The sequence below is a fragment of the Haemorhous mexicanus genome, chromosome 19, assembly GCF_027477595.1.
Source record: "Haemorhous mexicanus isolate bHaeMex1 chromosome 19, bHaeMex1.pri, whole genome shotgun sequence".
Classification (NCBI taxonomy): domain Eukaryota; kingdom Metazoa; phylum Chordata; class Aves; order Passeriformes; family Fringillidae; genus Haemorhous; species Haemorhous mexicanus.
Window position 1 is genome coordinate 4,140,768 of NC_082359.1, and position 275,026 is coordinate 4,415,793.

Genomic DNA, 275,026 nt, shown 5'->3' on the forward strand with positions numbered 1-275,026 from the left:
ATGGACAGATTTAGGAAAACTGCATCCTAAAAGCTCTGTGGCCTCGTCTGGAGGCTGTGGGGTTTTCACCCTCAGCCTTTGCCAGATCAATGCAGCAGCAGTTCAGCCCACCATGGAGCTGCCCTCGATCCTGACAAGCACGGAGAAAGGAAAAATATATTGTAAAAATGCAGGTTTGCAAGGGCACAACTCACTGTGTGCCCCATGGGCAGGAATGAGAGGCTGGAACAGAGTAGGAGCATCTTCCACAAGCTACATCTCCGAGGGGGACACAATTTTCCCCCAGTTTTCAGATGGAGTTTTCAGGGAGCAGCATCGGCAAAATATCCCTGGCTGGGGAAGCAGCAGCCGGTAGGACCTCAGTGCCTCAGCTCCGTCATCAGCACTGATTAACGAGGCGTCTGAGCTGTCCTTCAGCACCAAGAGATAGCGGGGAAAATGCCTGTGGGAGAAGAAATGGGCTGGGCTGGTAACTCCAGACCTCTCCAGGAGGCTCCTGTTGGTGACTGACTATTTGGGCAGGGAGTGTCCCACCCCAGACAGTGTCACCCTGGCTGCCGTCCCTCCCCAGGCACCTTTGTGCTCCTGATTCCCAAGGGGATTTGTCTTGCAGGGCCCCTGCAGGTGCTGGCAGGAGGGAGTCAGGAGCTGTTCCCACCTGTCGGGGCAGAGCAACTTAATGTCATTCAGAGCTGGGATCTAACCTCCAAATCCCTCCTTCCTTGACAAGAGCAAAAACCATCCACTCAAATCTTCAAACAGCAGTTCAAAGCCTTTACATTGCTCTCAAGATTAATTAGCAGCTAAATAATAATCCAGGATAAGTCTTACCAAGGCATAAGAACCACAAAATGGTCAGCAGTGATGTGCAGGATCCAAGGCAGAAGAAAGTTTCATGTTCCTGGTTAAATCCAACATCTCCCAGGAAAATTCAGCCTCTTCCCATAACAAACAGCTGTGTCAAGAGTCAATCCTCACCAGAGGAACACTTCAAAGCAAACTCACCTGCGGCAGAGGGGCTGTTTGCTTCACCTGTGTTAACCCTGGGCAGGGCAGCAGCAAAGCTCTGATCACTCAGGACCACCCCAAATTCCCACCAGTGGGTTGGAGAACAGCTCCTGGTGGGTCAGAGCTGCAGGGGTAGGAGGCTCAGCAGAGGCATGGCCGTGGCCTGAGGATGGACATGAAATACAGGGGCACTCTGTCAGACCTGGGACATGCTCACATGCAAGCAGTGGCAAGAGGAGAAAGGGCTGCCATTGCCTCATCCTGATGTGGGCACTGTGCCCAGGCACCTCTGCCACGGCTCAGAACGATGCCTTTCCTGCTCTGGACTCCCACCTGAGGCTCACATCCCACTCCAGAGGCCACCACTGCAGGCTACAGCCCAAACCACAACTGGAAACCCAATCCCCACCAGCCTGGGAGTGCCATTCCTCTGGGAGTGCCATTTCTTTCCTACCAAGCCCCCTCTTCCCAGGCACCTCTGAACTCCAGGAAGAAAAACTAACTAACTAACTAACTAACTAACTAACTAACTAACTAACTAACTAACTAACTAACTAACTAACTAACTAACCAAACAAACAAACAAACAAACAAACAAACAACTGCCCCTCTGCAGCAAGCTGGCTGCACCAGAACATTTCTTTCACAGAATGCATCATTTATTTTCAATTATCGTGGTGCTTTCCCCCTCCCTGTGCCTCTCGCTGGTGGAAAGTTTGCAGAGTTACAAAAGAGCCTTGGCAGGAGCAGCGGCTCCAGAGAAGGGACAGATGGGGACAGCAGTGGCACCTGTCCCACGGGAGGAGGTTGGCAGCCCGGCAGGGGCAGGGTAGGAGGGAAGGACACCCCGGGGCTGGGGTCAGGCGAGGAGAGGTGTCCTGGCTGTCAGCTCACCTCCGGATTAACGGGGAGGAGGTGACAGCAGCGAGCAGAGCAGAGGTGGTGGCAGGGACACGGGGGGGGAGGGCACAAAGAGTGATGAGAGTGGTGCTACGGGTGTCTCCTCCCTCCAGTGTCACCCTCGCAGCCCCTTCTCTCCTTTGCCCTCTCCTCCAGGGATCTGCTCTCAGTGCCTGGGTGAGCCAGAGCTTGGGGTTGCAGCCAAGTCAAGCTTTGGGTGACAGGTGACACCCAGCCCTGGCCTCTGGGACACAGCTGGACATGGAGCTGGTGGCTGGAAACCCCCAGACCTCCAGGGGCTGCCCCTGAGCTGTTTGTGTGACACCCTGTGCCACGTCCCCAGGCCACAGGAGATGCTGAGCTGTGAGCCAGGCACAGGATTCAGTGTCTTCACCCCACACTTGCACACCAAGCAGCTTTTTTATTCCCAGGTGTGCCTCAGCCAAAGCCGTTTGAAAATCTCCCACACGTCATGAAGGATTTTCTAATGGGGCTCAGCAGACGCCAAGATTTATATCAAAAAAAGGCCCAATTTATTGAATTAATGCTGCAGAGCAAAGCCATGGCTGCTTAACAACTGGAGTATCAGTATTTTACAGCAACATAACTAATAAGGCCATTAATACAAAGTGGGCTCACTCCTGACATTTATATCACTGTAAATCTCGCTCTCAGCACCAGAATTATTTATGCCATCCCAGGCACTTGAGAAGCACTGTCATCCTTTATCAGGCTGAAAGATTTGAGCCAAGAAACAATGAATATAAACACAGTAATAATAAAAAAAAGGAGCTGGAGCAGATCTGGGACGGGTCCCTGATGCAGAGGTGGGGCTGTCCCTTGCTCCCCTGCAGGGATGGGACCCGGGGGCAGCTGTGAGCCAGCCGGGTCTCTGGGAGCTGAACCCTTCCAGAATACCTGGCTGCAGCTCCCCACATGCATCAGGTGTGCCCTGAGCAAGGAAAACTCAGATGGTTTCCACAGAATCATGGGATGGGCTAGAAAGGACCTTCAGGATCACCTGATCCCAACCCACCACGGGACTTCTTTTGCTTCAGGGTGCACTGGGTGGAGAGCACAGACAACAATCCCACTGTCACAGATTTTAAATGGGGATTGTGGATGCAGACAGGAAGACTGAAAACTGCACAGGGTGAGGAAGATCTAAACAAAAAAGAACCCCAAACCAAAACATCCCCAGCACTAACCAAGCACCTGGGAAACTGCAAATAGGAAGGAGGTGAGGGCAGGGGGTGGCAGAGCTGAGGAGCCCGACAGAGCTCACTGAGTACTAATTATTCCCGGCATTATCTGCGCAGACAGATAAGGTTTTCATTAATAAACTTGAGGGAGGTGGGGGAGGCAGAGAGAGCAGCAGCAGCCGCCACTGAGAGCCAGGCAAGAGCTGTGCATGAGCCAGCGGCAGCGGCGGAACGCAGCCAGGACAGGCAGCAGTCAGGGGCAGCAGCGGTGACACTGCGGGGACGTGGGGACAGTAATTAGCTGACGAGCCTGTTCCTGCTCGGCATTGTTGTGCAGGCTGTCTCCTAATTCACAGCTCGCTGGAAATGAAAGGTTAGCGATCTTCCCAAGGCAGGGCCTTGTTAAACCCGTGGTCTGGAGAGGTAAACCCCGGCCGGTGCGGGAGAAGCATCCCCACCTGACAGCCTGCTGCACCAGCGCCTCTCTGCCCTTCCCACACCCGAAGCTCCCTCCCTGTGGATCACTTCCAGGGAAATGCCTCGGAAATAGATCGCTCTGAGCCTGGAAAGGTGAGATAAACCTGCCAGGGACTGGGTGTCCAAGAGGATCAGAGCTGTGACAGCAAGCGAGAGGCCAGCAGGGGAGGTCAGCCCAGCCCCAGCCCAGCAATTCTTGTTTTAAATTCAGGTTACATCATGCAGCACTGAAAAAGAGAAGAAAAATATTCCATCCCTAACTTTCTGGGATCTACTTTCTCATACCTTATCTCCCAGCTTTTCTGTAGGCCAAAACCAACCTTTCCCCAGCTCTTCCAGGCAGCAGCAGCAATTTGCTCTGCTTGGCTGTAATTAGCTGCAAAACCACCTCAAAAAATGCCTGGTTGAAGAACATTTAAGGACTAAAAAAAAAAAAAAAAAAAGGAATAGAACTGCAAGAAAGCAAGCAAAATCCATCATAGCTAATTATTTACTCTTGATTGTCAAAAAAAAAAAAAAAAAAGAGATGGATTGATGAAAGGAGTTGGTAAGCAGGACGATGGCGGGAGTGTTGTTGAAGGCAAGCACTGCAGTGGGATCCAAAAGCAGGAATTTTCATAATCTATGGGCTCTTAATTATCTAAACTGAGGTCTCTTGGAGCTGCCTGAGTGAAAATTAATTAGTTTTTGAAATAATAGCTAAATTGATACTGGGAAGGAGTTTGGGTTCCAAAATAATGGCTGAAAATTAGCCAGCCTGTTTCTCCATTTCTCTATGCCATGCTCAGGAGGACATTTGTCTCTGCTGCTTTTTCAGAAGAGGGCCATTAATCAAATCAGCAGATGGTTCTTCCCAAGCCTCGGGTGTTGCAGAAACACAAAAGGGAGGAGGAGGAAGCAATCACCAACAAGTGTTAGGGGGAAAAATCCTCCAGCCCAGTGATTAGCAACCTCAGAGTCCATTGCCCTTGAAAGAGCAGGAGCTGTTCAGCTGGAGTAACTCCTCTGGAGACAAGGAACGTCTCTGTGACAAGCAGGCACCTCCAGGAAAGGGATTTGTCTGTCTTTAAAACAAATTACCTGCACTAATCCCAAATACCAGGATTTATGTCTCCTGGCTGACCCAGGTTTCATGTCCAGCTTGTCAGTGCCTGCTCAGCCTCTCACCCACAAGTGGGCCACACACATCAGACTCATCCCTGCACGCCCTGAGGGTTTGTGTGCTGGTCTGTCCCCCTGCAGAGGTGTCACCCCAGCCTCTCCCAGCTGGCTGCATGTCCCACAGGAACAGCTCCATGCAGGAACATCTCCTGTCAGCACCGGTGACAGCTCTGCTGTCACACACAGCCAGGACCATCCGAGGGGCTCAGGGGCTGTCAGATGAGCACACACAGAGTGCCATGGCACACATCTTGTTTCCTGGGAAATCAGCTGCAGCTCCCCAAAGAAAAGCCCCACAGTGGTCCCTGCCTCCCTGGGACGGCATCAGCCACAAAGCACCCTCACAGAAGGTGCACCCACAGGTGGGACACTGCTCCTGGAGGGTCCCTGCTGTCCCAGCTCATGGGGAAGCAGGTCCATGTCACTGCACAGGCAGCTGAAGGCTGCCCCATCCATCAGCAGCTCCAGCTCACAGAGCCCCTGGGCTCACAGGAGCATCTGCTCCATCACACTCACACGTGTGACACGTGTGAAACCCTTCACAGCACTCACTGCTGCTCCCTGCCTTGGATTTATGGCACAATAAATAATGGGGCAGAGGCAGGCACCCATCCCCTCTGTGCTGTTCGTGCTGCTCCAACCCAGCCCTGCAGATCTCCTGCCTGGGTGGCATCACCCCACACGAGGCTGAGGGACAGGAGGTCCTGCTCCCAAGGCCTCCTTCCCTTTCCTGTTCAGCAGCACCAACAAAACCCATCCTTTCCAGCTGCTCATTATCTTCTCACAGCCAAGGGAGGGACACCTGGCTGGGTGAGGGGTGGTGCTGCTCCCGCAGCATCTGCCAGAGCCCAGGTTCAAAGATCAGACCCTCTCTGTGAAGCTGACAGCCACACCAGTGTCACTGTTTAGTAAGAAATGACAAAAAGACAATCTGAAGGCTGAGTGGCACAAGCACAAGTCTTTACTTTGAACCACTTCTTTTATTACACTGGTCCAATACAGGTGGATTTGATTGGTCATTTAATCAATGCATTTCACCTGATGGGCTAATTAACAAGATGCCCATTTATAAACAATCTCATGAGAATTACAAAAAAACAGACATTAGGAAAAAAACATCTGCAGGTAGTTTTTAATAATTGGACATCATTGTTTATCTCCAACTCCCTAAATTCTCCCAGGCCAGTTCTGGGAAAACTTCTCATTTTCTCACTCTCTGACCAGGCTGCCATGTCCACAGCACAGAGGTGGCCAGAAGGCTCCTGGAGCCCATGGCCCTGCTTGAGGTTGGAGCAGGGACCACCCACACTCTGTTACCCTCACCTCACACTGCCAGGCAGCAGGACCAGCCCTCAGCAGGACCGGGGCCCTCAGCAGGACCGGGGCCCTCAGTTCTCAGCCCCTCAGCAGGACCGGGGCCCTCAGCAGGACCAGGGCCCTCAGTTCTCAGCCCCTCAGTCAGACTGGCCCTCGGCCCTCAGCAGGACTGGGGCCCTCAGCCCTCAGCATGACCGGGGCCCTCAGCCAGACCGGCCCTCAGCAGGACCAGCCCTCAGCCCTCAGCAGGACCAGGGCCCTCAGTTCTCAGCCCCTCAGCCGGACCGGCCCTCAGCAGGACCGGGGCCCTCAGCCAGACTGGCCCTCGGCCCTCAGCCCTTAGCAGGACCGGCCCTCAGCCCTTAGCAGGACCAGCCCTCAGCCCTCAGCCGGACTAGCCCTCAGCTAGACCGGCCCTCGGCCCTCAGCCGGACCGGCCCTCGGCCCTCGGCCCTCAGCCCCTCAGCAGGACCAGCCCTCAGCAGGCTGTTTGCCATGGAGGAGGAGGAGCAGCGCTCCGAGGAGAGCTCCTTTGGATAAGAGGGAACAGGGCCATGCCTACAGCAGGAGCAGGCACTCGGTTTATCAGCACGGCTCTCAGAGCCCCACCGGGCCCAGGCAGCAGCACAAACAGCCCATTAGTCACGGGCAGGCTCCTGCTGCTCTGCCAGCCCGGCTGCAGCCGTCGCCACCGCTGCACATCAAAGACAGGCAGGGACAGGAGGAGAGCGCACCTTGAGGCTGCTGGGCAGCATCAGCCTCAGCTCCGGGCTGGGTAACCTTGTGCTCGCCCACTGCAATGCCTTAACTGGATTTATTGCTCTGCCGTGGGCAAGAGAAGGCAAGTGGATGCTGGATTCCTGGCCATTACTTTGATTTTTCATCCTTCACCTGCTGTGAATAAAAAAAAAATGACAGTGAGAGCGGCAGCCCCCCAGGCCAACACCCACTGGCATCCCCAGAGCAGGGCAGGAGCACCCATTGCTCACTGTGCCCTACACGCTCCAGCAAGCCACTGATTTATCCCCAGGGCCAAAAAGAAGGAAGCTGGCCAGCAATCCTTAATCAAAATAGAGGTACCTTTGCCTGGAGGAAGGGCCAGGTTCTGTGCAGGAACCAGAAGTAGTTTCCTGGCTCAGGTGTTGTCAGCCTTGCTTGGATTGCCCTCGCTGCCAGAAACACAAACACTCAGCTGAGAAGATACTTGAGTTGCCAAGTTTTGGGGTGTCTCTACCCAGAACAGAGGTGGAGGAGTGCCAAGGCCCCAGGGAAGAGCTGTGTGTCAGGAGCTGTAATGGGGCTGGCTTGCAGAGGCTTGGGATGCACAGCACCCACACCTCCTCCTCCTGGCAGGACAGGCATGGTGAGCTGGGGAGCAGATCAGCTCTTGGGCAGGATGCTGGGGCTTGGCTCCTTGCAGGTATCTCCATGTCTGGTGTTTGCAGCTCTCCTGGCCAGCCCCAGGCTCCCAGCCAGCACATACCCACTGCCCGGGGCTCTGCAGCCCGGCTCACACGGTGGGGTGAGCTCACGGTCCCTCCTCCAGATTCCTCTCCAGCCACTTCCCAGGCACAGGGATGGTTTTTCATCCCCTTTTGGCAAGGTGATTAAACACTGCACTTGTAAAACACTTCATTTTGGGAAACAAATTATGCAAAACACACTCAGTGGGATCTCACACAAATGGATACAGCCAACAGTGGGGACTCTGCTCCCAGGATTTACTTCTGGGGACTGCAAGAAGCTGCTGCCCAAGCTGCTCCAGCCTGGGAGAGGGTGTTCAGCACACAGTTCTGCTCCATCACAGCCCCCAGGGACATCCCCTGGGGAGGGCTGGCTGGTGGCATGCATGGCACAGGGGCAGACTTGTTGGCAAGGATGAAAGTTTGACAAGAAAGTCTCACAGATATGTATGCTTGGCAGAAAGATTTCTGAGTGTAGAACCTGAGAACAAAATAGAGATGGAAGCAAGTTTTGATATAGAAGAATAACAGATATGTAAATTGAGGATTGCTCAGCCAGCCTTACTGGACAGCTAAGAAAGCCAAGGTTATGTCGAGTTGGAAAGAGATTTTATGACTTAGATCAAAGGATAAGCTGACCACAAACAAAAAGATGTTTTTACCAAGCAGAAAGATACCACAGGCAAACAAGATGTGTCGATGGGGCAAGTAGAAAAAAGGTCTAAGAATTTTCCACTGCAAGAAAAGTTAAAAACAACTTTAAGTTTAAACTGTACCATACTAACTCATGTGATTAGTAATGACCATAATGTGGTAATGATAGTAGTTATGATAGTAAAGGTATTGATTGGTTGTTATGTATTAAGATGCTCAGCAAAGAAAAGTATTTCATGCATTGTAACCAAAATTAAAGTGTCTTCAGGCTTGCCTGTAGCTGTGGCGGGCAGCAGTAGCTCTGTCACCCATGACCCTGGACTGCTGTAACATCTTGGATACAATAAACTGCATTTTGAAGATCCCCCTGAAGTCCTGCATCTCTCGTCTTAGGCTCTGACTCAGACTGGTCTGGAGGAGGCTTGAGCATGGCACAGAGCAGCTCTGGAGGCCCAGCACATTTGCATCCCCTGGTGTTCCTTGTTTTAACCCTCATGTGTGTTTTTCAGAGCATTCTGCTGCTGCTGGCAGTGCTGCAGCACTGGTGCACCACGCTGGGATAAGAGCATCTGGATGGATCTTCCCTCATTGTGTTTCCAAGCAGCTCCAGGGATGCTGTACTTGCCCACAGCCTGGGCCAGAGCTTTGCCAGCACATGAACTCACTGGCTAGGCAGAGCTTTCCACATCTTGGGCCACTGATGAGGCAGGGAGGCTGCTGAGCTGCAGACAGGCCCTGGCCACAGCAGGCATCACAGGATGGAGCTCACTCTTCTGGGGTGGCTCAGGGATGCTCCAGGGGAGTGGACTGCAGGCAGGCAATGTGCTGGCTTAGGAACAAAATCCATCCAATCTGGAGCCTACCTTGGGTAGGCATCATTGTTGAAAAGAAAAGGGAAAAAAGGAAGAAAAGAGAAATTAAGATTCCCTGCCCCCGAATTGCTGACTCACGAGTGACTCAGGGCTGAGTTTAGCTGTGGAGCTCTCGCAGTGGGGTGAGCCCTGCTGGCCTCTCCTGAACCTTCTGATCAGACTTTCCAAGTAAACCCTTCCCCAGCTCAGGAGAGATCCCAGTCACGCTCCAAGGGGATTGTGGAGCACCTCTGCAGGCTGGGACGAGCACGTGAACACCCTGAGGTGCACACACAGCTCTCTGCTGGGCATGGGGGAGACAGCACCCAGAGCATCACACTTGGGGAGTCACCATAGCAACAGGGAATTCCAACAGCAGGGAGGTGTAGGTCTGCACCGAGGGACCTGGGGACAAGGGGCTCCTCTGGTGGCACTGCCTGACACCAGTGGACAGACCCCAAGTGGCTCTGCAAGCCCTGCAGGTGCTGTTCCAACAGCTCAGCCTGGCCTGGGGAGTGTGGATGGCCCCTGGGGAAGCACAGAGCTTCTCCCAGACCAATTTCCACAGCAGGGTGCCACGTTCAAGACTTTCTGATCAAAGAAAACTCCATTTCTAAGCCCTGATGGTATCAGCACTGCAGCCTGACCCAGCTGGGAGCTGAGCTGGCTCCATCACACCCACTCCTGTCAGGTCAATCATTGCATAACCTCACACTAAACCTTCATCGAGCTCTTCCCAGGAGCCCAGCCCCCAGAGCAGGGCTCAGGGCTCATCCAGAGAGCTGCTCCTCACTCCTTGTTCCTCTCCAGCCCCAGGAAGGAGCTGGGGGCCCTGCCTGCCCTGAGCCCCCCACGCTCCCAAACCCTGCTGCCCTGGGCCATGGCAGGAGTGGGGACAGATTCCCACAGGGTCACTGTCAAATGAGCTGAAGCCATCATCCCTTCTCCACACAGAACACCACACACTCAGCTTTTCCAAATCCAACAGCATTGCTGAGAGCTTTTTTCTCTCCCCCTTTCATTTTTCATATGCTAAAAATCAATTCCTCCTCCTCACTGCTAGTAATTCCACTGAAGTTTCCCATCCCATTGTTCCATTCCCTTCCCAATTTCTGCATTTTCCAGGCTCTGTAATAGATGAAGGGATGTCCATTCCCTTTTTCTACCTATTTTTCCACATTTTTGGCTCATGGTGACCACTCTGGCCAGGAGACATGCTCTGGCTCTCACTTCCCTGGTCAGGACATTCCCTTTTCAGCAGATAGCTTCCAGGAAGCCCTGGGAGCCACAGAAACTGGGGCAGTGCTGTGTTCATGCCTTCCTTTGCCATCCATCCAACCTCCCCTTTTATTTAGGGGTAGAGAAGGGGCTGTGGCAGTGATTCAGCTGCTTCCTCCCAGTCTGGAGGGAGGGGGGGCCCTGTGCATCTGCAGAGGGGAGATAAGGGAATGGGGCACCTCCAGTGCCTGGGATCTCATTAAAGGAGAGCTGGCTGGAGATCCTATCTCTGCCCAGAAATATCTGTGACTTCACCCTCCACCAACACACCGAGTGAGCAGGGTGAGCAGGCTGGGCAGTGTGTGGGGCAGGGAGCAAGGACAGGCTGCCCCCTCTCCAAGGGACCATGAGCCACCCTGTCCCCAGGGCTGGCCACAGTCACTGGTGACAGATCAGCCCCTGGCAGCTCGGAGCTGGCAGCTGCTCAAGCAGTCAGCAGTGCCAGAGCTGCTGCCAGGGCAGAGGGCTGAACCTGCCAGCCCCCCACTCATCCAGGGATGTGGGGGACAGGGACAGCCCCAGGACAGCCATGGCACCTCCCAGCTCTGCAGCCCAGCTCAGCCAGCCCCAGCTCCCACTGCCAGCCCCGTGGGTGCAGCTGGTGAGCCGTGCCCAGCGTTTTCCCAGCCCGTGCTGCTTCCCCAGAAGAGCAGAGCTGGTTTGCCAAGGTTTGTTCCCACCTCTCTGCTCCAGGGCAGAGGGAATTGGGCACCACAGCAGCTGACAAGCACCTCGCTCCAGCAATGCCCAGAATGAGTTGCAGGCAGGGAAAGCTCAGATTTCCAGATCCTTCACTTCTACCCTGACACCTGGGATCCAGATTTGTCTCTGAACCATCATGTGCTGCTGGTTCCTCTCAGGAACAAGCACGAGGCAGGCAGCAGTGCAGGGAGGGAGCCCTGCCAACAAACACCACTCATACTGGGCACCGCCAAGAGGAGCTGTGGGGAAAGGACTCAGTGCCAGGGGCTCCTTTCTGCCAGGGCAAAGCTTACTTTGTCCCTGCAGCAGTTTGGCACAGGGGTTATGGAGGGCAGCAAGATCTTGTGGAGCACAGACAGGAGCAAACAACAGCCAAACAGCAGCAGTCTTCTTGTCAGACTAAACACCACAAAAGCCATGTGAATAACCTCAGTAAATTCTCCCCACCCTTCAGAAGGGAGGGCAGATGGGCAGGAGCCTGCTCTGAACCCTCCTGGGAAGGCAGAGAGGATGCAGCTCCTCCCCAGGACCACTGAAAAAGCCTGTGCACAGCTCATGGCAATCCCTGAGTCTCAGGGGTCCCAGTGCCACCTCCCACCTCCTCCTCCCCTACACAGCATGTGCCCTTCCCACTGCTCTGGGGAAGGGGGACAACACGGAGCCCCCACAGCCACAGGGCACATGGGCAGAGTGTGACAGGGTGGGGTTCTGCTCCAGGGAAAACTTCTCAGCTTGGGAACAAGCTGTGCTGGCCAGCAGAGCTGTGGAGAGGATGGCTGAGCTGGGGACACCTGAGGGAGCAGAACAGGCCAAGCACAGCAGCAGGGAAGGCACACAAATTTCAGTAGAAGGAGTTCAGAGGAACGAGCACTTCAGGGAGACAGAAACAGCTGCCAGGAGCTCAGAGAAACACAGGATGGATTGGCTGGGAAGGGACCTTAAGGATCATCTGCTTCCACCCCCCCGTCATGAGCAGGGACACCACAAGGTAACCAAGAGCAGCAAGATTTGGGGAAGTGAGCAGGCCCAGGTATGCCAAAGCAGAGGATGGGAAAAAGCTTCTGTCAGCTCCTCTCACCCTCTGTAAACACCACCCTGGGAGCTCCTTGTCTGGGATCACAGCCTGCCCAGCCACATGGGGGAAAGCACAACACATCCAGCCAGCCAGCAAAGTGTGTCAGCAGCTCGTGGCTCTGTGGGTGACAGCCCAAACACACCAGGGCATCTCCCAGACAAGAAGGCCAACCTACCCTGAGGGTCAGCCCTACAGCTGGAAAAAATTCCTTGTGCTTCTCTGTGGTATTCACATTCTCTGAAAAATCCCTTTGCCCAGGGTTTTCTCCTGGGAAGCTGAGAAGCCTCAGAGAAAAGGAAAACAATTCTTATCTCCTTTGCTTCTCCTGTGTGGTGCTCACCTGTGGAATGTGTTTGGGGATTGTTCACCCACAGGTGATTGTTCCATTGCATTCTGCTGTGGGTTGTTTTGACTCATTGGCCAGTCAGGGCCAAGCTGTGTCAGGACTCTGGAAGGAGTCAGGAGTTTCCATTATTATCTTTTTAGCATTCAGTAAGTATCCTGTCTGTATTCTTTAGTATAGCACAGTATTCTTTAATATAATATAGTATCATGAAGTACTAAATGAGCCTGCTGAGAACATGGAGTCAGATGCATCATTCCTGCCTTCATTGGGACTTCCCTGTGAATACAATACTTCTCAGCATTACAGAGCAGTGCTATCTCTCTTGCTCCTTCTGCACTCCCCAGTTCCTCACTCAGACATCTCTGCATCCCAAAGGAAGCCCCTTTGGGTGAAACAGAGACCTGGCCTATTGCCATGGGCTCCCCTCTGCAGGCCCACAGCTGCCCCTGTCACCATCATATTTTCTGAAAAATCCCTTTGCCCAGGATTTTTCTCCTGGGAAGCTGAGAAGCCTCAGAGAAAAAGGAAAACAATAATTATTTCATTTGCTTCTCCCGTGTTTTGCTGCTTTGGAATGTGTTTGGAGATTGTTTACCCACAGGTGATTGTTTCATTGGATTCTGCTGTAGGTTGTTTTGACTCATTGGCCAACCAGTGCCAAGCTGTGTCAGGACTCCGGAGAGAGTCACGAGTTTTCATTATTATCTTTTAGCATTCTGTAAGTATTCTTTCTGTATTCTTTAGAATAGTATAGTTTAGTATTCTTTAATATAATATAGTATCATAAAATAATAAATTAGCCTTCTGAGAACATGGAGTTAGATTCATCATTCCTTCCTGCCACGAGGGCACCCTACAAATACAATATGCCCCCACAGGCCAGCACATGCCACCACAGGGGACCAGGGACATTCAGGGATGGTGGCAGGAGAACGCAGTTCTGGCTTGGTGCTGAGTTTTGCACTGTGCAGCTCTCAGCCAGACTGAATGATCATTTACACTGCTCTTTTCCAGCTAACAGAATAAATAACACAGCTGGTGAGCAGCAGCAGAGAACCTCTTGGTGTGACATCTCCAAGGGAAGCCAGACCCTTTTCCTCCAGCCCTGTGCTGTGACCCAGGGCAGTTCCCAGCCAGCCCAGCTGGGTGTTTGTCACCAGCAGCGGGGTGGAAGGGAACAGCTAGTGCCCTGACACAGCTCCGAGCTGCTCGTGGAAGGAACGTCTATTTCAAGGAGTCAGAGCCTTTCTAACCTGCCTTCCTTTGAAAGGAAAAAAGCCCACCTAAATATATCCTCCCAGAATTAGAGCTTTTAGCCTGCCTGCCTCCTGCAGCCCATTGTCCGGAGCACCAAGAGCTGTTTCCCTGGAAATGGCAGTGCAGGCTAATTGCTGTTTGAAGCCTTTCCTCCCACAGAGCAGAGCTCAGCCTGGAATGCCATTCCCTTTTCTGACATCTCTCTGGCAGAACAGGCTTCTCAACCTATTTCTCTCTGGTTTTCTCCCTGGACAAGGAAGATTTCATCAGAAGTGTTTCCCTGAAGAAGCCACCTGAAGGTGTGTGCAAAGGGGGAGCTGCTGGGGACACGCCTGGGGACTGGCAGCTTCAGGGGAGCTCAGGGGACCCTCAGCAGTGGGATGGCCCTGGAGCCTTCCCTACAGGTGAGTCAAGGCAAAGAAGAAATGAGGACAGGAGGAAAAACACACATGTGGTTTTTTCACCAAAGCTCCTGAAGAAGAGCAGGCTGTCAGAAGGCAGGATAGGCATTGCAGTGACAGCTTCTTATTTCATATAATTGCTACACCTCAGAAGAAAAAGAAAAACAAAAGAAAAAGGCCTTATCATGAGCCAAGATGGTTTTCCCTTAAGAAATCCTCGAGGCTGGGTGTTTCCATTGAGCTCTGCAGAGGAGAGCCCTGCTCCCAGTGAGCCCCTGGGGCTGGGAAGGGAGGATGCTGGGGAGGAATGTGGCCCAGCAGTGCCCTCTTTGGGCATAGCCACCTGCAGGGTGTGCAGCCACATCTCTCCTTGATCGCCTGGACACAGCAGGACTTTGTTCCTCGTGCAGCAGAGCCAGGCTGGAGATGCTCACACACAGCAGGAGTTTGCTCTGGCAGCCACAGCCAGGCAAGAGGAGCCAGCCAGAGCCCCCCACCTGCCTCCTTCTGCCTGGAGCTACTCTCACAAACCCTCAGAGGGCAGAGATCGGGGCTCTGGAGAAGCTGAGGTGCTTGGATCCATGGAAGAAGCACTTTGAGGGAGTTTTCAGGATGCTTTGCCAACTCAGGGAAGGGATCTGGAGCTGTACAACATCCCTGCAGTTTGTGTCAAACATCTGGATGGGCAGTGCCCCCACAGCCTTGCTCTGCTCTAGCCCTCCTTGTCTGCAGGTCTGGCCAGGATTTCCAAGGGGAGACACCTGATGGAGGCAATTCCTGGGCACTTTGCTGGCACACAACAGCACTGTGAGCAGTCACCCCCGAGGTTAATTAGATAAGGTTCTCCAACAAGGTCTCTGGCAGAGCAGGAGTTCCTTTCCTCTGTGTTAAACCCTTTTTTAACCCTCTGACAGCTCTCAATATCCATCACACTGCTGAGCATAACAGGATCTGCTGCAGGACATCAGGGCTGAGCTGCAGAGAACCATGAGCAGCAGAGAGAGAAATAAGAGCTGAACAAGTTTAGAAATTGTCAGCTCTAGCAGCAGACCCAGAGTCCAAGCATGCTGTGCCCAGAGTGCATGAACAGTACATGGCATTGGAGCCACAGCAGCACCTCTGGCTGCAAGCCTGACACGTCCCACAGGGTCTGGAGATGCCTCAGAGCTCTAAGAAGCACCACACAAGAGAAAAAAAAAAGGACAGTGTTCTCTGTGTAGCACAGCAGGACTATTTGCTTGCAAAAATCCCATGGTTTCTCCATTTCTGGTCTTGGAAACACCCAACCTGAAGGATTTCTTGAGGGAAACCGTCTTGGCTCATGATAAGGCTTTTGGTTTTGTTTTTCTTTTTTTTCTGAGGTGTAGCAAATACATTAAATTATAAGCTGTCACTGCAATGCCTGTCCTGCCTTCTGACAACCTGCTCTTCTTCAGGTGCTTGGTTACCAGCCTGAATGGGCTGAGGACAGCTGGGGGGACACAGCCTCCTTTACCTCCAGAGCAAGTTGAGCCACTGCTCCCGAGGGCCAGGGCTAATCTAGCAGCCCCAAATGAAGCAGGCACTCTGTGCCAGCTGCAGCCTTGTCAGGGAAAAGTGCAGGATAAGGTCTGAATGGGATGATGCAGAGGAAAAAGAAATATCCAGGGCCAGCTGTGCCAGGATGCTGCCAGGGATGTGCCTGGGGAAGGGTCTGCCTTGCCTGTCCAGGCCTTGTGATTTCCCAGCAAAGGGACATGGGCACCAGGGGTGGCCAGGCAGCAGCCATGGGATCTGCTGCCACATCTGTTTGTGTGCCCCACAGCAGGAATGATGGGCCTGGCCTCATGGCACAGCCAGTGCTAAAGGTTTCTGGGCAGCTGTAATCATTCTGGATCAGACTGACATTGCCAGTGACCAGCCCCAGGATAAGGTCACAGGGAAGCAGCTGTAAAACACTGGTCACCCCCAGACCAGCCCTCACTCTTCAGCCAAGCCAAGAGCTCCCACCAGCCCATCTGCCTGGGGACAGAATCACACTGTTAGCACAGGGAGGAACCAGCCCCCTGGCTGCTCCCATTTCAGTCTATTCCAACCCCACACTTCCCTGTTATCCTGAGAGCCCAACTCCATCTCAGGGGTTTCTCATATGTGTGGTTTGAGCTGCTGAAGAGCACAATGGTCAGAGGCTGTAAAAAGCACCCCCACAGCACAGGCATGTTCCTGTAAAGTACAGTGAGCTGCAAAAGAGCTTTTTCATTAGTGACCCACATTTAAAGCTGAGCTCCAAACCACCAGAGCACAGAGGAGCAAAGCCATGATCCATGATCCGCCCCTTGCCAGGGAAACGTCCCCTCACTGCAACTCAGCCCCAGCCAGCAACCAGCTCCTGGCTGAAGTTCCTCCTGCACAGTTGCAGAGGATTCAGAGCCCAGAAGCAGCTCAGAGCTGAGAGATGTAGCAGGGACTGAGGTCAGGACAAAGCTGGGGTGAAGGCTGTGGGATCAGGAGAGGCTGGGACAGTGCAGCTCTGCAGAGCAGGGCTGATGGACAGGGAGGGCTGGGTACATCCCTGCCCAAGGGACAGTACAGACCTTACCCAGCCACCTCCAAGGCTCTCTGAAAAAATCCTTGGAGCATGGGAACACAGGCATTTCCCCCTGTAACCCCCTGGGAGCATCCACCTTCATCACCCCCCACTGCCAGCCACCCTTCTCAGGAGACCCTGCCCTGCACTGGTCAGGGACACAGAAAACAACTCAAACCAGGCAGGAGAGGGAGGAGGAGGAGGAGAACACCCTGCTCTCCAGCCTTGTGCAGGCCCTGTCCAACCTGATCTCCCCACCAAACCCATCTGTATCCACAGCCTCTGTTCCTCAGCTTCCTGCACACTCCAGGAGCCAGCAGAGAGCCAAGATCCCAGCTCCAGGACATTAACCTGGCTCCAGGACATGAACCTGATTCCTTGTGAGTGGGTAACCCTTCCTCAGCCCACTCCCGCCTCCCCCAGGGCTGCAGGGCTGTGCTGCTGCACAACTCCACAGTGCCACAGCTCCAGGAAGCTTGGGGTGCTCCCTCCTCTTCTCTGCCTTAAAAGAAATACATAAGATCTCAGCAGGAGCTGAGGAAATTGCCTTCCTTTATCCTGCCAGGGCCTTGCCCAGGCTAGCTGGGGAAGGGGAGCACAAGCAACACTTCTCCTGCAGGGGCAGAGCCCAGCAGTGAAGGAGTCAGCAGCCCCTTTGCCCCTCAGATTTCCACTTCATTTGCATTTTAAGTTTGGGAACTGCTGAACTCGAGCCCTACAAAGGGCAGGGGGTGCTCCAGGGCCAGATTCCTGCTCTGCAGGTCAGCCATGGAGAGAGAAGAGAGACTCCCTGCAGCCCCTGCTCACACATCATGGGGCATCACCAAGTGCTCAAGGAAGAGGAGGGGATCAGGAAACAAAACCAGGAACCCTCTGGCAGCATCCTGGCATGCTCAGCCTAGGAAGAAGCAGGTCATGCTTCTCCATGGATACTTGGACAGGGATATTAAAGAGGATCATCCCAGCAGCAGGCAGTGGTCCAAACTCACTGGTTTCAGGCATTTCAGAAGCCAGGACTTGCCTGTACAAGCTCCCAGAAATTATCCCAACAGCACAGAGCTCACTGCAGCACCAGAGGCTCTTCCTCCATGATCCTCCATAGCAAATGGCCCAGCAGCATTCCAGATGGCAAATCCATCCAGTCTTCCATCCCTACCCCCTCCTGGGAGCCTGGAACATTTCCTGTGCCCACAAACAGGAACTATGGATCAACTGGAGATGGTGGCTCGGTACAACTGCTTCCTTGGCAGGCTCAGCAGGGCTGAGGAGGAGCCTCTCAGGAGGCTGCCACAAGATAAAACCAGAATATTTTGCAGTCATTTGTCAAAGTCTGCAGGAAACACTGGAGTTTTGGCAGTGCCTCTGGAGCCAAACCAAAACCAGGACCTCACAGTCCTATACAAACACTCATCCCCAGCAGATCCCATCTCATGGGAGGGGAAGGGGAGCAGCTCTGTTCCCCCATTTTCCAGGGGCCCTTGGGAAGCACAACAAGGTGAAGGCAGTGGTTTGGCACTTTGATGAACCTCCAGCTAATTTCCCTAAAGAGCCATCAGGGACACTCCAGAAGGCATTGTTGGTGTAGATGGCAAGACGCAGCCCAGTGGTCCATGAGCTGGAGAAGGGAGAGCTTCTCCACCCCCAAACCACAGGGGGCTGCTCCCTTCTCTCAACCCAGCCCCAGCTGGAGACAAAATAGAGACAAAATTGGATGAAAAATCCTCCAGCTCATCCTGGAGGAGCCAGTGTTCCAGGAAAACAGCTCAGCCAGCCCTAGAGGAATTGGTCACACGTCAGCAGAGCTTGGGTTCAGCACCTCAGCAGCTCTGAGCAGCAGGCTGTGCCAGGGAGAGAAGGGGAAGGCACTGCCTGGAGCCATGACAATGCACAGATCCATCCCTGCTGCTGGTGGCCTCAAGGATGAGCCTGTGGGGCCTCATCTGCCTTGGCCTCACTGATTTCCCTCTGCTCTGCCCTCACATCCACAGTCAGGTGTCTTGTCCAGCCTTGCAGGAGCTCTGGAGCAGGATGAGGACACCCTCATCCTTCCAGGACAAACAAAAGGGAAGCCCTGAGACAGCAAAGGCACTGCCAAGAGGAGAGGATGGCACTGCTGCCCCTGGCCTGTCTCCATGCCCCGGGACAAGACTGCCTTCAGCAGAAGCTGGGCTGTCTGGGTGACAATCAGCTCCTTCCTCAGCTCCTTGAATCCCATCAAAAAAGTTTTTTCCATCCAAGAGAGAGGGGGAAATGTGGGAAATGGACTTGAAGACAATTCTCAAAGCCTGTCAGAAGGCTCACACAGTGTGCATCTGTATGCAAACTTTGAGATAAGAAATGCTGACTTAGAAATGCCATGGAATAGGACAGACATTGTTGAGAGAGAAATGGAACTAGAAACAAGTTTCAAAGGACAGCCCAGCAAATAAGACTGGATACTTTAGAGAAATAGCACTGTGAAAATTGCATTGTAGTGGGACCCACAAGGGGCAGTTTTAGATGATTAGCTTTAAGGCATTTACAGCATGGTGTGGCTAAAGCTGATAGACCAAGAAACACTTACAGTGTATTGTAACTAGCAAATAGCTGGCTTCTGATTGTGATGGTGTGAGTTATAACATCTGTATTGTCCCACCCTTCTCTTGAGACTGAAAATGGAATAAAAGTTTTTAAAACACCTCTCAGTTGCCCCATCTCTGGGTCAGAAAAGGCCAAAATCCGACATCTCTGGGAGGCAGGATCCACCCAGAGCCAGCCCTGGCTGCCCCACTCAGGCTTCTCAAGGCTCTCAGCTCCCAGCCTCAAAGCAAACTACAGCAATTCCCTGCTCTCGCTGCTGCGAACGGCAGCACTCTGTAAATAAATTACAGCTCGGAAATTAATAAGTGCTGCCTAATTGGGCTTTAGCATCTTAAATTCCTGAAAATCCTTGTAAGATGACAGAAAAGGAAGAAGGGAAGATATGTACTTGGCTGGAGAGCCCTAATCCAGCCCCAGCAGTAGGCAGGACACCCAAGGAGCCTCAGCCCTGCCTGTCACGGGGTTGTTGTGCTCCAGCACCGGGATGTGTCCGAACATCCCAGGTCAGACCAGTTTTACTCCTGGCAGCAGAGCAGCAGTGCTGCAAATGGCTTTAAAATACCAAGGTAGAGCTTCCAAAGCAGAGCATCAGGGATGAAGAGAGACCAAACCAGAGAGCAGCTGCCAAGCTGGGCCTTTGTACACGAGGCAGAGAACCCTCTGGCACTCAGCACTTGAGGAAGCTCAGTGTTCCTCTCCTCCTCCTGACAGCTCTTTGGTGCATCCCACCATCACCATGGTGAGAGCTGGATGAGCTTTGGTTACCTGGGAGCACTCAGAGCCTCTGGTGCTATGTGGGGAAATCATTTTGCAGCCAAAATCCTGCACAGATTCCCAGCAGATGATTCTCCTGGCACCAGGCTGGCAGCTTCCTCCGGGCTGCCACCTCTGCCACGCCAAGTCTGCTCCACCCAGCCTCTGAGCAGTCTGTCCCTGTGCAGGGAGCAATGTGCTGTCCAGACCTGTTCCTTGCCTGCAGCACACATGCACTTGTGCCTGATGAGAGGCAAGTCAGAGCCATGTTCTGTGTGATGCTGATGGGTTTGCTTTGCTTCAAATTTCTCCCAGCTGCCTCCCAGACACCCCAGGGCTCCCTAGGGGCTCTGTGTCCCCACCTATTGCTGGGAGATCAGGAGAAGAGATCTGGGACAAGAGCATTTTCCAGAGCTCCAGCTCCCTGGGGCTGAGCCCTGAGGATCCCTCAGTGCCTGCTGATGGGCACACAGAACAGGCACTGCCATGCAGCCACTGTCCCCCTCCCCACACACACACAGCTGTCCTGAAGGTCAAAGCACTGATCCCCTTTCCTGCTGCCCACATCAGTAACACATCCAGGTGAGCAGCAAACACAGCCCCTGCACTCAGCACTGGTTCTCCTCTCCACCAACCTCTGGGGCCCTGGCACAGGAAAACCTTAATGGATCCGACACAACTCCCAGCACAGAGCAGCTCCTCTGTTTGATGCAAAGTTTAATTTGATTTCTCACTTGAATAGCTGAGACATCCTTGATGCACATCCTTCAGCTCCTTGCAGATAAATCTGCTGCATACAATTAGCACCAGGAGTCACCTGCATTTCACCAGCCTTCCCCTTCACTCCAGCCTCCACCAGCACCTCCCAGGCTGCAGAGCAACCCCACTCCCACCTTTGGAAAGGATTTTCCATGGCATTTGCCCTCCTCTAGCAAGGGGGAAGATGGGGTTAAATGCCTTTACTACATTACTGTAATCCAGGAGAGCTGCTGGAGGGGCAGAGGCCAAGGCAGGCGCTGCTGCAGCTGTCCCAGCTCAGTCTCCAGCTGCAATTCCTGCAGCAGCACAGCCCAGGCCAGCAGCATTCCCTGCTGCCCCAAGCCACTCTGCTCCTTCCCAAAAGCAGCTGTATTTCAGCAGGGCTTGGGGCAGCTGTGCAGCCCCTGGAGAGCTCTGGGAACAGCTCTGGGAACAGTGAGCAAATGCTGTGACTGCCAAGGAAATATGGGAAGCGCAGGTGGGAACATGGTGTTCCTTTTTAATATCATATAAAAGTCTGGCATCTGTTTTCAGGACACCCTGAAACTTCAGTCTACAATCCCCAAAGCCTGGGGAGCACAGAGCTCCTGAGCCAGGGTCACTGTTGGGGCAGGAGGGAGACCCACAGCTTTCCAAAGAGAGAAAGCTGAACAAGGAGAACAATGTCAACCTGTACCAACCACAGTGATGCACAGGCAAAGGTCTCACCTGAGACTGGAGAGCCCCCACAGCCTCTGGCTGTTTTCTGTCTGGTTCAAAACTCACCGGTGAGCCAAATCAACTGAATCCATTCTCTTCCCAGAGCTCTGAAGCACAACAGTTGATTTTAAAACCTTACAGCAAACTGTTGGGGAGTGAAAAATGGATTTTCAGGCATTAAAGCACAGACCGAGGAGCAAACAGACACCTTTGATTGAGAAATCAATGCTGGGGTTTTACAGCACTTCACACTAAGCAGCAGCAGAGCCCAGCGTGTGCCTCATCCCTGCAGGGCAGAGGGGGAGAAACGGGCAGAAAGCAGAGAAATTAAACACTCTGAGGCTTCCCTTGGCCTTACCAAAGCCAAATGTACCATGTTTTCAAAAAAACCCCCTTCAGACTGACAGGGAAAGGGTCCATGCCTGTCCTTTCAGGGGGCTTCACCTGGCTGCTCCCAAGGCTGAGGGCTGCTCCCTCCTCACCCCCTGCTCACCAAGACCCTGATCCTGTGGCTGACATTCCTGCCCATGGCAGGGGCTTGGAGCTAAATGGCCTTTAAGGACCCTTCCAGCCCAAACCATTCTGTGATTCTCTGATCTCTTCCAGCCCAGGGATCACCCAGGGCAGTGCACAGGAGCTGCTGCTGCTCTGTCAACCAGCCTTGGGTGCAAAATAGGGGAAAAAAAAAAAAAAAGAAAAAACCTGAAAAATATTAAAACAGAGCCTGGGATTGATGAAGATGCCAGAGGGAAGGAGCAAGTCACAAAGGGAAGAGGAGGAACAATCCCTGCACCCAACAGGGATGTTACAAGCGAGAGAGACAAGCTGACAAATTAAAACAGACCACGAGAACCCCTGATATGTTTTAAAGCCTTCTCTCAGCTTTCTTCTTCTCTTTTGTATGTTGAAAATTCATCTTCAATTGCAATCTCAATGCCCCCAGAGGGAAAAGCAGCCTGGCATAAGGCAGACTTCCCTCTAGGCAATGTGAGTCTGTATTACCAGAGCAAAAAGCCTTTCATCTCAAAATCGTTCCCTTCCAGAGCACTTGACCCAAAAGGAAGTCTCCTTTATTTCTCTAAAAGTCACTTTCTCTCCCACATCCCGTGGCCTCAGAAGGGAGCAGGGAGGCAGCTCTCTGCCTTCCCCAGTGCCTGCTCAGAGCCTGGAAGTGCCTGCCCTGTGCCCCTCCAGCACCCACTGCTGCCAGGGCCCTGCTGGGCAGGGACAGCCTCTCCCTGCAGCACCAGGATGGAGGCAGATCCCAGGGCCAGGAGCTCAGGGACACCCCTGCTCCCCAGAGAGCCCTGCCAGGCTCCCCAAGCCCCTCCTGCCCAGAGAGAGGGACAAAGAGGGACCTTCTCCAAGTGTTTCCAAGCAAGGGCCAACACAGCAGGTGCAGCCATTGGCACCTGACTTGTTTCTCCTCAGATGCTTCGAGCCAGGAGCGCTCCCTTTCCCAGCCAAGGCTGCATCCACAGCACCAGGGTGGGTCTGAACAGCTCAGAGGTGCCACCAGACACACCAGATAGAGACCTGGGAGCTGCTGGTGCCCTGGGAGCTGTTGGGACTCCATGAGGAGCCAGCTGTGATGCCACCTCCAGCAGCTCCCAGAGCTGGGAGAAAGTCCCAGTTCCTGAGAAAGCTGAATGGAGGGGACAAGTGGCACCAGCAGCTCAGCAGGAGGGAGGGGAATGGTTGTTTGCCACTGGCAGCAGGCAGCCAGAAGCTGGCATGGGTGAGACAAGAGCTCCTGGCTCCCACAGCCATCTGAGATGTGGGGACATTGCCACCACAGACAAGGATCTGTGCACCAAGGCTGCCAGCCCAGCTTCACCCCACGCCAGGAGTGTGCAGCTCTGCTCTGCCCTGCAGGACACCAAACCCCAGACACCTCCCACGTGGGACACAGCTCAGAAAGCAACCCTGGGCTCAGAAAGCCCAAGCCCAGCACAAGTCACTGGCTCCATGCTGAGTTTTGCAATGAATTTGCAGTGCAATGTCAGGAAGGACAGCAGGGCCCATGGAATTACAGCACATTTCTGCCCCTCCAAGCTGAGAACCACCTGAATCCCAATGTGCTGGAAAAACCCAGAGACTGCCTGTGCAGAGCTCTGCAAGTTCCATGTTTTTAAAGCAGCCCTTGGGGTTGTTTGAAACTCCTGCTGTTGGGATCCCAGCAAGCAGCTCCTGAGCACGAGCTTTGCTTTCTCCTGAACACACACACAGGTCTGGGCTACTCACTGGGCTCAGCCATCCTGGAGGGAGCAGACTTATCAGGCAGGACTGGCAATAAAGATAACAGTGGTGGTGATGGTTCCTCGAGCTGAATTGCTCTCAGTGCACCGAGGGAGTGACATGCAGTGCAAGATACCCACAGAGTTCTATAGAATAAACACAGCCTGCTTCAGTTCACACAAACCAGCCCCACAGAAACATTAAAATTCAACAGCAGGGCCGTCAGCTGGTTTAACTTGGGCTGATTTCTGCATGCCTTTGGTAGCACTTTTAGGGAGGTTTTTTTCTGAGGCTCTTTTCTCCAGCTGACAACTCCCTCAGCCCCTCTTTTTCTAAGCACCCCAAGGAAAGTGAAATCCTTGAAGGAAAATAATTTCCAAACCTCTCAGAGATAAAAAAAGTCCTATTGGACTAATTTTTAGGATGCAGGGGGGAGAAAGCTTGAGCTAAACAAACTAGTGGAAAAAATGATTTATTAAAGTAGTTGGATGTTATCAGAGAAGCAAGCAATTTCCTGCAAGCACCATTCTACTGGAACAGATCTGCCTCACCTTCCTGGCAGTGTTCCCTCTACCTGCCCTGCTCCCAGAGCAGCTCCAATGGTCTGATCCCCTTCAGTGACCCATTAGCAGCCACGGCACATTTGCCATTGTGTAAGTGGCAGCAGCAGCAAACATAACACTCTAAATAAATTTTCCTTGGCTGCAGAGTGGTGTAATGAATCACAGGGTGTTTTACAGGCAGCAGGAGGCAGGGGAATGCACAAGGCTGTGGGAAAAGGGACATCAGGCCCCCCTTCTGCTGCCTGTCCCCACCCTGCCCTGCCAGAGGCGACACAGAAGCAGAGGACTGAGGCCAGGCAGCAGCTGGAGCTGGTACTGGAGTGGAGGTCAAGCTGTGTTTCACAGCTCCTCACAGTTTGTGAGCTCCAGCAAGTGACTGTGTCCCCAGCCTGCTTCCTCTGGGCACATCCTTGATCAGCAGTTAAGCAGCCCTGGCTGTCAGTGCCTGCAGAGGTGTAAAGTTAACCCTGCTCCAAGCCCACTCCCTGCATCTTCCCCTTCCCACATCCCTGAGCATCAAGACCTGCTGACACAGAGCAGGAGATATGAAGAAGGAACAGCTTTAAACACCCTGAGTTGGATCCCTCCAGCTCCTCCCTCAGCCCTCACAGAATTCAGAGAATCACCAGGCTGGAAGAGACCTTCAAGATCATGGAGTCCAACCCAGCCCTAACATCTCAACTGAACCCTGGCACCCAGTGCCACATCCAGGCTTTGTTAAACACACCCAGGGATGGGGACTCCACCACCTCCCTGGGCAGCCATGCCAGAACTTTATCACCCTTTCTTTAGAAACTTTTTCCTAACATCCAACCTATATTTCCCTTGGTGCAGCTTGAGGCTGTGTCCTGTGGTTCTGTCAGTGCTGCCTGGAGAAAGAGCCCAACCCCAGCTGGACAGAATTCACAGAATGACTGGGTTGGAAGAACATCGAGTCCAACCACCCCTCTCCCTCCCTGCAGCCTCCTCCTGCAGTCCCATGAAGGCTCCTGTAGGATGCTGCTGGCTCCTGCTGCCCACCCAGCAGCTGGGGATTGCTGGAAAGCCTCCCAGTCTCCTGAGAGCAGGACACAGCACGTGCTGCCAACATGCCTGGCTGCCCGGGTCCCAAGGGCAGCAGCAGAAGCAAATGGAATAGCTTGGCCCTGGAGAAACCTCACATAAAACTCACACCACTTCAGAAGGCTGTCAGGGACCCTTGAACTCACCAGGCTGGTACCAATGGCAAGCTGGGAGCCTGCAGAACTTCTCCAGGGGGAGCTGCCAAATGCCTTGGCCCTCTCCTCCTCCCATCCTCCCTCCTCCAAGGACAGTGGCCCACATGGATATGTCCTCCTGCTTCAGAGGGCACTGCCCTCACCTGTAGAGACAGAGACAAAAAAACAGGTTTTGTTTCCTGATACTGAACAGAAAACTGAAGTCCTGAAGGCTGTGGTGGAGTTGAAGTGTCAGCATTCACCCTGAACTCTGAAATCAACCCACCTGAGATAATCCTTCTCCTCTTTCTCCCTTGCTTCAGCCCCACTCCTTGCTCTCTCCTGAAGTCTGGCATCTCTCCTGCTCTGATTGGCTGCTGTCTCTGAGCACACCACCAAAGCAGTGCTGAGCAGAAGAGGAAAAAAGATTTTATATAATATATACAGTAGCCTTTGAGCCATGCTTTTAATATTTCATCTTTCTTTTTCTGCCAGAAGAAAGGAAATTCCTTATGCTGGCTGGGCTGCAGCCTTACCACCACAGCCCTGAGCCTCAGACAGCCAGGCTGCCAGCTCCTCCAGGCAGACAGGGAATGCCAGGCTCATCTCCCACCCACCCAGACCTTTCTGCTCCAACATTCCCTGGTGCCACCGAGGGGGCAGGAGGGGCTGGGCAGCTGCCTCAGAGCTACAGAATTCAAGATATGGCAGAGAATCCCTGCATGAAGCTCCACAGGCCACTCAGAGGCCTCCTTGGACCAATTCTGGTGGAAATTATCCAGAAAAGGTGACAGGTCAGCAGGCACAGGGTCACCCTGAGGGACACCTGCCAATCCCTGCCACCACGCTCTGTGTCAGAGCCAGCTGCCATCCCACCCTCACACCAGCTATCCATCAAGCATCGTGTGTGTCAAGCCAGCTTTTATTTTTAAATTTAATGTCTGTAAAGTATTTTGGCTTTAAATTATTCCGCAGCCTCCCTCGGTTTGGCGGCTCTTCCCCGTCTAGACAGAACAATCTTGTTGTCAGTGAAACAGATTCGCCCTGACATCCCTGCCGAGATGTTGCTGCTGTTTTGTGGAAAGGAAAAAGGCTAAAAAGCTCATTCTTTACAATTTGGAGATGTGATTCCTGTCCATTCAACTTCAAACAAACACCTCAATAAAGAACCCCGCTGTCTCAGGTTTGATCTCTCTGTGTTAGGCAGTGCAGCATGGCTCAGCAGCAGTGGGATCCCCCCTCTCCCACTGCCTGCCCTCCTGGGAGCCAGGGATTCCCACCTCTCCTGTCCTTCCCAACCCACCTGCATTGCTGCAGAGCAAGGACTGCAGTGTGGAGATCCCCATGGCAGCACAGTCCCTGCTCCTCAACACTGACCTGGATCCTCTTGGCTGCAGGACAAGTCATGGATGGCTGCATGGAAGATGCAGGAGAGACATTAAACCAAGTCAAAATATACCTTGCACACCAGATTTACTGCCAAGGCTCTGCCAGCATGAAAGGCTACAAATACTTTCTTGATAATTAAAAAAAGTGCTTTTCCCTCTTGTTCACCAAGGCAAAGATAAACCAGACTGAGCATTCAGCAGCACCTCGTGTCAGCCTGTGGTACTTGGAGAGAGAAAACAGCCTGATCCAGCCAAAAATAACATTGTTCACCTTTTGCTCTGCGGTGACACATCCGTGCTGCCTGCAGTCAGAAGTGACAAGTACCAGCTGGGCACCTTTCCATCTCCTCTCCTGGTAAGACAGCAGGGAGGTGATCTCCACCTTGTGTGGGGCATTCCCTGCCTGGGCATCACCCAGGGGAAAGGAACAGCCCCAGAACTCAGCCCCTGAGGAGCTGGACACACACAGAGTCACACAGGAACTGAGGGGCCTCCATGAGAAGGGCAAGAGCTCAGCCCCAGGGATGCTTCTCAAGGGTGCCCGTGGCCAGAGGAGCTGGAGAAGAGCTGAACTGTGGTGTTTTCTGAGACCCTTGTTGGAAGGAAGGCATGATGAATTTGACTCCATGTTTTTAGAAGGCTAATTTATTATTTCATGATATTATATTACACTAAAGAATGCTATACTAAAACTATACTAAAGAATAGAGACGCTTACAGAAGGCTAAAAGATACTAAAGGAAAACTCATGACTCCTTCCAGAGTCCTGACACAGCCTGACTGTGATTGGTCATTAAGTCAAAACAATTCACATGTTGGATAAACAATCTCCAACCACATTCCAAGGCAGCAAAACACAGGAGAAGCAAATGAGATAATATTGTTTTCCTTTTTCTCTGAGGCGTCTCAGCTTCCTAGGAGAAAATCCTGGGCAAAGAGATTTTTCAGAAAATATGATGGTGACACTGAACACAAACCAGGCACACCTGTAGGGTGGCAAAGAGTTCCATTAGCTGATTTCATTCCTGAAATTCCTCTGGAGCTCCAGGAGGTGCCCAGCTCAGAGCAGAGTGGATCAGCCCCCCAGGTTAACATTTAATCCCAGAGCATCACACAGTAAATCAGGTGCAAAAGCACCATGCACAGGAGGAGACACTCGCCTCTAAATAGCCAAACAGAAAAAATAACTCTGAATATTCAAATGGGAGAAATGCAGTCATGAAGCAAGAAGGGCTCTCTGTGCTCTTTGCTCAGGCACTCACATCCAGCAGTGCCACGGGAAGAGCTACAGCAGGAAAAGCTTCAGGGCAGCTCCACACCTGCTTCCCATCCTTCATGTGAGGTACAACCTCATGAATTCATCCCTGTCCTGACCTCCATGGAGACACAGAAGTCTCCTTTCCCCAGGGAAGTTTCCTTCCCCCAGGGAACAGCAATCCTGGCAGCCCCACATTTGGAGCAGCCCCCAGCACACCCACCCCAGGCAGGAGCAGATGGCCCCAGGATGCAGAGAGGCAGAGCAGAGCGGGGGAAGATCCCACCAACCATCCCAGAGATGCCATGCAGAGCCAGCCCCAAGGACTGACTGTACCAGGGAAACAGCAGCAGGAAGGCATGGCAAACAGCAGATGGATGTGGCCTTTCCTGGGAGCATGGAGACCATCCCACACAACACAGAGCCCAGGCATGGCTGAGAGCACTTGTGATGTTTGTGAGGTCCCCAGGATGAGGTGAGAGATGAGAATCTGACTCCATGTGCTCAGAAGGCTGATTCATTATTTTATATTATATTATATTAAAGAATGCTATACTAAAACTCTGCTAAAGAAAGAGAAGGATACAGACAGAAGGCTAAACAAGAATGATAATGAAAAACTCCTGACTGATTCCTCAGAGTCCAATACATTTGGGCTGTGATTGGTCATTAATTAAACACAATTCACATGTTTGAATAAACAATCTCCAGACCACATTCCAGAGCAACAAAACATGGAGAAGCTGAGGCTTCTCATTTTCCCAGGAGAAGAAATCCTGGCAAAGTGATTTTTCAGAAAATATGCCAGTGACAAGCACCCTGCATGGCAGAGCCCAGGCACGGCTGAGAGCACCCTGCAGCAGCCCTTTCTGCCTCTCCCTTCACCCACAGCAGCATTGCACCAGCTCATTAATTCTGTGAGGTTTTGCCCCAGATCTGGGGGAGCAGCAATTGCTCCTCTGAGGTGCCTTGAGCACTGGCTCTCTGTGTTGACGGAGGGCTGAGAAAAGTCTCCTCTCCTCAGCCCCTGCAGCAGCCCTGCTGATGCCCAGATCCATGATAAATGGAGTTACAGCTCCAGCGAGTGTTTGCTGTGCTCCCGGGATGGAGGTGTTAATGCATGGGCAGAGCTGGCGAGCGGAGTGCTGGAAAACGAAGCAGGAAGCTCATTAGCACATCCTTAATAGCCCTGAAATTGCTGTGAGGGCCTCTGGCAGCTCTCCTCCCCCTGGGTCGGTGGGAGCCAGTGTCGGGGCACCTCCACCCCGGGCATTCCCAAGAGGAACGGACTGGCTCAGCTCAGCACATCTGCTCCAAATCCGATGACTCTGGCATCAGACACCCAGATTTTACTGCTGCACGCTGCTACTGCCCTCTGTGAGAAGAGGCACACTGTGCCTCAGTTTCCCTGAGTGGAAGAGCTGTGACATCTTCCACCCACTCTGGTGAATGAATTATGTCCGGCTCTCAATTCCTGTGCTGCCCTCACGGAGCTTCTGTGATACACTTGGGGGGATTTTCAGGCAGTTCAGAGGTGCTGCCTCAATTCCCAAGGTCACCCAAGCACATCAACACAGAATCCCAGAACGTTTTAGGTAGGGAGGGACCTTAAAGCTCCTCTCCTTGCAGGGACACCTTCCACCAGAGCAGGTTGCTCCATGCCCACCCAGCCTGGTGGATGGTGACACCCCCTGGGTGTCCCGGTGCTCCCTGCAGGGGGAGATGGATGCAGACACTGCTCCAGGCAGGGCTGGTCCAGCACACACAGAACCAGCTCCACTGCTCAAGGCTGGCTCAAAGGAGCAATTCTGGTTTCCAGAGCTGGGGAAAGCCTTCTCTCTGAATTAACCAGCTGGTCAAATGCCACTCCTGGGCAAGAAAGGGGGAATGGGGCAGGAGCAGGTCCCGTGTCCCACCTTTAGGTGCTGCACCACAGTTCCACTTTCCATGGCACCTGCACTGAAGGGATTTGATGACTCCTGAGAAACACCAAGCCAAGAAGCTTTTGAGAACTCCTAAAATGCCTTTTTAAGAGGCAGGGCACATGTGCAACTAATCCAGTCTTAAAACTAATGATTTAATTTACCTTTGGAGAAGCAAACCAGCATAAATTAATATCTCCCAGTAGTATAACATAAGCATGTTTTATCTAGAGATTATGTTGATTAAATCATCAAGTGCCATAATCTTCCCTTCATACCTCAATAAATTGGAGGGGAAAAAAATCCCTAAAAATGTAGATACAGCCTTCTAAGCCAGGAGGGAAGTGCATGTTCAACTCCAAGCAGTTTCTGGCTCAGCACAGCCTGCACAGGAGACTCCCGACCCTGGAAGGAGCTGCTCCAGCTAGTGTGGTACCAAGAGGCAAAATGTTAAAAATAAAAATAATAAAAATTAGAAAATAAAAGCTCCGTGTTCCTCATGGAAGAGGTGCCAGGAGATGGAGGAGCTCTGAGGCAGCACAGGAGTTGCACTTCTGGGGTTTCACTCTGCAAATGGACCCGAGCAGGTCGGGTCTGGCTCCTCCAGGCCGTGTATCTGCTTTCAGGATACAAGACACCAGGGCCATTAAGTCATGCCAGCTGGAAATTCCAGTGCCTCAGCAGAGGGAGAAAGCACAGAATCCTCTTTAAACCATCTCCCTGCCGCCGCCCTGATCTCATTTCTGCTTGTTCCCACTCACCTTGGCTGAAGGACTAAACCACCCACCCTGATGAATCAACAAGACCTACCTGGACTTTCCCCACCTGCCGCGGGTGGTTTTTCAGACAAAGCCGGTTCCTGCGGGACTCAGCTGCAAACAGCCTCCAGGTAATCATGGCCAGGCACTTGAGCTGTAATGGCTTTGTGTGCTGCCTGTTTGGATTGCTGGAGAGCCCTTGGGCCGGCCACTTCAGACACACAACACCTTTTATTCAGAGCCAATGCAGAACCTCAGGCGGGTTTCAAAGCTTCCCTGGAAAAGGAGCTTGTTAAGAGGAGGTGTCCAAGGCCAAAACAACATCTCCCACAGCACAAAGTCCTTCCCATGAAACAGCAAACACTGCTGGTACTCCTGAAACCAGCAGCAGGTCTCCAGCAAGAAACCTGGGTTTACAAGGTCAAACCTCAACATGAGAAACACAGACTCACCTTCCTAGTCCCCCCCAGTGCTTGTGAAATAAGTGGATTTTGCCAAGAAAGGACAATTAACAGGTGTTGTTTGATTTGGTTATTGGCAAGCTGGGGCAAACAGCGAGAACCAGCAGCAGTGCAGGCACCACAGCTCCGTGGCTGTTTCCTCACAAACAGGGTAATTTCTCCACTTTTGTAAGAGCTCAAGAGCCTTCAGCAGAGAAAGGTCATTATTTCAAAAAGCATTTTGAAGCCAACATGAGGTTGTCAAGAGGAACACTCTGCTCAGTGTCTGAGGCAGAAAACACAGCTCCATCCAAACACTCTGTCCCTGCTAGGAAAAATACCCATTGTAAAGGATCCATTTTCAGGCTCTGAAAGGAGGCACTTTCTGAACACAGGTTTTTCTCTCAGAGAGGAGACACTGTGTGCTGACTTGCAGCATTACAGATGTGGAAGCTTCAAGAAGTTTCCTGACTTTTTTTTCTTTTTTTTTTTATAATTACTAATTTCTGTGGTCCTGCAAACCTGCCTGGTGATTCAGAGAGCAGAGGGGGGTTGTGTTTCTTTCCATGAGCACCATTAAACTAAAACTCACCCCAAGCCCTTTTCTCCCCTAGAAGCAAACCTCCAAGTCTTACTGACTTCCCTAAAGTGATCCAGGCAGAGGAGTGTAATTTAGGAGCAATTCTTCACATCCTTCTAATGCTGTTTTACAGTAGAAATAACCTATCTGACCCTCTCCCTCTGAGAGTGTCTCTGCCTGTCCAGCATTTCCCTTCTAGGCATTATAACCTCTTCAGTTCAATTATAGGGGCCCCCAAAAGCCTGGGGACTCCATTACTCCTAAATGAAACATCTTCCAAGACATTAATGCCACTTGTCTTTGGCAGGACCCTCATTCCAGGCAAGCCTGACGTTTTGACAGATCCTCACACTCTTTTTCACCGAGGATATGCACTGTTACACAAGGTTAATTTTTCCAGGATTGATAGAAAATCTCTTCCTCTAGGTAAACATAAGACAAACATCTACACACTGTGTGGAATTACATGTCAAGCCCCTTGGTAAAACCAGCTTATCTGCCAGAACAAGCCTGACAAATCCTTGGGACAGATGTCTTTCTTTCCCCACTTTAAATTGCAGACAGAGGCCTCAGAGTTCAGAGGGAGGGAGGGTGTTCCCCTCATTGATCATCCCCATCCTGCCTGTGCTCCCACCTCCCTGCTGAGCCAGCTGCCTTTGGACAGGAGGATTTGGAGAAGATATCCAGAGGAAAGCCTTACAAAAAACAAAACAAAGCAAAACAAACACGACAGGGAGGTTGCCTGACCTCTCTCCTTCTTCCTCCCTGCTGGGAGAGCGATGCTGTCTGCAAATGGCACCTGTGCCACATGTCCCCCTGGCAGAGCCCGTGGCAGAGGGTGCTCAGCTGCCCAGGGACAGCGGCCACCAGAGCTTGGTCACTCTGCTGCTGCTCATTCCCCAGGAGGAAATTCAACTGAGGGTGTTGCTCCTTACAGACTCGACCTACAAGCATTTGCTCTCTGGTTTTGAATACATTCCCCTCTCCCCCCAAGCTGAGGGGAGAAATCCTCCACAGCAGATCCAAGCCCACAGAAGTCAGGAAGTTTCTCTTCCTCTCCTTTTGCAATCCTTTAGCTGCCTGATGCCCTGGGGGAGCCAAAGGCTGCAGGGAGAAAGCCCATGATCCCTTCAGGATAGATTTTATTGTCTTTAGCTAATGAGTTCCACCTTGGAGAGGGAGATCCTCCTTTCCAAAGGCCAGAGGTCCTCTCTGAGCTTCACCTAGAATCTCTATGGACATTGCCATTCCACACTCCACGTCCTGGACAAACAAATGATTAATTATCCCCAGGGAGCTGCCATCTGCCAGCCGCTGGCTCCAGGAGGGACGTGATTAACAGAACATCCCCCTCATCTTCACCAACTGCCAAGGAAAACGTGCTCTCTTCCAATGGTTTGTGCAACCAGCTTCTCACACTCAGCTACCAAATGTAGCTGGTGATCCAGAGACCAGGCAGTGACCTGCTCCAGAGGGAGCCTTGGCCGGGCCAGCTGCATGGAGAAGGGCCAAGAGTGTGACACTCAAGAGATGATGCGCTCAGAGGTGTGGGTGAAGCTCTGACACAGCCAAAACCCCACTCAAAGCCTTAAGGAAGGTTAAGGTGCCCTCCAGCCCAGAGTAAAAGCTAAGTTGAGGAAGGAGAATGTAATTTCCAGCTGAGTTCCAGAGCCAGCTCTCAGCCTTTGGCTGATCACTGCTCTCCTGTGCCTCAGCCTCCCCGAATGAGTCATCGTGTTTGTTCTCATTTACTTCTCTCTGTAGAAACCTTTGAGATTCGTATTTCAAAACCACTATGGGGGTAAAATCAGCGGCGAGACAGGCAGCAGAGCCCCAGCAGGAAAGGAGGATGCTCGGCTGGCTCCTCCCGCCCGCCCTGCTCAGCAGCGGCGATTGCCACAGCAACAGGAAAGAGGAGAACAGTGTTCCTCCAGATGGGATTCGGTTGCTTTTTAAGTGGATGAACAGGGGAGAGTTTGTTTATAAACGTCAAGAGCGGTTCGGTGTGAAATTGGAAACGCGGGAGGAGTTTGGCTGGGGGATGGAGGATGGGACACCCGAGGGGATGGGACACCCACAGGGATGGGACACCCACAGGGATGGGACACCCGAGGGGATGGGACACCCGAGGGGATGGGACACCCACAGGGATGGGACACCCGAGCCAGGTGTGGATCGGAGCCCGGCGGGGTCTCAGCGCTCAGGGAACCTTGTCACTGATGGACAGCGAGCTGTGCCCGCTCACCCCCTCTGTCCCCAAACGCCACCACGGGGCTGAGCTACGGCGATGTGCCTTCCCAAACTGAGACGCCGGTGCTGGAGTGCCACCCCACCGCCAGCCGAGCCGTGTCAGCAGAGGGAGCAGGGGCAGGAAGGCCGAGCAGGAGCCCCTGCTCCGCCCCAAAGCCTTTGGAGAGCTCATTAAGCCACTTAATGGCTGCCGAATTTCGCTTCTAACAGCGCCCCCAGGGACTCGAGCTCTGGCTGGAGCACTGAGGGACACCTCAGCCAGGCCGTGCCAGGGTGGAGATCCCTAAAACACAGACGGTAAAAATCCCAATTTTCGATGGACAGCAAGGCTCTCCATGTGCTCTGATGATGATGAGGATGATGATGGCTGGGTTAAACTCCCGGGCAGCAGAGCTCGCCCTCACGGCCTGCCTTCCAGCAGGACCTCAGGGCACGTCTGCTCCCAAAGGAGACCGTGGGGGGAGCAGGGTGAGAGCCAGAGCAGCCCTTTGAACAGCCCCGGGTTTGAGATTGTCCCTGTAGCCCCCTGGCAGCCCGCTCAGCTCGCTGAGGGAACAAGTGACCGGCGGGGTGCAGGGCTGGGACACCTCCGGGGCAGGGAGCGGCCTCGCACCCACAGCCCGCCTGGCCCTGCGCACATTGCCCTTCATCCGAGACTCCACATCCAGCCGGCCAGGCACTTGGCAATGAAAGGCTGCAGAAGCAGTGAAAGGTTCACCGCGACACATTAATTAAACATGGCAATGCCTCAGAATGTACAGGAATCTGCGGCACCACCGTGGAGCAGGGTGTTGTTTATTTCAGGTGTGTAACACGGCACGGCTGGGTGGCTGAAGGAGAGGCCTCGTGCCTCTGCTCGGCTGGCTGCAGCCATTAATTACATCCCCATTAGGCAGGCAGGAAATGCTCCCACCAGCAGCACCTTCCTGCTCTGTCATTCAGGCCAGGAACATGACAGATCGAGCAGAGCTGAGGCATAATCGAGATGAAACACCTGCCAGGCAGGATGGATGGGGAGGAACCCCTCAGCTCGGAGGTTGTGTGGGTTATTGATACCTTTGCTTGGGTGACAAGATAGAGAGGCACTGCAGGCCTCAGGAAGGCCACAGCCCGTGTTTGAGGCTGTTCACATCCTTTTCAAGGCACATGGATGAGATTCCCCCCACAGGGAATCAGCACTGGGGGAGCAGAAGCTGGCACGAGCCAGCTCAGCACATCCAACTGCATCCCTCACGCTCGCTTTGGCCCTCGTGGGATTTCAGAGCAAACAAAACCTTCAGACTTCTCTGAGAAAGCAAGAACAGCACTGAGAGGTGTCCAGCCCTGCTCACTGCTCCAGAGACTCCTCGCTGCACGGCTGAGGCCCTGGCACAGATTCCCAGAGAAGCCCTGGCAGTGTCCAAGACCAGGTGGGACACTGGGGCTTGAAGCACCCTGGCATAGTGGAAGGTGTCCCTGCTCATGGCAGGGGTTGGAAGATGATCTTTAAGGTCCCTTCCAACCCAAACCATTCTGTGATTCCATCATTCCCACCAAGGACAGTCCAGGATCTGCTTTCCACCCCCCACCTCCCTTGTCCAGACATCACACAGGCACCCAGGTATGAGAGCACCAACACTGCAGCTTTGCAGCCCAAAATATCTGTTAAATACTTCCCTTTCACAGCACCTGGACATGGCAGGCAAGCACCTGTGTCTACTCAGATGGATGAAATCCTCTAGGAGCAAAGCCCTGCTGTGGCAGAGCCACTCATTGGATTGCCACCAAGTGTCCCTTCCTTGGAACAGAGAAAGGTTTATCATCTTTAGGGGACAGAAACTGCATTTCTGTATTTCACCCAGACTTTCAAAGCTCTTCCCAAAACTGTTATTTCAATGGAAGAGGAAACAAATCCATAGTTTTGAATTCTCTCAGGGAAGAACGAGACCAAGAGGCTGAGTCAGGGCTGGTGACAACCCTGCCATGTTTTATTTGCCTTTCCTGGACTGCAAAGCTCCGGGCTGGGTCCAAAATGAGATCTAATCAATATTCCAATGCTGAGATCCCATTACAGACTGAGCATCCCAGGTTCCAGGTCAAACTCTGCTTCGTGTCTCAGTTTTCCACACAGCCTTGAATCAATTGTTTTAGCAATTCCCAATCTCAATGTTTGAGATTTTTACCACCCCAGAAATCCTTCCCAACAGAATCTGCCTCCTGCTTTTCTACTCATTTCGTGCACCTGCTTTACATGATTTAGCATCATCAGTATTCAGAGCCTTCCCCATTCCGTGATGCCTCATGATGTGTGAGGTTTGGAATGTTTCTTCTCTAATCACATCAGAAAAAAGATATTCCTGTGGCCATTAGGCAGTGTTGCTAAATTTCAAATCAGGGGCAAAAGGCTATTTCTTTTCCAGAATGAGTAAATTTCAGTGTTAACAGGAACTTGACATGATCAGCAGCTGCCTTCAACTGTGTGACAGAAATCAATCGTTTATTAAACATCCTGACAAAAAAAAAAGGAAAAGCCCAAAACAAACAAAAAACTTGACTTACCTCCTCATTTAATGATGGAAGCAGACACCCATGTGTCCTGAGCCTGTCCTCCAAACCTATGTGAGCCAGTGCCACCAGTCTGTTCACTTAAAAACTCTTCAGTCACCAATTCCAAACAGGACTGAAACCACCAAGCAGAAACCTTGACTGAAGGTACCAATTTTCCCCCTGGATTTGCATTTGTATTTATTTTTTGTTAAAGCTTGTTAGCTCTCATGACCTGGGCTGGCCATTAAACCTGCAGAGATCTGCAGGCAGTGACCACCCTCCAAAGAATCCTAAATTCAATAAAAATGAGGAACCCTAATAAAATGAAATGAAAAATGTACATTTCACCATTATTCTGCCTTCCCCCCCCCTCCCCCCCCCCCTCAGGATTCAGGGCAGAACATGGGGATGCAAATTAGAACTAAATGAAAAATGACAAAGCTACCTGAGGCATCCAGAGAACTGATAGCTTTCAAATGTGAGATTGATGGAATAAATCAGCAGCTGCTTCCCGTGGGTTACAGCTCTCGGCTCCAAAGCCCTACAAATGCCTGGCTTTGCTCTGAGCATTGCTATTTTAGAACCAAAGGCTTAAGTAACTCTTCCTGTGCTGCTGTTCAGCATTTTAATTATGTGGGGGGAGTTGAGACACCCATCCTGTTTAGATATACACCATGGAGAATATTTAGCATTTCTGTTGTCACCTAAATGTTATTTTAATGTTGGTCCCGAGGCTTCTTTGAACTCTCCCCCTTCTGCTTATTTATTAGCATCACATTGGAGGGGAAAAAAAACCCAAATATTTTGGGGAGGTTTTGGTTTTCATAAACCCAAGCTGTTCTTCATGCCTATTTAAAAATTGAAATCAATATTTTACAGAAAAGCAGTCTTGCTTAAAAAGGAGGAATTTAAATAAACAGAATTACTCCACTGTAAAGTGATAGGCACTTAAATATTACAAGATGTTTTGGCATCCCCAAAGTTTGAGCTGATGTTAAATATTAAAGGGGTTTCCCACATTCAGCAAAACATTACAATAGTGGAATTCTTTAACTGGATGAAATTTGAAGTTTCAGTGATGACAGGTTTTCAATAAATCAGAAAAACAGAAACGTGCATTCTTTGTTATCTAAATACTTCACTGTGTATTAAATTCTTACCTTTGGAATTGGACAAACTAAAAATAGTAACAGTACACCTTAGGCACCCATTCAGAATTCCTGAACATTTCAGTGTTTGCTTCTGTGGAACAAGAACACTAATGCTGCTTTTCTTTTTTTCTGAAGGAAGAAGAACCTCAATTATCCACGAAGCTATTCCTTGCTCTTTTAGCCTTTATTTTCTTTAAGTTCCCCAAAATTTACAAAAAACAAGGCAAACAATTAAAGTTTCTGTCATTAAATCTCTTTATCTCTTTACAAAATTCCAGGCAGAGCACATAAACTAAAAAAGCCAATTTTGTATATTAGCATTTGTCCTTGGAAAAAGCCTCTTTGGAAACCTTTCTGTTGAGAATGATGTCAAAAAACTCCTGGAAGTTGGCTCCCTGATCTGGCCTCCTTCCATTGGAACATCTAATGGCTGGGGGGGAATGTCTTTTTTATTTTGCACATATCAACATCACAGTCCATTTCTCAAGGCAATAAAAACCAGAAAAGCTTAATATGACTCAGCCAACTGCAATTTAACCCTCAATAAAAGTCTATTTTTGGCAGAAGGTTCACCTTTCTTTAAAATTACTGTAACGACGAGTTAAAGCCATTTCCTGAATTTGCTTTGAATGCTGTCCATAATGAGGATTAAATTGTTTCATACCTGCAGCAAAGCTGTTTCTGTTCAGAGGGTTGGGATCCTTCAAGACTGATGATAAGCAGGCAAAGAGCAGACAGAAAAGCCAATTTTCTCCTAGAATTCAAGCAAGACCTTGTCCATCTCCTTGAGTGACTTGTCTCTATTTTTCCAACCCGTGGCAGGAAATCTTCAGTTCTACAGCTGATGTCTCCCTCCACTCTTGATCTCCACATGCCTCATCCTCACCACAGAACTACTTTTGCATCCTTTTAGGATTAAAAAAAAAAAAAAAAAAAAGCACTTGCTTCCCTGAGTGCACAGCAAGGCACTGCACTTTATCACTTCCAGCCTCACAAATGGCTCAGGCCATTACAGAACAGCCTGCCAGGATAAAAAAATCCAGGATACAATATTCATGTACTCTGTGAAACACAGCTACTCTTTATGGTGATCGACAGAGGCAAGGCAGACTTTCATTTCATTAAGAAACCGAGGATGAAGCAACCTATAAACAAAATTCCTTTAGTGTAGCAGTTAAGTTTGAGCCATTTCCAGCAGCACAACCCCTACTCAGGGCTGCCAGAAGCAGAAATCACCAGTTCAAAGGCTGACCCAGGGGCACTGGGGAAACTGGCAAGGAATTCTGACAGAAGGAAGTTGTACAAACCTCTCCCATCCCTCCTGAAGGCATAAGATTGGTGTGGAAGAGTTTGAGATTGGGGCTTGCCAACTGCCATGAGGAATCAGTGCCCTGATTCACCATGGGTTCATGGAGCCCCTCTCCTGTCCCACACACAGTGACATCCCAGCCACACTGCTGTTAACTCCCAAAATTCCCCCAGAACAGGGAACACCACAGCTGCAGATGGCTGCTGGCAAAGCATCTCCCCAACACTGAGCACAAGTCACCAGCAATTCCCACAAATATATGTATTGATAAAGTGATAGAGACAGGAAATAAATCCTGCTACTTCCTTAGCACTTTTTATTATTAGAACGATGTTCATTTAAAGACTCAGTGACAAATCCTGCCTGGTACATCATCACCTTATCAAAAACCTGTGACATGTGCAGAGAATGTTAAGTTATATTAAGTAAGCTGTTAACTTGACAAAATCCAGCCTGCTGCATTTGGCTGCCTAAGCTGCAGCAGAGATGGCACATTGTCATGGGTGGGAAACACCCTCTCCTTCCTTGCCAGAGCTCCAGATCCTCAAAACTCAGCAAAAAACCAAGTCAGGTGTCTCAGTCACATCAGGAACTCAGCCATCACACTCCACTCCAGATTCACGTAGAGGCAGCAGTTTTTGGGATGTGACTGCCACCCAACTGCAGGCAAGGAACTGGCACAGCCCTTGCAAGTCCCTTCCCTGGACTCCACTTATCCACACACCAAAGAAGGGCTGGATGGGTGTTAAGAGGAGGGCAGCTCAAAAGCAAAACCAGAAGATGCCTCAAAGTGAGAGAGATTGAGAAAGACAGGATTTACAACTTTTTGATTAGTAATCAAAAGGAGCACCAAGTTGTTCTGCACAGAAGGTGGAGATGTGACAGTGCTGCCAGGGCACCATGTGGTTCCTGCCAAGGCAGTCACACTGGTGGCACTGGTGCCTCCAGCCATCAGCAAATGACTGGGAATAATAAAGGAATGCCAGAGGCACATCTTTAAACACCTAGGGAGCACTTTAATGTCATTATTTGGGCATTTTCACTTGTGCTGCAGGAGGGCAAGTGTAGAAACCCAGTGTTACCTCCAGCAATTAAAACAGCCTTCAAAAGGAGCTTTTTGCAGAACTTCTCAGGGAATGAAGGTTCCAGCTGACAGCATGTCAAGGCCACTTCCTACTGTGTACCAGGATCCTTGGGAGGATACTACAGATCTCCTGTCAGCAGGATCCCATCATAACCTGTGATTCTGAGCATCAGTGGGAAAAGTGAAATTGATCATTTGCCTCTTTACATCTCTGAGTGGTTATAGACACACACAGAGTTCATACAGCCTTGCTATCTGCAAAATCCAGGTAATTAGTCCTTTAATTTAGTCATCCACCTATCCCAGCTAATTATATCAGCAAACAGACATACTCTGCTTGTTCATTAAGGGGTCTTTAATGTGAAGAGAAACGGAAGCTTCTGACTAACCACGCGTGACTCTGAGCTACATTAAAATCACTGTATTTCAGCCGTTTCTGAGCTGTTCACACCATCCTAAAAAAGTCTCCAATCTTTCAAGAGTCCATCCAATAAAGCTGATGTGGTGCACCAGGTATTCTGGAGGCATCTCTCAGCTGCAGATGAAACCTGGCAGGATTCATCTTTTGCCCAAAATCCTGAGCCTTGCAGGAAAACAAGGCCAAAAAGCACAAATAACCTCAGGTCTTGACAAGCAAAGCTTCTTCCACTGGTCTGACTCCCAACAGAAACATGATGATGACGTTTGTGACACACGAGTCCCATCTGTGGACCACGAAACAACAACGAAAAGGAGGATGATGCCAAGTCTTCTCAAACAGTCACCCAAAATACAAAGAGAGCGTACAGAAGCTTGATGCAAAATCCAGAAATAGTCCAGGGCAGTGCTTGGGCATCACTAAAGGTTTAAGGACTACTGGGGATTATGTGGCCAGCCACAAAGTGTCTCGTCAGAGGTCAGGACTGTTCCCTGCTGCTGGGAGGAGTGAGCAGCCTGTGAGCCCCTGGCAGAGGTTTGGTGATGTGACAGAAACCAGGACAGGGCAGAGCAGAGTCAGGTGGCCGAGCGCCGGCGGATCACGAACACGCCCCGCTGCAGCTGCCCCAGGTAGATCCTCATCTTGGTGCTGTCGCTGGTTTTCCTCACCCAGATCTGCAGGAGAGGAAGGGCAGAAAGAATGGGGCAGGAAGATGAATTAGGGGAGAAAAAGGGAAAACTCACAGCAAGCAGCACACGGACAAATTAACTCCGTGTCTCAGTGTCGGAGCTGAGCCCCTCAGGGGGCACAGATCAATGAGGTTAATCCCCTCTCCCTCCCCACGTGAGGCATTTGCAACCTGAGTAGGAAATGAAACAAGGTGTCTAACTTCACCTCCTTAACTTCCTGCTCTAAACAGCCCTCGAGAAAAATGACTCTTTCAAGCACCATCAGGAAAGCAGGTTCCTCCTGCAACAGCTCACAGCAGAGCCGTGGCACTGAGCTTTGCCTAATCAAGACTAAGTCTCTCTAGATCCACAGATGATAAAATTATCTATCCTGGGATTTGCCCAGACAAGTAACTATTAGTCAAATGAAAAGCTTATTCTGATTCTGTTCCACGAAGCATTTCCCACCACGTACCACAGAAATTGTGTCTGGAGATAAAAGGGCCTCTCTTTTAAGCACCTGCATGGAAGGATTCACACCACGTGCCACAAGACAAATTGCTGCCACCAAGGCAGCCACTCCAGAGTTTTTGAAATCACCTTCAAGGTGTTTAGATCTAAAAACCTGTACTTTAAAAATCAAGTCTGAGCAATTTCCTCTGCGTTATAGCCTTCTAATGCATTTCAACATATTTAAATAAATACACTGAGTAAGAATTATCCACTCCTTAGTACTGCAGTATTTTAGGAGAAAAGCCCAATATTTCCTAATTCAAAGGATTATAAAGTTATGTTGGCCTGTGATTTAACCTAAACTTTCTTTTTCTTCATATATTAGTTACAGGCCAGGCTAGTAAACTGATTTAAGTCTACTATTTTAGTTCTAAATTGACTCTACTAACAGGACCCCTTAATAGAAAATGAATTTAGTATTTGCCAGGATTTCTACTTCAATTATTTCTCTAGGGAAATTAAAATCAACATTCATTGATAATAATCTCCCAAATGCAACATTTCCAAGGATTTGGCAAGTTTTGCTTGCCAAAATAATTCAAAAATCCATAAACTTTGAGCAACTGTAGGAAACAAACATGTACAATTTTATATTCTACACAGTATGATGGAATGATACATTAGTTTTGCTAAATTACAATAATAACTTTTAACAAATTTTAATGCACCCATAAGCACACTACCACTGCTTTTATCTGAACAACTGAGTGCCACAACTGCCACTGCAAGAGAACAGCTGTGACACAAACAGATCCCACATGCAACTCATTCTGGGGAAAATAAAGTGTTTTCCCTTAGCTGCCACAACAAATTAAGTTCCTTTATTGGCTGATTGAGGAGAAGTGCACTCAAATCTATTATTTCTTTCCCTGAAGTGTCTGGAATCTGCAAGCAAAAACCAAAGTGCTCCCTTTGCCCAACTGCTGAAGGAGCTAGCAAAACACAGGATTATCCTTCAGAAAAAATGCAAGTCCCTTCCCATCTCAAAAAGAGATTTCTCAAGTCAGTTTTATCTTGGCTTCAGCTTTCTTTACACCCCAGACAGGTATCTGTCTTCAGCCCTTACTAAACCCATGTCTCTCCCCCCTCTGCTGACAAATAAAAGCAGCCACAACCTCGTTGGCACCCACAGAACTGATCACACAGCTGATCTTCGTGTTCTCTTTAGACTCCAGGTAAATAGCTTGGCTCTTGTGGTACCTGCAAAATGGAAAAAAAAGAAAAAAAAAAAAGGAAATGCATGAATCCATTATTGATAAAGCTGGACAGAGTGAATTTGAAGTCTGCCTTTCTTTCCACAAAACTCTGCAAGATAGTGGTGATCTGATCATACACATACACCCTGCATTAATGGAATTCTGAAATGCAGGAGTCTTAACTCACATTCAACTCTGCACTGAAGGGTGCTGAAAACAGATTTCACAGCTGCAAGGGGGAGAGGCAGAGCCCCAGCCACAGGCCAGGGGAACAGTGACTGAAAACACACCCAGGCTTCAAGGGTTAATCCAAGCAGCCTTTCCCATTTCAGACTCAGGATGGATTTCAGAAGACAACTCCTTATTTTGCCTGACAAAATATGACAGAGCAAATCACAGACAATCAAGATGTTCCCAATACAGAATTAGCAGAGCACCACCACCACCAAAAGTGGATTACCCTCAATCAGTGCAGTCTGTGCATTGTTTAATGAGACCTCAAATTTCTAATGCTGTCCTATTGTGTGAAAATACCCAAAATGGTAACTGACTCTGTAATGAGCTGTAAATATCTGCCATAAGGAGTCCAGGACTAAACACATCCATTTCACCTCATTTTAGATCATATTTTAAGCTCTATGTTTTATACACAATGTGTTAAGAACAATAAAGACTTTGAAATTCCTAACTCTGAATTTGATTGCATGGACTCCCCTCTTTCACAGCCCACATTTCTCCAAGTGCTGCAGTGTGCCAGCCCCAAACCCCCACTTTCTGTTCATTCTGCCTCATTCTCTTCCACAGGCAGAACTAATTACACTGGAACAGGTGATTTGTAAGTAAATCATCTTAATCAAGCAAGCACCAAAATACTTTACAGTTATAAAAGCATGACTGTATTTCCACCTTTCCCCTAATCATGATTTTATCTGGGCAATCCAAGCTGCAGAATCCCTGCACAGATATTCCCTAGCCACCCAGTGCAACCTCCTGGCTGCCATTTGCAAAACACATGGATTTATTGAAACTTTACAGTTATTTCTACAATAACCATACTGTACATGTGGAAGTCTTCCAATGGTTTATTCCACAATCTCTTCCTACTGGAAAATTCTGCACTCAGAATTTTCACAGTGCTTGCCAGTAGCTGGAATGAGTGTCAGCTTTGAGCCTCCCAAACATTCTCATTACCCATGGTGGGGTGGGGGAATAAAAAATCCCTAAATCCTGGAGCCTTTCAAACAATGGCTGGACACAAGTGTCTTTCTCCCTCATTTTGACAGAAACAATGTCAGTGGGTTCCAAGGCAATGCAAAGCAACAATGATCTGAGACAAAAAAAAAATAAATAAATCTCAGTTTAGCAAGTCCAGATGTCATTAAATGATACAGAGGAACTGCTGCAAACCCCAGGCCTCACTAAGATGAGACAAGAATCTCAGTCCAGCAGTGCCCTACCATGCCATGCTGTGAGTACTTAAGCAAGAGTTTTGATCTTGATACAATCAGCAGGAGTGCAGGAGAAGCCAGTGCAAACAACAGCTCTTAAGTGTTGGCTGTGCCCACACAGACAAGGAATTATTTCCCCACTTGCAACTTTTGATTACCAGTGAATTCCAAAGCTGATGACACACGTGTCAGAGGCTGCATTCAGCCCTTGGATTTCACACCATGAATGACTCTCCATCAGTAAATTAATGCTAATTGTGCCCAGAAAAGGCAAAGAGCCAAGTCAGCAGTGTTTCACTGAAGAGCTGTCTCACCTGTCCCACACTCACAGAGACAGGGCAGCTGGAGGCACAGCACCCTGTGTTCAGTTCCCTGGTCATGTCTCACCCTTTTGCCAGATTTATATATCCACAGCAGGACAGGACTGAGGAAATGACCTCAGATGAAAAATGCAATGGGGTTTAAGTTGGCATTCAAGAAGCAGAGCCAAACAACTCAGTGTTGCAGTAGGTAAAACACACCAAGTGAGGCAAGCAGAAATAATTCCATTTCCTGCTTTTACTGAAAGGCCAAGATTTCCAACTGCAACTCCATCAGAAGACTGAAAGAAATCCCTCTGCATTACTGAATGCAGCAAAGCTCAGAGCAAAAAGATGGTTGCTTTACAGTGAACTGTGGTTTAGGATTTGATGGGGGAGCACAGAGCTCTGAGGATTAAAAAACTGAGTCTAATTCCACATTCACCTGAAACACACCACTCTGGAGATGTCTGAAATGTCTCTGCAAGACTTCAGGGGGTTCATTACTGGCATTAAACATTCCCTGTTTTCAGGTAATTGTCATGCAGAGCTGCATCAGGAAATAGAGAAAGTCATTCCTGGGCTGTCAGGTTTAGGATTTCTGTGCATGCCAGCATTCTTCATGCACCTTAGGAAGAATGACCCTCCCACTACACCAACAGTTACTTCATTATTTCAAAACACCAGCTACTTTGCACAAGTACTATTACTTATTATCAATTAAAAAAAAAAAATCTAAGCAGGATTATTACAACCAAAAAAATGTAAGATACTGATCTTAAAACAGCATAAGAACAAGGCAGCCAGGAAAAACAACAGCTGGAATTCCTGACAGCAAGACCCCCATGACTAGTGAATTCAGCAAGGTGAAAATATCTGTAAAGTGCTTTATGCCACAGCCAGATACCCTCAGAGAGAGCTGGTGCTTTGCTGAGGTTCTGGGCTCACTGAAGCTCTTCCAGGTTTAAATTTAATGAGAAGTTTTGAGCTTTACTGACAGATTACTTCAGATGCCTTTTTTTTTTCCTTTCTTTTTTTACTCATGAACACTTTTCAAGTACTCCATATGCTTCAAAATTCTGAAGAGTTTATTCATCCAAATATATCCTGGGGATAGTCACTTTACACACACAAAAAAATTATAAAAGCAAAAAAAAAAACCCTAAAAACCTTGATGAATCTGTGAAGTAAGTAGCCTGTTCAGTTCCTATCTGCTTTACACTTCATGAATGTTTAAACTGAGGGAGCAGCTTTTATGAGAGCTGTGTACACTGAACTCTCAATTAAACTTCAGACAGAAAGCAAAACTCACCAACTGGCCAAGGGGATAGCTGTGTAAAAAAAAAAAAACAGCTTCACACCTACTTCTGTGATAAAATTACAGCCTCATCACTTGTTCTGAGCCACCAGAACACTGAGGTAGGCTACAAATAAGCAGATTACTTTTTGAAAGCAAATTGTTTTCTGCTCAAGTTTAAGATTGCCCCTTTGATTATCCAGGTTTGCAAGTTTCATGGATTAAGTTTAACATCTAAGTTTCCTCTGCAGAATTTAATATTTTCCTTCTGTTTTGTGAGGCTTGTACAGCTGTATGGCCATAAAACTCAACAGAGATAAATCCAATCAGCAATTCTGAAGCTGCCTCTCCCAGGTGGGTTTGATCTTTAAAGGTTATTTGGATTTATTAGAAGCATCTTTCATCCTGAGCAGCTGGTGGATGACATTTCTTCTGCCACCTTGTGGAATGCTGGGCACAAATCTGAAGCTCAGAAATGGGAGTGTGGCTGACAAATCATGGAGTGCCTGTGTCCAAACTGGGCAGCTTCAGTCACAACCCCCTGTGGCTGTTGGTGCCTCTCCTACCTCTTATTAGGTTTGACTTCCTAAGTGCCACAGTGGGCCATGGAAAAGATTCAAGTCTCCTTTTATTGGAGCCACCAGTTATCTCTGAAAGCCTGCAGGGTGTGAACATTCCATCATCCCCTCTGCTTTACTGGGCCCATGATGAGCTTGTGGAGGGAGCAGCAAACCTCTGCCCTAAAGCATTTTGTCCACCAATTCTTTGCTCAAAGCCATTTCTCTCTGCAGCCTCTGCCTCCTCACAAAACAACACAAGACAGACTGATGGAAATAAAAACTCCCCAGGCCTCACCATCTCTTGTCATAGTAGAGTTTGCCATCTTCTATCCGAGCTTCAAATCTCTGTGCTGGAGACTCTGCTGGTGTAGCTGGGAGGTGCTCAGGAGAGGAGGGGGAGGCTGGGGACAGCAGAGACACTCTGGTTAAAGATCAGCATGTGCCCATCTCACAGCAGCACATCTGACTGCAAAACTGCAGTTGGTAAGGTTGTGTGTGCAGAAATAGCAAGCAGAGAAAGCTGCAAACTCAAATATCCATCAGGAAAATATTATATATTGAGATGAGTAACTTGACCTCAGCCTTGAATTAAAATATTCACTGAAATACAGCACTTATGTGAAAAAATATTTATGGGTAAGTGATGGACAATATGTCCTTGATTTTGTTTTAGTTATAATTCACAGTTAATTAGTTAAATATGATCAAAATTACTGAGGCAAGTTAGTCCCACTCTGTCTTGAAATAAAACGTATAGGCACATCTAGAGAGCTGGAGGCATAAAACCACAAGTGGTCAATCCCTCAATGGAGCTGACAAGCAGACAAGGTACCCAGATGAAAATAATGGAAAAGTCTCTTTTCCCAGCTGGATTGTCCCATGCCCAAATGTTTCAGCCACCAAAGATGCTCATGCCCCCCTCCCATCCCTGACCAACACCAAGAGCACACAAAGAACAGCAGTTGCACAGCCAAACATCTGCAGTACCATTCTCTGCTCAGAGCAGCACCCCATGAACAAGTTCCACTGCATCTGTAACTCACCTGGTCTCTTGGGTGATTTAAGCTACATGGGAAGAGAGCAAAGCAGGGTTAGAGATCTGACAGGAGCCACAGAAGCTGCACTGATAACTTCAGATATCTTACTTTCCACACTCTGAATATTTCTATTTTAAATGCTCTGTTAAATGGCACAACACAAAAGCAGTGTGCTCTGAACAGCCAAAGGTGCAGATAATCAGTATAATGATCCAAAAGGCCAAAAAACTGACCTTGAGAGCATTCAGACAACTCACTCCAGTGAGTCCAACCCATCTAACACACTATTTTTGAATGTGATACAACATTTCCCAGGGTACACAAAATACAGGAGCCAAATCATTAGAGAAACCTCAACAGCTGGCACAAAACCAATGTTCCACTACCTTCCTCAAAATGCCTTAATGAGCAGCTTATATTCTGAGAAATTAGATAAGCCTTCAAGTGTTCAGCAAGAAAACAATATGTTAATCAAACCCAGAAAAAATTATAAACATGCACACTGCCCCCTATCCAGCTTGCTGAAAACTTGTGACAGCAGGGAGAAAAAAAATTAATGGAAAAATCCTACCCCACACTAAGGCTTAAACTAAAGTCAGCCTGTGATCTCCCAGAAAAACACACTGACATCTGCTCAGCCATGAGGAAGAAACTCCTTAACATAGCTCATCCCTTGGTTCACACAAAAGGTAACAGTCATTTAAATTAGGTTAATTAAACCTCAATGAGAAAGAGGAGATACCATCTTGCTAAAGCTTTTCTTGTGCTACTTCAGAAAGCCTACAGGGATGAAATAGTGCCACATCTCAAAAATGAACATTAAAGAGAGCTCTGTTCTCTTCAGGAGAAAGCATTTGCCTTCTCTTGGAAAGGAAGAAATACAGTCAAGCAACAATCCCTACCTTATTCAGTGTTCTTAGGTCCTCCATTATTTGCTCATCAGTCAACAAATAATTTAGCTGAGGTATCCAGAATTAAGGTTTCCATAAGCTCTTGACAAGCAAGGCTAAAAATTAAAGGTCAATGACATTTCACTTGAGTAAATGCAAGCCAAAAGGTTTCCAGGATTTTAATAAATGTCTTACTTGAGCTTTTTTTTTATGTCAGTGGAATGAATACAAGTCCATCCCCACCATCTTAGCAGCAGAGTGCAAAATCATTTTAACTTATTCAGACACAACCATCAATGAGAAACCTTTAGTGCACTGACATTTACTTCATGGAAGCATCAAGCACCAGCATTTTCAGTGTTTTTCATCTTTTATTTCTGTGGAGAAGAATCTGCGAGCTGAAACAACAGACTCACTTCAGGTTTTCTACAATGAAGCTAAATCCCACTTAAACCTAGTTAAATAAAACTTTGTGTGGTTGGGGATAAATGAGAGCCTACAATGCACCTGAAAAAAAACCCAAAACCTCTGAAATTAGTGTATTACAGTCTTATTAGAGCTCTGCTGTACTTTTGTTTCTCCATCAAAGTGTTTAGCTAAAAGTATCCAAAATATTACACTAAAGTTAACAATTGCTGGGCTGCATTTCAAGGATTTTGGTTTTGATGAACTTTAATCCTCTCCCAGTGAGCAAAGGCAGAGATTTTCACTGTGTGGTTGCTGTATCATGCTCAATTAGCAGGTCATGTTCACTATGAAACTCATTTATTTTGGATGAGATAGGGGCACTAATAAATGACTTTTTTTTTTCCTAAAAGAGTGAGCAGAATCTCCAACCAGAAAGAGGTTAATTGAAACTGGAGATGCTCATGACCATCCTGCATGAACTCCAAAAGTTCAAGATTTGATATTGCCTTCAGAAAATGAGAGTCACTCAGATAAGTTTTTTTAATCTAAGACATACAGGTTTAGAATCTAATAAGAAGCCCCTGCAAAGCAAATATCCTTGCCTTCCTCTCCAGGTGAATTTAATACACAAATAGAAAAAGTGCCTATCACCACAGAGGAGCTAAAAACATATTTCCAGAAGCCAAGGAACATTTTAATTTTGAGACATGCAGCAAGGCAGATCCTAAGGATTACACAGACATGTTTTTCTGTCTCTTGTGATACATGAAAACAAGATGAATCTTCATCTTTTCTTATTCAAAGAACAAATCTAGCATCCTTGCTTTTGCTATGCATCTCTGGATTAGAGATCTGAAGCTTTTATCAGAAATGGAAAAACTATTTGGATATGACAAGTATGATCTTTCTGGTAAATGCTTTGTCATGTCTTGAAATGAGAAAAGCTCTGGCTCATGTAAAAAGCCATTTACTATCTATGGAATCAATTATCTCAGCATAGCATATACATATATATATATATATATATATATATATATATATATATATATATATATAAAAAAAATGTTCTTTTAAAGTTTTTCTTTGGTGAAATAAATTACCTGTAGAATTCAAACTATTCTCACTGACAAAAAAATTATCTCATGATACTGTAAAGATTAAAATAGGATACCAAGGGATCTCCAAACATATACATGTACTGAATTGTGTAACTGCTGGTAGTTGCTTTAGCACATATTAGACATGACAAATGTGCTTCAGTGTTTCTCAGGTTAAAATCTGATCCTGGCATTTCATTTCCTTTTCCTTGCTGTACAAAACAACCAAGGTGTGGGTAGCACAGGGGCAGCAAACCCAGCAGTGACTCCAGGGAAGGATATCAGGGGCAGGTTTCCTCCTCTTGTCTGGGATGGGAACTGGATCATTTGGTCGCCGTCTCAGTTTCCTCGTCATAATGGGCTTCACTTCCATTGAATCTGGAGAGAAATGAAGTTGGAGAGCTGATAAGACCAGAGAGAAAGGAGTAAGCAGCAGCAGCAGCTTTCTATACAAGGCACAGGGAAAATAATCTGCCCTCTTTCATTCAGCAAATTGGATTTTTTTTGTGTGTGTGTGTGCGTGCTAGCTTCCAGCATGGAAGTGCTGACAGTGAATCCAAGTTCTCTGCCATCAGGTCACTGTTCAGTGCCAGTGCTGCAATGCCATGGTTACAGCTGCTCCAGGTACTGATAAGCAGCACAATGATGCTACAAGGATTCAAGGCAAGTTCCTTTCATGCTCACCCTATCTGCTTGGGAACAGACTGAAAAGGCCAAGCTCATGGAGTTCTTTCCCAGCCACACTCAGATCATTAATAGCATGTAAAACATCAGCTACAAATCAATTGCTCTCTCATCTTCAAGGCAGAAAAACAGCTTTGTCAAAAGATTAGAGAAAATTTCTGCATTGAAGACTGATACAAGTCTGCTGGAGTGATTTCAAACAAACAGTATTTAAATTCAGATTACCTAAGAATGATTAATGAAATGAGCCTAATTAATAACACACAGAGCAGCAGCTGACAGGAAGTAAACTGCAGCATATGCACTGGGGAGAAAGAAGAAAGTCTGTTAAAAACTTAAAACACCAGTCTCATCACCAAGTAATTATCTGACCTTAGGTTTGTCCAAGTGCCTACAGATAACCCTTACTGAACAACTCCACTAAACTCTCACAACTCATTCCTTAATTCATCAAAGTATGTTGAACTGGCAGCCAAGAGACCACACCATAAATGCCAAATACATCATCCCACCTCCCTTTCTCTGTGCTGAGATTAACTGGCTCATCTCTAAGCACCCCTGGATCACCCCTGGGAAGCACTTCCATCTGGGAAGCCCCTTTGGCTCCCACCAGACACAAAAACCTTGAGCAGCTCTGCATGTGCCAAATACACCAAATTCCTTCTCTCCTCATCTCAGGGGTGAACAAGGATGACCACGAGACCAGATTTCATAAATAAATAAAAGTTACCAAGGAAACAGCATAACTCAAGATGCTTTCCAGTCCACATCAGCCCTAAGAGTTTATATTAAGCCAAGATCACCATTTGATACACCAAAACAGGGTTTAACTCTCACTTCTGGATATTAACTACATTATTAGTTAATATAGAACCTGTAGATACTATGCAAGAAATATATGAAGGGTGTAACTCATGGACAGGCCTCAGCAACAAAACCACACTATCAGTCCATGAAGTGAGGGAGCTGCTCTCAAAGAACATCAAACCAAACTTTTGGTTCAGCACCACAGGAACAGAATTCTGCAGGAATAATTAACCCTTGACTTAGCTCCCCTGTGTGCATCACCACAGAGCACTGCAAGGCACCAGGGGTACCAGCTGTCTCAAAGAAATCTGTCCATTTAATATAAGTTTTGAGCCTGGACACAAATGTAACCCACAAATCTTTGGTTTCTGGCTTTAAGCAGCAGATTTCAACCTTTATTGTTTGGCTTTCTTCAACTGCTTGACCACCCACTCCTGCAGCAAGGAAAGGGCACAGCTTTACAAGCTGGCATCACTGGCTAGGACAATACTGTGACACATCTCAACAGTTTTACTGCTACACCAGGGAACCAAAGCAGCCTCTCTCCCTGCATATAAGCAAGGCCATCATCCCCTCTGCTGCTCCACTGGCACTGCTTGATTCACCTGTTAACAATTCATTGAATTTTGAGCTGCTTCCTCCATTAAAAGGCCATCAATTCGTGCTCTGCCCCTCCTGGCATTTCCCACCAGCTGTGTAAACCAGCACTGACACCTTTACAGCTCTTCTCCTAAGCAGGAGCAGAGTGGATAACACAAATGACAGGTGCTTATCTTCTTTACCTCCTGTTAATTCCATGGTTAGCTTTTCATTCTCAATCATCTTCTTCTTCTCTTCCAACTCTGCTATCAGATTTTCCTTAAGCTCAATTTTCTTATCTTCAAACTCCTTTGCTGCTGCTTTCTTTTCCTTCACATAATTTTTCTCCACCTGATCTGTCTAATGCAAACCCAAGGAGCAAGAAGGTTAATTAAGGACTCAAGTTAATGATATCACAACAGCTTTTCAAATGCTTTATTGATCAGCTTTTCAGTTCACAACTGGCCCAACTTCTAAAGATTATCAATATTCACAATCTACAGAAAAACATGCAAATACCACTTAGTGCTATTGTATTGGCAAAAGAATGATTTTTAAAAAGACATTTGAATGTTGCACAACACATCAAGTCCCTAGCAGAGAGCCCTGTTGATTTATAAACAGCACTCATCATCTTAAACAGCCCTTTTTGACCAGCCCAATGCACAGCCAGATACAAGAGCCCAACTGCAAATATTTACCTCTTTTTAACAACAAAGTGCAGAAGTTACTTGAGGTAAAACCAGCAGTAAGCTCTACTACATCTCAAGTGCAACAAGGCAGCCAGAGGAAGGAAATTTCTTTAAGCCTTCTGGGAAAACAAGCTCAAATACTGGCTGATGAAAGAAGGTTTATGCCTCTTCCATCTAATTAATGCATATTTTTGATAAATTAAGAGTACTTACTTCCAGCTGCAGGAACAGTTCTGAAACACAAGAAAGACTTAATTTATTACCTTCAAAGCTGCACAAAATTACTTCCTTAACATTTTAAGCCATTGAACATTGCAGCCAAGACAGGCAGTGAAGCAAATAATTCATGTACCTATCCAATCTTTACTCTGACTTCACAGCTTTATGCTGAAAATAAAGTGACTATGAAAAAGTTCCACAAAAATACACTGTCACTAGAGGTGTTTTACAGATTGTCACCTCAAAAAGCTTCCACTATTCCACACTACTGAGTTCAGTTCAGACTTTAATAGCAACACTGTACTACTCCATTATTAAAAAAAATAAAATTAAAACCAGTAATAGATATACACCAACTATAAGAATGCTGCAATAAAAATCAAACCTTTTCTTTACAAAGCATGAAAGCAGCACTAAGTAGATAATCAAATGCAGGTAAATTGAAGCTTTTGGTTTAATAAACCTCAGCATGGCAAGAACAAACATAAAAGAGCTTTATTCCTGTAGTACAAGGCAGCTGGATTTTTTTCTCATAAAATTCCAAGTGATCACCACCTGCCCTCCTGTGGAAGAACTCTGCTGCTGCAGCACTGCTCCTGGCCAGCCAGAAATACCAGTTTGCACTGGGGCTTAATTTTATCAGAACAGCCCAGGCCTGTCAGGACGCAGCTCTAGTGCATATGAAAGGTCTTTCTGGAGGTATTTTCCAACCTAAATCATCAGTGAAATTCATCTCAGGAGACAGGTTCCTGTTAATAAGATATTGTTCAAACCACTTCAGTTCCTCAAGCAAATCCCTTCCCTTTGCCAGGCATTTTCAGAAATACAGAATTGCTTGCTTTTGCTAAAGGAGGAGCAGCTGTATTTCCTATATCCACATGATGCCTTCTATCAAAGGCCCTGCTTCAATATCCAAGGTAAAAACTACTGGAAAGGGAAGAAGAAAGAGAGAGCTAGCAGCTGGATCTGATTCCCAAGCCACTCCTCTGCAGCAACATAACAAAATCACCCAGAAGGACAAGCACTGGGCACTTTAAAAATTAACTTTGCTCCTTGAAACAGAGCAGTGCCCAAAGGCCAGGCAGCCCATTCCATGCCACAGCCCTGCAGAACAGCAGTTCCAGCAGCAAATGCTCTGTGCTCATTGTTCACAGACAGATCTTGGGGAAAGCCTGTGCTCCTAATTCCCACTCCTGCAAACTGAAGGAGACAGGGCACCCAAAGGCTTCAGCTGGGGCCACGAAACAACAAAGCAAAGTGGGACACTGTAGGTTAGAAAACAATGGAATCATCTTTTTACTTGTGCTGCTTCACACAAATGAAGGGTACAACTGTTTATCAGGCAGCAAACAATGCTGATCAAGGGAAGAAAATCATCAAGGCAGATCCTGTCATGTTTGGTGGACCCTGAGAAACTCAATGTACAATGTACCCAAAGATCCCTTGGCTCCAGCAAGTTCCTTTTCTTTAAAGGACAGAATTACCTCTTTTTTACTTCAGTGTTATCTAAAACACACATTTAAGTTATTTGCTGTGTCTCAGAGAGAAATTCCACTTACCTGCATTTCTTATCCTTTCTTTGTACTGCTGGTCCAACTTCTTCATCCTTTTCTGATACTCCTGAAGAGTACCTAGTGGAAATAAATTGTAGATTCCCATTTTATTTTTTTTCCCCAAGTATTAAATATCCTCAAGAGGTCAGACACCACTCAAAGCACATTCCTTGCCTTTGTAAAAAGTGGATTACTCCTTTTAAGGGTTTTAGCAGAGAGGCTTAACTACAAGTGGAGTTAAGATGGAGAAAAGATGGGAAATTTTTAACTCTGCAGCACAGCTGAGAGCCAACATGCAGTGAAAGATGCTGCTCCCATCCTTCAGAACCCCCATCCTTCCATGACATTTGAAAAGTGCTGAAAATAAAAACCAAAGCTACTCTTCCAAGCTTACCTTCCTGCAGCTGCTGTAACTGCCTCTTCAGAGATGCCAGTTTGTCCTGATACATCCTGCAAGCACAGCAGGAAACTTTAAACACCAAGCACACATTGCTCATTCCACCATCTCTTGAGGTTACATGTTTACACACAATCAAAAACTTTTCAGAACTTCAGGAAACAATACAACTACAAACTTGAAGAATTTTATTCCAATGAAAGGTTCCCATTCTGTCTTAAAAATGGGTTTAAAATTTGGGATAAATTAGGATTTTTTTTGTTGTTGTTGAAACCTAAAATGACATTTAGATCTACAAACATCAGAAACTTTATAGCAGAATCATTCTTGCACTATGTCAAGTTTTATTAGCTGTGTACTAGCTCCCCACATTACTTTAAAAAACACTGAAATCTATTCCTGGTGCTGCTGCAAACCTGCATTTCTTTTACCACACATCTGTGGTTTAACACTGGCCAAGTCCTCCTAACCTGTATAAAAACAGGTCTCTGCCAGTAAGCAAGAACTCAAAATACTGCAAATGCTCCTACACACCAAGGGCAGACCATTTCAAGTCTCCCAAAAGTCCATTTCTGGTTCAGGACTAGAATTCAATTGTTTAAGGCATTTGGATAGGCATTTTACTTTTCCTTAGCTTATGTAAAGCACAGCCTTTATTTTCTTTGAAGGATTTATCTGCAGCAGGATCCATTTGCACCTGACCTCAGAACTCATAATTATTTCTTTGCCTAAAACAGCAGCAGCCCTTAATTTCTTGAATTTATTTAGAACAGAAAAAGTAACTGGGGAGAGCAGAAATTTAAGTGTATGGACTCAAGAGCTGTTCCACTGGGGTAAGCACTTAAAACTCCCAATCTTGGCCAATCTTTGCAAAGTTTTAGGCAATAAATAGCCCTAAACCCACAAATAAATAGAACATCACCATATTTGTATTTGGAATGGGTTACTTACTGTTCTTTCATTTCTACAAAGTCCTCCTCCTCGTGCTTTGCCAGGTCTGTTTCACTGGCATCCTCAGTGTCTAAACAAGGCAAAAAACAACTTGTTAAGATTAAAAAAGTATTTAAAAAAGAAAAACCAAACTCAGTAGTAAATTATTTAAAAACAAGGAAGCAGGCAAACAAAAAAGAAATCCCCAAACCTCAGGCAATTTAGCATCAAAGACAACCTGAGAGATGAATTCAGGAGGGAAATGAAACATCTCATGTTCCTGCAACTGTGAGTTTTGCATGAACAGCTTCAACCTCAGCCTGGGAATTTCTTCTCATTTAAGACAAGGGGCTCTACATTAATACTCACACACAGGTGAGACACAAACAGCCTAAAGACTCTGAAAGACATTTCACAAACCTGTTACTGGAGTGCCACCCACTCAGTGCTGCTCGGGTTGACCACAAAGGTCTCACAAAGAGAGCAGTTACTGGCTGGGACCTGAACTTCTCACCTATACTTCACTTAGTACTGCAGCATTCAAATACCAGCACTGCCATAAAGATAGCTGCATTTTATAAACACTATAAACTGTAAATAAAGTAAATCACTGTGGGATTGCCAGTTTGCTGCTAAGACTTTTCAGGCTTCTATTTGTAACATGGGGGTAGCCAAGAATCCATTACCTTGCCAAAGAGGGGCAACTGCCTCAAGACTTTACAGGGTGCAGCTGAGAAACCTAAACCACAGCTAATTCCCTACACATGGCAGGGGAGCCCAGCCCCTAAAATCAAAACTTTCTCAGATTTTTCTTAAACTACAAACAGTTTAAACTTAAGATAAAATTTAAAGCACAAAAGATAAACCAACAAGCTTTTTAACTGCAAGAAATGTACTTCAATGTCTGGGCCACTACAAAGGATTTCCATACTCTGTTGGGAGAGCCCCAACTGACCCTGTCCCCTCTGCATGTTTATTGTTATCCCATCTATAACCAGGCCCGAGGGGACGGAGGGCTCTGCTGCCAGTAACAGGCACTGCCCAAGAGTCCTCCTACATCTCCCTTATCTGTCGTTTTATGCCCTCTGCACTCTTGGCTACTCTAGGTTTTACTTAATTTCCTCCTTCCCCTCGCTCCCTGGTTCTTGTACTTGGCTCACATCCTCCTGCACTACTACGCTTCTGTCCTTCTCCTCCCTTAGTGCGTCCTTCCCCCTTCACACCACGGAGTTAGAACCCATACACTGGACTTCTCTGCTGTTTTCACTCTGCTGTCGCACTCAGTCCCCGGCCCAGCGCTCCCCCGTGTCCCACTGTCCCCTGCTCACCTGGGAAGCCACAACTCCACCTCTCCAGCGGCTTCTCTCGTTTACTTTTCCGCGGGGAGCCGCTGCCGCCTGACAGCTCCTCGTTTCCCTCGGGTGCTCTCGCCGCCCGAGCCCCTGAAGCCCCCAGCCCTTCCCCAAACACCGTGCGGAGCGGAGCGCTCCCCTCCACCCCCGTCCCACCCCGTCCCCGGGCACCGACCCGCCCCCTCCCCACACACCCTCGTCGGAGTCGCGGGCCCGGGCGCTCCGCTCGCCGTCCTCCTCCTCGGCGCTCTCCAGCTCCTCCTCCTCGTAGTAGTCGGGCGCGGGGGCCATGGCGGGGGCGGGCGGCCCCGGCGGCGCTGCGGGCGGCGCGGACACGAGCCCGGCCGCGCTCATGGCCGCGGGCGGGACGGAACGGAGCGGCCGCCGCTCGGCAACCGCGGCGGGAACCGCGGCCGCGCTTCCGCTTCCGGGCGGCGCCGGGGCCGCCGCGCCCCCGCCCGGCCAACGCGGGCCCTGCGGGTCCTAGGGTTACCGGTTCGAGTCTGGTGGCACGGGGTTGGACTGTGCCGGCGTGGGGTTTAACTCCTCAGCGGCTTGTGGCCACCTGGGCTCGTGTTCGTGGACCAGGCTCTGCTCAAAGGTGCCAAAAGATGGGATGGGAACAACGGGCAATGCCCAGGAAGCTCCACCTAGAGATGAGGAAGAGCTTCTTCGCTGTGCGGTGACCGAGCAGCAGAACACAGAGCAAAGAGGGTGTGGAGTCTCCCTCTCTGGGGATGTTCCAGAACCGCCTGGACACAATCCTGTGCCTCGTGCTCTGGGATGACCCTGCTGGAGCAGATGATCCCACTGTGATCCCTTCCAACGTGGCCCATTCTGTGATACAGACACAGAGCAGGACCTTGCCTCGGTGGGGATGGACTCATTAGGACACTCGTAGTCTTTTGAATTTATTTATTATATTTTAATAGAGAAATTACTTCCCGTTCCTCCCGGCAGAGCCCCGCCACAGAGAGCACTGTGATCTCACCCAGGTGAATCAGGTGCCGCGTGCCAGTGAACAGCAGCTTTGTAGGACACGTGCCTCACATCTGCCAGGTACTGGTTATTCTCCTGACTGGGCACTGCTACAAAATAAGGATCAAGACACATGTCCTGTGGTGAGAATCGTATGCAGGATCCCAGTCCCCTCTGAAAATGCCTCACAGTGGTATTTCAGACTAAATATCTCATGTATCTTATTTTTGCAGCTCTAATTCGCCTGGGTACGACTAATTAATCTCATCACCTCCAGCACAGCCACACTAATCGCTCACCTTCAGCTGCGAGGTGCATTCCTCACATGCACAGCTTATTGACTCACTGAGGCACTACAAACACCTCACCGAGGGGAAGGAAATGGGTTTGATCTGAAGCTCTGAGCTCCAAAACCTGTAGCGCCTCTCCCAACCCGCCGAGCCGGGTGCTCAGCGCCCAGAGCAGGACCAGGTCGGTCACACCGTGTTCTCAAAGGGGCAGCGATAATGCAGCGCAGCCACTCAGCTTTCCTGCCGATCACCCCAAAGGTCTGTTTGCCCAGACTGACAATTTTTAACTCGGAACACCCATGCCAAGCATGCTCCGTGCCTCTTTCCTTAAGTCAATATTGCCTCTAACAGGGGACGAGGCTGAGGCACGGCTAAAAGTGGGCACCGCCCCCCAAGCAGCTCCCAGAACTTCTGGGAGCGTTTTTGTCTCGGGGGAGAGGCACCACCCCTCCTTTCCCAAGGAATGCTGTGGGTTATCAGCACGTTGGAAACCCCTCCTTTTCCCTTCTCCCCGCTCAGGCAGCGTGGCTGGCACGGCTGCCCGCGGCCCCGGGGTGAACAGGAAAGGGCGTGGTGGCGGCTGCCACATCGCATGAGCTGCCTGGTGCCCACGGGTCTGTGCTCTCCCCACGCTCACACCTGGCTTGCAGTCCTCAAATCACTTCCCAAAGCCATCCAGTCGCTGAGCTAAAAATAGAAACGGGACTGCAGGACTCGAGAACTAACCAGAGCCCCCCTCGGAGCTTCACAAACACTAGTATTTCCCCTTTCTCCCCCATTTCCTGTGTGTATCTGTTCCATCTGTCCACACACTCGGCTCAGCAGCTCCCCTGCCAGCCGGGTTTGTGCTGCTGGGGACACCAAACCAGTTCTAAGTGTGCCTGAACCACAGCTGCCCTCCCCAGGATCATCTGCTCTGCCTCACTGCTGCCTCAGCACGTCCTGATCGGAGCTGACTGCCCTCCCAGCACAGCCCTCCGCACATCGGGCAGGTGCAGGCACCAACACGAGGGCGCAGGAAGCCCCTGAACAGGAGCCAGTGGGTAAAAAAAGCTGCAAACTGCTCCTGATGTAAAGCTTTTTTAGCTCGTTCTGTGGTCAAAACTGGGATCTCAAGCTGTTGCTCCCTCCGTGATAATTCCTCCTGTTTAATAGGAGCCTGCTGGAGACACCCTCTGCTGTCATCTCTCAGGCATTCAGTGGGAACCCGAGGGAGGAGGCTCAGCTTTAAGGAATGCCATGTTTCCCTTACAAACGCAGAAACTTAACTGTCTCCGCCCCAAGGAGCTGTCAGGGAAAGTGTAAAGTTCCCTGTCGAGCTGTTGTTCTTGGCTCGTGCTTCCATCAGAGCTGTTGTTCTCGTCACAACTCACTCAGTGCTTTGTACTCGCTCAGTTTGGGGAGAGATCTCTGCCTCCTGCTTGCTCAGCACCAGCTTTTCACAGAGCTGCTGACAGATGGGTCGTGCTCACTCTGCTCTTCTTTCCACTCGTAAGAAAGAGGGGGGAAAAAGGGTTCTGGAGCTCAGCTTATAAACAGGAAACTCATTGTGTGAAATTACTCAACTACATTGAGAAGAGCTGTATTGTACCTTGGCCTCTGAGCACAGGACACACCAATACCCCTCACCTGGGACTCAGGGCTCTCAGGTTTCTGTACCTGTGGTTTCACACAGCTCTCTGAGGATGGTTCTAGAAGCCCAAGAAGGGGAATAGCTATCAGGAGCAAGTTGGCAGAATGAGGCTGCATGAGTTACTGGCAGATAAAGCTCTGCTCCTTCAGTTTTATTTGGAAAAATGAAGTAATTAACCCCATCCCCCCCAACAAAAAAGTCTCTACAACTAAGAAGTGTTTAGGTTCAGAGGCTGTGGGGGGCCACCAATTGTGGCAGAAACATCATGAACTCACCTTACCCTGCCTCTGCTCTGAGCAGTTCCTAACGCAGAGCTCTCAATCCCTGCTACAGCTCCTTTTCTTTTGGAGCTTTGCTGCCAAATCCCAGTTGCTCCTTCTGGGTACAGGGGCCTCTTCCTGCCACAGGACACACAGTCCCTGTCAGAGCTCCCCCAACACCTGCAGCACGGGACTGAAGACTCTGAGCTGCCTTTTTACTGGGCCCAAGCACTGTCCCCTCACACAGGAGCTGGTTGTGGGCCCCAACACCCCCTACACCTGAGAGTGCTTCAGACCCTGACAATGCACAGAAACACACACAAACACCCCTCTGAACTGGTTATGGGCCCTGACACCGCTCCACACACACACACATGAGCCTGATATGGCCCCCAACATCCGTTCCCCATACTTGAGACCACTGCAGATCCCAACATCCCGGCACACACCTGAGGTTGCCCTAGCGCTCGGCCCCGCACCCCTGAAACTACGATGGGTCCATCAGCCCCTCACACACACCTAACCCTGCTGTGAGCCAACCATCCCCGCACACACCTGAGAACACTGTGGGCGCTAACACCCCTCACGCACACCTGAACCCCGGCACGAACAGGCACAGCAGCCCGCTGCAGCCGCTGCCAGCCCCTGCTCTGGCCGTTCCCCCTCACGGCGCTCCCGCCATTGCCCTCCCTCCGAGCCCGCTCCCTCCGCGGCACCGCGCAGGCGGCTCAGTCGAGCGCCGATGGCGCGGGCGGTGCGCTCGGTGAGGCGGCGCCGCTCAGCGGCCCGGCCTGAGCTGCCAGGCGGCGTAGCCGAGCGCCGAGCGGGGCCGGGCAGGAAGCGGCGGTGACGGGCACGGCCCGGCGGACACGCTCCGTCCCCCTCTCCTTCTCCTCCTCCTCCTCCTCCTCCTCCTCCTCGTTCCTCCCCGCCCGGGCCCCGCGGACGTGGCCCGCTGCCGCCGGCCGGCACCAGGTGAGGCACCGGCAGAGGGAGCGGCGCCGCTGACAGGCGGGTCCCGGCGGGGCGCGGAGGGCAGGGGGCAGCGCTGGGGCTGGCAGAGCCTTTGGGGCTGACAGCGGCACTTTTCGCAGTTCGGGCTGATAAAGGCACTTTGCGGGGCTCGGCTGTCCCGGGTGCCTCATGGCAGGGGCTGCTCGGGGTCGGGGCAGCTCCCGCGGGGCTGCGAGTGCGGGCTGTGGGGGTTTGAGAGAGCCCGGCCGGACAGGACGGGGCAGCTGCCCCGCACCCCGTGCCGGGACACCGGGACCAGCCGCTCCTCCCTTCCCTTCTGCCTCGCTCCCCCGTGCCTTGCCCCGCTCCCGTGTGCCGGGAGCTGTCCCCGGGCGCTCTCTGGAAGTGGGAGCTCCAGCAGAGCAGCCCCGAGCGGACGGGAACGCCCCGGTAGGAGCGTGAGGAGCGGAGGGAGAGCGGGCGGCTGCCTTCACCTGGGGCCGGGCAGGGCTCGGGGGAGCGGCGCTGCTCCCGGGATCAGCCCGGGATCCGTCTGAGCCGGTGAATCCCGGGGAAGAGGGAGCTGCGCTCCTGTCAGCTTGGAGCGGAGTTGGAAGCAATGACGTCGGTCGGGTGCGAGCAGATGTCTCTGTCCTTTTAATGACACAGAGAAATGATTTGCTGTAGGTGCTGGATGCCATCGAGCAGCACTCGTACTTGCGTGGGAAGGAGAAGGAAGGAGGACACGAGGCAAGTACTAAGCCTTCAGAATTTTGTTTTATAAATACATCTCCTCGTGTCTCCTCGCCCCCCTTCCCCAGGAACGTGAGTGGAATGAATTCCCTAATCCTACTACTGTGGCAGTTCTAAACTTCAGTAGCCCTGGTAGATTCCTGGTTTTCCCTGCTCCCTTCCTGAGCCTGGGCAAGAGTGAGCAGTTCGGTGCTGGGTTTGCTGTCCCCAGCTGGGCTGTTCTCCCCTGGGTGGGGGAGAAGCCCGTGGGACACTGCTCTGGGAGCTCTGTGGAATGCTGGGCTCACACAGTCCAGCAGCAGCTCCGTGTTTGTTTAGAAACGGCAAAGCAGGCGGTGCTGATTCCAGCCCTGCTTGTGCCGGGAGGATTTGGAATCTCCCTGCCCATCTGTGGATAGTAATCCACATAAGAAGGTGGAAGCAGTCAGGTTCTGCATCCACGTGGACACACTTGCACAGAACACAGGGTGATTTCAAGTTGCTGGGTACAGCAGTGCTGGCTGAGGTTTGTGGTGCTTATGTTGTTTGAGAATAAGTGGGCTCCAGTCTGTTCCCCAAGGTTTGCTGACATTTTTTAGCAAATGTTTAGAATGCTGCAGTGCTGGCAGTGCTGCAGCTTGTTTTGCCAGTGGTCATTACTTTGATGTATCCCATACCAGATTTGTGAGAGGACACGTGTTGGTGTTTCTGTGTTGATGGATTGTTTGTGGAAAGAGATAATACACCATGCTTGTCCTCTCTGTGAGCTTAAAATGGAGCTATTTCTGGTAGGTAGCTATTTCTGTGTTCTCAGGGGCTAATATAACAATATAGGGCGTGTTTTAAATGTGAGTACTGTCTGTAATCTCTCTTTTAACTGAGCTTTATACAGATATCTGACAATTCTTCTGTGCACCCACAGTGAGGTTGCAAACTGTTCCTATCTACATAAATGTCTCATTTATCAAATCCAGATTTCTTATTTGCTGTCCAACTCATCATATAACTTCCTCTGGCATCTGATTTGAGGAAACCTTGAGCTGAGTTGTTTCCATCCACCCTTCTCTGTACCAGAGCTTTCAGATTGCAAACTAATTCTTGTTTGTGTGTGTGTGTTTTACTTACAGTGATTCTCTCTAAGTACTTCCCTTTTACATTGGGGATCTTAGCAAGTCAAAGCTTTTAAAGATGAGGTATTTCTACTTGTGTGCATTCTAAATGTGGCTCTTACATCCAACAGGGTTTTACTGTTAGATTTGTTTTCCATAATGTGTTGCTGGATGGGGGAAACTTTCAGCAGGAATGAGCTCTGTTCCTTCTGAGTAACCTGCTGTGTTCTTTTAAAGGGAAAACCCTGTTTGAATGGAGCAGGGCTGGAGTTTGCTGGACTGCTGGGGAGCAGAGGAGGAGCAGGGGCAGGGCAGTGGTCAGAGAGTTTGGACCAGGAACACAGGCTCGTTGTTTTCTCCTCTTACAGGCTTTTGTTCCAGGTTGTTCTGCAGCCTCGTGGGATGCTGCAACATCCAGGTTATGACAAATGCCAGGGAAGGAGGTGTTTGTGAAACACTTTACATTTTATTTATTTTCTGCTTTTGCACAAAAAGTGTCTAAAGTTAATGGTTTTAAATAGGAAATACATCTTTTAAGACAGAGCTCAGAGTCTTTTAACAGGACCCCTCTACAGTTCAGTCACAGCATTTACACCAAACTGAGCTTGAATAAAAGTGCAGTTTTGGCAGCCAAGGTATTCAAGAAGTAGATTTTTATAAAGTTCTCTTTCAGCATGTGCTCAGCTTTATTAATGGACATGCTTTCACACATCAGGGAAAACTTCAAAAAGTGAACCCAAAATAGTATTTTGTTTTATGCTTACTATTTTCAAACTACTTCCTTATTTGGAGGCCATTGATTAAACCAGAAGGATCTGCTTGCCCTTGGCTGTGTAATAAACATGATGCAATTGCCTGGTGCCTGCTTGGTCATCAGTTCTTCCAGGGGCAGCTCAGTGAGTTTCCCTGACAGTCTTTTTTCACTCCCTGAAATCACTCTGGCAGCTTTGTTCTAATTTTCTGAGTGAAGTGTGTTTTAGAAAGTATTGATCTGGTAAATTTAGGGTTCCCTCTGGGTAAAAAGAAGAAAATCTGATTTTTACATGGGCAGCACAGGTTGTGACTTTTCATTGTGATTGTGTAGTGGGCATCACTTGAAAGCCATCAGTGGCACTGTGTGCCAGGAACTCTCATCTGTGAGAGCCTCAGCTCCTCATTAACAAGGAGGAAAGCTGAAATAGAAATTAAAGTAAATTAATTAATTTGGCATGGTCATCCATCTCTTAAGCTACTGAAGGATGTTGGATATCTGAGTATTAATGGTACTGTGGCAGCTTCTCAATTGTTATAAATCCCCACTTCCAGCATTAAATAGCAATGTTCCTAACATGACATGTTGCCCTTATTGTGTACAACTAAACCATGGGAATTCACTTCTAAAATCCAATTGGAAATATGAAAAATATCTATTTTTAAAGACCAGCAGGTTTTGCTCTAAGATTCAAGAAATCTGGAGTACTGCTAGTATTAATTTCAAAATTATTTTAAATTTATTTAAATGAATTAAATACTAAAATTAGGTTGGCTAATAAGTTTGTTCTTGTTCAGGATGGCAAAGTACACATTGGATTTGAGCAGGCTGGAAGATTGCTCGTCCATATACTCATGTTTGTGTCACAAATTGTTAGTTTAATTTGTAAGGGCGGTAAAATTTCAAATTTAATATAGGGAGCTTACAAAACAAGTTTGTCTGAGTTGCTAATGAACTAGGCACTTATGGCCTTGCACAGGTAATAGCTTGATGTTGATGTAATTACTTTTTTCCCCCACCCTGAATATTAGGTCAAACTGGACTCTGGTTGATTTAGAATTTAATGACACCAGTCATTCTGTGGGAGCCTGTGGTCACTCATGGTCCCTCCTTGGCTACTAAAGGCTTTCAGATAGGGAGATTCTCCCAGTTTGGCCTCCATCTGTGCCTCCTCCTGCTGTCACTGTTAATTATGATGCTGGGTTACCTGAGAGCCAGGAAATTCCTCAAAAGAAGGGCAAGTGGTGACCTTGGTGTTCCATGAGTTTGATTTGGGATGAGCAGGTTTTGTGCTGCAGGTGATGGTGTCTTTTGGGAAGAGAGAGAAAAAGCTGTTCTTAGGAAATTGTCACTGTGAGAGTGGAGATGTTAACCCAAAATCCTGGATAAACTTGCAGCTGCATTCCCCTGGAGTTGAAAACACACACATGGGTTTGGTTTTGTTAACTTTCTACAGAAAATACTTCCTGGGGAGTACCCCAGGTTCCCTGTGGTGCAGAACCTGACACTGGGAGAAATGAATCTTGTATGCAGTGTATGTATTTCCCCACATATCAAATAGTTTAGGATGAAAGATGTTGGGATTACCAGATACCATCAACATTTTGTGAGCAGGATGTCATTATTAGATTGGAACTGATGAATGTCAAACATTGTGGTAAGTCTGTTTTTAGAGAGATGCAGGCTGTGCTCACTTCCTACATTAAGCCTCATTTTCCTCTAATTTTTATGTGTGAGCTGTGATTCTGTTGCACAGAACCTGGCATAATATTGAGCAGATTTATTTAGTGTTGCCCTTGAACGTTGTGAGTGTTTAAGCCAGATTTACAGGAACACAGTCAGTGATGATTCATGTTGAGATGATGTTTTTCTCCCTTGTAATGGAACATATGGGACTACGTAGCATATGGTACCACTGAAAATTGTTAAATGTGGAGCACTGATTTATTACACAGCAAAAAGGGTTGGGGTTTTCAGTCTAACACTGAGCAGAAAGCTTGTAAACAGCTCTGGCTGTTGGTTTGTGTTGGGTGCACTACTGTGTTGTGTGGCAATTTCAAAGGATTCCTTTAAATGGCAACAGAATGCTTCTAAAAGTTGTGTGTCTGCCCTCTTACTATGGTACAGTCTTGCTCTGTGGGATGACAGCTTAAAAAACCTGGAAAAAAAAATCCTTCCTCTCTCTCTGATGGGAAGCAGAGGTATTAAAATGTGTAAATATTTTCCTTCCAGTCTTACTATCCAAAACATCTTCCTTCTGTGTTTTGTTTGGGTTTTTGTCTTTATGAACGACTGGAGTGTTTGTTTGGGTTTGTTTTACTGAGGCAGGGAGAGGAAACAAACACACACCTTGGTCCTTGCAGTGCACAAGGGAAAGTGGACTAAAGTGCAGCTGCAGAGAACATAAATTCCAGTCACCTATTTCCTCGTGCTCTCCTGTTTTTCTTAACTATTCATCTTTGGATGATTGTAATCTCTTCAGAGTAGGCATTGCTTCTGCTCTGGCTCTGTAGGGTCTAGCTGCAGGATAACTGAAGCTCCCAGGTGCTCTGGTCATACAGGTAATTAATGGCTGGTCACAAATCTTCATTGATTAAGGTTTTTCAGAAATGATTTAAGCAAGAAACTTCATTTAAACCTTGGAATGGTGCTTGTGTTTGTCTTTTTTTTCCCAACAACTCGATTTATTTGTACATCTTAAAGTCCTGATTAAAACAGACTTTATGCTAAATTTACTTTTGTTAGGCCAAAAATACGTAATTAAGAAAGAATATATATTGTAAATTTTTGGGATAAAAGTCAGATGAGCTTTTTTTCCTCCTTACTTGGTTAGTGACAATCTGCCTCTCAGTTCAGGGTTTCTTGTGTGTCTCTGCTTATTCTGCCTGGTTCAGGTAAAGTTTGAGTATGCTGTGTCCTTTAGAATGGCAACAGATATTTGACATCATTAAAACCTGCTGTTATTTAATAAAAGGAAGTTGTATCTACCCTGGAGGGAATTAACTAATGACCTCTTGTTAACCATCGCCTTCAGGATCTTAGATCCTCCCTTTGCTTGCCTCATCCTTAGTCATACATTGGAAGAGGAAAACAGGCTTTTTTTCCCTCCCTCCCTCCCAACTCTTGAGCAGTTTCTCAACTGGAGGTGAACTGATGGTTGACCTAAACCCTGTGAGGAAACTGAAGTGGGGACCACACTCCCATTCCCCTCGTGGAACATCTGCTGTTAAAACTCACAGCATCTCAATTAACTCTAATTCCCAGCCTTAGCCTGCACATTAAATATTTTTAAAAAAGCATTAGCCCAAATGAATTTTAATTTCTGGCATTTCTAATCTCGACACTGGCAGTGGTGTCAGTTTTAGCTCTTGAAAAGAGGGGAAAAACATTTCTTATCTGGAAAGTATGCGAGTGGCAGAGCAGATAAGATAATTGAGCCCTAAATGTGAGCTGGGATGGAAACAGGCTCTGTTGAGAGTCAGGTCTCATCTGCTGAGCCACAGTCCAGTGCTGCTTTAATGCATAATAAAAATCCTGGGAGTTTGGTCTTCCTGGGCAGGACGCAGGGAATTTTCTCTCTGCTGCTTTTTCATTAAGAGACACGAGCCTTTAGTTCCAGAGTGAGACATTCATGTTCTCAGAGTCAGGAGTTTTCTGTCATTGAGGAGGCAGACAGCCAAAAATAGGATTTTATGGCTCTCCTGCCTGTAACAACAGTTAGCTGCTAAAGTGAGGAATAGAAATTAAAAACCTTCCAACTTGTTGTTCCACTCAGGCAGCTTTTTCTCAAAATTCCCGGTGTGTTTTTCATATGTGCTGTCTTTCCTCTGTGGGGGATCCCCACAGAGGATAACAAGTTTTCCATTTCCAGCTCTTCCCTTGGACTGAGCTCCTGCTGTGGTTTAGAGGTTGTGTGTTCAGCACTTGGGCATGGCCCACATGGGTGGGAGAGAGCAGCACAGGTACCTAAAACCAGAATAAATGAGTAACTACAGAAATTACTTTTTTGCTACACAGAGTCTTATTTTCCTTCTGTTTGCTTTAACTTTGCTTTTGTAGTTTTCCACTTGGTATCATAGGGTTGCCTTACTAGAAAGTCCATTACTTCAAATGAAGTTAGACTCTTACAGAATGAGACAGAAGAGGGTTTTGTTGCAAAAATCAGTATTTGGCTTAGTAGTTTCCTGCAGGAATTGTAGCCCAGGAGTTACACCTGCTGCAGGTATTGATGCTATAGTGCAGAAAAATATCTGCTTCTTTGTAGGTCCACATGGAAATGCCATCAATCAAAATACATCTCACTTAGGCATTCAAGACCTGCAGAAATTACAGGTAAATGTGTGATAATACAGTCTGAGCAGTTGGAATGATTAACCTGTACAAGTGCTCCAGATTTTAGGTGTGTTGGGCACCTTTTCTACATTACAGGGAGATTTCTGCCAGTCTGACTTGGTGCCTTAAAGAAGGAGAAAGTTGCTGACTCAGGCTTGTTGTAAATTTGCTTTTTCCTGCCAACCTGAGTATTTTACAGCAACGCTGTTTATATTTTTAGAGCAGGCTTACATTTTTTGATATACTGAGCCCAAACCAGAGGTGGTCAAAAGAGATTGTGGTCTGATCTGTTGGACAGTCTGTGCTGGATCCAGGATCTGGAGATATCCAGGGAGGCAGAGGGATGGGATCCCAGTCCCAGTGCTGTGCAAGCTGGTGCTTGGAGCCCCAGGCTACCAGTGCAGCTCTGCTGGTGTTTAAGGTCAACTCCTTGCAAATATTTTAGCAAGGCTTATATTCAAATGCTATTTATAAGACCAGACTAATTTCTTTCCTCCTAATGATGGCCTTTTGGCTGATGACAGGGCTGGAATCCTGAAGATCTGGATTCTGTATGCCACTAGTCAGCTGTGTATCCACAGGGAAGTTGTTTGCCAGCTTTCTGCCTCACTTTTTATCTGTACTTAAATGAAAAAAAAAAAAAAAAAGGCTGACTAATACCTGCCTCACAGGCTGTGAGAGCACAGTTAGTAGGCTCATGCTGTAGGATCTTTGGGAAATGCTGTAGGAATGTTCTAGGGGCTTATTATGGTTAAGGTCCTGCAATGAGAGAACTGGTTAAGCCTGGCTTACTGTTAGACCCTTCATTAAGGAGCCTTAATAGCTGAAGCTGTGATAGAGGCTGTTCCTCCCTTCACCTGCAGTTACCCTGGGCAGCTCCAGGCTGCTGCAGCTCCAGAGGGCTGGAGCAGAGCTGGAGCATCTGCAGGATGTTGGAGCCTGCCTGGGGTGCCTCGCTGCCATTTCACGGCTGGCTTTGCATGCAGGTCATGCCGTAGCCTCAGTGGGTTTGGGCACTTCAGCGTGGTGATGATGACTTATTGTGCCACTAGTGAGCCCTTAGCACCTTTTCATGCCAAAAGAAATGCTGTAAAATCAGCTGAGTTTTTCCTGCGTGTCTGCCTAACTCGGAATCTGCCCTGCTTTGGCTTTGTAAATGGAACAGAATTTAAGAGAACGCCTTTAAAAATGTATTAGCAACAGAAATTTTAGTATTAAAAGGTGTAAACCAACTATTAAAAATCTCTTAGATCTGGTGATCTTCAAGCTTTTGAAAATCTTTGAAGCTTTTGTGTGAATGCTGACATTGTGGCTTTTAAAATTAATTTGATAGTATATTTAGAAAGTATCTATCAGAATTTCTTCCCTTCTGGCCACCATTATAATAACATAACTATGCAAGGAAAGGCAAAATCCCCATTAATGGGAAAACTAGATATCAGTGTTTATTTCCCAAACCAAGTAGTCATTAGCAATAGAACCTTATTAAACTTTAATAACTTCCTTAAAATTCACATTGACTTGAAAGTCAAGATGCAGCCTTGACAGCTGGAGGTCCTGATGCAGACAGTTTTATTTATCTCTGCAGTTTCATCTTTTCATTATTATATACAAAAGTTGTTTTCTGTGTCTTGGCAGATTGGAAATGTATTGACTGAGAGAAAAATAGAAACTTGGATTGCTATTGAAACACAGGACTGGAGGGGGTAGGGAGCAGGGGTTGGGAGCAGGAAATGGATTGGTTGTGAATTTAAATTTTGAATTTAAAATCATGGGTCTGCAAAATAATATTAATTTTGTGCTGATTTTAGTGCTAAATCAAAACCAGCTGTTATTCCACCTCTCCTTTCTCCCACTGACCTGGGTTGGCACAAACCTTTGTGCTGCCAGGGGTGGTTCAGATCAGCAGACTGGTCCAGCTGTGAAATAACCAGGGCTAGCAAAGCCAGAAATTTAGAGATAGAAACAGACAGAGGATGAGGATGGATGGTACCAACTCCTCCTGCTGAATTACACTGGGAATATTTTTCTAAAGAAAAAAAATAAACCAAACAAAACCCCTCCAATGCCTTTGTTGGACTTCAGTTAATGAGTAAATTAACGAGTTTCACTTTCTGTTTCTTGGGCATGGGTTGGCTCCGGCAGCATTAGGGCTGTCCTGGGGAAGACTCAAATCATTGTTAGCACTCCCTCCTTTCACTGGGTTTTATTTATTTGAAGTGCTTTTTTTATGAATCCAAATTTTGATGCTTTATATTACTTGCACCTGCTCTTTTTTTTTTTTTTTTTTAAGGTCTTGTATTCAGATTTAACTGAGGAAAGGCTTTTCTCAGTTTTCTCAGAAAGGCTGACACAATTTGCTGTATGTTCATTGCTCAGTGTTTTATAATTGACATGGACAAGTATCCCTGCCTTAAAAAGTGGGGGAAAATCCCAAGAAGAATGTTTGTATCAAGGCACTGACAATATTGACTAGATGATGATACAGGTATTCCCAAATATGAAGTTATATTTCATATTTCAGGTATACAGTGGCTTTTTTGTTAGACTGTGGCCCCATGTGACAGGAAGGTGAAAAGTTACTTCATAATATTAAATCAAATTTATTTTTTAAGTGTGAGAATTACTTGCAGTATATAACCAAGATCCTAAAGGTAGAAAAGGAAGCAGCAATTTATATTAATTGTTTACAAACAGACTGTTTCATAAATACAAATGAGGAGAGTTTGTTTGTTTTTTCTTCAGGAAAACCATTATTTTGGGTAAACAGTGCAGCACAAGAGAAGCCTTTCTGAGCACTGCTAAGCCCACCTGGCTTCCAAAGCCATCCAGGGAATTTGTGGTGGGTGTTTGCAGAATAAAACATCTCAGTTTGAAGAGCATTTGGCTGCTGCTGCCAGGTCCTCCCCATCCAGAGAGCGTTTGCAGCTGCTGTCAGTGAAGCTGTGGGTGAGAGCCTCGAGGGTGAGGAGAGAGGAAGTCAGAAAACTTTCATCTTTATGATCTCTGTCTCTGAACAAAGGAGATGTTTAATTGGTGTCATCATCCATAAATGAGGAACTCTTGCACAGCAGAGCTGAAAGGCTGAGGGGCAGGATGAACCCCCCCTCTGTGCCCTGTGCCTCTGTTCTCCAGCAGCTTGGAAGCTGTGGCAGAGATGGGATTGTGGAGGTGAGCAGTTCCCACTCCCTGGCAGGAGGAACTGCTGTCACAGAGCCACAAGGGTTTGCTCTGCTGTTTGTGGCAGGGGGATGTGGGGCAGAATCTGGGCAGGGAGTGAAGAAACCTGGCCAAGCTCATGTCTTCATGAGTGAAGGGGTGGCTGTGCTGGGCTCTGAGCTGCTGGGGCAGGTTGGTTTGTAAAAAGCAGGGGATTTAACACCAAAGAGCCAGAGCTGGTGGTAGGAGGTGGCCAGGGAGCTGTGTGTGTGCAGTGGGGAAGGTTTTGGTTCCTGTTTGGGGATGTCCCCACCCTGCCCAGGCTGCTGTGCCCAGCAGGTATTGTTCCCTCTGGAGCAGGATGAGGTCAGCTCCAGAGCCTTCTCCTGGCTGTGTTGGTCTTTTTGGTGTCAGGGCACCAGCAGAACAAAAATTATTGTTAAAATTTTGATTCCATAAATGGTCACATGATGCATTCTGTCTTCTCAGGGGAAAATCTGCATGCAGTGTACAGGGGTTTTCTTGTTCAGGAATTTGTGTGCTGCCTTTTTTTTTTAGGTCAGGTCAGAGGAGAACATTTTGCCTTTTTATTGGGAGCTTGCAAAGATTTTGGAGGATCTTTGCTGCTTTTGTAGGTTGCTCTGATGTCTTGGACCACCTTTGAGTGGGACATCTGCACAACTGAGTTTTAGTTTTACATTATCCTACATCTCCTTTTTTTTTCCTCTCCTCCCCCCACTACTGCTATCATCCTTTGTGCTCTATGTACAAAAAGTAAGGATCAAACACAACTTAAAATGTCCTCCTGAAGAGGCTCATGTTCAGGGGTTTGATCCCTGTATTGGCATAGCATTGAGATAAATGAATGTGCTGATGTCCTACAGTAAGACTGGGAAAAAAAAACCCAAAAAACCAGTTAATGAACCAGTTAATGAGACATCTGGGTGGAGGGAGCAAGCCTCAAATGAAAGTTGCTTTTCTGTTTTACGACAAGTCAAAATATTTTGAAATTAAAAGCAAAACTGAAGCCGAGTAAATTGATTTTTTTTTTTTAACCACTTGTACTTAGAGCTTATTTTATGTAATTACTGGGGCGTGACTTTAAGTTCTGGGCAGGACTTTGTGGCTTGTTCACATCGGGTTGAGCCTCTGATGTTGCAATGAAGAAGGAAGTGAGCGTGTGTCTGCTTGGGGAGGGGGACTGCAAAGCACTTCTGCCTGCATGAGGTGGGAATTGCAGCTGGCTGGGTATTTTTAGCTTCAGAATACCTCATTTTGAATGTGAATTTTGTTTTTTTCTTCTTAATCTGTGTTTGGTAAATTAAGCTCTCAGTTACTGTTTTAAAGAGGTTCTTTTCATACCAAAATGCACTAAACCAAATTTTATTCATTAGAGATTTTAAGTTCTTTTTTTAAACCTAGAAAGCTGCAGCACTGGCTGTGATGCATTTCCCAAGTGTTTCTTTTCCTCTGTTGGTTTTTGCAGTTTTACATCCATGGGTAAGGATAGAGACATAGTAGAATTGCAGAGAGAGATGAGGCTTCATAGATCAGCCTCTGTTTCTCCAGCTTAATTAAAGAAAAAAAAAAGGAAAAACAGTGGCTCTGATTTTGTTCCCTCCTTGTAAAAACATGCAGCATAAAGACTTTTTCCTGGGCTGGAGGGAGAGGCAGAAGACAGCCTCAGTTTCCATCAGTGTTTTCCAGTCATTTGCTGTAACAGAAGTGATTCACTTCTGTTCAGTTGTTCATCCTGGCCTGAGGTGAGACATATAGAATGTTTCTATTTTAAACTCTTCAGCATAATGGATGAATAAACTCACCCTTCTCATGGTTTTTGCCACAGTGGGTGAGCTTTCCTTCCTGGCATCTCTGTTTTGCTGCACTGGCCTGAAACACTTGCCCTCTGAAAGCTCTTGGTGTGCTCTCAGCACCGGTGGAAGAAAATGTTCTGACCATTTTGCTTCAGGGTTGCTGATCTTAAACTGCACTGTTAAAAATAACAAGTTTTCTGAAGGCACACAGTGATGTTTTCCTGGCTCCCTGCCTCTTCCCCCCCATAATGATGTGATTAAAATGCCACCAAAACTCAGCAATCCTTAGGTCAAGTGCACAGCCATGTGCATTTGCTGCAGCATTAACAGTAGTCACTCCAGCTTTCTCAAAGAAAATTAAGGGTGTTTTCATAAATGGAAGTCTTCTGCTTGCCACAGTAAGTACCACACAAGCAGTTTATGTACCAGGGCATAGAGTTGTGAGATTATTTTCATACTGCTTTAAGCTGTCTCATGCTGACTCAGTTTAGCTGTAAAAGGCTAAAGTCTTGTGATCTAGAGCAAGATTTTTTTTTTTCTGATGGGAGAACAGGTGTATGCTGGAGCTCGGATTTTCTCTATGACCAAAACATTTATGTGATCTTGAAGGACCTGCTTTCCCCAAATACCATTTCACTCACTCTGGGATCAGTCTGTCTTTGCCAGTGTTAGGGTGGCCCTTTCACATTTTCTGTGTGAGAAGCTGCAGTGAAGTCTGAGTGTGTTATCTGAAATCAGACAGACCTGATGGCAAATGCTTTCAGTTATGGGTTCAATAAATCCACGCTGGAAGGAAGGACAGGGCAAAAAGGCATTTCCAGGCTGATCATGGCAGGAGTTCCTTTAACCATCTGAATTCCTTGTAGCTTTTCCAGGATCTTTCTACATTGATCTGATTCTACTGTTCTCAGAAGCAGCTTTGAAGTGTTATCCTCCCTCCTGCATTAGATGCCAAATGATGCATTTACTGAATTGAATCAAGGAACCTCTGGTGGTTTGAATGGCAATCTTGAGCCAATGTGTAAGGCTGCCAAATTTATCTGCTGAGGAGCTCAGAGAATTTATCTCTGTGGAACTCAGCAGGTAGTTAAAGAGCTCTGCTGCCTATGTTGGGACTGACTTAAACCCAGATCTCAAACCATAAACACAAATCAGATTTTGCTGTGGAATTTGTTTAAAAAGCTTTTGCTGGCTTGTATTTAATTTTAATGATGATATTTTTAAATTGGCTGTCAAAAATGTGCTTCAGATGAATACAATGCACTTCTCCTTATGTGCTGGTCATCTTGTTCCTTGTCCTTAAAGTGCTTGGGCTCTGTGTGTCCCTGCTTGGGAAGATAGTGCAGCCTTTTGAAGGACACATTTTCTGTGCAGCCTTTAAAATCTCTCTGGTTTGTTGAGTGTTTGCCTTGGGTTACCCTTTGAGATTTGCAGGGTGGTTTGTGTTTGTTTTGACTGTTACTTTATCTCACTTTCTCAGAAAGTCCAGTCTCTTCTGGCCATGAGTGATAGGAGGGGAGGATGAGGAAGTTTTGGGAGCCTGTGTTTGGAATGCTGTGCTTCAGGTGCACGCTTGGATTCTTTTCCTTAGCCTTTGTGTTGGTTCTGTGATTGAAAGAGCTGTAAAGGTGCTGTGATGATGGAAATGAATAAATGGTTAAATGTGTTAATCATTCAGATGTGAAATGTCCTTTCTGCTTGTACTTCCCTTGGTGTTCCTGTGTATTGGCTAATATTTGGTGACAAAACACTCCTCGTCCTGCCCTTGCACAGCAAAGGGGCTTCCTCAGCTCATTTATTAATCTTTAAGCTTGATACTGACATTTCACTTCCAGGTTTGGAAGCTGTTTTACACTGGGGACACAGAAGTCAGTGTCATATTTACAGTGCAGTGGTTGGTTCCTATCCCCATGGCAGGCTGGGGGGTGTTTGCCTGTGTGTTATTGTTCTGCCCACACTGTAGGAATTGTTGTGTCTTCCTGAGTAATACACAGCAGTCATGGACATGAAATGGGTTTTAAAACAAGATACAAAAATGGCAGTGCTCACATTCAGCTCTTCACCAGAGCTGTGAATGATGCAGGGCTGAGAGCTGGTGGTCTGTACACTGAAGGATTTATGCTGATGTATTTCTGGGTGGGTTGCTGTTTTTTTAAAAAGCATTTGGAAGCTATACATGTTCTCTGTGTGTGTGTAGTGGGGTAGCTGAATCATGCTCTGTGGAAAAGAGCATTTTAAATCTACTGATTCATCCATTGCCAGCACAGGTGAAATCTTTGGGTCCTCCTTTTATCCAGGCTTAGTGGGTGCTGAGGTGCAATGTAGGATTGCTGTGAGTTAATTCAGGCTGTGCCATGCTGTGCTGGGAACTGAGCTCCTTCTGCATCCCATCAGGGCCCCTCAGGGATGCTGTGATCCATGGGCACTTCCAGCTGAAACTGAATTTGGGGCAGCCAGGTCAGTGCATGGATTCTGCAGATGTTCCTGAGGTGGAGCTTCTGGCCATGACTGACCTGGTGTGCCAGCAGCCCTTATTGCTGGGAGACACTGCTGCCTCTTAAACCTTGGTTTGCAAAATCAGTTCTTGGGAGCAGCAGCGCTGTGCTTGTCTCCATCAAACAGTTCAGCTACTTAGAAGGCAGAGTTTTAATCTTTATGGAGAAGGAAATGGGAGTGTTGCAAGCACACCTTATATAATGCACATAATTACTGACATTACCCACACTTCTACTGATACCAACTCCTGGGCATGCAGCTGGCACTTCCCCAGAGAGGTGACAAATGTGTTCTGGCCATTTTGCTGAGCAGGTTTCCTGTAACAGCTGCCCATGAGCTGCTCTTCAGACTCCCAGAGACCTCTGACAAATCTGGTTTGGTTTGTGTTTCAGTGGTGCTTCCTGTAGCATAACTTAAAATGCATAAGGGCAAATGGAGGCCATTGGATGCACAGGCCTGTCTGTGCTTCTTCCTGATGCTTCAGGGAATTTGGATTTGTGGTTTTGGAAAAGCAGGAAGGACCTGGGAATTGAGTAAACTTGTGAACGTGGAAGTTTTGGTTATAATACTCAGATTTTTTGTCTTCATCTCCCCTTTGTAGCACTGATTGCAGCTATAAACAAGGCACTATATTAATATGACTGTGTTGACATTCTGCTTTGATATTGAATGAGTGCTGCTGTGCAACTGAAGGCCATATGATGTCTGGAAAGGAAGAAATTCTGATAAAATTGATACTCTTCTTCAGAGCTAAACCAGCTATGGATCCCTGCAGCCTGGTCTGTGACTTGCTTTATTGCTGCCAACTGTAGTGAGCTGATACTTTGGAACAAACCCTTAATTTAGTGTAAATATTTGCAAAGCATTCCAGCTTTGCTTTACATCAGGTGTTTTCTGAAAACTCCCTGACCAGGAGTCTTCTAAAGAAAATTTAATGTCTGGGGGAAAAAAAAAAAAAATTTTAGTTGACATCTGATGCTGGCAAGGGGGTTCTGTGAGTGCTGGGAAAAGCTCTGTGTATTAGCAGTTCTTTGTCCTTGTGACATAGTACTGCTAATTTATTATAGTGACATGGCAGACTATTCAAATGGGGTGCCACATTTAGCTAGGCTAGGTGGAAATAGATATTTAAGTTCATGCTTGGAGAACTTCATTGTCAGCATAAATATTGCAGATAAGTGGGTGGTGTCACAATTCACCAAAAGTTTTGTCCTAAGAGAGCTGAAGACTGGTCTGGGGTTGCAGAGGGAACCTGCCTGAATCTGGGGACTCATTCTCAGTAAAACCAAACTCTCACTTCTGGATTTATCCCTTTATTGGGATAGCAAATAGTTTTTTGTCCTCAAACCAAGGGCTTGTGACCCTCTTTGCAGTCCCTTGGTGAAAATGAGTGAATCTTGTCCTGTGTCCATGCTCTTGTGTAAGCAGATACCCTTCCAGTTGCTGCTTTGTGGTGGGTTTGTTTTAGGCTCTCTCCATTGATGAATGAGGTTGTGACTTGCAGGTATTCAAAAGTGAGGTGGAATTTCTCTTTTGTCCCACTGGATTTTTATCAAGAGTCCTGGTAATTCAAGAAGGCCACGGTGTACTCTGAAGGTGAGCCTGCTGCTGTTTGGTAATTCTAGGAGCCCCAGGCCTTATCTGGAAGGGTTATTAGTTGGCTGCTTGCACACAAATGTCTGAGCTCTTGTCAGATTAGAAATCAAACCCAAAAATGTGTCTTTAGCTTGAAATACAGTTTCACAACTGTATTTTGGAGCACAACCAGGGCTCCAAAACTCTGTGAATCTTCATTGCAGTTCTTCATCCGTGTGCTTTCTTTGCAGCTGTTTTGGTCATGGACTAAAAATACTGAAATTGATCAACGCAGTATAAAATAACTCCCAGAGTTTGGTTTGTACCTTGAATTTTTTTTGCCTAGCAAAAGACTCCATATCTGCTAAGCAAGACCTAGTTCTGTGCTGTCAGTGAGGCTGTGTTCCTTCCTTACAGGCCATCTGACTCTTAAAATCCCAGTTATTCTGGCTTACCTCAAACCTCAGGTAAGTTTAAATTTTGCACATCACAGTGCCTGTGTTCACTTGCTTGGAAGTGAGAGGTGGACATGACCAGGATGCTTTTAAGTTCAGAGTTTACTCCTGAGGTCAGTCTAGAGGCAGCAGCTGCTGTGGATGTGTCCTCAGGGAGGCTTTTGTGGGGCTGTCACAGGTCTGAGTGAGGGGACAGAGACAGATCCAGCTGTTGGCAGAGTGAACACGAAGGTATCTCTGGGATTTGGAACATCTGGGGATGCAGGAGGCAGCGTGGCTGTGGAAAATGAAGCATCTCTAGTCTGGTGTTTTGGAGTGAAGTTAGAAGGTGAGAGAGTTTGGTCTTCTGTAGTTTTGTCTAAAACAGAAGGTGCAGGGGAGAGTTGGAAAAAAAATCATTAGTATTTTTATACTAATGATTAGATTATACTTTTATATTAATATAGGAAAACCCCCTAAAAATGAATTATTTGAAGTTTAGGGAGGGGCAGATGTGGTAAGAGATTATAGAGTTAGTGATGCAGCACTTGAAAATGGAGGCATGTGCTGTGGGGTGTTGCATATTTACTTCCCTTCTTCAAAATGTCCTCAAATTCCTGCAATTTATTTAAATTAGTTTCTCTTCTTCCAGTCTCTTCTGACCTTTAACGTTTCTTGGCAAAATTTACATTGCATTCAAATTAAACTGGGGAATGTTTTCCCAAAACAATCTTTCTAATTGTAATCTCTTACTTGAAATCTGCAGCGAGTACATTAAATATAATGTACATTTATTGATAGAAGTTATTTCTTCTCGTTTGTGTGGGTGTTATATACAGTCACATCACTGTTTCAATCACTGGCTGCCTGACTGGTTCCTAGAAAATACAGGGGAATTTCCTACCATGACTCATCTTGGAAGTAGCAGATGCTGCATGCTCTCAAGCTGTGTATGGTAGCTCTGGAGTCTCAATAAAATTAATTGAGTGTTGGGGACACAAAAATATATTGGATTACTGTAATGATTCCACACTGCTACTGTTTATCCCTTTTTAATGAGGATGCTTAAGCAAAATGCTTTAAAAAGTGATGGTGCTTTCTTCCCTTTCTGTCCTGTGGCACTCCTGTGAAAATGTGTTTCTGCTCTGGAATTTCAGTTTTACCTTGCTGTCACTGGGGGGTGACTCTATTTTTAGTACTTTATAATTCTGAGAAACCGTCCCTATGTTTTTGCTTTCCCTTTTTTTTTTTTTTTTTTTTTTTGGTTTTTATGCTCTTTAAAGTGACCCCTGAGCCACATGTCACTGAGCAACAGCAGATTGTGTCACTGGCAGTGGGTCTGTGCTCCTGGGGAGTTCCTGGGTTCCTGCTGATCCCAGATACAGAAATGGGCTTGGGAGTGTGTCTTGGTTTGGAAAGACAGGTGTCTGCTTAGGGAAGGCAGGGGCCTCCCCTGAAATGGAAAAGGTAACCCCCCTCCCTCCAAATTATTACAATTTTGAAATTAAAAGGCTCTCAGGCAAAGACATGGGAATAGGAATAACAGTTCTTTAGAACAGGTTCTTACTAGGAAAACTAAAAATACAAGTGCAATAGTACAAACCAAAAAAAAACCCACTGACAGTGAGAATAGGAGCTGCCCCCCTGTGTGTCAGGGTGGTGGCACAGTCCCATCCCAGGGTGGCTCAGGGTGGTGGCACAGCCCCATCCCAGAGGGGCTCAGGGTGGTGGCACAGCCCCATCCCAGAGGGGCTCAGGGTGGTGGCACAGCCCCATCCCAGGGGGGCTCAGGGAGGTGGCACAGCCCCATCCCAGGGGGGCTCAGGGTGGTGGCACAGCTCCATCCCAGGGGGTCTCAGGGTGGTGGCACAGTCCCATCCCAGGGGGGCTCAGGGTGGTGGCACAGTCACATCCCAGGGGGGCTCAGGGAGGTGGCACAGTCCCATCCCAGGGGGGCTCAGCCCTCCTGCAGTGCCAGCTGTGGTTCTGCTGGAGCAGGGATCCTGCACAAGGCAGGAGTTTTCCTCTGGAGCTCCAGGGCTGCTGGAGATGGGCCTGCTCTCCCTCTGGGAATGCAGGGCAGGAGAAAGCTGCTCCTCTGGGAATGCAGTGGGCAAAGGCTGCTGGGCTGTTCCCAGGGCAGATTGGATCCAGGTAGGAATGCTTGGCTCCTCCCCTGGGCAGGGCATCTCCCCATGGGATGATGGAATTTGATCAGCCCTGCAGGGACACTCAGTGGCCATGGACAGAAGAGATCTCCTGGAGGGAGGGTTGGCTGTGGGAGAGATAAAGAAATGAACAGAAGAGAGCTGCCCCACCTCTAATAGATGACAAATAAAATACACATCCCCATTTCCAGCCTGAGACAGAGTGTGGTATTCACATTCTCTGAAAAAATCCCTTTGCCCAGGATTTCTCTCCTGGGAAGCTGAAAAGCCTCAGAGAAAAGGAAAACAATTCTTATCTCCTTTGCTTCTCCTGTGTGGTGCTCACATGTGGAATGTGTTTGGGGATTGTTCACCCACAGGTGATTGTTCCATTGCATTCTGCTGTGGGTTGTTTTGACTCATTGGCCAATCAGGGCCAAGCTGTGTCAGGACTCTGGAAAGAGTCACGAGTTTCCATTATTATCTGTTTAGCATTCAGTAAGTATCCTTTCTCTATTCTTTAGTATAGCACAGTATTCTTTAATATAATATAGTGTCATAAAGTACTAAATGAGCCTGCTGAGAACATGGAGTCAGATGCATCATTCCTGCCTTTGTTGGGGCATTCCCAGCAAATACAGTAACAGAGTGCTGTGCCAGGGCCAGCAGGCTCTCAGGGCCTCTGCAGGGTGTCACAGTGCAGGTTTGGGCTCAGTGGGATCCCCCTGGGTGTGCAGCAGCACGAGGAGGATGGGATCACCCTCCTCCCAGAACTGTGCCCTGCTGCCATGTCCATCGAGCTGGGATTGAAGAGACAAGGAGCTGGAGGTGCTGGGGTACCTGGCATGGAGCACAGCTCCCTCCTGCCATGGTGGAGGTGAATGGTTTGAAGGGAAATGGAAGGGATTGGCTCTCCTGCGAGCTGAGTGTGCCAGATGAGATACCCAGCTCTGCCTTGTGAAGCCTCAGGATCAGTTCTCATTGCAGCATTATCCAAATAAACCCAACCTGCTGCTTCAGCAGCTGATGTGCCTCTTTCTTTCTGTGTGGAAGTCTGCATTCCCACGCAGGGATGGATCTTGCCTGGAGGCACATGGTGCTCCAGAGGAGCCCCAGAGTGTCAGTGGAGTGCTGTCGTGTCCAGACCCACTCCAAATCCAAGAGATCCTTATGGCCCTGCCCTTTTCCATAGCTAAGTGAGGGTTGAGTGTAAAATGTAAAGCTTTGGGGAGCAGTGGAATTGCCAGGCTGTTGGTGAACAGGGCTCTGTGGGATGCCTTGACCCACCTCCTTTGTGTAGAAGCTGTAAGACCTGGAAACACAGGACCACCTCATGCTTGGGGAATATTCCCTGAATTTTCTCCTTTGGCTGCCCCGGATGGGTGGTATTTATCTTCCTGATGTGTTTTATGGCTGTATTTTACCATGGGGCTTGCCAGGTTGGGAATGTCACCCATCCTGGTGTTGGGGGCTAATCTGGAAGTGAACAGAAAAACACTGGCTGGGTTTCCCAAGCCTGGATTTTGGGTGGCAGTTCCTTCGTTCAGAAACACGAAATGAGCAATGTGTGCCTTATCTTGTGGGGCACACAGTGAAATAGCTGAGCAAGGATGGAATTACATTGTTACTGGAGGTTTTCCTGGGAGAAGGGCGAGTCCTTTCGTGCTTTTCTGCCTGCGCTCTGGGTTGCAGAAATGGCTTTTGCTGACAGCACTGGAGGGAGCAGCAGCTCTCACTGGGAAGCTGCAGCCTTGCCTTTGGCCTAGGAGCCAGCTCTGCCAAGCCAGGCCTAGCTGGTGGTTCCCAGCCCAGCCTGGGCTAGGTGGGACAGGGAGGGGGCCCCATCCCTGCCGTGCCTGGGAAAGAGGAAGCCTGGAGCTGAGCCTCACCATGCTGCACTTCCCTAGAGAGCAGGAGGAGCAAGGCAGTTCCTCTGCTGGGCTTCATCTATGATTAATGCAGAGTTTAAGCACAGTATAGGCTTGCTCTGTAACCTTGCTGTGCTCCTCATATTCTCTGGGAAAGTTCCCTTCTCACCAAAGAAATGTGGAGCTGAGTTTTTCCGACAGCATCATCTCAAATGGTTGGAAGCTTCTGTGTTTGAGTTTGCAAGATAGATTCTGTGGTTATTGCTGATTTTTTTTTCCAAAGTCATGTAATAATTAAATTTGGCTGGGTTAGATTTATGCAGTTCTGGTGTGTGCTGTTTGTATACAAATATTCAGTGTTTTCCCCCTGTAGTTACACTTTGGAAAGTGTTGATTCTTCTCAGCATTATAAGGAAAAATCACCAAAATGTATAGTTATTTAATGCAAAAAGCTTTAGCAGAAGAGTTCAGTGCAGCTTCCCCTGAAGGCTTTAAAATTACATGTGTAAAATTCAGAGTAGCTCTTCTAAGACCATTCTTGTTGTCATATTAGATTTAGTTATACATTTGTACTAGGTATTGATTAGTTAGGAAGACCCATAAAGGAGTTTTTTCCCCATTATTCCTCTCTAGAGTATCCTTTGCTAGGAGCCTAAAAGGTCCTGTACAGTAATGACCCCAATCCAAGTGATTTTCCAAAGTCCCCTTCCCTCCTTCAGCATTTTGGGCTGACATGACCATAAAGTAGAGGACTGAGCTATCACAAATTTATTAGTTAATACCAGAATTTTTCATTCCTTTGATTAGTGGTGATATGCCTCAGTCTGCAGAAAAACATATTTCATTCATAGAGTGCCTCAGCTGTGCTTAAAATTAACCAGAACAAAATAACGAGCCCTGCAATTGAGAAGCTGTCCTCAACTAAAAATATTCCTCACTTAGATGATGGGATTGGATCCTTTCATAGTTTTACTACAAATATCCCCTTAGGTTCATTATGCCTTGGGTGCTGAATCCATAAAACAGGGCTGTTAATATGTACACCAGGCACCGAGTCGTGCTGGAGACTTTCAAAAACTGGGAATTCCTTGACTTATTCATAAAGCAGGGAGAATAACTCTTGAAAATTTGATCAGATGCCAGTTCCTTCAGTAGCCACTCGATCCAGAAACCTTTTTATAGCTGTGCTACCATCTCTGAGGACTGTTAGGCTTAATTAGTGTTTAAGACTCTTGTACAGAACATGTCATGAAAAGGGAAGCTCTGCTGAGGGAGCATGGGGAGGCAGGAGGGAATTTGGCTTCAGGAAATGGCAAGGCAAAGGATGTAGCAGCATTGCAGTTGAGTAAGTTCGTGTCTATTCTCTCACTTAAAAATACCCTTTCTGTGTTTTTTAGAGAATTACTGTTATTTAGGGTGTTGAATTGACAGGTGTGTATGCAGAATCCTTCACATGGAATTTCTTTTAGATATTTAAAAGCAATTCTAGGTTATAAAAAACACAGAATGGCATTATTTAAAGTATATATCTGTCACAAAAAAGAAGGCTCCTCTCTGTGGTATGAGGATGGCTAAGCCTGATAAAATGGTTCTGAAAATGTTCACTGTCAGGCAAAACACTCTAATTTCTCCCATCTGCAAAACAGAATAATATTTATATTCTCTGAAGGGTCAAGTGACGGGACCATTTCTCTGGGAAACTGAACATCTTTTTCTTGTACATAAACTTGTTATGGATCCAAAAATGACTATTTTCTCATGAGCACTGACATCTCCCTGCACAAATACCTTCAGGGCTATGCAGAATATCATCAGAAAACCTTTATCCTGTGAGCATGTCAGGTGCTTTTGGGGCTTCAGTGGGGTTGGGTGATATTCTTTATCAGGAGAAAATTGGCTTCATCTGTTGATATCTTGCTTAGCAAAGGTATCAAACCCCCCCAAACCTCATTTCTCTGCTCTTTTTCCTCAACTCACACTTCCCCGAAATCTAAGTTATGTAAGGTAAATGGAAAATAAACTGTAATCACAAGGTAGGAGTGATTGAATAGATGGTTGTGTATTTTAACTGGAGAAAAAAAAAGTTGGATTATTTCAGAAGAATTTGCCTTTAATGCTGTGTGTATTTTTGTGGTTTAGAACCCTGTACCTCATATAAATACATTTCTCAGAGGAATTGAAGCTGAGTATGCACTCCCTAAGCAGGTGAGATTCACACCATGAACTGGGAGGAGAATGAAATGTGGGAAAACAGGAGGTTGATCCAGGCCTGCTGCTGGGGAAGGACTCCAGTCTGTCTTAATAGAAAGCAGAACTGGAATAGGCTGACGTAAATGACTGATTTTTTTTTTTTTTTCTGATTTAAGTCCAACAACATTGCCTGCAGGGGAAAACACAGTTGGCAGAGCCATTCCTGGTGATGAAAGCTTTACTGTAGCAGTTAAGATTAGTTGTCTTTAGACAAAAACCTCATGTTTTGTTTAATCTCCATTCAGGCTTTTTTTTTCCCCCTGGTTAAAAAGTTAACAAGTAGGGCATCGAGATCATATCAGTGAATGAACTATAGATGGTTTATTCAGCAAAAAGACCATTTTGGTTTCTCTTAGAAAAGTTTATAATTGCTTAATTGCATGAGATTTAAGATTACAATACTGAAGTTCTGCTGCAGCCTTCAAAGCCTGCTTTGTTTAGCATTGCTTTCAAGGCAAGGCTTGCAGGAAAAAAATGTGGTGGAGCATATTTTTTAATAGAAAATGGGGAGTTTCTGTCAAAATTCAAGGCTGAAAATCAAGGATGCCCAGCCTTATCTGGTGGTCTTGAGCTCAGGGTTTCTTTCCCCTGCAAAGACAGCCTTGCTACAGCAGGGGATGGAAATAAGCATTTGTGTAACTGGGCCCTTGCTCACACAGTCATGGTGGCTTGGAGCTTTTTTAGCTCAATATCTGTCCAAATAAACAAAGCTTTAAGTGGTCAAGTGGTGCCTGGACATCTCTCTCTGGAAAGCACTGGGCTTTAGCTGCTCAAGTGGCTCTGAGAAAGTTGTTTAGATCAAATTAGGAAATTGTGGAACACTGGGATGCTTCATGGCAATATTTGTAATGTTTTAGCTCTGGCCCTGGGCAAATGTAGTTGTTTGTCCATGGGGACCAGTCCTGAGCCAGCCTTGGTGGTGAAGGATCCACAGAATGCTGCTTGAGGTTTGATCAGTGTTTTATCTACAGTAACCATACTTCAAATGGCTCTGATTCCCAGAATATCCTTGGAAAAAGTTTGACAGTTCCAAAGAGCCCTAGAAAGTATAACTGGAATTTGTCTGTTAGATGAAAACAAATCTACAGAGAGGAAAAAGTGGTTTTTCCTCTCCTTGCTACAGAAATTTGCCCCAGAAATATGAAATAAATCAAGAGTTTTTATTCATTATCTTCTGTCTAGATGTTGAAATACACTGAAGTGCCATATCAAATAGAACTAGAATATTTGGCAAGGACAATTTCTTACTAGGAGCAATAAATGTGCTTTAAACCAGGTTTTGTGTTCCTGGTCAGGGTAACAGCAGCTTTGGAGTCAGATGGTTTGGGCAGGTGTGTGTCAAGGAAAGGGAAGAGTGAAGTGAGGGGGGAATGTGCAGGATTGCTGTGGGAGCCTGCCAGGGATTTACTGGGAAATTCTGGATGGAGAGAGAGCTCCTGAGGTAAATCCACAGGGAGATGTGTGGTGCACTTGTGTGGGACTGAGGGGGCTGCTGAGCTGCATCTCCTGAGGGATGGGCACAAACCCCAGCAGGTGCTGCTGGACTCTGCCTTGCTCCTGGGCTCCTCACTAAGGGAAACTTCTCTGTTTCCACTGCAGCCACCAGGTACCTGAGCTCTTCATTCTGAGCCTTGCACAGAGCTGCAAATGGCTGAATTCACCACTGAGGAGGCTTTGTTGCTGTAATCAGAATAGAAACATGTCATGTTTTTATGTCCATCCTTACTTTTGGCCACGGCTTCTTGTCATTGCATTTCTCCCAAAGTTCCATTTGCCTGTTTTTGACTGCCTCTGCCTGCTGAGCAGATGTTTCCAGAGAGCTGTCTGCAGCAACCCCCGGGTCTTTTTCCTGTGTGGTTACAATTAATTTAAAATTCAGCAATGTGTAGAGTAGCTGAAAATATTACTGCTGCTGTCTGTTACCCTATTTTTGTACCAAATGCATTTCATCAGCCCCTGCTCTGCTGCTGAGATCCCTCAGGTCTGAGTCACTCGAGGTGGACCTGGCTCTGTGTGTTTTTATCACCTTTATGAATTAAAGTTAGCTATAAGTGACCAAAACCCTTCTGGTGCTGCTAATTCAATATACACAAATCTGTGCCATTACTCCATCTCAAAAATAGAAAACTGCTCAATGGCTTTTTTTGGTGGCGATTCAAAATAGTAAATTATCATTAGAGCAAAAATAAAGCTCAGTCATATCTCAGAGCAGTGTCCACATGGTTCTTCCTGTGCAGTGTTTGCCAGTAAACCTGAATTTTTTGTTAGCCATTGAGCACACATTCCAACACCAGCTGCCAGTTCCTTGGCTTCTCATGCAGAAATAAAGATATTTCTAAGTTATGGTGGCCTTTCATTTTGCTTTGCTATCCTTTTTGTGATATTTTCTTATTTGAATGATGTCTCTGACCTGAATTTCTCTTACCTGTCCCCCTGCCCTCAAATGCCATGAGTGTCCATCACTGCCACCCCCAGAAGCTCCCCTGTCCCCACAGCCCCCTCCCAGTGCTGTCACTTGGGATTTTTGTGCAGTGACCTGATGTGATCTGGGGACTTGTCACAGAAGCTGGGCCAGCAGTGAGGGAGTTTGACTCTTCCCTCCTGCTGCCTTCCCTTCCCTGGGCTCTGTGAGCCTTCAGAGAGCTCCATCAGTGACCAGAAAACTGAGCTGGAGCTTGGAGGATGTTTTCTCCAGCTGATATCCGTGGTGTCTTTTGCTGCATCTGTTTTTCATTTTTGGGGATTCCAGCAGACAGAAATGCACTCGGTGTTTGTGCTAAAAGCTTTTCTAGTTGGTTGGAAGGGAACTTATGTTCATATCATAGCAAATTGCATTGCTGAAGTACCTCATAAAATACTCTGTTTCCATGGTGATCTACCTTCCACTTTCCCTGAAAGGACCCACTAGGTCCTGGGAGACAGACTCTACTTTCTTTGCCTGTGAGAAGATTAGTCACATCCCAGATTTTCCTCTTAGTTCTGCCTTGTTTTCTTTACACCAAGTAGTTGGAGTTTACTGATTTTTTTTTTTTTCCCTCTCTGCTTTAAACACTCTGAAATATTAAATCTCAGCACATTAAAGCTCCTCTGAGGATCTGCCTGTGCACAAGGATGCAGCACTGAAACTTGCATGTGGAATTCCGAGTGGAAAAAATGAAATTTAAGCATAGATTATTTAAAATGAGAATTAAAATCAGTTTAAACTCTGTAAAACTCTTCAATGCTGCAATGCTAATTTAAAAAATAGAGACGAGAGAATGCTGAGGGGACAGGTCCCAGCTGTGCATCCTAATCCAGGTGACTTTCTCCCTGTCCCTGCCTCTGCCAGCCTCCCTTTGGTGGAACCAAAACTGTTTCTGCCTGAAGAAGGCTCTGACTTGAGCTGCAATGTTAAATTAATTTTACACATCTGATTCCAGTGCTCAGTCAAGCAAATTTTTGTTTGCCTTCCAGTTCTAATTTAAAATTGTAGTTTTTCTGCATTAAAGCAACATTAAGGGCCTTTTCTGACCTGATAAAACCCAAGATGACAAAACTTAAGGCTGAAATCACAGACCTGGACCTCTCAGTTATCCAGTTATTTAAGGAGTCTCTGGGTGTTGTATATTCTCATATAATGGCAATAATGTCACGGTGTGGTAGCTGTAATTTCAGTCTTAACTCAGGTTTTTTTTACAAATCTGCTAAAGCAAATGAGTTATTTCAGTTTAGAATTCTGCAGGATTTTGGTTTGGGGTTGGTTTTTGTGTTGGTTTGGGGTTTTGGTGTTTTTTTGTATTCTTTCTTAGCTTTACTCTGGAACTTGCAATGGACCTATTTGACAATATATTAAAGTTTTTCTTCCTTATGATTTCCTAATTTTCTTTTTTAATTTTCTTTTCGCCCCCATCATGTGTGATCTCCATTATAGCCTCCTTCCTGGCAGGAGCCATTCATTATTCCCAGTTATAACCCTGCATGAAAACTGGCATCATTCACTGTGGATTTCCTTTCCATCTCAGCAGTCTCTGTCATGTTCTTTGGGGGTGGTTTGCTGTATTGTGGCAGGAAAAAAATCTATTTATTACTTTCTTAACCATGATACTTTGGTATTTTTATGATAACTGGGATAACTTGTGCATGCAGTTAAGGGCTGTGATTGTCACAAGGGTGTTCAAATGATCCTGCAGAAGGGGGATCCATGAGGGGGCTGTTGTACAAATACATGTGATGAATGATACAGCCAACTTTGAATTCTCTGTGAATAAAAGCAGCACATGATCCTCCTTCTTTCCAGACCTTCCAGTGCTTCTTTCATAGAGGATAAACACTCTCTCCTTGGACACAGTTATTAGATGAGAATAAGGAGATTTTGGATGTTAGCCACTCATATTTCACTTCTATCCATGTCTTTTTTTAATGGCCATAAAAATTGCAGGTTATAAAAGAATAAACATAGAAAGCCAATGGGTAACTCATGTAATATTAATGACTGATAGTTCCTTGGCTGGTACCTGCTAGACTAAGTCTATCAGCCTTTAATAATAATAATATTCCCATGTGAAATGGAGTTTGTTGAGTTTTCCCAAATAAGATTTTTCTAGTTTAACTAGAATAAGTTAAACTAGAAGCAGACTTTGGCACCTGAATGGAACAGGTGTAGCCATTCTGCAGATACCAGCATGGAACAAATTCCTGTTATTTCTGTTAATGGTTGTGCCTGTAAATGGGTCAGGAGGAGAGCTGGATGTGCTGGAGGGTCACTGAGGGCAGGAGGAGCAGAAATGATAAACTGAAGCAGTCCAGAGGCTGTTTCCTCAAGTGTTATCTCTGGCTGGCACAGAGCAGGCAGGAAGGAAGGAGGGCTGAGAAAGGAGAAGTCGTAGCAGGGACAGATTCAGGGGGCAAAGAAAGGGGGAACTATAACCCAGTGACAAGGAGGTGTCTTGGGGGATACATAGCATGGAATTGTGGAAAGCCAGGTTGGGAATGTCGTGGAAATGTGTTGGAATGCTGTGGCTTTCTCTGCTCAATAATCTCTGCAGCAGTAGGGCAGGATGAGAAACCTTTCCCTTTTATCCATGGAGAGGAGGAGCAGCATCCACAGCACTGTGCAACTCACCTTCTGTAAAATTGCTGTTTGGGGCTGTTTCATGAGGGTTTTATTAATAGTTGTTGTTTATTAATAGTTGTTTTATTAGTAATCACTCATGGTGAAGGTTCCTGGATTTTCTTAGAATCATGAAGAACATGCTTCACATATACCTTCCCCTGTCCCTTGAAAGAGAAGAAAAAAGTTTAAAACCTACAAATTGTTTTGTTGTGAGAGGTGTTCTCACCCTGCATGACCAGGGAATGTCTTTTCTTTTCCTCCTTCATGCACACAGCCTGTGTCTGTTTCCTTACTTTGTGTTAGGACCTCCTGCACCATTCCTTCTGGCCACTTTTACTGTGAGGCAGCTGCCAGAAAATCAGTACCTGAGTTTAGGTTTTCTTGCACAAAGAGAATAAACAGGATTTTAAAATAGAAAGCTCCTTTTTCAAAGTCAGCTGATGTTATGACAAAATCCATGTAGCTACACCAGGACTCCCTCACTGCCCTACATTATATAATGAAATCACATTTTTGCCCCAGATGGCATCACAGGATTTTTATAGATAAATGTGTTCCTGTGCCTGTCCTAAAGCACACCTTTTGCTTGCCTAGCACACAGTAACTGTCCAGTAACATAATTACATGTTCACCTCAGGTATTTAAATCTAACAATCCCTGGAGTTCCTGCCTTTAAGGGGAAAATCAGAAATCAGGCCATCTAAGTCATGATAAGGAAACTACTTTTAAAATACAAAGAATTCTGTTGTGTTCAGAGTTATTGTGGCAGTCACTTCTTACACCTCAGGAAAACTTGAACTGGAGGTGGAGATGAGGTTTCAGCCTTGTTTGCTATTTAAATGACCTGGTGGCCACTGTGGTGGCTTCAGTGTCCCTGGGGATCCTGCAGCTCTGAGCTGTAATGCAGGTGAGTAGGAACAGCTCAGATCTCACTGCACCATCACCCTGGACTCTGGAAAGCTCTGGGAGTAGATTGGTCTGTTGCTGGGTGGGTTTTTTGTTTTATTTTTTTTTTTTTTTGATTATGTGGTGGTCAAAATATAAACTCTTTTTAAAAAGTACCTAAAAATAGCTTTAAACCACAAAATGGATCCAGCTCTTTGGAAGCCATGACATTAATAGGTAGGAAACTCTGAGTGTGCTGCTGTCTCTTGAGGCTTCCACAAACAAATCCAATGACTTATTTGTGCCTCTGAGTAGCACACACAGCATAATACTCATCAATTTATAATGGTCTGGAGTTTTAAGCAACATGATGAAGAGCCTGATAAAAACACTAAAGAGAAGAAAAAGATGATGAAAATAGGGAGGCAATTTTCTCAATTTCATGACCCATCTGTGATGCTTTTTTGAGATGTTTTGGTGAGAAAATCTGATGAAATTTGTATTTCTGTGTATGATGCTACTTGGGCTTATGTATGTTAGGGTTTAAAATGATTCCCAGATCTTTCCTCCCTTCCAGATGTACTGCTGAATTATTTCAAGTGTGCCATGATGAAATATTATGAAATGTTGTTGCTGGGAGCAGGAAGCCGTTTTTTCTTCCCTTTATTTTTAATTAGGCAAGGTTTATTTCATGACTGAAAGTGTTTAATCTTGTTAAATAAACTTGAGAAACTCCAACAATGCTCTCTAGATTTTATGGTAAAATACAGGTTCTAATCCAAGACATGTTAATTACCCTTAAACTTAACAAGGGCATACATATTTCATTGAATTGTTTTAAATTTAACAGGAAAACTATTGGGAAGCTACACCCAGTGCCTCTTGCTTTTTCATTACATGTCTGTTGTGAGAATGATGCTGTTTGACTTTTAAACTGAGGCCCAGGCTGTACCCCATCATTTGGGGTAGCTGTGATTATACATATTTAGCAAAGCAGTGGAATTTCAGAGCACAACTGAGACTATTCCTTTGGGGAGGGCTGGCCTGTGGCTTGATTTCATCCTTGTTAAAACATTCCTGATGACTAAAACTGATTGTTTCTTGAATTTAAGCCCACTGATTTTATTTTTTTTTATTTTTAAAAATAAGGTTGTCTTATTTTAATTTTTTAATGAGTTTATTGTCTTTTGCTGCATAAACAGTGATCATAGGGGAATTATAAATTGAATGTTTCCTTTAAAACTACTGCTCCTCTCCAGGAAATAAAGCTGTTTTTGTGAAGGCATGTATCTACAACAAGCCCTGCAAGTTATTAGCTGGATTTCATCCCCCAGGGGCAGCGTGCAGCAGTGGCCTGGGTCAGAACAGTTGTGATTCAGGGTTTTATTAGCATGAGTAATGTGTGAACTCCTCATGACCTGATGCACACACGAGCTCCGGGCTGCCCTGACCCCCAAGCACAGCCCTGGGATGGAATTCCAGGTGCACTGCAGAGCCAGCACTCCAAAGGGAAATTCCTGCACTTCTGCTCAGAGCTGGAGGTGCTGAACAGCTGTGGCTGCACCCAGATGTGTGTAGGAATGGGGGTGGCATTGACTCGAGTGTTTTGGGGAGTTATTCCTTGGAAAAGCCATCAGCAGAGCTGGTGTTTGAGGAGCTGCTGCTGGTCCCACTGCTGTGGTTGTGGTCCTGCTGTCCAGCTTTCCTGGCAGACCGTGTCCCCATGGCCTGAGTCTGCTCCTCGTGCTGTGTGCCCTCAGGGACACTGCCCTGGAACCTGCAGAGCCCCAAATGCTCAGGAATATTTGTCCTTCCAGCTGAAGGTCACTGGGTACCTTCTGTTCCACTTCCATCCCAAGTGAATCATTTTGCTTCAGAGAAATCTGAGGGAAGGACGTGAGAGGACTTGCTGCTTCTATACCAGAGTGAAATCTTTCCTGAGTGGCTTGGAATTGGTGATTAATTTAAGCAAACAAAGGCTCTGGTAGAGGTGCTTTTTGTATGCCCTGTGTGTGTTTTGAGTGTCTGTGCCAGGTATGTGAATCTGCCTGGTTTAAGCATTAAAATGGGTGAAATGCCTGGAAAAAACACAAATCTTGTGTTCACTTACATCAAGTTAGCTGGGAAAGTAATTCTTAACAATCAAAGAAATGACACTGGACAGCTTAAAACGTGGAGGTTCCAGAGAGTTCTCCAAAAAGCTTCTCCAAAATAATGGGCTGTTCATCCAAGGCTGTGGTCTTCATGTGAGGGAATCAGCCCAGGATGAAGTGTTTGTGTTTGGCCTGGCCAGTCAGCCATATGTGCCAATTACAGGGAAGGGGAAGAGCTCCAGCTTCTTAAAAACAGCACAAAACCTGCCCAAATCAAACCAACAAAACCATGTCAGTTTGTGGGTGGGGTCTGTGGGGGAACTTGAGCACCTTCCTTAATTCAAGCTCAGAAGGTTTCTTACTCAGGACAGTTACCAGCTGAATGTATCTCAGAATTTCCTTCTTTACCTTGTGTTCCAGGTTTTGGAGAGACTGAAGTGGTGAAATGGGGCTCTGTGCTTGCCATTCTTGGGAAAATAATTCTGGTGTGAATTTATTCCCCTCAAAATAAGCATCTAAAAATGGGTGCATGAGCCATGTCATGTTGCTCCTCCTCTGAGTGGAATCTGCTTCTGGTCCACCCTGTTTCCTGTAGTTTGTTTTTCTGCATGGAGTGGAAAACTTTGTCCTTGTTTTGGGAAGTACCCTGGTGTAGTTAGGAACTAAAATTAATTTTGTGAGTTTCTGGGCACATTTGAAACAGCCCTGTGGTGCTGTGAGATGCAATTCAAACTGGGTTTTTCACAAGCCACACACTCTGAGTTCTCAGGTTTGTCTCATTGACTGACATAATTTTAGATCCATGGATTATTTGGAAATGTCAGTTTAGCTCCTCTTAACAATGCTTCCAGTTGTGTTTTGTTCTTATGTTTAGGTCAAGGTGGTTTTTTTGTTGGTATTAATACAGCACCTGGAAGATTTAAGTGGTAGAAGAGAACCTTTGTGTAGCAAAAGTAGTTAATTAATGTTTTTAAATGGGAGGGTTGGTTAGCATTGAGGAAACTCTGCTGTCTGAACAGAATCCTGATCTCCCAAGTCCCCAAAATCTCGAGTCACTTATCACTCCCCTAAGTCACTGCCAGTGTGATTAATGTTTCCTTTTGAGGTCCCCAGGACATGTGGGGTCTCAAATGCTGCTTTACAAGGATGAAAAGCAGGAATCAGGCTTCTAATAGAAGTTGTTTCTTGGTTTATTATTTCAGCACTTTGGTAATGAAAAGGACTTGCTCAGATTGACCATACCTTGACCTTGAGTGCTTCCTACTAATGGCACTCAACTCATACAGTGCTCTGCCTTGATTTAAACCATTTTTATTTCAGTCTCCATCTCTAGAGGAGGGTTGGGTTGTTAAGATTTGTGGCCTTGCCAGCCCAAATGGAAGAGTGATGTGTATCTGGGGTGTTTTACACTGTCCAGGACCCAAAGTGTGGCTCTGGTGCTGTGGTGGTGTCTGCAGAGGGCTCTCAGGGTTTGTGGGGTCCTGTGGATCACTCTCTGATCATGTTCAATCAACACAACTCAGGTTGCTGTTGATTCACTTTCCACCCTATGTCTTTTGATTTTCATTACTGGGAAATAATAGCCCTGCTGAGCAGATTTACCAGGAAGATTTACTTGCCTCACTACTCGTGTCTGCCCTAATTGGAAAATGACATTATTACTTAGGGCTTAACTCTAAGTATTGACATTTAGCCTGCCATTTTAAATACCTTGAGTACTGGAGCTGCACAGCCTTTCTTAATGGCAGAGAGGTTCATTTGACTGGAGATGGATAAACTGTTTTCTCCATCAGTTTGTTTTTGTTTTTTTTAAAGCCAGATGGATTTTTCTGTTGGCTGAAGAATGCCACACCTGAAATACTGCATTCTTTACCCTGTCTGCAGGGCTGTAGTAAATATAGCACCTTTGGGTGAGGCCAATCAGCTGAAAATGAATAAGCATTTCATTCATCTGGCTTTTGTTTATACTTTTTTTTTAAAGCAAAACTGTGCAGAACCTTTTTTTGGTGCTCTTCAAATAGCCTTTTAACAGCTTGATGCTATTGGCCTGTGGTGAGATAAAGTAACAAAAATAACATTTTTGGTAATGTTAGCTATTAACAGAATTTTTTTTTTCCCTAATAAAGGAGAGCATGAGTTAGTGTGTCATTAAATCAGGTGCCTATTAATTCAGATTTTGGCAATGTAACTATTGCACTGTGCTTAACTTGGAAGCATTTCTGCTGTGCATGTAGCTACAGGATAACATTTTCCATGAGTTCAGGCTGTTCCCAGCTCTCCCTGTGTCCCAGTCCCCTGAGGGGACAGCAGTGGCTCTTTGGGGGTGTCCCTACACCCATGGGAGTGGGTGGCTGCAGTGGGGACATCCCTCACTGTGACCTGATTGCAGCTGATGGGGCTGGTGCTCCTTTCTTTGCCATCTTTTCATTGCTCATCCTGTCCCTGGTGCAATTCAGCAGTGTTTGCCTTCCTGATGCCCAGGGCCTTCCCTGGAACCTCCTCTGTCATCAGGCAGGACTCAGAGTCAAGTAATGGACACAGCCTTGTCAGCTTCTGACAGAATCATGGAATGGTTTGGGTTGGAAGGGACCTCAAAGCCCATCCAGTGCCACCCCCTACCATGGGCAGGGACACCTTCCACTGTCCCAGGCTGCTCCAAGCCCTGTCCAACCTGGCCTTGGACACTGCCAGGGATGGGGATTTTTTCTGACCTTTGTCCTTTTTATAGATGATCTAAAAAGCAGGGTCTGAGAGGGAACTTCCTGTGCCCTAGCAAGCTTAAGAGTCTTTATAAAAGCCAAAGAACTTGGCATTTAACCTCTTTCCCTGGTTTTCTGTCCTCCAGTGGTGTATAGTGCAAGGGCTTTGGAGCCCAGGAAGTGCTTATCCTCAACCAAAGACACCCCATCAGCTTTCTCAGCCAGTTCTCCTTGTGCTTCCCCTCTGGTCACTGGCCTTTACTGGGTGTGGTGGTTTTGTGTGTTAGAATAAGGTGTAAAACTTCAAAATCACATTTCTAAATCCAGTTCCTTGTTTTTCTTTGCAGAGTAGGAGATTCTGGAGGGCTAGGAGCACGGGACAATGCTGCTGGAAGGAATGTGAGCCACAGAGCATGGTTGGTGCCACAGCTATCCAGGTGGGTTCCTCCCACTGCCCCTCTCCTCCTTGCTCCATCACTGACCCTCAGCCAGGGAGGCTGTCTCAGCACCAGGCCAAAATTCTGCTTTCATCCACATGGCACTTGAAGTCCAAAACCTTCTAAAGCCTTTTCTCTGGGTGTTTTAGTTTAAAATGTATCTGATTGTTACATTTCAGCTGCTCTCCCAGTAAATGTTGCCCTGGTGGGAATCATGGTGTAGGCTGAAGGTCCTGGTGTGTGTTTGCAGGAGTTGGTTGTGCACAGACAAGATGTGGCCTCAGTAAAGGAGGTGCTGAACCACAGGTGTGAAAGCACCTCCAGACTGATGGAAACTGCTCCAAGTGACTCAGCTGCAGCTCCTCTGCTGCATTTTCTGCCAAAAGCAGATGAGTAAAGGCCCCCATCAGTGCTTTTCATATGAGTATTTAATGAATCAATGCAGATTTTTCAAGATGTTTTGTTAAGAAATGGAAAACTTCCTGGTATTAGGACGTTTCTTCTTTTTTTTTTTTTTTTTCCCCCTTCCCACACAAATAAAAATTTGGGGATGAATAATGGAAGTCTTCATTTAGATGCAGCTCAGTTCTGTGCTAAGGAAGAATTTAGGGAGACAAAGATGTGCTCTATAGGATGGAGTTTAGGATTCTTCAAAAGCAATTCCATGTGCTGTGAGCAATCACAATCCAGCAGCACTGGCTGTCATGCAGCTCTGAGTAAATAAATGAGAAATAACAATTACATGGCTGCAAAGTGTTGCTGTGGAATAGCAGCTGACTTTTCCACCAGCACCAGCTGGCAACTGGGAGTAGAGAAACAAAGCAAACAGCCCAGGAAAGTAGGAGGAACAACAGAGAGAGTCTAAAAACTGACACACTGGGAGCCTGGCGTGAAGAATAACAAACTCCTGTCACAGGATGTTTTGCATAGCAACAGGACTCTTGAATTCAAGTGGACTTCAGTGTCACTGCAGCACTTGCTTCCTGTGTGAGATTAAGAGCTGTTGTATCCTGAATGCATTTTAATCTCTCTATCTAAATAGGACTAATAATTAGAAAGAATTAGCTGAGGGGAGGAAGCAATGGTGAAGCCTATTGCTGCTGGAAGTGTTTCCTCTGGCATGGCTGTCAGAGAAGTGTGAACAGGAACACGTGCAGGGGAAGCAGATTAAAGATGAACTTTCCCAGCAGGTGCTGAGAGCTGTCTGCAAAGGGCTTTGTGGATGAGGGAAGGAATTGGCTGGGACTTGAGAGCACAGAGCAGTTCCTGACACGCTTCACCATGCGCAAAGGGGTGCCAAAGGACCCAGAGATTGCTGACCTGTTCTCCAAAGATGATCCTGAGGAAATCTTCGTGGGTTTGCATGAAATTGGACATGGAAGCTTTGGAGCAGTTTACTTTGTAAGTAGAGTTGGTTCTTTTTTTGGAGAACAGAATAATTTTAAGTGATGTTTTGGAGGCTTTTGAGCATTTGTAGAAGGAGCTGTTCCTTGAGTTTTTAGTGCTTTGTGTGCATTAGTTTTGTGATAGCACATCTCAAAAAGAAATGTTTCCAAACCACTCCTGATCTCTTTCATGTTCCAGCTGTATTTATATTGTATTTACAGGGATCTCCATGGCAGGGAGGAATGATGCATCTGACTCCATGTTCTCAGAAGGCTAATTTATTACTTTAATATACTATATTATAATACTATACTATACTATAGAATACAGACAGGATACTTACTGAATGCTAAAAATATAATAATGAAAACTGGTGACTCTTTCCAGAGTCCTGACACAGCTTGGCCCTGATTGGCCAAAGAGTGAAAACAACCCACAGCAGAATGCAATGGAACAATCACCTGTGGGTGAACAATCCCCAAACACATTCCACATGTGAGCACCACACAGGAGAAGCAAAGGAGATAAGAATTGTTTTCCTTTTCTCTGAGGCTTTTTAGCTTCCCAGGAGAGAAATCCTGGGTGAAAGGGTTTTTTTTCAGAGAATGTGAATGCCACATATTTATAGGAACAGTTTACTATAGTATTAATAGTGCACCTAACTATCCAGGTCAAGTATATGGTGTTTGATGCTGAAAGTTGAATTTAAACAGCTGAAAATTAATTTGCCAAATTGGAATTTCAGATACTTGGAGCTCTTATGTTTGGAAATGTCTACAATTTCCTTTATAGCAAAAGCAAAGAGAGAGTCCTCAGAGGAATGGGAATTCAAACAGGAGGGATGTATGGCACTCATTGACACACACCTCATTTAATCTGGAAATGAGAAAAATGGTGCTTTTACAGTTGGTATCAAACACAGCCAAATGCAAAATACTGGAATTGGAAATAATCATAATCCAGTTGGCATTAGTGAGACTGAAGTAGAATCAATATTGAAAAAATCAGTTAAAGCCAAATTAAAGCTGCTTGGAACCATGGTCAGCCACTCAGGAGGATCAGGTTCACTGGAGCTGGGTTTCTGAATATCAGACACTGAAGTATTAAGATAACAGATCCCTGACACCTCTAGCTTGGCCATAGGTAGCCTGAGTTACTTTAAGCATTCCAATTCACTATTTGGACTTGTGTGAAGTGATGCAGGTGTTGGTGGAACTGTTGTGAGGAGAGGAACCTTCAATTTTATGTCATGTGTAAGTATCTCATGTGTATTGAGAGGGATAATAATATAATTTCTCAAGGTATCATCTCAAACAGGCCCAAAAGTGCCTCAGCACATGGCTGATCCCCAGGTGTGCTCACACAGCCCTGGAACTGTCTCAGCCAGGAGCATCCCAAACTCTTGGTGCAGCCAGAACTTCCCCCCCAGCTCTGGGAAGGTGGCAGTGTGTCCTTCAGTGACAAATCCCAGCTGGAAGGACAGACACCATGGTCAGGTGGAGCTGCTTGGAATTGATGTGACAGGCAGAAAGCAAGCATAAATACATCTGAGTAAAACACTCTTGATCTTCTCTCTGCTGAATCAGGGTGGTGGCAAGTGGTGGGGAAGGGCTTTGCCTTATCCCAGAGTTCCTCATTTGCAGCTTTCTCTGCCTCATTGGAGCTGAGAGGGGCCTGTGTCACCTCCCTTCAGTAATTCCTGTGCCCTGCTGGTTCACTCAGCACAGCTTTTCTTTGAAGTCCCCACATGCCTCAAAAAATGTCATTAGTTAATACATTACTTGAAAGGAGGATTTACCACATTTAGCTCCTATTATAGTTTAAGCTTTTAACTGTCACTAATCTATTTTTTTTTTTTTTTGTCCCAAAAATGGTTGGAGGTACAGAGATTTTTCAGCAGCTGTTATAAGACCAAAAGCTTGATGTTTTTTACCCTTAACAAGCAGAAATGAGGGCAGTGCCAGTCCAGGCAAGAAGAGATCTTTCCAAACCTGAGGTTTTAGCCTCTAATTACCATCCCTGCATCACCCAAGCAGAAAAGTAGAATTTTGATGGCTGCATAATCTTCATCACAAAACTAAGGTCTACTGTAGTGAAAGGAAAGCTTTTAAATTTAGATAAATTCCAGGTTGAATCATCTTCTTGAAGCTGGAAATTGAAATAACTGTTTAAGAATGTCAGTGTTGTATGGAGTTTTTGGATGAAATCATGGAGATTTTGATACACCTCTTTATTTGTTTCTTTGGCAAACATTTTGCCAGAGGTTCATCTAAAAGTGTTTCTACTGTAATTGCAAGAAAGCTGTTTTGAGGGTTCTCAGTAGGTGCACTGTTGGGCCTTTTACATGTCAGTAGAGAAGGAGCACAAATTCTGAGGAAGGAACAGTGGATTTGGCCAGATAAAATCAGGGGAAAGTGTCCTAACAGTTGTGTGGTAAATCATAGCCTGAGGAAGATGTCTCTGAGGTGCAGGAGCCTGCAAGGATATAGGAGAAAAAAACCTTCATTTGCCTCAGGCACAACTCACTCTGTTGGTGGGGGGGGTGAGAAATGAAGCTTTTTTCAATCTATTTCTTGCCTTTTTCAATGTTTCTCTTTCCCTACTGCAGGCTACGAATTCCCACACTAATGAGGTGGTGGCAGTCAAGAAGATGTCCTACAGTGGAAAGCAAACAAATGAGGTGAGAGGAATAGAGGCAGCTGTGCACTCAGGAGCTGTGGCAGCTCCAGTGGAAATGGGAGCAGTGGAATGAGCTGCAGCTCTGGTTTGACCCCAGCAGAACAGCTTTCAATGCAGGAGCTGCTGCTCCCTTCCGTGGGAATCGTGGGGGTTTGCAGAGAGAAAATGAGTTGATGCAGATTTTGACAAATGGTTCAGTTGCAGGAAGTGAGTGGGGATTCAGAATGCCTGGATGGGGCTTGTTTCAGAAATAATTTTATTAAGAAGTGTGTTAAGAGCACACTGGCCACTGGAGCACATCTCTCTGAAATTCTTGAGAATCTTATCACATTGCAAAGAGCTGCTCATCTCAGTCTCAGTTCAGTTGTTGTGTGTTAATGGTTCCTCTTATTTTTGTGTGGAACTCAGAGCCACTGGTCCTTTGGACTGGTGTGTGGATGTGCAGGGTGTGTTTGTTTGTTAAGAGCAAACAGGGGTGGTTTAAACTCATTTTTCCTTGCTTTTTCTCCCAGTTGTCTGTGGTTCTGTGCTGTGTTACAGAAGGTGAGCAGCTCACTGCTACTCTCTGTAGTTTCTTACTAACTTTGAGGCCACTGAACACTTGAATTTGCAAAGCAGCAGCATTTAAGTGAAATGTATTGCAGTTAAAATGAGGAAGAAAATTATTTTGGCAGTCCTCAAGCTGTTAAATATATTTTGGGGGGTATCCCAGTGCAGGAGAGACCCAGACACCTGATTTACAGCTGTGCTTTTGCAACACTGACTTCCCATCTTCATAATTTAAAGTAGTTTTATGGTCACTTTTCAGACTGACCTACAGGGTGTGGTGCATGAAAGGATGTAGAGGATTAAGAAGAGAAATGTATTTATACTTTTTTCTTTGTTTTTTCATTAGAAATGGCAGGATATCATCAAAGAAGTCAAGTTTCTCCAGCAGCTGAAGCACCCCAACACCATAGAGTACAAGGGCTGTTACCTGAAGGAGCACACAGCGTGGGTGAGTGAGGAGCATGTGGAGCAGATGGACACTGCAGCACTCAAACCCTCAGCACAGGCTCTCAAATGGCTTTCAACAGTGTTAAAATAAAGTCAAATTTTGCATCTTCTGATGGAAAGCTAACAAAACCTACTGCTTACTTTTTTTTTTTCCTTAATCAGGGCGTTAAAGCCACCATGTGATTTAAATTTGGAATGTAAAGGTGTTTCCTAATTTCAAAATGCTTCCAGAGATACCTGAAGGCATGATGTTCTCTTTTTTTGCAGTTGGTTATGGAGTACTGTTTAGGATCAGCTTCTGATTTGCTAGAAGGTAAGTTTGATATATCTTGGATTTCCTTTTTGCCAGTGCCCCCCACCTGAGTTTGATGGGAGGCTGTTTCCTCACAGAATGGAGTTCTGCAGATGCTACAGATGCTCTGTCTGTCCTGCTCCATTCTCTAGGAGCATTTTAAAGCTTTCCCAGTGCTACAGATAGTTGGCATGCACATTTTAATTTTGTCAAATGACGGTATAAAAGTGTTACAGGTATGTTCCTGAAATCTGTGCCTTTTTAGGGTGCCTGTTTTTGGAATATCCATAATAAAATCCTGCAGAGATCACCTTTGTCCTTGTCTTGCAGTGTGCAGGAATAATTACAGATGGGGTTTGGAAGAGGAGGTTGATGTCACCTCAACAGCCTGCAAAGAAAGACTGGAATCTTAGTTAAAATAGGGAATCAAAGCCAAAGTTTACAAAAATTAATGTTCCTTGGGGGCCGAGATCACAGTTTGGGTTGGGAGGGACCTTAAAACCCTCACAAGGAAGAATTCTTCCCTAATTTCTCTTTGTAGCAGATTGGTAGGACTCCTTTCTTTAAAAAACACTTTCTCAGGAAAATATTCCATTTATTTTCTTCTGTTTTGTTTTATTTTCTTGATTTTTTTTTTCCCCTGTAGTTCACAAGAAGCCACTCCAGGAAGTGGAGATTGCTGCCATCACCCACGGTGCCTTGCAGGGGCTGGCCTACCTGCACTCCCACTGTAGGATCCACAGGTGAGGCTGGAGCTGCTGCCCTTCCATCTGCTGCTCCCTGGAGTCTCAAAGCTGCTTAGAAACTTATTCTAGCAACCTTGGAAAAAGTTACTCTACCAACATTTTCTCTGCCTTGTTGGCAATTGCCCTGTGCAGACCGTGCTGACAAAGACTACCCAGGAATGTTGCACTGAACACTGATAGGAGAATATCACCCTAAATGTGCCAAATAAATTGGAATTCACTGAGCTAGACTATTTCTAAGACTAGATAATTTTTCATATTTACATGTGAATTAGTAAAACTGCATTGGTTTTGCACAGCCTGACTTTTGGTAGCAAGGAGGCTACAGAGGTGTGATGGAATCACCATTAGGTGATGGAAGTGTAAGTCAAGGATAAAACTACCTGAGGAGAAATCCAAGCACTTTGCCATGGAAGGTGGCAGAGCCTGGAGCAGCTGCCCAGGGAGGGTGTGGATTTTCCCTCTCTGGGGACATTCCAAACCGTGTCACTGCTCCAAGGGGCTGGCGCTGGGGCATCTCCAGAGGTCCCTTCCAACCCCAGCTCTGCCGTGCTTCTGTGACCTGGATTTCGAACAAAGGGTACAAAGGGTATTCCGGCTTCTCCCTGCTGAGCTGGGGAGGCCAAGCTGCTCACCCAGCGATGAGGAGCAGCGACACATCCCTGCGTCTGTGGCTGCTGCGGCAGAGAGGGGCAGGCGGGAGGGCTCCCATGCCTGGGCGGGGAGCGGCGCCGGGCTGCTGCCACAGCCCCAGCGAGAGCTTCCTCTGCCAGTGGGAATGGCGAGGCCCAGGGAGAAGGGGCAGAATTTGGGGGTTGGGGACGGGATTTTGGGGTTGGGGATGGGATTTTGGGGTTGGGGATGGGATTTTGGGGTTGGGGGTGGGATTTTGGGGTTGGAGACGCGATTTTGGAGCGGGTCCGGCCCCGCGCGGGGACCTGGCGCGGGGGCGCCATCTGGTGGCGAGGGGGCGGCACTGCAGCCCCCGCGCGGCTGATCGTGCCGGGGGTGGAAAATGAGGGAATTCTTGGGGTTTTTATAATTTAATTGCAATTAAAATTATTTTATTTAATGTAAATAATAATTAAATTATTATTTAATTCAAGGCTGGCAGATATGTTGCTGATTCCTGATGTGGCTGTTGAGCCGTGGTGTGGAATCACAGCATGGTTTGGTTTGGGAGGGACTTTAAAGTTCATCCAGTGCCACCCCATCCATGGGAAGGGACACCTTCCACTGTCTCTGGTGGCTCCAAGCCCTGTCCAGCCTGGCCTTGGGCACTGCCAGGGATCCAGGGACAGCCACAGCTGCTCTGGACAACCTGTGCCAGGGTCTCACTGCCCTCACAGGGAAGGACTCCTTCCTGATTTCCTATTTAATCTGCTCTCTGTCAGTGGGAAGCAATTCCTTGTGTCCTAGCTCTCTATCCTTGTAAAAAGGGAATAAATCCCTCTCCATCTTTCTTGTAGGTTCCCTTCAGGTTATGGAAGGCCAAATTGGGTCATCTTGAAGCCTTCTGTTTTCCAGGCTGAACAATTCCAGTTCTCTCAGCCTTTCCTTGTGGGAGAAGTGCTCCATCCCTTTGGCTGTTGTACAGGGGAGGTGACAGGGGAGGTGACAGCCTGTGCTGTCTCTCTTGTACTTTTGAGGTGTTCATTCTTGCACACACAAGATTTCAGCACTTATCCTGCAGCAGAAGTGTTGGGATGTAGCACTTGTGGGTGAAATATTCCATAATATTACTTTTGAAGCAGTGCTGCCCAGGGAATGGGGGAGCAGAGGTTACTCTCAGCTTGCTGCTGCACCACTGTCAGGGAATTCCTCTCTGTGTCTCTGTCCCAGCATTACAAATTGCAGACAAAAACATCTCACCCAGAGTTTGCATCATGCTGAATTACCTTTTTTTCCTCTCTTAAAGGGATATTAAAGCTGGAAATATTCTTCTAACAGAACCAGGTCAAGTGAAACTCGCTGATTTTGGGTCTGCATCTATAGTCTCCCCTGCCAACTCTTTTGTGGGAACGCCTTACTGGTGAGTGAAGCCTGCAGTGCTTCAGTCCTTTATAGAGCTGCTCTCTTCCCTTTCCAGTGCTTCACAATTCAATAACAATACCTGGATAAAATCTTCATTGGCCAAGCAGTTTTCCTGACATCCCTGTGTCCAGATCTTCAGGAAGTCTGTCCTTGCTCAGGGTCCATAAGGAGAGGTTTGGGCTGTGCAGTGCTTGGAAATGGCTCCACTCTTGCAGTGCCATTGGCTTAGAAATACCTCACACTTGGCTCAGGGGATGGGACTGGGGCATTCATGGAGAAAGGGGATTAGAAATACCTCACACTTGGCACAGGGGATGGGACTGGGGCATTCATGGAGAAAGGGGATTAGAAATACCTCACACTTGGCACAGGGGATGGGACTGGGGCATTCACAGAGAAAGGGGATCCTGTTAGTCTGACTGGAAGTCACACAGCTACTTCACTCCTGTTTTGAAGGAATTGCTGAAGGGTCACCCGAGTTCCTTGGCATGCCCAGCACTGAGGACCAGCACAGCTCCATGCTCCACTGATTTTGTGGCAGAGGCCCCAGGCAATGCTGGGAGGTCACCATGGCTCAGCCTTGGAATGAGGCTGTTTGGCAGGAAGCCTTTTTTTGGAAGAACACAATTTAAGAGGCTGAATTTTTGCAGGCTGGGCCTGCTGCTTCTCTGTCCCCACTTCATCCCTTTATCCTGGACCACCACTGTTCCCAGTTTCCCTGTTCCATTCATAGCTGCACCCACAGGCTGCATTTGTCTGCTGGAAATGCTCCTGGTGTGCCAAGGGGCAGCCTGGGGGAGGGTGCAGGGGGTGCCTCTGGGGCTCTCCCAGCCCTTGCTGTCAACCTGCAGCTGCAGTGCCTTTGGAAATAGGGGGTCTCCCATGTGCCACTGTGTTCTGCTAACAGGAAAATGATTGGGTTAATCCTTTTTCTTCCCCCCCCCTTCCCCTTCCTTTCCCCCCCACCTTTCCCCTTTATTTTCTCTGTCCCTTTCCCCTTTTGCTTTTTTCCCCCCTTCCTTTTTTTTCCTCTGCTTTCCCCCTTTTTTTCTCACCCCCCCTTCCTCTTTTGCTTTTTTCCCCCTTTGCTCATTTCTCTCCCCATTTCCCCTTCTTTTCTCTCCCCCTTTCCTCTTTTTTTCTCCCCTTTCCTGTTCTTTTCTCTCCTCTTTCCTCTCTCTTTCTGCCCCCTTTCCTCTTTTGCTTCTCCCCCCTCTGACAAGTTGCTGCTGTGGTCAGAGCTTGTTCCATTCCAGCAGACTCTTCCTCAGCTCCCTGCTGTCTCTGCTGGTCTGTGGCTCTGCTCTAGGGGCTGGAGCCACCTCAGCAGGTGTGCCTGGAGTGTCCCTGTGTGTCCCTGACCCAGCCTTTGCTCTGTGCTTGGCAGGATGGCACCAGAGGTGATCCTTGCGATGGACGAGGGGCAGTACGATGGGAAGGTGGATGTTTGGTCTCTGGGGATCACATGCATCGAGTTAGGTGAGTGAATACACAGCTGAGGTGGCAAATTAACTCTGGGTAACAGCTGAGATGGGTAATTAACTCTGCAGTGTGTTAGGAACTCCTGCAAAAAGGGAAGGCCCTTATTCCTCATCAGTTTTCCCCTTTAAAATGTCTTGGAGCACCCTGACAGTTGAGTTCAGTCTTTTTCTGCTGGCCAGTCACTGATGCACTGTGCTTTCATGCTAGTCTGGTGTGCTCAGTTATTCCCTGGAGAGCCAGAGCATTTTGCTCTTGAGTGAGAGGAAACCATGGTTTGCCATCTGTGTTTTCCAAGCTGCACTCTGAGAAAGTTGTCCCAGCTGTTGTGCCAAGGGAACTGGTGTCCTAAGGATTGTGTGTCAGAAGGGACCTACATTTAATTTTCAATTCTTCTTTAATTCCCTGCTCTTTGGAACAAAACTCTTCAGTCTGAGCTGAAAAGTTTGTGCCAAGAATCATTGTGGACAGGTTCTTTATGGGAAGAGAAGAAAAGGGTTTGCACTTCAGAGGGCAAATGATGCACACCCACAGAGCCTGGAGCAGAGGTGGATGTGATGGCAGGTACACAGAGCAGACTCTAAGTGTGTGTTTCAAGTTTGAATATTGACACTGCATGTGCTGAGTAGATTATTTTCAAAAATCAGTCTTGCTATGGATTCTACTTAACAGCAGTACACCAATAATTTATTATGTGGGTGAGTTCACTGACAATGTCATTGGGGAATGTTTAATCAGCAGAAATGTGTGAGATAACAAAGAGGGGGATGTGCAGAAGAAGTGTTGTCTCCAGAATTGAGATGGTGTAGATAACCAGTAACTAACATGGCTGTATTTCATGTGCCAGCATGCTGACACAGTCTGTATTTTGACATAAAGAGTGCCAGAATTGGAAGTTTTAGGCTTCTGTTGTTGTGCATGGCCAATGGTTTTTGTTTGTGTGGAGTTTGGGTGTGTCACAGCCTCCCAAGGAGTAAATCACAGCAGCAGGAGACTCTGCAACCCCCTGTAGACACAGTCTTGGTACCAGCATTTCTGTGGAGCTTTTGACTCAGGAACCTCAAAGATGATGGATTTGCTTTCTTTAAAAATACCCTTTTGAGAAGCATTAAACTTTTTAAACTTCAAACTTTGCATGATTCCCTGTGTGAACACGAGCTCAGGCAGCAGTGGGAGGAGATCTCTGACCCTGGTGAGAACCAGCCTCCCCCAGAACTGTGAGTTCTGCCCTCCTGAGAGGTCAGGGGCTGCTGGCCAGGTGCCCTCTGGGTGCAAGGACTGGGGAGGATTTCAGAGAGAGGGAGTTCATGGCACTTCTGGCCAGTTAACTGGGTAACCTGTCCCACTTGCAGTGACAAATGAGGCAGGCAGCCACTTTTTCCTGTAATCCACATGTTCCAGCAGTGCATCAAACATCTCTGGGGACTGATACAGTATGTTCTGGCCCCAGTTTCAGCTGATTTTGCCACAGCAGATCAGGTGTGAGATGTTGCAGTTCAAGTAAAATTTACTGCAAACTCTTCCTTATAATTTTTCTCCTGCTCTCTTTGGATGTTGTCATCCCTCTTCAAGTGAAAAGCAGCTTTCCTTGAGTGGGTGTGCTGGTCTAACTTGGAATATTAAAGTAATTGGCCTAAGTGTGATGGCAACAGCACTGGGTATTGATTTAGCAGTGATACCCTGCTCATACTTCCATACATTTCTCCTTTCTTTCCAGCCAGCTTCATCACACCTTTCTGTTCTTTTCTCTTTCCAGCTGAAAGGAAGCCTCCACTTTTCAACATGAATGCAATGAGTGCCTTATATCACATAGCCCAGAACGATTCCCCTAGGTTACAATCAAATGAATGGTAAGAGAAGCATTAAAAGCTGATTTTTGTTGTTTATTTCCCTGAAAATGCCCTGTGACAATGAACATGTTGGCTGCAGTGCAGTGATTGGTGTGTGTTCTCAAATCTTGTGTATGCTAGCTCAATTCTGACCTTCTGTCACTCTGGCTGTTTTACAGTCTGAAAGTGTGGAGGTGTTAATTGTGGGGTGTAGCTGCTGTAGGAATCCAGATACTCTCAGATGTGTTAAACCAGCCATGGCTGAACATCAGCAAAGTTTCCAGCTCCCAAAGATCTCTTGGCAGAAGAGTTGTTAGGGCAGCTGTGCAGCTGAAATGTGGAGAAAGGGAGGAGAATGTGGAGGTAATTGGATATTTTTGTCAGTGGAGGACTCCAAAAGCCCTCAGAGCTCTGTGGCCAGTGAATGCTCCCTGTGCTCAGTTCCCAGGGCTGGAGTGTTGCTGTTGGGTGATGCTTGGCAGAGGCTGCAGAAGGCTTGAAACAAAAGCTCCTGGTGAGGTGTGGAGTTCCCCCATTGCTCTGCTGGCCATTTGAGCAGCACAGCTGTTTAATTGCTGATCACTGCATCAAGAGCACTCCAGTTTCCTTGTTTCATCCTCTCTGGTTTGGCCATTTTTCAAGGTTCCAGGAGCTTGCTCTGCTGCCTGCAGTGTGGTCCCCAGGTTCTGTGCAGGGTTTGCAGTGCAGAGCAGAGGCAGCTGTGGATAAACCAGCACCACATCAGTGCTCTGGCTTGCAAGCCCTTGTTTACAGTGCCCTCTTTGCTCTCTTGGAGTCACCAAAGTGCCTTTTGTGCTCCTTTTCAGTCCAGTGACACCAGAAAAATCAGTTTCCTTCTTTCCAGCTGGGTTAAAACCTCAAATAAAGCCTCAAGTGTTGAACTGAGCATCGAGGCAGGGCTCCCTCTGTAACCTTAGAGATCAGTGAGTGCATTTCTGGAGTTCCCAATAATTCCACTGTCCTTTGTTTTTAAGCAGTTGAAGTAAAATCAAAAATAGTGACTGGTACATGTAGTTCTCCCTTGGTTTTCAGTTTGTACTTGGGGATAGTTGTGTGTCCATGTTGTTTCAGCAGCCTTTAACTGGGAAAGAATTGATGAGATCAACTTAGAATTTGGAAAATCCCAGTTATTTTCTCTGCCTTAGAACTTAAGAACAAACCAGTCAACGTTTTTCTTTTGCTTTGCACTGATAAGTTTGAATATATTCCAGATCCTGAGCTTCTTTTTTTAATTTAGATTTTTTAAAATTTTATTTTATTTTTTGATTTTGCAGGTCAGACTCCTTTAGGGGATTTGTTGATTACTGCTTACAGAAAATACCTCAGGAAAGGCCATCATCAACAGATTTGTTACGGGTAATTTGTCAAATCTTTTCCAGAAATCTGGGGGGAAATCTGTTTGTCTACCAAAATAATTGTAAAGATGGTGAACAAGTATTTGCCCTTACAAAAATCCACTCTTTGGTTGGGCTTTTTTTGTTTTCTTTTCCCCTCCATTCATGCATCACCCTTTGCAGTTAAAAATAGCATTAAGGGGATAGGCCAAAGCTGACTTCCTCCCCTAATCAAACCACCAGACCCAAAAGTTGTTTAAATCCTTTTAGTGGTTTCTATACTGAACCCAATTAATTAAACTCATTTTGGAAATAACTGGATCACTTTGGAAAGGGTTGTTACAGGTCCCTAATTGCCAAGAGCCTGTAGGAGGGGGACCTGGAGTGATGTGTGTAGAGTTTGCCAAGGGTTTGTCAGTGAATCATGAATCAGTTCCAGTTTAAGTCATGTGGGTTCAGTTTACCTGGGAAATAGAGGAACTGTTTACAGCTCCAAGAGCTTTGCTTTTGGGGGATTGAGGAGCAGCCTTCCATTAGAAGGTAGGGGGATGTGAAATCCTGTCCAGCCCCTTTTCCATCAGGCTTTTCTTTTAAGTATTGCCTTTCTTTAAAGTTGATTATTAGCCCTGCTCTCCCTCTGGCTGCCAATGACCTCTCCAGGTAAATGATGAAGGAGCTGTTTGTGCTCCCTTTGGCACCTGGTATATTTTTTTTATTTCCTGTGGTACATTTGTGCTGTGGCAAATAATCAGTGTTTTGTTCCCTGGTTCTACTTGTAGCACCCTGACCAGCTAATAGGTTTATGTTGTGAGTTTTGGAATGATTCATTCCTGGGGATTGGCAGCCTTGCTGCTCTCTAGGAACAGGCTGAGTTCATTGAAGGATGTCATTTCAGGAGTACCTTAGGTTGGAGTCTGTACAAACAATTAGAGCTGAGATCTGAGTGTGAAATCCTGTCTATTCCATATTTTATATTTATATTTTATTTATATTTATGTCTGCCCTACGCTTTTCACATGGTCACATTTTATATTTGAGTGCACACATAGAATGGATTTAGGTTCAGGATCATGGTTCCAAATGCTTTGCTGCTTTCTAAAAATGATCTACAATGAGATAAAAATGGGTTCCTTTTTTTCCTCATCATAAATAAGCTGCAGATTGTTACTGTTCACAGAGAAATAAATGGTGGTTATCTGCATTGAGGAGCAGAAATGATTCATTTTGTTTCTGTGTGAAATGATGTTAAGAACTTTTAGCTCTGATTCAAAAATAAACACCATCACTACAAGCAAAATTGGGTACTGAAATGACTGGCTGTCCCCAGCAGCAAAACTCAAATGCACAGCAGTTTGAATTCAATTAAAAACGAGAAATCAGCTTGTGGCATGATGCTTTCCTTGTTTATTTACAAATCATTAAAAGATGATTAGCTCATCCTTTCAGCCCTTTTGTTGAAGGCTCCTGTTTTAGGGTGGCTGGGGCTCCGTGTGCTGCTCACTCCAGCTCCAGGGCATGAGTTCACTCCTGAGTGAGCCCACAGGAGAGCTGGGAGGTTGAGCAGGCAGGGGTGACCCTCCTGAGAATTTCCTTGCAGGTGGGTCCAGCTGTTGAGGCTCTAACAAAAGCCCCTGGTGGATTTGCAATGTGCAGCAGAGAACAACTCTTTTTCACCCAATTTTCTTTTTTTTCCATTGCCAGTTTTTCTGTTTTCACCATTTTTCTGTTTTTCTACAAGCATGCAGAGGATGTTTGTGCCCTGAAGCCATCCCTCTTGGGAACTACTAAGCAGCACACCCAGCTGTAGGGATCCCATAAAAGCATTGGCAAGTGTTCACTCAGGTTGTCTGCTTTAGCCAAGGTTAAATGGGAAAGCTGGAGACTTTCATATCCACTGCCAGCTGTACAGTGCAGGAGAATGTATCTGATAAATCAGAGAAGAGGCTTTAATCATGTTCCTAAATACCATTAAGGAATTTATGAAGTCTGCTCTTAAAACCTGTGCAGGAGTTGGCAGGAGCCTGATTTGATTTCAACTCTGGCTACAAAAGTTTTAGGTATAAATAAACTTTGTGGTCTCCTTGCTGGTTTTATGTGTGAATTGGAATAGATGGATGCAGGATAAATCTTTGCAGGTTGATTCTTCTTTGTTCTGGATACATTTTGTTAATTCCTGTGCCTCCAAGGTTTGAAGTGTCACCTTGTGTGTTTTGAGTAAACCCACTCAGGAAGGGACAAATCATCTGTGCAGCCTGGAGAGCTCAGAAAACCTGACCCTAGCAGGATCTCAGTGTGTTAGGAGCCTTTCAGAAAGGCTATTACCAGTTATTGAATATGAACAGATAAATTGCAAGAATGGGAGGTGTCACTTTAGGGGTCTGACAAGTCCCCCAGTGTCCCCTGAGTCTGCAGTGAGATGTTCTATCTCCTTTAACAAGTTCCCCACTGTCCCTGGTTTAACCCCAGAGCTCACCCCAGTGAGATTTCTGTCTCCTTTAACAAGTCCCCCCATGGTCCCAGCTGAGCCCCAGAGCTCACCCCAGTGAGATTTCTGTCTCCTTTAACAAGTCCCCCCATGGTCCCAGCTGAGCCCCAGAGCTCACCCCAGTGAGATTTCTGTCTCCTCTACCCCAGCACGATTTTGTCCGCCGGGAGCGGCCGCCCAGGGTGCTCCTAGACCTGATCCAGAGGACCAAGGATGCAGTGAGGGAGCTGGACAACCTGCAGTACCGGAAAATGAAGAAAATCCTCTTCCAGGAGACACGGAATGGCCCCCTGAACGAGTCCCAGGAGGAGGAGGAGGTACTGGGAATGGTTTGTCACCCCATTCACACTGTTACCAGTCATTTCAGGTGTTCCTGTCCTTAGGGTGGCAGAACAAGCACAGCCTGGGTGAGGAATGCTGTTGGAATCTCATCTGGATCAGCAGAGAGGCAGGAGAGGGCAATGAGTGAAAGTAGTCCTTGCTCAGTGTTAAAGCTGCCAATTACTGTATATGTGGAACTTTGGATTTTTTCCCAGTGCTGCCCTTTCTTCTGGAAGCCTTAGGGAAGAAACTCGTTCTGAGGGAGGTTCTCTGTGAGAAGTGGCTCCCAGCCTGTGTGGAGGAGGGTCTTTGACAGCCCAAGCTTTTCTTTCTCATCTGCACAGTCAAAACAACTCCATTAATGTTAATATTTTTTCAATTACCATAACTTTACTGTAAAGTAATTGGCCTCTCATGAGCTGAAAAGCAAATCACTGAATTAGTAGGACTTATTTTTTTTAAATTCTTTAATGTTAAGGAAGAAAAAGGTTAAAGAGCTAAAATGCAGCTTCAGTTTAAATCTTGTAATAAACAAGCCACTTAATCAGTGTATGATAATTGACCCTAACTGTGGCTGAGAGAAGGAAACCAGTCATTTTTCAATTGATGAACTTAGATGGAAATTAATGTCACTTGGTGCAGGCAAGTGCATAAATAAATCCATGACTGCTTCTCAATGAAAAACACTGACAGACAGACTGATGTCTGTGTTCCTTTGCTCCAGTGGAGTGAGGCAATAACACACAGCAAGGTGCCCAGGCTCAGAGGATCTTCAGGGGCTTGGGTTTGAGGTTTGGGGGTGTCAAATGCTCCTTGAGAGCAAAACTGGTTGAAGAAATGGGCACGTGGGTCTCAGGTGGAGCTGCAGGAGGAGGGGACTGGCACTTTGGGAAGATGCCCCCAAGGAGCAAGAACAGCAGCTGCTGTGATTGAAGGTCCCCTCCAGCTTCCAGATCTGGAGCTTGGCTGGGGACTGGGGGATTGTCAGACTTGTGCCCTGAAACCTCCCAGTTTCTCTCCCCACAAGTGCCAAGCTGTCAGCAGAGTGCCAGGGAATGATTTCCCACTTGGCTGTTAAGCACTTGCAGCTCAACAGGAAACACTGGTGGTGTTTGGCTCCAAGGTGTGTCTCTGTTCCTGCTGTCCCCACTCCTGAGAAGAGCTGTAGTACCTGCAGGGAGGGCAGGGATGCAGCTGACACTCTGCATGTGCACAGCATGCTCTGCACTGACCCCTGAGCCCTGTCCCAGCACAGGAGGTGTCACTGCTCGTGTGTGTGTGTCACTAACTGGGCAGGGAGAGCAGAGCCAGCACGTGCTGCAGTTCCTGCTGAGCTGGGGACACAACCTGCCCCACTGGAAATGCCACCAGGCACTTCCTTCTTCTACCTTGGGCTTTCTAAGGTGGAAGATGAGCCTTAAAAATCTTTAACATGCAAAATATTACTAATGCTTTCCTCAGAGCCCTCCCAAGAAGGTGAAAGTTGAAGTCAGGAAGCCAGGTTACATATGGAATCTCATCTCTGTCCTTCCTGCATAAACATTCATTAATGACACAGCCTCAGATCCTTCATTATGTGATTTCTTCTGCAACTCTACATAAGCATCCTGAAAATATTTTCATTCCCCTGTGTTCTCTGTAAAATAGTATTATTCTGGATTTTAAGTGCTCTCACTCAGGCTCTGAATGATCTGCTGATTGCTTAAGAAATAATCACACAATCAAAGGCAAATCTGTCAAGTCTCAATTTTATCTTTCTGTCGGTCTCCAGCAAAATGAGTTCCCTGTTAATTGATTTGTAATGGAATTCTCCCCAAGCTCCCTTCAGAGGCCAGGGCAAACTGGATGCAGCAGCAGGCTGCTCATTTTAGTGAGTCAAGGCTGCTTCACCCCAGGAGTTGAAGGATGTTCAGAGTTCTGTCCTCACTGTGAGCTCCTTACGAGCCTCTTTGGTGCCACTAGTTAATTACAAAGGACTCCATAAATTCTCTCAATCAGTCCAGACTAAGTGCATACTCTGGCATTTCTGTACTCCTATGGGTATGGAAGAAGAAGAAAGGCTGCTAACTCCTAATATTTGGCTGTAGAATCAAAAATACCTCTTACACAGACAAAGATTCCTCATAAATATCCAAGTTTTAACCCCTATAATAATGCAGGCTGGTCTGAATCAGCTGCTGAGATTCTTCACTTGCCTTTATCTTGGCTGTAAACACAAGGTTCAAGGGGTTTTTAGCTTGATAAAATGGAATTGCTGACTGCTTGGGAGGTTAAAACCTCTACACCATGTAGAATATATAAAATAATAAATGGATTCATCGTCCTACATATTTTCTGATTCAGGAAATGTGTTATAGCAGATCCTGACTTGAAGCATTGTTTTAGTTCAAACTTGGATAATTTCTCTCAATTATGAGGCTCCTTCCACCAGCCATCCAGTATTCCTGGATGTCTCCTGTCAAGCCAAGAGCCATGCCCACACTTAGGGATATGTGGAAAAAGACTGGCTTGAAACCTGATGTGAGCAGATTGCAGGGGAAAAGGCAGGAGCTGCCTTCCTGATATGATGGAGCATTCCAGAACCCAAGCAGCCCTTTGAGATGTGCAGTTGGCAAAATAATGCCCAAAGACCCTTGAAGCCTGCAGAGTCACCTTTAAAACAAACTCTGGGCGTTGCAGGCACGTGCTGGGCAGGAGATCTCCTGCAGGATCTGTAACTGATGCCCCTTGTTTTATAGGACAGTGAGCATGGATCAAACCTGAGTAGGAAGATGGACAGTCTGGGCAGCAACCATTCCATCCCCAGCATGTCTGTGAGCACAGGCAGCCAGAGCAGCAGTGTGAGCAGCATGCAGGAGGTCCTGGATGAGAGCAGCCCTGAGCTGGTCATGATGCATAGTGACGAGAGCACCATTAATTCCACCTCCTCCGTTGTTCACAAGAAGGTACGTGTGCCCTGCTGCTCTGTGCTGAGAGCAGGAGCTGCTGCTGGCCTTGCCAGAGTCGAGTTCTGTGGGGTTTTTGTCTTTAAAAGCATCTAAAGAGCCTCTGCCCATGAAAAGAGGTTGCTACTCAAGGAGCTGTCAGTGCCTAGGCAGGGTCACCCAGGCTCCCCGCATGCCCAGCCCTGCATGTGCTCCTCTTCCTCTGCTTGGGACATCCTTGTTTCCTTGGGAATGCCTCTGCTGTGCTCTGTGTTGGTCCTGGCAGCCAAGCTAACCCTCTGCCAGGCACAGTGTGTGATTCAAACCTGCCTGCACTTGGATTTCCCTTGTGAGGAGTGGAAGTGTGCAGAGCTTTGGACCCTTCCCACGAGGTACGTTTGGAGTCGAGTCCCACTCCATGCTTTCCTGCTGCTCTGCTGCATGCTGTGATCTGATGCCTTTCCTTTTCCTGGGGCTGGATCTTGAGCTAAGGTTGTCTAGCTGTAAGCCAGCATCTCATCTCCACTGTTAGTGTCTGACTGAAATAGTTTTGGCTTGGCCTTGGCAGTGTCATTTGCTAGTGGGCAGCAAAATGTAGGCTGGTTGTGTTGGTTTGGTTTGCAAGGAACTTCAAAGTGTACATTTGCTTTTTGCCAGAGGAGCTGAAACATTGCAACAGCATGAAAAGTATGAATTTCTTGTTTGTAAGGTTACAGTAGGGCTTGGTTGTAAGTAACTAAATATTTGTAAGCAGTTTTTCCTCCTGGAGTGCAGGGTTTGTGACATTGAATATTAAGAACTATTGAAACATTTTGTCTTCAACAAAACATGGTCTTAGATATTTAAAGATACTGGCAGAGAAGTTGCAAAGGTTTTAGGGGTTTGCTACTTTCCTAAAGACTTTTGACAGCATCTTTAGAGAAGATTGTTTATTCAGAAGGTGAAATTAAGGTGTTAGGTACCAAATGCCAGCCCATGGAACTGTCCTGAATGAAGAGCAGCACCACTGATGGATGTTCTGGGTGGTTGTGATTGGAGCTCTTTCTTATTTTGTGTAGGCTTTCAAAACATGCGTTAACTTGAATTTCATGTTGTTAAATTGCCATGTTTATTTGTGCATTAAAATGGAAGTTTGAGGGACTGATTTACAGAGAATTCATAGGTTATAATCACTGCTCAGAGTTGTTATATTTGATAAAAACAAAACATGAGCTGCTCCCACCAGACATAGATGGCATTTGTGAAAGGAGTGGAGTTCCTGCTTGCTTTAAGAGTAAGACTGTGTTTTGTAATGGTTGTATGACACTTGTAAAGTATAAATACAGCATTCCTGGTGCTGTAAATTCAGTCCTCCTAGACTTGTGTGTAGGATGCACAAACAGGACACCACATGGAAGTTTTTGTCTGGTTTGAAAAAAACCCAAGGGTGTCTTGCACACTTGTAACTGAAGTATTATAAAAGAAATCACCTCTAGATCACTCAACACAGGTGTTTTAGGGAAATTTTGGGAACAGAAAGCCCAGGTCTGCACTGATGGTCTTCACAAAGCAGTTAATGATTGGCTAGGTCTGCTGATCTTTGGAGTAGATTCCTTCTCCATTGGAAAATGTTTCCTTCTGCTGTATGTAATTCATAAAGCAGATTGGGACTCTGCATAGCAGGACATATTCCACTCTGCAAATATATTGTTTTAATTTAGTACACCATTTTTTAATCTTTGTTACTTTGGGGAATGCAATTTTAAATGGAAAACTGCTTCACATGTGTATTAATACATGTGAAGAGACTAAAAGTGGAGCTGGACATTTCAGGGGGATTTATATCCACATCCCACTTTATTTTCAAGGTAAAGTTCCTTGTTCCACCAAGATTTCAGTTTGTCCTTGTCCTTTAATTGCATTTCTGGAAACTGGGATGAAGCTGAGTTTCGGTATCACTCTGGAGCCCCTCACAAACACAGTGGGAAGAGCCTGGAGTTGAAGTTGAATTTAAGCTCTTTTAAATCAGCCTTTAAAGGCCAAAAAGAAAATACTGATGAACATTAACAGCATTTTGTGGGTACAGGGTCACATGTGAGATGGTTTTGAGATGGATGAAGTCAAAAGTGGTGTATAAAATTGTGTTATTCCACAAATGTGTTCATGAACAACCTCCAGATTGTGGAAGGGGTCCAAGAAGGCAAAATGGCTTGGAGTGATGATATTTTCTATGGCTCAGAGCTCTAAGAAGTCAGAGCCCTTCTGGTGTTTTGGGCCACAGCGCCAGAATGTCACATGCAGGTAAAATGTAGGCTGGAGGAGTCTGTGGTGGTGTGAGATGCAGTTCTCAGCCCTCAGTGCCTCCAGCTGCTGCCTGGTGTGGAGAGCCAGGCTGGGCTGGCCTGGAGGAAACCAGGAGCACCATCCCTGAGTGCTGCTTGGCTGGGAGAAGCCTCAGGCACCTGAGGAGCCCTCCTGGCATCTGTCCTGTGACCTACCCTGAGGCACAGGCTCAGGGAGGAGGCTGATGGAGTAAAAGCCCTTGTAAACAACTCTCTTTCTTTTCTTTAACAGCTGCTAGTTGGCTGTAACTTCCAGAAATGTTTTGTGGTCACAGGGTAAGTGAAATGACCTGTCCTGATCTGGTTAATTGTCACTGGCTATGCTAGGTCATGGCAGCCAAGGTGCTTGGGGTTTGCTGCACTTGGGATGAATCCTCTGTGGAAAACAACCCCTTCCACAGCACAGCAGAGCTCCATGGTTTTCATCTTGTGCTCAGAACAAAGGTGACTCCCACCTGGCAGAGTACACCTGTTAGGCTGGAAGAAAAATCACCAGACAGGAATAAAACATTGAAAATAATAACAAGCCATAATTGAATGTGGAGCTTTTTGTGTTATTTAGTTTATAGCTGTGTCCTGAACTCCTAGGAGGAAAAAAATGGCAGTCAGTGAGCTACTCAGGCAGGAAGCCCATCCTTGGGATCAAACCCTGCTCCCTCAGGAGGACACCTTAATCACCATGTTCTTTTCAGGAAATTCAGATGTCTGGCTTGGATGAGGAAGTTTTCCTTGCCCTTCTGCAGGTTGGTGAGCTCCTCCATGTCCATCTCAGTATGTCCAGTGTAAGAACTCTCCTCTGAATACATCAAATAACTCTGCTACTCCATGCAAGGGGCATCATGCCTGTGGATACACATTGTCACATCCATCTCCCTTCAGGGGTTTTCAGCTGCACAGGCTGAGAGCTGAAGAGGAAGTGACAGCTCTGATACAAACCCAACTGGACCTGAGAGCCACAAAAAATGACAAAATGGGGCAGGGAGTAAAACTCCAAATACACTGTGCTTCAAAGACACATAACCCAGATTTTAAAATCAGATAAATATCAGTTAATTCATCTTAAAAATGAGGATTAAGATTTTTGGCTCCCAGAGTGAGACAATAAAGTGAATATAGGCATCAGCTGGTGCATCAGAGATGTTTTGTCACCTGTTTTGTTCAGCTGCTGGTAAATGGCAGTGTGGGCACAGGTGGTTTCCCAGAAATATTATTTCATTGTCCTCAATGAATTCATTATTATTTTATTTCTGCAAAACTATAATAATAACGTGTTGTAATCTTTTAATCTAAACAAAAAGCCAGTACAATATTGGTTTTTTTTCAACTGCAGTACTCAGCAGTTGCTGTTTCTTGCTTCAGTCTTCAAATCATCAGTGCTTTCTGAAACTTGGGCAGTAAAATGTCCAGGAAAACTTGTGATGAAGATTTGGTTTATAAGAAAAAGATGGAAAAGAGGATCTTTGTAGTTGATCATCACAAATTCTCACCCAATCTCTGTAATAATAAAGTACATTTACAATAACTGCTGCAACTTGAGTGACTTCCCAGATCCTGTGAATTAACTCCTGTTAATCTGTGCACATCTCCTGTTGCTGCTCCAATTCATTTCAGCATTTGTGGGGAATTTTGTGCATGGAGAGAGCTTAAACCTCCCTGTTCATTATCGAGGCACTTAAAGCAGTGTATCAAGACAAATGGTGCCACACTGTTGTTTTCCTTGCTCTTTAAATTCCTAGAAAGCACAAAGGGATTTGCTGCCATTCCATGGAAGCCCTCAGTGTGGCTTGGAAATTGCCTTTCCTGTTTGGCTAGGAGACTGGCAGCAGCTGATGACTCCTCATGTGTCTCTGGAGGTTTTATTTGGTGTGCACAGCAAAAAACCCCAGTGGGAAAGGGAGTGTTCCTCCTGAGGAGAAGGTGGAGGTGTCCCAGCTTTGGGCTGGGCAGAATTTGGATGGTAAAGGCCTTTTTTCAGTGAGGAGAAGGGTGGAAAGCCATTGTGTGGTAGAACTGGGATGGGACTGGGAGCAAAATCCACTCTCTGTTGGATTTTGAGCTGGTGGTTTGACACCAAGTCATTGTGAGGTTCTCAGTTCACCAGGTGCAGCCATTCAGATCCAGCTGGGAGCACCACTGGAAGCTCCACCAGCTCCTGTCAGATAATGCTGTGGGGATATTTGAGAATGGTTTTGCCCTGGCAATGTCCCAGCCAAACCCCCCCTTTGTTTGGATCAACCTGAAAACTGCTTATGTGATGATACAGTCAGAAGAACAAATTATTCCTTGAGTAGGAAGTTGAAGATTCTGGATTGTTGGTCCTGAATAAAAGGATTTTAATGAGTGAGTTGTGAGCTGAGCATGCATAAAATTGCATCCTTAAGGTAAATATTGCAAAAAACCACAGAAAACAGGTGGGAAATGAAATGTATATAGAAGATACATTACTTTAAAAACCTCCCAGGGTTTGAAATGCAGATTTGGGGCTGAGAGGTACCCTGACCCAAACCTGGGGAGTTTCTGGGATGCCTTCAGTCAGATTTTATTTATTGGGTGCCATGAGCTGAGGTGCCAAGTTTGTCTCTTTGTTTCCCCACACATCTGAAGCTAAAAGTTGGAAACAAAATTTTCCTTATCTGTGCCAACAGTTGTCTCTTAGCAAGTTTTTGGGTCAAGAAGAATTTTGTTTTAAAATAAAAGTAGCAGAATTCTGGTTTTTTGGGTTTGTAGGGAGATATTTGTCTTTGCTGATGGAGATGTGGCTACTCATAGATTTATTTCTCTTACCAGCTGAATTTTCTGTCCCCTTGAAATTGGTCCTTTGGCTTGCTCAGTTGCAAAGGAATTTTCCCATTCCTTGCCCAGCTGAGTTTGAAATGCAGAATGTGGTTAATTCACATTCCTGAAGGGCAGTTTAATTCTGCTCTGAGCTTCTCATGTGCACTGAGGAAACCAGAGATCCCATAAAACAAGGCCAGGGTGACACTCTGCCCTCTAAAAATCCACCTCTTGGATAACAAAAAGTAAATCACAGATTAATTTTCCAGTAGAAAAAGCAATTACAACTGAAACCTGTTACTTTAGGTGGTGTTTTGGAGCATTCTGGAAAGTCTGAATGCCCATTTAAAAAGTTTGGGTTTTTTTTTTTCAGTGATTTGCAGCTTCTCTGGATATTTGCCATGCCAACATAATGGGGAGAAGGAAGATGATCCAGGGATTGGGGTGTTGCTTAGCAGGCTTTGGGAGCCCTGTGCACTCACAGGTGCTGCTGCAGGCCCTGTGTGAGACATGGGGTGACATTTGTCCTGTCCCAGCTTCATTTCATGGCTGGAGCACAGCACTGGTGGCTCCTGCTGTTTCCTCAGTGGTTCAGGTGGCTGAGTTTGGGGCACATCTTCACTACAGGATTTGGGATCCCTCTGGTGAGACCACGAGTCAGATTGAACTGAGAGATGCTTTTTGCCTTGAAATGTTTAATCAGGATCTTCTGGGGATGGCTGTTCTAGAGCCTCACATGTGCCTTTCTCAGGAATGTTGGCAAGTCCCAGAGCTCTGCCTGTCACACCAACGTGCACAAGTGGGAAATCTGAGATCAGCCCAATTTTCAGTGGTTTCTCTTGTGGTCTCACTGCCTTTCCTGTCAGACAGTGCCACAAATGCCCACTATAAGGATGTCCAATATAAAATGAAGCTGTAACTTTTGTGGCTCTCCGTATCTCTGTGGAGGACTGTCCTTTTTTGCTGTTTTGGCTCATTCTGTGTGCCTTGTGTGGGTGTAGAGGAGCTGGTGCAGGCTTGGCTCTGTGGTGGCCTTGGGCACTGGGCAAAGGCAAGGGAAAGGTGAGCATGGATTGGGAGTGCTCAAAAGGAAGAATAAGGAAAGGTTTTGGGGTAAAAACACTTTTGATCAATGTGGTGTTCAGCTCTTAATATCAGCATTTCTGCACCTAAGTGGTTTTTGCTTGAGCTCATTTCCAGAATCCTGTTGAAAAGGGCTGAGTGGGTGTGGGTGTGGGTGAGGAGCAGCTGGAAATGGAGGCCAGCAGAGGGGAAAACCAGGTGTCTGTGGGGTGGGAAAGGAGCATGGGGATGACAGCAGTGTCCTGATGGAGACACAATTCCATGGATTCTCCCTGTGGGGCTCTCTGACCTTCCTGATGTCTGCTGGGCCATGGCTGGGTGGCAGAGTTGCACCTGCTCATGGAGGCAGCTCTTCCCTTCAAGGTCTTCCTAGGCACTGGCAGCCTTTACTTTGCATCCCAAAGAACTGGAAACTTGATTTTATTCAGGAAGAATCTCAGTCTTCCTGTGAGGATTTAGGAGCTGGAGGTTGAGGATGGTGGCCATGACTCTGGTGGGTGCCAGTGTGGCTGGGCAGGAGCGGGGTGTGCCGGGTGTCCAGAGGCTGCTCCATCCCCAGGGTGCAGCCTGCAGGTGTGCTGACTGTTGGCAGTCACCATTCCCATTGGGAAAATCATGATGGTGTGGTTTTTTTTGCTGGCCTTTCTGAGGAGGGTTTCTCCTGGAGCTTTGTTCCACTCCCAAATTTGCCTGCACCGTTGGGGAAGGGCACAGCCTCTCCTGGCAGTGCCTTGCCAGGGAGCAGGAGGGAAGCTGCACCGGGAACCATTCCTGCTAAAACCTGGGAGCTGTTGCTTTAAAAAGAAAAAAAAAAAAAAAAAATCCATTGTGGGCTGTGGAGAGAAAGTGCTAGAACTGTGCAGGATCATGACTGGAAAGCAGGATCCCTGAGTGGTCACGGAGGCTTTCCTGGTGCTCTCCAGCCTGCCGTGGATTTAGCCAGGATGCTCGTCCCCCACAGCAGATAGCAAACGAGGGACAAAGAAACCCTATCGAGGGCACAGCGCTGGGCAAAGGGAATGAGGCAGGATGTTGCTGTGGTGTTAAAAGGGAACAGGATCTCCGTGCCTAGACATGGGAATCACGTTTTCACCGGGATCGCTGGCTTGCAGTGCTTGAACCCGACCTTCCCGAGGACTCCGATCGCCCTGCTCTGCTTCCTGCTCCCGGCTCGCTTTTTTCTGGCACATATGTAATACTGGAGGTTTAAAAAAAAAAAAAAAAAAAAAAAAGGAGATTAAAAAAAAAAAAAAAAAAGGCAGCCCGATCCAGGGATTCGGAGGCATCCTGCTCGCGATCAGCTGACGCGCCGAGCCGAGCTGCAATGTGTTGCTTATTCATTTTGTACGGTGGGAGCTGCCGGGGCTAAGCAGAGAGCTGAACTATGCCTCTCCTACAGCCGCGCTTGTGCAGACAGAGGGGTGAGAGAGAGGCAGCCGCCGCGGGAAGAGCACAGCCGGACTTTCTCCTTGTTTTTATCCATTTCTGCAGGATCATGTATTTATAAGGGATGAGGTGGGCCACAGGGATCGCAGGCCTGAGGTGCGGCCTACCCAGTCAGTGCAGAATCAGGCCCTCCACTACCGGAACCGAGAGCGCTTTGCCACAATCAAATCAGCATCTTTGGTAAGAGCCCCCATCCCACCCCACCCCACCCCGCTCCTCAGCCCCTCGCTGCCATCGCCTCCCGTGCTGTTGGTGCTGTTGGCATAGCAACTGATATTGCACTGAATGAGATTTTACCTCTGTGTGTGTGTGTGTGTGAGAGAAAGAGGGATGTAAATGTGAAATATGTTTAATTTTTCTCGGTGCATTTCCAGTGTGAGATAGCCCACCTTCCTAGGTGAAGTTAATATCATCTTCATTTCCCACCCTCCCTCCATTTCCCACCTGTCCCTTTTGTTAATATATTTATCTGCATGTGCATTAAGAGTGTGTGAGGGGTGTGAGAGCTGCTGGAACGCCGTGGAGATGCAGATGCAGATGGGTTTGGGAACAATAAGATCGCTGCTGCCCGCCCTGAGCTGCTGCCTGGTGGTTGTTTTTTTTTTTTTTTTTTATTTCATTCATTCATTTATTTCAAGCAACTGTACCGTGACTGCATTTTCCAGCCTGATCCTTCGGAAGGATTGCTGGGCTGCGATAAGGGAGAGAGAGGGAGAGAGAGAGAGGGCTTCCAGCGGGCTGTGGGCTTACAAAGGGGAGGGGGATGGGATGAATCCATCAAGATTTGTACTATTGCAAATGTGATTGCTGTGGATGCCTTTGTAGTAGGGAAAGGGGTGTGTGCCGGAAGAGTTAGTTGTGTGCCGCCTCCCCCACCCCGCAGCCACCCGCGCTGGGAGCAGCCTTTTCCAGGGAAAGCAGTGAAAAATGGCCCTTCAGAGGGAAAACGAATGTCCTGTTCAATATTTCAGCCCGCTGGTATTAGAGGTCAGATGGACGGGGAGCGTTAGAAAGTCCCCACAGTTTGGCCATGGCACTTGCTCAGTGCTATGACATCATCCTGGACCAACCCCGAAATGACACCAGCGAGCCCTCCCCTTCCCGCTCCCTCCTGCCTCCACCATGGGGGTTCTCCTTCCAGACCACCATTTCTGCATCCCCAGAATCGCTTCCCACTCCTTCCTGCACGCACAGGGCACGGGGTGTGCCTGTGAGTGTGTGTGACCACAGCTGAAGGCAGTGACTGGAGGCAAGCAGCAGTACCAGCAGCCCAAATTTTTTCTGTCTGATTGTTGCTGCTGCTGTTAAAATCTAAAATGATGCTGTGGCATTCAGGCTTCTGCCCAGATGCTTCCTGGGAGCATCCAAATCCCATCTTTTGCAGGTGTATTTCTGGGTGCCCATACCCTGAGTGCCCCCCAGGCTGGTGTCCCCTGCTCCCCCCAGTTTAAAGTGACCTAGAAATGTGTGTGTTAGAGGACTTCATGCAGCACACCTGACAGGGGCAGGATCCCTGCTCTCCTGGAGACCCTCTGCCCTGGGAATTTTTCCTTTTTGTGTGTGTTTGTGTGTTTTCACCCAGTGTAGTGCCAGCTCTTCTACGGCCTGCACTGAGCAGATAAAAGTGGGACCCAGTTAGGTTGGCTGGAGGGCAGAAATAATGAATGACTCATGTATCATACTCCAGACATACAATTTCATTGATAAATTGATATGTGTGATGAATATATTCATGTTCTTTTACTCCCTGTGCAAAGCTGCTGCACCCTGTGGCCTGCCTTCAGCAGCAGAGCCCAGAACTCCTGCCTTCCCTGGAAATGTCACCCCTGGGCTACTTGGGTGGCTTGAAGGGATTGCATGGCCAGGTCCCTTTGGGAGCCAATGAAAAAATGGGCTGGGAGAGATTCCCTGGTCCCTGAGCTCTGGGGAAGACAGCTGATATCCCAAGGTCACTCCTGAATCCCATGGCAGCCTCCTGTGGGGCTGGGATTGTGTCTGCCTTAATTCCTTACTCACTTGGATTTGCTGAATCTCTCTGCTTCAATGACCAAGTAATGATAAAGATAAAATTCATTTTGGGTGGGGAAGATGGAAAGCTTTTTGGAGAGCTTCTCTTTTTTGGGTTTTCTGTGGAACATGCTCTGTTATCCCCAGCATACACACACATCTCCCCTTCCCAGTGTAGAGGGAAGATCCCAACATACCAACCTGGGCACTCCAGGAGGTGTTGGTGTGTCCTTGCTTCTGAGGTTGTGTGGTGGGGCAGAACTGACCCTGAGATTGCCACAGAAATATTTCATGGTGATGAGCTTTGCCTTTAATAAATTTCCATTCCCACCTTTTCATGTTCCGGAATGGAAATCTGCGGGGGGGAAATAAAAGTTTAAACCCATTGCACAGAATCTGGGTGCCAGTGCTTGTGTTGGAGCACTTTTTATCACTGTCACCATTCAGTGCCTAGATGATGTCAGTGGGAAAGGTGCTGGATGCTCCTCTGGCCAAGGAAGAACTTCTTCCTGCTTCCCTGTCCAGTATTTGTGGGAAGGGCAAGGTCAGTCATGGAGCTGACATGGGGAAAAGGACATGAACATGCCTGGAATTTGTAGTGCAGACCCAGAAATTCAGGCCTTATTAATCTCTCTGTGTTAATTTACTCTTTCAATGGCAGCTGGAACAGATTTTTCCTGTGTGAATGGGTGCCCAGGATCCCACAGGGGTTGAAAACAAGCAAACCAGCAAGCTTTGATGGTTCCCTGCATGGCTGCTTCCCATTTCTCAGCAGCTGGGAACATCTTCCTGCACAGAATGGTTGTGCAGTTGGGTACATCAGGTGGCCTATATTGCAGAGAATCAAAAATGGGAGTTCTGGCCCCAAATTCAATAATATGGGATGATATTTGGGTGTTAAAACTTCCTTTTGTGGGATTTGCTGAAATCCACCCCCCAACACTGAGACCAGGGCAGCATTTTTAAAGAAGAAAAGCACCAAGTCTGGGGCTGTTCAGCCCACAGCTGTTCCTCCTGGTGCAGTCCAGGACCTGGGGCCCAGTCCTTGCTCTTCTCCCCTTAGATCAGGATATTGCAGATGGAGGTAAGACTGGCATTCCTAAAAGTAATCCAGTATTCAAGTTGGATCTCTTTCCAAAAACAAGCTGAAGCAGTTTAGGGAGTGCAGAGGTCACTGAGGAACTTATGTTAGACAGCTGAGCACTCCAGGTGACCCAGTGGTTTGGAGAGTGATTCCCTTGCCCTGGTACTCTGCAAAAGCATCATGTGAATATGAAGGAAACTGGACAGATCTCCAGAGAAAATAGTCAAATGAACTCTCCACAAAGAAACAGGCATTGCATATCCCCTTTTGAGTCTTGCAGTAGTGCTTTAGTATTGCTCAGATTAAAGAAAATCATGAAAATCAGCAAATGTGAGTAAGAAAGATGAAGGAGCTTAACTTAGGTCATAATTCAATCAGCAATTTTTGTAGTAATTTTTTCCTGGACCACTTTTCTCTTTAATCAGTTTCGTGTGGTAACAATAACCATCACTCACCTGGAACAGTGGTGGAAAATGCCCTGCATATTTCTGCTGTTGGAATAAAAGTTGCTATCTGAAATGGAGACCAGGCACCTACATCTCCATATTACTTCTCAGATTATCAGTGATCCATAAATTAAAAGTTACAAAAGTTACAGGAATCTCTTGAAGCTCAGCAAGCTGTTGTTTGGAAAGGAGGGCAGAGGTTCTGCATGTTGATGAGACTACACCTCTGCATGTTTTCAAGGGAAAGCTTTTTTTTGAATCTCCTCAGAGATGCATTGATCTGCACTTGTGGGTGTCTTTCAAGCTTGACCCCTTATGTCCCCCCTTCCTCGAGCATCTCCTCAACAGCTGCTTTTACAGTTTTCAAAGGCAATGATCAAGTGGTTAAAACTTCATAGAATCCCAGAGTGGGTTGGAAAGGATCTTAAAGCCCATCTCATTCCACCCCTGCCATGAGCAGGGACACCTTCCACCATCCCAGGCTGCTCCAAGCCCTGTCCAGCCTGGCCTTGGGCACTGCCAGGGATGCAGGGGCAGCCACAGCTGCTCTGGGCACCCTGTGCCAGGGCCTGCCCACCCTCCCAGGGAAGGGATTCCTCCCTCACACCTGTGACATCTCATTCCATAGAAAGTTCAGACAGTGAGGACTCTATCAAAGGCCTTGGTGTTCTCTTTGAAATCCAAATGCCAGCAGAAGAATGATGTGATCTCATCTGGGCCTGCAGAGCCAAGTGTCTGTGTCCATGGCAGCAGCATTCCCTGGATGTGGCCAGGAAAATGGCACCAGGGCAGCCTGGCTCCAGAGCCAGGTACCTTCACATGGAGCTGTTCCCTCTTCTGCTGGAGCACTGATCTTTTATTCCAGAGGGTTGAGTTTCTCCCAATGAACTCATGTGGCTGCTGCCTTTGTAGACCTTTCCTCTAAAATTTTGGACTTGTTCTTTCTCATCTCCTCTTGCTGTGAGAAGCAGCTGGCAGTGTTTTGCTCTGAGCTCTGCTTCCTCCAGCACAGATGAGCTTGGAAATTCAGTTATCTAGAGGTGAAAACTCCTGTCTTTTAGGAGAGGGTTCAGTATCTTGGATAAACAGTGTAGAAAAGGGAACTCTTAAACAGCTGCTGGTTTGGAGGAGAAGTTGTGAGCTCAACTTCCTTACATAAACCTAAAATCTTGGAGAGGTAAAAGAAAGTTTGGATTTTATGGCAAATGAACTGCCTGTGGGAGTAGGTTGGAAAAGACATCTCTGTTCTCAGTTCTGTGTATGCCAAAGATGCAGAGAGATAAGAAACTGAGAAAATGTCATACCTTAATGAAAGCTGTTCTGGTTTACACAGGTTTTTGGTTCTCCTGATGACCTGATTGATTGTTGTGTGCTGCAGGGAGAGCTCCAGGAAACTGCAGCTTTCTGGTGTGAAGGATCCTGACATTTCCTGGTTATAAGCAGGAGGAGGAATTTTATAGTTATCACCTTTTGCCTCATGATAATCTGTGGGTTGTTTGTGGGCTTCTTCTTGAGGGGCAGCTCCAATCTCTGCTCCCTGTGGCCTGGGACAGGACCCAGGGGAATGTCTGGAGTTGGGCCAGGGCAGGTTTGGGTTGGAGATCAGGAAAGGTTCTTCCTCCAGAGGGTGCTGGCACTGCCCAGGCTCCCCAGGGAGTGGGCACAGCCCCAAGGCTGCCAGAGCTCCAGGAGCACTTGGACAATGCTCCCAGGGATGCACAGGTGGGATTGCTGGGTGTCTGTGCAGGACCAGGGCTTGGACTCCATGATCCTTGTGGGGGCCCTTCCCACTCAGGATATTCCAAATAGTACATAGAGTTCCAAGGGTCTTTGTCTGAGAGCACCAGAAAGGTGATTAATAGAACATCCCCAAATTTTCTTGTTAAAATGGTTGCTGGAGCTGTTCATTCATTAGGGGTTTAATCTTTAAAACCATAATCCTGGATTCATTCATAGTCTGAAGGACTTCTCTGGCACTGAACTGGGCATGTTCAGTAACTAATGTTCATTTCTTCCACTTTCTGCCCCCCTGAGATCACCATGTGCAGACTTTGTCTTTGAAGACTGTCCTGAGGAGTGTTGGACTTGACTGGAGATTATGGTGATAAATGAAGTCTTTGTCATGAGCTGGCTGAACACAGACACTAAATCCACGAGATGTCCACCAAGTCTGCTGCTCTCCTCTCTCATCTTTAGGATGAGACACTGCTTTTGTTTTCTTCTGACTTTTTAATGTCTCATCTTCTGTTGTGACTGGAAGACTTTATCAGCTAGGCTTGTAATTAGCAATTGCATCCTATTGTTAGGGATAAATATCCTAGATTTCATGGGAAATCTTTCCAAGATGGAATTCTTGTCATGATAAAGCTGAGCAAAATTGGAAATGGGGTGCAGAGGAGCAGGGAAATAAACAAGGATAAAAGTTAATGCGTTTTGCTGTAAATAAAACAAGTGCACATTCTACATCTCATTAGAGATCAGACCAAAGGAGACTGGCAAAGTTGCTGGAGGATCCTTAGATCCATTTTTTCTTAGGCTCTTGCTGTTTGCTTTGTTCTCCAGCATCTGGGAACGGAGTGTGCCGTGCAGAACATCCCATTGCTCACAAAAGGGCTGGGCCCCAAAAATAGCACACCCAGGAAGATCTGGTACAGCTGGTGGCTCCCAGATCTCCATTTCTCTTCAAGTGCCTGACCAAGGCTGTTCTCTGCCAGCTGGATGTCACTGAACGTGGCAATGGCATGTGTGAAGTGTTGGTGGCCTGCCTGTCTTACCTGGCATCTGTCTCTTATCATTAACTTGGATTCTCCGAGAAATTTTCCTTACCTGGAAGCAGTGGTAGAGATCTTACTCTTGCTGAACTTGACTGAAATGTGCAAGTTCCTGTGAGCACGTCCCAACTTCTTCCAAGTGTGGCTGTCCTTGGTACTCTTGGAAAAACCAAAAGCTTTTTGAGCTGTAGCAGAGCACAGGGCTCACTGAGTGTTTGTGTTTCTGTGGTCATTCCTGCAATCCCACGTGCTCCTGGTGGCTGCCTTGGATCTGATTGTGTCTCAAGCATGTACAGGCTGCTGTGTTGGACCAGTTGCTGAGGTGTATTTATTCCAGCCTGCTCCAAAATGACATTCTGAAATTTCTTGTAGGAAGGAAGTGGTTTGTCCCTCACCACCTGGTGGGTCCTCAGCTCACTGATCACCCCGAGTGTGACAGTGCTGTGCTCAGGGTGGTTCTTTGGTTCCTCTGCAGTCTTTGGGAGGCTCTTCCTGAGTTCCTCTTCTCCCTCCTCCCAAGTCTCAGGGGTCATTTGAACTGAGGCAGGTGGCACTTGCTGCCTGCCTTGGGTGACCTCAGTCAGGGTGTTCATCTCTTGATTTTGGAGCTCTGACTTGGCTTCCAGTCACCTCCCAGCCCTGGAGCCAGCAAGTGCACTGGGCTGGGATGGCAGCTCCCTAAAGCAGCTGCTCTTCTGTTGAACCTGGACCTTCCCAGCTCTGTTGGTGTATCCTATCCTACATCTGAACTCCAAAAATCTCCACAAAACTGCCTTCAAATGACAGCAGTCCCATAGCAGGGGCCAGTTTTTGGGCTGCTGTGGAGGAATCCATCAGGAAGGCTGCGGGAGGAACTCTTGGTTCATAAAGCTTCAGTGATCACCTTCAAAGGCCTGAGCTCTTACTTAAGTGGCAAAGCAAAGGTCCTCTTGCACAGAAGGGGCTGCAGTTCCAAACATGTACCAAGGTTTTGGTTCTCAGGTCGTATAAATGATCAGCAAATCTTCCTAAGTTCCTGAGACTGTCTTTAAAAAAATCAAAACCAGTCTTGGACACTTTTCTTCTTTTGAAATGGAAGCATCACCATTTGCATTTTCTTCTGAACATTTTTGGCACAGCCTGTTGATGGGTTTTTTTTTTTTCCTTCTTTCACATGGATACACTTGGGCATGGAAATGAATGTGGAACTTGTGAGTTTGTTTCAGCTGAGCAGGGTTTAAAATCTGCTTAGACCACCTGATCAATCTTGTTAAGAGCACACAGTTCCAGAACAGTGTTCCCTTGTTAGAAAACTTTCAGTTCTGGGCAGGAATGAGCTGTCTGCCATCATCTTGAATTTTAAGGGGAAATTTTGAAGGAGGCTCCTCTTAGCAGAAAATAGATGTTGAGGGATTGAACTGGCATGGGGGGTGACTTGAGGAAGAAGGAAAGAACAGGGATTTGGGGGTTTCTGGCTGCTTCTTGGGAGTCCATGCCACCTCAGGATCTGAGTCCTGTGTCTGAACAAGGTGTCTGAAGAACCTTGTCCATCAGCCACCTTTGTTTGCAGATCTCCTCCAGTGTGTCCTGGAGTGACAATGATGTCTCAGGTTTTAGCTTTTGTATTTTTCAGATTCTGTGCTGCTTTAGTGTCTAAGCCTAGGTTTCATATTAAGGGATGGTGAGCTCTCTGCACAGAGCAGGGAGACAAAACAATTCCTTCTCTAGCTGGGGACTGAGGACAAATGATCCAAATCTCAGGCCCAAGAGCACAAACAATGGCAGAATGAAGAGACACAAACAAGCAGGATGGGACTTCATGGGCTAAAGCTGTAATGGACAATTAACTCCAATATGCAAATGAAGCAGAACTTATAAAAGTGTGAGACCCTGTGACTGGTCATCCATTATGTGGCCATTTTGGGTTCTGCTGCCCAAGGTGGCTCTTTTGAGGCCTCTTAATAAATCCCTGCTTTATCCTTTAGCTCCATCTAGTCTCTGCTCTGAAGGCAGCCTTCAGAAGGCATCAATAAGTAACCAGTCCCTTCCTTTATTTGTAATATGGCATTTTCAGCTGTGTTACTGAAAACACATAAAAGTCTCAGGAAAAGATGGGGGCTAAAAGTTAGCCCAGAGAAACCTCGTGGCTTTGTGAAACCCAGCAGCAGCACCTCCAAAAGCCATGGATTGCTGAGAGCACAGCAGAGCAGGGCCTGGCTTGCAGTGAGCAGCCAGCAGCTCGTGTGGAAGCAAGGCCATGGAGCACTGGCTGCCCTGTTCCTGCCCCCAGGTTACAAGACAGATCCATGAGCATGAGCAGGAGAACGAGCTGCGGGAACAGATGTCAGGATATAAGCGGATGCGGCGCCAGCACCAGAAGCAGCTGATCGCCCTGGAGAACAAGTTGAAGGCCGAGATGGACGAGCACCGCCTCAAGCTGCAGAAGGAGGTGGAGACACACGCCAACAACTCGTCCATTGAGCTGGAGAAGCTGGCCAAGAAGCAAGTGGCTGTGATGGAGAAGGAGGTGAGTGCACGGGAGGATCTGAGGGACAGGAGAGCCCAATCTCCAAGGGAGGTGCTGCTCAAACCTGTGGTGTGAGGTGCAGAGGGAGAGGACAGGTCTTAAGCTGCTCCTAGGGAGATTTAGGTTGGATGTTAGGAAAAAGTTTTTTACACAAAGTACTGGAATGGTCTGCCTGGGGAGGTGGTGGAGTCACCATCCCTGGGTGTGTTTAGAAGATTGGATGTGGCACTCAGTGCCATGGTTTAGCTGAGGTGTTAGGGCTGGGTGGAACTCAGTCATTTCAAAGGTCTCTTCCAACCTGGTGATTCTGTGACCTTGTGTTCCCTTGAGCAGCCTTGAGTCACCTTCCTGGCTGATGGGCACTCTTGGCATCCACCAACTCCACAGCTGCATAAAAGGGGCTGTGGTGACCTTGGTGGGAGCTTTGCCTCAGCTGAGGGGGTGACAAAGCTGTCACTCAGTCCAAAAATCAGCATGTTAATCCACATAATAAACTGGTGTGGTTGTGCCTTCTGGGGTGGCTTTGGTGGGGAGGTAAGAAGCAGAAGGAAGCCCCATTTTCTGTGTGAGCAGCTGTCCTGTGGCTGAGTGCTCATGCCTTTGTCTAGCACAGCCACCAAAATGACTGACCAAAAATCAAAAACCACAACACTGATTTCTGCTGGATTCTGCACCTGCTCACTCACCTTGGTTTTTTATTGTTATTTTTTTCCTCTCTCTGTACATTGCAGGCAAAGGCAGCTGCAGCAGATGAAAAGAAATTCCAGCAACAGATTTTGGCTCAGCAAAAGAAAGACCTGGCGACCTTTTTAGAAAGTCAGAAGAAACAATACAAGCTTTGCAAGGAAAAGATTAAAGAGGCAAGAAACCCTCATTTTCAGGGCTAAAGGGGTGTGGAATGAACACGAACCAGTCTTTTGTTTTGATAAACCTGGGACAGCCCAGGGGTTTAAGGGATACTGTCAGGCTTGGAAGTAAATTTTGGATTCTCAGCAAGTGAATTTTCAGGAACTGGGAGCATCTGGCAGCATTTCCAGAACAATTTGTGAGTGTGGCTACAGGTGCTTCACAATTTGCTGTAGAGCAGAATCTTTGAAACCAAGGGTGATGAGGGAAAATGGGATTTCATAGAGAGAGAGAGTTCTTCTTCCCCTTTCTCCTCATCTGGTTTGGGTTTTTTTCCAAGTAATCAGAGCAGCCATTCAGTGTCCCCAGACTAAAAGCCCCTGTGATCACTTAGATAAATTAGGAAGAGAAGTAACTTCACATGTACCAAAATGCATTATTTGAGTAGTGTCTTCACCATATTGCAAAAATAATTGGCTGTTAAGGTAAAGGTGAGAAAATGATAATCAAGGAGCTCTGTGGCCAGTTTTCCTCCTACTCTTGGTGTGGGTCCTGGTACAGCTGTAGGGGCAGCAGGGCTGAGCATGGCCAGGTGATAGGTCTGGTTCTATTGGTTTTGCAGTGGGATTTTGGTGTCCTTTCATGACCCGAATGGCAGAGGAGGAGCCAGGAAGGTCCCTCATTCCTGTGTCACTGTGGTGCTGAGGCAAGCCTTGTTTTGACCCTGCAGGAAATGAATGAGGACCACAGCACACCCAAGAAAGAGAAGCAAGAAAGGATATCCAAACACAAAGAGAACCTGCAGCACACACAGGCTGAAGAGGAGGCCCAGCTTCTCAGCCAGCAGAGACTCTACTACGACAAAAACTGCCGATTCTTCAAGAGAAAAACGATGATCAAGAGGCATGAGATGGAGCAGCAGAACATTCGGGAAGTATGGCACTCCTCCCTTCTCTGCCAGCCTGTTGTAACTGCTTTAGCTTCGTGTCTTGGCTGAAGTTAGGTCTTCAAGTTTCTAGTTGCTAAATAGAATTGATAAAAATGTAACAAAATATGTTTTGGGAAATGGTTTTCCCTGTAGCTGTGGCTGCTTTGATCAGTTGAGGGATGGCAGCATTGACTGCAGACAGAAACACCCTGTGGGCCTCTCCTCTGGGCCTGGTGCCTCATCCCAGCTCCTGAGTGTTGGGTTTGGGGGTCCTGCTCCAGTTTGGGGTGTGGGGAGAGCTGTGGGATGGGGATATGGGCTGCCAAGGAGCAGCTTTTCACACCCTGCTTCCCCTCGGTGGTTTGTGCCCCTTGCCTGAAGGCTGCCTGTGGTCAAACACCACTTTGGAGAAAGCTTCCACTTGGGGATGTTCCTGTGGCCATCCCTGTAGAATCTGAGTTCTTCACAGATGTTATTTTTGGATAAAGAGTGTCAGATGAGGGTGTTTTAGTGAAAACTGAGTGAGGAGTGGTCAAAAATTTCCAGTTGTGTTTGGCCTGCTATCCTCAGGCTTTCCAGTATCATTTGCACTTGTTCAGAGCTTTGCTGCCCTTGGGTCCAGATGTGCCTGGGGCTGCTCAGCTGCTTTGCTGAGATCCAAATATCTCAACCCAGGCACCCTCAAAACTATTGACTCCAAAAATTCAGATTTGAGCACCCTTGTCACAGTGTGTCAGCTCTGTGGCAGGGATGAGAACAGAGTTCAGTGACCTAGCATGGCATTTAACCAGGAGCACACCTCTGACCTCCTGCATTTAAGCTCTTAGGAGACACAATTTTCAGAATGATCTGAGTTTTTATTCCCTGAACATTACATCCCTACTAATTCAAATGTGCCAGTACTGCCTACTTGGATCACCTGAAGTAAATAACACTTTCAAAATGTGTTTTCCATATTTTAACTAACCACAGATGTTGTTTTTGTGTGAATGGGAAAGTGTTTGAGGGAAGTGGAATGACTCTGTGTGTTTATGCTGTGTGAATTGAAATCAGATGTGGAATAGGCTTGGGAGAGGCTGGCTGAGCTATCCTGGGATGAAGGCAAATGTGCCACAGCTCCCTGCCTAGTCAGTGCCCCACCTGCCTTTGGAAAGTCATTTTGGCACACCAGTACATGCAGATTCTAATCTTGGCTGTCAGGGGTCGAGTTTTGCTGAAATGTAAACACAAGCTACACCCTTAGGGCCAAGAGGGCAGAGGGAAACCCTGGCCCTGTTTCCTTGCCCATCCTTCTCAGCTCAAACCTGTCCCAGGTGTAGCAGCCACAGGGGCTGAAGTTTGCAGGTGCTCCTGTTAAGAGTTACAACAGGATTACCACATGTGTGCAGCAGCTCAGAATAATTACATTTTTTTGCTTCTCCTGCAGAAACCCGTTAGGCTGAGGCAGCCCTGGGCTGGGCACGGTGCGGGGTGGGGCAGCCCTGCTGTGCCTGGCTGAGGCTGTAACCTGAGCCGGGGTCAGGGGGGGACCAGCACCATCTGTGAAGGGTACAGCTGGGTCAGCTCCGTGCTGCACTGGGTGTGGCTGACACCTTGAGACACAAATGTGTGCCGTAATCAGGGAGGGAACTGGTGCCTTCCCCTTCCTGGGCTTGTGGCAGGTTGTCCTGGACTGTGGACACCCTGTGCAGGAGCTCTTGGTGAGCACTGCCAACCGGTCTTGTTTTAAAAAGGAGCCAAATCCCACCTGGACAATTCACCTTCTCACCTGAGGTGGTGTTAGAGCCATTGACCTCTGCCTTGGCCACTCTAGTGCAGGAGTTGGAGGGGGGAGCTCATTGCCAGCACCCACCAGGGGCACGGGGGAATTCAAACCAGACAAGAGCCCCAGTTCCATCACCCCAGCCCTGAGCACCCCGGGATGTGCTGATTGAAAGCTGCTGCGAGTTTCTGCAGGCACCGTGGGCTTGTGTGGGGTCCTGGTGCCACCTGCTGGGGACTCCCGGGGCCATCCCAGAGCAGGGCAGGGATGGATGGAGGGATGGATGGATGGAGGGATGGATGGATGGAGGGATGGATGGAGGGATGGATGGAGGGATGGATGGATGGATGGATGGATGGATGGATGGATGGATGGATGGATGGATGGATGGATGGATGGATGGATGGATGGATGGATGGATGGATGGATGGTCGGTCACTCAGTGGTCACTCCTAGCACCCCCATGGCACTGCTGGGTTTGTGTTTCCCTGTGACAGGCCAGTCCCTGCTGCTGGCAGAGCAGTGAGCAGGAGCTGCAGCAGGGCTGTCCGCTCAGGGGGGTGTGTGTGTGTGTGTGCAGGAGCTGAACAAGAAGCGGACGCAGAAGGAGATGGAGCACGCCATGCTGATCCGGCACGACGAGTCCACGCGGGAGCTGGAGTACCGGCAGCTGCACACGCTGCAGAAGCTGCGCATGGACCTCATCCGGCTGCAGCACCAGACTGAGCTCGAGAACCAGCTGGAGTACAACAAGCGGCGCGAGCGGGAGCTGCACAGGAAGCACTTCATGGAGCTCCGGCAGCAACCAAAGAACCTGAAGGTGCTGCCAGCTTTCCCTGCTCCTCCTCCGGCCTCTGTCCTCTGCGCAGCACCCGTGCTGTGGGAGCGCTGCTCTCCACACCCTGTGCTCTCCCTTGCATCCCCTCCCTTTGCACAGAGCAGCTCTGGATAAAGGAGTTTGTGGGCTGGGATAGGCCAGAGCTCACAGAGGGTTTTTATAGTGCTGTGCTAATTGAGGCTGTTGTAAAATAGTCCAGTCCTAAGCAAAGTGTTAGAGAAGTTGTTTCTGACAAGCTGTGTGGTGTTCAGGCCCTCGCTGGTGTCAGCTTAGAATGATGAGGAGAGGGGGTTGGTGGTGCTTTCAGAGTCCAGGGAGAACACAGAGCACTCTGAGTGTGTGCTGAGCTCTGTGCACACCCCAGTGTGCTTACAGACCTCTGAGCTGCTCTCTGTGGTAGAGGCGTGTTCCTCCTCCCAATGTCACAGAATATCCTGAGTGGGAAGGGCCCCACAGGCATCATGGAGTCCAAATCCCAGCCCTGCACAGACACCCCTACAATCCCGCCGGGAGCACCTTGGAGCTCTGGCAGCCTCAGGGCCATGCCCATTCCCTGGGGAGCCTGGGCAGTGAGCAGCACTCTCTGGGGGAAGACCTTTCCCTGATACCCAGCCTCAACTTCCCTACACAGCTCCAGCTGTTCCCTGGGGTCACTGGTCACCAGAGAGAAGCACCTTGCTGTCACTCCGTCACACCCTTGCAGTTCCCAGGTCTGCAGCCTCCACATAGTGCAAGGTTGAGGTGGGAAGGACATGGAAGGGGAATGATACTGTGAAAAAGCAGATATGTTTTGGGAGGCAGGTGATGGGCTGGGTGATCAGCAGGAAGTGGGAAGTGCCCTGGGCCGAGGAGGTGCTGTTCCTGGCCAGGCTGCAGCAGGGTCTGAGCTGCTGCTGCTGGCTAATCCCTGTGGGAAGCATGCACAGGGGAACTGTAGTTCCCATCACCCCAGCCGTGTGGATGTACCACAACCTCTCCATTCCCAAAGCCCTTCGTGCTCTTCACGTCATTCCTTCCTTGGCAGGCTATGGAAATGCAGATCAAAAAGCAGTTCCAGGACACATGCAAAGTGCAAACTAAGCAGTACAAAGCACTGAAGAATCACCAGCTGGAAGTAACTCCAAAGAGTGAGCACAAGACAATTCTGAAGAGCCTGAAGGACGAGCAGACACGGAAGCTCGCCATCCTGGCCGAGCAGTACGAGCAGAGCATCAATGAGATGATGGCCTCGCAGGCGGTACGTGCAGGGGGCTTGGAGGGCTGGCAGCACCCTGGGGGGGGCTTCTCCAGCCACTGAATTATCAAAACTGTTTGAACAACACATCAGCTGGCACTTTCCTCTTGGAATAAGTGTCCTGTGGAATATGTGTCCTTTCCCTGCTCCCCTGGCATGCTGGGGATTAGGATTTGTACTTCTGGAGCTCTGCCTCAGTGTGAGCAGAGCAGCTGCTGCTCATGAAGCCTTTCCTGCTTTCTCTCTGCCACCAACACTGGTGGCTTTGGGAAGAAAGAGTTGTGTGTGACTTGTGTGGGAGCAGAGGAATTCCCAGCGGGTTTGAGCCTTGTTTTCCCCATGCTCTCACAGCTCCGGCTGGACGAGGCCCAGGAAGCAGAATGCCAAGCCCTGAGACTGCAACTCCAGCAGGAGATGGAGCTGCTCAACGCCTACCAGAGCAAAATAAAGATGCAGACAGAAGCACAGCATGAAAGGGAACTCCAGAAGCTGGAGCAACGGGTGTCGCTGCGCAGGGCACACCTGGAACAGAAGGTACCTTCCAGAGGGGATTTTGGGGATACAGGGAGGCTGGAGCTGTGCTGGGGGCTGCTGACTGTGCTCCTTGATTTTGGAAACATGGGCAGGGTGGAGCTGTGCTGGGGGCTGCTGGCTGTGCTCATGTCAGAGGGGATTTTGGGGACATGGGCAGGGTGGAGCTGTGCTGGGGGCTGCTGACTGTGCTCCTTGATTTTAGGAACATGGGCAGGGTGGAGCTGTGCTGGGGGCTGCTGGCTGTGCTCGTGTCAGAGGGGATTTTGGGGCATACAGGGAGGGTGGAGCTGCGCTGGGGGCTGCTGGCTGTGGTCGTGTCAGAGGAGATTTTGGGGCATACAGGGAGGGTGGAGCTGTGCTGGGGGCTGCTGACTGTGCTCCTCGATTTTGGGGACATGGGCAGGGTGGAGCTGTGCTGGGGGCTGCTGACCATGCTCCTTGCAGAGGGGATTTTGGGGATACAGGGAGGGTGGAGCTGTGCTGGGGGCTGCTGACTGTGCTCCTTGATTTTGGGGACATGGGCAGGGTGGAGCTGTGCTGGGGGCTGCTGGCTGTGCTCGTGTCAGAGGGGATTTTGGGGCATACAGGGAGGGTGGAGCTGTGCTTGGGGCTGCTGACTGTGCTCCTTGCAGAAAGGATTTTGGGGCATACAGGGAGGGTGGAGCTATGCTGGGGGCTGCTGGCTGTGCTCGTGTCAGAGGGGATTTTGGGGCATACAGGGAGGGTGGAGCTGTGCTGGGGGCTGCTGGCTGTGCTCGTGTCAGAGGGGATTTTGGGGCATACAGGGAGGGTGGAGCTGTGCTGGGGGCTGCTGGCTGTGCTCGTGTCAGAGGGGATTTTGGGGATACAGGGAGGGTGGAGCTGTGCTGGGGGCTGCTGGCTGTGCTCGTGTCAGAGGGGATTTTGGGGATACAGGGAGGGTGGAGCTGTGCTGGGGGCTGCTGACCATGCTCCTTGCAGAGAGGATTTTGGGGATACAGGGAGGGTAGAGCTGTGCTGGGGGCTGCTGACTGTGCTCGTTGCAGATCGAAGAGGAGCTCGCCGCCCTGCAGAAGGAACGCAGCGAGAGGATCAAGTTTCTGTTGGAAAGGCAGGAGCGAGAGATTGAGACGTTTGACATGGAGAGCCTGCGGATGGGCTTTGGGAATTTGGTCACGTTAGAGTATCCCAAGGAGGACTATAGATGAGGTTCAATTCCTTTGCCATTTAAAAAACAAAAACAAAACAAAAACCACAGAAAGCAAACAAAGTAAGGATAAAACTTGCAAACCCAACATTCCCCATGTTGACGGGCGTGCTCTCTCTCTTTCTGTCTCTCTTACTGACATCGTGTCGGACCAGTGCCTGTATATTCTTATCCATCAGGGGCCCCTTTCCCCCGTCACGTCCCGGTGCAGGACAGCTCCTGGCAGTCTTTTCCATAGTATGTCACAGTATTGATGTCTCTGTGCAATGATTAAAAATGTTTCAGTGAAAACTTTGGAGACAATTTTAATGGAGAAAAAAAAAAAAAACAATATATATAAAAAAAAAGCCACCAAGTGGATGTATGTTGCTTCTGAGCAATCACTCATTTTACCACCAATCAATGAAAGTACAAGCAAAAAAATATTAATAATTAAAAGATATCTACGATCCCAGGGGGAGAGAGACTGAATCCGCAGCCTTACCTTAACTAGCTGCTGCATAATTTTATTTTATTTTTATTTTTTTGGTATTTATTCATCAGGAATAATTAAATAATAAAAAAAATTTTATTAAAGATTGAAAAAAAAATTTGATACATTTTACAGAAAAAAAAAAACTTAATCGTGCTGTACATATCAGTGGTGACATATTATTACTTTTTTGGGGGTGGGGAGGGGAGGGTGACGACGTGGTGATTTTTAGGAGAACCATGCCAGGGGCAGCAGGGACGAGCCCTGGCCCCTGGGCATATTCTTGATTGTATCATAAATCATTTTCTGCTGTCGCAGAGAATGTGAATACACTTAAATGAGCCCACAGGATCCCAGTAGCACAAATTGGGCTTTGTCAAATCGTGTATTTTGTGTATAGAAGGAATTTAAGGAGAGCTTTTACTTATTTTCATATTGTATTTTAACTGTTTCTCTGATCAAAAATTTTTTTACTTCTTTCCCCCCTCTCTTCCTGCTCCAGCCACCCCCCACTCTCCAGTTGTGTTCTGGAGCTCAACACTGTCTGTTAGATCATCCCAGCCCTTTTCAGTTTTTCTTTTAGTTTTTTTGGGGGTTTTTTTTTTGTTCCTCCCCCAAGTCCACCCCCAACCCCATGATCTTGGTCATAAATATTGCATTATTCACACTTTCAAACTGTGTATTTTCTTACAATAAAAAGAGAAAAAAAAAAGGCTTTACTTCTTTTGCATGCACTTTAAAAAAAAAACCAACAAAAAAAAAAGGACAAAAAAACCAACAAAACAACAAAAACATTTTTCAGGTTCCAGGGAAGAGCATGAATAACTGTCAGAGCTTTTAATTATATTTGTAAATAAAAGTGTTCATCACAATGCCTGGCTGTGTCATTGTGGGAGGGGTGGCTCGTGGCCCAGCACAGGTGCAAGGTGGGGATGGGGAGGGGACACATTTCACAGGTGTCCCTCAGCCTGGGCAGGGCTTGGTTGCCAGACTAGTGGAGGGTTTTAGGGTAATGGATTTTTTATTTTTTCATGTCCTTCTCCCAGCCCAATCAGTCCCAGGATGGATGAGCCTTGTGAGCCCTGCTCCAGCCTCACTCTGGAGGGCCTTGGGCTGGAGTAGCTGGGGCTGTTTTCCTGGAAAATCACTGATTCTCTTGAAATGTTTTAGTTGCTGGGCTGATAAAACTGCCCTGGGGTTTTATTTTCACAGAGGTGCTGCTGATTTCTGTTTGTCAGGCCATGTCACTGCAGAGCTTTGATACAGCAGCTTGAAAAAAGGGGGGAAGGCTCCTGATTCTGTGAAGCCGAATTGCACAAAAAGGCTTCACCTTTTTTACCTCTTTATAGACATCAGGCTCTACCAAAGGCTCATTTCTGCTCTAGGCACTAAGGAGAGACCCCCAGGCCTCACTGCAAAGCTTCTGGAGCAGCAGGAAGCACCTGGGACCTGCAGCTGGGCTGGGAAGTGGCTTCAGGTCAGGGCAGGTGGTGGTGCCCAGACTGTTGTGGTGTCAGGTGTGCTGTGGTCATGGGGGGGCTCCTGTGGAGGGAAGGAGCCCCCATGGGTCTGGGAGTGTGGGGAGATCCCTTGGGAAAGAATTGAAGGCTGGGAATGTTTTTGAGATGGAAAGACATGATGGCTTTGAGCTGTGTCCCTGCAGGAATGGGGAGCCCTGGCACAGGGTCCAGCCTTGTCCCAAGAATACACCACCACCCACTGCTCCCTGAGCACTGCCCTCATCCCCCCTCAAGAAAACAACCAAGCACACCAAGTACCTTGGGAAGTTTTTAATTGCACTGTGAGCACAGGGCAGGTCACCACAGGACTGAACAGAACAAAGTGGTCTCAGCTTTGGGTGGCAGTAGAGAACAGAAGGAAGTGCTCTAGGCCAGCTCCTGCCTCCCCCTCGAGCTGCACCTTCACTATGGTAGTGGTGATGTGGAGGCACTGGCCAAATGTAGAAGGGGTGGGGGGAAAAAAAAGGGGAGAAGTTTCCCTTGGACTGCCCTCTCCTCTCCTGGAAAAGGGAGTCTCCACAGCCAGCACCTGCCCCAAAGTGGTTGTGTACCCACACCCCTGCCCCCTCAGGCCATCCCAAGACAGCAGAGACCCCCTGAATTGACACTAATTCACAAAGGCTATTGTTTCCCTTAAGCAGGTCAATTTGGAGCCAGGGGCAGCTCTCTAGCTAGGATACGAGCATCAGCAAAGGCTGAACACAGGGACAGAGCAGGGACAGTGACAGCGACATTGCCAGCGCTCAGAGCAGGACACATGGCTTCAATTCATTAACAGAACACAACTACAGCGCCGTGCCCAGCCCCACCCACGGCCCAGGCCCTACTTCCCCGAGAGCTGCTCGTAGAGCTTGGGCACGTAGTCGTCCCACTCGGCCTGGTAGCAGGTGCCCGCCACGGGCGCCCCCAGCCCGTACTTGCTGCGGAAGGCGGCCACCTTGAACTTGGCGCGCTTGTCCCCGGAGCGGTTGGACAGCACGGGCTCGCTGCAGGCCAGCTGCTGCGCCTGCTCGTACACCAGCCACACGTAGCGGTGCAGCCCTGCACGAGGGAGGCACAGCGTCATCCCCGTGGCACCCACATGCTTTAGGAAAAATCCTTTTGCTGGCGTCTTTTGGCCTGAGAAGCTGAGAGGCCTCAGAAACGAAATGTAAACAATGATTCTCTGCTGCTGTGGAATGCAACAGGTGCATCTGTGATTGGTCTCATGTGGCTGTTTTTAATTAATGGCCAATCACAGTCAGCTGTCTCGGACTCTCTGGGCAGTCACAAGATTTTATTATCATTCCTTTCTTTCCTTGCTAGCTTTCTGAGGAAACCCTTTCTTCTATTCTTTTAGTATAATTTTAATGTATTATTTTCTTATGTCATAAAATAATAAATCAGCCTTCTGAAACATGGAGTCAAGATTCCCATCTCTTCCCTTGTCCTGGGACCCCTGTGAACACCACCACACCCCTGCGCCCCAGGTGAGCCCACAGCTGCTCTGGGAAGGTGCACTAGACAGGCTGGATCCCTGCTGTGTGCAGCCCCCAGCAATCCCGCATGGATTGTTCCCACAGGCTTCCCCCCACCCTGCTGCACTGGGTGTGATCCATGCAGCAGCACCTGGGAGCTGCTGCAGGCACCAACCTGTTCCCTTGGGAGGCCCGGAGCCAACGTAATCCGACATCACGGTCCCGCTGCCCACATTGTTGCCCTTCATGTTGGTCACCAGGAAGTGATGCCACTCCCTAAAAGGAGAAAGCACAGAGCAATCTGGCAGAGACGCAGATAAGAAGAACCTTTGTCACTCCAAGCTGCTGCTTTTCCATGAGGCTATCAGCATGGAGTAACAAAGAGCTGCCATTCCTTGTTTGCCAAAACTGAAGAGCACCAGTCCCAGAGCAGGCACCGCTTTGTTGGGATGCACAGCCTGCCAAAACAAGCTCCATGTGGCTGCAGGAAACCCACAGCCTGACCTTGGAGAGTGGGGATTCCACACACTGCTGAGGCTGACTTGAGGAAGGTGAGCTGGTCCCAGATTTAACATTCTGCCACCAGCAAAGACCTAATTCCAACTCACATATGTGCCAAATTAGAGCAAGCAGTAAATGCTGTGCTGCTCCAGCTACAACAGACCTTTGAGCATCCCTGATAAGAGCAGCCGCTGCTCCCCATGCTGTCCCTGGCTCAAGGAGAGATGCAAGGACGATTTCTATGACAAGCCACAGCCCCACAACTGCACCTTAGGCAGAGCACAGCCCCGCCTTCTCTTTAAACCTCTGCTCAGCCCAAGAGAGAGGCTCCTTTTTCCCCGTGCAAGACCCGGAGCTGTCCATCCCCACTACCTGAACTTCGGGTCCTTCCGACTGGGTGCATCAGGGTCTGTGAGAACCAAGGTGTAAAGCTTCTGGGGGTCGCAGCCGTCCCACTCGATGCTGGTGGGGCGATGCTGGACCTGCAGGGATGACCCCGTTAGCACCGGCCGCGCTGTCACCGCCAGCCACCTGCCCTGCACACAGGGCCAGCACGGCCTGCGCTGCCAGCGACACCCCAGGGCTTCAAGGCCATTCGTGCCAGCTCGTCCCGGTTGTGAGAGCCACGGGCCTTCTCCCCTGCGGCACGGCCGCCCCCCCCCACAGCTCAGCCCCTTTCTGTGCCCCCGCACCCGGGGAAGCTCCGGCGGCAGCTGCCGGAGCCACAGCGCGAGGCCCGACCGCATCCCGCCATTTTGCCGCGCCAACCCCCGCGCGCAGGGCCGGGGTGCTCACCTGAGTGGGCGTGAGCACCTTGCCCAGCTCGTCGATCTCCACGGAGCCATACTTGACCCTCAGCGGGTGTGCCGGCTTCTGCTCCACCTCGGAGAGGCTCAGCGGCCCGTCCCACTTGGCCAAGTCCACCGGCATGGCGACGTTTGTGGCTGCGACGGCGGCGGCGGCTCCGAGCGGCCCGTGCCCCTTGGCGGAGGCACCGCCCCGCTCCGCTCCCATTGGTGGAGACGCCGCTATGCTCCCCTCCCATTGGTGGAGACGCACCACCGGCCTCTCCCGCGCCAGCTCTACGGCGCCCCCAGGCGGAGTCGACGGGGGCCGGCCAAGCTCCGGTTACCTGGGCCAGCGCTGCCATCCCTACACTAATTAGGTTAATTAATAATTAATGTACCAGGGCCCAGTGGGGCAACCCTGTGGGTCTCAGCGCTCCGCTTCACGCCTGCCTTGGTGCTTCCAAGCTGCCACGTGTAAGGTGTCCTGGAGAAACCCGAGGATAGTTGCGTGGTTACGGTCCTCGCTGTGGGGTTACACAGGGGAACAACAGTTTATCTGTGGTCTTCGCGTTCCGCGGCTTGTGGGGTGTCTCAAAGTGGGTGGATTAGAGCAGCTCTCTGAACGTGCGGGTCCCTTACCACTCAGTGAACACCGCTCAGTGCACACCGCTCAGTGCACACCGCGCTCTCCCGTTCAAACACTCCCGACCCGTGGGCGGCACCGGCGGCAGCGCCGGCCCCGCTCTGCTGGGGCCGCCCCATGTGGCCGAGGGGGGGTGAGGTGACCCCAAGATGGCGGGCGGCCCCAAGTTTTTTTGGGGGGGGGGGGGGGTTGGCTTCAAGATGGCGGCTACCTAAAGCGGCGTCTGTGAGGCAGCGGGACCCGATGGATGGACAAACCCCATCACGGGCCCCTCATGGGCCCTGGCAGGCGGGTCCCCCCGGCCGGGCACGCCCGCCCGCCCTCCCCAGGCCTCTCGCCGGGGCGGTGGCCGGGCAGCACCGCCTCCGCGGGGCTCCGGCAGCGGCGCACAGCCATGCAGCGCCTCGGCGGGATGCCGCCGGCACGGCTCGTCCTCGCCCTCGCCCTTTGCTTCTGGAGGCTGGTGCCGCGCCGGGAGGCCGCAGGTAGCCGGGCTGAGGGGAGGGGAGCAGGGAACTGTGTCCCTTTTCCTGATCCTGGTGCGCGCTGGTGGTTTTTAGTCACCTCAGAGGTCCCTCAGCAGTCCCGTAAGAAGCACCCCAGAGGGCTGACACAGATCAGATACGCAGGTCTTTGCTGTAGAAGGCGGCTTTGCCCCTTCCCTCCATCCCTAACGCCGTCCCTTCTCTCTTGCAGGAACAGATGAAGTGGTCTTTGGGCAGGTGGGAGGAAGCATCCTACTCTTATGCCGCAACGTGTCCAAGGAAGCCACCGAGGTGGTCTGGTTCCAAGGGGATCCGCACTCCTTCCCGCCCCTCTTCTCCTCGAGGGTCTCCTTCCCCCGGGATGTCCGCTTTTCCCTGGTGGACAACAGCTCCCTGAGCATCACCGAGCTGCGTGTGCAGGACCAGGGCAACTACACCTGCAGGGAGGTGCTGAACAAGACGGACCACGAGCACAGGGTGCAGCTCCTGGTGGCCAGTAAGTCATCCCCACAGCCAGGCTTCCTCCCCTCGGCCTTCCGTGTCCCGAATTCGTCTGGCATTGGTGGAAAAATAATATTTAGAAAGAGCAAACGGCTTTGTGGTGCAGAATCTTTCTCACATCCAGTCACAAGCACCAAAATGTGTGTCCAAATGGTCTGTCCCAGATCTAGCATGTGGAGGAGAAAGGGCAGCTCTCAAGTCCTTGCTGTGTCTCTTCTTCATTGCTGGTGATAAACGAGTTTTTGGGCACATCTTCTATTCTCTGAAGCTATTCCATGGGGACCTTTTGCCTCAGAGTCTGGCTGACTTGAGTCTCCATCAACCTTGGGCTAGGGGCTGCTGCTTGCTGTCTGCTTCCCCTTGTTTGGGACAGATGTGCTGTGCCATTCCTCGGTGCCGTCCTTTTAGTGGGAGAACTCTTCCCACCTGAGGAGTCTTACATTGATGGAAGCAGGAAATTCCTCAGGTTTATGTGGGAGCAGTGTCCTGGGAGTGTACTTGTTGTCAGCACAGGCCAGTTCTTTCAGCCCCTCTGTGTCTTCTGGTGCTCTCTCCCTTTTCCATGTCTATTTCATCCATTCATTCCCTTAGAAACGTTCAGAGCACAGGTGGAAGTCAGGCTGGAAAGCACTCCAGCCAATTAATCCTTCCTGCTTCTGCCAGGGAACCATTTTTTGCCCCGATGCCTCATGTATTCCATGGGAACAGCCCCCTCCAGATCTGGTGCCACTCTTAGTCCCCTCAGGATTGAGAAGAAGGAAAATCCACTGCATTTTAGCCCTCTGTACTCCCTTGGCCCTTTCCTTTCTGGCTGGTCTTTCCATGTGTGAGACCTGTTTGCCTTCAGGGTGTTCCTTCTACCTGTGTGTAAACACTGCACCTGTTCTGTACAGATTAACCTCTTGAAAGTTTACAAGAATAAAAATTCTCTTCCTGCAGCAAGGAATGTGCAGATGGGGGTGTGGAAGGGTTGAACCCCAGGCTGCTTCAGGGAATAGATATGTAGGCACTGGGCTGAGGAGTGGGGAGCCCCAGTTGTGGAGCACTGGGGCAGAACACTTGGGAGCAAAACGAATTTATGGGGTGCCAAGTGTTGGTGCCGCACTCTGAACTACATTAATTAGTCTGGAATTAATTGTATCACTAATGTCTGAGTACAACAAAGGTGATGTGGGCATAGCCTTTGATAGGTGAGAAGGAGATTTCTGGAGATGCTTTGGCTCAGCAGGAGGAGCATCAGCAGAAGTTAGAAGTTTAACCTCTGGCCTGTAGCAGAGCCCTGTTTTTTTCACAACCCCTGTTGGTGGAACATCTTATCCTGGCCTGGAGCAAATTTTGGACAGGGACTTGGCACTGCTGTGGAAGAGCCTCCCAGGATATGTAGAGGTTTTTGGTGGGAATAAGCAGCTGAGAGTCTTCAGCCCATCCCATGGGTGCTACCAGAAAGTTCTCTTTTTGTTGAAAAATTCTCTTTGAAAACCCCACAGGCAGCAAACATTCTGGTGACAGGCCAAAGGTGCAGCCCTGCCTTGGGCTGTGCTTCTGTGTTTGTTTTGGATGGGAAGCACCTGTGAAGGAGACATGCAGTTCCACACCTCCAGGGATTCCTTGGCACATCTGTGTGTGGGTTGATGCAAGAACTGTTGGCTCTTCTGTGGGTCAAACCACAACAGGTCCTTTTGGCTGCTGTTTTGGGAGGGTGGAGATTTGTAGGCTTTTTGTTAACTTTGTGGGAGCAGGGTTGTGCTGGGAGAGCCTGGGAGTTCAGGGTGTAAAGCTGATGGCTTCAGGAGACTGTTGCTGAGGTCAGCACAGAAAGTGCAGCCCTGGCTGGACATCCTGGAGGGGCTGTGTCCACCTGGACATCCTGGAGGGGCTGTGTCCACCTGGACATCCTGGAGGGGCTGTGTCCCATAGATGTGAGGCAGTTTCTGCTGGTTCAGGCTGACAGGATGCCCTATTAACCACAGCCAGGGTTTGGGATCAGTTTGATCCTCCCCAGAGGTGGGACACAGGGAGTGTTGCAGAGAACTTTCTTGCCAGAGTTGAGTGGTTTCAAAGATCACCTGAGGTGTGTGTACAGTTCCTGCAGAGACTAGCCCAGAAAGGTGTGTTCTTGCAGCTCACATGAGAATTTGCCATGATTATTTTTTATTAATTCAAGTAATTTCAGAGTCCTCTGAATAAATGCTCCCCAAAATAAGCCTCAGACATCCCTCTGACACCTCTGGTGTGGAGCTTGTTTTGGTTTGCTCTCTTGCTGGGGTCTTGTTCAGCATTGCATTGGGCACAGTGTGTTCATCCTGGCTGGATCAGAGTCCAGAATCCAGTTAAATCAGCACGTGTGTGGGTCTGTGTGTGGAAGGAGCAGCTGGGAGAGAGCCAGGACTGTGCCTTGCTCTCAGGTGATGACTCAGTGGTAGCTGTGCCATGAGGACCAGGGCAGTGGGATTCCATTCTCCTTCTGGGTTTATCTCATTTCCATTGGATAAAACTGTGGCAATAACTTTTTCCCTCCCTCAAGGCTTGGCTGTGGGGACTGTCACAGCCCCTCTTGGTCCCTGCTGGCTGTCACTTCCAGCTGTGCACACCTGGGGCTGTGGGATGCAGGTCAGGGAGCAAGACTTGCAGGGAAACAGGAAAGATTTTTCAAGGAGAATGATGACAAATGAATTCCAGGCCTGCAAGTGTTTCTGACCGCGTGCTGTCCTTGCTGATAGATCCACCACAGGCAGCCCCAAAGTGCTGGGCTGAGAGCTCCTCGTCGGGGCTGATGCTGCAGCTGTTCTGCAGCTGGCCTGGAGGGTACCCCCACCCCACCCTGCACTGGAGAGAAGAGGGGCAGGATTTGGAGAACTCCAGCTGGGTCATCAGCTCCACCAGCTCCTCAGACACCCACGTGGAGACGCTGAACAGCTCCCACCTCGCCCACCGGAAAGTCTTCAAGTGTGTGGGCAGCCACGTGGTGAAGCAGGAGCAGCCTGCCTGCACTGTGGAGATAAGTGAGTGGATTTGCTGCCTCATTAACTGCTCATGAAGCTGGTGAACGGGGGGGCAGGTGGGTACCCTGGTCATTCCCTGCTCTCCAGAGCACTGAGGAGGTCAGGGAAGGCAGGAGGTGGCATGGCAGGGCACAAGTGCAGCAGGAGGCACAGATGTCCTGCAGCTGAGCTCCGTCATGGCCAAGGTGTAGGTGAGCTGTGTTTTGGGCCCGTCTTCAGGGGCCAACAAATTTCACCCCAGCAGTGTTTTCACCTGTGGAAAGCTCCCACACTCCTATGTGAAAGTGAGAGGTGGTTTGGGGGCTGTGGGCAGCTTGAGATGAGGTCTGGTAAGGGTGGGTTTAAGGGTTGTGTGCACCCTTCAGGCATCTCAGGGATGTGAGTGCTGATGAAAATCTGGGCTGTATTTATCCTCCAAGGGTTGTCAAGGCTTCACAAGAGCTCTGCTGATCCCAAGGAAAATAATGCCTGGGCTACTCTTCTCCTCTCTGCCATCTGCCTGCTGGCAGCTGAGGCTGCTACCCTCAGACCACTTTTCCCTGGGGGTGTGAAGACAGGTGTCAGAAGGGACTGAGCACCATGAAAGCTGCTCAGGTCACCCCTTGGGAGGCTCCTGAGTGAGCCAAATGCCAAACCCATAGCTCGACTTCCAGACTCCTGCCTGCCTCCCTCTCTTCTGTTAATGATTATTAATCAGCCAGAAGCTTGATTGCTCGTTATGTTAATTGCCTCCATTCCCTCCTTGACTCCTGTTTTTGTTTTCTCTTCCCCCGGGGCTGTTCAGAACTCCCTTCCCTGGAGTCTGAGCCCCCTCAGACCTGCTTTGTGGGTGACAACGTGACCCTGACCTGCCGGGTGACCGAGAGCACGCCGGCAGCTCGGCTCAGCTGGCTGCGGGACATCTCCCAGCCCGAGGAGGAGATCCAGCCCGGGGGGAGGTTCCTCATCGCCCAGGAGGGCAACGTGTCCCGGCTCACCATCCAGAACTGCTCCCAGGGCACCGACGGCGGCTGCTACGTCTGCAAGGCCCAGAACCCCGTGGGGCTCAGGGAGCTCTTCGTCTGCCTCACGGTGAAGCGTGAGTGGGGCTGTGGCAGGAGGGCTTGGGGACACCTGAGAATTCCTCATCCATCTGTGTCCCCTCTTTGCAGAGCCGGTGAACATCGCTGGGGTCGTGGGTGCTGTGGTGGTGCTGTCCCTCCTGACTGTTCTCACCGTCACCGGGGTTGTCTTGTACTACAATCCCCTCCTGTGCCTCAGAGGTAGGGGTTGGTTCCTCCTTCCTGGGGCTCTATCCCTGACCTGCTTGTCCCTCCCCGTGTGCTGGAGTCAGTCAGGGTTGCCTGTGCCATGGCTGGGCAGGTCACCTCCACCTCTGTGCCTCTGCATGGGGACTGCCAGTGACCGTCTGGGGGAGGCACAGATGTGGAGGCAGGATTGGCAGGGGTTGTCCAGTCCAGTAAAACCAGTGGCACTCCCAAAGATGTAGTAATCATATATCTTCTGAACAGAGACATAATTCTCTCCCAGGATTTTTCTGGGAAGCTGTGAGAAGTTGTGAGGAAGCTCAGAGAAAGCAATTCTTATCTTAATCTCTGCACCTGTTGTTGTGCACATGTGGAATGTGTTATGGAGATTGTTTACCAAAGAGTGATTCACCAGAGTCCAATTAAGGATAGTGTTTAAATTTATTGACCAGTTAGATCCATATGTGTGTATGAGACTGTCTGGCAAGGGTGATGGGTTTTTTGTATAGTATAGTAACAATAAAGCACTTGATCAGCCTTCTGCAGTCACAGGGTCAATGCTCATGATTCCCCATTCAGGGGCACCCTGCTGCTGTACAGAGAAGCAGTTTCTAATGTTGTCTCTCTTTTCTCTCCCATTCAGGTGCTGCATTCAGGTGAGTTGACATTCCTCAGCCCAGTCCCTCATGGCACCATTTCTCAGCCTTCCTGTAGGGCAGGGAACAGGCTCTCCTCAGCCTTTCATCCAGCTTGTTCTGCTGTTCCCAGGAATGCAGACTCAGGGGATGTCCTAGTGCTGGTGGACTCTGAAGATGATGAGGAGGGGAAGGGGTCTGAGGAGGCCCTGGGCAGCTGCACTGAGCACGAGGCCATGGCACTGGTGGGTGGGAGCAGGGCCCAGCCTGCTCACCTGAACCACCTCACAGAAGGTGAGGAGCCCCTGCTCCCTGCTGAGCTCTGGCTCTTCCCAGAGAAGCTGCCAGGGAGGGAGGAATGCTTGATGGCTGTTATAGCTGAGATCCTGCTGCTCTGTGCCCCATGTAGGTGATGATGATGAGCTCCACAGTGGGGTCTCTGCACAGGAGAGAAGAGACACGAGGCTCATAGCTTCTATCCCTCCTTGAGGAAGGACACGAAGCTCCAGCTGGAATCCAGCATCAAGCAGGCCATCACTGTGTGTGGCTGAGCACAGGCCATCAGTGTCCTGTCCCAGGACACTTCAGGCACCTCTCTCTCCACCTGGCGCTTCCACAGTTTCATTCCATCCTTCTCCAGCCTTGTTTCTCCATTTCTTCTGTCTTCCATTTTCCTCCTTGTGTTGGGTGTCCCTAAAACAAGGTGACACCCAGCACAGGCAGAGCACAGGAACACCCCCTCACTTCAGTGCCTGTGACAGACTCAAATTCCCATGTGGGATTCTGGCTCAGTCCCCATGGGCAGCTCTGGGATGGACAAAGTCACCACAGGGCCACAGTGGTCCTGGGGCGAGGGAAGAAACAAGGGCTGTGTGGGCAGGGCATGGCTAACACTGACTCTGGGAAGGCTGAATTGTTTGTGTTATAAATATTTTCCCCCTCTTCCTTCTGCGGCGTTGCTCTGTGTCTAAGTCAAGAGTTAATCTGTTCCTTGTCAAGTGTTCGTGTAGGATAATGGGGCCATGGGCACACATATGGGGGGACAAACGGGACCTGACAGCTCATAGGGGATCTAATGGCTTGTGCAGAAAGGAAGCACTCCTGGAACATGCAGAGAGAGGCAGGGTCGGTGCTGTGGGTGAAGTCAGGGGGTCTGAGCCATCCCTGGGGTATCAGAACAGTGTGAGCTGGGACAGGGACAGCTGGGGACAGTGGTTGGGGTCTGGCTGTACACAGTGGTCTCTGAAGGGCCATGGAGCGTGAACGGAGGGTTCTGAGGGGCTGAAGCAGGTCTGAGGGCTGGAGGGAATGGAGTGTGGGTGGAAGGATGAGATGGTTTGAGAGTGGGAGCCTCCCTGCAAGCAGCCTTGGTGCGTTCCCTGTGCCCAGTGCCACGCCCTTGCAGCGGCGCTCGGAGCCGAGCCAGGAAAATCCTAGGGAGCTGCGGGGGCCTCTGGCTGCTCCTGGCAACTCTGTTGTGCTGCCAGCAGCTCGGCAGTCCCGGTCCCAGCTCCTCCGCAGGCCCCTGGGCGAGGAGGAGGCACCGCCGAGATGGACCCGGAGCTGGAGGAGCGGGTGCGAGAGGCTTTCCAAGACAAGCTGCGGCTGCTGTGAGTGACACCCCTCTGCCCTCCCCGTGGCAGGTGACCAAAGGGCTGGCAACCAGGCCAGCGTGTCCTGCGTGCCCCGTGATCTCGGTGTGTGTTCCCATCTCCGGGTGCCACTGCCGGCATGGCTGCCAGGGAAGAGGGGACCCTGCAGCCATGGGCTGGGGGCAGGCAGGGCGATTCCCCGGGGTCTAACAAGAAAGCTGAGATTGTGGTGCAGCCCCCTTCCTTGGGGACCAGCGCTGGTGCTGGGGGGCTCCAAGTAGGGCAGGCTGAAGTGGGAGGGGTGGGCAAGAACGTGAATGCAGGCAGGGCTAAGCCTGTGTGGCTCCTGACACCCGGGGCAGCGGGCCAGGCTCCCCGCGCTGAGCCCCGCGCACAGCGGTGGCCCGTGGCAGCCCTGCCCGTGGCAGATGCCCTGCCCAGGCTTTCCCTCCGCAGCCCGGCCGAGCTGCACGCAGCCCGTGGCAGGACGGAGGCAGCGCGGGGCCCCGCCACGCTCCCTCCATCCACCCGTGTGCTCCTGAAGAGGCGGGAGGTGGCGGAGGTGGAGCGGGAGCTGCAGAACCAGCGGCAGGTGAGGGCGGTCCCCGGGCGCGGCAGGTGTGCCGTGAGGGCAAGGGGCTGGCAGGGTTGTCCCCAGCTCCCCTCGGCTGTGCACAAGCGCGGGCGATGCTCCAGGCACCCTGCCATCCCGCAGGAGTTCCAGCAGCGGATGCAGAGCCTGGCGCAGCGCCGGCAGCAGCTGGCCCGGAGGCAAGAGCAGCACCGCGACGCCGTGCTCAGATTCGACTCCTTCCTCAAGGTGCCGGGCCGGGGGCCGGGGCCGGGCCGGCCGGAGGGTGTCCGCTGACCCCGAGCCCTCGGCGCAGGCGGTGGCGGCCCGGCGGGAGCGGGAGCTGCGGCGGGCGGGCGAGGAGCGGGCGCGGGCGGCGGCGGAGCAAGCGGAGAGCGCCCGGCTGCAGCGGGAGCTGGAGCGGCTGCTGCGGCACCGGGAGCGCCTGGCCCGGCGCCTGCGGAGCCTCCGGCCCTTCGGGGACTACCTACGGGATGCGCTGGCCAGGATGGGGCAGGTGAGCGTGGGCTCCTGCCGTGCCACCCTGCGTGTCCCCAAGCCCCTTGGAGGGGTCATCCCTCCAGCCCTGCGGCCTCAGCCGTCTCCCACTGCCCAGTTTCAGGATGTGCCGGCCATGCTGGTGCATTTCGGGGTGCTGGCGGGGGCGCGGGCAGCCCTGGCACGGGAGGCAGAAGCCGGGCAGGAGCAGCTGGCCCAGGGCAGGGCACAGCTCCAGCGGTACCGACAGGACACCAGCACCCAGCTCCTGGGCACCAGGAACGAGCTGGCCCGGCTCCACGCACGCCTGGAGGCTGCCCGCCAGGATGTGCTCCAGTGGGTAAGGGGGATGTGGGGTGCCCAAGGACCCCCAGGGAGAGGGGCAGCAGTACAGACCCCAGGTGTGCTGCACAAGGAGATGCCCGACGTGGTGGAGGTGCCTGGGCTGAGCTGAGGATCCCCACTTGCCCAAAAAGCAGCAGTTCTGCATGGGGGGGATATACAGCCAGGATTCCTGGGTCCTCCAGACCTGGCTTGGGGGGCACAGAAGGACACAGGGCAGTGGCCAGGGGCTCACTCTGTCCCCCAGGAGTCCTGCTGGACCCACATCCAGAGCACAGCCATCCAGAAGACCCTGCTGCTGTGGCAGATCAAGCTGGCTGTGCTGAACCTCTTCCAGCAGACCACTGCACAGCTCAGGATCCCCACGGACAGAGCCCAGGAGGACACGAAGGCCCAGCTGGACATGGTCAGCACAACCCTCTCCCTGGGACAGTAGGGCTGGGGACACACAGGGGCACTTACATCCCTGGATGGCTGTGGCATCAGGCTCCCATCTCCACAGGTGCTGCTCTGCATGAAGGCCCTGGCTGACATCTGTGTCACTGGCACACACCCACAGCAGCACAGGAGTGCCAGGCTGATTCGGGGCCAGGAATAGCCCCTGGGGGCACCTGCCTGCTCCTGGGGCTGGGGTGGGGCTGCCAGGGCCAGCATGAAGCCACAGAACCCCGGTGGATGGAGGTAATTCCTTCAAGTCTGGAAACCTCATGTCAAGAGGCAACATGGACAGCACTGGCACAGTCACACTGGGGTGGCACCACACCCAGGCAGGGCCAGGGCACTCCGGAGGTGCTCCTCCTGCACAGACCACCCCAGGCAGGAGGATGAGGATGAGAAGGAGGGAGCTGAAGGTGCTTCACATCAAAATACACCCAGTCGTGCAGCCGCAGCACCTGCTTCTTCTTGCGTCTCTAGGGAAATAATTACCCTGGGCAGGATCCTTGCAGCAAGGACAGACAGAAGCTAGGATGCAAAACCAACCAATATTTACTGTCCCCTTCCCCAGCTCCCAGCCCAGGCGCAGGGGACGTGTGCCCTACATCCTCTTCCTGAGCTTGCCCTTTTTGGCAGGGCCGGCGCGGCGCCCGAAGGCCATCAGCCGCAGCTCCTGCACGCGCTGCCGGCCGCGCGCCCGCAGCCGCTTCAGGCCCCCGCTCTGCAGGAAGCGCTGCTTGGCCGCCTTCTTGCGCTGCTTCAGGATCTGCTGCTTGTTCTTCAGCTCCGAGCGCACCCTGCCCTGCGCTGGGGGCTGCGTGGGGCCTGCAGGGGACACGGCTGTGCTCAGAGCCAGGCTGAGGGGAACAATGCAGGGCTCTGCTGCTTGCTTCAGGGACTCACCGTGCCCACGCCTGTGCTTCCCTCGGAACTGCTCCCTGCTGCGTGGCCCTTCCTCATCTTCATCCCGCTCGTCAACCTTGTACTTCTGCTTCCACTTCTCATAGCTGAGACGGATGCGTTAAGGGAACATGTGGGGACTCTTCACTTCACCCTGTGCTGTGGTTGTCAGACTGTGCTCCCTGCCCTGGCTGCTGCCCTGGCAGGGGATGGAGCCCTGACACACAGGTCCAGCCCCGCTCCCGCAGCACCCAGCCCAGGCAGGCAGCAGTGCCCATGGCAGGATACAGGTTGTTCTTGTAGGAGCTGCTGATGTAGCGCCCGCTCTCCGTCCGCACCTTTTTCTTGTCCTCCTGGCCCGTCTGCCCCACAAACCGCTTCTTCTTGCGGTCCCTGCGAGAGACAGAAGGGTGATGGGTCCGAGCAGTGCCACCCCCAGCCCTGATTCCCCTTCCAGCCCATGGGCAAAGCCCACTCACCACTTGAGCAGCTGCTTGTTCTTGTTGAGGTTGTGGTTCTCGTCGCCCATGAGATCCAGCACTGCCCCGGCTGCCTGCTGCTCGAAGGCGCTGCCCTCGCCGCCCACGCTCAGCCTGCCAAGGGGGGTGATGAGAGCAGCCCCCACACAGGCTGGGAGGGGACAGCAGCAGGAGCCCCCCAGACTTACCCCCGCTCACTCTCAAAGTCCTTGGGCCGGTATGGGATGTAGAAGTCCTCAGCCTGCTGTGCCGGCTGCTTTGGCTTTTTCCTGGGACCATCTTCTCCTCCTCGGCCCCGTTTTCGTTTCTGGCCCCCCACGTTGGAGAACACGTCCTGGATGGGGACAGTGGAGGGTTCAGGAGCCACGTCCTCCCAACATCCCCGCAAGTCTCTGCACCAACCCCCAAGCCCCAGCACAATCTGGGGGTTCTGGTGCTGCCAGCACTGGGCCATGAATGCAGCAGTTCCTGCATCCATGACCAAATTACCTGGAGGTCTTCCTGCTCCCCTTCCCCATCCTGGGGCTCGGGAGGGGCTGGGCACATCCCCTTCCCTTTAAGTGCTGCTGCCCGCTTCTCCTGCTGCCCACGCTGGAACTTCTCGATCAGGGCGTGGTCATGGCGCCGCTTGGATCGCATCACGGTGCTGGCCGGTGTGCGGGACGTGGCGTTGATCTCAAAGATGGTCTGTCCCCAGGGCAGGAGCATCATTCCCAGTGAGCCACACGGGCATCCCATCCCGTCCCATCCTGTCCCATCCCATCCTGTCCATCTCAACTCACCGCCTTGGACTTGTAGGTTTTAATACTATCCACCAACTTCAGCCTCTGCAGCTCGGTGTCTTCGAAGCGAGCTCCTGGGGAAGGCAGGGACAGGGGCACAGATCAGTTTCATGGGAAGGGCAATGGGGTCCCCTCCCTCGGCAGCCCCCAGCACTCACTGAAGAGGGGGTGCATGCCCAGCTGGGACACATCCAGGTCCTTGGCCCTCTTGATGGACTCAGGCGAGGGGCCGGGCCGGGAGCGCAGGTACTGCTTGTGGGCGTTGTCGGCGACGCGGCGGAGGCTGCGCAGCTCCAGAGAGCTCTCGTGGTCCGTCAGCAGCAGGGATTCCTCATCATCCACCAGGCTCTGGGGGACACGGCCCAGGACCCCGCCAGCATCTGCAGCCCAGCGCACAGCGTGTCACCTCCCCAGCACCCAGCCTGCATTTCTCAGAGCAGAAGTGACAGCTCCAGGAAGCTTGGCACTGTTCAATCTGCATCCCCCCCACACACGGTGTATCACAGCCCCCAACACCCCATTTTCACCACCACAAGACCACAAACTCCAGCGCTGGCCCAGGAGAACAGCCCAGTGGCCACACAGCCACCCCTCACCTGCAGGCATCTCCTGGGCTCCGGCGAGGACGAGCGGGCGCCCCAGGAAGAGGTGGAGGTCAAACACGTAGGGCATCTCGTCAGGAGCCACCAGCGAGTAGGCAGTGCCACTCCGGCCAGCTCGGGCCACGCGACCTGGCACGGGCAAGAGGAGAATGGGAAACCAGCCAGCCAGCCCAGCCCAGCCCGGCCCCACCCAGGCAAGGGATCCCTGGTGTCCCTGGCAGTCTACACACGTGACATTTACCATGGGGGCACGGCTGGCAAGGGGCAAGGAGAAGCTCTGCAGGGAAGGTACCAGTCCTGCCCACAAGAGCCCTCACAGTCCAGCTGGGACATCAGTGCTTTGTCCCCAGTCTGTCCCTCAATATCACAACACAGGTGGGCACTGGCACTCACCGACACGATGCAGGAACAGTTTGCCCTTGGCAGGGAAGCTGAAGTTGATGACATTGTCCAGCATGGGGATGTCCAGCCCCCGGGCAGCCACGTCGGTGACCAGCAGCACCGGGCACTTGCCCTGGGAGAACTTGGCAATGTTGATCTTGCGGGCAGTCTGGTCCAGAGAGCTGTAGATGTGGGTGCAGCGGATGCCCTGCGCCATCAGCAGCTGGGAAAGGGAGAAAAGATTGGATGGATTTGCCCTCAGCAGAGAGACAGGGCGAGAGACTCCAGAGTGGCCACCTGCACCTCCAAATCCCCCTGATGTGCTCCCTCCTCTCTCTGAGGGGTGAATGGATGCAGCACCTCCAGGATCACATATTCTGGGATTTCTCATTCAACCCAGTGAAACAGAGGGAGAGATTCCAGCAGGGACCTGCCACAGCTGCAGAGCCCACATGGGTACCCCCAAATGCCACTTACCTCCCTCAGATACTCCGTGTGGTGCTTGGTGGCCACGAAGACGACTGTCTGGTCCTGGGGCTTCACCACGCTGCGGAGCAGGTGGAGCAGCACGGCCGGTTTGTCGTCCCCACGCACGTGGAAGAACACCAGCTGCAGCACGAGGGCAGCGCTCAGCCCTGTGCCACCACTGCCACCCTCGTCCCCTCCTCAGGAGCAGGTGGCTTGCAGGGGGTAGGGGGCACAAAGCCTTTCTTGAACCCCCCTATCTCACCTTGAGCTGCTCACTCAGCTTGGACTCCACATCCAGGCGGATCAGCATCGGCTCAGTGAGGCCTGTGGTGACACACAGGACACGGGTCACTCATGGGGTGTCCTGCTGGGGACACCCACTTGGCCCAGCATTAATCCAGCCTGGTTTTCCCAGTGCTGGGCTCGGCCTGGCTGTGGGGCTGTGCCATGTCCCTGTCCCCAGTGCCACCTGCCCCAGCTCCTCACCAGCCCGGGCAAACTCGACGAGCAGCTTGGGCAGCGTGGCGGAGAACAGCACGGTCTGGTGGCAGTCGGGGAGACGGGCAATGATCTCCTGCAGCTGCTCAGCAAAGCCCATCTCAAAGAGCCTGCAGGGGAGGGGATATGAGACATGGCAGGTCCCTCCCTGCCACCTCCTCGGCCTCTCACCCGTGTGGGGACACTGCCAGCCCTGGGGACAGCCCTGCTGACCTGTCGGCCTCGTCGAACACCACGTACTCCACGGTGTGCAGCTTCAGCTTCATCTCCACTGCCACGTGCACCAGGCGCCCAGGGGTAGCTATGATTCTGTGGGGACAGAGGTGGTGACAGGACCAGGCCGAGGGGGGGACAGTGTCCCCACACCATCCTGGGAGCAAGTCCCAAATCCAACCCAAAGATGACACAATAGAGACCCTGCTGTCCCACAGGAAGTTGCTCCAAGGGAACACCAGGAATATCCATCAGGCACACCAGCTCTAAACACCAGGATGTCCCCAGATGGCTGGTGGCCATTTCCCCACTGGGTCCCCTCTCTGTGCCCCACTCACATGTCAGGGTTTTCATGCAGGGCAGCAAACTGGTCCTCCATCCTGTGAGAGAGGGGAGAGGCTGGGGTGGCACTAGGCAGCTCAGCCCCTCACCAGGTTTTGGAGAAGCTTCAGGAAGCAGGGATTGGAGGGGACATGGGGACAGCTTACTTGTCTCCTCCCAGGATCAGGGCTGTCTTCAAGCCAGTGAACTTGCCCAGCTGTAGGGCGAGCAATAAACATTGGTGGGATGTAGAACCAAACCCATTGTCCCCGTTGTTCCCACTCGCCCCCAGGTCCCCTGTACCTCCTTGGTGAACTTGAGGGTCTGCAGGGCCAGCTCCCGGGTGGGCGAGAGGATGAGGGCGCGTGCCCCGGCCTGGCTGGGCGCCTTCAGCCGCTCGAACATGGGGATGAGGAAACAGGCTGTCTTCCCACTGCCCGTCCGGGCCATGGCCACCACATCCCGGCCACGCAGGATGGCAGGGATGGTCTGTGGGACACCGCCGTCACTGTCACTGTCCCACTGCCACCCCCTGGGACAGCGACCCACCGCTCCCCAGGCTCACCTTCCTCTGGATGGGCGTGGGCACCTTGTAGCCCTTCTTCATGATGCCCTTGAAGACAGGGTAGCTGAGGCCTGGGGGAACAGGGACAAGTGAGGTTGCATGGGCAGGAGGGGACAGTCCCTGTCCCAGGGACAGCTGTCCCCTGCCTCACACGCACCCATGGACTGGAAGCCCCCGGATTTCTTCTTCTTCTGGTTCTGGGCCCGCACCATGGCCTGAGTGTCCAGCTCAGCTTCGGCGCCATCGTCCTCCTCAGCGGCCGTAGGGAAGGTGGGCAGTGGGGTCGCAGGAACCTGGGGACAGTGGGGGACATGGCTGTGGTGATGGGTCAGGGTCACTGCAGCTCTGCACTGCTGGCATGGCAGGCAGGGCCGCCAGTGCTAGTGACGGGGACATTGGCACTGGGGACACTGGTACTGGGACACGGGTACCGGGACACTGGCAGTGGGGATACTGGTACCGGGACACTGGCACTGGGACACGGGTACCGGGACACGGGTACCGATACACTGCTCGTGGGGACACGCGTATCAGGAATACGGCCACCGGGGACACTGGCTCTAAGGACACCGGTACTGTGGACACCGGCACATGGAGACGGGGGCCGCAGTACCGGGTGCAGCGGTATGGGGTGCAGGGACACGCCTCGCTTGGGCCCGCCCCGTCCCCGCCCCGTCCCCGTCCCCGTTCCCGTTCCCGCTCCCGTCCCCGTTCCCGCTCCCGCCCCATTCCCGCCCGGTACCGGCGCTCGGCGGGGCGGGCGGCGGGCGCGCGGCGCCATGTCGGTACCGGCGGCGGAACCACGTGGCGGGGGCGGGGGCGGAAGGGGCCGGGCCCGGTCCGAGCCCGCCCCGGGGCCGCGGCCATGCGGGCGGCGGGTCCGGCCCCGGCCGCTGGCTCGGCTGGCGGTGCCGCCCGTCCTCCGCGGGGTCCCCGGGGCCGCCGCCGGGTGCGGCCGTCCTTCGTGGATGAGTCGCTGTTCGGCCGGCCCGCGGGAGCCCGCCCGCCGCCGCCCGCCTTCCCGCCGCCCTGGGCGGCTCCGGCGGCTCCGGCGGCTCCCTCGGCCCGCGGCTCCCGGCCCGGCAGCCAGTGCAGGTGAGCCGTGCCGCGGGGCGCTCCCTCCGCTGCGCCGCCTTTCGGGGCTCGCTCCCTGTCGGTGCCCTGCGGAGCCCCTCGACTCCCCCTCTGGCTTCCCCGCTGTAACCGAGCCGTGTTTCTCCGCTTGTCGCCCTCCAAGGTCCCGAAGCCACGCTCCGTCCTTCTGTGACGAGTCCCTGTTTGGTGCCAAGCCGCAGGGTCCTGCCTGGGCAGCTCCGCGGATGAGGAAGGAAGATGTAGCCAAGCTCCACTCGCTGCTCTGGAGCCCCCCGCCCGCCCCCCAGAGCCAGCCCGGCCTCTCCGCACACCGCAGCGGCACTCCCCTGCGAGCCGTGCACCCGCCGGCCTCCGCGCCTCCCGCCGCATCCGAGCCCGGCCGCGAGGAGAAGCTGCGTACCTGGAGGCATCCCGGGAGCGATGCTTGCCCCAAAGGCTGGGCTGCTCCTGGCAAAGAACGTTCCCAGTCTGTCAGCCGGCTGAGCGCCCCCCCGGACAGGATTCGCATTTCTTCCAACCTCGGCAGAGAAAGGTGGAAGAACCAGAGCGCTCCAACAACCCCTGCAGCCCCCCAGGGCTCTCTGGTGAGGGGTCGGTCCAACAGCGTGTCTGGATCTCCTGTGCCCAGGAATGCCAAGGCAGCAGGTGGCTGCACAGCCAGACCCCCCTGGAAGTGATGCCAAGTGTCCCTCTGGATGTACATACAGCCTTAGCCTCCCTGAGGTCAAGCCCACGAGGACCCTGAGCTTTTCCATGCTGGAAACAAAGCATGGGGCTGTTCCATGCTGGAAGACAAGCCAGGAGCCAGAGGTGACCACAGTGCTGGGAGCAGTGACCTCCTGGTTCAGGGCACACCCCCACGGCACCAGAGTGGGAGAGCCTTGGTGGGAACAGCTGCTTCCCGCGATGTGCAGGGCTGTCAGAGGAGGTTCCTGCTGTCTGGGAAATCCACCCAGGAGATCGGAGCAGCAGGGGACAGGAGTGCCCCCAGTGCAGTGCAGGGCCCAATCAGGCACAGGGACACTGTAGGGACAGTGCAGCTCCGTGGGGACAGGCAGGGGCCCTGCAGCTCCCAGAAGAGGGGGTGCTGCTGGGGTGGGGTCCCAGGTGAGTCTGGCTGGGGCAGTTGGGGTCTGAGGGCCCTGACAGGGACCTTTGCTGAGCACGTGTGGTGAGAGGAGTCCTGCTCCATCCTGCCTGTGCTCATACCTCCAGGAATGCAGGACATCCCTAGCCTGACCTGCTCAAGGTGGGTCCAAGGTGGTAGAAACCCCTAGGAATAGAGGCTGCACAGCCTCTCTGGCCTCCTTCCCACTGCTCCTCTGTCCTCAGGGTGGAAATTCTCCCTTTATCCAGTCAGAGCCTTTCTAGTTTGATGTTGTGTCTGTTCTCTCATTCTGCACCCGAGCACAAACGTTGGCCCAACCCTCACAGCCGCCTCCTCTTTGCAGGTGTTGAGGGGCTGCTGAGGCCCTCCCAAAGGTTCCCTTCTCCAGGAAATGAGCTCCATTCCCTCTGTCTCCATGCACAGGATGTGCCTTGGTGTCTCCCTGCTGTCCTTGCTTTGTGCCACCCACACCCTATGGACTCCTCTGACAAAGCAGGACGAGGGAGGACGAGCACAGAGGTGAGGAAAGCACTGCCCTGTGTCCTGCTGGCAGCGGGGTGGTCCCAGGCTGGATGGGGTTTGTGACACAGAAGGATCTGCCCAGGGATTTTGGCAGCTCATGGTGATGAGGAGGTGCTGAGTAGATCCATAACTGTGTGGCTGAGGGTTGTGAGGTGCTCACAGCAGTGCCATGGTGTCACTAAATAAGTGCTCTGAGACAAATCTGGGATCTGTGGGATGCTGCTGAGGGATCTGGGCACCTCCAGAGCTCCTCCACTTCCTTTGCTGAGGTGGGAAAGAGCAGCTCTGGGAATGGAGGTGGATAAAGGACACGGGGTGGGTGATGTGGGGTTTGCAGTCACTGCTCCCCGGGAGGGAGGCTGCAGTGAGGAGCTGCTGAGGTTACTGGGAGTTTGGTAACTCCCATGCCAAGGGAAACACTCAAGTTCACCCAAGGACACACCAAGCCAGGTTAAGAGCATCACTGTGCCCCCAGGAATGATTTTATTGCACCTTGAGCAGCAGCAGGATCGGGCCTTGACTCACTCCAGCAGGTGGAGCTGGAGGCAGCCAGGAGCCTGCACTGAGGGGAATTTCTGCTCATTTCTGGGCCTGATGGGAAGCAAGAATAACCTGGTGTTATTAAAACCTGAGAAGGTGAGTGAGGATCCTTCACTCCACGCTCTCAGATCTACCCCAGTGCTTCCCACTGAGGCAATCCAGCAGCTCTTCTCCAGCTGGGGTAAAACTGGAGGGACAAGAAACAACTGTGGCCTTCTCAGAGGAGGGGTTGGCAGTGCTGGTGTCAATGTGAGCCTGATCAGCTGTGTTTGGGATGTGGGCACAGTAAGAAGTGTGCAGGCTGTGAAGGCTGCAGGTGTCACTGGGCTGGGAGAGAGCCCAGATGTGATTTGGACACTAGATGGAGACAAGAGGGTTGAGGATTGACACAGGAGCAGGAATGCTGTTCCAGCAGCAGGTGGGAGATCCAGAGAGGCGAGTCCTCAGCAAACTGGGGGAACTACCCTGGAATCTAAGCAGCAGAGAACTGAACTGGTGTGATCCTGGAGAGCTGGAGTCCTTGAAAGTGGAAGCCTCTGATTTTAAGGAGAGATTTTATCTGAAAATCAAGTTAACAGTGGCCAGGATTGGCCACTTTACCCCCACTGCTGTGCTCAGGGTACGAGGAATCAGTGGGGGAAACCAGAGCCCATCTCATCAGGCACACATTCCTGTCCCACACTGGCCCAGGTTGTCACCAAGGCCTTCCACGAGCTCACAACTGGCACTTCCTTGCTGTTTACACATGAGGACAATGTTGTTTAAGTATAAATGGGTTGTTTGCATTCTGTTCCATGACTCTCACTCACATTGGTGCTTTACTGTTGCCTTGTCCTCTTGTTCTGCCAGAGCTGTGCAGCCCAGCATGAGAGCAAAAGCTGCTCTGTTGCTGCTGGAGTTGATGCTTACGTGGAAAAAAAACCCACAATAAATCTGAATGAGGTGGGGGAAATGTTCAGTTCTTTCCTCCCAGCAGAGCCAGCCTGTCCAGTGTCACTGGTGCTCAGCTCAGGCCAGAGTTGTTGATGCAGAGGCTGAACCAAGCTGGGGATCCTCCCTGCTGCTGCTCTCATTTTTCTGCCTGCTCAGCACTGACACAAATCTCACTCTCCACCTTTGACTCCACCCTGACTTGCTGCTTGCTTGGGGCTTGAAGCTGTGTTGTTGCGGGGCTGCTTTCCCCTGAAACCAGCAGAGCACTGCGATGGAGTGGGGACCCTCCAAAACCAGCAGAGCTGGCAGCAGCCCGACCTTGGCAGGGTTCGTGTCCTGCAGGACCTTTGCAGAGCCAGCGCTGCTGGATACCCCTCACGGCACCCACTGCGCCAGGGCCCGGCTGGGCTGCGCTCGGGCCCGACCCATTCCTACCGCCCGCTGCGCACAGCGAGGGCCCGGCTCCCTGTTCTTCCCGTCTCCGTGCGGCCCGGGGAGAAGCGGCTGTCCCGGCCCGGGGGCGGCGCTGGGTCCCGGCCCGGTCCCCTCGGGCCCCGAGCCGCTCCCGCCCGCGTTCCGCCGTTGCTCGGTGATCGCTGCTCTCCTCCCTGACCTTGGGGCGGGGCCTCGGCGCAGCCAATGACAGCCCCCTCTTCCCTTCCCCAGAGCCCACCTCAGACCAATCAGCACCCCCATCTATCTTGAGGGATAGCGCTTCTATCCAATAGCGAGGCGATGTGCTTGAGGCGGGGAGGGTAGGCGGGGTTAACGCTGGACCTCTGGCAGGAGGTGGGGGCAGGATCGGTGCGCGGATTGGCGGGAGCAGTGAGATCCCGCCTTTTGGGGCGGGGCCCTCGCTGTAGCAGCCAATGGGAGGCGAGGGGCGGGGCGCGGAAGAGTCGCGTCGCTGCGGGCGCCGGTGCGGAGGGGCCGGGCCGGGCCGGGCCGGGGGGTGCGGGGTCCCGGGCCGGGCGGTCCCGAGGGGGTTTGGAGGGTCCGGAGAGTCCCGGGGCCGCGGGTACGGGGGCTGGTGAGGAGCAGCTTCACCCAGGGCTGGGAGGAGGGGGCGGGGAGGGCGCCGGGCCGGGCCTCCCCATCACGGTGACAGCGGCGTGCCGGTGTCCCTCTCGCTGCACAGGGACAGAGGCTGTGAGCTGTCCCCGTGGCGCTGTCCTGGGTCTGCTTAATTTTCCTTCTCCATCACCTTTTAGAGAGATCCGTGACCTTGTGGCTTCGCGCAGTTCGCAAAAGCGCTCCGGGAACTTGATGTGCGCGGACTGCCGGCGGCCTCGGGCGCTGCGGGGCACGGACGGAGCCATGAGTGCCCGGGACACTTAGCGCCATGCCGGCCCCGGCCCTGCTCCCGGAGCCGCGGCACCAGCCCTTCGCCCAGGAGCGGTTCGTGCTGCGTGCCCGCTGTGCTGCGAGCCGTGTCCTGGCCGGGAGGCGCAGCCCCGGCCCCGCCGTGTGAGCCGAGCCCGCAGAGCCCCGCCGAGCCCCGCCGAGCCCGCTGTCCTGCGCTGTGCTGGGGAAGCTCGGCGCTGTCCGGAGATGAGTGCGCGCAGCGCGGTGTCCCCGTGGCCCGCAGGCAGCCCCGGGCGAGGGCTGGCCCGGCAGAGCTGCTGACAGCCGCGCTGCCCCAGAGAGCTGCGGAAGGCGCTGCGGGAAGCCCCGGGGCCGCAGCCGAGGGACGGCATGGCGGTGAGCATGGACGATGATGTCCCGCTGATCCTCACCCTGGACGACAGCGGGAGCAGCGCCTCAGCCCCTCTGGATGAGCTGGATCGGGAGGAGCTGCCGAACGAAAGTAAGAGCGCTTTGTCACTGCCCGCCCGGTGTTTGTCGCGTTGGGGTGGCCGCTCTGCCCGGTGGGACTGGCAGAGTCTCCGGTGCTCGGTGTCCGGGGCTGCCCGGTAACAGCGGTCCGGGTGCTGCCGCTCGTTTTATTGCTCCCAGCTCCCTGTGACACCGCGGGGCTGGACGGGTCCTACCAGTGCTGTTTCTACCACACATTTTGTGGTTTCCCCTGTGACCTTAAGCCCTTTCCTGCGCGCTCTCCTTCCCTTGGCGCTGTCCCACTGCACTTATCTCATGTGGCGCTTTCCTAGCACCATAAATATCTGCACTCTGTGAGGCTTGTTTTGTCTGTTTCTACTTTACATCCTGATTTTTCCAAGAAGGGATTGATAAATCCCTTCCACATCTTTATTGTGTTCTTATCAAAGAACCTGGAGTACTTAAGACAATATGTGCTGTTCAGTGAGGCACAGCCAGCCTGTGAGCACTGGCAGGGGGAAAACAACAGCCACCATCCCTCAGAAGCTTTGCTTGTCTCCTCAGTGTGCCTTCATTAAAGCCCTCACCCTGCAGCAGGCTGGATGTGGCCAGCAGATGCGCCTGAGTGTGTTCACAGAGTTTCTGGTTGGTGTTGCACCTCATGGATGGATCTGTGCAGTTTTGTCCAGCACGTCCCAGTTGCAGGTGCACACACACAGGTCTTGTGATCCAGCCCTTGCTGCCACAGGCTGAACTTCTGGAACAAATGCATCATCTCCTAGCCAGGCATCCCTTTTTTCCATGTTATACCTCTGTGCCACACTGCCTCTGAGATTTGATTCCTCTAGCAACAAGATGAGTTCCCTTATGGCTTCCCAATTCGGGAATTAATTTTGGATAATCAAGATTCATCTTCCCTCCTCCTCCTCCTCTGCCACCCCACGATACAGATCCCTGACTAAATTGCCCAGTTGACTTTCTCTGAGCTCTGTTTTATCCTTGCTTCATCCCATCTGTTTGTCTTTTAAAGTTTAGCCCTCTATTTTAAGTTCAATAGAAGAGAGATTTCTTCCTCCATCCACGGGTGTATTTATAGGATTCCTTGTGACTAATTTTAATCACTCTTCCCTCTTTCTTTCCCTCGCCTCCCATCCCTTCAAAGAAGAAGTTTTGTGAGGCTTAACAATTGCTTGAAGCCAGCATGACTGTGTTAAAGCACAGGCATGAGAATGAATGTATTAATAAATAAAGTTCTCCACACTGAAATACAGGGAAGTTCTTTAGGGACCAATTTCGTGCTTCTTACAGGATCGCTGTGTGGTTTTTGAGAACTCATTTCCTGGCATCCTTCAAATGAAATGTCTCTTATTTGTGTGTTTTAATCACTGTTAAAGTTGGATTTGCTGCAGAAATATAAAGCTTATGCTCAGGAAGCAATGGGGAATGATACAGAGCCTTCTGAAGTCAGGGTGGGATGAAGGATTAGGAGGGGAAGGCTGGCATCAACAACTTGAAAGGCACCTTTATCTCTGGGAAGCGGGAAGCTTAAATCAGGGAGGGAGCACACTGGCAGCAGCACTGGCAAAAGTCAACTTGTTTGAAAACCAGCACGTGTAGCCCAGCTTTTGCTCTTTGCCTGCACAGAAAATCTGCTGTGAAATGCAGCAAAGTTGTGTCTCGTGGAGGCTGTGAGGAATCAAATGTGTCCCCTCTGCTCTGCCTCTCCTGGGCTGCTGAGGGCTGAAATGGCATTAGCAGAACTGTGGGATGTCACCTTTTCAGTCAGAAGCTTTTCTTTGCCAGGGAAAAAGTGTGAGAAGTGCTTGTCAGGGGAGAGAGAGCCTGCCAGGGTGAAGGTGGGGACATGGGGACAGGGAAGGTCAGGAGGCTCTTTCCTTCTGGCTTTGCCTAAACTCTCATCATTGAATATTCAGCCAGAATTTGGAGGAGCAGCTCCCTCATTACTGTGCCTGGCCATCATCAACTCCAAGGGATTCAAGGGCAGATTAAGCACAAAACTTGCCCTGAGCTGTGTCCCCAGAACAGGCTGGGACTGTTTGCAGTGAAGGACCCCCCATCCCCTTCCAGGTGACACTTGGGGAAAGACAAAGTGGCTGTAGCTGCCCCTTGTTCAATCACATGTTTGTTTGAGGTTGCTGATAATTAAATCTCACCCTTGCTTTGTGTTCCTGTGTGCACAAAGTGCTCTGAGTTGTAGTCCATTCTCCAGCCTGTCACAGCCATGTCACGGAGTGCTCTGTGCCTCTGGGGTTCAGTGTAGGAGCTCTTGTGCTTTTTAAGCAGCTTCTTGTGCTTTTAAATTAAAAAAAAAAAAAACCAAAAACTTTGTCCATGGTCTGGCTTTGTTCCAGTCAAGTCTTTGGATAAATGAATCTGTAGTTGTGGATTCTTGGTGTTGATGGCCTGGAACTGGAGACAAGTTTCTGGGTTGAAATAAGCAGAAACAGGGTTTTCTGAAAGCAAGCCTGTAGCAGATGTGAAAAGAAAGGACTGAAGTGCAGCAGTGAATTCCTTTCCAAACCTTGCAGGAGAGTCCTCTCCTGGGTAAGTGGGTGTCTTGGGGTTAGAATAAAAGAGAGCTAAAGGAAGAAAATTGTGTGGAAAATTGCATTCTTAAAGAAAATGTCCAGCTGCAAAAATTAATATCCCAAATCCTCCAGCTCTTAAGCATTTAATGAGAGAAAATACTTGCATGGGGAGGAATATTAAACTCTGCCTTGCTTGGCTTGTGCTGGGATTCAGGGCTTCCAGGGAGCTCCCATCTGTAGCCACCACAAAGGGTCAGAATCCTCCAAAGTTGACAGGAATTCAGACCACATCCAGAAAAATGTGCTCCCTGTGGTGCTGATGGTTTTCTGACTGTGGGTAATTTTTCTTTGCAGCTCCAGCAGCTGAAGGAGACAGGGGGAAGCTCTTGCATCACCTGGATGCACAGTAATGAGTGTGAGCTGCCCTTCCCTAGCACATCTTATCTGAGCATCTCCATACAAACTCCAGTTAAGCTCCCCAGCCCCTGCCTGAGGGCAGTGACTAATAGGAAACTGAATTTCTATAGAAGGCAAGAAGGGCAAGAACCTGGCTTGGCCTTTCCCAAAATCCTGTCCTGGGAGTGATGAGAACCTGCCAGGGTTTAGTGATTTCCCATCCCTCCTGAACTCCTGGGAAATGTTTGAACAGAGCTCTCAAAACACCTCCTGAGTGCAGTGTCTGTTTCCATCTACAAAGGCAGCCTGGATAGCCTTGAAACTCTAGGACAGTGTCTCTCCTTGAGCTGATGGGAGCTATAAACAATAAATGAGTGCACATTGATTTATCCTGTATTAGATCAGATACAAGATTCTCCTTTGCCTCCTGCATGGAAATTGCTGCAGCCTCAAGTAGAGTTGCAGTGTGTTCAGAGCAGAAAGTACAGCTCAGAGTGTTGTACATGAACAATGGGATATTGTCTGTTTTCTCACACAATGGGTGATGGCAGGGGGAAAGAAGTCATCTTTCAACTCTGGGTTTTTACAAGAAAGCAACTGCATCTGCTGTTGAGGTAAAAACTAATTATTAGGGAGGTGGGGGAGCAACTGCAACAGCCAAGAGTGATGTTTTCGAGAAGGATTGTTGGAAAATGGGAACTTATAACTACTTTGAGTGAGGTGCAGTCTCACTTTCTGCTGCCTGAGAAGTGAATTGTCAGGAAAACCAGAGCCAGCCTGGCCTTTTGGGAAGATGAATTGTTGGGGAAGGTGAATACATGCCTGGCACTGCTGGGGACAAGCAGGTGGGCCAGGGTGTGTGAAGAAAATGAGATTTCTCAGTTGGTGAGGCTGGAGGGGCTGCCCCAGGAGTGGTGGGTGAGGGAAGCCCAGGGCCTGCTGGTAGAACAGTGTGTGGGGTGTGCTGGAAGGGACCCTCTGCCCTTGCCTTGGGACAGTTCCCTGATGGGAAGGGGCTTTCAGCAAAGCTGTTCCTTTTGTAACTGGCTGCTGGACACTCAGGTGGTGGTTCTGAACACAGAGTCTAATTACAGCATTAAAGGATGTTGTAGACACCAAACTTGTCTTAAAAAAAACCCCAAAAAAATCCTTTACCAAGCCCCAGCTAGACACTTGAGATTTTGGGCAGTTAATGTTCTTTTTGAGGCATGTGAAATACCTGGATTTTGATGTGTTTGGTAGTCAATGCAACCTGAAGTGACAGAAATCTCTTGTGTGTTGGATCTGGTTCCTGAACATGTTTGTGTTGGCAGAGAGAGGGTTAAGCCTGTCCATGTAGTCCACAGCTTCAGCCCATCTGGTCATGGCATCATCTCAGAGAATCCTGGAATGGTTTGGGTTGGAGGGGACTCAAAACTCATCCTATTCCACCACCATGCCACGGGTGAGGTCCAGGTGTAAAACAATTCCTGAAGGGCTGAGGAAGCAGAGAATAAACACCTGAGCTTTGGGAAATGCTGCAACCACACAAACTCTTTGGGACCTGTGCTGCTTGTGGGGGCATCCTGGCTTTGCTGCCTTTGGAGGAAAAGAGGCATTTCAGCCACCTGGTAGATTTAATAAATCCTTCAGGACCTGTAGGTTTTGATCCTTGTGTGGAAGCAGGGGTTGTTCCAGAGGTGCTGTTTGGGCTGAGGCACTGGGTCTGAAATGCTGCAGCTGATTAAGGTGAAGGAATGAAGGGGATGAGGGAGCAAGCAGCTGCTTGCTTTGGACCTGGCAGATTCCAAGATTTCTGACAGCCAGGCTCTTAAGCAGCCTTTTGGATTATCTGGTGCCTTTCTTGGATGCTGTGCAGGATATTTCCTCACGTCATGGCCCCTAGTTCTACCAATTTGCCTTTAATTAGTTCCAGCAGCAGCAGTGCTTCTGCTGCTGCCTTTAGAGGTGAAACATGGCCAGAGCACAGGACTGAGATCTCATTTTGGGAAGCAGCACCTAGGGTAAGTCAGGTAATGCCACTGTGGGTCACAATCTCACCTGGACAGTGCTGATTGCACCTGGTGCAGGAGTGGGCAGGTAGGCGTCATTCCTTTGTTATGAGGAGGTGCTGTTTTGCATTGTTGTGCATGATTCATTTTTCTTCATATGCACCTGCTTAAAATTTATAGAGAGAGGAATTCTTTCCAAAGCGTGAGTGGTGGTTTTGTGGTGGATTGTTGGCTATGCCTCTGAAAGTCTCATTTCTCTGACCTAACAGCCTTGCCTTCTGCAACTTCTGCCAGGGCTCCTCTAATCCTTTCCTGGCCTAGATCACTTAAAATGAATGTTTTAAGCAAGCAAAGCGAAGCAAAAACTGTCTCTGAGATGAGTGAGGGGTGAAAATCTTGGAAAGGGAAACGAACACCCAAAACATAAGGAGATTATTGTTTTCTCCTTCAGTACAATTCATTTCCCTGGGTGATGAGCTCTGTAAGCTCAGAGGAAGGAGGGAAATGCTGCTTTTTAGAAGATGTTTGGGATCTTTTGCTATGATGTTAGAAATAATGAAAAAAGTTTCTGCTCTGAAGCTTCCTCTGGAATCTCACTTGTCCTGAGAATTCAGGTTTTAAGGCAGGGCTGTGCTTAAATGCTTGGGTAGAGCTGGTGCCTTTCTTTGATGAGAAAGAGCCCTGTGTTGTCCAGAGCTCAGCAGCATTTGTGTGGAGACATTCTCACCATGGCTCTGTGGACGTGGTGCCTGCAGAGGAAGAACCCCAAGCACAGTAAAGCACCAGGAGGTCTCGAGGGCTGCAGTCATTGTGGGTATTTTTTCCAAGCCTCCCTTGTTTTCTGAGCTCTGCAGGAGAGTGGTTTGCACAGTGCACACGTTGTGTGTCTCACAGTGGGATGCTCTGTCAAACAGAATCTCTGCACTGTTGACTCTTTCACGCAGCGAAAAAAAAAAAAAACCCCAAGAAAAAAACCCAGTGATTTTTTTGTCTTGAATGCCCCATGCTGTTCAAATCTGAGCTGGTAACTGCATCTACAAGGTAGAGAAGACTTGGGATAGTGTTCCATTATCCTGGAGTCAAATGGTTCTTTCTCCTTTGTCATCTCCTGCAGCACTGGGGATGGAGATCATCTCCCACTGTAAATCCAGGGGGGGTCCTGCAGAGTGGGGCAAGGAGTCTGGAAGCTCCACACTCCCTGAAGATGGGAGTGATGACCTTGCTGCTTTGAGGGAGGGAGCCCCTGCCCTTTGTGTGTCTCTTCTCCAGCACAACTCCCATCTTTTTGGGCTGAGAGCAGAAGAACAGGGTGTTGCCTCCCTGCTTTCATTGGAAAATGTGGGATAAGGCCATGTGTCGTGTCATCAGGGGGCTCTGCTTTTTTTTTTTTGAACAGGTGGTCCTGGAATTATAAAAGATGCTAAGGAGTTTGAAAGTGTTGGAGCTGCAATTTTCAATTGACAACTTTCCAGCTCGAACCGGTCACTCCTCAGCCACCACAGCTGACTTGGAAACATTTGGCTCAGGAAGCGGAACAACAGTTGGAAACAAACAGTGATTAGTTTTTTCATGGCTTCCCAGGGAACGCATCACTTTGTTCGTTTTCCCCCCTCATTTTGTGGTTCCTGTGGATTTTTAAGGCACTGTAGATGCAGGATGTTCACTTTAGCCAAGCCTGCGTACTGGCAGATTAAAATGAGCAAAGGCTGAGCACGCTGAGTTCACTCATCATAACCAATATGATGCTTCTCAGAACTTCCTTTGCCCTTGGTATCTTCACTGAGGAATCCTGCCTGCTGCCGTCAGCCCCCCTGCGTTGAAATCCCATTTTACCCATTTCAATGCTGTAAGAAGTGCTGTATAAACTAAACAGGAGCATCTGGGAAGTGGTTAGAGTTGTTGTTGATTGCCTTTTCCTTATTGCCTTCAGGGGATTTAGGCTTGAATTTGCTGGAAGTAGAATTTATGAGGCAGAACGCTCCATTTCTGATCCTTAAGCTGGGGAGAGTGTGGTGAATTTGATCGGGCTTTTCTGCTGCCTCCCGTGTCTCTGGCTTCTGATCTGCACCTCGCAGGGCTCTCCCTGTGTCTTTAACATAATTGCTTTTTGCATGTGGAGAAGAAGGCTGGTTTTCACATGGCTGCTTGCTTTCTGGGAGCTGCAGGAGCAGCGTGAGGGTTTGGGCCATCTGTGAGTGGTTCTGCAGGATGCTCGGGCACCTGTGCCTCACCTGGGGACAGGGAGGCACCAGAGGTGAGCTGATGTTGGTCACAGCACAGCCTTGGGCTTGGGGACAGATCCTGGGCATGGCAGGAGGACACTGCTGTGGTTTGAGTCACTGAGTGCTGCTTTTACAATCTCAATCTGGTGATGTCTGTTTGGAACAAAAGGCTTTTCTCCTCCTGCTTGTGTGCGGGGGAAGAAAATTTAGGATGTATCTGTCTGCACAGCTGTGTTAAACCCCTGGTTCTGTGGGGCTGGACAGCTCAGCTGCACTTGTATTTCCCTCCTCATGTGTGTGTTTCTGTATTGCCACTTGGGAATGCCTGTGGTTTCTTCCAGCTATCACTGTTTTTGCAGAGAGAGAGCATTTTCACTGTCCCCCACAGATCTGGGAAAGTTTATGGCACAAAAGCAAAGTGGATTTCACTAGAATGCACCAAAATGTTCCCGGTCTTCATTGACCAAATGAAGAAATGCCTGTAGAATTAAGACTAAGGGATCAATCCTGGGATTTTCCTCAGTGGGAGCACTGAGGAAAATTTTGACATTTGGGTCAGGGAGGTGAAGTGACCAAGTCAAAGCCCTTTCTTTTCAAATACAAGGCTGGTGGCAGGACCTAATCTCTAGTGGTTGTGAAGGAGAAGACTTAAACATTCTAAATTTTCTATACTTTGAGGCAACACAAATGCCTAGAAAACAGAAATGTTGATGGAAGGTTTAGAGCTGTTGGAGAGGCAGCAAAAAGTCACAGTACCCACATGCCTGGGCTGGCTAACACAAATTATATACAGATATTTAGATAAATATATATCAAATGAAGGAATAGCACCTGGAGTGGAGGAAAATCCTGAAGAGAATTGTGGTCAGCAGAGTTAAAGGTGCTCTAAAGGACTTGAGAAATAAAAAAATCATATTAAATGGTTCCAGCCTGTCAGGAGTTCAGGGTTTAACACTCTTTAACACTCCAATAGTGTTACAGGGAAGCTCAAGAAATACTGAATATATTCTATATTTGCTGCAAAGCCAGATGACACAGTCATTGTATGACCTATTCTTCCATCCCCACAGTAAACAGAGATTAAACAGCTGATTCTAAAGGCTGGCATTTAAAAATCAGCAGATGACTTTTGATTTCTGAGGCTGCAGCTGAGGCAGTCTGTACACTGCCATGAGAGTGACTTTCTTCCAGCCCCAGAAGGTGTTTTGCACCAGGCAGGAGATTGCAGGCCAGCCAAGATTTCCAGGCAAACAATGGGAAACCAGCAGTAGCTCTTCTAAAACCTGGATTCAAAGGACTTTTTTTTTTTTAATTGTGTGTGGAAGACTTTTGAGTCAAAGTTGTCAATTTTCTGAAGATATGGTTCTGTGTAAGGGCAGTAGGACTTGAAGCAAGGACCAGTTGAGGGAAAATCAGCTGTTCAGCAGATGTCACATCAATGGTTTAACTCCTTCCTTCTCTCCAGCCATTAAATGCAACCTCCAGTTGCTGCCAGCAGTGGTTTCCACCAAATGTGCAGAAGCCTTTTTTCCTAATGGAGAACAGCTCCCCAGCTCTCGGGGCTGGGGTTTTCCCTGCTCCTTTACACGTGTCTTCCTCTGAAGTTGGCAGTCTTTCTTTCCTGTGTGAGGGACAAGGCAGAGGAGATGTGGCAGTGTTGTATTTCAAAGGAATCAGCGTGGTGGAGTCGTGTTCTAACACTACAAAACACAATTACCTCCTTAGCTCTGCTGCACCACAGCAAATAACTCTAATTGGTCTCAGCCTGTCATGGGAAGATGTGGAGAGTTTGTTATTTAGCTTTTAAATTTATGTCATTTTCCTGCTATCCCTCTTTCTTTAGGGAAGAAAGGTCAGTAAGGCTCATACCTTATTACTGCCTTCTTCATTCTAGTGCTGCTTTGGTCATGTTGGAGGTTTGTTACCCAAATTAATCCTGGTTTCTCCCAAAGCTTCCTCTCTGCTTCCCAGTGCTGACTTTGTGACTTCCCTGGAGAGCTGCTGGTGGCTGGAGCTGGCAGTCAGTCCTGGCAGCACACTGCTCTCCTTTCAAAGGCCAGATTGCAGCTTAATCAAACCTCTCTCCATACTGCATCAGGGAAATCCAGAGGCTCTGCTTTGGAGAATTGAAATGAGGAACGTGCTCTTAAACTGCTGACATGGTGTTGTTACTGAAGCCAAAGCAGATCTTTAATGTGTTAAAAGCAGGAGACACTGGTTTCCCTTTTTGGAACAAAAAGAGGAAATTCCTTCATGTAACAGGATATGTTAAAGAAATGCTAGAGCTGAGGGACTCTGATATTGTCTCCTTCCATTACTTCCTCAAAAATTATGAATTAGAAATGTGTGTGTGTGTGTGTGTGTGTGTGTGTATTTCACGTCTGGCCTCTCTCTCTGCCTTAGGCAGAGCTGTCTCTTCTATTTTTCCTTTTTGGTTCGGTTCAGCAAAACCTTAACTGCTTCCAGTTGTTTTTCCCATTCATTAGTTGCTCCACAGAGCCCCTCAATGACTCAGATATTTAATTCCAGTTATGGTATGATTTTATCTCAGTGTGTGTGAAGCCTTTGTTGCTGTGATACGATGGGACTGATGAGATTATGGAGCATATTGGCTGCTGAAAGGATGGATAATGTGAGTTGTAGGTGATCCTTCTGTTGTGGCTTTGGCTTCTCCTTTTTGGTGGCGTTGTGGTTCATTTGTTGAGATAAGAAATAAAGGATATGAAACCAGCAGCAATTTGGCTTGACTTAAGTGAGGTTCTTAATTATAGCTTCCTAATGCAACCTTTCATTCTGTGGGACTTTTACTGAGTAAAAATGCTTTGGATTGGACTTGGCAGCTCTGCTAAGGCAGGAACTCCTGTGTTCCACAGTTGTATTTTGAAGGAGTGCCTGCTTCCAGCTCTCCCTGGGATATTTCATGGACTCTCAGATGCAGGAGGATTTAATCCCACATCTGTCAGGAGGCAGCTTTGTGGAACAGGGCTTAGACAGGGGGTGGTCTGCATCTGTCAGTTCATCTTCAGCTGCTGAAGTCTTGCTGACCTAATTATGGATTCCAGGCGTCCCAAAAAGGAGGGATCTGCCCCTCTGCCTCTTACTGCTATGTATTCAGGAGTGAAAGTTGTCCCAGGATCAAACAGTTCCTGGCCAAAACTTCCCACATCATATTTCATGGGGAAAAAAAAGCTGGAGTGACTCAGGGATGAGATCAGAGGAGAGCAGGTGTCCTGGGGAGACAAGGAACTGCACAGATGAGGATCTCCAACCAACAGAGCTTGGCTGCTGTACATGGGGAAAATAAGCCTCATCCTCATTTTCCTGGAAGTCTTTAATTTTATTTTTTTTTATTCTTCCTTACAAATGTATCTGTCCCCAGGAGGGTGGTGCAGGAAGTCAACATCCAAGTGAATGATCCCGGCCCTTCTCCTGAGCTGCAGAGCAAAGGGTTAACTGGCTGTGCCTCACTCAGAGCTCCCTGGATGGAGCCAGGCTTTCTGCTGGGGCCAAACCATTCCCTACCATGCTTTAGCTCTTCTGGCATGGTGCTCATTTGTGCCCAGGGGGTTTTCCATGTGTGCAGTGCAGATGTTAGCGAGGATGCAGCGCTCCCCTAATGAAGCAGCGCTGCCCATCAGCTGGCTGCCGTGGAAGGAGCACGGCTGAGAAGAGGCAATGATATAGAAAATGTGACTTACCATGCTGAGGGACATCTGCTCCTCCTTCAAGAGGATTCAGCTCCCTGTGGTGAAGGAGGCAGGATGTGAGCTTGTGTTGCTGCATCCTCGAGTCACGGCGAGGACGTCGCTGGAGTCGCCTTTTACCGCTCACAGGAAGTGGCAACGTCCGCATCTTTTAAAACAACTTTCCTGTGTTAAATAGGAAGCTGAAGTGACTTTATTTGTTGAGCTTCACAGCAAGTGAGTGCTGTGAGAATACAGTAAGACAAAGAGCCCTGAGGCCTTTGCATATGTTTCTGCTGTGCTGTTGTCTCCAAGGAAGAGCATGACTCAGTTGCGCTGGCTCGAAATATTCCGAAGTAGATTATTTCTCCTGTAGCAGAAGGGCTTGGCACTGCTCTCTGCTGGAGATGCCCTTTTTTCCTAGGCAACAAACTGACAGCAAATTGTTTAGACTTCCCCATGGCTGTTCTCTTCCTTCCCACAATGTCCCCTGAACCAGGACAGGCACTGAGATGTTTTGGGCAGCAGGGACCAGTCCTGCAATGCTCCCGTTGGCACGGCGCTGAGCTGGCAGTCAGGCAGCAAAGGCAGAGATTTCTCTGTCTGTCTGTCTCACCTCTGAGATGTGTGGCCAAGTGCCAGACCAGCTGTGCTTCCCAGGCAGCTCCCAGCTTTTTTTCTCCGGGGTAGGTGAGCCTGGCCTTGAAGAGCCAAGCCCATGTGTGTTGGGCTTGGGAGGAGCAGTTTCTTGTCAGCCTCCTTGGAGGAGGGAGGGAAGATTAATCCTCTGGAGGTGAAGCTGCATGGCCTGTGAGCCCTTGGGAGGGAAAATGCCATCATTGGTGCTGGGACAACTCCAATACTTGACTAAAATCTTGGCTTTGGGACTGAAAATGCCTGCACAGATTGTGTTGGGAAGGGTAGGCATCTACCTTGTTTCCATGGTTTTTTATGGATTTGCACCTTCTGTAGTGAGTGTTCAGCTGATGAGAGCTTTCCAGGAAAGAGGAGTGCTTCTGGAATGCTGTCCCTTCTTCTCCTTGTCCATCTTCAGCACAGCCTCAGGGAGCAGTGTGGCTGAGAGAGCCAGAAACCTCAGCCAGCAGTGGGCTCCTGCACTGGGACAGGTCTTGGGTGTGAGCTCAGGAGATCCAGGAGCACCAAGAGAACCTTTGATCCTGCTGGGATCTGCCTTCTTCCATGGGCTCATGTTCAGTGCTGTGGGATGCCTGGTTGGGCTCTGTGACTGAGTTTGGGAATTACAGATCCAGTGAAGATGGAGGGTGTGAGAAATAGAGAGGGGGTTATGGCAGTGAGGAATGCAAAGCCTGAAAAAAATGACTCCAGCTGAATGGTAGAATGGTAAAATCATGGGATGCTTTGGATTGGAAGGAACAGACACATTTTTGGAGAGCAGGTTGCTCCAAGCTCCATCCAGCCTAGAACACACTGGTGACTGGAACTGCACAGACCATGTGCCCGGACAGTCTGACCTTTCCCCCGTGCAGGAGGTGATGCCTTCCTTCCTCTTCCCTCCTTTGGTGGATCAGGGACCTTGCAAGGCCACATGAGTGAAGATGTGTCCCCTCTCCAAAGCTGTGTGTCCTTGGCATTTTTGTTTTTGCCTGTCAAGAGAAACATTACTCATACATGGAACTCACTGGAGCAACTTGCACATTGCATCTTACATTGACTCCACACATGATGCATGAACAGTATGAATGACAGAATAAGGATATTTTTTGCTTATTTAAGTCACTTCTGCCTTCATAAGTTCTGCAGTGTTCTGTCATCACAGATGTACTTGCTAAAGTAGCAATATCTGGGCAGGATGGAAAGTTATCATCCAAACCATCCTCCAGCATTTAGGAGAAAGCCCTGGGAAGTCCAGTGAAGGCTTTGGAGGCAGGCAGTGAGCCAGTAAGGGAATCTCAGTCTGTTTCAGTGCAAGGCCATAAAAAGTGTGTGCTGTCTGGCAGGCAGAACATCTGGCAAACTGGCTAATGAGAGCCAGGCTGGGGGAGCTCCAAGGCAAATGGAAGAGCTGCCCTGTAGGGCTGGTTTGTAACTCTCTGAGTTTGTAGGAGGTTACTCACTCGTTTGTTGGAATTTTGAAAAAATTACTGTTTATTTGAAGAAGTGCAGACATCAAGAACTGTGGAATTCCAGAATGGCTTCAGTTTGATGTATAATAGCTGGCTGGGAAGGGTGATTTATCCCAGCCTCCTGTGGATGTTTTCTGTCCCTTATTCTCCTCTCAGCTCTGCCCTGGAGATCCCCCATGGCTGCATGAGCTCCTCCGAATGAGAGGAGTTTGTTTGCTCTCGGCCCATGGAGAGTTTTTCCTTCCCCTAAGCAGGGAATTTGTTTTGCAGAGGGAGAGGTTTGGGCACTGGAAAGTTTATGCTCCTTCTCTTTCTTCCTTGTTTTTTTGTTTTTTATTGTAATGATGACATATGGAAACTATTTACACAGGAGCATGCTCGGCTGCACTGAATGGAAATGCTGGAGTCCCGGCAGTCTCGTTCCGGATGCCTTGTGTAAGCAGCCAGCTGGTTTTGCTTTTCCTTTTTTTTTTTTTTTTTTTTTTCCTCTTTCCCCCTCTCTTTTCTTTTTTCCCCTCCCTCCCTGCCTCTCTCTGTTTTCAGGGAACGCCTGGGATAAGTTGCACAAGTATAAGGAAGGAAGCTTTGCCATCTGTGACCGGCTCAGTTCTCTTCCTTTGGCGTGCCCCTTGCACTGCAAACTTCACCAAATATCTGTTTTCTTTTTCGTGCTGGAGATTCCTTGCTGTGCCTGCTCAGCACTTCCACTCCTCTCCCGTTAGCTCATCGTGAGCAAGTTGTGCTAAATGCCAAAACACGAGAGCGCAGCACACGAATCCCCAGCTTCGCCAGCACGCTTGTGCCTGGCAGCTCCTCGTCCTGCAGCCAAACCTTCCCAAACCTCACCCTGGGAAACACCCAGGGAAAGGATCTCACTGAGCTCTGAGCCACCTTCCTCAGAGGGGAGGGGAGAAGCCGCTCACTTCTGCAGGCAGCCGAGCAGGATCTTTTGTGCGGAGCTTTGCCCCGAGGAGCGGCTTTGGCAAGGAAGGGAGGCAGGAGCCGCGGGCTGCGAGCACCAGGGGCTGCCATGCAGTGGAGGGAGCTGCCTGCCATCTACCTCGAGGATCCCGGGAGCCCCGTGCAGAGATCCTCCTATCTCATTGAGCTCCATACTGATGGTAAACGCCGTCGGGGATGTCGTGCAGCACGAGCGGAGCCGAGCTTGCATTAGTCTGTGTCATTGTTATCATGGGAGCAGCTGAGGAAATTAGCTGCTGGAGGGCTGCCAAGCACACAGTCAGAGGGCTGCTCTTCGAATTTATTATTATTTTTATTATTATTTATGACCCAGATGATGCTGTTGCCTCAGGGATGCTAGATCAACCTTCTGGTACCTGATGGGGAAGGAGCTGATCCACAAAATGCAGCTCCCCACCAGAACACTCGAGTGCATTTTCTGTTGTCTGTGCCTGGTTTAGACAGCAGGAAAGCATCTTGATTTCTAGAGCTGTTTTTCGGTTCTGATTTGCATCTCTGAGTGCTGTTTTGTATTTGCAACCTTGGTCTCAGAGCTGGGACAGCTCTCCTGTGGGAAGCACAGAGCAGGGTCCCGTCCTGGGTTTTGCTGGGGTGTGTCTTTTCCTTGTGTTGATCCTTTCCAGAGAGGTTAATTTTTGCAAGAGAGCTGCTTCAGGGTTAAAGGTGATTTTGGCGTCTTTGTCAGGGTTAAAGGTGATTTTGGCATCTTTGGGCAGGGTCCAGTGTGTTGGTGTTTAGGTTAGTGCTACAAACCTTTGCTGTTTTGGTCACAGCGTGTTTTGATCCTCGTAAATTTTGTATGTTCTGTAGTGTAAAGTCCAGGTTTTGATTAAGATATGCTCCTCCTGTAACTGTTAAGCATCAAATGTGAAAAGGTTTTGCTCTCAGGCTGCAGTTTGAGGGGGTCTGTCTTTTTGAGACACATCCCCAGGAAAAGCTTTGTAAATAATAACATTTAAGGACTTTTTAGAGCTTGCAATATAACGCTTCTGAATTTTGCATATGGCTGTCATCTCTTAGTTAAAAAGCAGACAAACCAGAAGGCTGCCATTCCAGCTCTGTGGATAAATAAAAACTCCATCATTCAGGTTTTTTTTTTTCAAGAGCTGTGCTAAATCAAGGGGTGTGGGGGAGGAACCGGCCTCATTCAAACATTTGTCCAGATTTTGAGTGGTATTTTAAGGGTGTGGGGGAAGCAAGGAAGAGAAACAGGCTTCGTGCTGCAGAATGCTCTGCAACCTGAGTGTGCAATCTGGAAGGTCTTCACAAACCCCAGAGAAATGTTATCTTAATTTGATTTGGGGGTGGAAGAGGCAGCTGTGGCTGTGCACTGGTGAAGGGGCTCTGATTTCTTCCCACTCCCTGCCTCTGCCAGGAGCACATGGTGCCATTTCTCTTGGCGGGTGCAGAGTTTTTGGCATGGGCTCCCTCTCCACTCCAGAGGGTGTTCTGGAGAGACTGAATCAGTAATTCATCCAGGATTATTTTGTCACAGCAAATCTTCAGCAGGCTGTCATGAGAGGGGAAGAAAACCTCGTGGTGCTTTTTGCCCACTCTCAGATAACAACTTTGAACACACAGAGAGAACGAGCTGCCACACCACAGCTCCTGTGCTCATAAAAAAAGGGGGAAATCAGCACTGCTGTGCTGGCAAGCTCAATTTTACATGTACCCACTTTGGGAACATGAGGCACTGGAGGAGGGAAGTCTCTTCTGAGAGCAGGAACAACCATGTGATGTGGGAAATGTTTGAAACTCTGGAGAACTGAGAGTGTGGCTAGCTCCACCACAGGCCCTAAGCAGCTCTCACTGCTGGGGTTTCTCTGCTCAGTATTCTTTGTCAAAGGTAAAATAAAACCCCCAGTCCCAGAAGAAGAAACCAAGTGACATTCCCTTTTTGTCCAGTAATTGTCTTCTTGCTTAGCTTTCATCTGTCTTAATAGCACTGAGGCTGCAGAATGCAAAAATGGCAATTATTTTGGAGCTTACATACATGCCCTGTATAACTCTCCTGTGGGAAGGGCACTGTGTATGTGGAGCTCTGCTTGGGAGTTGCTTTTTTGCAACTGAATTGTTTTGGGGTTTTTTAGACAAAATCTCTATTTACAAAATCTGGTTCACACGTTCAGTGTGGCATTGTTCTGTAGTTCTTTGCTGGTGAGAAGGACAGGCACTCAGAAATCAGAATTAATGTGTGGAGTGTGAACAGAAAATTCATCTTGCGGTTTGTTTGCATCAGAGGGGTGTCAGTACTTATCAGCACCTCAGAGTGTTGTATGTGTTATTTAGTGGCTCTGAAGTGCTGGGAGAAATGGGGCTTTCTGCTCAAAGTACTGACAGCTTCTCTCCTCACATTGGTGCCCCGTGTGTCCATCCTTCCGTGGTCTCTGCTCCAAGGATGTGCAAAAGCTTCCTGCTCCTTCAGCAAACGCTCTTCTCTTCACTGGGCTGGCCATCCTGGGAGGCTGGTGGCTGTTACCTGCCTGCTTGCAGATTGTGATGCTGATAGCAAGCTTCAGGCATGACAGCACACAGCCCTGAGCCAGGAGAGCTGCTTGCTGTACTGAGTAGGAAGCTGTCTCTCCTGATGATCTTCTGGGAGCATCCCCGTGTGCAAGTGCTGCGTTTGAGCGTCTCTTTAAAGCTCCTACCTGCCAAGAGTCAATTTGTCAGTGTGCAGCTGCCACTTTCCCAGCTGCTCTGGCTGTCTGTGATCCCAGAGCCTCCTGCTGCACCCCAGCTCCCCTGATGGCTGATCCCTGTTTCTCTGCTGCAGATGGAGGCAGCTATGACGTTGTCAGTGATGCCTCCAGCCCCGCGGCCAGGGAGTGCTGCGCCCAGCAGAGCTCTGCCCGCCACAACTGGGAGATGAACTACCAAGAGGCAGCCATCTACCTCCAGGTGAGCCCTGCTGGGTGGGGGGACAGTGCTCTGCAGGAGCTATGCTGGTTCTTGGCCGTGGGAAACAAACAGCTTCTGTTCTGAGGCTGAAAATTCAGTGCCTTGCCAAGGATTCTGCTTCGGGAGTGGGGCGGTGCAGGGGGCACCTCCAGATGGGCTTTGGAAGGCATTTGGGACAACCAACCACAAAATCCCCACCCTACCCCAAGGGCTGTGCTGGCTGGGGGTTCAGCATGTGCACAGTTCTGCCACCTTGGCATGGAGGTTTCTGTAGCTGGTCACAGACTGGCATTTCATCTCTGCAGTCGCTCCAGGGGGAATGGTCAGTGCTCTCCTGGGAACATCTCCTCTTCTGCAAGCAGAGGTCTTGATTTCTACAGGATTAAAGGATGCTGGGGTTAGGATCAGCCCAGGAGGGAAATTTAGAATATTTTAAACAACAATGAATCAAACCCCACCCATGCTTCAGTTACCAGAAACACCATCTCTATTGCAACAAAGGGTTTGCTTTTTTAAGGTTGCTGTACATCTGGTGTGAGGATTTAGCCACCAAAACTGAGCTTCTCCCCAAGCTGTCCAGTCTGAAGTGGTTGCTGGTTCCATTTCTGTCCGTCCTTCCTTCCCTTCGTTCCCTTTCAAAGCTCTGAGGTGCTTTGGACCCAGCTGGGTTTTTTTTTTTTTTTTGTTTAAGCCACTGCAAGGTGACAGAAACCATTTGTTCCTTCGTGCTCTGACCTCACAGGACTGAGAAATCTCACTTCTCAGGTATTTTAAAACAGTGTAGGCTGGACCTTGGCAACACTTGAGCTCCGTGGTGAGCTGGAGCAGCCCTGACAATGGCAGGGTGGCTCCAGCCTCCATCCCAGGCTTTTGTTTAAACTCCTGATTATTGGAGCAGCTCTGCAAAGGGTCATTGAGCTGCTGCAGCTCTGATGGTAATGGGCACAGCAGGCCTGGCCCTTCAGATAGGGGGGATTGCTGCTGCCTTGACCAATGGCCACGGTGACACTGTCCTTGAAATGAGGTAGAACCACTTAAAGAGAGTTTTGTGAGCAGTGGCTGCAGGCAAGTGTTGGGTCTGGATAAGAGGGCTTTGCTGTCCAGGCACGTTTGGAGTTGTTTGGCTCCCAAGAGGCAGGATTTAGGCTGTTTGTCATTCCACAAGTGTGTCCTGCCAGGGTGGATGGGAAGGACCCTGCTGATCTCAGCCCAGCTCTGTGCAGGGCTGGCTCTGTCCTGCTCCAGCCCAGCTCTCTGACCCAGCAGTGTTTGTTCTGAAACCCAGTGTGAGCTGGAGTCAGTGAGACACATTGGGAGCCCTCTCCTGAGCGAGTCTGCAGAATGCTTCCCTTCCTAAAGGAGAGTTCCCTGACCTCATTATCCATTTGCAATCACAGCTATTCTGCTTTGATAGTAATAGCTCGGCTGTCCTTGCAGTAATTGCCTGCCTGGGAAGATGTTAATTTCAATAAAACCTCACCACTTCTTGTGCATCTGTGTGGCCCTGCTGGGGGAAAGTGATCTCTTATGACAGTTCCCAAGAGGCAGCAAGTTTCCTGTGAGTGACAAAAGCTCCTTTGCCAAAACTGTTGACTCGAAAAAGAGAAGAATCTGCTGGGTGGTTCTGATGAAAACCCTCTAAAATCTCCCCAAACTAAGTTTCATCCTAGGGGTAAAAATAGTCACGATGTAGCTGTTTGAAAATCAGTTGTAGGCAAAGTGTTAAGATGGAGTATCTGACCTTTTAATGTTAATTAAGCCTGCTAGTTAAGAGGGAATGACAAATCAGCATCGAGACTTGTTGATTTTGTGTGGAGTCTGTTTTATATTTGTGAAGCAGAAAACACTGTGTGTGCTCCCGTGTTTTCTCCCAGACATTTTGCAAGGCCAAGATAAGGAGGAACAACTGTCAGCCAGGTGCCCTGGAGCTTATCTGGGTGTTTCTATGTTCTGTCCTGGAGAAGTTTAATCAAATAAGTCTGTAAACATGTGGAAGTAGTTGCAAGTAAATGAAGTGCTGTGTTTGTGTTGGGATGTTGGCTGGAGTTTCTTTGCCTGCCTTTATAAACTCTCCCAGCTCTCTGCCTCATTGTGAAAAGGCTCAGGGGTTTCTGAAGCAGGAGTTTGTGGATGTTAAAGAGTTTCATTACTGAAATGTGGTTATGAGCAGAAGGGGATGTCCCGTGTGTGTAGAGTCCATTCCTCAATAAACACATCAACAACAGGCTGTAAATGGGAATAGTCTGTTGGGAATTGTATCTAATCCCCATAAAAGTCTGCATTCTTCACTCTTTTATAGCCCCAAGAGTCTCTAATGCTGTTCCCTCCTTCATTCCTGCTGCCCTAGGAAGGAGAAAATAACGACAAGTTCTTCACTCACCCCAAAAATGCCAAAGCACTCGCTGCCTACCTCTTTGCACACAACCACCTTTTCTACCTGATGGAGCTGAGCACGGCCCTGCTGCTGCTGCTGCTGTCCCTGTGCGAGGCCCCAGCCGTCCCCATGCTCCGCCTGGGCATCTTTGTGAGTACCTGGCCCTAAATGACAAAGCCTGCTCGCTCTGCAGCCTGGGGAAGAGGAAAATGATGGCCAAACAGAGAGGAAGGAGGAGGCACTAGGAGGAAAAAAATCCACCTGGTTTGTTCTGTAAATGGTTGACAGCAGATAGGCCAGACAGCAAAACTTCCTTTTTCCATCTGATCTAGGCAGACCACAGTGAAAGTGATACTCATTTCGTGTTATCAATTTGTGCAGTTCTTCATTTAGTAACAGAAATAGGTGGGTTTTTCCTTTTTCATGAGATAACTCAGCAGTCTGTGGGCTTTGATGGGGTGGTTTCAAAGCTGTTGTCAGGGCTGGTGCCATTACCCCAGCACCACCACTGGTTCCTAGAACGCAGATCAGGACCTTCCCTGTGATTATCCAGAATGTCTAATTCAAGGAAAAACCCTTCTCTGTATAAACTCTCCCTGCCCAGGAGCTCTCCTTCCTGTGTTCCCCTAAAAAAATTACAGTCTCCATCTCTTTTTCAAAGTGCTTCTGCTCAAGTTGTTGATGTCTTGGCCTTTAGTTTCAAATGTATCAGTAAGTTTTTTCCTGTGTTGCTCAAGCCCAGAAGGGACATGGATTTCAGGAATTTCTGGCCTGGTACTGCTTAGAGGAAAATTGCACAGGCTTTAATAAAAGCACAAAGCAGTAGATATAGAAATGTTGAAAAACACTGCTATGTTAGCTGTAAAAGAGTGGCTTGGGGCTTTCCTGCATGCCACAAGACAATGCTCAGACTGCTGTCAAACCCAGCTGCTCCTTGGAAAAGGAGGGGCAGGAGTGTGGCCTCTGCTGTGCTGCTGTTCTCACCAACCCTGTGCTGCGGCAGGTCCACGCTACCCTGGAGCTGTTTGCGTTAATCGTGGTCGTCTTTGAGCTCTCCATGAAGATGAGGTGGCTGGGCTTCCAAACCTTTATCAGGCACAAAAGGACTATGGTCAAGGTGAGTTTTCTGCTTGATTGTCAGGGCTTCTCCTTTAGCACCTCCAAGGACCAAAGAGCCAGATGCAGTACTGGCCTGCCCTGCAGCAGGGTGACGTAGCTGCTGTGTCCCAGCTGCCATTGATTCATGTGAGATCCCTCAGCTCTCAGGTCTCAGAATCTCTGCTGGTCACAGCGACCCCAAGATATGTTAGAAAGCCTAAGGAGGAGTCAGAGCTCTTCTGCTGTCGTTCTCAAGGTTGTTTATTGTTTCTTATCTATAAAATTCTTTCTCTGGGCTGCTGAGGTCTGTTCAGCAGGTCAGACAGAGGCACGCTGACTGCCCTCAGGGTGGTGTTATCTTTTTATCCTAAGAACTACGTGTACATTATTTACCATAACTTCCCAATACCTATCACCTATGTTAGACATTGAGCTTCTACTCTAAACCAATCCAAAAGTGCCAGGATCACCCAGAACATGGAGGCTAGGAAGAAGAAGGAAAAAGGACAAGGCACACCCAAATTCCTCCATCTTGGGACCCCAAGCCCCTGTTCTAAAAACCTCAAAAATCTATTTTTTCACCCTGTGACAAGCCAACTATTATTCTGCTCAAACTCTCTTGACATGTAATTCTTCATATAAAGGTGGTAATTTGCTACATGGGTCAAGATCAAAGGCACAGAGGTCTTGGGCTCTGTGCTAAGGTCTCTGAGCCCCCCCAGGGCAGCCAGAGGAATGGCTCAGGGACACCTCCCACCCTTGAAATGTGCAGATAAACAGGTGGTGAGGCAGAGCTTTGCCTCTGATCCCCCCTTTCTTGCAGACGTGTGTGCTGTTGGTGCAGTTCATCGAGGCCATCGTGGTGCTGGTGCGCCAGACCTCGCACGTGCGCATCACCCGCGCCCTGCGCTGCATCTTCCTCGTGGACTGCCGCTACTGCGGGGCTGTCAGAAGGTGATGCTGGGCTCTGCCCTCACTCCTGGGGCTGGGCTGGAGGGAAAGCACTCAGATCCTGGAGCTGGGCACGGGTCTTGGGTCTTCAAATGGACAGGAGCTGTTGGTGGTTGCTGTAAGGTTGTTTATTGCGTGAATACATCAGTCTCAAAGAGTTCAGAGTATTGAAGTCTGTGCTAAAGCTTCCTGGCATAGAGTCCTGGTGTTCTCAGCAGCAGCTAGCAGCTACTATTCCTTTTTTCTTTCTTCCCCTTTGCACCCCAGTACAGGGGGATCTTATTCATAAATCATCCAGTCAGCTGAAAACACGATTGTAAAACACTCTTCCTATCTGAGCTTGATTCTAATGTCTGAAAGTAGTGTCAGTTCTTCCCCAAAATCTACACATGTACTTCTGTCTGTTCATGCAAATAGTTCTGTCTGTTCTATCCAGAAATGCAAGCAATGTTCTGCTGTTTTCATTGTGTCTGGCACTAAGTTAATTTTGTGAAAGGTAACACTACTGAACTTTAAACTAGGCTTTAGGGCTTTTTACTAGCTAACACAGTTTCTTAAGGCATTTAAGATATATTTCTACTTTCTTAAAACTAAAGCTTACACTTTTACTTCATGTCTGTGTGGCTTAATATATTTCATTTTCTCTAAAGGTTCCAGTTTAATCCCTGCATTCCTTTCTCTCTCTGAGGGACTCAGAGAGGCTTCTATTTCATGCATTCCAACAAAATCCTGCAAGCATCCCAGGAGAGTCAGTGTCTTTCAGTGGCATTTGTGTTGGAGATGGTTCCACTGTGAGCTAAGTGTGGATATTCTGATGGTGCACAGGGCTTGGGTGTATAAACCACCTCAGAGAGACCAGCACAGGGTGTGGCTGCACTGGCTCAGCTCCTGGGCTTGCCTGGAGACTGCACAGTGAATCAGGGCTGGTCTTTAGTCTGCAGAAGGAGAGTTGACAACATGACATTAGTGTTGTTTGCAGTACCTGAGAGCTGACTGCAAAGGACAGATGGGTAGCTTGGAAATGATCCTAATTTAGCAAGCTTTCTACTTTTATTCCTTGGAGGGAGTGGGAAGAAAGCCCTCAAGTGTGGGGTGGGGTGGTGGTGAGTTTTTTTCTTTCCCCTGACAACCTGGAGGAGTAAATGTGCAAATTTTAATTTATTAATCTTTTCTCTTATTTTTCAGAAATCTGCGACAGATCTTCCAGTCCCTCCCACCATTTATTGACATCCTTCTCCTCCTGCTTTTCTTCATGGTGATTTTTGCTATTCTGGGTGAGTTGTATTTATGGGTGGAGAAGTGATGCTCTTAACCAGTGATTGTCCAAAAGCAACATGAGCAGCCTGGATGAATATAAATCTGATCAGATCCAAAGTGTTGCCAGGATCTCCCATTTATCCCATTTCATCTGCAGTCATCTGGAAGGCAGAGTTAAAACATCCAAAAAATCTGAAGGCTGAGTATTTAATTTTGAGACAAAAGTCCTTTTAACCTCTTCCAGAGCACAGTCAGTGGTGTGTGTTTTCAAGCTCTGCTCCCACCAGCTCTTCCTCAGTGTTAATTTAATCTGCATCCCCACAAATGCATGTGTCTGGAGTGTACCTGCTACAGCCCAAACCATCCCCAGAAAGTTTATTTTCCAAAAGGAGCAGTGAAATGCCAATGACATCTATTGGCAAATCTCTCTGGGGAAAGTCTTCCAGAGACTCCCATCCTCAGGGTGTCAGAGAGGATTTGCTGTTAGTGGGACCTTCCCTTTGGGAGCTGCTCCACTGCTCGACATTGAACTGACTTTATTTTTGTTTGTTCTTTCTCCTTTCTCTCCTCCTCTGTTTTCCCTGTTGCCTCTTTAGGTTTTTACTTGTTTTCCCCAAACCACTCAGATCCAGTGAGTATCTTGATTTTTTCATTAAGAATTCAACATTACAGTGCATAGTTTATTTCATGTGAGACCAAACACTGGCTGCTCCTGGCACTGTCACTCTGCTTTACCCTCTGTGGGGAGGAAGACTGTGGAAGGAACTTCCTCCAAGACAGGATGTCCCGAAGGAAACATTCTCAGAGTTGTTCCTTGTTCTTGGTGCCTTCATTCAGCCAGAAGAGCCTCCTGCCACTGTCCCCAGGGGAGAAGGTGTCTGGGGCAAAGCTCAGCCACTTCCACTGCTGTGGTCAGAGTCCAGCAGCCGCTGGTTCCTGCTGCTGCCCAGGCTGTGGCTGCCTGGGAAAAAGTCCTTATAAAAATGTGCTTTTGGCTTAACCCTTCACACCCCATTTCTCAGGGAGCTTAAAAAGTGCTGAAGCACTTTTCCCTAGGGAAGGCATCAGGGAATTGTGGGAGTGCCTGAATCCAAAGGGGTGGGGGGACTGGTTGTTTCTTTGAACAAAATGTCCCTGTGAGTTCCTGCTTGCATTTTGTCATGGGATTTTTTTCTTTCAGTACTTCAATACCTTAGAGAACAGCCTGGTGAATCTCTTTGTGCTTTTGACCACTTCAAAGTAAGTTCATGCCCTTCTATCTCAGTCTTTCCCTTTGTCCCAAAGGAGTCTGGCAGAGCCAAGAGTTTATCTGCAGAAAAGCTCTGTCTCCAAATATGTGACCCCTTTCCTCTGCCTGACAGAGAGAGATGTCCAGGGTCAGCCTGCAGGGGAAGAGCTGCTATTCCATTTTACTTTAGGACACTGTGACCTCAGCTGCAGAGTTATCTCTAAGGACTCAGATGTCTTCATCACTGTGAGGGCAGTAAGGGGGAAACAGCTCTGTTAGGCCTTGGTCCAAGAAGGGAAAATGTGTGTTTGTGCTCCTTTGTCAGCCAACAGCTCACTGTTGAGAAGTAACTTCCCATTCCTGTGCTGCACTTCACCTGTCTGCTAGGAAATGGGGGTAACAACAGTGAGTAAATGTTGATCTGCTGTCAGGGAGAGCCCTGGGGATTAGGAAATTAGCAAAGGAAGGAAGAAATCTGAGGTGGTAACACCTGCACCAGGGCTGTACTGCTGTTGTTGAATATCAAAGCACAGCCCTTAAGCACACCACAAATCCCACTGGGTGTTTGGGCTGTGTGAGGAACGCGCTTGCCACGTTTGTTTTTATTCCACGAGTTCTGTACAGATGTGCAGATCTTTAGATGTGAGTTCATACACACACCCCCCTCCCCTCCCTGTGCCTGTTGCCTGTGCAGTGGGCTGTGTTCCATGAGGGTTTTGGGGTTTACCCTTGTGTCCTTTGGGATGCAGTTTCCCTGATGTGATGATGCCGTCCTACGCCCGCAACCCCTGGTCCTGTGTCTTCTTCATCGTGTACCTCTCCATTGAGCTCTACTTCATCATGAACCTGGTGAGTCCCCAGGGGAGCACTTCCCTTCCCTCTGCCTGCTTTTGGAGCTCATTGCTCAGCAGAGTCTTCCCCGTTCCCAGAACTGCTCTGCAATCATCTCAGACCCTTTGGCAGAACACTTCTAGAAGTGGCAGCTTGGCTACAGACAGAACTCTCTTAATGTCTGACCGTGAGGAACTGAACTAAATCACAGAAATCCAAATTATATGAGCATCTTTCAACTACACTCCCATTAATATCGTGCTTGGAGTGACATACTGGGTTGCATGAAATTTATTATCCTTCTCTGTCTTAATTATTTATCATAAAGTGGCATTTTATTATCTGGACTTGCCCGAAATACTTTGTAAATCAGTTTGAAGGGGATGGAATTACTCAGGATGGCAGGACTGCAGTGCTGATCACTGCAGAGTGAGAGCACAGCTGCCCAGGGGAGGATGTGAGTGCTGGAAAAGGCCTTGCCAAAGGAGCTGAGGAATTCTGCAGCCCAAGCTGAGGGATTTGATGCTTATGGTTGGATTTCACTGTCCCCCCAGATGGAAGGTTAGCTTTGCTATGTGTTAGCCAAAGCTCCCAGGGAGGGTGGATCCAGAGAGCAGCCCTCAAACCCTGCTTTCCAGAGACAGATCAGGGCATTTTAATAATATGGTTGTCTGCTGGCACTTATGTAGCTTTTAAAACCCACTAGCAAGTGTTGAGGGGCCAGAAACATCTGGACCTCCTCCAAAAAGTGGATCAGAGCTTGGGGATCCCTTTGTGGGATCTGTGGTGCCAGCGGGACCTCACCGACTCCATCAGCATCTGCTGTGCCTCTCCTTGCTTCCCTTAAACCCTGCAGAGTATAAAGGTCAAAACAGCACTTTTTTTTTTTTTTTTCCTGTCTTCTCAGCTTCTGGCTGTTGTGTTTGACACTTTCAATGACATTGAGAAGAGGAAGTTCAAGTCCCTGCTGCTGCACAAGCGCACGGCCATCCAGCACGCGTACCGGCTGCTGGTCACCAAACAGGTACAGCTGTGCCAGCAGCACCCTGGGCTGGCTGCTGAAACAGCACCTCCAAAAAAAGGGCTTTTATCTCTGTGCTTTGTGATCAGGCTCACCATGGGCTGGTGGTTTTTTCATTCATGTTCACCTCTGTTAGATGAGAAAAAGCAGAGTGCTCTGAATTTCAGCCCTGTGTGAGTTTATGGCTTGGTAAAATGAGGGAGGTTTTTTCTGTAGTGCATGTGATCATTGATTTCTCTCTGAATCAGTCTGGGTCATTTGAGGACTTGTTTGGCTTACCAGGCATCACTACTGAGAGGAGGGATGGGTCATACAATTGAAAATATAATCCATTTTCTAGATCCTGCACAAGTGAGCAGTGCAGAAACAGAAGGAATTCACCTACAAACAGCTTTTAACAGAGACAAGCACTGTGGGGAGAAGCTGGAGTTCTTGCTTAACTTGTTGGAGCAGCAAGAGAAATAAGACCCAAAAATAACTAACCCACTTCTAGTAGATTAGTTCATGTTTAGTGCACATAGCTGATGGTCTTAAAAAAGTGCCATGATGGGATCTGTTAGGCTGCCTGCTAATTTCCCAAGAAGAGGGGTTGAACTCTGCTTGGAGTGTCTGGTTGGACAATTTTCAGGTGATGGGGCAGCAGGGAACAGTTCTGCATTTGCTGGAGGGACCCATTGCCAGAAAGGCTTTCTGATCTCTGTCCCTGGGATGAGCTCGGTGTGTTAAAGTAATAGCTCAGGGTACTTAGGGGGGCCCAGTTAGAATGAATGAAATCCTGCTTAAAACAAATCCAGAGTGAGAATTAAAAGCTCTGTTCATTCCTGCCTGCTGCTGCTGCTTCTGACAGCATTCCTTTGTTGCCAGAGGCCATCTGGAATTTCCTTCAAGCACTTTGAAGGGCTGCTGCGGTTCTACAAGCCTCGGATGTGTGCCAGGGAGAGATATCTCACCTTCAAAGCACTGAACCAGAGCAATACTCCTTTAGTCAGGTAGGGTGGTCCTGCTGCTGGGTCACTGACATTTTATGAGAATCCTTTCACTAGGATTTTTCTCTTGAGAAGCTGAGAAGCCTCAGAAAAGAAGTGTAAACAATAACTATCTGCTGCTGTGGAATGTGGTCTGGAGATGGTTTACCAACTGGTGCATCTTTGATTGGTCTCATGAGGATTGTTTCTACTTGATGACCAATCATGGTCCAGCTGTCTCGAGGCTCTGGTCTGTCATGAGATTTTATTATCATTCTTTGCTACCTTCTGATGTCTCCTTTCTCTTTCTTTAGTATAGTTTAAGTATAGCATTCTTTAATATAATATATATCATAAAATAATAAATCAGCCTTCTGAAACAGGGAGTCAGGATTCCCCTCTCTTCCCTCATCCTAGGGATCCTCAAGCACCAGCACCCTGCTGCACCCAGAGCAGGGAGCTTGCTGCACTGCCTGCAGCTGGGCTGTTCTTTGGAGAGGATGGCTGCATGAAGGCTTTTTCTGGGAAGCAGGGAGCTGGGAGGGGTGGGTACCCTGAGAGCTGAGGTGCTGGAGTTCCTGCGTGCCCTCTTGTGGATACAGCACTGCTGGCACTCCCAGGCAGGAGCTGCCTCCCTGTCCCCTGGCACAGCAGAGGCAGGAGCTGGGGAGCAGCACTGGAGCCTGCCTGGAGCATTTCCTCACTCAGCACAGCCTCTCAGCTTAACAAGTTTTTGCTTTTTTCCAGCAGCTGGCTGTCCCCCCCAGGGTTTTGTTAATTAAAATTTGGTTCTGCTGGTGCTTTCAGGGCTGCCATCCTCTGTGTTATGAGGCAGAGAATTGCCATTCTGGTGGGGGGTGGGTGCAGCTAACTCCAGCCAGCAAGGGAATAGAGGGAATTAGAGCAGGAGACCTTCTCTTCCCTTTCCTTTGTTCTGGCCTCAGATAGGTTCCAAGTGACTCTCCTATGAAACTGGTGCTGTTGCTTCTCCTTGAAGTCAAGTGCCACAGAGAAGTATGGAAAATGCACAGTGAGAAAGACTGAGTTGTGAAATTTAGACACCAATGTCCCCACTAAGAGTCTGAGAAGTTCAGCATCCTCACTTCCAGACACATAAAAGCTGTTACAGGCCTGACCCTGGGCACCTAGACAGGCACTCATGTTCTATGAGTTTCTTTGCTTTCATGTCCTTTTTCAAACTTCATTTTTACCTTGAAAAGAAAATGTGCAAAGATGTTAGAAAAGGACTGTACGAGTAATTAAGCCAGTCCAAGACTTCTTCATGGAGAGCAGTGCAATCTCCATCCCTTGGAGTTAGCATCTAAGCCTCAGGTCTTTCTTCTCACTGGAGTTCAGCAGAGTCAGAGTTTCCCTTGAGGGCTGAAGCATTACAGAGAGGAGATTCTGGCTGTTGTCAATCAGGAACCTTTGGCCAGGCTGGGAAGAGGTCACTGCTGAGTCCTGTCAGCTGTGCCTGCACTTCTGATGAGGAGTTAATGACTTCCAGGGACTCTCCACTGGTGATGTCTGACAGGTACAATTAAGGATCTGCTCACCCTCAAGGCTCTGATCAGATGTTTCTTTCTGTTTTGCAGTCTGAAGGATTTTTACAATTTCTATGAAGTTGTTGGCTTAAAATGGAAGGTAAGAGTTTGTCGGGTGGAGAGGGAGGAAACCGTGTGTGGGAGGGAGAGAAAAGGAGTGGTTAGAGAGGAGCTGGGTGAGAAACAAAGGCAATCTGAGAGAAGCAGTGATGGGGGTAGGGTGGGTCTCCATCCCTGCCCTTTTTTTTTTTGCATGGATGTGGCTCTGGCTGCTGCTGACCGTGGCTGTTCTGCTTCCAGGCCAAGCGGAACCGCGAGCACTGGTTCGATGACCTGCCACGGACTGCCTTCCTTATTTTCAAAGGTAGCTCACTCTTCTCATGGCAGCATGGGCTCAGCTGGCAGGAAGAGCATTCTTTACAAAGACAGGACACTCTGAAGAAGCTTTCTCTTGTGTCCCTGGCAAACACCTGAGGGAAGGCCTTCTAACCAGCTCCATGTGTATCCAGAGCCTCCGAGGCCAGAGACTTGGATTCAGAGTCTCCAGGGAGGATTTCTGTCCTGTAAATGTCCCTGTGGAGTGGGATTTGGGTTGTCACAAAAGCTGTTAGGCTGCCTGGTCCCATTCAGGTCAAGGGCAGCAGTTTGGGAAGGGAAAAGAGAGGCCTGAAGCCCCCATCAGAGCCATAGCTTGCCAATTTACCTCCTGTGGCCCAAGTTACCTGACTGGATGTCACCATTCAGAATTAAGAACCTGCAGCTCTTCTGAGGTGGTGTGTGCTCCTGGGGAAGAGCTGGCACCCTCTGATCCAAATACAGCTGCCACAGGAGCCCTCAGAGCTCTGCTGATGCTCCCAACCCTCCTTGTTGGTCCAAACACAGAGCATTTACCTCTGTCCACCCCAGAATTAGCACACAGAGACCAAACAGGGCATCTTGGGGGCTGAGGATAATGACTTCATTGCTGCTAAAATTCTAAAGGGTATTTAAACTTGTTCCCAAAAAGTGGAAGTTAATCATCTGCTGATCTGTTTAGCTTCTATGGAAAATGTCTCTAGGGAGAAGACAGAGGGATCTGTGGTGGGGAGGATGGTGTAAACCATGGTTTGTTTTGTCATCCTTTTCTCCACACAGGCATCAACATCCTGGTGAAGTCCTGTGTGTTCCAGTACACCATGTGTGAGTAGGAATAATCTGCTTGGCTCCCTTGCTCACGTGGCTCTGGTGTGCTGGCTCTGCCAGCCCTCCGAGGAATTTGGAGGAACTTTCACAGAATTCACAGAATCACCAGGCTGGAAGAGACCTTCAAGATCAAGTCCAACCCAGCCCAAATATCTCAACTGAACCCTGGCACCCAGTGCCACACCCAGGCTTTGTTAAACACACCCAGGGATGGGGACTCCACACCTCCCAGGGCAGCCATTCCAGAACTTTATCACCCTTTCTGTGAAAAACTCTTTCCTAATATCCAGCCTGAATTTCCCTTGGTGCAGCCCAAGGCTGTGTGCTCTGGTTGTGTCAGTGCTGCCTGGAGACAGAGCCCAGCCCCACCTGAGCACAGGCACCTTTCAGGGGCTGTGAGAGTGATGGGGGCACCCCTGGGTCTCCTTTTCTCCAGGCTGAGCACCCCCAGCTCCCTCAGTGGTTCCTCACAGGGTTTGTGCTCCTAGCCCCTCTCCAGCCTTGTTGCCTCCTCTGGATGCACTCAAGCATCTCAACATCCTTCCCAGACTTGGTGTGGTCTGAGCTGTGGTTCATGGACAAATCTTGGAGTTTTGGTGGAGAGGGAGGGAACTGCTGCATGGTCCCACCAGCCTGGGCTCTCAGCTCTCCTTCTGGAGAGGCTCCCTGGCTCTCTGCACAGCACCTCTGTGGGGCTTGTTGCATTTAGGTGGGTTGGTGGTCAGCTTTCCCAAACCTTGGGGGATTTATTCTCCAGCTGAAGGATGCTGGATTAGGAAGTGCCTTCCCAGTGAGCCACATTCTGTTTGCTCTCAAGGAGCTGTGAGCATCCTCACTGCTGGAGGGATTGCTTGGCAACTGAGCTGCTCAGACAGGGAATCTGTGCTCCTGTTCTCTAGAGGAGGAAGAGTGCTTCCTCCTGCTGCTGCCTGCTGGCTTCTAAGTGACTATTCCTACTCAGTAATTTGGGGCTGGGCATTTTGGTTTTTTCTTTTAGTTTTGTTTCCTTTTGAACATAAAGGCACTGCATCTCTTAAAGGCCTGGAGAAAGACTTGGGGGAAGACTCACAATTTGTGAGTTCTCTTTGTTCATTACCTTGGAGCCAATGCCACTTGTTCTGTATTGTATTCTTTTTGTTGGCCTAAGAAATGGATACCCAGGAGTGGTTTTGCTATGGGCTTTTCCTTTCTTTTCCAGACACTGTGGTGGCTGTGAATGGAATTTGGATTCTTGTTGAAACCTTCATGCTTCAAGGTAGGAAACACCACAGCTTGTTGCTCCACTGTGGTGCTGGGGGATTGGAAAAGAGGGAGGGCTTGAGAAAGCTGTTCTTGTCTCTTGCAGGAGGGAATTTCTTCTCCAGGAATGTCCCTTGGAGCTACATAGTCTTCCTCACAAGTAAGCTGATGCCTCCCAACAGAGCTGTGTCATTTCCTGAGGACTGGGGAGGGAACTGAAGTTATAACTCAGCCATGGGTGTAGAGCCTCCATCCAGAACAATGGTGTGCCTGGCAGGGACTGTTTTGTAGAATTCTCCAGAGAGAAATCTCCATGCACACAGGGAAATGTGTTGATTTGGAGGGGAAAATTCTCTTTGGCACCTCACTGAGAATGAAGAAGATGGGTGGGCTCTGTTAATCCCCTGTTTAACAGAAATCCTTTAAAATCCCCACACATCCATGGGGGCAAGGCTTCCCATGGGCCTTTCCTGGGAGGCTGCTCATTCCTGATGCTCTTGTGTTGCAGTCTATGGCGTGGAGCTGCTCCTGAAGACCACTGGGCTGGGGCCTGTGGAGTACCTGTCCTCAGGCTGGAATCTGTAAGTGCACATTCCTCTTTTTGGGCTGGAAACTCCTGAGCCAAGCCTGGAGAGAGGAGGCCATCAGCCAGCTGTTGTAATTCTTCTGCCCCTGGCCTTGTTAGGCTGGAGCAGCACCAACCCCTCTTCTTGCAGAAGCACTGCTGATAAATCATTGCTCTTACATTTATTTGATTTCATTTTTCTTTCCAGCTTTGACTTCTCAGTCACCCTGTTTGCATTTTTGGGGCTCATGGCACTGGCATTCAACATGGAGCCCTTTTACTTCATCGTGGTCCTGCGACCCCTCCAGCTGCTGAGGTGAGCTGGGAAAGGCTGGGAAGGGAGGAATTCCAGAGAGCAGGTGGGGGGAAACAGGCTTGTTTTCCATCAGTCCCACTGGGGACTGAGCTCCTTAGCAAGGATTGCTCTGTGGGAATGTGACCGTGGCAAGCAGGAATTGCGTGGGGTAATGGGATTAGCCCGAGTTATCAAAATGAGAGATAACAAAAAACTTGGGATGGGATATGAAAACCCCGTGCTTTGGAGCTTAAGCTGATCTCTAATAGAGATCAAGGGATTTACTGGGGGCAGATTATCCTGTGTCTGCCTTCGTGGGGTTCTTACACCTCCTCTAAATTGTCTGATGCTGTTCAGAGAAAAGCTTTTCTGTCAGGGTGAGATGGTCTGAGCCAGTTTAATAATTTCCATTGAATTACCAGAAATTACAGTTTTCAAAGGATGCTGCTTTCTAGGGTGAAGTACTGCCCTGCTCCAACTGCATCTCTCACTTTGAGCAAGACCATGGCCTGTCACCTCTCTGCAGTTCAGGGAGCTGGGGCTCATTAACCCTCTCATGTCGAGGTACACTCACCTGCAAAAACACCTCCAGAGCCACAGGGGGAAGGGATTTGAGGTGAAATGTTTCCTTAAAAACCAGCTGATGTAATTTAGCTCTTCAGTGAGGATTTTAAGAACACTTCATGACACTCAAGAGGGAAAAAAAAAAAAACGTTTTCTCTGTTCCTCCCCTGCCAAAGCCTGTTTGGCAGCTGTGTTCCTCTGTAAAGGCTGTTGGGGTTGCCAAATCTTAAATTAGCAGGCACAGTGTAGTTTTCTTTCATCAATTTTTATTGGGTCAGGGGGAAACACAGAAAAACTTGTGTCTGGGGGAAGCAGGAATGAATCCTGACCCTGTACACGGGCCTAGTGTAAGTTCTTACAACTTTTAGGAGTTTTAAATAGCTGTTTATGCATCATGCCATGAAAAAGACAGCTTTTTTTCCCCTGAGATCCTCAGCCCTGTTGAATGTGTCATAAACATTTAGATGGGACAGCAGGAAGGTGAGCAGAGTCCGCTAGAACAAGAAGTTAGGAAAGTCAGGAAACCTCCCTGTCACTGACCTGCAAGGTAGAGAGGGCTGGGATTCTCCTTTTTGCTCTTTCCCCCAACACCAGGAGAGCTGCAGGGTGTGGGTAACTCCTGGCCTCTCCTTTCAGGCTGTTCAAGCTGAAGAAACGCTACAGGAACGTGCTGGACACCATGTTTGAGCTGTTCCCTCGCATGGCCAGGTACCACCTCTGCTCCTGGGGTGGTGCCAGGGACAGGGGAATGAGGGCTTGGGGTCAGGGCAGGGACCTGTCCAACCTGCTGAAGGGATTTAGGGGTGATGGCAGGGACAGGGCAGTGAAGGTTTGGGGTCAGGGCAGGGACCTGTCCAGCCTGCTCTGATCTCTCAGTGGGTAGTTACTGATTCTTCTCAGCCAGGGGAGTGTTCATCTTCCAATCCCTTGGAGCAGCAACACTCCAGCACCCTGGGCTCCCCCTGCTTTGGTGGTAGGAGGATAACTGAGAATTTATTTTTAGTTTTTCTCCCCCGTCCCAGCTCTTGCTGGAAGACAAAGCCCCCGTGGGAAGAACATTGGCACAAATCCCCTTGGCCCCAGCTGTTCCCTGTCCTCAGCAGAGCCCCTGAGAGCATTTTTGTGGAATGGTGGGGCAGAGCTTGAGTGCCCCTGGAGCTTGAGTGCTGCTCCTCAGCCCTGCTTCCCTGCCAGGAGGCCTGAGCTGGCTGGAGAGCCCTGCTCTTGGCACAGCCCCTGCGTGCAAGGGTGTGCAGAGGGCACAAACAGTGTGTGGTGTTCTTTAGTGAAGGAGCTGTGCAGAGATGTTTATTTAACAGAAAAGGACAGGCTGGGAGGGGATCCAGGCTGCTCTTTGGTGTCTCTCTTCAGTGAGTGGCTCTCCTTGTCCAAGGGCTCCCTGAAGGAGAGCAGGCCAAGAGCTGCAGAGCCCCAGCAGCAGGGAGGGTGGGCTGGGGTTTCCAGTGCTGCTTCCCATCCCTTGGAAATTCCTCCCAGAGCAACCAGCCTAGGATTTTGTGTTTCCCTGCCTTAGCAACTCTTCAGCAGCACAGTATTCTTTGTGTTTCTGCCTCCAGCCTGGGTTTAACCCTGCTGATCTTCTACTATTGCTTTGCCATCGTTGGCATGGAGTTCTTCGCTGGCGTGGTCTACCCGAACTGCTGCAAGTGAGTACCTCAGTCCAGCCCCCTCAAGAGTGCTTTTGGTGCTCAGCCAGCAGCAGGGAGCTCTGGCAGCTCCATTTCCCTGTGGAGAAGTGGCCTGGGGCTGAATGGGGTTTTGTAGCTAAGGCAGCATGTGGCAGAAATCCAGGAAATACTTCATTTCTCTTGCCCCATGCCTGGAAGTGTCCAAGGCCAGGTTGGACAGGGCTTGGAGCAACCTGGAATGGTGGAAGGTGTCCTTGCCCATGGCAGGGAGTGGAAATGGATGGGCTTTAAGGTCCTTTCCCACCCAAACCATTCTGTTTCTATGATGCAGAGTTACTTGCCCAGCAACAAGTTCACCCAACATCAATTCACTTGGTCCTGGACTCTAAGCTGTGCTGTGCCCTTTTCACCTTTAATGATGGCAGACCACTTGGAAATGCCAAGCTTGAAGGGTGTGAGCCAAGGAACTCAAACTCTCAGTTTCTCTGGTATAATATTTGCTGAATTATTAGAAAGACTCCATGTCCTCCCTGAGCTTGTGCTGAGCTGTGGAGGGGAGAGGATTCCTTCCAGAGGAAAAGACAAATATTGACCAAGAGACAGAAGTTGCCACTCTTCTTACCACCTTCTAGAGAGGCTGGTGTTTATAACCTTTTATATTTTCCTTGGTTTCCTTTCAGTCTCTGCTGATTCTTTGTCCTGTTTTCTCCTCCCAGCACAAGCACGGTCGCAGATTCCTACCGCTGGGTGAACCACACAGTTGGCAACAAAACAGTTGTGGAAGAAGGTTATTACTATCTCAACAACTTTGACAACATTCTGAACAGCTTTGGTAAGGGCACTTTTGTCCCTAGAAAAGATTATCCTGTGTTCCTGCAGAGCTGGATGGCTCTGTAATGCTCATGTGAGCCTGGGACTCTCCCAGGCAGTCCTGCTAATGCACGTCACTCAGCATCCTGCTCTCTCTGTCTGGAGAGCTCCAGCTGACTGATTGTGCCACGATGCTTTGCAGGGTAAGCAGAGGTCTCTCAGAGCCAGCTGGAAGGCAGCAGATCTGTTCTGCTTGGTGATCAGACCAGAGGTGTTCAAGGAGGGCATTAAGGCACTGCCCTTCTATAGAACCAACAGCATTGTCTCTCTTTAAACCCTCTGATGAAAAATAATTTGAATGTGTTGATTGCTCTCCATGACTTTTTGTAATGTGTGAGCAGATTACTTATCTCCTGGAGATGTTAGAGGTCTCCATGCTCTCTGGTGAGGAGTCAGGTCTGGTTTCTTTAGGAAGCAGGGATGAAGCCATGCTGCACGTTCTGTGGGTGTGACCCTTTGCCTGAAGGAATTGCAGTGGGGAGGGTCTGCATTCTCTCTGGATTTGCTGTCTTTATTCAAACTTGGCTGTCATGTGTCAGTCTTCCCTGTCAATCCCTTTATCTAAAGATCACTGTGAAACAGGTCAGGATGGATAAAACAATTACCTGTGTGTGTTTTCTCCCTCTGGTGTGCAGTGACGCTGTTTGAGCTGACGGTGGTCAACGACTGGTACATCATCATGGTGAGTGAGCCCCTGCAGGCAGCACAGACTGCCAGCTCAGGCACACCTTCCACACCACCACTGCTTTCCTCCCATGGTGGCTTTGTTGCCAGGTGTCTTTTGGCCCCGACTGTTGGGAGGCATTTGACCCCTGCCATGCTGCTGGGCACGTTTCAGGCTGTACAGGCTGGACAAATGAAGTCACCCTATGCTCCAGTTTGTCACCCTGCTGTCCAAAGCCACCAGCTTTGGATGTTCTGTGTGTTTGCTTGTAGGAACATCTCTCTTTAGCTGCAAGGACCTGTTGGGGCATTGAGCATTGCACAAGCAGTCCCTGGGGGCAGAGTGTTTTATGCTGCTTTGTTGATAAGCAGTTAACACTGCCTCTCCCTCCTTTTGAGCACTGCTCACTTCTTCCCTCTCCTCTTTAGGAAGGGGTGACATCCCAAACCACTCACTGGAGCCGTCTGTACTTCATGATCTTCTACATTGTGACCATGGTGGTGATGACAATCATCGTGGCTTTCATCCTGGACGCTTTTGTGTTCCGCATGAACTACACTCGGAAGAACCAGGATTCAGAAGGTCAGAGCTGAGGCCTGGCTGACCTGCAGCCTTGTGTCTTCTCTCCCTGGTACTTCATGTCTCTAGGAGAAAATGGGATTGGCCAGGAAAAAACAGATTTTTAAAAATTTTCTTTTTTTAACCTGACATCCTGAGCTCATTCTTTTGCTCGTTGTTCTCCTGCTTGAGCTTGTTCTTTGTGTGATATTTCTGTCTGGTCTTTCTGCTCTGCCCCTCATCTCTCCCCCAGAATTCCCCAAAAAGCATTTGTGGGTGTATTTATGTGGCTTTTATATCTGTCTTTGTGCACACACACATACAAACTTCAACCACTTGAGCCATTTCAACCAAACTCTTTGAAATAGGCAGTCCGTGTACATTTCATGCAAGGTTTCTAGGAAACACTGCAGCAATGATGTAGCAAAGCTCAACGAGGGACCTTGCAGGAAGGGAAGATTGATAATTTTATTAAACCAATTTCCCTTCCTCACTAATACACCCACTGGTGGCAGGATGTGTCTCCAAGGTGATTTGCCAGCACTTTTTGCCATGACCTGGAGGACAGCAGACACTGCCTGTCCAGTTCTTCCCACATTTTCTGGTTGTGCTTAGGCTGCTGACTCTGTGCTGGGTTTGGACATGCCTTTCCCTCTAGGAACTGGCAGGGACTGGGCTCTGCATCCCCCTCATCACTTCTGTCCTTTTCCTTCTGAGCTGGGGGGTCTGGAACTGCTGGCACCTTCCTGACCTGCTGATTCAGGGCCAAAGCCACACTCATGGCTCACAGCCCTTCTCCTGCTGTTCCTTCAGGTGAAGGCTCCACCCCCCTGGGGTTTTAGGTGCCAGAAGATCAAATTTGTGTGGCACAGGAGCTACTAATTAGGGAAACACTTCTGTTCCTTCCTGCACCCAGTTTGAAGGGAGCAGTGAAGGACATTGGTTAGCCCTGGACTCCCAGGCTCTCTTAGGCAGGTGAAGATCAAAAGGCAGAAACTCTTAAGTGATTATTTAATGTCTTAACTTACAGGCCAGCAAAAAAGCTACAAGATTTATTATTTTTTTAAGATACCAAGGAGCCTGATGAGAATAGTTTGAGCCAGAAGGTTTGCTGGCCCTTCTCACTAGTTATCTTTCTCCCTGCCTTGTTGGGGGTTGAGCATATCCCAGTTCCAGTCACAAAAGCAGGTACAGACTGTACCTGACCTCTGGCTTGGTGCTGTGTGCTTTAGGCTTTGCCTTCCAGGTTATCATAGCAGCTGTTGAAGCAATGCTCATCTTGGTGACTTTTCCCCCCCCTCTTTCTGTTTCTTGCCTCTCCAGAAGATAATGGCATTGTTCTGGAGAAGGAGATCTCCAAGGAGGAGGTGATTGGCATAATTGAGCTGTACAAGAGGACTTCAGCTGCCACTGAAACAGCTCAGCTGCAGAAGATCGTGTTGCAGATGGACAAATATGGGGTAAGAGGAAACACTGAGAATTCTCACCTTCAGGAGAGGGAGGTGTGCCAGGGCCACTTTGCCTGTGTGGAGAGAGAAGATCACCTGCCTGTGTAGTGTTCAGGGCTGAGCTGCTGGAGGGACTCTGCAGCATCCCAGCATCTGGAAAAGCAGCAGCTGCTCCTTGCATAGCCTTGACAAAGTCTGGTCCCTGCTGCCTGAAAACGTCCCTGAGAGCTGTCCTGGCCCCTGCTGACTGAAAAAAAGCATATTTATTTTTCCTCTAAGGAAGCCACTCTCTCATAATTCTCCTGCTTGTCTCTGTGTGCCATCAGAGAGCACTGAGGCTGGGACAGTCCTGGAGCATTATGCAGCAGCATGATGGCATTGGTTCCTGATCCTTCCTTTCTCCATGGCACTGCTAATGGTTCCATTCTAAAACATTCTACACTGGGAAAATGAGCTTTTGTCTCAGAACTGTTGTCTCATGCATCTGGGCAGAGCTGAGTGTTTCTTTTGACAATGGCCATTGTACCCCCGTGTCACCGTGGCACAGGTGCTGCAGCCTCTCAGGTGACAGCAGAAGGAGCCTGGGGTGCTCTGAGCTCACCAGTGGGTGATGGGTGTCCACAGGAAGGAAGTTCCAGGACAGATCCAGCTGCTCAGTGACTGATGAATGTCTTTTTTGGTGTTTCCTCCTCCTTGCCCCAACTCTTCAGCAAATGTCCACAGTGTTCCTGGGACGCAGGTCGAGGACCAAGAGTGACCTGAGTATGAAGATGTATGAGGAGGAGATCCAGGTATGTGGGCCTGAGCTGGAGCTGCCAGCAAGTCAGTGGTGAGAGCATTCCCTGCAATAACAACCCATCCTTTCAAGCACTGGGCACTGCTTTCCTCTGAGCCCAGGGGTTTGTTACCCCACAGAGCACGTCAGAGCCCCTCAGTGGGTGCAGGTCTGTCAGGCCAGTGGCAGTAGCCACCCTGGGGGTGTGCACAGGCACTCCTGCTTTGCTGAGCTGCCCTGGGCTCTCCAGGTGTCTGCTGGGGCTGTGAGCACAGTTTGGTGCTGCCTGGGGCTTGGCTGCTGAGCACAGGGCTCTTAAACCTCTGGAATGTGGTTGTGTTTGAGCTTAGGTGTGTCTGTCTGACACAGAAACCAAGGCTGGCTTGTCCCAGGCAGGCCTGCCTGGTTTGCAGGCTGAGCAAGATGGAAGACAAGTAAATCAGCAGATTCCCTGGATTTTTAGCACCTTCCTGCCAGTACCACCCGTGGTCAGGAGCTTTCTGCCGTGGGTGTGGTCACTTCCAAAGGTAGTTGAAGGTCGTGGGCTAATGTCATGGTTAGTGCTGAAAAAATCAATCTTGTAACCATTTGAATCTGTCCTTTGTCCCCAGAGCAGACAGATTGGGAATGAGTCCTGAGTCCCCCTAAGGAAATTGCACGATTTACTGTGAGGCTGGGTCACCTGCAGAGAAACCTCCTGCCTGTTCTGCTTGGTCTGTGGCTGAGGGATGTGACATCCTGGCACACCCTGGGTGCTGCCCAGCACCAGGAGCTGCTCTGCAAGTCCCAGACATCATGGGAACAGGCATCCTCAAGCCCTGGGTGCTCAGGAGGGACATCCTGAGGGTGGGAAGTTTCCTTGGGCTGTGCCTGGCAAGGTGTCAGTGTGTGCACCACAGGCATGCTGCAGTTAGCTGGGCTGTTCCAGGAGGTTAGGCTCTACCCAGGGCTTTGGGAAGAGCCCTCTGTGCCTGGAAAAACGTGCCCCCACTGCTGGCTCTGCCCTTTTGGGGTGATCCTGATCCCTGCCTGTTTCCTCCCCTGCTGCAGGAATGGTATGAGGAGCACTCCAGGAAGGAGGAATCTCAGACACCAGTGCAAGAGCCTGCATCTGCTGCCAGCAGCTCCCTGAAGCCCCTGAGCCTCCGGCAGCGCTCCCAGACTGTCATTTAGGCCCAGCTAACACAGCCACCTTCTATGCAATAACCTAGAGTATTCCTGCCCAGCCTGGGTTTTGGGAGGGTGTATATAGATCTGTCAGTGTACCAGCGTAGGGATCAAATCTTGCCCCCAGCAGTGGTTGCTGAGAAGCCAGAGGCCCAGGGGGCTCGGGGGAAGGCTGCTGCACACAGATGGAGTGTGATGCCATGCTCAGCACATCTGGGCAGAACAGAGCCCTTGTCCCTCTGAGCCCCTTCCCAGGCTCCAGCTGCTGCTGCTTGTCTTAGCACTAACAGACCTTGGGGAAAGGGATGTGTAATCCATTAACAGCAGGGAATTTGCTGAAGTCACCTGCTTAACAGTAAAGCTTGGGCCCTTTTAGAAGATCCCTGTTGTTCAAAGGGTACCATTAACCTAGGGACAAAAGATCAGGGAGTGAGTTTTTGTTTCTGCTCCACCTTCCTTACAAAGAAAGGGGAGGTGGTGTGAAATCTCAGCACTTTTGGAAGGGCAGCCTGCCCTCCCCCTCCTTTTTGGCACACCTAGATGCACTCCTCTAGTAGCTCCAGCTCTGTAGTAGCTCCAGCTCTGATTACTGAATTTTGCTGTCCCCAAGTAGTTCTGAGGCAGAACTGAGGGCCAGCACCCCATCATGCTGTGGCCACAGGTGGGGCAGGACTTTGGAGACTGTCTCTGCATCACTGCTGGTCAGTCCTGCCCGTGGCACTGCCTGGGCTTGGGCTCACCTCTGCAAACCCCAGAGCTCCTGGTTTTGCTCAGGGAGGGGGATTCTGCAGGGTGACATGGCTGTGGGGCTCTGCCACTTGGCCACCTGCCCTGGGAAACCTCTCTGGCTGGTCCTTAGCTGGCATAAATGACTGGGAAGAAGAGTGGAAGGTTTTGCAGCTCCAAGTCTGGCTTTTTTCTGCTGGCTCTGGGTTAAGCAGAGCTCCTGGGCATCACACAGTCCTGCTGGTCAGTCCTCATTCCAGCTGAGCAAGTCCCAGCCCAGAGTGGGGCTCCTCCCTTGCAGGAATGTTTCTCAGGCTGGAAAAGATCAGCTCAGTCGGGTGTTGGGAAGATCCACTGAAGAGCTCTACTGTTCCCCTGGGTTTTGGATGCAGGAGGAATGTGGAAGTCAAGGATTCTTCTCACCTGTCTGCTTTTCTGCACCTGAGAGCTGAGGGATGAAGAGGAAGGGGGAGAAGGGATCCCTTCCCAGCTCTGCCACGTTTGTGGGATTGTGGCAGTTGTGTCATCCTTTGAACCTGTCTCTCCAAGTCCCTCTTTTCCCTGTCAGCACTGGAAGTTCTGAGGGCTGGAGTTCCCTGGCAGCTGGGAGGTTCCCTCACCTCTTGCTGTTTGATCTTTCCTCAGGTTCAGACTAAGAGTTGAGCTTCCTGAGGAGGCTTCCCCCTTCTCCCAGTGCCCCAGGCAGTGGGAGATGTGTGTCCCCATCCCCTTTGTCCCACATGCCTCTCTTTCCTTGGTGGCCTCACCTCGTGGCACAAGGACAGCAGGAGAGGGCTGATCCCACCTGGGCAGCTCAGGAGCATTTCCTAGGTGGGTGAGACTTTCAGAGGGAGGCAAGACAGAGCTGCTTCTGGAAATCTCTCCCTCCATGGCACGGTGGGAGCGCTTGGAAGGAGTGGGAGAGGAGCACACACGCACCAGTGGCTGCTCCCAACCCTTGCCAAACTCCCTGGGTGCCTGACGGCAACTCTTTGTTTTCTTTCTGGATACTTGCGGGTATGAAACTACTTCTGAGCTGACCCATGAAGGACCTTAAAGGGCTGTTTTCCAAACCATAAATTCAACCACAAATTAAGGAGCAGTGCAGTTGTTGCTCTTGCAGTTGCTCTGCGTGGAGTCGCAGCCCGGGAGGTTTATCCAGATTAGTCCTGGGGCTGCAGGAGATGATGTTTATTGTGCTTTTACTTGTGGCCAGGATGAATGAGCATTATGAAGGTTAGTGGGGAAGAAAATGTGGCTGTGGTTAATCTCCACATTCCCCTACAGCTGATTTCTCCTGGCAGGGCTATCAGTGACTTTTTTTTTTTTCTTTGGGGGGTGTTTTCTGGGTGTGAAAGGAGCTGTGGCTTTAAGCTGTGCTGAGGAAGGCACTGAGGGCTGATCATGCAATAAAGGGCTCCCTGGAGGGCTGGGGGTCAGGGTGCTGCCTCCAAGGTGTTGATCCTCCCCCACATACCCCCTGTGTTCATTATTTTTGTATAACCAAGGAGGGCAGCAGCAGTTTGCTTCTTCCATATGACTTTGGAAGGAAACAAAGTTTGAGTACGGGGCATCCCCTTCTATTTATCCTCCTCTCCCTCCCCCCACACAGACTGACAATGGAGACAATCATTTTGTAGGGAGCACGGGAGGAAGCACTGCAGGATTTTGTATGCTGGTGTTTTGTTTATAAAAACCTGATTTTATGGACGTGTCTGTCAGATGTTCTCTAGATTTTTTTCAGGCGCACTAATAAAGAGCATCCTCGGCTTCGTAAAGGCTTCCTTTCCTCCTTCCCCTCTTATTCCAGAGGTGGGGCTGGCCAAGCTGGAGCATTTCCAGTGTTTGAAGAGGAGCCTGCCTGCCCTCTCTGGTGACAAGTGCTTGTGTTGGGAATATTTTGTGTGTGTGCCTCACCGAGCTGCTCCACATTCCTGTTCCAGGACATTACAGAGCCTGCCTTCCTTATTGCCTTCCCCCTGTCAGCTTTTTCCCTAAACATGAAGATAACTCTTTCAAAGTTAGGGTTTTTAAGGCTGCCCTGGTGCAGGGTTGAGGCCAGAAGGGGTGTTTGACCCTGCACCTCTGTCCTGGGACGTGTGCCAGGGTTTGGATTGCTTTAGCCCTGCCTGTGGCAGGAAGTGGGCGTTGTGTCCTGGATCGTTCTGGCAGCTGCCAGAGCAATACCGGGCCAGAGCTGATGGCTGTGGGCACAGGGAGGGTTATTTTTTGTGAAAGCTGCTGGTATCTGTTAGAAAAAGGAGAAATGCTCCAGGCCCAGGAGGAAAGGAGGAGGAACCAGGTCTGACAGTTGTGGTGTTTGCTCAACACCCCCCTCCCCTGTGGGGCAGGGATGTGGGTGTCCCTCTGGGGTGAGAATTTACTTTCCAGCCTGTGTCCTGTGTCCTCTCCAGCTGGGAGCAGAACCACCAGCCCACCCCTCCATTCTCCTGGCACTGTGGGCCCTGCAGGAGTCCCTGTCCCCAGGACTGAGCTCTGCTGACCCCGTTCCCAGTGTGACAGCACGTGACTGCTCTTGGGACATCAGCTACTGGAAACCACTTCCCCCCTCCCTCGGGAAAAACCACTCTGGGTGTCCCAGGCTCCTCAGCCCTGGCTGTTCCCTCTCACCCCAAAGGCTCTGTGCTGAGTAAGGGCTGAGTCAGACCAGCACAGAGCAGGAGCAATGGCCCTTGCAGCAGGCAAAAGTCAAGGTTGGGTTTGTGTTTGTGGTTTTGTTTTTTTTTTTTTATTGCAGTTTTTTACAGTGCCTAGATCTAGTCCTGCCAGAGGTCAACACTGTGTGTGAAAACCTCCAAGTCCTTTCCTACAGCTCTGCCCATCCCAGGAGGAGGAGAAAAGTAGGATCTGAAACTCAGGTTGAAAAACATTACTAAAAAAAGCAGGGGAAAATCCAGCCTCCCTTGGTTTGGTGTTTGTTTTTCCCTCAGGCTTTGCTTGCACTAAACCCAGTGCGTCCCTGGAGCACTGTGTCCCCTTAACCCTGTCTGGCTGTGCCCTGTCTGCTGTTCCAGCCCATGGTGCCAACAGGCAGTCCTTCCCAAGGACAGATGTGTGCCTGGGCCATGGCAGTGTCACCCTGTGCAGTCCCAGAGCAGGGCAGGGAGCTGAGGAGAGAAAGGTGAGCTGAGGAGCAGAACCTCCCCTGCCGTGCCCCTGAGCTGGAGCTTCCCCATCCCCTGGTCCTGCCCCTGCCCCCCGACACAGCTGAGGTTTTGATGCTGCTCCTGCCCAGAGTTCCCTAAATTACACGGATTAAAGAGAGCAGGGAGAGGATGTGGGCACTGACAGCTCCTTCCCCAGAGGACAGCAGGGCCCGAGGGCTGGGCTGGCACCTCCAGCAGCACGGTGAGGCCGAGGTGCCCTTGTCCCCCCTGGCAGGGACAGGGGAGGGCACGGCCAGCTCCCACTGCAGTGGGAGGCAGAGCGAGCTCCAGGGCTGGAGCTGCTGGGCCTGCTCAGGGGGTGGAGAAATGGATGACGCTGAACTCGGTGAGCAGGGCCACGCACAGGAACAGCAGGTAGGAGGCGATGAGGCAGACGCCATAGGGCTGTCCCAGGTGGAAGCACTGCGCCGGCACCGTCACCAAGGAGAACACCAGGCTCAGCCCCAGCGCCCCGGCCAGCACCCACACCAGGGGGCTGTCAGGCTCCAGCTGTGGGGAGACCAGGGTGATGTGGGGTGACAACGGCTCCTGCTGCCAGCCTGGCCTGTGTCACCGTGTCACCACGGCCTTACCTTCACCAGTGGCTGGCTGCTGGTCATCTGCAGCAGGCAGCCCAGCCCCACGCCAACCAGGATGTCTGGAGCATGTTCAGGATGGACACACAGCACCGAGCCCATCTCTCTGTCCCCCATTCTCCTCTTTCCTGCGTGGCTGAAGCATTCTCTCTCTCTCTGCTGAATGCTACCCTGAGCACTCGAGGAGAGGCTTCACCCAAAACCCACCCAAGCGAGGCACAGCCCCCTCCACTCCTTCCCTTTGGCAAATTCCAAATCTGCCATGGACCAGCCCAAACTCCTGCCCAGCTGGGGCTGGGGCAGCTGTGGGGACAGGGGGGTGCTGCTGGCTGTGTCCCTGCCCCTCCCAAACCCCTCACTATCCCCTTGCACTGTGGGAACAGGGGGTGCTGCTGGCTGTGTCCCTGCCCCTCCCAAACCCCTCACTGTCCCCTTGCACTGTGGGAACACTGCGGGCTTTGCCAGTGTTGGAGGGACTCTGGGATGGATCCCAGCTCCTCTCCAGGGATCCCACAGCACAAGGGGCTCTCTCTGGGCTGTAGGCAGGGAAACTGGGGCAGCTCCTGCCCCACGTGCCAGCACCCTGGCCCCGGCATGCACAGGATACTGAAGATGATGCCCCCGAAGCAGGCGGAGAAGGCCATGCGGGGATAGCCCTGCCGGGCCATGGTGAGGTCGGAGAAGGTGTCTGTGGAGGGACAGAAGGAGACCTTGGGCAAGGCAGCGGCGCCCCAGCGTGTGCCAGGGGGGCACTGGGAGCAGCAGAGCCCTCACCCCCGATGCTGTTGCCCCAGGCCAGCAATGTGAGGCCCAGCACGGTGTTGCTGAGCTGGAAGATGATGCCCAGGGTGCGCAGGATGTTCACCAGCTCGGTGGCTGCAGCGTTGATCCACATGGCACTGGCCAAAAACCCAAGGAAGGCAAACACCTGCCAGGAAGAGGAGCAAGCTGGTCCTGGTGTGCATCCCACAGGCCCCTGCACACCTCCTGGTGCCCCTCCTGGGGCATTGGGAACTGGGAGAGAGCTCCAACTTCCTGCTCTGCCCCAGGAGCCCCAGCCCAGTCTGGAGCAGGCTGTGCTGGACCCTGGTGTGTGTTCAGGGTGGGGGACACCTTACACAGTGATACTTGGGTGGCTCCTCGTTGCTTGTGGTGATGAAGATGATGAGGGCCAGGGCAGAGGCAACAAGTGTGACCAGTGCCCAGACTGGGAAGATGCCCTGGATCTGGTAGAGCCCATCTGCACATGGTGGGGAGAGGAGGGACAGAGAGGCTTGAGGTGGAGGTAAAGCCTTGCCAGATAAAGCCACCTCTACCCTAAGCCCCCACAGAGCTGCTTCCCTCTGTGCCTCAGTTTCCCCAGGCAGGCCAGGCCTGCTCCATTTTCCCCCCAGGACCTGGATGCTGGGTGTATCCAGCTGCAAACACAGCTTGGCTCTTCCCTGCCCATCCCTCCTCCCCACAATGGGAAGCCAGCTCTGATGGGCTCCTGCAGTCCCCAGGGCTTTGGTGGCCATCTCAGTCCTGTCCCCTTCTGCAAGCTGGGACTGCCCCAGGCTCTTACAGGCGCCTGACTTCAGCGTGAGGACACAGAGCAGGGGGCTGGTGAGGATGTGCAGGCAGTTGAGGGGTCTCTTCCAGTTCAGGTCATCCTTGTCGGGGTCCACAACAGGAACGGTGAGCAGCAGCACCAGCTCCACGGGCACCTGACACGGGGACACCCACCTGGGACACCCTGCGAGGCGCCCCATGGCCTGCTCCCAACCCCACTGCCCCTGCCCCACCCTCCCCACTGCAAAGCCTGGGGGGACAGAGCCCCAGGGGCCAGCAGGGATGGGGATGTCCCTCAGGGGGGGTCCTCCTGCCTCCTGTTGTCCCCTGCTCACCTTGAAGGCCTTGAAGAGCCGCCAGTACCAGGGCTTCCTCCTCCACTTGCGGTAGTCCAGGGGGCTGAGGGCCGAGGCGAGGATGCGCAGGGAGCTCTCCCGGGAGGGCAGCAGGGGCCGGTACTCCTCCCCTGCGAGGGGCCACGGGGCTGAGCAGGGTGGGGGCTCCCTGTGTGTCCCCAGAGAGCTCCCCCTGCCCCATGGGCTATCACTTCACGGGCTCAGTCACCTCTGCAGCAGCCTGGGAGGCTCTGGGACCCCCGAGGACGGAGCAGAGATAGCCCTGAGCCCATAGGGAACAACGTACCATAGTCCCCACTGTTTGTGCCCGAGGGTTCCGGCTCTTCCACATCTGTCGGCATCTCTGTGGGGAAGAGGAGAGGGCAGGGGCACTGGAAGGGCACCCCAACACCCCGGGGGTCCCATCCCAGCTGGGCAGCCCTTACCTGGCTCCCAGGTCCCAGGAGGGGCCAGCCCGTCCCCGCGGTGCCGCCGGTGGATCCAGGTGCAGAGCACCACGGTGAGCACGTAGAACACGTAGAGCCCCAGGTAACCTGAGATGGGGGAGTGATGGCGGGGTCACGGCACCCCCGGGCTGCTCCCACCATGCCCAGCTCCCACAGCGCTCACCCAGAGCCTCTCCCAGCCTGATCCTGCCCAAGTAGAGCACCACGAAGGTGAGGAAGACGGCCACCATGTAGAAGATGACATCCCTGAGGAAGGGCCTGGAGGCAGCTGTGAAGGGCTTGACGAGGGCGATGGCCCCGGCCACCACCGTGGTCACAAACACACCGGCACCTGCCAACACAGCAGGACCCTCCTGGGACATGGGAACATCCCACAGCCCCAAAATAACCCCCTGTGAGGACATGGCACTGGAGCTCCCTTACCAAAGATGGCCCCGATGGCCAGCCCCGCTGTCCGGGGGTCAGAGAAAGCCACCACAGCACTGAAGACATCAGGTGCCCCGTTCCCAAAGGCCAGGAAGGTGACACCATGGAGAGGGGACGTCAAGGAAAAGACCTGGTGTCCTCCGCCCTGTGGGGACACGGGTGCTGTGCACCTCTGTCCAGTGCCACCACATGACCACTCGTCCCACTGTAACCTCCCAATGGGTTTCCCCTGGCACTGTGCCGAGGGGACAAAAAGTGACCCTGTCAGGGCCACCTTCCCTGCCCTGTCCCCAATATGCCTCCTGCCTGAGGCCCCTGTGATTTGCCAAGGATACTGCCACGTTGTGGGACAGCTTCAGGTTGGTGGAGATGGCTGATAAATTGGGGCAGAAGCTGGAAGGGCAGAAAAGCAGACAGAGAGGTGATGGGGCTTCTTGGGGCTCCTGCTCACTCTGGGGACAGTCCCCTCCTCTGCAGGGCCACTCACAACTTCTCTGCTGTCACACCGAGGATGATGAACAGGTACAGGAGCCAGAGAGCCTGTGGGGTCAGGGGTGGCACAGAGAGGGGTCACTGGAGTCCCCACCACACGCCCCCCCCAGCAGAGCATCCCCAGCACCGCCCTTTTCCATCCTTACATAGAGGGTGACAGCCAGGGGCAGCAGCCGGGGTGGGAAGACACAGAAGACCCCATCGAGGTAGTCGAGGAAGCCCCCGTCCAGGTGGCAGTCGGGGTTACTCCGGATGAAGTGGCACCACTCGGAGCTGTTGTGCTCCCGAACCTCCCAGCACTGCGGAGCACAGGGGAGGGTGCTTGGCCGGGCCCCCCCGAGCACCCACCGCCCTCCCCGAGGGCTGCCAGGGCCACCCCGAGGGGACACTGCCCACCCCGAGGGGACACTGCCACCCAAGCGCTGCCATGGGGCTGCTTTGGCAGGTCGCTGTCAGCCCTGCCTCAGTTTCCCCACCTGTGCTACACGTGCGTGGGTGGAGGGCTGTGCCAGGGCCAGCAGAGGTGGAAACCCTTGTCCCCACCCCATCCATGTCCCCACACAGCCCACACCCACCCCGGGCCGTGGGAAGGCGCCGGCCTGGCAAGCAGAGTGGTTTTCGGAGGAGAAAACCAGCAGCGGAGGAAATCCGGGTGAGATCCCTGCAGCGATGGCGGGGACATGGCAGGAGGGACGGGACGGGACCCCACCACTCCGGCAGCGCCCAAGTCCCTCCCCGAGTGCCCCCCAAATCCCAGCGCAGTCCCCAGACTTACATCCAGGCCCCGTGCGTGGCTCAGAGCATCCCCGCCGGGAGGGACCGTGTGCCCCACGTCGAGCAGCAGCGGGGTCCCGGCTGGCAGCGCCCCGGGCAGGCTGAGCGCCCCGGCCAGCCCCGCGGGCCCCTGCCCCATGGTGCCCCGTCCCTGGCGGGGACAGCCCCGGGGGTCACCTACCACCGGCAGCGCTCCCCGGGGGCACGGAGCGGGGGCTGCCCCCGGAGCCCCATCCCGCGCTCCCCGGGAGGGCCGAGGAGGGGTTAAAAATGAATAGTAAAATTGGAAATTATAATTAAAGCTAGAAATAATAAAACGGATAAAAAGCAGAGCCTCCCGCGGGCAGGCTGCGCCACGGCCCCGCCGGGGGGGCTCAGCCCGGGGGAATGGCACCCACACCCCGCGGAGAAGGACCAGGGGACCCGGGGGCACCCCGAGGGCAGGAGGGGACAGGGAGGGGATGGAGAGGGGACAGGGAAGCCGTGGGGCGGGTGGGGACGGTGACCCGGGGGGGTGGGGGATTCCGGGCGGGGATGAGGGGATGGATGGATGGATAGATGGGGGTACCGGGGGAACCCCACCCGCGGCGCGGCCCCACCGTGTCGGCGCGGCCCCGCTCCGAGCGCGGGCAGCTGATCCCCGCCGGCCCCCCCGCCTTAAAGGGGCCGCCACCCTCCGCCCTTAAAGCGACAGCGACACTCTCCCGCGCGGCTGGCCGCCCAGAGGGGACACACGCGGCTCTCTGCTCCGGGCCGTCCCTCTGAGGCCGGACAGCCACCCTGCGGGCTGCGCCCACACACAGCCCCACACGCGTGAGCCCCTGAGAACGGGCGGGCTCAGCGCGGGATGTGTCCCGTGTGGGACAGCCTCGGCACCGGCCTGCACAGACCCCGTGCCGGCGGTCCCACAGCCCTCAGAGGGGCCGGGGCCCCTCTCCGCAGCGCCGTCCCCAGCTCCAGGACACCCCGGCCTCAGCCGTGCCCCCTGCGAGCGCCTGCCCTGTTTGTAGGGCGCAGCTTGGCCCTCGCGGCTGGAGCCCCAAGATCCTCATGGGATTCAAAGAACCTACGAGACTTAAAGAACCCACGGGACTTAAAGAACCCACGGGATTCAAAGGTCCATTTCCCACCCTGGCCCGTTTCCCCCCAAGCTGCGTTCTGCCCTTCGCCCGGAGAGACGCGAAGGGAATTGCGCAAGGCCGGGGCTGCCGCGGCTCTGGGGCCCGCGGGAAGCAGCAGCACCCCGTGTGTTCCCCCTGCCCGAGCACAGGGACACGCCGGGGCCGGGCCGCTCACACGAGGGGTCCACGCGTGTCCCCGGAAGGCGGGGAGGAGGAACCTGTGCGCATCTCCTGAGGGCGTGGGGCTGGGAGAGGCGGGATGGGAGCGTGGGTATGAGTGTGAGGCTGGGAGAGGCGGGATTGGAGCGGGGGTATGAGTGTGGGGTGGGAGAGACGGGATGGCAGCGTGGGTATGGGCCTGGGGCCGTGGGCTGGCATGTCGGGGGATCTCAGGAGTCCCCACGCCTCGGAGCGGCTGAGGGCGTGGCCACGCGATAGCCCCACCCTAGACTCCGCCCCATATGAGGCGTTTATAGAGAGCAGCGCTTGGGGCGTGGCCATCACAGCGCCCCGCCCCCAAATCGGACCATCCACTTGATGCCCGGCCGTGCTTATGAGGGCGTGGCCACACTGACGCTCCGCCCCAATCCAGCCCCGCCCCACCACTAGAACGGGGCGCAGCTGGGCGTGGTCATCATGAAGCCCCGCCCCATCTCCGCCCATTCACACGCGCCGGCGCTAATGGGGCGTGGCCCCATCCTGGCCCTGCCCCTCGGTGTCCCCGCCATGGCGGTCCCGCGGGCGCTGCTGGTGGCTTCGCTCCTGTCCCCGCTGCTGTCCCCTCTGCTGTCCCCGCTGCTCTCCGTCCTCCCGGCCGGCGCAGCCCCGTCCCCGGTGCTCCGCAATGTCTCCGTGCTTCTGGAGCCCGGCTCCGAGCGGCTGCGCGTCCTCCCCGGCCGCCACCCCGCCGCCGTCGCCTGGGCCAGCCTCGATGACCGCATCCCTCACGTCGGGTATGACCCGGACGGGACGGGACGGGGCTGCTCGGAGCCGAGCGCGGATGGGGTGGCCGCGGGGGAGCCCTGGTCGCTGGGGTGCCCCGTCCCAGCCGTGTCCGTGACCCACCGAGCCCGTGTCCCCACAGCTGGGCCTTCCTGGAGGTGGCCACCAACGCCTCGTACAATGACAGCCTGCAGGCCTACGCTGCCGGGCTCGCCGAGGCTGCCGTCACCGAGCAGGTAAGGGGGGACCCCTTCAGGAACGCGTGCCCTGGTGGCTCCCGCGCTGTCCCCGGCGGTGACACGCGGCCCTGTCCCCCAGCTGATGTACATGCACTGGATGAACACCATGGTGGGCTACTGCGGCCCCTTCAAGTACGAGAGCCAGTACTGCCAGAAGCTGCGCAACTACCTGGAGGCCAACCTGGCCTGGATGGAGGAGCAGATGGAGAAAGGGCAGGACACCGAGTACTGGCACCAGGTGAGGGTGAGGAACCCCCACCAGGGGAGCCCCCCTGGGTCCTCCTGGGCCTTTAGCCCAGAGCACACTACAGGGCAGTGAGCTGTCCTGGCCGAGCTCCAGGTGGGATGACAGGGATGTGGTCATGCTCCTTCCTGGGGTGAGTAGAGGTGACTTGTGACTTTCTCCTTGCCAGAGCCTCGCATCATGCAGTTGGGGTGCACAGGAGGTGGCTTTGTCACCCATGGCCGTGGGTGCTGAGTCATGACCTTGCTGATAGTGACACTTCCCCCCTGTGCCTCTGCAGCAGCACCGAGACCCAGCTGATCTGCTCTATCCCCTGGGGGGGATGAGGGAGCTTGTCCCCCAAAAGCTGTCAGCCTGCCTCCTTGCAGGAGCCGGGTGCCAGCTCTGTCCCCTGTCCCCAGGTGCGCCTGGCCCTGCTGCAGCTGAAGGGGCTGGAGGACAGCTACAACAGGCGCCTGGACTTCCCCAGGGGCAGGATCACCCTGGCACCCTTTGGCTTCCTGTAAGCTCCTTCTCAGAGCTGGGGGAGAGTGGGGGAGGGTTGTTCCAGGGTTTGGAGTGCTGTGGAGACAATTCCTGCATGTCCAGGAGCAGCCAGTTCTACTCCCAGTTCACCTTTTCTGGTCATTTGTCTTTTGCTGCTGGAGCAAGGACAGAGCCAGGGCAGGTTGTCCTCTTACCCACCCCATGGGCTGGGTGGTGGGTTCCCCCCACAGCCCTTGCCTCAGTTTCCCCACTTCTGTGCTCCCTCTTTCCTCCCTGCTCATGCTACCAGGGTGCTGCCAGCACAAGTGCCTGCCCTGGGGTGTGGTGGAGATGGACAGACAGACAGAGAGCTCTGAGCCAGCTCAGCTCCAGGCCTGGGGCATCCCTCACCTGACATCTTATGCCTTGCTTCCCGCCAGGCTGCTGCAGCTGGGGGGTGACCTGGAGGACCTGGAGTCTGCCCTGAACCGCTCCTCCCCGCAGCGTGTGCTGGGCTCGGGCTCCTGCTCGGCCCTGGTGAAGCTGCTGCCGGGCCAGCGGGACCTGCTGGTGGCCCACGACACCTGGAGCTCCTACCAGGCCATGCTGCGCGTCGTCAAGAAGTACACGCTGCCCTTCCGCGCCTCGGCCGGCGGTGCGTGGGCTGGGCTGGGGGGGCTGCGCCTCACACCCCTCCTCTGATGCTCTGCATCATCCCTCCAGGCAAGTCCCAGATCCCTGGGAGCGTCCAGGTGTTCTCCTCCTACCCCGGCACCATCTTCTCCATGGATGACTTCTACATCCTCAGCAGCGGGTTGGTGAGTGGGTCTGGTCCTCAGGCACCTCCCCCCGGCCCTGCTGCCCTCCCCATCGCTCCCTGCCCTGCAGGTCACGCTGGAAACCACCATTGGCAACAACAACCCGGCCCTGTGGAAGTACGTGGAGCCCCGGGGCAGTGTCCTGGAGTGGCTGAGGAACATCGTGGCCAACAGGCTGGCCCGCAGCGGGCCCGAGTGGGCCGCGGTCTTCCGGCGCTACAACAGCGGCACGTGAGTGGAGTGGGAATTGGTCCTGGAGGGATGTTGGTGCCTTGTGAAGGCTGATCTACACCAGGGTTGAAGAATAAAGCAGGGATTTATTTAAAACCTCAATGGATCCACCTTGGGCCACACAAGAGCCCAGCCAGGGCTATACCCAAGATGAACCAAAATGGTCACAAAATTTGATGATCGGTCACGGGGTCTCTTGCTTTTATAAGTTCTGCTCCATTTGCATATTGGAGTTAATTGTCCAGTTATAGCTTTAGGTTATGAAGTCCTATCCTTCTTGTTTTTCTCTCTTCAGTCCACCATTGTTTATGCTCTTGGGCCTGAGATTTGGATCATTTGTCCTTGGTCCCAAGATAGAGAAGGAATTGTTTTGTCTCCCTACTCTGTGAAGAGAGCTCACCATCCCCTAATACGAAGCTCAGAACTACACACTAAAGCAGCACAGAATTTGAAAAATAGAAAAGCTAAAACTTAAGGCATCAGTGGGATGGGATGGAGGGTGCCCAGGCTGCCAGAGGGATGCATTCCTTGCTCTCCATGCCAGGTACAACAACCAGTGGATGGTGGTGGACTACAATGTCTTCACACCGGGCAGAGCGAGCCCGGCGCCGGGCGTGCTGACCGTGCTGGAGCAGATCCCGTGAGTGGCTCCATTCCCTGAGCCCCTGCTGTCTCCTCTCCCATCCCTGTGGGTTTGGGAAAGCCCTGAAGGTGGTGCCTGCCCAGCCCAATAGGTGGTCACAGGGCAATGGGAGCTGTCGTGGCTAAAGGCTCTGGGGGTGCTGGTACTGAGGTGACGGGTGCCCAGCACCTCTGGCTGGGGTGGGGACCCCCAGTGTGTGTTCCCCCCAGCCCAGCATGCCCCCCACTACCCCCAGTGACTTTTCCCCCCTGTGCTCTGACCAGTGCTCTTCCTCTCAGCACAGAGGTCTGGTGGTGGTGGCTGATCAGACAAAGCTGCTGTACCAGCAGGGCTACTGGGCCAGCTACAACGTGCCGTGAGTGCCATCCCTCCCTGTGACCTGCCCTGGAAAGAGGGGCAGCAGTGCTCACCTTGCACCCCCTTGGTGCCAACTTGCTGGGTTTCCCCACCCCAGGTACTTTGAGGAGATCTTCAATGCCAGTGGGAACCTGGAGCTGGTGAGGAAATACGGTGACTGGTTCACCTATGACAAGAACCCTCGTGCCCAGATCTTCCGCCGGAACCAGACTCTGGTCCATGACCTGGACTCCATGATCCGCCTGATGCGGTGTGTGCCGGGCACCCCTGGAATTTCCTGAGGAACTTCCACCAAGGGAATTTCTGTGATCTGTGGGCTTTTTCTGTGTCTTCACCGTGGCTCTGTCCCCTCCCTCTGCAGGTCCAACAACTACCTGCAGGACCCCCTGTCGCGGTGCAGGGGCTGTGACCCCCCCCAGAACGCCGAGAACGCCATCTCCGCCCGCTCCGACCTCAACCCTCCCAACGGCACCTACCCCTTCCCCGCCCTGCGCCAGCGCTGCCACGGCGGCATCGACATGAAGGTGTGCCAGCCAGGCAGCCCTGCTCGCCTCATGGGGCCTCCTTCTGGGGCTGTGCAGCCTGTCCCCAGTGCTGACTCACTGCCCTGCTCTGTGTCCCCACCTGCAGGTCACCTCCTCGGGCATGGTGCCCACCTTCGGGCTGGTGGCAGTCAGCGGCCCTGCCTGGGATGACGTGCCGCCCTTCCGCTGGAGCACGTCCCCCTGCAGCTCCCAGCTCCACATGGGCCACCCCGACCTCTGGACCTTCCCTCCAGTCAAGGTCCACTGGGACTGAGCAGGCGCTGGTCCCGTCTGTCCATCTGTCCGTGGGCGTCTGTCCTGTGGAGGATCCCTCTGTTGGGTGTGGGGGGTCTCAGCTCTGTAACAGCTCTCAGCTCTGTCTAACAGGGTTCCCCCCGTTCTTTCTGCCTCTCGGGGTCCTGGCTGTGCTGCACAAGCCCAGCGTGTCCCCTCCCTGCCGTGGGGCTCTCCAGGCTCTTCCTTGGCTGCTGAAGCCTGGTTTGGGGGGGCTATTCCTGGAAAAGGGGTATCCTGGGAGGCTGGGGCTCGCCCTCGATGCAGACAGGAGGGCAGTAAGCTGGTTTGGCTGTGGTAAATAATAAAGTGCTCTGTGCTGGTGGCTGTGCTTTGCTCTCTGCTGAGGTTCTCTGGTGGCTTTGTTAGGGTTGGGCTCACACAGGGGTCTTGCCCCCTCCCCGTTAACAGGGTGATCTCTTTCTCTGCTACTGGGAGGGCGTGTGCCCAGTGAGGCTTTTGGGGTGCAGGTGGTGCAGGGTTCTCTGCTGTGGAATGGGGGAGCTCCACTCTCACCCCTCAGGAGTGGGAGACCATCCTCATCGTGCCTTTTGTCTTCCTTTCCTCTGGCACCTGTGTGCCCCGTCCCCAAAAGCCGCGGTGCAAAATCCTCTTAGGCAGCTCCCTTGATCCCCTCCGGCTCGTTAGGAATAACGAGGTCATTACTGGGGGATTAATGAGCTGTGCCTCGGCAGAGCTTTGAAGGTACCAGGTTCCCACCGGGGCTGGGGGGCCCTGGGGGCTGCGGGGGTGTGGGAGGGAGCAGCTCTGGGCTGTTGGGGTGCTGGCACCCCAAAAGCTGGGATGGGTGCCCTGGGGAAGGTGGGGTGTCTGTACCCTGCTGTGCTGGGACAGATTACAAGTAAGTCTGTGTCCCCTCGTGTCCCCATGGTGGGGGGGCTGCTTTTGGGCTCCCTGTGCCTCAGTTTCCCCAGCCAGATCACCATCTGGGAGGTGAGCAGCAAGGAGGAACAGGGCACTGCTGGAAATGCCACAGTGTTTCTGATTGATTCCCTTTTTTTTTCTTTTTTTTTTTTTTTTTTTTTTGTTTCCTTAAACATGGAAAAACAAACAAAAAGTTGTTAAATGCCATCCCAGCTGCTGCCACAGTGTCAGCCAGGGATGCTGGCCAAGGGAAGTGACCAGGTGACAGCCTGGCACACCTTCCTTATGGCAGGGATGGAGCCAAAGGGGAGCAGAAGGGGCACAGGGAGGTGGGTATGGGGTGGAAAGGGACCCTGGAGCACCCCAGGCTGAGCTGAAATGTGGGGTCCTCCCAAGGGGGTCTCCAGCCTCATCCCTGTGAGCTGGGACAGGCTTCTCACACCCCTTTCCAGCTCCTGCTGCTGTCCCACCCTCATGGAAGTGGCTGCAGCCTCTGCCTACTGTGAGGTGGGGGGTCACTCCAAGGCTCCCAGAGGGGCTGGAGCTGTGTCCCCCCCATTCCTCCATTCAGGAAATCCCCCTCATTTGCCCTCCTTTCCAGGTCCCCGTGTCCCAAAAGCAGCGTGGCCCTGCAGAGGGGCAGTGCTGTGCTCTGTGCTGCTCTCAGGAGCCCAGGGATGTTTTGTTGGCCTCAAAGATCAGCTCCATGAGGAGCAGGGCAGCCCCAGAGCTCTCTCCCTGCTCTCTGCCTGCCAGCAGTGCTGCTCTGGGGGGTTTTGCAGCACAGTTTGGGTCAGGGCACTGGAATCTCACATTGTGGTTTCACTGCTGTGTGCCTGGCACTGGGGCAGAGCTGGGCACGCTGTGGGTTCCCAGTGCTCCCTGTCTGGCCCATGTTGGCTCCAGTGCAGTGTCCTCCCCTCGAGACTCCTTGTGCCCTCTGCTTCCAGGCTGTTCCAGCTTGGCCAGAACAACAGAGGAGCCTCCTGCGGCTGCGGGGCTGCGGGCCAGGGTTGGCCCTTCCTCCAGATCCCACCCTCCTCCTCCTCCTCCTCCCTGCCTGCTGTGGACAGAACCAGCCCCTCAGAGCAGAGGTAGGAATTTTACCCTGGGCTGTCACCAGGGCTGGGTGACAAGGAGGGGTCCCAGAGGAAGGGAGGGGGCTCTGCCTGCTTTGCCTGGGGGTTGCTGGACCTTGGGTCTGGGCCAGTTTCTGCCTGGGTCCCTTGGGACAGCCCCTCCCTAAGGGATCTTTGTCCTTGGGGTGCCTGGCATGGCCAGCTGGAGCAGGGGGGGCTCATCCCGGGGGTCTCCCCCAGCTGGAGGGGGGAACCTTGGAGAGGATTCAAGGGCTGCCATGGGGTGGGGTTTGGCAGGGTGAGCAGAGGGGTGTGGTGGCTCGTTTGGGGACAATGAGAGGTGTTTTGGCTGGGGTTTTGGGGTGTGCAGGCTGCCCTGGCTACACCAGGGCTTCAGGGCCAAAATCCTGGTCCATGTCTTGTCCGGACCAGATAATACCCACTGCAAACCCTTGAGGGCCCCCAAAATCATATGTGAGCTGCCTTTCCTCTTCCCCCATCTCCTGGGAGCCCACATCCCGTCTCCCGGGCATGTGAGAGCTGCCGGGCTCTGGCTGGCAGGGCCACACGTGTTTGTCCCCGCGGGTCACCGGCAGCGTGCCCGGCCGTGCCCGGCCACCCTGGGCAGCAGCGCCGGCTGTAAAACCCGCCCGGGGCTGAGCAAACAGCGACCAGCCGGGGCAATGTCCGAGCCCTGCCCCTTGCCCGGCGGCGTGACTGAGCACGGCGACCTGGGGACCCCGGCACGGCCCCTCGGACGTCACCTGTCCCTCTGGTGTGACGCAGGCTCGGCGGTGGGTGAGGACAAGCAGCGACATCCCACGGGACAGCAAGTAATCCCTGGGGACAGGCCGGGCTGTGCACGGGCACCTGGGGACACCGGGGCTGGGGGACCGCGAGGATGGAGGAGGGGGTGGCACAGCCTGTCCTGGGATCTTCCAGGGAGAGCTGCTGCATCCTAGAGATGGGAGGGGACACTGGGGACAGCCCTGTCCCTGCCTGTCCTCCCGGAGCGGGCATCGAGGATGCGGGGGGGACCCGTGGGGAGCAGCTGGTGACTCCACCGCCTCTCCCTGGCAGAGCATCCCTTGTCAGGCCATGGCAACCCAGCCAGTCAGGGGCCAGAAGCCCTTCCATGTCGTTTCGCCCGTCCTGGAGAGCCTGTCCCTCTCCAAGGCCGTGGGCACCAAGGTCTTCATGAAGATGGAGAACGTCCAGCCCTCGGGATCCTTCAAGATCCGGGGCATCGGGCACCTGTGCCAGGATGTGAGTGCGGGGGGTGCTCCTGCCCTCACGGGGAGCACACTGAGGGGACACAGCCGTCCCCTCCCCTTTCTCTCCTGCCTTTCAGGCTGCCAAGAAGGGCTGCCGCCGCTTCGTCTGCTCCTCAGGTAACTCCACCCCGTGCTGGGGGGATGCTCCTGAGGAATGTGGGGATGTGCGGGGGGTCGAGCCCTGGCTGAGCCCTCCCTTTGGCCAGGAGGGAACGCGGGGCTGGCAGCAGCGTTCGCAGCCCGGGAGCTGGCCCTGCCCATCACCGTGGTGGTGCCCAGCAGCAGCGGCCCCACCCCCGTGCGCAAACTGCAGGAACTGGGGGCGACAGTCGAGGTCTACGGCAAGGTACCCCCAAAAGTGGCGTCTGGGGGGTCCAGAGAGGACTGACCCTGACCTCAGCTGCTCATGGGTGCTTGGCAAACCCCATCCCGAAATGTCCCCCTCCTGCATCCCCTGCATCCCCAGCATCACAGCAGGGTCACCCTGGGAGCCCTCACCCGTTCTGGTGTCCCCCAGCCCCGCAGGGACCAGGGACCCATCCCGGGGTTGCGAGGGCTCTGTGGAGCCCTGCTTGAGACCCTCCTTGCTCCCACCAGGTGTGGGATGATGCCAACAGCAGAGCCCAGGAGCTGGCTAAGACAGAGGGCTGGGTCATCATCCCCCCCTTCGATCACCCCTTGGTGTGGTGAGTGCTGCCAGGGCTCAGCTCCTGCCGCCGGTCCCGGTGCCCGGGACCCAGGGGAGCCCCCGGGCTGCATCCTCCCGTCCCTCCCCCTGCAGGGAGGGTCACGCCAGCCTGGTCCGGGAGCTGAAGGACTCTCTGGAGGCCAAACCAGGCGCCATCGTGGTGGCGGTGGGTGGCGGGGGGCTGCTGGCCGGTGTCGTGGCCGGCCTGCAGCAGGTGGGCTGGCAGGATGTCCCCATCATCGCCGCCGAGACGCTGGGCGCTCACAGCTTCCACGAGGCGCTCAAGGCCGGCCGGCTCGTCACCCTGCCCGACATCACCAGGTGAGCAGCCAGGCGTGCAGAGAGCTGGCAGGGCTGGCTGCGGTGTCCTGGCCCTGACCGCCTTGTCCCCTGCTGTCCCAGCGTGGCCACAAGTCTGGGAGCCAAGACGGTGGCGGCGCGGGCGCTGGAGTGTGCCCAGGAGTGCCAGGTGCTCTCGCAGGTGGTGCAGGACGTGGAGGCCGTGCGGGCTGTGCAGCAGTTCCTGGGTGAGCGGGGTGACAGGGACACCGCCGGGGTCGGGGTGACGGGGACACCGCCGGGCCCTGGGGCAGCCGGGTGCCGGGCGAGCTGTCACTGGGTGGGTGCCCCAATGTCCCCGCTCGGTCCCCGCAGATGACGAGCGGGTGCTGGTGGAGCCGGGGTGCGGGGCGCCCCTGGCCGTGCTCTACTCGGGGCGGCTGCAGCGGCTGCAGAGCGAGGGGCGGCTGCGGACCCCGCTGAGCTCCGTGCTGCTCGTGGTGTGCGGCGGCAGCAACATCCACACGGCCCAGCTGCGGGCCCTGAAGAGGCAGCTGGGGCTGGAGTGACACCCGCGCCGGGCAGGGCGTGTGGCAGAGCCCGCCTGGCACGCTCTGCTCGCTTTCCTTCCCAAAGAACCAAAATAAAGCCTGGAGATGGGGACCCCGCTCCCCACGCAGCCTTTTTGCCCATGCAGGGATGGGGAAACTGAGGCACGGGGGTAGCACTGCAGGCACAGAGTGGTGTGAGGGCGGGACTGGGGCCCCACACATCCCATTTTTCCCCTGGGACATGCCAGGTATTCTCCTCTGCCCCACTCTCCTCCCTCCCCCTGCTCCTCCCCAGGCTGCTCGGGCTGCAGCTCCCCACCTCAATTAGCAAACGCTCCCTCTCTGACTAATTACTTTGCTACTGTCTTTATGCATTATTATTGTAATGATTATTAATTATTACAATCCTCTCCTGTTCCTGCCACGTTGGCTGTGGCCAGACGAGAACAACGCTCTTGTTACCGTGATTTATCCATGAGAATCCCCGGCCGGGTTTAACTCTGAGGTGCTGGGACATGTGGAGAGGATATACCCCACCCTAGACCCCCTAAGATCTCCTTTTCCCCCCCATCCCACTCTTTTTCCCGTTCTCCGTTTCCCCCAGGCTTTCCTGCTCTCCCACATTTCCACTCCGTAGCGCTGTGTTTGCTTTTAGCCCTTTGCTGTGGCGCCTCCTGGGGTTTTTTTTGTGTCCTCCCAACATTTCTCCCCTCTCCTTCCTCCCCATTCCGGGTGATGCGGGGTTTTGCTCCTGCCGGTGCTCCCCAGCCCCCCGGTTCCCCTGCTGAGCCTGTGCCCTGTGCCTTGGGCAGGGAGAGAAGCCCTTTGCTGCCCCCAAACCCCTCTCATCCTCCTCCCTTGTGGAGCAGAAGGGTGTCAGCCCCAGGAACAGCTCACCCACAAATCCTGACCTGGCTGCCAACCCCCAGAAGCCCCTCCCTGCCCTCAGCCCCTTGCCCTGCACCTCCCACCGGTCGGGCCACCTTCCCAGGTGCTTCGTGGAGGCCAAACCCCCATCAATCACAGCTCTGCCACTCCATCGTGAGCAATATCTTATGTAAAAAGGTGTTTCCAGGGAGCACCGAAGGCTGGAGAATCCTATTACGAGGCACACTATTAATTATAAGGAGTCAGCCCAACCTACTCCAGCTATTTTTTATCCCAGGTCCAAAACCTGATTACTTTCCACCTTCTGCAGACCTTCCCCCTTCCAAAAAAAAAAAAAAAAAAAAAAAAAAAAGGCAAGAAGGTCAGGAAAAGAAAAACAAAACTTAATAGATTTAAAAAGGAATTTATTCCCGTTATTCTGCTCGGGGGAGGGTCAGGGCAGTCGGGAGCTCCCCATGGTGACTCCTCAGCACAAAAGGGTCATTGCTGGGGGTGGCATGGGCACACTGGGGGGTGTGGGGTGACCCAGCAGGGAGCTTTCCCCTCCTTGCCTTCACCTGGCCTTTGGGTGCCAGCTGGGAGATTTGGATGTGCCTGGCAGGGATGTGAAGTGCAGGGTGGCTGGGACATCCCTAAGGGGTGGCATGGCCCAGAGCTGGAGACAGGCAGGAATCCTGAGTGCTGCTGCCTTCCTGGCACCTCTGGGGAGATGGGAACCCCGGGTTTGGCTCCTGCACCCAGCTCAGAGCTGCAGAGCTCCTCTGTGCCAGGGGATTTTCCCTTGGGATCTTCCCTGCTTTGATGGCTGCTCCTGCTGAGTCCCATCCTCCTGGGAGATGGCAGCTTGGAGCATCACCCCCAGCCCCTCCTGCAGCCTCTTCTGTCCAGGTCTCACAGATGGGGTGCCCCAGCAGCCTAAAAATAACCCTCAGCTCTGTGCCTTGAATTTTGAATTAATAATAATAGTAATAATTGCAACCAGTGTTCACCCAGTGATCGACCATTTTTTACTCCCCAAAATGATGCTGTGAGTGGGTTATTTACCAACACATCACCCTGCCCCTGTGAAAATTCCCCATTGCCTGCTAACACCGACAGCCTGGGAGTGCTGGAGCCCAGGGGCGCAGCCAGCTGTGCTCCTGCCTCAGTTTCCCCGTTTGGGAAAAGGGCAGAAGGTGTTTTCCTTGGGGGTGAGGGGGGAGGGAACCCCAGTGTCTGTGCCGGCCCCAGCTCCTGGCTGGGAGCTCACTCGGGGCTCAGTGTGGCTCCTTGGCCACCCCGTTATTAATGCCAGTAATGGTATAGGAAGGATAAATTCCAGCACTTGGCTGAACAGAGAAAATATGCAGAGATGTGGCTGGCTTTCCATAAATCATCGCTGCTCCCTGCTACAACCGAGCCAGGACTTAAAATTCAGGTCAGGAGAGAGGGACTCTCGTAAGCCAGCAAGGGAAGGTAATTTATTCTGTTTATATCGTTTTACTGCAAGACAAGGAGCGGGAGGGGGGTGTGGGGGGGTGAAAAACTCTGCCATGATTTTGCATTTTAAATATTAGTACAGAGCTGCAGCCTGCTTGGGACTTTTTATTTTTATATCTCAAGGGATAGAAAGCAGGAGAGAAGGGGAGTGAGCTGGGGTGCTGGGGAGGAGACCCCCCCAGGGAAAATGGGGTAAATTCTGCTGCTGGCACTGCTGAACCCCTACTTGGGGTGTCCCCCCGGGGCTGCCCCTTGGGGCTGCTCTGCCAGCAGGGCTGCAGGTGTCCCCAGGAGAAAGAAATTGTGCATTGTGCTGTCTGCTGTGGGGAAGGGGCTGAGCTGGGAAATGTACCCCTTCCCAGTGCCAGGGAGCTGTGGGACTGGGGGGAGCTGGGCTACGGGGTGGGGGATGCAGCAGCATCACCTTGTGCAGGTGCACATGGCTCACCCAGGGCAGCGGTGGGAGCTGCTCCCCCAGAGCCCACGCAGGGCTGGGGGACGGTGGGGGAGCCCGGCCGGCATTTCTCACGGGCTTGTGTTAAAACAAATTAAAATAAAGTAAAATGAAAGGGACCAGGTGACTGAACAGTAGGTAACTAAAAGGTTTTTTATTCACATTGAACAACAAGAGCCATTCACACTAACAGCCTCCGCAAGAGGCAGCGGGGACAGGAAACCCACGACGCTTTCAGAAAACAACTTTTTTCTTTCCTTTTCCATTCTCCTTCCTTTTATTCCCCCCTCTCTCTATGCTCTCACCCCCCTCCCCGGTGCCATCCCCTCCCTGCCTTCAAAATAGAAAAATTCGGAGCCTCCGATGACTAAAGTACAATAAATAATCAGTAAACACAAAAACATACTTTATTTGTTTCTCCTTTATACAAAATAAAGAAACTAGAAGCAAAAACTATAATACATCCTTAAATTGGCGGAGCCTCTCCGAATCGTTGGGGTGGGACTCGGCGTCGAGGCTCGGGTGAAATTTCTGCTGCTGTGGTTGGGTTGGTTCAGTTCTGGGGTTTATTGTTTGTTTGGGGGTTTATTTTTGTTGTTGTTGCGTTTTTTCCTGTGTCTGCCTCTTTCTGGTGCCTGTTCCACCACGTGGGAGCCCAATCTCGGCCAGTCACTGGGCCTGGCCCCGCTCAGCCCCCTGCTCCCCACCGCCACAAACCGGCTCCAAACCCACCTTCCCCTCGGGGGTGAAACGGGAACAATAAAAATGAGGCCAGGGAGGGGCCACGGGGGGGTTATTCCTGCTATTCCCCATTCCCCCCCTCCCTTCCTGTGGTAGGGGACAATTAAAAAGGACGCTAATTAGCAGGGGCAGCCCTGCCGCAGCCCCCTCCCCCGGTGCCGCCGGGCCGGTGGGACCCGTGTCCAGGCGAGTTCAGCTTTGGTCCGAGAGGCGCTGGTCCCGACTCCGGCGGGGTCTGCAGGGCTGGGCACCCTTCACTGTCCCCCAAAAAGTGTCGGGGGGAAGGTGCCGGGAGGGGGGAGGTAGCGGCGTGGCCCCAAGCTCCCGGGGGGCGCGGGGATGGGGAGGATGGGCGGATGCCGGGATGCCTTTTGGCATCTGCGGGGGGGCTTCACCGGCCCCTGCTGCGGGGCGAGGAGGGGGACACGCGTGGGCTGGGGGGACCAGGGGGGGTTTCCCCCTGCACACACGCACACGCGTGCCCGGGCCGGGCCTACCACACCGCCGCCTCGCTGAGCTCCGGGTTGGGGTGCGACAGAGCCCCGCTGTAGCCGCTATTGCTGGACATGGAGAAGGGCGGGCTGGGCCCCCCGCTGAAGACCTCCCCCGGAATGGGGTGCAGCGAGCCCGTCATCCCCGGCTCGGGGCTGGGGGTGTCGGGGTGCGAGATCATATCCGTGTACCTTTGGTTTTCTGAGGAGTGGTGTCCGCTTAGGGGGGGCTCCAAGGGTCCCAGGGGTGTGGAGCCGGGTCCTGAGTTCTGAAGGTAGCTGGAGTCGGCCGGGGACTGGGCTTGGGAGGGCGGCCCGTGGGGGAAAAAGTCATAGTTGCCTCCCGGCCCGTAGTAGTCACCTTGGTAATCTGTGCGGAGGGGGGAAAATGGATGGATTTGGTCTCCTGTGGCTAAAAACTTCCCGAAATCCCTCTGCGCCCCAAACCAGCCCTGTGCTGTCCCCTCCAAAACGCTCTGCTGGCTCCCAAAGGGGGACCCAAAGGGCGGGTGGGATTTGAGTCCAGCCTGAGAGGAGTGAGCCCGTCCTAAGAGCTCTCCTGGCCCAGCCTGGAGTGCGGGAGGGCAGCGAATCCGGGCTGGGAGAGGTGAGGGGGCCGGGAAAATGGGCTCAGTTTGGTGCTTAATTAATGGGGTGGGGGGGGGGGGAATAACGTGCATGTATTTATATATATGTATATTTAAAGGGAACGGGGAAAATTTGGATATAAAAAAAATGGGCAAAAATTAATATGAAACGGGAAAAATGTATAAAGTGGGAAAATATGTATGAACATTGGCGAAATTACATATAAAAGGAAAAAATACATTAAAAATAGATATATAATGTGGAATTCATATATGTGTTTAAGCAGCTTGGAAGAATCTAACTCCAGGGCAACAAGGGGTGTCTGGAAAGCCCCTGGTCAGATGGGAGGCTTTGAAAACGCAGCTTTTGGGGGGGCTCTGCGGGGAGCAGGGGGAGAGGGAGGCGCGGGGCCGCCCCGCTGCGCCCATCCCGTCCCGCCGGGGCAGCGGGGGGCGGCCGGCCCGCACTGACCTTCCATATGCTGCGGGCCCGCGAGGTAATTGGAACAAATGCGGCCTGAAAGGGGGACAAAAGCCCCGCAGCTGGGGCTTTGTTCGCGGGAGAGGGGCCCCGCAAAGCCGGGGGGGGGCGTGGGGGTGCGTGGAGCCGGCTCCGCGTGTGCGCGGCTGCGGGCACGCGTGTGCGCCCGGGAGGGGGAAAGGGGGAGAGCGGCCGAGAACGGGATGGGAGGAACAAAGGACAGGAGGGGGGACAGGGCAGGGACCGTCCCTCACCTCCGTAGTACGTGTAGGGCGTGGAGCCGAGCATCTCGGACTCGTCGAGGCGGCCGCCGAGGGGCCGCATCCTGCGGGGGCTGCGGAAGAACGCGTGCCGGCGGGCGCCCAGCGCGCTCAGCTGCTTCATCCGCCGCTCCTTCGACCGACGGTTCTGGAACCACACCTGTGGCCGGGCTGGTGTCAGTGCCCACCGCGGATGGGAGAGCAGGGACCCCTCTGGGTCAGCCACATCCCGTCCCCAAAGTATGCGCAGGGAAATCTTGCACCCACACAGCTTTTCCAATATTTGGGTTTTGGCTTTTTTTTTTTTTTTTAGCAACGCCGACCCCACACTTCCTGCTGCTACCTCAAAAAGTACATGGGGACACCGCACCCCACAAATAACCAGGTTATTTAAAACCCTGCCCCTGCTTCCCGCAGCTGCACACCCTCAAACCCTCTGCCCCTGCAGATGGAAAATGCAGGAGGGGGAAATTTCCCCTTTGGATAGGGGAAAGAAGGGAGGAAACATGGGAAGGAAAAAAGGGGATTTGGATCATGGCAGGAGCAGGCAGAAAGCGGGGAGCAGGGGGATGAGCACCTGCGGCAGCAGGCAGGGACTCAGAACAGCCGGCGGTGAGGATGGGAATAAAAGGAAAAGGGGAGATGTGGCCGCCTCTCCACGGGCATCGCTTCTTCCGAAACGCACGCCTCAGCAGCTTGGTGGGGCGCCTGGATTATTGTCTCCCCCGGGGATGGGGCAGCTCAGGGGTACGAGCACAGCCTTCTCCTGCGGGACTCGTGCTCCCCTCTGCCGGGAGCCGGGAATCGCAGCTCCGCTACCGGCAAAGCCGGAGAGTCCTCCCCTATTAATGCCTCTATTAAAGCCCATTAATCCCTACATTTCCGCAGGGATTTTCTTCACGGGGGCAGCGCGGTGAGGAAGTGCCGGCTGCCTGCAGAGCGCGATGGATGCTCCTCTCTTCCGCAAGGCTGGAGCATCCATCTCCCGGCACGCCGGGGATCCTGCTCTGCCCCGCGCAAAACCTGGCGTTTTGGGAATACTTTTCATCCCTTCCCACGGTTGGGGGATCCCCGCTCACCCACGGGAGCGTGGCGTGGCTGCAGGGCTGGGCCTGAGGTGGCGCTGGCAGGGGACAAGTGGGGCTTGCCCGTTCCCACTCTCGCAGCCTGGAACCGCCCGGGCTCCCCCCGGGCCCCCCTGTGCCCCCCCAGCGGGCTGGCTGTCCCACCTGGATCACTCTCATGTTGAGGCCGGTCTCCTGGGCCAGCTGCTCCCGGATGTGGCGGGTGGGTTTGGGGGTGGCGGCGAAGGCAGCTTTGAGGGTCTCCAGCTGCTTGGCTTTAATGGTGGTGCGGGGCCCCCTCCGCTTGGTGCCCGAGTTCTGCTCCTCGTTCTCGTTGTTGGTGGTCTCCTTGTCCGAGGAGGTCGAGTTGTCCGTTTCCTTGGTGTCGTCCTGCATGGGGTCCTGGAGATCCGGGGACAAACTCCTGTCTGTACATGAGGACACTGTAAAGGAGACCCAGAGAGGAAAGGGGGGGTGGGATGACTTCGGGGAGACATTGACCCCCCTCTCCTCTGTCCTCCCCTGCCCTCCTGCTTGCCCGGAGAGGGGTTGGGGGGTGCTGGAGAGCAGCAAGGGGTGCAGACTGCCTCTGCCCCTCCTGGTTCCCCTAAAGCATCGGCCCCACAACACCACGCGGAGCTCCGGGCACGGCTCCAGCCCTGAGCACGGTGCCGTGCCGGCGGGGGGAGCAGGGCAGGGGGTGACCCCCGGGCCCGCCGCTGCCCCCCGCTCTCCCCCTGTACTCCCCGTGCCGGGGGGCGGGATGCGCCACCGGCAAAAACGCAGCCGGTCCCTGTCGGGGTTTGGGGAGCCCCCCCGGTCGCTGCCTCGAGCCTGGCTCACCCCCCCCGCCCCCAGGCACCGTGTTCCCCCCGGGGACCCTGCAGCCAGCACCCCCCCAAGGCCAAGCTCTACTCGCCTCGCTCACAGCAGCGGCCCCACTGACTGGCGTGGCAGGATCCGGCCCCGGGTGCTGGACGGAGAGAGAGCCCACGGAAGGGGGTGAGCAGGGGCGCCCGGCATGGCTGGGACAGCAGGAGGGGGCCTGGCCCTGCTCTCCTGACGCAGAGACAGCTTCCAAGGAAGTCAAATGGGAGCTTTGCCTCTGGGTGAAAGGAGGCGAAGGATCAGGCCCGCGGCGCGGGGGGACCGGGCACACTCGCAGGGGGGGCTCTGGGGAGTGAGGGGCTCCCGGGGCAGCCCTTGGGGGGATCGCGGCTCCCCCCGCCCCGCAGCCCCGCTGCCGGAGGAGCCGTGCGCGGGGCAGGAGCCGAGGCTGGAGCGGGGAGCTCACCCCACGCGTGTCCGCGTCCCACGGCGGGGGTGTCACGGAGGCTTCCACCCGGTTCCAAGCCTTTCACCCCGCATCACTCCCTCCCCCGACGGAACAACTGGCTGCGGGGTGCAGCCCCTCATCCCACAAATCCAAACCTCCTGCCCGGCCGGGAGGTGCCTCCACCGGGAGGTACCGGCAGCTCGGGGCTTGTGCCCGGCGCTCTCGGCGCTGCCCCTCCGGCCGGGGTCGGTGCCGGTGGCAGGGATTACCGGGGGGTCGGGCTGACCCCTTACCCCACAAATCCGAACCTCCTGCCCGGCCGGGAGGAACCGGCGGCGGGAACGGAGCGGTGGGCGGGCTGAGCCGCTCGTACCTGAGTTGAGGCTGCCTTCCTTCAAACTGGGAGAGTTCAAATAATCCTCTTTGCAAACAAATTTGTTTTCGTCGATGATATAGAGTTCCTCTCCCGTGGAGAGCTGCTTGTTGCAGACCATGCAGGTGAAACAGTTCAGGTGAAAGACTTTATTCCGGGCTTTCCGGACGAGGTCACTGGGAGAGATCCCTTGGGAGCAGCCGGCGCATTTGGTACCAAACCTCCTGGGAAGGGCAGAAAAGCAAGAGCTGGAGCCCCGGCCAAGATGGGCTGCGGCGGGGGCTGTGTGTGTGCTTCGTACCGACACCCCCTCCTCAAACCCCCAGCGGGAGCCCTGGCTCTCCAGCACGTCCCATGGAAGATTTGGGGGAACAGGCGGACCGCACCTTTTGGGCGAGGATGAGGAGAGCCTTCATCCCCGCCAGCCCTGGCTCTGGGCTGCGGGCACAGGGCGGGTTTGGGGTGTCCCCAGGCGCGGGGGACACGCACGAGCATCCTCGCCCGGGTTTGGCCCCCGAAGGGGAGGGGAGAGCGGCCGGGGGTCCCCTCCGCACCCCGCGGGGCGGGATTTCGTTTCAGCCGGTGCCTCCTGGGAGAGGAACGCGGGGCTCGGGCCTGAAAATCCCCGAAAATGGGGCTGATCACGGCCAGAGAGACGGGAAAAGGAGCGGCGGGCGTGGGGATCAGAACAACGGGCGGCGGAGGAGGGAGCTGCGCTCCCCAAAGCGTCCCATGGTCCCAAATCCCGCATCCGTTCCCCAGCCCGTCCCGCTCTCCCGAGGGGGAATTTTTTCAGGTCGGGAAGAGTGCTTTTTAAATCTCCGCTTTTCCTTTCCTTCCCAGAGCGGGTCTGGGTTTAGGTGTGTTTTTGGGTTTTTTTCCCCAAGAGATTTTTTAAAAATTAAAAAAAAAAAAAAAATCCCAGGAAATCTGAATCGGCTGGGAACCATCTCCCCAGGGGAAAAATTAAAAAAAAAAAAAAAAAGAAAAAAAGAGAAAAAAAGAGACAAAACCAAACAACCAAAACCTGCCACAAACCCCACAAAACAAAACCCAAATCCTCACCAAAAAAAAAAAAAAAAAAAAAAAAAAAAGCAAAAAAACCCACCTAAACCAAAAACCAAGAACAAAACATAAAACCCAGAGCAAAATAAAACAGCAACAAAAAATCCCAACAAAGCCCCCCCAGACCAACCGAACAAACAAAAAAGAACACGATACAGAAAAAAAAATCCCAAACAAACAAAAAATAAAACCAACCCCAAAACAAATTAAAAACCCCTCACAGAAACAAAAACCTGCCTGCAGAACAGGGAGCAGGGGCTGTCCCCGAGGTCCCCGGGGGCTGCCAGGCCCCGGGGCGCCCACGCAGGGTCCCCTTTTCCTCCTCGGGCCGCGGCACAAGCGGTGCCCGTGTCGCTGCCGGCCGTGACGTTGATGTAGTGCCAGCATTAGGAGCCATAAGTCACGGCCCCCCCCGGCCCCTCATTCCCTCCCGGCCCTTATCGCGCTCATTAGGGGCCTTTAAGGTGCGTGGCCCCCGGGGGGGCGGGTTTGGGCTCCGTCTGCAGCGGGGCCTGCGGTGCGGGGGGAGCTGGGGGCGCCAGGCCGGGCCGGAGCGGGGCACAAGCCGTGCCCGGTGTCACCGGGGCCCGACGCGACTGGGCGGGCGGTGGCAGCGGTGGAGCGAGGGAAGGTCGCGGGGAGATGGGGAAAGGAGCACAGCATCGCCGCCCCCACCTCGGGATGCAGCAGCGGCCGCCGGGTCCCCCCGGGGCTCCCCCGGGCCGGGGGCTGCTCCCGACGGAGCCGTGGGGCAGGGAGGGACCCGGGGGGATCCCCCTGAGCTCCCCAAAACTCCGGGGGACACACCAGGGAGGCTGGGCACGATGAGCAGCTCCGCTCCGTCCGCTCCCCGCTGGCGTGGGGGTGAGGGCTCACCTGAAAAAGTCATTTTTGCAGTAGAGTTTCCCTTCCCTGGAGAAGCATTTCTCGGTCAGGTTGCACTTGCACTCGCAGCACTGGACGCATTTGATGTGCCATGCCCTGTCCAAGACGTTCAGTAGGAAGCGGTCCAAAATCGGCCTCTCGCAGCCCGCACAATGCACCATCATAACCTCCGCCGGGCGATGGAGACGCTCAAAGGGAGAAGCCAGCCCCGCGCCGGCACACGGCGGCGGCAAAAAAAGAAAAAAAAAACCCCAAAACCAAACAAAAAACCCGCCCAAAACAAACAAACTAACTAACAAACAAAAAAAAAACCCCAAGGGAAAATAATGGAAAAATAAAATAAAATAGAAAAAAAAGGCAGGAAAAAAAATCAAAGCAGATGAAATTAAATGAAAAGAAATAAAATAAATTAAAACGGAATAAAATAAAGGAGAATAAAAAATAAAATAAAAATAAAACCCTAAAAGAAAACAAATCCGAACGAAATAAAATTAAAATTAACAAAATATAGAAGAAGGAATAACAAAAAATTCAGGGGCGGGCAGCGGGGCGGCTGTCAAGTTCTTCCCCCTCTTCTCTCCGGAGCCTCGACGACGGCAGAGCAAAAACGATGCCCCCCCCAAGAATAATCCAAACCACCCCCGAGAAATAATAACAACAATAATACTGAGCACCCCCCGAAATCGCCCTCCGGTGTGTGCGGAGCGGCCCGGGAGCCGGCGGAGCGGCGGCCGCGCTGCTGGCGGGCTCTGCGGCAGCGGGCGCGGCGGGAGGGGTGCATGAACCCCCCCCTGCAGCCGGCAGCCCCGGTGCCTCGCTGTGCTCCGCCGCCGCCGCGCCGCCACTCTCATGCTGTCCCCATCGCCAGCTTTGTCCCCCGCCTTAGTAATTCGCGCATCCTTATTCAGATTTGGTGACGCCGAGGGCCGCGTCACCCGGGATGCGGCCAATGGCGGGGCGGTAACCATGGCAACCTCTTAATTTATAGCATATCTAAATTGGCTCCAGCCTTGTGCTTGGCACAGAGGGAAAAAAAACAACGCGCCTCTATTGTTGAGGGTGGCTTGTACCTGGGCCGCGAAGTGAGTACGCACCTGGCTGGGGGGCCGGGGGGGGCAAGGCCGAAAATCCGCTGGCCCGCCGTTTTTCCTTTAATTTTAATTTTCGTTTGCGTTCATTGCTGTTCGAGGGATGCTCGGGGAGGAGTTACGGGGTCCCGAGTTGCTCAGGGCGAGAGCATCACCTGGTTTTGGGGGGTTTATTTTGCTTTGCGCGAGGGGAAGAGAGGCTTTTGTCTGGAAGAGCAACAAGTGGGAAAAAGAAGAGGGGGGGAATTTATTTGGGAGGGGGGAGGGGGTGGTGGGGATGGGGAGGAGGCCGAGGGCTCCTTCCCGCAGCGGAGCGGGATGAAAAGTTCCCCCGGAGGTATGCGGCCCCCCCGAACACCCCGGGCTTTGTCCCCCCGGCCCTTCCCCGCTGCCGGCGGGGGGAGCGGGGCCGGGGCGTCCCGGGGGGCGGCGGCCGCTCCCCCTCCCACACTGAGATTTCTCTTTAATTCCAGGTGCGGCGGAGCCGAGACCCCCGCGGGAGGGACGGGGCAGCGCCGGCCCCGGCCTGGGCTCGGGGGGGGTTTGGGGAGGAAGATCCAGCCTGGGGCCGGGGGCAGCTCTGCCTCCGTTCCCCGGGGGGGTCGGGAGGGGACGAGGCAGCGCTGGGGTCCGGCCGCGCGGGGAGGAGGAGGAGGAAAGCGGCGGGGCAGGTGAAGGCCGAACCTTCCTTCCCATTCCCCGCCGTTTCCTCTAGGCAAAATCCTTGCATTTTTATATTAAAAATATATACTTTAAAAAAAAAAATTATTTTCCCCCGCTCCGGCCAGAAATAACCCGTGGCTGCGGAGCCTCCTGGTGCTGGGAAATGCTCCTGGTAGTGGCAAAATAAACCCAAACCAAAACCCAAAAAACCCCAAACAACAAAAAAACCCCAGAAAAAACCCACGTCAAAATCCCAACAAATCCTCCATCGGCGGGAAGTGGAGCGGGTTTTGTGTGTAGGGAAAGAGGGAGAATCGAAATAAGAAAATACACAGAGAGAAGAGATTCGGGGAGGAAAAATAAAAGAGAAGGAAAAGGGAAATAAAAAGAGGAAAAGCGCAGGAGGAAAAGGAGATAATGTATTCAGGAAAAAAAGAGATGGAGAAAGGGAAAGGAAAGGAGAGAGAGAATGAGGAAAAATAAATTAACGGAAACGAAAAAGGAAGGAACTAAGAAGAGACAGAGGAAAACCACAGAAAATGAAGAAAAAAAAAAGAGGCAAAGAAGCAAAGAAAGAAGAAATAAATGAACGAAAGAAAAATACTCAGAAATAAAGAAGGCAAGGAAAAAGATGGGGGGGGGGAAGGAAGGAAAAAGAAGGGAAAAGGAAAAATAACCGGAGGAAAGAAATAAAAATACATAAAGAATGGCTAGAATAGAAAAGAATGGAAACCGAAAGGGAAGGGCGAAGGAAAAGTGCCAGAGAGAGGGAGCAAGGAAGAGGAGGTGGAAGAAAAGAAAACAAAGAAAGAAGGAAAAAACAGCATGGAAGAGAGAAGAAAGGAAATGAAAACTGCAGCCAGTTTAAAAGGGGAGAAACGGGCAAGACATCGAAGGCACGGGAAGGAGAAGGAGGAGGGACCGGACCCAGGGCCGATCGCGGCCGCGCTCCCGCGGGCTCTGCCCAAGTTTGCGGCATTCCCTGGGCGCTCCTGAGGAATTGGGAGCCGCGGGGATGTGCGGGATGTGCGGGGATGTGCGGGGCCCGCTCCCAGCGCAGTCACCACGGATTCCGGGGCAGGATCCAGCACGGGAGCGGGGTCAGGGCATCGGGAGCATCGGGCAGGCCCCTCACCGCGCACGGCGGGGAAAACCCGGGGTGTCGAGGGGCTGCAGAGCCGCGGGCACACGCGTGTCCCCGGGCAGGGCTGTGCCAGGGCCGCGACACTGAGAGCGGGAGTGCGGCTGTGCCACGTCCCGGGGCTCTGTGGATAAACCTATGGATAATCTGGGCTGTACGGATTGCCAGTGCTGGGTGCGGGAGCGACATCACAGACCCCCGCGGGTCCCCTCCCCGCCACCCTCTGCTCCCCTCCAGCGAGCCGGGACCCCCGGCTGGGGACCCCCACTCCGTCCCCTGCTCCCCGCGGCCGCCCCCGGTTCCTTTTTTCGTTTGAAAGTCAAGGAATAAATAAATCCAAGGGGAAAGGGAGGAGGGGAAAAGCCACCCCGAGCCCCAAGAAACTCCCCCCAGCCACATTCCCCCACGGTAACAGATGGTAATTCAGGGCCCATAAGACCTCCTATATGTAACTAATAAACCTTTTGTGTTTTAACAGGGTAATGCGTGGAGAAGCAGCGTCGCTTATACAAGATGTTGATGGAATTTACTATATTATTAAAGGAAAAAAAAAATCCCCTTTCAAGAATAAAGTGTATCAACTTACAACACAACAGACGGCAGAGGGATAAGTGAAACAGACAAAAGACAAACAAGATAATAATCTGTTTCCAATCAGTTAAGCCCTGTAGAATTTGTAATACGCGGTTTGCATATTCCCCCTGTGTTTTGTAATTAATTATCTATCTGTTCGGATGCTCCGCCGCCGACTCCGTAGATATTACCAACTATTTTTGGGGTTGTAGGCGGTGATCGCGCCGGGGATGGAGCGCGGAGCGGGGCCGGGCTCCGCGGCTCCGGCCGGCCCGAGGATGCCGCGCCCGGGCGCGGTGGGAGGCGGCGGCTCCGCGGCGCTCCGCGCTCCTCCGCGGGGCCGCTGCCGGCGGGCGAGGCCGCTCCCCCCGCGCTCCCCTCCTTTCCCCTGGTAAGAGGGGGGACGGGGCAGGTTTTAACATTAAACAAACCCAGCAAGCATCTCCTCGCCGGGCCATAGGCGTTTCTGAGTGACTGCGTTACAAATTGTAAATTTAAATAGCTCACAGGATTCATTACCTCCCGCGTCTGATTTCACCCAGCCGTGAAAAATTGTCCTGGTGTACCACTGAGAAAGGGTTTGCTGCAAAGAGCCACAGTCTAATCACCAGCTTTCTCTCGCCAACAAAAGTGTAATTATTTTGTTTTGGGTGTAAATATAACCCACGGTACAAAAAAAAAAAAAAAAAAAAAAAAAAAAAAAAAAAAAAAAAAAAAAGAGGAAAAAAAAAAGATAAACCTCCAGCAGCGTCTGAATGCATTACAGGGCTGTTTAAAAAGATCCGTCCTAAATTAATACCAAGGTTAAAAGGGGAAGGCAGCTGGGACATGGAAATTTCCGTATTATTGGGGCGGGGGGGACACGAGGTGAGTGTGAGTGTGAGCACGGGCGTGCCCAGCGCGGGTGAACAATGCGGCCCCCCCGGCCCGCACAAAGCCCCACGCAGCCCCCACGCCTCCAGCCGGGCCCCCCCACCCGCGGCTCCTTCTCCCCCTCCCCTGCACCCCGCAAAAGGGGCCCGGAGAAGGTGCCGGGCACAGGGGATGCCCCAGCTCCTCGCTCCCCTCGGGCGCTGCTGGAACCGCCGGGGGGTGTGAAAAAGAAAACAAACAAATCAAGCCCTCCAGCCGCACAGCAGACAAATACAAACGAACAACAGGGGGATTTTTAATTCGGGGGTTTACCCGTTTTATTTCATTTTAACGAATTTTTGTTTCCTTCCCTCCGAGCTCCGGCACGGGGTTTCGGTGGAAGAAAAGGCACAAAACGAGCGGCGATGCCGGCGGCAGGGAGAAGCCCCGGGAGAGACGGAGCGGCCGCGGGACCCGGCTCTGTTGAGGCCGTTTAACGGGAAAAAAGCGAAACAAAACCATACCACAAAAAAAAAAAAAAAAAAAAAAAAAAAATTCTAAACAAAAGTGAAGACACAAAAATCTCGAGCGGGGGCAGAGAAGCGGCTGTCGCCGGCTGTCGCGGAGCTCGGAGAGCCGTCGGTGCGGGCTCGGTGCGCAGCGCGGTCCCCGGAGCTCCCCGAGACCCGCGGGACCCCGGCCGGGTCTGCCGCTCCCGGCCCTGGGGACAGCCAGCACCGAGCCGGGTGCCGCTTTTCTCTGCTCCCCTCGACCTTTCTACATCCCCCATCCTCCTCCACAGCCATTTTAACCAGTCCTTTTTTTTTCTCCCCTCCGCGGGTTGCGGTAATTGGCGAAGCTTTAATTGCACCCCCAGCCCTTCCTGGCTGCAGCACGATTCCGGGACCCCCATTCCCACCGCCCCGACGCTTCCCCGAGGCTAAGCCGGCCCTGGCTGGGGTCCCGATCTGCGCGGAGCCGGCCCGGAGCGCCCGTAGCTGCCGCTCCCCGCGCTGCCGAGCCGCGGGTGGGCAAAGCCCGGCCGTCAGCAGCCCGTGCTGCCAGAAAAGAGCCGGAGACGGGCAAGCCCACACCTTCGGAAACTTAGTGACTTGAGGGGGATGCGGCAAAGAACTCGCTCCAAATTTCCTCGGGTGATCCCCGGCCCGCTACAACCTCCCGTCGATGCGACCGCCCCCCCGGAGGGGCTGCTCGAGCCGTTCCCACCCGCTCCCCCCGCCGCCTCCCCGCTAATGAGCGTGTGTGTTGACACGGCGAGGCGATGCCCCCGTTTGCTTTTGTTTGGGAGGTGTGAAAGAGGGAATCTGCATGAGAAAAGCCGGCGGCAACCGCGGAGCTCCGCGCAGCAGCGGCGGGACGGAGCGAGCCGGTGCGTGGGGAGCCCGCCCTGGCGGGGCAGAGCCCCCGGAGCGGGGGGGTTCGGGGGGCACACGGGGGGCAGGGCTGGAGCTGGGGCGAGGCAGGGAGGGGAAGGGAGCTCGCCCCGGTGCTCCCGTCGGGGGTCGTGGTTGAGCGGGGCACTGGCAGGGCTCTCACCCCGGGTACCCCCGCACATGAGACCCCAAAGCTGTCGAGGCTGCGCCCCTCGGGGTCCTCCTCCCTCCCTTGGGTTTGTTTGGGCAATGGGAGGGGGAGCGCTGAGGCCGCACCTGCGGGCGGGATGGGGGGAGCACAGCGCTCCCAGCACCCTGCTCACCGCGGGGGGACACACGGGGGACACACGGGGGGACACACCGGGGGCACACGGGGGGCTGAGCGCGCCCCGCAGCCAGGCGGAGCGAAGGGTGCCGGCAAGGGAGGGAGGGCAGCTCCACGGGAGGGGCTCGGGGCTGTTTGCGGGGGGAAAGCGGAGCAGGGACGCCTCTCCTTGCCTTGCCCGTCCCGAGTGGCAGAGGAGTCCCGCGGCAGGACGGATGTGACAGCGGTGCCATCGGCAGGGCTGAGCCCCGGGATGGGGAGCCCTGCTGGGATCGCGGTCCCGCCGAGCCCTCCCCGGCCCTGGCCCCGCCAAGTCCCTCTCGGTGTCCCCGGGGTCCCGCCGGTCCCGCGGAGCTCTCCAGGGTCCTGAACCACGCGGCCCCGCGTGCCCCGGCCCCTTCCTCGTCCCGGGGGCACCGGGCACGGCTGCCCCGCCACCCTGCCCTATTCTTCGTCGCCTTCGTCCTCTCCACCTCGATCTTCCCGTCTTTGCTTTTCTTTTCTTTTTTTTTTTTTTTTTCCCTTGGTTGGTTTTCCTTTTTTCCTTTTTGTTTTCTCCCCTTTTCTTTATATTTCCTGGTTTTCTGTATTTCTCTGTTTTTCTGTGTTTCCCTCCGTTTTTCTCTTTTATTTCTTCCTTTTTGTTGTTGTTATTTTTCTTTTTCCACCTATATCTCTCGCATTTTTCCTGTGTTTTTCTCATTTTATTTTTTTCTGTTTCCTTTTGTTTTACCCCCGTTTCCCCTCATTTTCTTTTTTTATTTATCTCCTTTTCTTTTCCTTCCCTCAATTCTTTCTCTTTTCCTCCCTCGATTCTTCCTCCCGTTCTCTCTCCTCCTTTCTCTCTCCCCACACCCTCTGCTGCTCTATTTTTCGTTTCCCCCTCTCATTTCACACACATTCCCTTCCGATCTCCTCTGCCCCTCTCTGTTTTTCTCTCACTTCCCGTCTCCCTTCTCCCACAGAAAGACTGGAAATTTGGGCAACACCACCATAGAATTATCAGACACCCACCGGACCCCCGCAATGCCCCCAGTCCTTCATCCCGAGGGGAGGGGGCTGCGCTGCCCAGGACCCCAAGATCCGTTGGGACAGGCGGGATCTCAGCACGGGTTTTTGGTTTGGTTTTTTGTTTTTAACTTTAAAAACAATGAAAAACGACCTCAAAAAGCCGGGGCCTGCTCGCCCCGAGCGGTGCCAGCGCAGTGGGGGAGCTCACGGCGAGAACGAAGCCCCGAGTGTCACGGAGAGGCGACGCTCGGGCATTTGTGCGAACGCTCCTGTCCTTGCACGCTCTGACACACCCAAAGCACAGCGAGCAGGGGCCGCCTGCGGGCTGTCCCCCCCAGGGCTGGGGCTGGGGGTGTCCCCCTGGCCGCCCGCAGAGCTCTTTGTCCGCCTCATCCTCTCCCGCATCTCCCCTCCCTTCCCCGCGCTCGCCGCCCGCCCCGCGCATCCCCGCATTCCTTCACGCGTGTGCGCGGCCCCTGCTCACACCCGCACCCAAATCCTCGCTGCCCACACCCCCGTGCCGCGTTACACACCAAACCAAGCCTTGCACACGCACGTTCCCCCCGCAGCACCCCTCGCCGTGGCCCTGCCTTCTCTGACGTACCCAGCTCCGGGGGAGCCGAACCACCCTCTGCCCCCTGTTTTAACACCGGGGGATGATGAGGTTTGTCTCTCTCCGTGCAGGTCAGAGGACAGAGCCCTTTCTGGGGCTGTCCTTGCAGCGGGGATGGGGCTCAGAGTTCGGCCTAGGTGGCTGCAGCAGCGGTTTCACAGCCCGGGTGACGCCTGGTGTAGGGCAGGGATGGGATAATTCCTCCATGGCCTCAGGGAACGGGAAGGCTGCACCGGACCTCTCTAACCTCATCAGCTGCCTAATGTGCAGTTGTGCTGGGTGTGCTCGGACTGTCGCTGTCACCTGGGCACGGGGCCACGCTGCTTTCTCCCTCCTGCATTCCCCGCTCCTCCAGCCCCGCTCCCTTCTGCTGACAAGTCCTCGCTGGAAATGCACACCTGCCCCCTTAATCGCAATCAGGACCACGAAAACAGCTCCACCCGCTCTGATTGAGGGGGAATCCCGATGATATCTGGGTATCTTGGGCTTCTGGAAGACAGAAAATCCAGAAGCAGGGTACTCTGTGGGGCTGTGCAGGGTTTAAAGGGGATCAGAGTGCCTGGGACTTGGGAAGCTGTTGGTTTCTTCCACTTTTATTTTTGCTTTTAATATTTCTGATAGGTTTATTTTAATGTTTTTTATAGCAAGAAAAACAGAACAAAACAAACCAAAAAACCAGCAGCAGAAGAACACAGGTTTAGCTTTTCCATCGGAAGTAACTCCTCACAAAGGGAGACAGGGATGGCCAAGGACCAGCCCAGCCTGGGTGAGTCCCAAGGCAGGGGCAGCCTTAACCCTTGCAGTGCCTGGGTGATGACAAAATGCCCTTGTCCCAAGCACTGGGATGGATTGGGCAATTGGGATAATGAGCATTCAAACACGTCAGGACTTGCTGGGTGCTGTGCTGCTTTCCTGAATTCCCATAAAGAAACAGGCAGCTTCCCATGAGGGCTCATATCAGCACAAGGGACTTTGGCAGGGATTTTAGGCCAGGCTGGTGCTAATGATGAGAAGATGAGGTCTCTATGTGTATGGCTGTGGATGTGAAGGTGTTCCACACAGGCTCTAAATCCTCAGAAGGCACCCAAAGCTTCACTGACACCCCAGCGTGCTCCTCTCCACTCACAGTTTGTGGGTGTGGAGGGAGTGGGGCTGGAGGGGGGAGCCTGCTCCTCCTGTGCCCCCACAACCCCAAAGCACAACCCCAGAGGCCATTTTCCCTTTGCACTTGAAAGCTGGGGGGGGGTTAAACCTGGCAGAGGCGGGCTCAGGTCTTTTGCTCACAAATTCTTTGTACAACTTCTGCAGACTGCAGCAGGGACAGAGCTGGGAGCAGCCCCCAGCCCTGGCTCCGAGTTCCCCCATGTTGGTGTGTGAGAGGAGATCACCAGGGAGAGGCTGCACCTCTGAACTCCTTGGGCACACCTCCCACAGCTCCTCTCTTTGTCCCCCCTCACATCCCCATCCCAACCCCTCTGCAAGCCTCAGGCACCAATCCTTCAGTGGGCCCGCTACAATTCCTTTATAATTCTCTTTTTATTTTCCCTTCCCTACAGAAACACAAGGGATAAACACAATAATTTCCAAGAAGCAAAAGCTTCCCTCTGGAGAAGCCAAGAGGGAGCTGCAGCAGAGTCCTGGTACGGTGTGTCAGTGACACTGATTCCATCTGACACCTGGGTGTCTCCAAAGCCATCACATTGTGTGCTGCAAATGTATATTAACATTAGTATGCATTGGCACAATATGGATCCATTATTCCAAATGCTTATGAGAACTAGGTGCTGCCTAGGAGCAGCTGCTGCTTTTTAAGCCTCAGAGCATCAATAGATTCATAGATTTTAGGGCCAGAAGGGACCCCAGCGAGCCTGGAGTCTGACCTCCCACGGAGTGGGAGCTGGGGGTGATTTTTGCATCCTGCCCCACGACTCGTGGGCTGCCAGCTGAGGGTTGATGTCTCCCTCTGTAAATTTGTTCCCTTGTTTTATCACTCTCCTCGTTAATCCTAAAAGGGCAGATTTTCATTTCAAAGCTCGGCTTGTGTAGCTCCAGCTTTCCACCTCTTGGATTGCCTCCTCTGTGTAAGAAAACCCATTTTCCTTCTTTTGTTGGGGTAGCAGAGATGGTGGAGAAAAGAAAAACAAAATCAATGTCCTGGAATGTCGGCTGGAAAAAGGATTGGTACTTCTTAAGGGTGGAAATGGTACCTGGCAAGTGTTCAAATCTTGGGTGATTCCCTGACTGTAAGCACTTCAGCTTTAGTCTTTGTTTAAAAAAAAATAAATCTGCATTTTGCAGAGAGGGGTGATGCTGGAGGACTTTGGGTTTATAGCGCTTCCAGAAAATGAAAGGAAAGAGAGAATGAAAATCCACTAAATCAACGAAATAAAAGGAGCTGAAAGTCCTATATTATGGTCACAACAATTCTTCACACAAACACCTCCTGGGTGACAGCTGAAGATGGGTAATTATCATTCAAACCGCCTCTGATCCCCAAATCCCTGGCAAAACCTCGCTGAAGAGCGAGCCAGGATCAGATGCTGAGTTTGCCTTCCTGCAGGGGTTTGTCCCTTTGGTTTCCCCTCTGTCCCCCATTGCCCTCCCATCCTGATTCCATCAGGTTGGTGGCTTCAGGTGGGGTGCCAGCCCCAAAATGCTGCAGCTCCCCAGCCCTTTTGGAAATCACCACATGTGAGCCTCCATCCAACCTCACACCAAATTTTAAAGCAGAAACCAGTTGAAAGCAGATATTTTCCAGGAACATCACCCTGTGCCTACTGCAGAACACGTGGGACAGGAATGATCAGTTGGATTGGGTTGGGTTGGAAGGCATTATCCAAAAGAAAAATGGGAATAATTTGGTGATCTTCAGTTTGTGCCTCGTGAGGAGGGAATCTCCTGAGAGCCTTGGGAGAAGAGACAATCCCAGCACTGAGGAACCAGAAATCCAGAGAAGTGATACAGGGATGGGACAGCTTCCCTGGGGTGGGACAGGACTGGGGGGGCTCAGGGGCTGGGATGGGGCTGAGCAGGGGCCTGGTGGCCACAAGGGATCTGTCCTGTGCCCTCCCCGGGGGTAATTCCCAGCTCCCTCCCCATGCAGGGCTGCTGCAGGATGCAAAGCTGCCCTTGTGCATTCCCAGGGGAATGTCCTGGGTTATGTGATGTCCCTGGCAGAATCCCCAAACAGACAGTGGGAGACCAAACCCCATTGCATGCCTTCAGGTGAAGGGGGCAGAAGCAAGATTTAAAACAAGCTGTGCTTCTTGCAAGCAGTTATCTCTAGAACTCCTGCTGCAGGATTGAGAGGAAACTGGGCAAGCTCTTAGGAGAGAAATTCCTGGAGGATGTTAAGATTGCTGAGCCCCAGGAGCAGCCCAGGAGCTGTGATTTTGTCTCCTGGGAGCAGCAGGCTGAGGGATGCCCTCTCCCCTCTTGGGATGGGCCATTCCTCTGTCCTGGGGAGGTGGCTGCTGCTCTCCAGCTCGGTGTTTCCTCCTGATCTGAGAAAGGGAGGACCAGCTGTGCTCCTGGGAAGGAAGGATGTCCCCAGCATAACTCCTCCTACCCCACCTGGCATGAGCAGCTTCCTCCTCAGCTGCTCAGCTGAATCCTGGTTTGCCTTTTCTCTTCCACTGCTGGGTTCATGTGGGAGCAGACACATCCCTCACCTCTCCCAGGCTGTGACAATGAGGAGAGGAAATGAAAAAAGATTATTTAGTATATTTTTTTTTTCCCTCTGACGAGACGATTCGTGTAGGAAACACTTTCAAAGAAGAGGGATGAATCATACAACCACAGAAATTAGAGATGGAAAAGACCTTTTAGGTCAGCCAGCCATTTTCCTGTGAATGCAGAGAAGCTTCTGAGTACAGTTAGATTTTTTCCAAGGACTTTGTCCAGTCTAAACCAAATTTAGCAAGAAAGCTTCGACTTAAATCCATTGCAAAGCAGCTGTAGCTGGAAGAGGGATGGTCTTCAGCTGAGTGTCATTTGAATGCTCTGAAACTTCCAAGGGAGGTGTGAAGCTCTTTCTTGAGGAGAAGTTGCAGAGCTGGGTGCCTGGAGCAGCCAGCAGATCTCTGGCAGCTCAGCTGGCTGGAAACCAGCCTCTTGCCACCCCTCAGAGATCTGGGGGATTGCATGGGTGTCTTTTATTGTAAAACACAGGCACTTACACACTATTTTAAGGAGACTAGTGATGTGTACTACAACAATTAAGTTAAAATCACATACACAAACTTATACACATTACGAAGTTTAATAAGATTTTATTTTTTCAATAAGCCCATTTGATTGAATCTTCTTACAATCTAGGTCTAGTTTTCAAAGTTCCATTTGCTTTTACCAAAGCATCCTGTTATCAAATCTCTTACATTAACTAAGCCCAAAATCCATCATCTATCTTGTGTCCCCCAACATTCCAACACATGGGGAGATTCCAGTGGCCTGAGAGTGAGGGAGGGGCTGTGGCAGTGTGGCTGCAGGGTGATGGGCACAGACCTGCTGGGACCACCACGGGTGGGAAGCCCAGAGCCTGAGCTGGGTGGCCACAGGGTCACCACAGAGTCACAGGAGGGGTCAGGCTGGAAAGGAGCACAGTCAGGTCATCTCTGCTCCAGCTGGGTCACCCCAGAGCACAGGGCACAGGACTGTGTGCAGATGGTTCTGGAATATCCCCAGAGAGAGACTCCACAGCCTCCCTGGGCAGCCAGTTCCAGTGCTGGGTCACAGGACAAAGCTCTTCCATGTCCAGGTGGAACTTCCTGGGCATCAGTCCCTGCCTGCTCCTTGTCCTCTTGCTTGGTATTTCCACGAGGAGCCTGGTCGGCGCTCAGCCCCTCCCTGCAGATATTTACCTGCTCCTCCCTTTCCCGGGGTCGGGGCTCTGCGCATCTCCTCGGGCTGCCACAATCCCTGCCATGAATGGCAAAGCAACCATTCCCACCCCAGGCTCTGAATTCGGTATCCCAGGCCACCTTCTGAGCCGTGGAAAACCTCCCCGGAGGTCAAACTACAATTAACTAACAATGCAGCCGGAATTAAAAGGGAGCAGATCCGCTCAGACATTTCATCTCCGACCGGAGCCGCTTCACACACAGCCCGAGGCTGAGCGCTCCCAGGCAGCTCCTCCTGCTCCCGGCCTCGGTGGGAGCCTTGTGGGGACACCTGAGCCCAGTCCCGCTGCCACGGGAAGCTCCTTCCTTCTTCCCAGGGAAGGAGGAGGGTACCGGAGAGGTGCGGAAGGGCAGGTGAAGTCATGATGATGATGATGATGATGTTCAAAGGGAGCTCCCCAGCCCGGGGGTTTGCTGTTGAATGGAGACTTTTGGCCGCGCGAACTCTCCCTCAGTGACTCTGCAAATCCTTATAGTTACCTTTTTTGGGGGTGGTTCTCAAAAGCCACCTTGCCTCTGAGCATGGCATGCAGGCAGGAAGGGCCTTTCTAATTAACCCAGGAGGGAGAGCATCCCTCTTGCCTGCTCTGCCCCTGCACCCTGAGGGAAGGAGCAGGATTGCCAGAGCTCCCCTAGAAACTCTTCCTTAATCCGCCTCCCCAAAATCCGCGACCCCTGATCCGCGCACAGACAACCATTTTAAAGAGGCAGTGTCACCATGTGCCACCTCCTTCTCATAAGTGGTCACCTGCCAGCTTCGACTGAAGGTGTAATTACCATCCTCGAGGCCTGATCCATCTTATTCCCCTTGAAGTCGATGAGGAAACCTCCCCGACTCTGCTGGATGCGGTGTTAAGATTCCTTCCCCCCTCCCCATCTCTTTTCCCAGGATTTATCTCCTTGTGAGGCTGGAGGATCTCCCCAGCACCGAGGCTGGAGTGGCCGGGGATGGAAGGAGCTGCAGGGAGGCAGTGCCGCCGGGAGGGAGTGGGTGAGAGGGGGAGAGAAGGAAGAGCAAACACAGGTCCATTAATCCGCAGTTAGTCTGCCTTTTTTGTTAGGAAGATGAACTTGATGAGTTAATTAAGCCACAGCCTGTAAAACCAGTTTATTTGCATAGCAAACTCCTGGGCCAGTGTGCTGTGAGCGGGCATAGACGTGCAGACAATTCCGGGGAAATTACAGCCTCATTAATATGCTAATCTGGTTGCAGGCCTGGAACGAGTTTTGGGTTTGCGGTGCTTTGGGGGGGGTCGGGGGGGAGGGGTTGCTTAGCAACCCTTTCCTCCAGGTAACCCTTCTCTTCCTTGCCCTTGATATCCCCCAAGGATGGCCAGGGGAGGGGGGCTCGGCGGCCACGCAACAGCGAGCAGAGAGAGAGGCAAACGGGGGGGCTGGGGGCGGTGGGCACGGCTGCCCTGGCACAGCAGCCGGGCCCGCACCCCCAAAGCGGGGGCAGCTCCCCCTCCCTCCCTCCCTCCCTCCCTCCCCGGGCCGGCTGCGCGGCGCTGGGTGAGGATGCGCGGCTGCGAGCGCGGAGCGCGCAAATTCCGGCGGGCACGGCCCGGGGTGGGCACGGCCCGGGGTGGGCACGGCCCGGGGTGGGCACGGCCCGGGGTGGGCACGGCCCGGGGTGGGCAGCGCCTCTCCACCTCCCCTGGCCTCCGCCGCCGCTCCCCAGCGGCTGCTCCCGGCCGAGGGAACCGGAGATTGGCAGTGGTCACCCCAACACCCTCCGGGCTCCGCTCGCCGTCCATCAGCGCTCCCCCAGCCTGTCCCTGCCGTGTCCCCTGCCAGCCCTGGCTGTCCCCGCCGAGCAGCACCGGCCCAGAGCTCTCTGCCTGTCCCAGCTCCCTGCGGCCCTGCTGGGGATGGGAGGATCAGGGATCCGGGCGGGGATGCTGCATCTCTGCCCTGGCATCCCCCGCACCTCCTGCCGGAGCAGGACGGGGATTCCACCCCTGCAACACGGTTGTTCAGCACCTTCGTTTCCTTCCTTCCTTCCTTCCTTCCTTCCTTCCTTCCTTCCTTCCTTCCTTCCTTCCTTCCTTCCTTCCTTCCTTCCTTCCTTCCTTCCTTCCTTCCTTCCTTCCTTCCTTCCTTCCTTCCTTCCTTCCTTCCTTCCTTCCTCCCTTCCTCCCTTCCTCCCTTCCTCCCTTCCTCCCTTCCTCCCTCCCTTCCTTCCTCCCTCCCTCCCTTCCTCCCTTCCTCCCTCCCTCCCTCCCTCCCTCCCTCCCTCCCTCCCTGGCAGTAGGAATTCTGCAGGAATCTCAGGGCTTTCCCAGCACCATGGCACCTCAGGCAGTGTCTGTACCGTGAGGATCAGGAGAACAAAGCTGCAAGAGGAGATGGAGTCTGGGAAAGCCCCACATCCTCCATCCCAAGGGATCACACTTGGGTTGAGTTCATCCTCAGCCCTTTTCTCCCAGCAAGTGCTCCTTCCTGCCAGGTCTCTGTTGACAGATAAGCAATGGGGATTCCCATGGCCCAGGGTTTGCTCTCCAAGCACGGGTTTCCAACCCTTCCCTGGGTCACCAGACCTATCCTTCCTCTCCTGACATGGTCCTTGTTTGGGATTAGATTTTCCTCCTCTGTTCTAGGCTGCTTCCCTGGGAGCTCACCCATGGCTCTGGGATGACTCTGGGGCACCCGACTGGGTGCCAGAGCAGTGTGACTTTCTCCCAAAGCCCTGTTCTGCACGTTTTTGTCATCCAGAGGTGCTGTGCAGCTCCAGCAGAGCTTTTCACCCTGCTGCTCTCCTCAGGGTGTTGTGTGGCTGTCACCTCACAGACACCAAAACCTTGTGATTTAGCCCAGTACCTGCAAAACAAGACCAGGCAGGAGCCCTGGGGCTGGTGGTGACACCTGGGGCAGGTCCATGCAGTGCTCTGCCTTCAGGACATTCCCTCAGCTGGAGTTTAGAAATCTGAAGGTTCATGCTCAGGTCTCTTGCTCTGCCACCAAGCCTCAGGCCAGGTGAATCCACACCTGGCTGCAGGAGGAATTAAACCTAATTAAAGCCTAAAAAGCTTTGAGAGCCCTTTGCTGACCAATCTGGCTCGTGTTCAATGGGAACAGAGTGCTGGGATGGAGGAGATTTCCCTCTCTGCACAGGTTTGCCCTGTCATGCTTGGAAATACTCACCCCTACTCATCCCCCAGCCCAAACAGTTGAAGTGTGAATAAATGTTCTGGGCAGCAAGTTTTAATGTCAAACACTTCCCTGCCAAGAAGAAACTCTGCCTTCTCAGGAGGAGGCAGATTCCCTGGCTCGCTGCTGGAGACACTGCCATGTGGAAAGGAGCTGCTGCCTTCCCACCTGGGGAGTCCCAGTCTCCAGGGTTATCCATCCGTTAACCTTCATGAGCTCAAATATTTATTATTCATATTACCCTGAAATGTGCTAAAAAGATGAAAAAAGGAATTAATGTGCCAGATCTTGCATCCACCTTTTAGCTTATTACAGTGCTAAAGCAGTATTAACATTTACAGTGTGTGAGCTCTGCTTTGCTTGTGCCTGAGGCCAAGGGGTTTAAGCCAGTGCTGGAGTTAATAGCAAGCTCTGCTTAGAAAAAGCCCATTATGTCATAAAGTTGGAATTTGACTTGGGCAGTGGCCACTGGCTCTTTCCATTTGGGATGCAGTGCCATCCCCTCCATCCCTTTCTGCTTCGCTCTCCTCTCACAAACAAGTCCAGAATGGGAAATGGTGTTTTTCTTTTCAGTGCTGCTGAGAATTGGTTCAAACTCTGGCCAAGGAGATTCTTGGGTTGGTGCTGGAGGTGCCATGCACTCAGAGGTGTTCCTGGGCCTCATTCCCCCTGCTGGCTTCCTTGACACCTCCTCTTTTACAGCTTGAACACATTTATACATCCAAGATCCCTGTGTTCTGCTGGAGGGTGCCTGGTCAGCATCTCCTGCCTCCCCTTAGGAAGACCTTCATAATTCTGTGAGGAGCAGCTCTGCTTTTTTGGGCTCTCCCCCAAACCTGACAGCCCCACCACGAGGCAGGGTGTGCCCAGGGGACCAGACCTGTCCCTAAACCTGCTGTCCTCTCTCCCCACAGCCCTGGTACCCTGCAGAGCCTGGCTCTTGTGGGCAGTGCACGGACAGAGGGTTCCTTGGCCAGCCCTGCCAGGACCCTCTTGGCTCTGCCACCACCAGGAGCTGCTGGGGATGAGGCTTTAACCCAGCCACAAGCACTCACATTTCATAGAGAGGTTGAAATGAGGATTGCTGTGCCCTGATGGACACAGGGAGAGTGCTCCATGGAGAAGGGAAGAGCCCTGGATGGGAGCTTGGATGTGAGTTTGGTACAATTCAGTTTGGTTTTGCTGTTCTTGAGGCTCAGCTGATTTTCTACTTGAGCGCAGGGGGTGTTAAGGTTTTTGCTATTTTTATAACTCAGCTCTCCTCCTGTGCTCCTGCTCACAGGGGGGCTCTTCCAGTGATCCCATCAGGGAAGAGTTTATTTGGAGGAGAGAGCCTCACCCTTCAGGAAATCAATATTCCTTCCAGCTCTCCTTGCCTGTGGTGAGTGGGAGCCAGCAGTCCCAGCTGTGGGTACGGAGTGTCCAGCAGGACAAGTGACAAACCCACAGCCCTGTGTGCTGCAGAACTGCTTTGCTGGAGGCTTTGCCACCAGGATTTTAGCAGGTGGCTGGTTTTGGGTGCAGCAGAGGTGTGGAAGGCCTGGAGAGCTTGGTGGCACTGGGACAGTGACTCCTGTCAGCACAGCAGGGCTCACACTCACCTGAGCACCCCTTCACCTCCACCTAGCCTGGGACTAGTCCTCTGCAGTTCCCCCTCTGGTGATGGCAAGGCCTTTGGAGCACTTTCTCCATCAGGAGACCTCTGTGGCCATGGGACAGCAGAGTTCCATCCCCCAAACCCCCGTGCCAGGCCAGCACTGCCCTGAGCACCCAGGGATTGCACAGAGGGTCTGGGCAGGGATGCTCCCTCTGCAAATGGAGCTCCTGGCCCCTTCCCCTGCCTGCTCTCCAGCAGAGCCCCCCAGACCAGGAACACAGAGCTGAGACTGCTTGGAATTCAGAGGGCACCGCCAGCCAGTGTCACTGGCAGGGAATAAATAAATAAATAAACAGCTCCAGGAGCACGTCAGGAGTGATGTGCTGTGGGCCCAGCCAAGGTCACATCCATAAACATGGACTGGGGAGGCACGGAGCAAACCCAGGCTGGGTCCAGTCCCAGCTTTCCTGCAGGACAAAGCTCCCCCCTGGCTGCAGGAGCACCCCCTGGGGGAGGGGTACTGGAACAAGGCAGCCCTGACAAAGGGAGAAAGGATGCAGCTGACTCCAGCTGATCAGAAGGCTAATCAATTATTACATATTGTGTTATGTTATGTTATATATTACATTATATTACATTACATGTAGTATATTATTTCATATTATATCACATCATATCATATTATACCATATGTATTATATCACATCATATGTTATATTATATTAATTATATTATATTAATTATATTATATTAATTATATTATATTATATTATATTATATTAATTATATTATATTATATTATATTATATTATATTTATTATATTATATTAATTATATTATATTAATTATATTATATTAATTATATTATATTAATTATATTATATTATATTATATTATATTTATTATATTATATAATATCATATCATATCATATCATATTATATTATATATTTATTTTATATCACATCATATATTATATTGTATGTATTATATTATGTCATATCATATCAGATTTAAATTGAATTTGTTAAGTACTTAATTGGTTTTTTTGTATAGTATTTTGTGATTGTTAGCTGACAGTTTTGAAACACACACACGTGGATTTAATTGGTCAATGAATTAAGACACTCACACTAGAATTTAATTATTAATTTTATTTAGGCAAACAATTTTTTATCATGTGCTTTACTTGGGAACAACACAGGCACAGCAAATGAGATAAGAACTGTTTTGATCATTCTCTGAGGTTCAGGGAATGTGAATCTCAGGAATACTTTTGGGGAGTTGTGGTTTGCTTTTCTCTGTGAAGAGAAATGTGGGGAGAAGAAGGCAGTGCTGGGGTGTGCTGTGTCCTTGGAGGGGTGCTGGGGGTGTGCTCTGTCCTTGGAGGGGTGCTGGGGTGTGCTGTGTCCTTTCAGGGGTGCTGGGGTGTGCTGTGTCCTTTCAGGGGCGCTGGGGGTGTGCTGTGTCCTTTCAGGGGTGCTGGGCTGGGGCTGGGGTGACTGGGGAAGGTCACTGTGGCACTGGGCGGGCAGGGTGAGTTTCTGAAGGTGGGACCTGTGTGTGACATCCAGCAAAGGAGGTTTCCCACGTGAGTGCCTGTTCCTGGTCCAGAGGCTGCCTCAGCACCTCTGGTACCCCACCAGAACTCTGTGTCTGGATCAAAACCTCCCTGGGGAGAGCTCTGTTCCTGAGGTGAGGCCCAGAATCGCTGGCCAGGGGCTCTGTACAGATCAAAAACAGGACAGGGCTGCTGGGGACGTGCCTCGAGCTGTTTGATTTTCCAGCACCAGCCTCATTCCATGGTTATGGCAATGGGAAATGCCAGCAGCTCACATCCCAGGCAGCAGACAAAGAACTGAATGTTACAACTCACTTTAAAAGTTTTTTGACCAATCACACAAAGCAGAAGCACACTGACAGTATTTATATCTGTACAGGATATATTCTATATTGACAGCAGTTCCATCCAAGCACTGTAAGCACAGTACCTTTGGTTAAACAATGCTGGCTTATCCTGAATACAACACCTGCTTGTGAGCCCTAAAACACACTGCACAGAGCTCCATTATTAAGCTTAAAACTTCCTAATATCTCGCTAGATAAACTTTTCTGCAGCTTAGGGAGTTGTTCCAGACAGGCCTTAATACACAGCCCATTGTTCTGTTTGTCTTTGCTTTTCTACATTTTACATCATGTCTCTGCTGCCCAATCTCATGGCTACTGCTCAGCTCTAAGCACAGTCCTGCTGTCTCTGAGGCCTGCCTTTTGCAGCTTTGCCAAAGCCTGCTGGATTCATGGATTCCCACAGCCCAGCAGCTCTGTGGTCCATCCAACCTCTTGTCCACAGCCCCTTCCCCTCTCCAGGCACTGCAGAGCCCCTTGCTCCGGGCACTGCCTTTCCCTGCTGGGCTGTAAAGCTGCTCCAGAGCCCTGCTGGTCCCCATGCTCCCATCCACCTCTGGGTAACTGATGGAAGAAGCCACCCAAGAGGGAGAACCCAACAGAACCCCACCCTCGTGTCACTGTAGGACACAAAACAACACAATGTGGGCACGCTGCTCTTTCAAGGTAAAATGAGAGCTTTAAATTTCTGACTCTAACATTTATAGGTTTCCAAAAGTGACAGTGGATTGGAGGGTGACAGTGGATTGGAGGGTGACATTGGCCACCTCTCCAGTGACACTGGACAAACCAACAGTCCATCAAGTTTCCCTTCCTCCATAAAAGAATGTAAAACAATGAGTGATTTACAGAAAGTGTGTGAGAAAGTTTGTGATAAGAATGCAAACTTCAGAAGGCTTAGCAAAACTTCAAAACCCAGGGTGACACCCTTGCTGTGCCAAGAGCCCCTTCCTCCCTCGGCAGGGCTGGCACCCCAGGTCCGAGGCTGCTCAGCTCTGTCTCGGTGGTGCTCCCTCACCCTTTGACAAATCCTGGCGTTTGCAAAGTTATTATACCTCATTATGAATTGGATTTTAATCTAGTGTAAATAGTCCTACCATTATAGTGTCATAAGAAGCAATTAGCCCCCCTGCCTGCTTCTATGCATGAGGGGAAAGCTTTAATATCACGGAGCTGTGAGGGCTTGATGGGGCTTCAGCCTCCACGTGCAGGCAGAGGCTTTGCTCTCCTGGCATTCCCTGCCCAGGGTGTGCTGGGCTGTCCCCTCTGTGTCACCTGCCCAGGGTGTGCTGGGCTGTCCCCTCTGTGTCACCTGTGCAGTGCAGTGTGTGCTGGGCTGTCTCCTCTGTGTCACCTGTGCAGTGTGTGCTGAACTGTCCTGTCTGTGTCACCTGGCCAGGGTGTGCTGAGCTGTCCCCTCTGTGTCACCTGGCCAGGGTGTGCTGAGCTGTCCCGTCTGTGTCACCTGGCCAGGGTGTGCTGGGCTGTCCCGTCTGTGTCACCTGGCCAGGGTGTGCTGGGCTGTCCCCTCTGTGTCACCTGCCCAGGGTGTGCTGAGCTGTCCCATCTGTGTCACCTGGCCAGGGTGTGCTGGGCTGTCCCGTCTGTGTCACCTGGCCAGGGTGTGCTGGGCTGTCCCCTCTGTGTCACCTGTGCAGTGTGTGCTGGGCTGTCCCGTCTGTGTCCCCTGCCCAGTGTGTGCTGAGCTGTCCCCTCTGTGTGTCCCCTGCCCGGTGTGTGCTGAGCTGTCCCCTCTGTGTGTCCCCTGCCCGGTGTGTGCTGAGCTGTCCCCTCTGTGTCACCTGTGCAGTGTGTGCTGAGCTGTCCCCTCTGTGTCACCTGTGCAGTGTGTACTGGGCTGTCCCCTCTGTGTGTCCCCTGCCCGGTGTGTGCGGAGCTGTCCCCTCTGTGTCCCCTGCCCGGTGTGTGCGGAGCTGTCCCCTCTGTGTGTCCCCTGCCCGGTGTGTGCGGAGCTGTCCCCTCTGTGTGTCCCCTGCCCGGTGTGTGCGGAGCTGTCCCCTCTGTGTGTCACCTGTGCAGTGTGTGCTGGGCTGTCCCCTCTGTGTGTCCCCTGCCCGGTGTGTGCTGAGCTGTCCCCTCTGTGTGTCCCCTGCCCGGTGTGTGCTGGGCTGTCCCCTCTGTGTGTCCCCTGCCCGGTGTGTGCTGGGCTGTCCCCTCCGTGTCCCCGGAGCTCTCCATCCCCCGGGCCCCGGGCTGATTTTGGCCCTGCCGCTCCCTGTGCTCAGCAGCACGGCTGGAATCCTCCTCCCGAGGATGGCCGTGCTTCCAGCAGATGAGAAATGGCGATTTCCTCGCCTTGCCCCCAGCCCAGCCACCAAGGGGATTATCCCCGGCAGGGTGAGAGGGTCTGCAGGCGCTCCTTGCCTCGCCTCGCCTCGGGCTGATTATTTCCAATCTCTCCCGCACAGGGAATTCACTCGGCGGTTCTGGAGCGATCCCAGCCTGTCGTGTGTCACCTGGAGCCCGGGCACTCCCGGCAGGGCTGTCCCCACCGGGTAACGCTGCGTGATTAACAACAGCCAGGTTAATGGGCTTTGAATGGTCCCAGCTCCGAGCAGGGCTTTGATCTCTGTTTCTGGGAGGTGTCTTTGTGCTCCTGCTGCTTGTGCGGCTCTGGACACCGTGGGCTGAACGACACAGGCAGGGCCAGGTGGGCTCCAGGGCTGGGAATTTGGAATTGGGGTGTTTGTGGTGAGGGGTGTGAGTTCACTGCTGGCCCCAGGGATCTTGGGGGATTCCAGTGCAGGGTGGGGGATTGCTCAGAGTGTGGCACAGCAGAAAGATCCATCCTTGTGCCATTTTATCAAACATTTTATCAAAATTACCAATTTTTTTTCCTCCCTGCACTGTGGCTGTAGCAGAGGAAAGGCTTTAACACCCCCAAGGATGGGAAAGGACCCCGTTTGTGCATGGAGGGAAGTCGGGGCTGGGCAAAGGGGCTGTGGTGCATCCCTCCCTGCCCCCAGGGTCCTGCTCACAGCCTGGCTGTGCTCCCTGCTCCTGTGAACAGCCCTGCTGGAACTTGCTCTCAGGGGATGGGCACAGAAAAACACCCCCCAGCCCTCCCCATCCTTTCTTTGTCACATGAAAGAAAAGCTGGCTGCCTGTTAATTACATGAACCTTCTCATGGGCAATTGAGCTGGCCCTGTGTGTGTGTATTCATGCTGCCTGCGAGTTCTTGTCTGATTCATGTCACAGGTGACTGAAAGGAAGCCAAATTCTACAACAAAGCAGGGCCCTGCTGGCTGTGTCAGCTGCATCCGGGGCTTGTGCACACAGCAAGGCATGGCTCCTTCTCCCAGGGCAGGAACAGGGACAGGGACAGTGCCACCTCCACCCCAAACTCACTTTTGGAGTGCTGTGATGTCTCACCCCACGGCCAAGGTGTTACAGAGCCCCAGAGGTGGGGACATCCCCCTGCCTGTCCCTTCCTCTCCCTGAGCTTTCCCAGGGAAGCCCTTCAGCCTGAGTTTTGGTCCTTCCCAGGCGGGATGTGGCCCCTTCCCCTTCCCCTTCCCCTTCCCCTTCCCCTTCCCCTTCCCCTTCCCCTTCCCCTTCCCCTTCCCCTTCCCCTGCCCTTGCTGGAGCCTGGAGCTTTGGGCAGGGTCTGGGGTTTGATGCCCAGGGGAGCTGGTGTGGGGATCCTGCTGCTGCTCCGTGTGTCCCAGTGACCCTGCTGGCTGGGGACAGCCCTCTGGTGGCCCTGCCAGCCCCGGGACTGCAGTCCCCACGGCTGGCTGTCCTGTGGGCACACAGGAGCTGCTGGAAGCCCAGGGAGGTGCTGGTTCCTGGCTCTGCATCCGAGATGCTCCTCAAGGACCCTTCCCTCCTGCTGGAATTTGCTGGGAATGCTGGCCAGCAGGGCCCCCAAAGCCTCTCTGGACACATCCACAGGGGACATCTCTGTCTCTCTCCTGGCACAATTCTGGCCCATTCCAAGCAGTACCTTCCCAGCCAGTCCCTGGGTCGGCCCAGGACACAGAAGGGGATGTGCCCCAGCCTGCCATGACTCTGCAGCTCATCTCCTCCCTGCCAGCTTGATTCCAGCCTCTCCTAAGCTGAGTCTCCAGGCCTTCATTTCCAGCTCTCATTGCTATTCATCGGTGCATCTGAATATTCTAATCCTTGGGGAGGGGGGCCTGGAGAGCAGCATCCTCCCCCTGCTTTCCCAGGCACCTTCCCTGCCTTATCTGCTGCAGCCAGGGCCAGGCTGCCCCGGCCTCTGTGGCTGAGACAAATCATGCAAGGAGCTTAAAGCAAGACCAGCATCTCCCACCTTGGGCTGGGAGGGGGCTGGGGAAGCAGAGGAGGGAGGGGGCGAGGGAAGCAGCTTGTAATTACAGAGTAAGAGGCAGCGATAAAATGATAATGGAAGAGTTCTGACCCGCCTGAGCCAGTCCTGCAAAGCTGTGAAATAAATTTAGCAAAAGAGCGAGGGCACGGGGGGCTCCCGGGCTGGGTTACAGCTGAAATGCTGGTTTCACAAACAAGACGTAAATTGGATTGCAAACATCTAATTAACCTCCCTGCTTTTTTTTTTTTGCTTTTTTTTTTTTTTTTTTTTTTGGTGGGAGAGGCGACAGATTCCAGCTAAAGCTGATAGTGTGGCTTGATTTCCCTTTGCAGGAGAGAATCTGGAGGAGAGGAGAGGCAAATGATGTGCTGGTTTCACCTGCTGGCTCCCTCCTTGCTGTCCAGGCACCAGGGAGAGGAGGATTTCCAGCTCCTCTGACCCTTCTGCCTTGCTGTAGGAGCTGTGTGTGCTGTTTGTGAAAAGCTCACCCCAGAAGGAGAAGGTGCTGCTGGAGCTGCTCCCCGTTTCTCTTTGTTCTTCACCTCACCTGGAGCTCCCCACTGCCAGGGGGCAGGAATGGGGATCTCCCTTGGCTGCTGCGCTGCCCTGGGCCAGAGCTACCGACTCACTTTTGGGTTTGACCCAACCTCTTTGGAGAGCAGAGTAAGAGCTGGAGAACCCCCTCTCCTCCCTTCCCTGGCCTCCAAGGGTTGCTGTTTATTTTCCATGTGGAGTTTGGGAATCGCGGAGCTCTGCGCCCCCCCTCCTTCCCCAGCCTCTCACCGCCTCCTGCCTCCCCCTCACCCCAACCTCTTCTCTTTTCCACCCCACCTTCCCCCAGGGGCATCCAGCCAGTGCAAACGGTCCCTTGGCAGCAATGATGAAGATGGATGTCTGATTGATTCTCTCTCCTCTGTGCAGCCCCCTCTCCAGCCCCCCCTTTTCCCTCTCCCCCCTCTCCGTGCCCTTCTGGCAGAAAATTAAAAGGCTATTTGTTAAAGGGCGAAAGCCCTCAGGTGCAGCCCCCGGCTGGACAATTTGTCTCCATGAAAAGGATGCTATTATGAGAGCGGCTGGATCCAGGAGGAGGGGGAGAATTTGCCAGGAAGAGAAGGGAGAGGTGGGGAGGGGGAAGGAGGCATCTCCCGGGGACAATGAGCTCGGCCCGGGGGGGACGGGACATTGTCGGGGCTCGCCGGCTGCGCTGCCGTTCGCCGGGAGCGCGGAGGGGCGGGAGAGCCATGTGCCGGAGGAGGGAGGGAAGCCAATCCCCTTGTTCCGAGCACCGACCGGCCAAATCCTCTCCCACTTCAAAGGGAACAGAGCTCGGGCCGGCCGGGCACCCCGCGGAGGGCTGGGACCCCGCCCGGCCTCCCCCTGCTGCTGCCGCACGGCCCTGGATGCTGCTGGGCTCCCCTGCACGGCCCCGGGGCTGGCTGGCCTCTGCTCTGCTCCAGAGAGGAGGAAAAGGAGGAAAAATCGCCCTGCTGTGCCTCTTGGCTACCGAACAGTCAAGTGTCCACTGCACCTCGAGCCCTCCACCCCCTCCACCCCTGCCCTGCCATCCCGCCCTTCTCCTCCTCTTCTCTGTCACCCCGCAGCCCATTTGCCCCACACTCAGCTGCTTGTCTCTGATTCCAGGTCTGATGGGACACCTGGCTGCGTGCTCCCCGAGGACCTGCCTGGAGGAAAGTCCCTGTGAGAGCCTGCAGCTCTGTCCCTCTGAAACACTGCAAAAACTCTTTGAGAGCAGTCACTGCTGTGAGGAAATGGCTGCAGGAGTGGGATCCCCTCATCCAGGCTGGAATTGAGCACTGAGCTGGAGGAGTCTGAGCATCCCCGAGCCCATTTGCCCCACACTCAGCTGCTTGTCTCTGATTCCAGGTTTGATGGGACACCTGGCTGTGTGCTCCCCGGGGATCTGCACAGCAGCCTGGAGCTCAGAGCCTGCAGCTCTGTCCCTCTGGAACACTGCAAAAACTCTGAGAGAAGTCACTGCTGTGACTGCAGGAGTGGGATCCCCTCATCCAGGCTGGAATTGAGCCCTGAGTTGGATGAGTCTGAGCATCCCCGAGCCCATTTCCCCCCACATTCAGCTGCTTGTCTCTGATTCCAGGTTTGATGGGACACCTGGCTGTGTGCTCCCCGAGGACCTGCCTGGAGGAATGTCCCCGTGGGAGCCTGCAGCTCTGTCCCTCTGGAACACTGCAAAAACTCTGAGAGAAGTCACTGCTGTGACTGTAGGAGTGGGATCCCCTCATCCAGGCTGGAACTGAGCCCTGAGCTGGATGAGTCTGAGCATCCCCGAGCCCATTTCCCCCCACACTCACCTGCTTGCCTCTGAATCCAGGTTTGATGTGACACCTGGCTGTGTGCTCCCAGAGGATCTGCACAGCAGCCTGGAGGAATGTCCCCGTGGGAGCTCAGAGCCTGCAGCTCTCTTCATCTGAAACACTGCAAAAACCCTTCAGCAGAAGTCACTGCCGTGACTGCAGGACTGGGATTCCCTCATCCAGGCTGGAATTGAGCCCTGAGCTGGAAGAATCTCCACATCCCTGAGCTCCCCTGGGAGGCACCAGGACAGGGCTGAGGCCCCTGCTTCACCACTGACCCCTGGGAGCTGCTACCAGCAGCTGAGGTGACAGCAGTGGGAGCAGGGAGAGGCTCCTGAGGGTGCTGGGGAGCTGCCCTGGCTGTGCTCTGTGCCCAGCAGGACCTTCCACCACGAGCACAAGCCTGGATCCACCTGCTTTGTGTCCATGGAGCTCCTGCCCTTCGCTCTCCTGCTGTGCTGCCCCAAAAATGAGGGAAGCCAATGGTCCCTTCAGCTGGGAGCAAGCTGGAAAGCTCTCTCAGAGGGCGAGAAACAGCCTGATCTAAAAATAAAATTGTCTCTGCCAATAAAAATAATATAAATATGGATAAAAATGGCTCTGCTGGAGCAGTTTCCAAGGGGGGTTGCTGCTGTCCAGGGTGGTGATGGGGAGATGCTGACCCACGTGGTGAGGCTGCCCTGGAGAGCAGCAGCAGGGCTGGCTGGCTTTGGGTGGAGGGAAAGGACAGATCTGGGCAGGGCTGGGTGCTCTGCACTCTGGGGAGAGCATCTCTGCAGGGACCTTTCCTGAAGGCCAGCCCATGGGACAGGAGCCTCTGGCCAAGGCCACGGGGCAGGACAGAGCTCCCTGTCAGTGTCACCAGCTCCTTGCACTCCCAGGGGGCTTCCCCCACTTCCATCTTGCTGCCAGAAGGCCCAAACAGAGTGAACACAGCTGTTAATAATGGCTGAATCCAGCACTTCCCAGGACAGGATTGCTCAGGGGTATCTCCTAGAAACTCACTTCTCCATCTAATAAAGAGGGAGGAAAAAGGCAGCTGTGAGTAGGGAAAGGGCAGCAGCTGTGCCCATTGATGGGGTGTGGGATGGGGAGGATGAGGCCTTGTTGGAAGCCTGTGTGTCCTGTCTGGTGTCCCCAGACTGCCCTGGCCCTGTGGGACAGGAGCCAGCTCTCCCTGTGGGTGTGAAGCAGGATCACACTGAGGGCTGGCTCACTCACACCTGCCTGAGCCAGAGGTGCAGCCAGGCCTCAGAAACCAGCTCTGAATTTGCATGATTCCCTTCTGGCCCTGGCTTAAAATCCCCATTAAAGAAAAATTAAATAGAGTTTTATTTCTAAATTTTTACTCGGGACAAGTTCAAAATCCACAGTTTTCCACTGGGGAAAGGATTTTTACCTTCAGGCAGGGACTGGAGCTACCTTGGCCTTAACCATGAAAACCAGGGATTGCTCTGCTTCCCCTGGAGTGTTTTATTTTGGTTTTGCCTTTAAAGCCTGTTGCCTCCCTGCACAGCCCTGGATATGTGTTCCAAAGCCAGCTAAAATGGGTTCCAGGGCAAGATTTAACGATTCAGCATTTCTCTTGCCACTGATTTACTGACTGATGCTCAACTTCTTTTTTTTCTTTTTTATCAGTCAGAGAACTGCTTGGCCATCAAGAGCTGCAGGCAGCTGCAAAGGGAATGAAATAATAATATCTTTGGGAGGTACAAATGCCTGGATGGAATGGAAAAGGAAAAGTCATGATAGGAGCTCAAACAGGGAGGAGATCCCTTCATGAACTTGTGTTACCTGACACAGGCTTAACCCACAGACGTGCCAAGGAGGTTTTAAAATTTATTTTATGTGAGCCAAACAGTCTCTAATGGTTTGATTTATTTATTTTGTATGAACCAAACAATCTCTAATGATTTGATTTGGGGAGACAAAGTGATGCTTTGACTCTGCACGAGGTTGGTGGGAGGGGTAACCAAACCCCTCCATGGCCCCAAGCCCCCTGGCAGCACTGACCCAAGGAGGACAAAGACCCCAGGCCATTTTCCTGCTCCCCAAAGCTTTGCCAGCTGGGGCTGTGTGGGACAGCCCCCATTTGTCCCCAAGCCCACCCAGGGCCAGTTCCCAGGACAAACAGCCTGGCAGAGCTGGGTCCTTGGCACCCACTGCCCTGGGTGGGAAGGGGGGCACAGCCATGCACCCCAAGTCCTCCCAACACCAGTATCTGGGGTTTTTTCCCATCTAACTCCATTTTTCCCCCCTAAACTCAGGTAGATTTTCCCAGGACATGAAATCTGGATTTGTAATCCAATCCCAAGCCCACACCCTGTCATTCAGTTAGGCCAAAAGTCAAACCCAGCCACTGCTCTGAGTCCACATGCAAATGTTTTTCCCCTGAAGCTCACAATGCTGAAGCAGCCTCAGAAACTGCTGATCCTCATCCCTTCTTCTCACCACAAACCCTCTGACCTTGCTGGCTCTGGGTTTCCTGTCCTGTGTCACTCCTAGCAGGTTTGTCCCCTCACCCCTGCTGCCTGGACTTGAACAGAGAAGTTTGCTCCAATTCCTGCTGAAGAAAAGGGCAGAGGATTTGGGCACTCTGGAATGGAGAGGGGCCTGGGGGGATCTCGGGGGTAGCCCAGCCACCCCGAAGGTGCACGTGGCTGTGCCACCTTCCCTGGGCATGGGCAAGGAGCTGCTCCACATGGGCAGGGAAGATCCCTGATGGGATTGCTGGAGATCAGCAAGGAGGGAGGAATGGTTTGGATCAGGAGCAAATGGCAGAGAACCATGGCTTTGCCAGCCAGGGAGAAATGGATGTGGGGCAGAAGCAGTGCCCTGGGGGTAGAGGGGGTTCTGCAGAGAGGTCTGGAGCTGTCTGAGAGCACACAGGGGGTGAAATGAGGGGTGGGTGGGCGCTGCTGGTGCATCCTGGAGCACCTGGCACGCTTGGTCAGGGCCTCCTCTTTGAGCTGGCCCAGGGCAGTGCTGTCTGAATGAGCCTGGGGGGCAAAAACAGTTGGGAAGAAAAGGTGGGGGGAGAAAAGGATGGCCAGAATGCAAAGGCAAACCCCTCTGGAGACAGGCAGAGCTGCTGTGTGCTGGTGTCTGCAGAGCACGCGGAACGTGAAGCGGAAAGCAATGAAGCGCAGTGAGCACGGGGAAATGAGCCCTAATTGAGGGACAAAAACAGGAGCAGATGGGCAACCCTGCCCACCACCCCTTTCCAGGGGTCTAATTTGCTGTGGAGGCCGGGGAATGGCCGTCCCTGACAAGTGAGGGCTGCTGCTGGGGCTGGGGGTGGCCTTGTCCTGGTATGTTCCTGGAGGGACTCCAGGGTGTCCATGGGAGGGGGCTGGCAGCATCCCACGGCCACCTCCCCCTCCTCAAAACCCTGCTGAGGGTGGGCTGCTCAAGGCCTTCATCCTCAGGGCCAAATCCAGTGACTGCAAGGGCTCAGCAAGTTCCAGAGCTCCCCAGGTGAGATTGGTTCCTTGCTGGCACAAAACAAACGGGTATTTCCACCAATATTTTCATTTTTGCCACAAACACGTGAGCTGGGGGGATTGTTTAACCAACTCTGTCCTGCTCTGCAGACAGAGACTCTCTGTGTTATATTCTGAGGCCCTCTGTGTTGTTTTAGGACAAGTGCCAGCAGGCAAACCCCAATTCCATCTCAAGGAGCACTCCTAGCACCTCTTTGGGGATGCTGAAAATCTCTGTGTGGTGGTTTTCCTTTTTTCCCCTGAAAGGTGCTGCAAGTGGGCCCACCAAGGAGCCCTTGTGTGTGCCCACCTCAGCCTCCATCCGTGGGGGAGAGCAGGGAATTCCCTCTGGAATGCCTGTGGAGGTGGGGACCAAGGGATGCTCTCTGGAAGCCAGCACCGACCCCTTCCTCCCTCCCACCACAGCCTGGGGAAGCTTAATGAGTTAATGCTGATTAAGTGCTTTCAGATAATCAGATAAAGGTGTCATAAAAGTGCTTTACAGTGATGATGATGTGTTTTATGGTGAGGAGAAACTGATGATCCTAAATAAAAATCCAAATTAAATCGGGGGGGAAGTACGAAGGTGTCTTCGGATCTGGGGTGAACTTCACATTAAGGGCAGAAAAAGCATTCAAGCGTTCAGCAGGTTCCCATCTCCTCAAACCATGCCTCCTTTTGACCTCCCCCCTCCTTTCCAGGAGCCTTTCTGCTCGAGACCAAGATTAATTACCTCCCTCACAGCCCTTTGGGCTTCCCCCATCTGATAAGGTGTGAATAAGGCTGACAGGACCTGCTAAGGGTCTCACAGCTTTCTCAGCTCCGTGTCCTGCCTCCAGCACATCCCGGCCTGGCTGCATCCCTGCTGACCCCCAGCCTTGCTTCACTCCTGCCTTGTCCTCAACTTTTGGTATCCATGGAGTTGGAGATGCAGGGATGGTGCTGGGGTGAGAGAGAAATCAGCCCCAAACCCCAAATCCGCCCAGGTGTGGAGCAAGACCCTAAATAAAGCAGGTGACAGCATTTCCCCCGCTCTGAGAGCTGCCTTTGTCCTGGCTGTCAGGGACCCCAGAGTTGAGGGACACATGTTAAGATCTACAGCAATTAAAAGGGGCTCCAGCCTTAATGTGCTCAGCTGAAAGCCCAGGTCCCCAGGTTGTGCACGGGAAATTGGCTGCTAATTTAGCGGCTGCTGCCAACTGGCCGCATCTGTCCAGCCTTGCATGGCTGTTCCTTCCTTGCTCTTTTCCAAGCACTCCTCCTGGCAGGATTACAGCCTGGGGAGGAGGCAGAGCCAGCTCAGACAACCTGCTTGCTGCACAGCCTGCTTTGGGTCCATGGCCATGGCTGGGCAGTGCCCCCCACCCAGGGCTGTCACCTCTCCCTGAGATTCCTCGGAAGCAACAGGACCTGGCACAACAAATTCCCAGATCCTGACTCATCTTGGCTGGTTTATTAGGGAAAAAAATTTCATTCCCCCCCCCAAAATGATTTTTTATTCTTTTATTTGAGTTGACTGAAATGATGGGTTAAAAATAAAAAAAATAAAGCAGCTCGTACTATTTTTAACGTGTTTTTACTCTTCTATCAAAGGGAAAGGAAAGATCTGCATTTGTTTCACTTCAGTTGAAAACATCAAGTTGAAATGACCCAACTTCTCCAGTGTGGTATCTCTGCTAAAAACACATTTATTTAGGCAAGCTGCTTTGCCAAATGTGACAGGAATCTGTGGCTTTGAGCTGAATTTCTCAGCCATCCTGAGACAGCAGTTTGAAGAACAGTGGATTTGTCTGACAATATTTCCCAGGCTGGAGCCCACTGGATCTTCAGCCCAAAGGATGTGACAAAATACCAGAGGAATTCACTTTCATCCTGGAAATGCAGCGCTGCAGACTTGAGCTGAAGGAGAACCCGAAGGTTTTGCTCAGGTTTGCCTTGGGGAAGTTGAAGGTGGGTGACCCCAGAGATCCATCCTGAGGGTGAAATCATCTCCCCACCAGGTGACCCCACAAGCCCACACTGGTCCTCTGTGCCAGTCCAGCAGCTCCAGGAGCCAGGAGGGATCTTGGCAGCTCTGGCAGGGCTGGCTCTGCTGCCAGGCTGCCCTGGGACACCTCAGCTCGGTGGAGGTGACAGGGAGGGACCTCAGCGGGGATGCAGAGGGTGGCAGAGCTCCACCACTGCCAGCTCAGGGTGCTGCCGTGCCCTGAATTTGGGATCCCGGTGCTGGCAGAGCGTGGTTGGAGCTCCAGCGCTCCCTCGGGGCTGTCAGGGCAGGAGGAGGAGGAGGAGGAGATCGGGGATGGCTCTTTGCTGCTCGGCTGGCAGAAATGAGGAGCTCAGCACGGTGACAATGCTCTGAACCACCACCGAGGTGCTGCAGGTGCCGGATAAAACACAGGGGACTGTTTTCCTCCCCGAGGGAAGCCACGCTGCCCTTCAAACCTCCTTGACCCCTTGGCAGAGGGGTCAGTCCGTCATCTGTGGCCCTGGGGACGAGCACCCAGCCACGGCTGCCCATGCATCAGCCGGCGGTCACGCTGGAGCTCCCGTGTCATTGCCATCCGTCTTTGTCCCCTGCTCCCTGTCACCGCCAGCGCCGCGGGAGAGGCGGGGGGAGAAGGGGAGGCAGAGCAAGAAGGAGCCAGGGAGAAGCAGGCGGAGAAAAGGAGGCACAGAGGGTACAGGAGGGAGGTGGTACAGCCATCCATGTTGTGTTCATCAGGGGAAGCTTCTTCCTCTCCTGGAAATTCCCGCCGGCCGTGCCCTGAGGGCAGCTGCTGGCTGGGCAGGGATGGAGGTGTCCATCCTTCACCCCTGCAGGGCAGCAAGCCGGCAGAGAAGCTCGGGAATGCTTTTTGGGATCCCTCCAAACACCCCAAAGCTCAGGATTCCATTGCCTCGAAGGCAGGGGATGGGATGGCCTCTCAGGAGTCACCTGGCTCTGCTTTGTCAGGACAGAGCAGGAGTCCAACCTGGCACCTCTTTTGTGCCGAGTTGTGCCCTCTGGAAGTGTCCGAGGCCAGGCTGGACGGCTCCCTGATGCCGTGAGTGCCATCCCTGCCCACGTCGGGCGCTTGGAAGGAGGTGACCTTTGGGCACAGGTGGGACTGGAGGATGCGGGGCTGAGCCAGGAATTCTGTTTCCCTCAGACAGAGATGGCTTGTGCGACAAATCGCCTCTCTCCGTGCCAGTTTCGGAGCTCTGCGGGGGAATTGGCCGCGTTGCTGCCGGCGGGAGCTGCCTTTGTGCCGAGCTCAGCCCCGCGCCGCAGCTCCCGCCGCTCCTCGGGGTCATGTTTGTTATGTTTCCAGGAAGCCCCTCCAGAAAAACATCCTCGAAACACAGAGGTTTCCCTTCTGCCGGCATACAAATGAACCCCAAACAGAGCCCGCTTCAAAGCGGTCGGCTAATGAGCCGCTCTCTCCCCCGGCCCGCCCCGGTTTCAGGAGGGCCCTAACGATGCTGCGGTGTTACAAAGGCGTTTGGAGACTGTTCAGGGGGAAAAAATAGAAGGAGAGGGGGCAGGGAGCAGCGGGAAGCAGCAGGGACATGCCAGCACAGGCGGCTGTGGGATAGTCCCCAGCAGCCCTGTCCCTGTCCCCACAGCGGGCACGGGCACGGCCAGGGCTGGCGGTGCCGTCGGTGCCACCCCCGGCAGGGCAGATCCCAGCTCTGGGCACAGGGACACGGCAGGGGGAACTCCAGAGGCTGCCGGATGGTTTTGGTTTCCCCTCAAGGATAAGGGTGATGGGGGTAGGGAAGGGGATGAGCTGGAGGAAGCGCTGCTTGGAGCATCCCCTTGCATTGCAGCGGGGTTTTGCTCTGCTGAGCCGGTCTTTCCACCTTCCCTGGGAGCTGCTCCTGGCTGTGGTGGCCCCCAGCCCTCCCAGCTCAGCCCCAAACTCCACCGAGCCCCTGGAGTGTGCTGGGAGCCGGGGTGGCTGCAGCTCCCTCCCGGCCCTGGGGTGGGCACCCGGGGGTTTGGGGAGCTCGGCCCCCCGGGCTGGGGCTGCAAACGCTGCCCTGAGCTCCCAGCACGGAGCCTCCATCGGCAGCAGGGCTGGGATCAGCCGAGGAAAAACAGGAACCATCACTGCAAAACCCAAATGGGGAGCTGAGCTGGAAAACCTTGAAGGGTTTTTCTCACAAAGTGTTCTAAGGTGGAAACAAACACAGAAATTTTCTTCTGCTTTGTTCAGAAGTTTTTGTTCTGTTTCAAACTAGTGAAAAGTAGCGTTTTTCTGATTATTGCTTACAAAAAAAAAAAAAAAAAAAAGATGTTTTCACACTTTCATTTCATCTGCAATTGTATTTTTCTCTGGCTGAGGAAGCATTTTCTGCTACAGAAATGTAAAGCAAAACTAAAAATAAAGCCTTCCTGCTCATGAGCTGTAAATATTCACCGTGCTTTGCAGTTCCCTGTATCAGGTGGAAGTTTTTCCCATCTAGCAGCAGCAAGGACATTTTACTCAGGATCATTTTCCTGTGTACACCCAGGACTGCTGCCACCATTGGACAAAGGTTTTTGGTCCAATCTCTTCATCTCTTCATTCCTCCACCCAAGTCAGGTCATTTTTCAGGGGAACATCAGCTCCCTGTTGCGGGGCTGAGCCATCAGTTTAGGGCTGTCCTACCCTTAGCCACACCTTATATTCAGAGCCAAAAAATGAAATTTATGAGAACCTTAAAGGTCTCACACCCTCCAGACTGGACCTGCTTAGATACTTCCATCAGAGTGAATTTAATAAATAATTTGTATCAAGAGGAGCAGAGAATTCTCTGGACCTGCTTTCCAAGAGTTTCACATCCCATGGAGCCTCCTTGCAACACAAACTGATGGTGCTGGGAGTTTCACACGCAGATTTCCACTAGATCTCAACATTCCTTTCCCCTCTTTACCTGAAGGATGGCCCAAATCTCAGGACCTCCATCTGCCCTCAGTCAGGGCATCCCCAGAACCTTTGGACAGATCTGGGTGGAGCCCAGAGGAGCAACCTCCTTCCTCTGTGCCACCAGCATCCCCCATCTCCCAGTATAAATAAATAATCTGCAATCTCAAAGCGTTCCCAGCCCCGAGGGCCGGAGTGCTGATGGATACACCCAGCCAGGCCATTGTTCCCCTGCTGGATAATAACAAATCTTCGATTTCTAGCCGCTGTTAATGCCTTTGAGCCGGGCTGGGCTGTCCCCGCAGCGGCCCCGGGGATGGGGACAGCCCCTGCGGGCACGGGGACGAGGCCCGGAGCCAGCAGCACTGATCAATAGCTGTGATCAGCTCCAGCACTGATTCCCAGCCCCTCCCAGCCCGCTCCCTCGGCGTTTTCTCTGGTGATCAGCAACAAACACACACCAGCAGCGGGAGCCGGCGGTGCCTGGGCTGCTCTGGCTCTCGGTCTGGGATTGCTGCGGCTCTGAGAGCTCCAGCACCGGCCAGATCCCCGACAAAACCTCCGGGCCCGGCCCAGAGCTGAGCCCTGCCCGGCCCACAGCCCACATCTGCCCGGGGCAGGTGCCAGCAGTGAGGAGGGGTCCCGCAACGGGTGGAGAAAAATTCCCTCTTCCCTCTGGCTGTTGTACCCCAGGCTGTACCCCACACTCCCTGTTTGTACCCCACACTCCCTGTTTGTACCCCACACTCCAGGGTGTACCCCACACTCCCTGTTTGTACCCCACACTCCCTGTTTGTACCCCACACTCCCTGGCTGTACCCCACACTCCAGGCTGTACCCTACACTCCCTGTTTGTACCCCACACTCCCTGTTTGTACCCCACACTCTCAGGCTGTACCCCACACTCCCTGTTTGTACCCCACACTCCCTGTTTGTACCCCACACTCCCTGGCTGTACCCCACACTCCAGGCTGTACCCTACACTCCCTATTTGTACCCCACACTCCAGGCTGTACTCCACACTCCCTGGCTGTACCCCACACTCCAGGCTGTACCCCACACTCCAGGCTGTACCCTACACTCCCTATTTGTACCCCACACTCCAGGCTGTACTCCACACTCTCAGGCTGTACCCCAATCTCCTGGCTGTACCCCACACTCCAGGCTGTACCCCACACTCCAGGGTGTACCCCAATTTCCTGGCTGTACCCCAATCTCCTGGCTATACTCCACACTCCAGTTTGTGCCCCACACTCCCAGGGATGGAGCTTCACTGGGAGCCCAGCCCTGCAGCCAGCTGGGTGGCCTGGTGTCACTGTCATATTTTCTGAAAAATCCCTTTGCCAGGATTTCTTCTCCTGGGAAAACCTGAGGCCTCAGCTTCTCCTGTGTTTGCTGTTCTGGAGGTTGCTTATCCAAACATGTGAATTGTGTTTAATTAATGACCAATCACAGTCCAGCTGTGTCAGACTCTGAGGAGTCAGTCACAAGTTTTTATTATTCGTTCTTGTTAAGCCTTCTGTCTGTATCCTTCTCTTTCTTTAGCAGAGTTTTAGTATAGGATTCTTTAATATAACAGATATCATAAATATATGAGAACATGGAGTCAGATTCTCATCTCTCACCTCATCCTGGGGACCCTCCCAAACACCACGGCCTGGTGGCTGCTGTTTGCACAGGTCTCACATGATGAGGAGCCAGGATTGGGGACAAGCCCATGGCTCCTGCCACCCCCCATCCACGGGGGAAAGCAGCAGGAATGGGGGAGCCACCCCCCATCCTCCCAGCTCCATCCCCCGGAGCACACGGGATCCAGGACGGGGATTCGGGAGCCGCCGAGAGGAACAAACAAACACACGGGCAGACCCCCCTGGCGGTCCCCGGTGGCACGGGAGGAGCAGAGCCCTGCAGGAAGGGCTCTCCGGTGGGTAATCTCTCCTTCAGATGTGTCCCGGCATCCCTCGCCATGCGCAGCCACCACTTGAATTAGCACCAAAGGCTTATGGGAGCCAGAGTCATTAATCTAGGTGACAAACAGGACTCTGAAGGAATATTTGCACCCCGAAATTGAAAAGATTAGGCCATATTTGTCAAGGATTGGTAGGCTTTATCGCCTCCAGAGCAGATGCTGTTAAATATTCATGAGCTGCATAAGTGGGAGAAGACCTCGCTAGGCCTGATGACTTTCAGAGAGAGAGAGAGGAGGGAAGGGGGGGACGAGGGCGGGGGGACACGGTGGCACTGCCACGCGGGTGGGGAAGGGGACATGGGGCTGCTCTGCAGGGCAGGGACAGCGCTGGCACCCGGGGCAGAGAGGCTGGAGGGGATGAGGGGCTGTGGGATGATCCCTCTGGACAGGAGGCAGCACACCCACCTCTGCATTGCCGGCCCCTGCTCGGGCAGGTTCTGCCCTCCTGCTCTGCAAGGGGCACTAAAGGCAGCTGGAAGCTGGGAGGGGGCCAGCCCAGTCCTGGAGGTGGCTCACAAAGTGTCCCCCAAAGGACTGAGATGGGCAGTGAGCTGGGCTTGAGGCTCCAGGACTTGTGGGCCACCAGGCTGGGACACTGGGTGTCACCACACACGTCCCCCAAGATGGAAAGAGGCTGTGAGCCAGAGATGGGGAGAGGGGCCAGGAGGAAGGATTGGACAGCAGGGGGAGGGTGAAGAGGTGGGGAGAGGAGATGGATGGGGAAAGAGGTGGAAAATGGGGAGGAAGTAGAGGAAAGTGTGCTGGGGAAGGGAAATGTGAGGAAAAAATATGATGATGATGAAGAGAGGATGGAGGGGTGGTCAGAACAAGAGATAAAAATAAAGGAAGTGGAGCAACAAGAGTAGTACACAAAAAATAAGCAGAAAAATGGTGCACAGACAATGTCCTCTCTTCACCTCCTAATCCCTCTTCCCCCTCAAGTTTAAAAATGACCAGTGTGAGAGCTGGTGGTGCCCACTGCAGGTCCCAGACTGGCCCACCTCAGCTGGGGACAGAGCACTGCAGGTAGCAGATGTCCCCTGGCCAGCCTGGGCTGCAGAGCAGCTCACAGCACACCCCTGAGCTCATCTCAGGGCTGGGATCAAACCCTCCCACACCAGCTGGAGTTTTCCCAACTGCAACAGAGCCTCCTGGGAGCACTGTGGAGTCTCAGGCTTTCCTGGGGAGGCTGCAGCCCCAGGAGCTGCTGTCCTGCTGGCACTTGGCAAGGAGGCCCCAGCAACGCCCAAACCACGCAGGAGGGCTGGGATCTGAAATCTCCCTGCTCTCCCCAAGTTTCTCCCTGTATCTTTCCCATACACATGGTTGGGTGGGATCCAATTTGAACCAAAACCTCCAAATCTCCCCAAACCAGGGAGAATTTCAGCAAACCAGAAAGCTTGGTTGGCAGCCAGCTGTTTCTCCTCGTGTCACTCCACTGATAAAGCGAAAAGCTGGGGCTGGCATTAGGAAAAGCAGCGAGTAAGCTGCAAAACCAGCAGAAAAAGGCTCCATTGCCAGGCTGAGGGGGAGACAGACACTTAATTTAGTGCAGTCCAGGGACTTTTTTTATAATGTTAGTGGAAAATCCTGATTCATCAAAACCCTGGTTCTCGGAGAGAACAGGTCGGGCCCACCGGCGCCTTTGCTCAATTTAGAGGAAACCCAAACCAACGGTGGTGATTCAGAAATTTTGTACCTGACCTCTCCCGAAAGGGAAAATTGTTTGCTGGTGGGTGACCGTGGATTTAAATTGTTTGCTGCTCCAGAGGTGATGGGTGAGCACAGAGAGGGTGCACCTGAACCCCCCTGCACACAGGTGCTGGGCACAGCATCACTGCCCAGGATGCTGAGAGCAGGCAGAGGGAAAAGCAAACGAGAGTGCTTGAAGCTGCTGGATAATCCACTTCCCCAAATCCTCGTTTCCATCTCAACCTTCAAGAGATCTTGGTGCAGTTCCTGGCTCCAGTCTGTGCACAGGATCTCCTCCTCCCGCTCTTCCTGCGCTCCCCAGGCCCCTGGCAGCCCTCACACAATTTAATGTCTTACAGCTCTGTCCCTATTTGACAAACAGGTGATTTTGCTAATGAGGAATAAATGAGATTCACAGGATGAGAGAAAGGGAAGAGCAGCTGTCGTGAGCGCAGGATGTGCTGGCTTTATTAAAATAATATATGGCCACATGCTTGGTATTAGGGCTCGCAGTTTGAGAACTCCCATCTCATCCCTCCTGGCTCCCCCTCCCCTTGGCTCCCTGCTCCTGCCTCTCCCTCCTCAGCCCCTGGAACATTTTCCAATCAGTGAATTACTGGCTGGAGAGGCCAGGCTGCCCCAGTCCGTGCAGGGGAAATACAGAGGGAAATAGAGCCCACACGGAGCCTGGTGTGCTGGGAATTTGTGTGTGTGGGGAGGGGAGGGAAAGGGGAAATGGGAAAGGGAAAATGGGAAAGGGAAAATGGGAAAGGGAAGGGGAAGAGGGGAACAGGAGAAAAGGGAAATGGGAAAAGGGAAAATTGACAGTGAAGGGAAGGGAAGGTTTGGGAAGGGAAGGTTTGGGAAGGGAAGGTTTGGGAAGGGAAGGTTTGGGAAGGTTTGGGAAGGTTTGGGAAGGTTTGGGAAGGGAAGGGAAGGGAAGGGAAGGGAAGGGAAGGGAAGGGAAGGGAAGGGAAGGGAAGGGAAAAGGGAAAAGGGAAAAGGGAAAAGGGAAAAGGGAAAAGGGAAAGAGGAGAAAAGGGGAACAGGAGAAAAGGGGAAAAGGAGAAAAGGGAAAATTGACAGTCCGAGGAAAGGGTAAAAAAGGGGGGAGAAAGGAAGGAAAAAAAGGGGGGAAAAGGGAGATGGAATGGAAGGGCCATTGAAGGCATTGTCCACTTCCAGACATGCTGCCCAGAAGCTTTTCCCCATCCCTAAGGAAGCACAGACTCTGGCCAGGTTTCAGGGGTGCAGGCAGATGTGCACCCCTTTGCCTGCTGGCTCAGGTGCCCTCCTGCTCCAGGGAGAGGCAGGGATCAGGCTGGGCACAGGCAGGGATCAGGCTGGGCACAGGCAGGGATCCAGCTGGGCACAGGCAGGGATCAGGCAGGGCACGGGCAGGGATCAGGCAGGGCACAGGCAGGGATCAGGCTGGGCACAGGCAGGGATCAGGCTGGGCACGGGCAGGGATCCAGCTGGGCACAGGCAGGGATCAGGCTGGGCACAGGCAGGGATCAGGCTGGGCACGGGCAGGGCACCAGGCTGGGCACAGGCAGGGATCAGGCAGGGATCAGGCTGGGCACAGGCAGGATCAGGCAGGGCACGGGCAGGGATCAGGCAGGGCACGGGCAGGGATCAGGCAGGGCACAGGCAGGGATCAGGCTGGGCACAGGCAGGGATCAGGCTGGGCACGGGCAGGGATCAGGCTGGGCACGGGCAGGGATCAGGCTGGGCACGGGCAGGGCACAGGCTGGGCACAGGCAGGGATCAGGCAGGCAGGGAGTCCCAGGCCCAGGTAAACAAGTGCTCAGTGAATAATTCACTCTCTGAGTGACAGAGGAATTGCCATTTAACAATTTGCTGGGCAAATATTATTTGACCATTTTCTAGAGCTGCCTGAAGAGTACAAATATAACCTCCCTCTGCTCGGGGAATAATTCATTGGGCAAAAGCAGGCTGCAACTCATCAGATAAATTATTGAGAGGGGATAATGCAGCCCTGTTAGGGGTGGCACAGAGGCACAGGTCCCTCGGTCTGTGCCATCCTGCTGTCCCGAGAACAGGGGCTCCAGGAGGGTCTGCCGGGCACCGTGGGGATTGCTGGCAGGGAGCTGGGCCCCCTCTCTCCAGGAGCACTGCTAATCCCGTGTCCCCACATCCCTGGAGGATTACATATGAATGCTCCCGGGACCCCGGGGAATGAGAGGAAGCAGCTCAGCTTCTGCTCGGAGGGGTGCAGGGGGTGGAGGAGGGGACGGGCACAAGCAGGGGGTGGGAAGGACCCCCCTGCCCAGCTCAGGTTTGGGAACAAAAAGCCGGAGCTGCATGAGGAGCATCCCCTGCTGAGGCCCCGCGGCTGGAGCGGCCGCTGCGCTATTGAGGCGGCTCTGGCATGCATGGCTCCAGGTGCTCCTGCCCAAATCCTCTCCCCGCATCCCTGCATCCTCCCCGCGGCACTGCCAGCTGCGGGATGGAGGGGCCGGGGAGGGGAAGCGCCGGCTCTGAGCAGCGCTGGGGGCTGAAGCCACTGAGAAAATGCCTTTGGTCAGTCCGTGCCTCAGTTTCCCCAGGGGTTTGCCAGTGCAAAGCTACTCCTTGTTAACTGTACACCTCGGCTGCTGGGAATGGAAAAGGATTCACTGATCCAGGAAAAAAAAAAAATTTACTCTCCTGTGGAGATCTTGAAGTCAAAATTGTCAGGTGCTGCGGAAACAATTAATTGTGGGAAATAGAACAACATTTTGAAGAGGAAATGTAAAGCTAACTTTTCAAAAATTAATTCTGGAAATCAGAAAACTTGGGTGGCTCAAAGTTTGAACTCTGGGAAGTGAAATTAAAAGCGAGCCTGGCTTTCAATAAGCAGCACCGGCAGGGTCACCTCACCTCTCCCTGTGGCTCCACACAGACCCCTCTGGAGTCCTTCTCCATTCCATTCCATTCTAAACCCACTATTATCTTATTTATTTTGGCTTCCCTCCTTGCCAGTCCCCCCGCTGTAAATTAAATGATTGCCGAGTTAGATTAGCAGAAAGCATATGTGGAAATTACCTTTTAATTTCTTAATTACATTGCACTCACCTGCAGCTCAACCTGCCAGGGTAAGGAAAGTGTGAAGTTAATTTCCATTGATATATTATCTGCGTTTTTATAAATGAGGATGCTATTAAAGAGGAAGCATATCAAGAATTCATTGTTCCTAATCAGTCCCTGGGACATGGCTGGGATCTTCTTTCAGCCTCCAGGGATGTCTTACAAAACCAGGGCTGGCTAAAGGGCTCTGGGAATTGATGCCAAGCCTGGGCTGCTCCAAGAGGATCTGAAGGGATATAAGGAAATAAAATTCACCGTGAGAATAAATGAGCAGTGGAACTGGGGCCAAAGGGAATTGTGGCATCCCCATCCTTGGAGGTTTTCAAATGCCTGAAAAACCTGGTCTGAATCCAGTGCTGGGCTTGCTTTGGACAAAGGGGTGGATTAGAGACCTCCTGAAGCCCCACTCCACCTGGAGAAACCTACATCCAGCGTGGGCTCTGTGCTGCAAGGGGCTGGAATTGTGCTCTGCCCATAATTTCCAACATGGTCCCGAATTTCTGCTTTGAAGCCCTGCCCACCATGCCCAGAAATCATCAGGAGGTGACACAGCTCAGTTGCAAACTCAATGAATTTACTTCAAGTGGAAAATGCCCAGTGAAATTCCAAGCTAAGACAGAAGACTCCTGGTTTTTCCTCCCTGCACAGTGCCTTCCCTCACTTGACCACGCTGCATTCATTTAAAACTCCTCACTCCCCACCCAGAGGTCACATCCCCTATTAATCACGCTGAAGAGCCCCTCAATTATCTGCAGCCACGATTACCCCAACCCATTCCACGTCCCCCATGACATTTGGATAACTGAGGTTGTTCTGTATTATTATTATTTTTCAATTGTGGTAATTATTGTACATTAAACCATTAGCATTCATTACTCCTACAGTGTGTAATTAGAACAATGGTGGATGGATTGCTACCGACTCTAATGAAGTTTTTATAATTGTAATTTATGGCCGTCAAATTACCTTTCTTAAAAATGAAGGCTAATATTAGCCTCTTAAGTTATGGGGAGGGGGTGGTAATTACTGCTAATTGATGCTTCTTGTTTGCTCTCCACACAGAGCAACGCTGATCCCATCCTGGAGCAGGGGGCTAGGAGGGGATCCTGGGGGTGTCTGGGGCAAGAGGATGGGCCAGGCTCTGCTCAGTGGTGCAGAAATTGGGACTGAAGTTCCACCTGAATGTTGGGGAGAATTCCCTCAGAATTCTGATTTGTCCAGAGGGGTTGGAGGAGTTTCCTTCTCTGGAGCCACCCAGAGCTGTGTGGGGTGCTCTGGGGGCTCTGCCTGGCCAGGGGTGGGTAGGTGACCCGAGTGGTCCCTCCCTGCCCCAGCCACTGATCTGGGGATGTGGGGATCCATCCAGTCTCCTCCTGGCCCAGGATGGAGGGACATCCTCGGAAAGCAGCACTGGCCAGGTCTAGGAGGGGATCCTGGGGGTGTCCTGGTGCAGAAACTGGGACTGAAGTTCCACCTGAATGCTGGGGAGAATTCCCTCAGAACTCCCTCAGGTTGTCCAGGGGGATTGGTGGAGTGTCCTCTGGAGACACCCAGGGCTGTGTGGACACGGGTGGATTGCAGACCTCCTGAAGCCCCGTCCCACCTGGAGAAACCTACATCCAGTGTGGGCTCTGTGTTGCAAGGGGCTGGAATTGTGCTCTGCCCATCATTTGAACATGGTCACGGGGTGTGGTCACAGCTCTGAGCGAGGTGCTCTGGGGGTTCTGCCTGGCCAGGGGGTGGGTAGGTGACCCGAGTGGTCCCTCCCTGCCCCAGCCAGTGATCTGGGGATCTGGGGATCCATCCAGTCTCCTCCTAGCCCAGGATGGAGGGACATCCTCGGAAAGCAGCACTGGCCAGCCCTGGCCATGACACTGTGATGGGGGATCACAGAGCCATGGAATATCCTCAGTGGGAAGGGCCCCACAGGGATCATGGAGTCCAGCCCCTGTTCCTGCACACACAGCCCAGCAATCCCACCCTGGGCAGCCCTGGGGGTGTTTTCCAAATGCTCCCAGAGCTCTGGCAGCCTTGGGGCCATGCCCTGGGAGCCTGGGCAGTGCCCAGCACTCTCTGGGGGGAGAACCTTTCCCTAAAATCCAACCTAAACCTGCCCTGGCCCAGCTCCAGCCCTTCCCTGGCTCGCAGGGAGCAGAGATCCAAGCTGCCCCTCCACTGCCCCCCCTGAGGAGCTGCAGCCCCTGATGAGCCTCTCCTCGGTCTCCTCCGGGCACAACAACCCAAATGACCTCAGCTTTGTACGGAGGGAATTCCGCGGGAGCCGTGCCGGGAGCGCTGCTGGCCCGGGGGAGCAGCAGCCCCGGTGGGAATGCTGGGCTCGGCGGGCAGGGACAGGGCAGAGAAGGGGCAGGGACAGGGCACGGAGAGGGCAAGGGACAGGGAGGGGGAGGGCAGAGAGAAGGCAGGGAGGGGGGAGAGGGCAAGGAACGGG

The 275,026-nt window shown here is 51.4% G+C and overlaps 12 protein-coding genes and 1 long non-coding RNA gene across 22 annotated transcripts; 7 read left to right on the forward strand and 6 right to left on the reverse strand.

Annotated features, from left to right (window-relative positions):
• Positions 1-39,327: 39,327 nt before the first annotated feature.
• Positions 39,328-57,522, reverse strand: SUDS3 (SDS3 homolog, SIN3A corepressor complex component). The gene is made up of 12 exons (XM_059863207.1): positions 57,348-57,522; positions 55,823-55,892; positions 54,869-54,924; positions 54,481-54,552; positions 52,916-52,935; positions 52,214-52,370; positions 50,223-50,318; positions 48,448-48,509; positions 47,552-47,573; positions 46,804-46,909; positions 42,824-42,908; positions 39,328-41,201 (listed from the first exon to the last, which is right to left on the reverse strand). The coding sequence occupies exons 1-12, from the start codon at positions 57,505-57,507 to the stop codon at positions 41,103-41,105; spliced, it is 1,005 nt and encodes a 334-aa protein (XP_059719190.1). The 5' UTR covers positions 57,508-57,522; the 3' UTR covers positions 39,328-41,102.
• A 3,617-nt stretch (positions 57,523-61,139) lies between these two features.
• On the forward strand, positions 61,140-138,778 carry TAOK3 (TAO kinase 3). 2 transcript variants are annotated; one of them, XM_059863567.1, is made up of 21 exons: positions 61,141-61,289; positions 95,052-95,141; positions 96,332-96,542; positions 99,136-99,207; positions 100,102-100,203; positions 100,470-100,515; positions 101,141-101,237; positions 103,159-103,272; positions 104,662-104,753; positions 106,510-106,603; positions 107,878-107,959; positions 110,572-110,739; positions 113,482-113,688; positions 121,338-121,472; positions 129,870-130,106; positions 130,838-130,966; positions 131,683-131,886; positions 134,223-134,462; positions 135,505-135,717; positions 136,066-136,248; positions 137,274-138,778. In XM_059863567.1, exons 3-21 carry the CDS (start codon positions 96,423-96,425, stop codon positions 137,433-137,435), a joined length of 2,697 nt encoding a protein of 898 aa, XP_059719550.1. In that variant the 5' UTR covers positions 61,141-61,289; positions 95,052-95,141; positions 96,332-96,422; the 3' UTR covers positions 137,436-138,778. The 2 variants fall into 2 exon arrangements, with proteins under 2 accessions (XP_059719551.1, XP_059719550.1); XM_059863568.1 differs by lacking the exon at positions 113,482-113,688 and having other exon boundaries at positions 61,140-61,289.
• A 903-nt stretch (positions 138,779-139,681) lies between these two features.
• Positions 139,682-142,382, reverse strand: PEBP1 (phosphatidylethanolamine binding protein 1). Its single transcript, XM_059863572.1, has 4 exons — positions 142,180-142,382; positions 141,757-141,866; positions 141,059-141,159; positions 139,682-140,467 (listed from the first exon to the last, which is right to left on the reverse strand). The coding sequence occupies exons 1-4, from the start codon at positions 142,312-142,314 to the stop codon at positions 140,250-140,252; spliced, it is 564 nt and encodes a 187-aa protein (XP_059719555.1). The 5' UTR covers positions 142,315-142,382; the 3' UTR covers positions 139,682-140,249.
• Positions 142,383-143,047: 665 nt separating this feature from the next.
• Positions 143,048-149,630, forward strand: VSIG10 (V-set and immunoglobulin domain containing 10). The gene is made up of 8 exons (XM_059863571.1): positions 143,048-143,300; positions 143,512-143,796; positions 146,522-146,803; positions 147,588-147,881; positions 147,955-148,065; positions 148,694-148,706; positions 148,819-148,979; positions 149,095-149,630. The coding sequence occupies exons 1-8, from the start codon at positions 143,063-143,065 to the stop codon at positions 149,172-149,174; spliced, it is 1,464 nt and encodes a 487-aa protein (XP_059719554.1). The 5' UTR covers positions 143,048-143,062; the 3' UTR covers positions 149,175-149,630.
• A 153-nt stretch (positions 149,631-149,783) lies between these two features.
• CFAP73 (cilia and flagella associated protein 73) lies at positions 149,784-152,571 on the forward strand. The gene is made up of 6 exons (XM_059863573.1): positions 149,784-150,869; positions 150,993-151,097; positions 151,165-151,365; positions 151,465-151,686; positions 151,936-152,094; positions 152,191-152,571. The coding sequence occupies exons 1-6, from the start codon at positions 150,417-150,419 to the stop codon at positions 152,284-152,286; spliced, it is 1,236 nt and encodes a 411-aa protein (XP_059719556.1). The 5' UTR covers positions 149,784-150,416; the 3' UTR covers positions 152,287-152,571.
• An 86-nt stretch (positions 152,572-152,657) lies between these two features.
• On the reverse strand, positions 152,658-158,145 carry DDX54 (DEAD-box helicase 54). 2 transcript variants are annotated; one of them, XM_059863570.1, is made up of 20 exons: positions 158,075-158,145; positions 157,490-157,625; positions 157,333-157,403; positions 157,071-157,256; positions 156,935-156,984; positions 156,785-156,826; positions 156,447-156,542; positions 156,222-156,343; positions 155,998-156,059; positions 155,745-155,876; positions 155,280-155,490; positions 154,881-155,015; positions 154,443-154,664; positions 154,285-154,358; positions 153,992-154,189; positions 153,691-153,836; positions 153,503-153,616; positions 153,312-153,416; positions 153,027-153,130; positions 152,658-152,948 (listed from the first exon to the last, which is right to left on the reverse strand). In XM_059863570.1, exons 1-20 carry the CDS (start codon positions 158,111-158,113, stop codon positions 152,725-152,727), a joined length of 2,469 nt encoding a protein of 822 aa, XP_059719553.1. In that variant the 5' UTR covers positions 158,114-158,145; the 3' UTR covers positions 152,658-152,724. The 2 variants fall into 2 exon arrangements, with proteins under 2 accessions (XP_059719553.1, XP_059719552.1); XM_059863569.1 differs by having other exon boundaries at positions 152,658-153,130.
• A 37-nt stretch (positions 158,146-158,182) lies between these two features.
• RITA1 (RBPJ interacting and tubulin associated 1) lies at positions 158,183-161,387 on the forward strand. The gene is made up of 2 exons (XM_059863487.1): positions 158,183-158,427; positions 158,570-161,387. The coding sequence occupies exons 1-2, from the start codon at positions 158,198-158,200 to the stop codon at positions 159,102-159,104; spliced, it is 765 nt and encodes a 254-aa protein (XP_059719470.1). The 5' UTR covers positions 158,183-158,197; the 3' UTR covers positions 159,105-161,387.
• TPCN1 (two pore segment channel 1) lies at positions 159,123-204,883 on the forward strand. Of its 6 annotated transcripts, XM_059863482.1 has the most exons (28): positions 162,391-162,449; positions 162,742-163,337; positions 176,623-176,687; positions 180,010-180,134; positions 182,482-182,658; positions 183,512-183,625; positions 184,430-184,560; positions 185,743-185,831; positions 186,411-186,445; positions 186,995-187,053; positions 187,792-187,891; positions 188,781-188,897; positions 189,759-189,883; positions 191,455-191,503; positions 191,704-191,767; positions 192,538-192,582; positions 193,784-193,840; positions 193,931-193,984; positions 194,333-194,405; positions 194,598-194,705; positions 195,885-195,956; positions 196,826-196,915; positions 197,614-197,729; positions 198,403-198,449; positions 198,860-199,013; positions 200,313-200,449; positions 201,148-201,228; positions 202,263-204,883. In XM_059863482.1, the coding sequence occupies exons 3-28, from the start codon at positions 176,627-176,629 to the stop codon at positions 202,383-202,385; spliced, it is 2,403 nt and encodes an 800-aa protein (XP_059719465.1). In that variant the 5' UTR covers positions 162,391-162,449; positions 162,742-163,337; positions 176,623-176,626; the 3' UTR covers positions 202,386-204,883. The 6 variants fall into 6 exon arrangements, with proteins under 6 accessions (XP_059719461.1, XP_059719465.1, XP_059719460.1 ...); XM_059863478.1 differs by lacking the exons at positions 162,391-162,449; positions 176,623-176,687 and adding an exon at positions 159,123-160,054; XM_059863477.1 differs by lacking the exon at positions 176,623-176,687.
• LOC132336226 (uncharacterized) lies at positions 164,517-174,420 on the reverse strand. Its single transcript, XR_009488824.1, has 2 exons — positions 174,163-174,420; positions 164,517-172,085 (listed from the first exon to the last, which is right to left on the reverse strand). It is a non-coding gene; the product is annotated as an uncharacterized LOC132336226 (long non-coding RNA).
• A 937-nt stretch (positions 204,884-205,820) lies between the features above and the next one.
• SLC8B1 (solute carrier family 8 member B1) lies at positions 205,821-211,547 on the reverse strand. The gene is made up of 15 exons (XM_059863484.1): positions 210,915-211,547; positions 210,286-210,438; positions 210,135-210,187; positions 209,982-210,040; positions 209,645-209,749; positions 209,385-209,552; positions 209,201-209,308; positions 209,062-209,118; positions 208,755-208,885; positions 208,433-208,574; positions 207,987-208,108; positions 207,643-207,796; positions 207,476-207,556; positions 206,866-206,930; positions 205,821-206,782 (listed from the first exon to the last, which is right to left on the reverse strand). Exons 1-15 carry the CDS (start codon positions 211,050-211,052, stop codon positions 206,585-206,587), a joined length of 1,734 nt encoding a protein of 577 aa, XP_059719467.1. The 5' UTR covers positions 211,053-211,547; the 3' UTR covers positions 205,821-206,584.
• Positions 211,548-212,726: 1,179 nt separating this feature from the next.
• Positions 212,727-217,116, forward strand: PLBD2 (phospholipase B domain containing 2). The gene is made up of 12 exons (XM_059863483.1): positions 212,727-212,987; positions 213,119-213,212; positions 213,295-213,453; positions 213,861-213,961; positions 214,365-214,579; positions 214,648-214,742; positions 214,813-214,973; positions 215,518-215,613; positions 215,900-215,971; positions 216,071-216,223; positions 216,335-216,497; positions 216,604-217,116. The coding sequence occupies exons 1-12, from the start codon at positions 212,761-212,763 to the stop codon at positions 216,769-216,771; spliced, it is 1,704 nt and encodes a 567-aa protein (XP_059719466.1). The 5' UTR covers positions 212,727-212,760; the 3' UTR covers positions 216,772-217,116.
• A 2,737-nt stretch (positions 217,117-219,853) lies between these two features.
• Positions 219,854-221,659, forward strand: SDSL (serine dehydratase like). 2 transcript variants are annotated; one of them, XM_059863485.1, is made up of 7 exons: positions 219,854-220,021; positions 220,107-220,146; positions 220,236-220,375; positions 220,627-220,715; positions 220,811-221,038; positions 221,120-221,244; positions 221,372-221,659. In XM_059863485.1, the coding sequence occupies exons 1-7, from the start codon at positions 219,854-219,856 to the stop codon at positions 221,563-221,565; spliced, it is 984 nt and encodes a 327-aa protein (XP_059719468.1). In that variant the 3' UTR covers positions 221,566-221,659. The 2 variants fall into 2 exon arrangements, with proteins under 2 accessions (XP_059719468.1, XP_059719469.1); XM_059863486.1 differs by lacking the exon at positions 220,107-220,146 and having other exon boundaries at positions 219,882-220,021; positions 220,147-220,375.
• Positions 221,660-225,602: 3,943 nt separating this feature from the next.
• Positions 225,603-231,755, reverse strand: LHX5 (LIM homeobox 5). 2 transcript variants are annotated; one of them, XM_059863622.1, is made up of 5 exons: positions 231,583-231,755; positions 229,642-229,865; positions 228,158-228,435; positions 226,923-227,088; positions 225,603-225,970 (listed from the first exon to the last, which is right to left on the reverse strand). In XM_059863622.1, the coding sequence occupies exons 1-5, from the start codon at positions 231,753-231,755 to the stop codon at positions 225,603-225,605; spliced, it is 1,209 nt and encodes a 402-aa protein (XP_059719605.1). The 2 variants fall into 2 exon arrangements, with proteins under 2 accessions (XP_059719605.1, XP_059719604.1); XM_059863621.1 differs by having other exon boundaries at positions 228,158-228,416; positions 229,617-229,865; positions 231,583-231,752.
• Between the last annotated feature and the right edge of the window lie 43,271 nt (positions 231,756-275,026).

What these genes read in the sequence shown, in the direction of transcription:
- SLC8B1 (XM_059863484.1), bottom strand. Translation starts at nt 211,052, where the DNA reads ATGGGGCAGGGGCCCGCGGGGCTGGCCGGGGCGCTCAGCCTGCCCGGG. An exon ending in GGTGTGACAGCAGAGAAGTT is followed by an intron (nt 210,041 to 210,134) that starts GTGAGTGGCCCT and finishes CTGCCCTTCCAG; the next exon opens with CTTCTGCCCCAATTTATCAG. An exon ending in GGCTCTTCAAGGCCTTCAAG is followed by an intron (nt 208,575 to 208,754) that starts GTGAGCAGGGGA and finishes TCCCCGTGTCAG; the next exon opens with GTGCCCGTGGAGCTGGTGCT.
- VSIG10 (XM_059863571.1), top strand. Translation starts at nt 143,063, where the DNA reads ATGGACAAACCCCATCACGGGCCCCTCATGGGCCCTGGCAGGCGGGTC. An exon ending in GGTGCAGCTCCTGGTGGCCA is followed by an intron (nt 143,797 to 146,521) that starts GTAAGTCATCCC and finishes CCTTGCTGATAG; the next exon opens with ATCCACCACAGGCAGCCCCA. An exon ending in CGTCTGCCTCACGGTGAAGC is followed by an intron (nt 147,882 to 147,954) that starts GTGAGTGGGGCT and finishes CCCTCTTTGCAG; the next exon opens with AGCCGGTGAACATCGCTGGG.
- TAOK3 (XM_059863567.1), top strand. Translation starts at nt 96,423, where the DNA reads ATGCGCAAAGGGGTGCCAAAGGACCCAGAGATTGCTGACCTGTTCTCC. An exon ending in GTGGAAAGCAAACAAATGAG is followed by an intron (nt 99,208 to 100,101) that starts GTGAGAGGAATA and finishes TTTTTTCATTAG; the next exon opens with AAATGGCAGGATATCATCAA. An exon ending in AGGTTACAATCAAATGAATG is followed by an intron (nt 106,604 to 107,877) that starts GTAAGAGAAGCA and finishes TTGATTTTGCAG; the next exon opens with GTCAGACTCCTTTAGGGGAT.
- RITA1 (XM_059863487.1), top strand. Translation starts at nt 158,198, where the DNA reads ATGCGGGCGGCGGGTCCGGCCCCGGCCGCTGGCTCGGCTGGCGGTGCC. An exon ending in CGGCCCGGCAGCCAGTGCAG is followed by an intron (nt 158,428 to 158,569) that starts GTGAGCCGTGCC and finishes TCGCCCTCCAAG; the next exon opens with GTCCCGAAGCCACGCTCCGT.
- LHX5 (XM_059863621.1), bottom strand. Translation starts at nt 231,752, where the DNA reads ATGGTGCATTGTGCGGGCTGCGAGAGGCCGATTTTGGACCGCTTCCTA. An exon ending in AGCGGCTCAGCCCGCCCACC is followed by an intron (nt 228,417 to 229,616) that starts GCTCCGTTCCCG and finishes ATGTACAGACAG; the next exon opens with GAGTTTGTCCCCGGATCTCC. An exon ending in GCCCTACACGTACTACGGAG is followed by an intron (nt 225,971 to 226,922) that starts GTGAGGGACGGT and finishes CCCTCCGCACAG; the next exon opens with ATTACCAAGGTGACTACTAC.
- TPCN1 (XM_059863478.1), top strand. Translation starts at nt 163,226, where the DNA reads ATGGCGGTGAGCATGGACGATGATGTCCCGCTGATCCTCACCCTGGAC. An exon ending in AGGCAGCCATCTACCTCCAG is followed by an intron (nt 180,135 to 182,481) that starts GTGAGCCCTGCT and finishes CTGCTGCCCTAG; the next exon opens with GAAGGAGAAAATAACGACAA. An exon ending in TACTGCGGGGCTGTCAGAAG is followed by an intron (nt 184,561 to 185,742) that starts GTGATGCTGGGC and finishes CTTATTTTTCAG; the next exon opens with AAATCTGCGACAGATCTTCC.
- CFAP73 (XM_059863573.1), top strand. Translation starts at nt 150,417, where the DNA reads ATGGCTGCCAGGGAAGAGGGGACCCTGCAGCCATGGGCTGGGGGCAGG. An exon ending in GATTCGACTCCTTCCTCAAG is followed by an intron (nt 151,098 to 151,164) that starts GTGCCGGGCCGG and finishes CCCTCGGCGCAG; the next exon opens with GCGGTGGCGGCCCGGCGGGA. An exon ending in CGAAGGCCCAGCTGGACATG is followed by an intron (nt 152,095 to 152,190) that starts GTCAGCACAACC and finishes CCATCTCCACAG; the next exon opens with GTGCTGCTCTGCATGAAGGC.
- PLBD2 (XM_059863483.1), top strand. Translation starts at nt 212,761, where the DNA reads ATGGCGGTCCCGCGGGCGCTGCTGGTGGCTTCGCTCCTGTCCCCGCTG. An exon ending in CTGGCACCCTTTGGCTTCCT is followed by an intron (nt 213,962 to 214,364) that starts GTAAGCTCCTTC and finishes GCTTCCCGCCAG; the next exon opens with GCTGCTGCAGCTGGGGGGTG. An exon ending in ACGGCGGCATCGACATGAAG is followed by an intron (nt 216,498 to 216,603) that starts GTGTGCCAGCCA and finishes CCCCACCTGCAG; the next exon opens with GTCACCTCCTCGGGCATGGT.
- PEBP1 (XM_059863572.1), bottom strand. Translation starts at nt 142,314, where the DNA reads ATGCCGGTGGACTTGGCCAAGTGGGACGGGCCGCTGAGCCTCTCCGAG. An exon ending in AGGTGCTCACGCCCACTCAG is followed by an intron (nt 141,867 to 142,179) that starts GTGAGCACCCCG and finishes TCATCCCTGCAG; the next exon opens with GTCCAGCATCGCCCCACCAG. An exon ending in CGGAAGGACCCGAAGTTCAG is followed by an intron (nt 141,160 to 141,756) that starts GTAGTGGGGATG and finishes TTCTCCTTTTAG; the next exon opens with GGAGTGGCATCACTTCCTGG.
- DDX54 (XM_059863569.1), bottom strand. Translation starts at nt 158,113, where the DNA reads ATGGCGCCGCGCGCCCGCCGCCCGCCCCGCCGAGCGCCG. An exon ending in ACACGGAGTATCTGAGGGAG is followed by an intron (nt 155,491 to 155,744) that starts GTAAGTGGCATT and finishes TCCCTTTCCCAG; the next exon opens with CTGCTGATGGCGCAGGGCAT. An exon ending in AACAAGCAGCTGCTCAAGTG is followed by an intron (nt 153,417 to 153,502) that starts GTGAGTGGGCTT and finishes TGTCTCTCGCAG; the next exon opens with GGACCGCAAGAAGAAGCGGT.
- SUDS3 (XM_059863207.1), bottom strand. Translation starts at nt 57,507, where the DNA reads ATGAGCGCGGCCGGGCTCGTGTCCGCGCCGCCCGCAGCGCCGCCGGGG. An exon ending in AACTGTTCCTGCAGCTGGAA is followed by an intron (nt 52,371 to 52,915) that starts GTAAGTACTCTT and finishes GGTTTGCATTAG; the next exon opens with ACAGATCAGGTGGAGAAAAA. An exon ending in ACCTAAGAACACTGAATAAG is followed by an intron (nt 47,574 to 48,447) that starts GTAGGGATTGTT and finishes CTTCCCATGTAG; the next exon opens with CTTAAATCACCCAAGAGACC.
- SDSL (XM_059863485.1), top strand. Translation starts at nt 219,854, where the DNA reads ATGGCAACCCAGCCAGTCAGGGGCCAGAAGCCCTTCCATGTCGTTTCG. An exon ending in CCGCTTCGTCTGCTCCTCAG is followed by an intron (nt 220,147 to 220,235) that starts GTAACTCCACCC and finishes CCCTTTGGCCAG; the next exon opens with GAGGGAACGCGGGGCTGGCA. An exon ending in GGCTGTGCAGCAGTTCCTGG is followed by an intron (nt 221,245 to 221,371) that starts GTGAGCGGGGTG and finishes CGGTCCCCGCAG; the next exon opens with ATGACGAGCGGGTGCTGGTG.